The 243,793-nt window shown below is 40.9% G+C and overlaps 3 protein-coding genes and 1 long non-coding RNA gene across 5 annotated transcripts; all 4 read left to right on the forward strand.

The window, feature by feature from the left end:
* The first annotated feature begins 14,635 nt into the window (after positions 1-14,635).
* LOC108589326 (uncharacterized) lies at positions 14,636-22,115 on the forward strand. The gene is made up of 3 exons (XR_001908533.4): positions 14,636-14,759; positions 17,002-17,094; positions 19,583-22,115. It is a non-coding gene; the product is annotated as an uncharacterized LOC108589326 (long non-coding RNA).
* Positions 22,116-107,906: 85,791 nt separating this feature from the next.
* On the forward strand, positions 107,907-134,510 carry MMP2 (matrix metallopeptidase 2). The gene is made up of 13 exons (XM_002761017.6): positions 107,907-108,337; positions 111,584-111,810; positions 112,685-112,833; positions 113,953-114,081; positions 114,267-114,440; positions 117,409-117,582; positions 118,503-118,676; positions 120,416-120,571; positions 121,704-121,839; positions 125,497-125,633; positions 126,870-127,029; positions 131,425-131,534; positions 133,602-134,510. Exons 1-13 carry the CDS (start codon positions 108,185-108,187, stop codon positions 133,703-133,705), a joined length of 1,983 nt encoding a protein of 660 aa, XP_002761063.1. The 5' UTR covers positions 107,907-108,184; the 3' UTR covers positions 133,706-134,510.
* Positions 134,511-136,937: 2,427 nt separating this feature from the next.
* Positions 136,938-220,413, forward strand: LPCAT2 (lysophosphatidylcholine acyltransferase 2). 2 transcript variants are annotated; one of them, XM_035281707.3, is made up of 14 exons: positions 136,938-137,218; positions 154,552-154,691; positions 157,431-157,648; positions 158,918-159,030; positions 161,017-161,077; positions 162,864-162,922; positions 164,425-164,459; positions 167,616-167,670; positions 175,707-175,789; positions 179,090-179,215; positions 180,603-180,756; positions 209,865-209,963; positions 214,320-214,455; positions 218,134-220,413. In XM_035281707.3, the coding sequence occupies exons 1-14, from the start codon at positions 137,048-137,050 to the stop codon at positions 218,316-218,318; spliced, it is 1,635 nt and encodes a 544-aa protein (XP_035137598.1). In that variant the 5' UTR covers positions 136,938-137,047; the 3' UTR covers positions 218,319-220,413. The 2 variants fall into 2 exon arrangements, with proteins under 2 accessions (XP_035137598.1, XP_035137599.1); XM_035281708.3 differs by lacking the exons at positions 209,865-209,963; positions 214,320-214,455; positions 218,134-220,413 and adding an exon at positions 182,523-182,730.
* CAPNS2 (calpain small subunit 2) lies at positions 200,286-201,299 on the forward strand. The gene has a single exon (XM_035281709.3). It carries the CDS (start codon positions 200,366-200,368, stop codon positions 201,119-201,121), a length of 756 nt encoding a protein of 251 aa, XP_035137600.2. The 5' UTR covers positions 200,286-200,365; the 3' UTR covers positions 201,122-201,299.
* Positions 220,414-243,793: the final 23,380 nt, after the last annotated feature.

Genomic DNA, 243,793 nt, shown 5'->3' on the forward strand with positions numbered 1-243,793 from the left:
AAGACAGAGACCTGGAAACACGCATGCAGAGAATAGCTGATGAAACACAGAGGGTAACTTCAGGGAGAGTGACAGACTGTTGTCATGCAGACCTGGCAACATGGACTATTGTATGAAGACCTTTTAGAGCTAGATTTTATAAATCAGTGTAAGGAAAAGTTACTAACTCTCAGATGTGAGGAGGTAATGAGCTCTCTGCTCATGGAAGCATTTAAGTGGAAAATACCTAAAGGGTTAGGTCATTTAAGGGATTAAAATATCAGGTCCAGCTGGGACCAGATGCCCTTTACATCCCTACCATCCCCGAGTTACAAAGAGTCTGTTTTCAGGATGAAGATGTTAGTGTTTGAATCAAATCTTTCTTCTTCTTTTTTTTTTTTTGAGATGGAGTTTCTAACTTGTTACCCAGGCTGGAGTGCAATGGTGCGATCTCAGCTTACCGCAACCTCCACCTCCTGGGTTCAGGCAATTCTCCTGCCTCAGCCTCCTGAGTAGCTGGGATTACAGGTGTGCGCCACCATGCCCAGCTAATTTTTTGTACTTTTAGTAGAGACGGAGTTTCGCCACGTTGACCGGGATGGTCTCGATCTCTTGACCTCGTGATCCACCCGCCTCAGCCTCCCGAAGTGCTGGTATTACAAGCGTGAGCCACCGCGCCTGGCCTTCGAATCTTTCTTCTTTGTGACCCAGCTTCTCCAGTGGGGAAATATGTTTATGAGGGTCAAGTTACTATGGAGATGACTTAAAATGACAGGGTCAATGTTTAAAGCAAAGAAACAGAGAAATTGCTTTTTGAGTGTGGACCCTGAACCCCCACCTGAAACCTTAACTACGTCTCCTGTTACCTGCCACTTACATGTGCATCGAGGGCCTCCTCTAGGGGGAACTTGGCTGCCGGAGATCCAGTCACAGGTTGGGCATAGCAGGGAGCAGGTTTGACATCTTGCTGCAAGATTGGCCTGTACGAGGGTCAGGGACCCTGCTTGGGGGTTCTGCTTAAGGGTTCTTCTCCTGGTTCATCCCTAGTAAATATGGTCTCCTTGATTCTGCTGCTGTTCTGTGTCCACTGCCCCGTAACCTGGAACCACCTGTTTATTTCTAAAATGGAAACTGAGTCACTGAGTCTCCCATGTTCACAGAAATGTTCTTGTCTTTCTTTTAGGATGTTGCTACATATTTTTTGAAATGTTAAAAATTACCATTGCATTTTTATTTAGGGAATTGTTTTGAGAATCATTTCATATTAAAAATAATTTTTCTAGTTAATGGTGTTTGTTTTTACTATGTTAGTGCTTTTAAAGTGCATGTGTGTGTGTGCTTTGTTGCTGTGGTTGAAATTCAGTTCAAGTTCATGGAAAAACCAGTTTCCAAAATAGAGATTAGCTGTTTACAGGCTTTTTAAAGGGATATATCTAGTGCACCACACCAGCCACGCCTGAAATACAGGGGTTTTTAATGACATTTTTGTAGGCCTGATAGAGCCACTGGGAGAAAGCTGCCTTTTTAACTAAATCTTCTTAAAAACAGAAATTAGAAGTTTTCCTCTTATCTCAACATCTTCCACCTCTCCCTTTTCTGTTAGTAATTTCCTCCCTCTCTCCTCATTTGGGTAAATATTTCTCATGCCTGGAACTCTTATGATCCACAATCCACAAAAAATAAAAAGTGCAGATGTTTTTTAAATGGGCCAAAATGGACACTTTCAACATCTCATTCCCCAGGGTATTTTATTGTTGCTTTTTATTTAGGGAAAAAGATGTATCATCGCTTTTGGCAATGAAACCAAGGCTATTGCCTGCCTATGAAAACCGTGTCCTGGTAGCTCTGACAGGAGCACCTTGTGTGAGTGAACGTGGTAATTAGGAAACTCTCCCTAAGATAAAACGCCGACATATTAACAGTGTCATCTTTGGGGTGAGAGAAATATGATTAATTTCTATTTTTGTTTTTACACTTTTCTGTGGCTTCAGATTGTCTGCAGTGATTGTGCACTAGTTTAAAAAACAATTTTAATTAAAAAACAAATGTGCAACTACGCATTCCTAGATAAATATTATAGCATAAGGTTAGAAGCCCCTTCAACCCTGCTCCCTTCCACCCTGGGTCACTCGCCAGCAAGAACCACTATTATCAATTTGATCTGTACCTTTCCAGACCTTTTTTTTATTAATTTACACACATACACACATGTACATATGCATTTATGTATTTCTTAAAAATCAAGGGAAAAGACAATGAATTTGGTGAAAGTGTAGTCTACAGTGCTTACAAATGCTTTTGGTAAAACAAGAAAGAGTTTTAAAGACTTCCTAGCGTAATTCCCTCACTTAGCAAACACTGCACTCAAGAGCTCTCGCACACCTCTCTTCCCACGATGCCGCCCCGTGATGGGAGCCACATTTTGATATGTGGGTCTTCAGATGAGCAAGCAGATGTGTAAATACTCGTCTCCCAGGCCTGAGTATGATTTTTAATAATCGAATATGGAGCTTGAGCCAACATTTTATTCAGGCACTAAATTTAAAAGTGGAGCCAAGAGACCTTAAAAAATTTATGATTCCACAAATGCAGGGAATTTTCCTGCAGGATCGCTGTCTCAAAACTAAAAGCGTAAAACCGGCCCTGGGTGGCTTGGCCCTCTTTCCTGAGCTCCAGCTCAGGGGTGTTCTTGCGTCTCTAGTGAGCTGCCCAGGCTCCAGCTGGCTTGGGCGGGGGATCCTCATGCCCACTCCCACCCCATCCCTGCCCGAGGCCCAAGGAGGACTCCTGAAGCCTCTTGGCTCAATTATTGCCCCTCTCCCTTTCATACAACCCTTGGAGCAAGGGCCTGAGTGCCCTGTGATAAGATAGCATTTCAACTTGAAAGCATAATTGCTGACACACATTACTATTTCCCTGGAGGACATCAGTCCAGACAAATCCTCTGCAAACCTAGGACAGCAAACTCGGCAGTTTATGACGGAAGTCTGTGTGTAGCCTGTGGTCTGCCTGGCGAAGTAATTCTGTCTCCTTTTTCGGACTCAGGTTCAAACACCTGCCATGTCAGCAACAGCCTCAACCCTTCCCCTCTGCTCTCCCTGACCCAGGTGAAAAGCAGCAGCCACTGACTGCTGGTACTGCCTGTCCCATCCTGCCAGTCGCATCACCAGGATCCAGACCTCAAAGGCTTAGGTGAAGCGCTGCTTACCCACCACACCCCTTGGAGATTCCAGGGAATGCAGCAAATCCCTCCAAGATGAGGCACTGAAGACTGGGGGCCAGGGGATATCCCTCTGCCCCAGAAAAGAGAAGACCGATGGATACTTTCATATGAACTTGTGTTTACCAGGTCTCATTTGTTCATTCGTTCATTCAATCAACAAACATCTATTAGCACCTACTATGTGCCCAGCACAAACAAATATATGTCAAGTGGTAGTAAGCTCAAGAAAGAACAATCGAATGAGGGGATGGTGAAGGTAAGGGGGTAGAGTTGCTGTTTTATAAGTGGTGGTCAGGGATGGTCTCAATGTTTGAGTGACATGTGAGCAGAGACTTGGAGGAAGTAAGAGTGTGAACCACATGGAGATCTGATGGACTCACAATGTAGGCAGGGGACACAGCTGTGCAAAGAGCCTGAAACAACAGCGACAGAAAGGCAAGTCTGACCAGAGCAGGACATGTGAAGGAGAAGATGGATGGAGCTAAGATTAAAGAAGCATGGGGAGGGGATCTTTTATGGTCTTATAGACCAGTGTAAGGATCTGACTTTCCCTCCAAGTAAGAGACACCACTGGAGTGCTTTGATCAGAGGAATGACATGATCAGATTCAGATTTTGGCAGGAGTATTTAGACTCTTCATCCTAAAAAAGATCATGGTAAGATAGGAAGAACAGACCCATTAGCTGAACATTGCTGTCATCCAAACAAGAGGTATTGGTGGCTTGGACCAGGTTGGTCAGAATTTAATTTTGAATGCCTTTTAGACACTCAAGTAGAGATGTTGAGTAGGCGATTGGGTATAGAAGTCTGTAGTTCAAGAGAGAAGTCTTGCTTGTCTGGAGATATGTTTTTAAATGGTATTTAAAGCCATCAGATTGGGGGAGTAGCCAGTGAAGAAAATTACCAGTGGCATGAGTATAATCAGAGAAGAAAACAGAAAAGGGGAGAAGAAGAGAGAGAAGAGGAAGGAAAGGGAGAGGAGAGGAGGGAAAAGAAGAGGCCTGAGAACTGAGCCCAGAGATGCTTCAGCATTCAAAAACTAGGGAGATACAGAAGACCTCCCATTAAGAAAGAATTACTGTTGAGTTGGGGTGACATCCAGGGAAATGTGATAGAAACCAAGAAAACAAAGTGCTTTCTGAAGGAGGGAATGATCAACAAGGCCCAACACAGTGAAGAGGTTGAGTAAGATGAAGTCAGAGACTTGAACATGGATGGGATTTAGCCACAGGAACGTCATCAGTGACCTCAACAGGAGCTTTCTCAGTGGAGAGGAGCCTGATTAGAGTGGGTTCAAAAGAGAATAAAAGGAACTGAAGTGAAGATGCTGAGAGGAAATGATTACATTAAGGAGCGTATACTGAAATTCATAACCTCATACCATGGTGTGACAAAAAGACAATACTTGCACGGACTTCCATGCAAGTGCACAAACTAGCTGCTCATTAGGCACTGCATCTCCATGTACTACACCTGAGGCCTTTCTAGCTTCAATAAGTGTTTTTTAACAAATTAAAGGCCATTTCTACTACCCTATTTTCTTTTCAGTAGAAAAACTCCTATTGCACAAATGAAATTCACTTGGTAGCAGTGAATGGTCTCTGCCCAACACTCTCCTCGTGACTTGGTTTGGAGGATTCTGTAACTCTCGCTTAATCAAACTGTCTTCTTTCCAGATCAATAATGAAAGAAAAAGATCTGTTTTTCAATGATTCATCTGGGAAAAAAAAAGATTCATGGTCCAGATGTGATGCTTTTTACTATCATTTTTAAAATTGTTTCAAGGCTACGAAGTATTATGTTTTTACATGGATCATCTCATTTAAGCTTCATAGCTATATAAGATGGGCAGGAATTATTTCCATTTCACAGAAGAAGAAACAGAGATTCAGAGAGATTCATGACTTGTCCAAAGTTATTCAAAAAGTGAATGGGGACTTTGCATGTAGCACTACTGCTCCTGGCTCCCAAACCCATGTGGGTCCAGGGCTTCCCAATGCATACCTGCTACAGGATGGATGCTCATGGCACAGAATCTGAGGCAAAGAGCCAAAGATTTGCTCATTGGATGTTTCTGAACTGCGTGGATTTCTTCCACACATCGAGGAAATCTTTGCCCAAATCTGTATCATGGGTCAACAGGGAGTGGGCATGGAAAACCATGTCTAAGTGCCTCTGAGGGGCTCTAAAAAGGAAAGAGAGCCTTGTCTTCTTAGCACTTCACCTGACCAACTTGTTTGTCCTTGTCTTTTATAAAAGCTCCAGTGAAAGTTGTCAAGACCTCCCACCAACCATTCCGAAAATAAGTCAAATGACTAATTGACAAACACAGTGTTTTCAATCAGAGCCTTGATAGACCACTGCACTATTCTGACGGAAGGCTGCCAGTCGTGCAGCATCCTAATGGTGATAGGTCCATGCTGTCTTTGACCTCACATCCAAAGTTCTCGGTTTTATTGAGTATTGACTTATTTTAACTGACCAGCAACTGCCATTGTAAAACCCAAATGGGCAGAGGCCCACAAGGAGGAGACAGTTCAGAAACCAGTTCAAATTTGCATATTCATTTGTTTGATAAAGGAGGTACTTCCAATAAGTCAGGAAATTAATAATGATTTAATGAAATTGTGGAGTGCAAATTGATTAACCATTTAGAAAATACCAAGTTAGCCATCACCTTACTTTCCAGGTCCAAATAAATACCAGTCCAATTAAAGATATAAATGTAAAACTAAAAAAAAATAAGTAAAAGAATGTGGAGACTATGTGAAAAGACCAAATCTACGTTTGATAGGTGTACCTGAATGCGACGGAGAGAATGAATCCAAGATGGAAAATACCCTTCAGGAAATTATTCAGGAAAATTTTCCTAAACCATCAAAGCAGGTCAATATTCAACCCCAGGTAATACAGAGAACACCACAAAGATATTCCTCAAGAAGAGCAACCCCAAGGCACATAATCGTTAGATTCACTAGGGCTGAAACGAAGGAGAAAATACTAAGGGCAGCCAGAGAGAAGGGTCAGATTACCCACAAAGGCAAGCCTACCAGACTTACAGCAGATCTCTCAGCAGAAACTCTACAAGCCAGAAGAGAGTGGGGGCCAATATTCAACATCCTCAAAGAACAGAACCTTCAGCCCAGAATTTCATATCCAGCCAAACTAAGCTTCACAACTGAAGGAAAAATAAAATCTTTTATGAACAAGCAAGAACTCAGAGATTTTATTACCACCAGGCCTGCTTTACAAGAGCTTCTGAAAGAAGCATTACACACAGAAAGAAACAACCAGTATCAGCCCTTCTAAAAATATACCAAAAAGTAAAGAGCACCAACATAAAGAATTTATACCAACGAATGGATAAAACAGCCAGTTAACATCAAATGGCAGTAACACTAAATTTAAATTGACTAAATTCCCCAGTCAAAAGACACAGCCAAAACCCAACGGCATGTTACATCCAGACCTGTTTCACAGGCAAGGATACACAAAGACTCAAAACAAAGGGATGGAGAAAGATTTACCAACCAAATGGAGAGCAAAAATAAATAAATAAATAAATAAAAAGCAGTAGTTGCAATTCTCGTATCAGATAAAATAGATTTTAAAGCAACAAAGATATAGTGGTAAAAGGATCAATGCAACAACAAGAGCTAACACCCAGATCCTAACACCCAGATACATAGAGACTTAGACACAATGAGACAGAAAATTAATAAGGATATCAAGGACTCGAACTCATATCCGGAACACGTAAACTCAATAAATATTTATAGAGCTCTCCACTTCAAATACACAAAATATACATTCTAGTCAATACCACATCACACGTACTCATAGGTTTAAATGAAACATTTATTGGCCATTATTAATACCCATTTATTTTTAAGAATAAAGCAATATTTCCACTCACTCTCCCTCTTTCTCTTCCTCTTTCTTCCTCTCCTTTACTCATTTTTTTCTTCTTTCCTTCACTCAAAAAAAAAGAAATCAACTTGTAAACCTCTAGATCCAGGTTGGCAATGTCTCTCTCATTGCTTGAATTCCTTTCTTCCCTTCCCTCCCTCCCTTCCTCCCTCCCCCCTTCCTCCCTTCCTTCATCCCTTCCTAAAAAAAAAAAAAAGAAAAAGAAAGAAATAGACCAGATGATAGGGAGACTTTTTTTTTTTTAGATGCAATCTCACTGTCTCACCAGGCTGGAGAGCAGTGGTGTGATCTTGACTCACTGCAACCTCCACCTTCCTGGTTCAAGCAATTTCCCTACCTCAGCCTCCCAAGCAGCTGGGATCACAGGTTCATGCTGCCATACCCAGCTAATTTTTTTCAATTTTTATCTGAACTTGAACTGGAAAGGATCTTTGTAAACATCCACAGAGGGAAAGGAGGTGTGCATGAAAATGTTAATAATTTGACAACTTAAATATGTTTATGTTTTTGCTAAAATGGAGTCCTGTTCCCTTTGGCCTTTTTCACCCTTATTGTTAAAATCTATTTTTCTCTCCTTCCCTGCATCCCTAAGACCTTCCTCTATCCAAGAAGGATCAAGGGAAAACTCTGCACTGCTCATCTTGAGAAAAGGAAGCCAGAAACCCAGGAAAGGGAAGGAGGAACAAAGAACTTGAGAGTAGCCAACAGCTAGACTCCCTGGGTTTGAATCCCAGCTCTGCCACTTACTAGCTGTGTGATCTTGGGCAAATAACTTCCCTTGTCTGAACTTTAGTTTCCTCATCTATAAATGAGGAGGGAAATGATGCCTGTCCTGTCAGATCGTTCTGAGGACTAAATGAGTTAACCTGTAGTGCTGGGAAAAATGCCAGCTCTGAAGTAAGTTCTCTGTAAACATTAAGTTTATTACTAAACTAAGATCAGCCTTACCTTACCCTGGAGGATGGGGGTTGGCTCATACATGTCTTCATCACAACGACAGTTGCTGGGCCAGCATCAAGCACTCGATAAATAGTATTTTAGATAGAAACTGAGTGTGTATAGTGCTTGGGACATTCCTTTTAAATCTATTATTTTCTGTTAGCCATACAACAATACTGGGACGTAAACAGGCTAAGTATGATTGTGTACCCATTTCAAAGATGACAAAACTGAGATGAGAAAAGCCTTGTGTAGGGTCACAGAGCATTGGAATTAGACTCAAATATCCTGGCTTCTCCAGTACACATTTACACCAGAACCTAAAACTACACTGAAACCTTAACCCTGCTACCCACCAAAACACTAGCCATAATGTGCTTGATCTTGTCATCAACAGTGTCCATTTATAGAGTTTATCCTGTACCCAATCTGCTGCTAAGTGCTACACATGAGCCATCTCAAGTAATCCTTGGGGCAATTTCACAGAATAGATTTTATCAACTCCATTTTACCCATAAAAAAAAAGCAAGGCCTAGAAGGGGTAGATAAGGAGCTCAAGATCACACAGGGACAGAAGGATATCCCTATTCAAATGTGGCCTGTGTGACGACAAAGCTCAGCTTCCTCACCACTACTGTAAACCAGGGTCAGAACTGAAAAGCTCAAGGCCCCAGACCTCTCCATAAAGTGGGTCATCATCCATTCAAGGAGGATGGCATAATTCAAAATAGGCAGCACTAGGATTCAGACTTAGCGACTGACTTGGGATTCTATGCTTTAGTTCCTATGCTCCTATTCAGTTAGTCCAAAAATAATAATACTGAAACACTCATACAGAAATAAATCATTATATACCTACTAAGGACAAAAAACATGGGGCCAGGTTATATGAGAACCACAGATGGACTCATAGTTTATTAATGCACCAATAGATTCAACCAATGTGTGTTTAGCACCTGCTGTATGACAAGCACCATTCCAGACATCTAGTGACATAAGCTGCCTGCTACCAGAGAGTTTGTAAAGAGGTGGGGAAGAGGAGACAGAGAGTTAAGCAATAAGTTAACTAATTAAAGATTAAAATAACAGTTCAGATAAAGACGGCATTGGCTTCATGACTCCAAGAGATAGATCCCTGGTCTCTGCCATCAAAACACTTAAGACCTTTTTGAGAAGGCAAGACACACAAATCATCAACAGATAAGTTCAAAGACAAAAGTAATTGGTATATAGGACTGCAGAAAGATAGTCATCTAGAAAATGATGACTAAATTGCCAAGGGAGGGATTTGAACAAAACATGATTCTGGAAGGGTTTGTGGGATTTGGGAAGCTGGGGAAGATTCATGCAGGCTCCAAAGCCTTAGCTGGCAAATCTGTGGCTTATGGCCATCATTAGCTATTCTTTTTCACAGTTTAAATGAAAAAAAAAAATCCCACTAAAATAAAGTAATAGAAGAAAGATGGTGTCCTCCTGGCTTCTCTTCCTTCCTCCATCATTCTCACCTACACAGATTCTTCACATTGTCACTCACCTCTTTCTTGGATTGCCTGGATCCCCATGTCTGATGGAAATTGAGGCAGGGAATAATTATGAAGACATGTTCCCTTCTTACTGCTCACCCCCACCCCAAGTCACTCCTGACCCCACAGTAAGGAGACAATATTGAAAATACTCAAAAATAACCCCACTAAAAACATGAATCAAGAAGTCGCAGCTCATGGACATGTTTTTAAAATTGCTTAGTTGCATGCAAGTCCCTTTAGTGCTCGAAGGACTTTAATAAAATTGATTTTCTGAGTATAGCCTTTTAGCAGCTACTGTATAAGCTTGAAATATGAACCCTTCATTGTCGAAAGTGTTTCATTTTTGCCCTGTTACTAATGATGAAGGGAAAGTGTGGGTTTGGAATTCTCTGTGGCTGACATTCTCATAATTAAATAGTGTTAATAATAAAGCTTTGCAGATTTTAAACAAACTGGCACAGAGGTGGAACGGTTTTCCGTATTTCATTTAGCAACCACAGCAATTAGCCCTTAATGAATAGTACACAGCGACATATAAGGGAGTTATTTCTACACATCGTTTATTTGCCAAATCACAAAAGGCGACATTTTCATTCTGCTGATTGAAAATGATTCTCAGGATCTCTTCTGAAGGCCTCTTAAGTAATTGCACTGTGAAGCTTAAATAAATAAATAAAAATAAAGAGAGGAACGTTAATTGCTTTTAATATCTACTGTCTAATTTCAGCTTAGCACACTAAGAGCTCTGAATCTCAAGCTCTATAACAATGGATCAAAAATAGAAGGCTCATCATGGTTGATATATTTAGAGGCTGATGTTTTTGTTTTATAATTTTAGGAGAGATTTTGTTCCCAAGCACATTGTTAGTCATCTCTGTGAACTGGCATGGGGGTGTTTTTAGAGCAGACTCTTGGGTGGGGTGACTGTGAAGTTGTTGCCAAAGGAAAATGACAATGCTTATCTGAAGGTGAGACAAGAGAAAGAACTGTTCAGCTGTCAAGGTCGTGAATGACAAAGGAAGGGTTATCCTTGTAGAGTCTGCCCTGAGGCTTTTAAAGAGAAGGATACATTTTTTTTAAAGGTAGGTGGGCTCTAGACCTATTCTCACACACTTGAAAATAGTATTTCTTATCTTTGAGATTCAGTGATCTCTTCTACAGTGAAGGAAGGAGAGAGAAGAAATAGTGACTTAGCTAGACAAATCCTAAAGTCACCTCAATGCTGTGGAACACACAGATTCCCCATTTCTATATGGGATTTACTAAATTGGAACTTCTGAGGAAAGGACTTAGGAATTGTGCCCTTTGAGAAAATGATTATGAGTATCTGGTAAACTTGCTAAATACTTACTAAGGGAACCTTTGGACCCTTCAATTCCATGACTCTGGACAGAGGCAGGGACAGTCATACTTTGAAGCAGAGCATTGTGGGAGATAACAGGTGCTGCCTAGAGGGGTGGTCACTTGAAGTACTCACAGGCTCCCAGCCTAAGTGATCTCTTCCAACCAGCCTGACACAGTGCTGTCAAGGTCCCCAACAAGGGACAATTTACCCTTCAATGCAACTCAAATGGGCAAGGGCTGTAAATAGCAGGACTGAGGAATAGTACATATAAAAATAATAATAAAGCCGCATGGAAAGTCAACTGAGGACAAGAGGGGGTTAAGGTGGCACAGAGACTCCCATGGAGGGATCAGTGCTTAATACAGTACAGTACAATGACAGGTAAATGAACGATCAGAAAATCACAATTGCAGTCCTTACCGTGCTATTAATTCCTGAGTAATGCTGGGGGTCTGTCTCCTTTCTGGGTCTCAGCTTCCCCAGCTAGAGGATGAAGTGGTTGAAGAAGGTCCCTAGGGCCCCTTCAGGCTCTGATATTACAGGTCACAGGGCCTGGCAGCTTTGCAGAGGGCTCATCCTGGCTTCTGCTTTGGGCCATCTAGCCTAATTCTGCTTGGGAGTAAGAGCCTAGGTAAAGCACTTTTCTTTGGCCTTCTAGTGAATTCCAGGAGGGGTATAACAGTAGTGGGCCAACTCCAAAATGGTCAATGCTAAGCTTCCCTCCAGGGGTTTTAGGAATTAGACAGTTTTAAAAACTGATAAATAAAGTAAGATTTTTAAAAAATATCCTGGCCGCTCCAAATAAAGAAAAATTCAAAACAACCTAATATAAATACCTCTCATTAGAAACGATCTACTTTTTACATTTTTTAATCTTGTGCTACCATTTAACCTTTTTTCTAACCCTCTTGCAAACTCATTAGTAGGACATGGTTCATATAACGCAGAGCACCTAGCACAGCAGGTGCTCAATGTGTGTCAAGTGAACTAATTGAAAACATTAGTAATTTATTTGGTGTTTTGCTGTGCTAAATGTTTTCCATGCATTTTATAATTTAACATGCACAATAATTCTTTCAGGTAGGATTATAGGGTGAGTGGTATTATTGTCCCATTCTTCAGATAAGCAAATTTAAGATAAGAGAACTTAAGTAACTTCCAGGGGTTACGCTCACAATGAATGACAGAGCTGTGAACCAAATTCAGGCACATTCAATCCTAAGCACATTCTCTTAATGACTGGGTGCTGTGGTCAATTCATAACATCATAAAATCTTAAGAATCAAAGGAAACTTTGGAAATCAACTGGTTCAAACACTTTATTGAACTGAAAAGCAACTGAACACACTGCCTCATTCTAAGCCATGCAGGGAGTCAGCAGAAAATCCAGAACCAGACTTAAATCCCTCCTGGGCCAGTCCAGGGCCTTCCCAGAATCCCAAACCAGGCAGTAAAACTTTCAGTCTGCAAAGGAAAGGCAAATATAAGGAATAGACTGAAAAACTGAAAGTCGGAAGAATTCACGGAGGCCACTTGGAATTCCTTCAGCAAATCCGTCCTAACACAAACATACCAGGAGGCCTAGGTGGAATGAATCACACTCAATTCCAGCTTGCCTAGTCCATAAATAGCTGAACAACCACCAGAGAACTCAGACCCAACTGAGGCCCCATGTTTCAACGCCAATATTTTAGAGGAGACTTCTTCCACCTCCATTAGAATCTAGAAGTGAACTTGAGTTAACTCTAGCCTATTCTCTAAGCATCGGAACCAGTCATAACATCACATTCTTCTGGCCTTCTGTGATTGGTTCAGACAGACTTGACCCAGGGTAGTGCCAAATATTAGTGGAGTCATTCCATATTTGTCATTATGTGACTGGCTCTTTTCACTTAGCATAATGTTCTCAAGGTCAACCATGTAGAAACATGTGTTAGAATTTCCTTCCTTTTAAAGGCTAAATACTATTCCAGTCTATGTATATACTACATTTATTTATCACTGTTTGTTGACAGACTCATGGGTTGTTTCCTGCTTTGGGCTATTGTGAATAATATTGTGGTTGAACATGAGTGTATGGTTTGGCTGTGTCCCTACCCAAATCTCATCTTGAATTCCCACATGTTGAGGGAGGAACCTGGTGGAGAGGTAACTGGGTCCTGGGGGAAAGTCCTTCTCATGGTGTTCTCCTGGTGGTGGATGGGTCTCATGAAATCTGATGATATTATAAGGGGGAGTTTCCCGCACAAGTTTTTTCTCTTTGCCTGCTGCCATCCATGTAAGATGTGACTTGCTCCTCCTTGCCTTCTGCATGATTGTGGGGCCTCTGTAGCCATGTGGAACTGTAAGTCCATTAAACCTTTTTCCTTTGTAAATTGTCCAGTTTGGGCTATGTCTTTATCAGCAGTGTGTAAATGGACTAATACCGTGTGCAAATACTTCTTGGAGTCCCTGGTCTCCACTCTTTTGGATACTTACCCAGAAGTGGAATTGCTAGATCATAAGGTAATTGCATTTTTAGTTTTGGGGGGGAAATGCCATACTGTTTTCCGTAGCAGCTGCACCAACGCACATTTCCCCCAGTGAGGGTTCTAATTTATCTATATCCTAGCCAAGACATGTCATTTTCTGAGTTTTTTGGTTTTTCTTGATACTAAGCATCCTAATGGGTGTGAAGTGGCATTCCATATGGTTTTAATTTGCATTTCCCTAATGATTAGGGATGTTGAGCTTCTTTTTATGTGTATATTAACCATTTGTACATCTCTTTTGGAGAAATGTCTGTTCAGATCCTGTGCTAATTTTTGTATCTGGCTGTTTGTTTATTGTTGTTGAGTTGTAGGAGTTCTTTATCTATTCTGAATATTAATTCCTTATCAAATGCATAGTTTATAAATACAGTGTCACATTCCATAGGTTGCCTTTTCACTTTGTTGCTTGTGTCTTTTGATGCACAAAAGTTTTAAATTTTGATTTAATCCAACTTTTCTATTGTTTCTTTTGTTACCTAAGTTTTGGTGTTATATCTAAGAAATCATTGCCTGAATGATTTTGATGTGGCCAAATTTGGGAACCTTGAATATTGTCCATAGTTTAAATCTTTTTTTTTTTTAATAAAAAGGAGTGTAATAAAACTTTCCCCCTTAATTTTTCCAAACCAAAGCTCACACAGAGAACCTATCAGTGACAGAAGGAAGAGCTATGGATGAATGATTCCCTTTCCTCCATGTCCCACTGATCTATCAATATTTGTAGAAGTAGCTCCTGAAGAACCTTCACAAGTTCAAGAAGAAGCATAACTCTAACTCCTCACTTCTAAAATGGGGACACTGAGTACTAGGGAAGGAAGATGTGTTTCTAGTGATGGACAGCATCTCTGTTGCCTGCTACTTAACCCTGTCTAGACAGCCCTCTACTGTCCAGAGGCCATCAGTAGCCATGGTTGATGTGAGAACTCCTTGGATTCACAGCAGGTCAGGATGACTTGTTGGCAGAAAGATCAGTGGAGAAGGTATTCCTGTGTGTGCTATGCTCTGAATGTTCGTATCCCCCCGAAATCCCTATGTTGAAATTCTGACCCCCACAATGTGATGGTATGTAGAGGTGGGGCTTTTGAGAGGTAATTAAGTCATGAGGGCAGAGCCCTTGTGAGTGGAATTGGTGCCCTTCCAAGAGACAAAGAGACAGAAGAGCACACAATCTCTCTCTCCCTGCCGTATGAGGATACAAGAAGACAGCCGTCTGTAAACCAGGACACGGGCCCTTATCAGACACCAGATCTTCCAGCACTCTAGTGTTGGACTTAGCCTCCAGAAAAGTAAGAAATACATGTTTGGTTTTCTTCAAGCAACTCAGTCTACAGTAATTTGTTATAGCAGCCTTGAAATGACTAAAACAGTGCATGTGGTTATCATTAGAATAAAAGCACAATGCTAGCAGGAAATATCACTGTCACTACCTACTGTTAATATTTCCTTCACAGTACCATCTGTAGATAACAAGGTGAGAAAACACGTTTTCTATTTTTTAAAGAAAAGGAAAAGCACTCAAGTTTAACTAGGTAATTAATTAATTCACGAGTGAATCCAAAGTGGGAGTGATTACTAAACAATGACTAATGATAAAGAATAAACCCTAAGGTAAGTGATGATCAAGGAGATGAAACAGTTTTAGTTTAGAGTCCTATTACAATTCTATTTCAATATAAATAAGCTGACACCAGAAGCAAACAATTAACCCCAAAGCCACTGGCTGTTCATTAGCTAAGGAATAATTTTACATTTCATTATTATTCATGTTGGCTAAATTTCCATTAAAACCAATTTAGTAAACTGGCCCTCTGATGGGCTTGAAATTAATAGGAGGAAGGGAAGGCAGAGAGGGAACCAAACAGAGGCCATTATTTAAGCATCTAGGGACAGGAAAACTCATGGGGGCAGATTGCCACTTTAATTAAAGATAATGTCTCAATTCACTTTCAAAATAAGTATCTGGAAAATGTCTGGGAAATTATCCCTGGCCAGGGTGTCTGGCTCATTCACCAAGTGGATGATTTCTGCTGCTGGAATTTCTGATTGAGTGGAGAAATGGCCCGCTCAATCCTGGGTCACCCTCCCCACATTCCCAGCTCTCTGCAGCAAAGTCTCCAGTGGGGAGGAAAGACACTTGGAGCTTCTAAAATAGTCCCACAGCCTGGGCGTGAAATCCACCTTTTCATTCTTTGGTCCAATAGGCAGGCTTAATGACTTTTATTTAACATGTAAATGTGACTGTAATACCAGTGCCTAATTAGCTCACATTTAAGGAACTTCCAATTTGGCCAAGCAGGATGCTAAGAACTTTCATGAACTAACTCCTTTAATTGTCTCAATCCTTCTAATGAGGTGGAGTCCATTATTATCTCCATTTTACAGTTGAGAAAGCTGAGACACACAGAGAGGAGGAGTAACTGATATTCCACAGCTAAGGTGGCACAGAGCTGGGATGCGACCCCATGTCATTGACTCTAGACCTGTGTGCATAACCGCTAGGCTATGCTGCCTCTGGTAAAAATAACAAAACAACTGAGGTTTTTCTTGGAATTATCCAAATCAACAGAGCATAAATTACCTGGTCAGTTGTTTGTGGGAGAACAATGCGTGAAGGGCTTTGAATGCCTGGGCAAGAGCTTTGACCTTGACTCTTTGGAGCTTCCCAGAGTGCAGTGTTCAGTCCCCTTGGAATCCATGAACAGAATTCAAAACAATATTTAGTAGTTATATTGTTTATTTTAAGGTTTATTATAAACGAATGTAACTTGCATATATCACATAACTGGGTAAAAAAGATAATTCTCATTTAAGAAAGAAATAATTTTTTAACACTTCCATATAATCTTATATATCCGGCATTGTTCTAAATACTCTGCTTTTTAACCCTTAATCATTATAATAAGGCTGCATGGCAGGTGGTATTGTTTACTTTGCTTACAAATGAGGAAACTGAGGCACAGGAGATTAACTTGGGCTAGATCTTACAGCCAGCAGACAGCAGAGCAGAGTTTTGAACCTAGGCATTTGTTTCCAGACTCTGTGTCCTTAACAATTATGCTAAGTGATTAGGAGGAATGGAGAACACGATACGGCAGAAATCATGATGGTGGCTGACGCAGGTTGGCACCTGCTGTGGAGATGGAGCCCATCACGTGCTCTTCACAAGAACTACTTGGGGGGGTTGCTCTGAAGCCAGCTCATGACCATGCGAGGGGCATTGGCAGCAAAGCAGCATTTCTTAGCCAGAACAGCAAGATTCCCAGCACATTTCAAGGATGAGTTGTCCACAGCAGAAATGAACCCAGCCCTTGGTGTCCAAAATCACTTTTAGGGGAAGTAGAGCTTTTTCTTTCATGTACCTGGACCAGTAGTTCACTTTCTCTGGAAGCCAGAAGCCCCCTGGACTTCCCAGCTCAGCTGCTGTGGAATGTGGCGGAGAAAGAGGATGAGTGGGTCTGGATATCTCCCATGTTGGGAGTATTATGCAAACAAGGGAGAGATAACCATGCTTCCTCTTCTGGCCTACAGGAGCCCTTGAAATCCTGCTCATCTGCAATCTCTAGGGCTGGACCCCACGTCACAGAAGTGGATACTCCATCTCCATCGAGAACCCAATGACTGGTGAGTTTCCTACTTGGGCCGCCGTTACCTAGGATCCCCATTACCTATGATCAGCCCACCTGCTTTCCTGCAAACCCCACAAAGGGAGAGGCCCTGTCCTGTGCATTTCCTGGTCCTGTGTTGTCACTAAGCATCTGATGCCTGATCCAGAAGAATGCAGTGACCACCAGCCCAGACTCGGTCACTAAAAGGACTTAGGTTCCAATTCCTACTTTCCCAGCTTTCCTTTTTTTTTTTTTTTTTTTGAGATGGAGTTTCCATCTTGTTATCCAGGCTGGAGTGCAATGGTGCGATCTCGGCTCACCGCAACCTCCGCCTTCTGGGTTCAGGCAATTCTCCTGCCTCAGCCTCCTGAGTAGCTGGTTAGCTCAGTTGGTGAGCGCCTGGTGCTCAACTGCCCAGGGCTGCAGACTCGATCGCAGCTTCCTACTAAATGGCCTTGGGCAAGCCCCATGAACCCCCTGTGCTTATTTTCTTCATCTGTAAGGGATGACAGCAGAACTACCTCACATGGATGTTGTGAGAGTGGAAGAAGTAATGTATGTAAAATATTTAACCCAGTACTGGACACACATTGAAAGCTAGATAAGTAGCAGCCATGACTCCTGACACTATTCATGCAAGCGTCAAGTCTGATGGCCGAGATCCGGAGTCTGGAAACTTGCAAGCCTAATTTACAAGGCTACCACCCCTGCCTGTGTTGGGTTCCGCATCCACCAGCTACTGCAACCTTCCAGACTTGATGCCATCTTTGCTTTACTAGATCAGCTTTCCCTTTCTGGCCTCGACAAGTCTTTACTTCTTTACCTAACGGGAGGCCACAAGGAGCAATTCTTTGCAAGGAAAGGGGCAGACATCCTTAGAAAGGCATCTAAAACGCTGCCATTTGCAGTGCCGAGAGAAGGCCATAGGCACTCTCTCAATGACACATGCACAAAAGCTCTTGTTGTGAACACAAATAAGAAAAGTTGAACCCCTTGCCCAATGTAATTCACTTCATTTATTGACCTGAGTTCTCTCCCTGCAACCCTTGATTCCTTTGCATTTGTCAGCGGTTCAGAGACCCCTGGCATTCAACATGATTTGTAATGTAAATTATATAATTGTGCTTTCACATATTTTAACATCAAATGAAATGATTGACTACAGAATCGGAGCTGTCTACAGGTGGGGGCCAATTACCATCTGAATAATCACAGTGCCACACAAGAATAGCATAGCCGCTGAGCGTGACATATTTTTATCTCTATGCATTTCAATGAAGTCAGGCTGGTACATAAAAGGTTATCACCTAGGAAACATATTTTCCTAAGCACAAGTTAAACATGCAAGTGAGATCAGCAAAGATATTCAATTTAGCCAGTCAACCCTAACCTATTAATATTTTAACAAAATCCAGTGAGGATAATTTTTTTCTTTGATCCCATTTCATGTGAGCAGCCGGGAAAGGGAAGAAAAATTAAAAACAAAATAGTCAAGCATACAGAATGAGGTTATGTATTAAGTGGGCTATTTAATGTTTCTGGCATTTCATAGCCCAGGGGAAAGTGTGGATGGATTTAACAATCAAGAGCTGTGTTCCCTTGGCCACAAAGTTCGAGAAACATAAAATAATCTATACTTCCAAGCTGACAAATCGTACCTGACACCCAGCTTCATCTCGCCGGGACTCCTGAGATCAGCATTAATCATATGTTACAGGGAGTAAAAAGAAAAGTAAATCACACCACACTGAAAAGTGAGATGGAAGGTCTTCGGGCAAGGATTTTAATCAATAATATGTGGGATGATAACCAGAAGCTATTGTTTTAATCTTCCAATATGAAAAGAACTAAATGCAAAACACAAAGCTACCAGGAGCCAAGCGGCTTCCATGATGTTGTAAGAACCAAAAACAGTTTGGCAGCTCAACTTTCTAGTTTGATTTATGACAACAAACAAGCAATTTCTTTGTAAAGAGATAAAGTCAAGAGTGTTCTTTATGTTTCCTGTTTCTGGAGCCTTAGCTGTTGCTTGGGTCTTAGGACATGGGTACCGGATTGCTCAGTTTTCCTCGTACTGATTTTTCCATGTTTTGCACATCTGACATCTATTCACGCTGCTTCTTCCACCATCACCTCCTTTCTCCAGCCCCACCATCAGTCTTTGTAGTTTGGGCTGTGTTGACTTTACTAATGGTTCCAGAGAAAAACGGGTAGCACAGTGATTAGATGAGGAACGGATATGTGATGTATTTGAGCCTTGATAAGGCAGGCATGGGAGTTTATGGCAGTACTGTCATAAAAGTGGCTGTCATGGTTTGAGGCTGTGTCCCCACAAAATTCGTACATTGAAGTCCTGAGCCCCACTGCTTCACAATGTGACTTTATTTAGAAACAGGGTCATTGCTCATGGGATTCGTTAAGATGAAGTCACACTGGAGTAGGGTAGACCCCTAATCCAATATGACTGCTGTCTTTATTAAAAGAGGAAATTTGGACACAAACAGATGTGCACACAGAGAGAATGCCATATGAAGATGAAGGCAGAGATTAAGGTGATACTTCTGTAAGCCAAGGAATACTGGAGACTTCCAGGAATACCAGAAGCCAGGGAAGAACAAAATAGCTCCCTCCCCACAGCCCTCAGAAGAAACCTACCCTCCTGATAACCTTGATCTCAGACTTCCAGCCTCTAGAACTGTAAGACAATCCATTTCTGTTCATTAAGCCACTCAGTGTGATACTTTGTTACAACAGCACTAGCAAACTAACATAGAGCCCACTCTCTTTTTTTTTTTTATTGAGACGGAGTTTCGCTCTTGTTACCCAGGCTGGAGTGCAAAGGCGCGATCTCGGCTCACTGCAACCTCTGCCCGCTGGGTTCAGGCAATTCTCCTGCCTCAGCCTCCTGAGTAGCTGGGATTACAGGCCCAGCTAATTTTTTGTAATTTTTAGTAGAGACGGGGTTTCACCATGTTGACCAGGATGGTCTCGATCTGTTGACCTCGTGATCCACCCGCCTCGGCTTCCCAAAGTGCTGGGATTACAGGCTTGAGCCACCGCGCCCAGCCCCACTCTCTTTTATTATCATGTACTTAGAACCTTAACAATTTCAGCTTGACACGGCTAGGATTTATCTTGCCTGCAAATGGTGCCAACACATTAGAAAGTTGAGCAAATACCTATGGAACTGCCTACCTCATGCAGATGTTGCTCAAACTCCTGGATCCAGCCATACCTGAAGTTCTATCCCTGACTTTGCAGTTATGTGATCTATTAAATTCCCACTTTTACTTAAACTGGTTAAAATTGCATGTTTGTCACTTAGAACTAAAAGAACCCTAAATGATTTACTCTGAAAGCAGCCAATGAGATCTTGGGATGAATTGATAGACATGAAGTCTTTGGAACAAAGAACATGATTGTATTAATCAGACCACAGGAAGGTTGCATTCAGTTTGATGCAAAGTATGTTTAAGAGGAAGATAGGTGGATCTGAGCAGAATGATTAGATGGTAAGAGAAACGGACACCGAATCACAGGAGGCATGAGAGACACTTGTCTTATTGAAGAAAAGGGGTGTATAGAAAACATAGATGGCCTCAAATATCTACAAGAATGGCAATCTGAGGAAAGATTAGGATTTATTTGTGCAACCTCCAAGGATAAAACTAGGAAACAATGGAAACACATATTTAAAGCAGAGTGATTATCTAAACTCTCCCAATAATTAGAAGGAATGAAAAATGAGAACACATGGACACAGGGAAAGGAGTACTACACACTGGGGTCTATTGGGGGGAATAGGGGAGGGACAGCCGCGGGGGGAGCTGGGGAGGGATAGCCTGGGTAGAAATGCCAAATGTGGGTGAAGGGGAGGAAGGCAGCAAAACACACTGCCATGTGCATACCTATGCAACTATCTTGCATGTTCTTCACATGTACCCCAAAACCTAAAATGCAATAAAAATAATAATAATAATAAAAAGAAGGAATGAAAAGCCCCTGAAAGCAGCAAGTCCTTGGATTTGGGAGATGCTTCTACAGCAGAAGGGACTCTATGATTGACTGGATGACTTTAAGGCCCCTTCCAGCTTGGATGTTTAGTTTTATAATTTTTTTACCAAAATCCAACATTCTTCTGGCTGAAACACACCATTATTCTATGATTCCAATTCATTTCTTTCCACCTCAGCTTCTTTCCAGACTCTTGAGAATTCTTGCACTTGCACAGCACATGCAATGTCATGCCACTAATCTTTGATTTACAGAATGGCTAACACTGTAGATGTGGGACTCTTGGTGGCACAGATCATGTGAAGAAGGGATCAAATGTTATTTTTTTCCCCTAGCTTTAACTAAATGACCTATTCCACAGCAGAGAGTTGAAGGATGATATTTAGCTGATGTAAACAATCAATCTGGTTATAGATTTTTTTAATAGATGGCTCACGTTAGACACACACTATATTTTCCTGAGCTATTCGAGGTATGCGAAGACACACACCATGCTTGAAATCAAGTGTCCAGTTAAGGCATAAACTAGACAAAAGCTTAAAATTGCATCAAAAACCCTCTCTAGTCTTTCCTTGAAAGAACTTGAGACTTTGGGACATTCAGATATGTTATGGCTCCAGGTGACCACCTTAATTTCTACTGTCAGCACTTGTAACAGCTTGTCAAATCTCCAGACACCCTTCTGATGACTCAGCCAAGTGGCTGACGTTACAGAGAAGCCTGGGCAACATAAGAGAGAACATTCTAGTTTTGCCCAGCATGGATGTGGGCTGGGCCAACAGAGGAAAGAAATCTCTGTTTATAATCAGAGAAGGAATGGGGAGCCGATGATGGGAGAGTTTCCATCCGCTGTGCTGGAAGGAAACCCTGACTATGCGCAGCAAATAAGTTCCCAGCCATTTTAAAGAGGTTGCACATGGCTCTCCACGATTTTAGCATCCACTTATTGCCTTGGCCTAATTAAGTTCTTCCTTGATGCTAAATTATTCTCCAAGTCAACAATCTTTAAAAAAAAAAAAAACACGTAATCTTTAAAACTCGCCCCCAACACAAACAGGAAAGCAGTCTGTTAGGAACATCTATGAATTGACATTATTTTGAGGACTTTGCCTACTATAGTGAGTAAATCCATTTCTCAGATGGGAAGAATTCTTAGAGTCTGAGGAAATTACGACATTTTCCCTTCAAAAAAGAGTAGCTGTTTATGAAAATGAATCTCTTGATCTTACATCCTCGGGGTCTTTCACCTTTAAGTAATCTTACAGCAGAGAATTCATCAGATTAAAAAACAAGAAGAAGCCAGGCACAGTGGCTCATGCCTATAATCCTAGCACTTTGGGAGGCTGAGGTGTGCAGATCACTTGAGGTCAAGAGCTCGAGACCACCCTGGCCAACATGGTGAAACTCCATCTCTACTAAAAATACAAAAAGTAGCTGGGTGTTGTGGTGCATGCCTGTAATCTCAGCTACTCGGGAGGCTAAGGTAGGAGAATCATTTGAACAAGGACAAGGAGGTTGCAGTGAGCCAAGACCGTACTACTGCACTCCAGCCTGGGCAACACAGCGAGAGAGACTCCGTCTCAAAAAACAGAGGAGGAAGAAGAAAAAGGAGTAAGAGGAAGAGGAAGAGGAGGAGGAGGAGGAGAAGGAGGAGGAGAAGGAGAAGGAGAAGGAGAGACTAGAAAATAAACTCCCAGTGTCCCTCAGGTCTGTGTGGAGGGTCTTAGGTTTGCAAAGCACATGTGCACCCAAGATCACTGGAGTCTCCCCACACTCTGGTGAGGAAAGTAAGCCTGGAATTAAAATTTTCACTTTCCAGATAGGAAAACTGTGGTTCTAAGAAGGTAAGTGTCTCAGAGTTCCCTCAAGGCCACCGAGCCAGTAATGCACTGCCTGGGCTGGAACTCAGGTTTTCCCGACTCCATTTCCACTAGGATCAGCTGCCTTTGAATGCCGTTAAGAGCAATAGGTAGAGTTGGCCCTTGGACAGCATGGGTTTGAGCTGTGCAGCTCCACACTATGCGGATTTTCATCTACCTGTGCTACTCCTGAGACTCAAGACCAACCCCTCCTCTTCCTCCTCCTCAGCCTACTCAATGTGAAGATAAGAATGAAGATTCTTATCTTTATAATGATCCATTTTCACTTAATGAATAATAAATACATTTCTCTTCCTTATGATTCTTGATAACATTTTCTTTTCTCTACTTTGCTTTATTTTAAAAATACAGTGTATAATACATATATATGCAAAATATGTGTTAACTGGGTGTTGATGTTATCTGTAAGCCTTACGGTCAGCAGTAGGCTATTACTAGCTGAGTTTTTGGGAAGTCAAAAGTTACACACTGATCTTTAACTGCATGGGTGGTCAGTGCCTCTAATTTCTGCATTGTTCAAGGAACAACTGTAATGGAAAGATAAGCATTTCTTGATTTAGACACCTCTTTGCCAATTCCTTAGAACAGAGGTTCTCATAGTGTGGTCCCTGGACCAGCAACATTGCTATCATCTGGGAACTCACAAGAAATGCAAATTCTGGGACCTATCCTACACCTCCTGACTCAAAATCAGGAGGCAGGGCCAGAAGCCTGGATTTTAAACTCCTCCAGGTGATTCTGATGTATGCTCAAATTTCAGAACCGCTGCCTTAGGAGGTGATGGTATTTGGTGAATTTGCGTGAAAGGCTATTGGCAGATATACATACCCAAAATACAAACTCATCACCTCTGAATTCCATTTAGTGAAGGCCAGAGTCCAAAGCTCTAAAATGCTTATTACTACTCAAAGCTGCCTTGGTTAGCTCTGAGAACAGACTAGACTCACTCACACTCACATACAGGCCTGGCACCAAATTCTCTGCTGGTCACTCACCATTGATGCAGAATCCAGCCAGCCTCAGCAGTGCAGCTGATTATAGTCTGGTCTGAGGTGACCAGTTACTCTAATCCTATAATCTTTGGGAAACAAAGAGCCAAAGTCTCTGGATGTCTGGGGTATGCAGAGGAGGCCTGTGGGGTTCTAGTTTCGTCTGTGTATTGCTGGGCAGACTAAGGTAGTGGAACGCTGTATGTTCCTTCCGCTACCCACACTTGCTCCCTCTCAGATCTAAGCATTCTCTTCAGGGACATATTAATATGCAAAGAAAACAAACATCACCAGAAAGATGGAAAATACAAAGAGTCAGTGATCATTAAAGTTGAAAGACCAAGAACTAGCTATTTTTCCCACCTTCTAATGGACTCTGGAGCCCACCCAAAAGCAGTCGATGGCTCCCATAGAAAGAATTCAGCCTCCCAAGCTCTCTTGGCTCTCCCGTGATGTAATGGTTCAACACAGAAAATCTGTCTACAAGGACTACTGCCACTGATGATAGAAAAAGAAGCAGACAAAAAGAAGAAAACTCACAGTGTCTTCAAAAGCCTGGAGAGTTTAGGACAAAATTGAAAATTACATGCAATGATAAAAACCAATAGTCTTTGCAAACAGGTAGTTCTCAGGCTAAGCTTGGCCTACAGGAGGGTTTTGTTTAATGCACACTTGTCTCAGTTCAACAGTCTTGTTTTTAAAGGTGAATTTGTTACCACTAAACAAAAGAAAATCTCGTACAAAAATACTGGATTGTCGCTGCCCCAAAGCGTACCAGACAATCTAGTCATACTGGATCTGCTTCCTCATGGGGCAGCCATGTCCCAGTCCCCATTCCAGACAGCTGCCCTCATTTGATACCCATCTGACCTCACTAAGCATTTGATTTTTCAGGTCCTAAATTAAGCATATCCTAAGTTTATACCATTTAGTATCTAAAACCAAAATGATTTCTGTTCTAAGCTAACATAGAACTGTTGTCTCCTGGGCAGTTGCTTTCCAATGAGCGATTGGCAGAGACATTGATAGGAAATGAGAATCTTTAGACGACAAGTCACATGGAAGTCTAAAATCGATGACCCAGCGAGTGTTCACATTCTCTGCCAATAAAATCAAATGAAAAATTTAATAATCTATAAAATTACAGTAATTAAGAAAAGCTAACCAAATTACTTACTTTTTTTATATTCATGTATGTCTTTATTGTCTGCCCCTTCTAAAGGATCATAAGCCCCATGGGGCAGGGACTTTGTTCTGGTCATTGTCATATGCCCAATACTTAAAACAACGCCTGTAGGCACTTGTCAGATATTTGAGGGGTGAGTAAACAGTGGTATTTATTGAACCTTTACTTATGCTAGGCATGGTTCTAAGCACTTTATAAGTATTAAGATCTCAGATCGTTCCTATGAGACTTTTTAGCAGATGTGGAAATCAGGGCAAAGGGGGCAGTTAGTGAATGTTGCCCCACTGGCTAGTGACGCAGCAGGGATGAAGAGACAAATGCTCGCCCACCCTTTCTCCTCCCTAACTGTAGCTACATTGCTTGGGCTAGAACTAGTAAACCAAAAACCCAGAAGCCAATCTGGGTCTCTGAATCTCTTTCTGATGCAAAGTAGATACTCACCAAGAGATGGCTGAATTTGTTATTTAAATTATTATTTCTCTGAGAATAAAAATAGAAAGGCTGTTAAAAGAGCCCTGTAATCTAATGGAAAAGCAAGCAGTTATAAAGTTATAGACCTCTCAGGGTTTTATTTCTTTTTTTTTTCTTTTTCCCTTAAGTAAATCACTCTGCTTTTATAGCTTCCTGTTTTCCCGTCTATCAAAATTGGGAAAATACTTTTTCCTACATCCTTTTCAGGAGGGCATTCAAAGGGCAAAATGTGCTGGAGGAAAATGTAAGACGTAAATATTGATAGTGACAAAACTAAGTTTACAAGTTTGAGGCACTGTTTTCAATTCATTATTCTTGTTGTTTCCATCAAAGACCTCTATTAGGATAGGGATTGTTAGCTCCATCAAAATGAGGAAAGCAAGGCCAGGAAACATCGGATCACCAGCCAAAGATCACAGAGTTGACAAATAGTAGAACTGGGGCCAGAACCAATCCATGTTTACACTAGGCCAAGTGCAATAGTGTAACGAGAATTGTGGGAAGTGGGGTGTTGCTGCAGATGTGCTCTGGGAAGTAACTGGGCCAGGGTACAGATATGCACACAGTGAACCATAGAACCAGGCAGGATGCCCCCCAGGAAAGACAAGAGAGCAAGTTTCCCAGAGCTATGGAAGGCCATGCACAGGACAAGAGAGATAGGAGGAGAGGATCCCAGGTAAAGGCCATGGGAAATGTGGTTTAAGGAATGTTCCAGAAGAGATTTGAGAGTGCTGTCTGTGCTGGAGTTGAGATGCTGGCAGAGACAGGAGAGAAAGAGGGTATTGGGAGCTTGAGGTTTTCTTAGTGGAAAGAACTACGGCATTGGAGGTAGAGAGTCCCAGATTCAAATCCTGAAGCCTCTTTTTGTTTCTGAATCTCTATTTCTTCCTCGGTTTGGTTGACTTGAGATTGGAAGGAGGTAATGTCAGAGCTCCCAGCCTAGAGCCTGGCACATAGAGCTTGGTCCTCACCCATTAACAGTTCCTGCTCTGATTCTCCCGAGGACGGGCTAGACAGGGAGAGAGGTGAGGCAGGCAGAGGAAAGGAGAAGCTCGGAGACATTAGCAATGTGATACAGAGAACCATTTTCCCCTCAAGGTTTTGCTGAAGCGCAGAAGTATTTCAATCAGCTCGTTCAGGGACTTTCAGGCTCCAGTGTTGATTTGTGTGGGTTTTATACAAGTCTCGCAGCCAGGCCTGTAACTGTGGAAACGCTGCAATGATCTCCCTCACAGGGCTGATGCCTTCCACCTCTCCAAGTGTGTCTTTGAGGCCTCTCTTCTCTTCCCAGATTGTTCAGAAAAGTCTTGTGTGTCTAGATAATCGCCTTCCTGGATCCGCTGACGGACAGCATGCAGCCTCGCCAACAGGACCATGCTTCCTCCATGATCAGGCTTTCGACATAGAAAGGCCAGCTTTATTGTTGCTTTTATTTTCTTTGTGATCTATAGTTTAGGAAACAGATTCATTCAAGGGCAAACAGATTCATTCAAGGGGCAACATGCAACTACTAACCATAGTACTAACCATTAGACGGAGGGAAATAATTGCTTTTTAATATATTATTTGTCACCTGTTCATTTCTAACATTTTCTTGTCTGACTCATAACTTCAACACACTAGAAGGCTCTTATTTACTCACTGCTGTATTAATATAGGCGTAAAAGTGTATTGATACTAGTAGCCGTGACAGGCGTTCTTTAAGAAATTTTTCTTCTGTTGTAGACATTTTCCTTACTATTCTGCTTCAGACCTTTTCTTTTGTCTGTGTCAAGTCATTTCAGTGTGGTAGAAAATAACCTCTTGCTGGGCTCAAACACAGCTCTTAATAAACAGCATTTCCATTCTGGTATGTTCTGGGATGTGTGTTTGATCATGGGCCTGCACGTCTATCCACTGAGGGGAGGCGACTTTGCTGGGGTAGAATTGAGATCTGAATATGCATGTCATTGGCTTTACTGAACACCCACCTCCCGCACCGCTTTGGAATTGAAAACCCTGCAAGGGCTGGCTGAGGCGGGGATGGCTGCTCAGGTCTTGTGTCCCTGTGGCAATGTGTATCCTTGCTCTGCCATTTTCGAAGTGCTCACAACTGCCCTCAGGCCAGGTATCACATACTTACGCAAGACCAGAGCTTTTGCTACTTGCCATGGTGACTGGTGTGGAGTCATCACTTTGCCCCACGGGCCATGGTCGCCATTGGCAGAGTCATCCACTCCAAACCCATATGAATCTGAAAAAGACCCCTTGTGCCTGTGCAAAAGTATCTGCAATATTTGTGTGTTTCTCAGGCAAAGAATCCTTGAGGCTAAAAGGAAACATACAAATCAGCAGCCACAAACTGTGTACCAGGAACAAACACTGACTTCAGATTTTTGTGACCTACATGTGTTTTGTTTATAAGTTTTAATGTGTTATCCACACTTAAGCATCAGAAGAGTTTGTATTAATATGCAAATTACTCTTTCTCTGGAGAAATCGGCTCGGGCCACCTTGGTCCTTTGCCCCATGGTCACAGTTAAGTTGAGTGACATCTGTCCCACTGAGTGAACTTGAGCACTCCAGCTCACCAAAGTCCCCAGGGCTCCCTGTGGCTTTATACTCAGTACATTCCCTGAGTATAAAGGATAAAGTTCCTTATGTTACCTGTCTGGTTCCACAGGCGTTTAGCACATTTAAGAAAATCTATTTAATTTTTGGCTATGAAACTGATGTCTGCAGAAAGAACTACAAATAGTATAAAATAAATAAATAGTGAGAAAGAAGAAAAGAAGGTGCCCTCTCACCCTGACCTGCAGTCTCCCAGGATAATCACTGTTCTCTGTTTCCTGTGTCTCTTTCTAGAGACATAAGATGAAGATGTATGCATATTATATCATCACCCTTTTAAAATACATGGATGCACACAACATTTTGCCATTTTACATAATATATTTTAGGCATCATACCTTATCCTTACATAAAGATCTGTCTTATTCTTTTCAAAGGCTGCATAGTATTCCTTCATGTGGATGCACCATAATTCATATCACCAATTTTGTACTGATAAACATTTAGGTTGTTTCTAGTTCCTTGCTATCACAAACAGTGCTAATAAGAATTCCTTGTGCCTGCTTATCTGTACAAATGTCTGGATGCATCTAGAAGAAAAATTCTTAGAGATGGAACTGTTGGATCAAAGAGAATGTAGTCTTTTAAATTGTGATAGATATTGTCAAATGGCCACATAAGTGCTTGTGCTAATAGATAGCTCTGTTCACAATGAATAAAAATGTCCCCTAGATCTAGGATCTGATATGATGCAATCCACTGGACAAGTGAGGAAACTGAGGTCTAGAGAGAAGAAGTGATAAGGTATGTAAATAGCACAGCACACACCTGAGCTGATGCAGGACTAAAGATGCCATTCGCCACCTCCCTTCCACCATGCTCCAGCTGTTCTGTTTTCCAGCTTCCCTGTGTAGGCAACTAAATCAAGGGGCCCTGGGATTAGCTCTGGGGTTCAGCAACCCAGGCCAGCTTTGGGGGAGCAGATGTTCTGTTAACAAACACTTCCATCATGACTGGCACACGCTGTCACCTTGGTGGGCTGGCTCAGCAGTGAAGGCCAAAGATTAAATGGACCATGGAAGCTGAATTACCAACCCAGCCCTTGGTGGTTTTTAAATTGTAGATTTTTAAACAAAGCTAAATATAGAGCAATTAAGAAATGGCTCCATGTTCTACCCCAAAGAACAAAACAGCTGAACTGGAGCTAAACACAGCACATGCATATGCATGTGAAATAGGCGAGGAGCAGAGGGAGCTGGTTAGAGTAGAATCCAAACTCCTTCCTGTGGTTCTTCCATACTCCTGCCCCCATACTCCTGCCTCAGGGCCTTGGTACATGCTATTCCCACTGCCTGACATACCTCCTCCATTTTATTTTTCTCATAGCTGGCTCTTTCTCTTCCTTTATAATAGAGACATTCTTAAATTCTTCCCGTTCTTCCAATTCCTATCTCAGTCTCATTTTCTCCTTCCTTATATCCTATATGACAACTGGCCATTTTCTCATTGATCTACTTGTTTTTTTCTGATTCCCCCACTAGAGCCAAAATCTCCATTTCTTCATCTGCACCATTAAAATGAAATTTCCATTCTGCCTGTTGCTGTGAGGGCAAATAAGGCATTCTGAGCCAACCCATCCTCAGCGATCACCTCTTCTTCGAACTCAATAGCATTTCTAGTCTGTGGCATGAAATTGAAATCTTTTCTGTATAGTACAGGGGTTTTGAAAGTATAGCACATAGACCACAGTGAATAAAACTGATGCTGTTATATGTGGGACATGGAGAAACTTGCAAAATATTTTTTTGTAGCTACTCCCTACCAACACCCTAGTCTACAGCACTGTAACTTCTGTGATTATTGCATCACTTCTGCTTCCTCGTCGGCCTTCCTACCTTGCATCCTACAATGTATTCTGCACTCAGGAGCCAGAGCCGGAGGGGCCCTGTTAAATAAGTCTGGTCATCCCACTCCTCTGCTCAGGAATCTTCCGTGGTTCCCACGTCTCTCACAGAAAAATCCTAAGTCTTTACAATCCTAAGTCTATAGGACCCTGAACAGTTGGGCCCCACCCCACCCTTCCTTCTTGCTCCTCATCTATGGCCTTCCCCACGTTTGCTCACCTCTAAGCACATGGATATCTTCAAACATACCGGGCACATCTTCACTATAGTGCCAGTACGCTTTCTGTCCCTCTGCCTGGAACCTTTTTTTTTTTTTTTAATTTGTTTTTTTTTTTGTTTTTGAGACAGGGTCTCACTCTGTTGCCCAGGCTAGGGTGCTGTGTTACAATCATAGCTTACTGCAGCCTTGACCTCCTGGGCTCAAGTGATCCTCCCGCCTCAGCCTCTTGGGTAGCTGGGACTACAGGCATGTGCTAGCATGCCTGGATAATTTTTGAAATTTTTTTTGTGGAGGTGATGTCCCAGTATGTTCCGCAGGCTGGTCTTGAACTTCTGACCTCAAGCAATCCTCCCATCTTGGCCTTCCTATGTGCTGGAATCACAGGTGTTAGCCATTGTGCCCAGACTGAACCTTTTACTCCCAGTTATCTGTAGGACATGAGTCTTCATCTCCTTCAAATCTTCATTCAACAATCAACTTCTCAGCGTGCCCTTCCCCAACTACCTTCTTTAAAATTGCTACCCACTCACTCCATTTCTTGTCTCTTTCCGATACTTCATTTTTTCTTCAAAGCACTTTCCACCTTTCAATGTTCCATTTATCTTTCTTATTTCTCTTCTGTACTGTCTCTCTTCCCTTCTAGACCATAAGCTCCAGGACGGCAGGGATTTTTCTGTTTTTCACAGCTGTATTTCCCACATCCAGAACAGTACCCTGGTAGGAGCTCAATAATTATTTTCAAATGAAAAAATAAATTTGGATTATTGAGAGTGTATTAATCATGATTCTCCAGAGAAATAGGACCACATGGATATATATAGACATACAAAAAGATTTATTATGAGGTATTGGTGAACATAACTGCAAAAGCTGAGAAGTCCCATGATCTACTTTCTGAAAGCTGAAAGCTAATGGTGTAGTTCCAGTTCAAACCCAAAGGCCTGAGACCCAGGAGAGCCAGTAGTGTAAGTCCCAGTCCAAGTCTGAAGGACTGAGAACCAGGAGTGCCAAAGTCCAGGAGCAGGAGGAGGTGGATGTTCCAGCTCAAGCAGAGAGCAAATCCACCCTTCCTCTGCCTTTTTGTTCTATTTGGGCCCTCAGCAGATTGAATGATACCCATGCACATTGGTGAGGGCAGGTCTGCTTTACTCAGTCTATAATTCAAATGCTGATCTCTTCTGGAAACACCCTCACAGTCACTCCCAAGAATAATATTTTACCAGCTATGTGGGCATTCCTTAGCCCAGTCAAGTTGACACGTGAAATTAGCCATCACAAAGAGTAAGCAATAGAAACTGACTCTTCAGAGAGTAAACAGAAGATATTAGTTACCTGGAAAGTTGCTGGGGCTTAGAGCCTCAACCAGAGCCAGAAAGAGCAGACTGAGAGCAAGCAGGTACCCAGCAATTCCAGGAGAGCTGCACTGAAAAACCCTCCCAGAGCTTCCTGGCACAGCTGATGGAAGAGCCTGACACATCACTACTTGTGACAACTGATCTTCTTGTGTCCTAGGACAGCATGCTCAAGATTCAGAGTCTGGGAGCTGTGCCTGACTACCTAGGTCTAATTGTACTCACCACTATCATGGCTCAGGTAGGGACAGAAAAGGTGGATTTGGCCTGTTGAGCTTCCACACAATGGGGCCTTCCCCAAAAGAGAGATTCTGATGCCTTTAGAAAGGAAAGTGTTGGATACTGTACAGTAAAAATAAATACTAACTTTAAATATTGACCTTCTTTATGTTATTTTCTATGTATAACAAGTATAATTTTCAAGAGTGTAGTCTCTGAAAGAGAGAAAAAGATTAAAAATCTCAAAATGGGGAAGTCTATTTCATCATTCACAACAAAAAGATATACAAATAGTCCTTAAATACATAAAAAGATGTTTGACTGAACTCATAGTAACAGACACACAAATTAGAATTAGGCCTAGCCAACATAGCTCACCTATCACTTAAGCAAAAATTCAAAAGCTTATGGACACACTTTGTTAGAGATGCTGCAGGGGCTCTCCTAAATTTCTGGAGAGGATGCAAGACAGCATGACTCCTAGTGAGAAGATTCGGCAACATTTAATAAGACTACTTATACTGCTACCCTTGGACACAGCCATCCCATTTCTAGAAATCTACCCAGAAAATACATCCTTACAAATATAATTAACACATGCATGAGGTTCTTGGCTACAACATTTTTGTTACAGTAAAATATTGAAAACAATCTAAATGCCTATCCACAGAGGACTGGTTGAATACATTATTATGTAATCATACAGCAGAGTACTATACACCTACAAAAGAGAATGAGAGAGATCTTGCTTAACTAGTATGGAGTGACTTCCAGCGACTATTCTTAAGTAACAAAGTAAAGCACAAACAAATGTATATGTGATGTCGAGGACATTATACGAAGTGAAATAAGCTGGTCATAAACAGAGAAATACTGTATGATTCCACTTATATAAGGCATTATCTAAAGTGGTCAAAGTCAGAAAAACACTAAGTGGTATGGTGGTTTCCATGGGCTGGAAGAAGGGAGAAAATGTAAAGTTGTTTTTAAATGTGTATAGAGATTTTGTTTTGCAAGATTAAAAGTTCTAAAGATCTATTGCACAGCAATGTGGGTATACTTAGCACTACTAAACTATATACTTAAAAATGGTTATGATGGTAACTTTTATAATATGTATTCTTTTTTTAACCACAATTAAAAATTTTAAGTCTGGGTGTGATGGCTCACTCTTGTAATCCCAGCACTTTGGGAGGTTGAGGTGGGAGAATCCCTTGAGGCCAGGATTTGGAGACCAGCCTGGTCAACAAAATGAGACCCTATCTCTACCAAGAAAACATTAAACATGTATACAATATGCCACCATTTGTGTAAGAAAGAAGAGCAAGTAAGAGTATATATAGGATTTACTTATTTTTGTAAAAAGAAGCTGAAGAAACAGAAATGAGTGAAACAGAAATCAAACAGAAATGAGTGAAAATAGTTTCCTATAAGGAGTAGGTAGGAAAAAGGAAAAGGAGAAAGAGATGGGGAGGAGACTTTAGTGCTTGTTTCCTCTTACATAGGTTTTAGATATTCAAACTTTGTAAATAGTTTAAAAGAACAACAGTCAATTTAAAAGGATACAGAAAGTAAACCCTAAAACCAAACACAGACAGAAAAGAATGAAGCATATACCACAATGACGATGTAACCAAACACCCACACAAAAAGTAATTCTAGCAACTTGTAAACTCAATATTCGGACTGTACACTTATAATGGGACACAGTCTAAGAAAGAAGAGCATATAAAGAAACCCTAAACTTTACTCAGAGTATTCTTTGTTAATAGGAGTGTTGGTGTAGTAACTCTGAAACTATTTTGCATATGTTGTAGGATAGGGCAAACGAATAAATTTATCAATCGTGTTGGAACACAATGTTTTCACTGTGGTGGGGGGATATATAGATATTAAATGGGGAAGAGTAAAGGACACTATGGTTTTGGTGATTGAATTGAAGGTATCATATAAACTCAGGAACTTATCCTTGAGCAGAAGTGACATGAGATCAAAATTGGTTGTGATAATTCTCCATAAAGATGGCTCCCAGGAGCATTCCATGTGCTTTTGCTAATTGGCCTTCCAGAATAGTTCTTGATTCTCCCAGTGTGGCCTTTTCTATATTTTTGAAAGTACTCCACGCCCCACTGTTTTATGTGTCAACTTGGCTTGGCTGTAGTTCCTAGTTATTTAATCAAGCACTAAGCTAGTTCTTACTGTGAAGGTATTTCATAGATGTGATTAAAGTTCCTAATCAGTTGACTTTAAGTAAGGGTGATGATCCTGGATAATCTGAGTGAGCCTGATTTAATCAGGTGAAAGGCCAGAAGAAGAATTTCTACCTGTGGATGGCAGTTCAACCCATGCCCAAGACTTCCAGCCTGCCCTTCCAGAAAGCCTGTCCTACAGATTTAGGACTTGCCCAGCCAGCTCCACATTACATAAACCAATTTCTTGCCATAAACCTCTTAACATATATCTTTTGCTGGTTATATTTATCTGCTTGGACTCAGATTAATACACCCTCTAGCAAACTTATTTTGTTTCTCTCTTAATGTAGTTAGTTTCTGCTGCTTATCCCCAAGTAACAGAACCTCACTTATAGTACAATATTGAGGATGCTCCCATAACTCCTCCTGTAGAAGTTTCCCAGCATGGAGAAAGTCAGGCATAGACCCTTCCCTCCATCAGATATGGGCTTCATGTTTACCAAGGCCTCCTCCTTCCCAATCTGGAGGCCCCATTAGGATTAGCAAGAGGCTGTACAGTCAGCTGGTTCTGGGGTTCCTGCCTCTGTGCCCTGCTAATCAGGCTCAGGATTTGTCATCAGTCCTGAAATATTCATGAACAACTGTTTCAATGATTATAACACCTGCACAAATAGAGAGGTGGTCCACAGGGGAGTCAGGGAGGAAGGGAAGCTGGGGCTTTCATGTCATCTTCTCTTCTGTTCTCAATCCCATCAGACAAAGGAAGACTTCGGGAAATCCCAAAGAGCTTCAGCCAGATAGTGCCAGGCTTCAGCAAGAAGCCACAAGAGCCCAAGAGCCAAAGCATCAGCTTCCCCTGAAGGGCTTGGTTAATCGGTTAAAACACAGATTGCTGGGACCCATCGCAGAGAATCTTATTTAGGAGGTCTGGAGTAGGGCCTAGGATTTTGCATTTTTAGTAGGTTTCCAGGCAATGCTGGTGCATCAGATCTGGGAACTATACTGGTCTCCAATATTAAGATAACAACCCCTCCAAAAAGAGACAGATATAAACAGTCAGTGCTTATTTGCCTGAAGAAAGCCCACTTGAGTCTCGTACTTATGAGTTTATTCTCTGAGCCTCAGGGTTTGCAATGAACTTCTGGAGATACCTGGTTACCCTGGGATACAATCAGAGGCTCCTAAGTCATCAGGCTGAGAATGGTTTTGATCAAGACCGACCTCAATGTCCCCAGATTCCAGTCACTCCTATACGATCTGATTCCACTACTGTCTAGCTGTGGATCTTAGAGAATGACTTAATCTCCCTGTCCTCAGTTTCCTCATCTACAAAATGGGGATAACAACAGTAACTGCTTCAGGACTGTTGTAAGAATTTCATGAGATGGTGTGCATAGAAAGATGGTTCATAGCAAGCAATGTGTCGATCCGGACCCTGGCAGGAGGCAAATTTAACTCAGAGGGTTAAATGAAGAGGCTACAGTAAAGGAACTACTAACGGGGGTGTGGCAGGGTCATGAGGGATATCAAGGCACCTAAAGACCAGGAATAGTAAAAGCCTATTCTATCTCCTAGGGCTGAAGAGGAAAGGACAGGAAATTATGCTACTGGAGGCCAGAGAGAGCTAGAGTTTGCAGGAGAACCACCCTGACAAGGGCTGTAGTCATGGAAGAAGAAGCCACTGCCAAGGATGCTGCACCAGTGCAGGGAGGCAACAGGGAAGAAATACTCTGGCTTCTCTCCCCTCCCTTTCTGGATCTCTTGCTAGGCCTCCCATTGGCTGAATCTAAGGGCAAGGGAGCCAGAGGTACAGTCCACAGGAGTTCACCTCCTGCAGCACAGAGCAGGAAGAGCGGGGCAAAGAGTGTATGGGGCGGGACACTGGCAAATGGAGAATCAACATTTGATGCTTGATCAATGTCTACTGCTATTTGTTATTGGTAGGGTGAACATACATCCCAGTTTTCTGGGACAATTTCAGTTTATGGCTGTTGTACATTTTCACCCTCAAAGGTATCTCACATCTCAAAGGAGGCTTACACAGATACTCTCAAATCCTATCATTTGAAGAATAACGTCTACAGTCATTCTAGTTCTTAGACATTATCAAAGTATGTGAGAATCTGATCTGCAATGGAAAGAGAGTTCCAAGGAAATAATTTTGATCCTTTAAACACAATATGCTTAACCCAGTGTTAGGTTCGCTGATGCAGGTGGAGCCCTCAAATGGTGAACATATACATACAACAACACAATGTATAAAAGTGCACCTTTTGCTATATGTGCTTTTCTGTGTTTATAGGATGTGTTAATACATATGTTTATTGTTTTTAGGTATCCAAGCCGTGTCGCTTTTGAAAATGATCAGCTTAGCTGGGTCAAGAACACAGAGAAAAGCTGTTTTCCTAGAAAAACTCAGCATCCCTCTGAAACGTTCTGCAAAATCCCCTAACCCAGGGAACAAGGCAGCAGGTGCACCAGGCCCTTATATTAGAAATTCTCCAAGGAGACTTCGAGGAGCCAAGACAGAGTTAAGTCCTTGTCTCCAAAGAATCTACTGAGCATCTTCTACCTACTGGCTTTATCTGTTTAGCAAACTCACCCCACATCTTACCTCCTCTTTGTGCCTGACATCTAGGAGGATCTTTGAAATTTATTTTCTCCTTTTAGGCTGCTGTATTTTTAATGTCTGAGTGAAAGAACAAAGGAAGGCGAACACCAGACAAGATCGTTTCATTCCTCCATGAGCCGTTTGGAGCCCAGCTCAAGCTCAGCTACCATAAATGTTTTAAAATTCTGTCTTTGCAAGGGAAGAAGTGCTGGTGTAGTCATCAATACCAAAGTCAGGACCCTGTTTCTGCCTTTCCTTTGGTGGCATAAAACCCCTCGGCCCCCACATCAGTTATTAACACCCTATTAACATAAGCAGGCCAGAAAAGTTTTTTTCAGTCTGGTCAACCATAATGGAAGAAATTCCTGCTGCCCAGTTGGCCGTCCCATGATCAGCTCATGCAGGCTGTTTTCAGCTTAGAAAAAGGCCTGCTGATTTCTCTTTCATCTCTCTCTGAGTAACAGATACCTGGTCGGCCTGCTTTCCTCCTCCCTCACTGCAAAATTATCCACCTGCCTCCTCAACTTCTGGTATTAAAAGCTGCTTGCACAAACACTGACAATATTGATTGTGTCCAAGTGGCGTGCGGGGCTGTAAGATGTCGGCTCGGCATGGGGGCCAGAACTCAGGGTTGTTTCATCCACCCACGTCAGAGCAAGGAGGGTCTTAAGGGGTCTTGAGGAAGCAGGGTCTGCCTGGAGTTTCTGACTCTTGAATTTAATTGGTTTTGATTTGAAGCAAAACCAATCAACATGATGATTTTTAGCTAGTCAATCAGAATCTGTTTTTTTTTTTTTTTAATGCCCATCTGCCTTCAATGATACATTCTGGAAGTTTGCAAATCTAGAGAATTGTATTCCAGTCTTTATTTCTTTTCCTTTGTGATCAATTATATATAACATAAAAGTTATCGTTTTAACCATTTTTAAGCATAGAGCTAGTGGCATTAAGTACACACATAATGCTGTGCAACCATCACCACCATATATCTCCAGAACTGTTTTCATCTTCTCAAACTGAAACTGTACCTATTAAATAATAATTCACTATTTTCCCCTCCCCACATTCCCTGGCAACCATCAGTCTACTTCTGTTTCATTCTGCCACCCAGACTGGAGTGCAGTGGCACAATATCGGCTCACTGCAGCTTCCATCTCTTGGGTTCAAGCAATTCTCCTGCCTCAGCTTCCTGAGTAGCTATGACTACAGGTGTCCGCCACCATGCCTGGCTATTTTTGTGTGTTTTTAATAGAGACAGGGTTTCACCATGTTGACCAGGCTGGTCTTGAACTCCTGATCTCAATTGATCCACCCGCCTCAGTCTCCCAAAGTGCTGGGATTACAGGCATGAGCCACCGCACTCATCACCTTCTTGTCTCCATGAATTTGACTACTCTAGGAAGCTAACATCTGTGGAATCGTCCATTATTTGTCCTTTCGAATCTGGTTTATTTCACTTAGCATAATGTCCTCAAGGTTCAGTAGTGTTGCAGCATGTAAGGGAAATTTATTCTTTTTAAAGGCTGAATAATGTTGCCTTCTATATAGAAATCATACTTCGTTTATCTATTCATTCATCAACAGATACTTGGGTTGTTCCCACCTTTTGGCTGTTGTGAATAATGCTGCTACGAACACTGTTGCACGAGTGTCTGCTTGATTTTCTGCTTTCAGTTCTTTGAGCTACATACCCAGAAGTAGAATTGCTGGATCATATAGTAATTCTATGTTTAAATTTTTGAGGAAATGCCAGTGTTTTCCACAGCAGCTGCATGATTTCACATTCCCAACAGCAACTGCACAAGTGTTCTAATTTCTCCACATCCTTGCCAACACTATCTTTTTTAAACAATAGCCATCCTAATATGTGTGAAGTGATATTGTGATTTTGATTTATGCTTTCCTAATGTCCTCAAGATTCATTCATGTGGCAGCAGGTATTAGAATATCCTTCTTTTTAAGACCTAAAAGCATCCCATTGGATGTCTATACTACACATTGCTTATCTGTTCATCTGTTGATGAACTCTTGAGTTGCTTCCACCTGTTGGCTACTAGAGGTCTACTTGGGTTCTCCATTTAACACGGATCTCATGAGCACTTTCTATGTGCTAAACACCATGCTGGGATAATGCAGAACTAAGCAAACTGCTCCACACTTTGCTTCTTGTAGTTGGGGAGAAAATACATGCATTAATCAAATAAACATGCAGATAGGTATACAATTACACATTGTGATAAGTGATATGTAAGAAAAGAACAGATTCCTGAAAGTTATGTCAAGGAAACAGAAGACAATCTCTACCTATCAATTTACACGCTCCTGAAAGGCCATTTTTGTCTATCATTTATTCATTCAATCAACAGACATTTAATATAAGTCTCCTGTGTACAAGGCCTTGGACAGAATGGATGAGAGAGGAAGCCTCTGGTAGGGAGAGGAGTACCAAAAATTGGTAAGACACAGGTCCTGCCCTCTACAAGATTATAGTCTCATTAGAGAAGCAGAGAAGTAGATGGTTAAATGGCAATACACTGTGATTGGTGATAATACAGCAAAGGTGCATCAGTCAAATAGTGTGAGTATTTAAAACAGAAGGAAATGAATACAGGGAATTGGCTACCAGTGATAGAGGACATAACCCAAACATGGGGTTGTGAGACAGCCAAGATAGTAACAATAGCAGGAGGAGCTGCACCGCTGAGCTGCAGGATATGGGAGCAGAGAAAGATGGACTATGGCAGGTCTATCCAGTGGGAACTGGAGCTACAGAGAAAACAGCTGCTGCTGGGAATTCATGAGAGGCAGAGGAAAAGTGGGAAACACCCTGGCTTCTCTCTTCCTCCCACCCTCTAGGTCCCAGCAGTGCTTCCCTTTGGTTGAATGCAGCTGGAGGACAGCTGACCCAGCTCCAGGAAACGTAGTCTATAGGTTGTAGCCTCCTCCCTCTCCTGCAGGGGAAGGATGGGAAGTGGATCCTCAGCACAACAGGTCTGAATGAAATTCCAGAAAACCTTGAAGCATGGGAGCATTCCCCAATAAGCGGAGGAAGAAAAGCTCTGCAGGCAAAGGAACAACATGAGGAAAGGTTGAGGTGCAGGAAACGCACTTCCCCCAGTCAAGACATCAGGGCATCTAGTTTTGCCAAGCAGAAGGTATTCTTGGCACACATCCCCATCACAGCTATGTGCACTCATACACACACACACGCACACGCGTGCGCACACACACACACAAAACCACTGCCATCACCCTCACCACTATCACACAGAGTTCCAGTCTCCCTAGATATGCTTCCCAGTCACTGTCTTCCCTCCACGTAAGTCTGAAGTCTCTGTAGTCCTCACTGAGCTCACCTCTGCTCACTCCTTGTACAGGTCAGGATGCCCAAACAGACAAGGTCCTTGGATCTTCTAGTATGACATAGAGGTCTGGGGCTTCCTCTCAAGGCACCCTACTGTGCAAAGCATTAACACTTTAGTTGCTGGATCTAGAAGGGTTTTAAGGAGTCCCAAGGAAGGTGATAAGAAAGCTAGGGTAGCAGAGTCATTCAGGGGATGTGATGGGTGGAATAGCGTGTCCCCTCCACCCTGCAACAGTGTTCATATCTACCTACCACTTCAGATAGGTGCTCATATTCAGAAAAAGAGTCTTTGCAGATGTAATCAGTTAAGGATTTCAACATGCAATCATCCTGAATTTAGAGTGGGCCTAAAGAGAGAGAACCACAGATAAGAAGGCCATGGAAAGACAGAGGCAGAGGTTGGAGTGAAGCTGTTGCAAGCCAAGGAGCACCAAGGCCACCAGAAGCCGCAAGACGCAAAGAAGGATTCTCCTTCTAAAGCCTGCAGAGGGAGCAAGGTGTCAACTCCTGATACCTTGATTTTGGACTTCTAGCCTCCAGAGCAGCAAGAGAATACTGATGTGGTTTGGCTGTGTCCCCACCCAAATATCATCTTGAACTGTAACTCCCCCAATCCCCACATGTTGTGGGAGGGACCTGGTGGGAGATAATTGAATCATGGGGTTGGTTTCCCCCCTACTGTTCTCATGGTAGTGAATAAATCTGATGAGAGCTGACGGTTTTATAAGGGGTTACCCCTTTCTCTTCGCTCTCATTCTGTCTTGTCTGCCACCATGTAAGACATCCCTTTTCTCAGCCTTCATCTTCCTCCATGATTCTGAGGCCTCCCCAGCCATGTGGAACTGTGAATCCATTAAACCTCTTTACTTTATAAATTACCCTGCCTCGGGTATTTCTTATAGCAGCATGAGACAGATAAATACAAACATATTTCTGTTGTTTTAAATCCCCCAGGCTGCAGTTGTTATAGGAGCTCTGGAAAATGATATGGGGGGCGTTTCACCAACAAGGATTTCCATATTTAACAACTCACACAGCAGAATTGCAGCACATCGGTGCAATCCTGGTCTAATCTCCTCGTATTCCAGGTGAGCAACAGAGCCTCAGGATTAACCATGGGGTGCAGATGGAGTTATATCTAAAAGCCAGGACTTCTGCTACTCCCTTCCACATTCTTTTCCTTTCATTCGGCCTCTGAAAGAAAGGAACTGAGAAGTGGGGAGGGGGAATGCGTTTCTGCTCTGTCCCGGCTCTTCTCCCAGCTCCCTTCTCTCCTGCCCCCCTGTAGGTGTTTGTTTGTGCTTCTCCAGTCACCTCACGTCACCCCACCTTGCCTGGCTGCTAGAATCTTTGTCAAAACCCATATTTAGTTGCTGCAAGTTCCTTGCCTAGTGTCTCTGAAGTTAATGATGGAATCTTTGAAAGTGACATTAGAAGCAAAACATAAGCAGCAGAAGACATGAAACTACCTCAAGCCCATCTGTTCAAGCATGATCTACCTCAGAGCTCCCATTTTCCATGTAAAACAGAAGATATGATTTATAATTTATATCTCACCGGTACAATCCTGACTGAAGCAAACCACTTTGATGAAATGTTGGTTTCATGCTAGTGGAACACCATTCCAAATCAGAGATTATTTAGAACTCTAACTCCTCTGCTGCTGCTTTGAAGTAGAAAGATTTGTATTTTACGTGCTTTTCCAGGAAAAAAAAATATGTACACTTCAACAGGCATGTGGTGAAAATATGAAAGCATTTACGTGTGAATCAGCCCCAAAATGTAATTAGTACACTAAGCACTGAAAATATTTATAGACTCATATCTCGTGTTGAAGACATGGTTCCAATAATTCTCAGAAAATTGCAGAGTTTATACTTTGTTTTCTTGGGACTAACTTAATTTACTTGAAATCTACAACACATGAAGAACAAAATCAAAGACTATCAACTTTCCATCCCTTCAACTAATGATCTAATAAAGTTATTTTGAGTATGTGCTGTATGTGTATGTATGCATATGACTTCGATTGGTTGAGAAAGAAACAGAGGGAGAAATAGCAAACAAATTGGGTTTTCAAGACAGTTCCTCCCATTTTTATGGGAATGACAAAATATCTATTACAATATGACTAAAATACCAATCAAGTTAAATCTCTTGATTATTTCCTTTGGTGACAAAACTAGCCAATTCATTGACAACATAATCAATAACTGGTGTTCATTGAAACTCTCTGTGGCAGGCACCCATCCAGAGGCTGGAGAGACTGTGATAAGCAAGAGAGACAGCTCTTACTCTTATGGAATATGCTTCCCAGTGAAGGGTTAGACAATAAACAAATTAATATATAGAATGCCTTTATAAAAACTATAATAAACAATGTTTAAAAACAGAGTGAGGAAATAGAGAGAAAGGGCGGGGGTATTATTTCAATAAAGAAGAGGTAACATTTGAGCAGTTACCTGACTTAGGAGACGGAGAAAATCATGCAAAGACCTGGAAGGAGAGCATTACAGGCAGAGGAAAGAGCCAGTGCAAATGGCCTGAGGTTGGAATAGGCTCGTGTTGGAAGGCTGTCCTGAGTAGAGAGGGATAAATAAAGTGGAGATGGAGATGTAGTCAGGGACATGGGCAGAGCCAGACCCTGCGGGATGCCTTGCAAACCTCATTCTGCATCAAGTCCAGCCACTTGGGCAGATGAGGAGAAAGAAACAAGAGTGAATTTAGGGAAATCAGATGGGAGCTTCCGCAGAAGCCAATCAAGCTGCTGGTGGTGAGTGCAAATGGAGGGAGAGAAAAGTAGTCGTGGTCTAGAGCTATGTAGGAAAGGGGCGATGAGTCTCAGGCTGCCGGTAGGTGTGGTCATGTGACTTGTTTCAGCCAATGAAGTGTGAGCAGAAGTGACTTGTGAGAATTCCAGGGGGAAGCTTTAAGAGCTAGTGAGTGAATGAATGGTTCACCTCACTCTCCTTTTCCCTTTTGCCAGGGCAACTGTCATCATTCCAAATGGTGGCTACTTGTTCAGCCGGGGTCCCCCGTGCAGGGGAAACCTGGAACAGAGTCCCAGCTGGCCCACTGGAGATGTAGCATGAGTCAGAAATAAACTTCTGACATAATAAGTTCCTGAGACTGGGGGACTGTTTGTTTCTGCAGTGTAAGCCACCTGATCCTGCCCAAACAAGAAATAAAATGGACATAACTAGGGGGAATTAGAACGGAAATGACAATTATTCTGAGAGCTCTCCAATGCTTGTTTTTAGATTGTTTTCAAGCACAACTCAACACTCCAGGCAAGTTCCTTGCTCCTTGTCCCCTCCAAATTCAGTCTGATGCAATTCAGTGTGACACAAAGGAAAGTGAATCTATCTTCAGCAAATGTGGCCTTTAATGGTAGCAAAGTGCTTTGAAGATGAAAAGTTCTCTGCAAGTGCTAAGCATTATTATTCTGTATCAGATGTCAGTATGCACTTAAAAAAAGGTTCAATTAAACTGCCTTGCCATTGTTTTATGATACAAGCATCAGACATTTTCAAAAGGGTCAAGTCATGACAGGAATATTTCACTCCTAGGAGGAGTAGGAAGTAATTGGAGTGAGCTGGAGGATGATCCAGAAATGGCACGGCAGGGTGTTCACTTAGCAGTAGGATTCATGGGCAAGGGTGGCCACAAGAGAATGATGGAGCTAGCATGCTCATTTAAAGAACCCAAGAGTACAGACCCTTTGTGGGGGACTGGTTGAAGTCCCAGCGTCTGTGTGTGAACAGGTGAGGCTGAGACAACCCATTTCAGAAACAAAGAAGCATGGATAAAGGCAGGTGGCTTCCCACTCCAACAAAAACACATATGCGTGCACACACACACACACACACACACACCCTTGGTTCCTGGTGTTTCCTGTATGCTAGTATATCAGATAAAAGAGTCTGGAGCAGCTGGGCTGGAAGATAGCAAGCTGTCAACTCAGGCCCATCATCTCCATTTTATATTTGTTTTTGAACTTTTGTAGTCATTCAATGCTGGGCCTCTTTATTACAAAAAAAGGAAGAGGATGAGGAGGAAAAGGATAATATGGAGAAGGGAGAGAAGGCACACTGGGTACTATCTGGTGGCTGGGATGGAGAAAATGGGCGAATGTCTTAAGGTGTCATGTAAGTAGTCCAGGCCTAGGCTTTCACCATTAGAGGGTGTTGGGGGAGAACTTGCAATTTCAGTCATGCTACTACTTAGATGCACAAAGGAAACACAGCTGTTTTATTTTCTGTAAGTGATCTTATCATCTACACAAGCCTCTTGCCAGTGGGAATGTGTGTTTGGTGTTGGGTTCAGAAGTGGATATTTTAAACTTTTTCATTAAAGATGACTCTGCTTCTTCAGTTGGAAGCATCTCCTCCCAGTTAAAATTGTCCCTTTCTGTCCTTGTGTTTATGACAGTGAGAGAGGAGACCTCTAGCCCACACTATGCCTTCTAAGTGCTCCCTGGAACCTTCTGGAGAGTGGTGTCTCCACTTTGCTCCCAGGGTTGACCCCACTTGGACATTTCAGGTGATGCTCTTACTCACTTGGAGACTGTGGCCTTGGCACGTGTTCCCTGCAGGGGCAGTCAGAACACCTGTGGCACGTTGCCTGCTTCCCTTACATATTTGTGCCCTTCATTTTCTTCTTCACTGCTGCCGGTCCAGGAAGTGGGTTCCCACCTCGTCTTCTCATATAGCTTAGTCTTCTCCTGTCCCATATCATATTCCTTCTCAAGGTGGCATTCACCCTTCACTGGAGCAATAATGGTGGAATGACTGTAGGGTACCTGATTTATGGAGGCATTGAATGAAAACCACAAGCATTTAATACTTTAAAATATTTTCCCCATTACAAGAGGTACATTTCTTTTGCCTAAGGTTTATTTTGTCTCATAAAATGCAGATATGCTTAGGAGATGTAAAGCAGAAGCTGTTCTTTCTAAAACACCATCAGATGATTTAAGTTGGTTGGTGGCTGCATCAACCCTAAGACTGCGCAACCCAGACCCATTCATTCATTCCCTAACCATTCTAAGCAACCATTCGTTGGACACATATATATGCTAGCATGGTCCTAGGCACAAGAGATTATAAACTACTGAGAGGCAGAGAAAAATAATAAGAATAAGTAATTAATGATTGCCATGAAAAGTGCCACACTGGGAACCTGCAGGATGCTTTAGGAATGAATGACACAAATAACGGGATCAAGGAAGCTATCTGATCAGGTGACAGCTGGCAGGCAAGGACAAAAGGAAGTTAACTGAGAGAACAGCTATGGATGTGCAGTGTGGTGGAGAGGAGAGGTTTCACAGCCAAGTAGGCAGCATGTGCACTGGCCTTCAAGTAGAAAGGAGCTCTGAGAGTCCTTTTTATGGACCTCTAAAAGGGAATGGAGGGAGGATCCTGGAAAAGAGAGTAAGAGAAGAGCATGGGGAAAGGAGGAGTTGAACCAGAGCACTCAAAACTCACCTCAAGAAACTGATGGGTAAAATCATGAGCTACTTTTGCAAAGCTCATTGTAGAAACCCCACAGACATTTAAGCTTCGTGCTCACCATTTCCAAACAGAATTTTTATCTCATGTTACTTTGAGCAATTCCTTTTGTTTTTCAGGTTCTCTCGTGACTTTCTGGAGGAGGACTGGCTTGAAGGGTCCGTCACCACTGCAGAGATCTAGCACCTGCTGTGTGAGCCAGTTGCAGGGCGAGGTGCAGCACGGGGAACTAGCCATGGTCCTTACCTTCCAGGAGCTCTGTTCTGGCAGATCACAGCAATGGCAACTGTCAAGGCTCCAACCCTCCTGCCAAGACCCTGGCAGCCCTTCTTCTGGGGACACAAATCCCAAACTTCAGAGGCTTTTTTGAGCTGCTTCTTCCTTAATCCCCATGGCTAATCTTCTACCAAGTTCTCCCAATCCTACCTGCAAAATATTTCTAGGGTCTACCTCCCTCAGTTCAGTCTGTCTGTCTCTGCTCTTATCAAAGTAACTACAATTCCTCAACTTGATAACTGTAATATCTTCTTCACTGGTGACCTCAAATTCACTCCAATTCCCTCTTCATCAGGGCAGCCAGAGTGATTTCTTCTGACTGCAAATGTGATTATGCCATTATCTACTCACTTCTGAGGTTTCCTTGCTCTCAAGAGAAGGGAAAGAGGGTCTTGGCCCAGCCCACAAGCCACTCATTGTGATTCCCAGCCATTCATTGCCCATCACTCCAGCCCTTACACTCCCACCCGGCTCCCTCTCACTTTCCACCTCCTCACCACGCTGGCCTTTGCAGAGCTTCTTGAAAGGCTGCGCTCCCACCTACATAACACCCAGACCTGCACTCCACTGTCCCTTCCTCAAGGCAACTTCCTGGATAGCCAAACCACATCAGCTCTTCCTATCATCCTTCCAAGGAGTGGTCATATTTTCATGTGTTAATTTGATTAATTGCTATCTAACCCTACTTGATTTTGAGCTCTTTGAGAGCAGAGGTGATTCTCATCCCTGTGCGTGTCTACGGCACAGGAATGAGAATGCTGTCTAACACAGAATGGTTGCTGTGATGACCATAAGTTGAATAAAAGAACAAATGTCTGCAACAGAAATGTGTGAAGAATCTGGCCACCTTCCCAGCATTCTTGTACCAGAAGACTTTGCAATGACCTAAAAGCCCTGACATAGAATGCACTCCTTCCCCAAGTCCACATTTCTCTGGCGTCTGCTCGACCTTCTCTCTCTAGCACAGTCAGCTCTGGCTTCACTGGTGCTCTTGCTGTTCTGCAGCAGGCCAAATATGTTCCAGCCTCAGGGCCCTTGCACTTGCTGCTTCTGGTGCCAGGAATTCTCTTCCTCCAAATATCCACATGACTGACTCTCTCCCTTCCTTCAGGTCTCTGTTCATATCACTCTTCCCAGTGAGGTCTTCTCTGATCTCCCTACATAAATTCCTCATCCCCCTGCAGCATTTTCAACCCCACTGCCCAATTTATTTTTTCTGATAGTCTTTATCACCTTGGGCATATTGGGCATTCCCTTATTTATATGTGTATCGTCTATCTCCCCCCGCCACCAGTAGAATATGGGCTCCTTAAATGCAAGAATTCTGCCTCTTTTATACTCTGCTGCATCCTCAATCCTTATTACAGTTCCTGGCAGAGTAAACCCTTAATAAATGTCTGTGAACAAGTGAATTAATGAATGAATCTTGAGCCTAGAAATGACTTGGGCATTGTGCTCAGAGACGCCTTCCCTCTTAAACCTCATGGCAAGAAAACAAACAGAAACGTCTATCCCAACCAAGTTCTCATTTATGCAGCCCCCAAATTCCCAGCTACACATTTTTGGCAACAGCAATAACCACTATTAAATGTCAGCTATGTGCCAAGTGTTCTGGTAAGTGTGTAATCCTTGCAGTATCACCATGAGAAAGGTAGTTATAACTTCCATTTAATAGATAAAGAAAATGGTCATCAATGAGGTTAAGTGACTTTCCCAATATCACAGAGCTAGTAAGTGGCTAAGCTGGCCTTTGAACCCACTCAGTTTGTCTCTAGAGCAGGAATGGGCAAACTATGGCTCACAGACCAACTCCAGCTCACTACATGTTTTCATACAGCCTGCAAGCTAAGAATGGCTTGTACATTTTTAAATGGCTGGAAAACAATATGCAACTTGATAACCGCAACAACTTTTAGGCTTTGTGGGACTATGTATGCCACAAAGCCTAAAATCCTTACTATAATAAATATATCATGAAGAAATTCCTAGGCACTCCCTATATGCACACAAAAGGTACCAAAAAAGAGATGTATATTTAAATGCCATTTACTGGGCTCCCCTCATACTCTCAGGAGCAGCCATCCACCTTCATGGATGTTACTCATTAAGTCATCTTACAACCTCCACCCTAGAGGCCCAGAGATAAAGTGATGTGGCCAAGGCTATATTTTAAGAGACAGAACTGGAAGTAGAATCACAGACTCAAAAGATTGGAAAGGCTTCTGAAGCTTATTTATCCCAAGCTCCTCATTTTATGGATTTGAAAAGGAAAGTAGCTGAAAGTCAGGGGCATCTGGGGTTAATGCCACAGCACCTCTCCAATCCCTTGACCAGGGGTTTACCCTCGACTAGGTCGGCTCTTTCCTCCCTGTGATTTCCAAAATCCTTCAGCGTCTCTACCAGCCCCAGCATCCAGCCTGCTTCCTCTGCCCGTCCTGACCTTCCTCCGCACCCACCACTGCTGTGCCTGTGAGGACGACTTGAACTACAAATTAAGTGAAGGGGAAAACTGAATTGATATGATCTGAGCAAGGGAAGCACAAAGGCCCCAATTTCCTCTCCACATTATACAGGAAGATCTGGGCCGCGTGGGGAGCCGGCGCAGCGCCTTTTGATGTTTGCCTTCCTGCAAGTAACAAGCAGGAGGACATGAGAAGGCTTCACCTCCTCCATGCAAACTCACAACAGCAGGTTTCCAATCACGATTGAAACAAATCCAGAGATAAAAAAAAGAAGAAAAGAAACGAAGAAGGAAGAGAAAGAGACGATTGTTGTTTAGAGAGCTTTCAGGACAAGGAGACCCTTTAAAATTAACTACAGGACGTGTTAAAGAGCTTACAAACACCCCCATCGCAGCCCTGCACTGATCTTCCAAAGGGTGTAGCAACGGGGGACTCTAGTCAGGGCCTGAGTCAGGGCCTTCCCGTGGCTAAAGCCAGACCTATTCAGGAAGGGTACGCCAAGGCTTTTCACAGATGCCGTCCATCCCTCCACATCTGAGCTGGGATTTCTGAAAGCCAGGGCCAGGATGATGCCACAATAGAGTGGAAATTCCAGCTCAAGCATCGTTTTCACCAGCAGGAGCAAGAGGTCTAGAAATATCCCCTGCCCAGCACAGGTATTTGCGGTTCAATGTGAGGCATGTGTCAATGCTGTGTTAGCACAGTAATGGGCAAGAAGTTATGGTGGCATTTAGGCCCTAAGAGAGGAATTCATTAATTAGTCTCTCCATCTCTCTCTCTCAGTTCGCCCAGTTTTTTTTTTAGACAGGGTCTCACTCTGTCACCCAAGCTGGAGTGTAGTGGTGTGATAATGACTCACTGCAGCCTCAATCTCTAGGGCTCAAGCTGTCTGCCCACTTCAGCCTCCTGAATAGCTGGGACTACAGGTGCTTGCCACCAGGCCCAACTAAATTTTGTTTTTGTTTTTGTTTTTGTTTACAGATGGGGCTTCACCATGTTGCCCAGGCTGGTCTCAAACTCCTGAACTCCAGTGATCCACCTGCCTCAGCCTCCTAATGCGTTGGGATTACAGGCGTGAGCCACCATGTCTGGCCTCCACCTAAACTTTTGATTGCAGTGAACTAGGAGGCTAATATGCAGCATCTCGAGATTTTTGTCTAAATCACCTTGGGCTGATTCTGTTATAGCAGTAGTTCTGGAACATTCAAAGGTGTCAACTGAAGATCAAAGCTCTTGTGTCTTTGCAATGTCTTTCTATCTTCACTGACTACATTCACTACCAAAAATTATTTAAGAACCATCAAAGAAATATATACAGACAAGAAATAGAAAAAAAAAAACAGCTTTTTCCTTCAAGTGAGGGAAATTAAGTAAGAAGCACTGGGTCCTTCTTTTAGTTGAATCTTAGATGACATGATTTTTTTTAAATCTTACCACCTCAATAACTCTATCAGCAGTATTTCACAGATGGAGGAACTAAGACTCGGAGAAGTGAATGGACGTGTCCAAGGATGACGTGTTAGGAAGTGATAGAGCCAAACATGCAGCCCAGGGCTGTCTGATTTTAAAGTCTGAGCTCTTCCAAATAATACCCACTGGTGTCCACCCTAAAATAGCCACCTGGCCCCTTCACCAGCAGTGTGTGCATTTGGGTAAGCAGGGGCCTGTTGAGCCTGGCTGTTCCTTGAAAATATCGGAGTAAGTTGGACTTGGCGCCTGCCTGGACTTATACTTGTCTTTGTTGTCTTCTCTGCCAATAGTGACAGAAACTTAGAACATGCAGGACTCTACTGTAGACATAGAAAAATACGAGCATGGCCGGGCGCGGTGGCTCACACCTGTAATCCCAGCACTTTGGGATGCCGAGGCGGGTGGATCACGAGGTCAAGGGATCGAGACCATCCTGGTCAACATGGTGAAACCCCGTCTCTACTAAAAATACAAAAAAATTAGCTGGGCACAGTGGCATGTGCCTGTAATCCCAGCTACTCAGGAGGCTGAGGCAGGAGAATTGCCTGAACCCAGGAGGCAGAGGTTGCAGTGAGCCAAGATCGTGCCATTGCACTCCAGGCTGGGTAACAAGAGCGAAACTCCGTCTCAAAAAATAAATAAATAAATAAATAAATAAGAGCATGCTCTGTGTTCAGGTTTATTCCCCCAGTCTGACCTTTACTCTCAACTCTCCAGACCTGTGTTTCCATGTGTCCACTCAACGGCTTGGCTTGAATGGCCACTAGACATCTCCAATCCAAAGTGGCCAATCTACAGTCTTGATGCTTCCCCTCCAGACCTTCTCCCTGCCTTTCCCCAGGTCTTCCTTATTCCAATAAATGGCACTACCCCTCTTCTATTAATCTAGACAAAAGGTCTAGCAGTAGCTCTTTGAGATTGAGTTTCCTCAGCAACAGACCCTGGGCAAGGCTTTGAGTGTGAGTAGTCTGTCTGGAAGGTGCTCTCAGGAAGTGGTGAGAAGTGAGGAAGTGAGATGGAAAAGAAATGCAACCCACAAAGGGTGTGTTTTCAAGCAAGTTATCAACATGAACTACTGGAGCTTCATCCTGCTGGGAACTCTAGGAGCCAGTGCAGACCACAAGCCTCAGAGTTACATTCCTTCCCCTGTGGGGTGACAGAACCAGGCTACGTATACACCAGCTCCTATCAGTCATTGGTTGAGGCTGCCCTGGGAGATCATCTGGCCTGCTTTGGGTACATGGGCAGAGTGGGCTCCAGCAATTAAAAGAAACCCTCAGGCACAAAATGCACAGGCTGGCCCTTGGAAGTGGGGTCTCTAACATGATGAAGAGAGGACCTATAGATGTGGCATGACAGTGGCTGCTATAGAATCTCTGATCGCCACCACCCCCTTTCATACCACACAGCCACTCCACTGGCAAAACCTGTGGGTTCTGCTTGCAAAATAGATTCCAAATCTGACCACTTTTCACCACTAATTGCAGAAGACTGGTCTCCCCATCTTCCTCCTTGTTCCCCTATCACCCTTCTGTATTCAGAAGTCAGATGGATCCTTTTATCCGTGATTATGTTATTGCCTGTTCAAAAGCCACCATTGATCCCCTCTTGGTTGGCACAAACCCACGGTCCTGAGCTAGGCCTGCAGGTCCTGCTGACTCAGCTCCTGCTTCACTCTCTGATGTCACCTCACGCTTTTCCTTGTTGACTTTGCTCCACCTGCACTGACTAACCCTCAAAAGTTCCAAGCACACTCCCACCCTGAGGCCTATGCAGGAGCTGCTCCACAACCTGGCCTAAGCCTCCCCGACATCTCCATGGCCACTTTCTCACTGCAGCTTTCTCACTTCCCCCAAGGGGAAGACCACCAGCCACGCCCACTCTCTTGCTGTTGTCATTATTTTTCAGAGTTCTAGTTTCCTAAGAAAGCTCCCAGTCACCACCCTTTCTTCTCTACCCTGGGTCTTTAAAGACACCAAAATAAGACAAGGAATGAGGACAGGACTGAGCTGCTTGCATCCAGTTTATTCCTCCTAGAATCCATATCAATCAGCCAAGTGACCCCATCTCCCTGGTGGTAGAGTAAGGTAAGGGGACTAGAGACATGGAGATCCTCGGGATGACCCTGTGCATGGAGGGAGGTGTCAGGAGTGGTGAAATCCACAATGCTTCTTACACCTGTTGTTATATTATGATGAATCTATTGCATGGATGCATCCCTCATGTACCTTTTACTGATTCTGTGTGCCCACCCCCAGCCTCTACCACATTTTGCTTCTTCTCCTTCTTCTTCTTCTATTTTTTTTTTTTGAAATGGAGTTTCACACTTGTTGCCCAGGCTGGAGTGCAGTGACACTGTCTTGGCTCACTGGAACCTCCACCTCCCAGGTTCAAGTGATTCTTCTGCCTCAGCCTCCCAAGTAGCTGGGATTACAGACTTGCGCCATCACACCTGGCTGATTTTTCTATTTTTAGTAAAGATGGAGTTTCGTTATGTTGACCAGGCTGGTCTTGAACTCCTGACCTCAGGTGATCCACCTGCCTTTGCCTCTCAAAGTGTTTGGGATTACAGGCATGAGCCACCACACCTGGCCCTATGCATTTTCCTTCTAATAGGTTCACACCTGCGACTTCCTTGAACCTCTGTAGCTGCCCTGTCCCCAAGGCATGCAGAGAGGAAGAAAAGTACCACAATTTACTCCCTGACACCCATCCAGCCTGTACCCAATGGATGTGGGAGTATAAAAGCCCGGCACCCCTGCTTCAAAGATAGACAGACCCTGAAATATAATTTATACCCCAGAGCTCCCCGCAGGATCAGGCAGAGGTTGGAACCTCACATGAAGCGGCACCTTTGCTGGCTTCTTCCCCCACTCTTGCCCTGTTTCCCTATGCCCTTGTAGGTGTCTCCTGAGAGCTCTTTCTTAATAAATTACCTGCACTGCAACCCGTGTCTCAGCATCTTCTTCTGGGAACATAAGACCTAAGGCACTCACTGTTTGTTGTTTGTTTATTTCATTTCCCCTACTAGAATATATGCTCCCAAAGGTAGGAGTTTTTCTGTTTTGTTCAGTTTTGTATTCTCAGCAACAAGAACAGTACCTTGTATACAGAAGGAGCTCAATAAATATGTATTGAGTAGATGCATGAATTTGTGAATATATGTCAATTGACAGAAATATACGGGGACCACTCCTAAAGAAGGCTCTCCCTGTTCTGTTTTATGGTCTGCTATGTCCCTCATGCCTGGAATTATTTGCAGCACAAAGTAGACACTCAATGAATATTTATTGACCAACTCCCATAGCCCCTGTCTGCTCTATTTTAGCAACTGTTTTAAGAAAACAGCTAATATGTCTGGCCCCTGCCTGGCTTCTCCCCACCTCCCTCTCAGGCCTTGGCACAGAGCAGGTCCTCAGCCTGAGATGGCTGCACTGCAGTTTCAGGACCTACTGAGTGGAGGGACTGCTGGGGCTTAGAAAACAGGAGCGATAGACCCTATTAAGATGGGGAGAGACCTCTGGAAGGTCTAACAGCCTAAGCTGGCAGGGAGAAGCATCTGGGCACAGCTGGGTCATTGGAAGCCACTAGGAGAATTTGAGGTCCCCTGGGTGGGGTGGGCTGGGGAGGGGTAAACTTCTGGGACAATATTAGATCCAGAGAATGGGGAGCCCCTGGAGGAGGGCAGAACAGAGGGGGAAAGGTGATGCTACTGGTGACTGTTAGGGCCCACTGGGCAGGGGAATATTTGTAGGGGGAGTAGTTGAGCATCCTGGTAAGCAGAAGCTTATGGGGAGCAATGGGGCAAATGGGGAGGGGAAACTTCTAGGGAAATCTTGGGGCTTTGTTGATAGTGGAGGCTTTGGGAAAAGTACTAAGTTTCAAAGGTATTAACTCCAGAAAATGTCAGATAAGGGCAAAGAGGAAATTAAATCAAGTCTGCTCTCTCTCTCTCTCTCTCTCTCTCTCTCTCTCTCTTCCTCTCTGTCTCTCTCTCTTCCTCTCTGTCTCTCTCTCCCTTTGCCTCTGTCTCTGTCTCTCTTTCTCTCTCTCTTGTTCTCTCTCTCACCTTTCTCTCATATTTTTTTTTCTCTTTGGAGTTGACAAATCACTATCAGTCAGTGATATTCTCCCTTAAGAAATCTATCTGGCACAGAACACAAGGCATGATGTTTGTTCATGGATCAGCCAGACTGAATTAAGGTTTGATTTCAGGTTAGAATTTGCTGCAAGAGATGGGACCCTGCCAAATAGCAGTGGCTTCAGCAAAACAGAGCTTTACTTCTCCCTGGTGAGATCTTAAGGCCTGTGGTCTGGGTTTGGAGTGTCTTTCCTCAGGTGCGGGGACTCTGTGCCTTCTGCCTTGCCACTCAGCATCATTGCTGCATTTCTCAAGGTGGCTGCTGGAGCACCAGCCTTTATGGGCAGTTCTAGCCTGCAGAAGGAGGAGAGTGGAAAGAAAGGTGCGTCCCCCTAGTAAGGGCACTCCCCAGAAGTTGCACACACCACTTCCACATATGCCTATTGAGCAGAATATGGTCAAGTCATGTGATCACATCTGGCTGCCAGAGAAGCTTGGGGCAATGTAGTGCTTATTCCAGGCAGGCAAGGATCCACTTAAAAGTTAAGGGTGTTTCTTATGAAGGAAGAACTGAAAATACATATTAAGGGACAACAAGCACACAGATTGAGGAAACCAACCAGGAACATCAGGAGCCTCAGGGAGTCCCTCGAGAGTTGAGCTCACACAGTGTCCTGGTATTTGCCACTACATAACAGCTTACCCTCAAATTTGGCAGCCTGAAATGGCAAACACATTATCTTGGGCAGTTTTTGAGGTCAGGAGTCTAGATGCAGCATAGCTGGGTGGCGCTGTCTCTCTAACAAGGCTGCATTCAAGCTGTCTGCTGGGGCTGAAGTCATCTTAACCTCACTGGGGCTAGAGAATCTACTTCCAAACTGACTTCACAGGGTTGTTGTTGGAGGCTTCAGTTCATTGTCTTGTGGGTCTCTCCACTGGGCTCCTCACAACATAGTTTGCTTTCCCCAGAGCAAGAGATCCAAGGGAGAGGAGGAAAGGAGGAGGGGGGCAGAGAGAGAGAGAAAGAGAGGGAGAGAGAGAAAGAGAGAGAGAGACCATCCAAGATGGAAGCCACAGTCTTTTCTAACCCATTCTCAGAAGAGACACATCCTCCCATCTGTTTTCTTTTGGGTAACAGAGCCCAACCCTGGTACAATGTGGAAGAGGATGTGAATCCCAGGAGGCAGATGACTGTGGGCATCTTGGAGGCTGACTACCAACCAAGGGTAGGTAAATGAGTGCTAGGGGTTAGGAGATCGTACATCGGTAGAGAGAGTTTCTTGAGCCAGGAAGACTGGGCACAGGCTCAGGAAGGCTGGCTGAGCCTAAAGAGAAGTGTGTCAAGGGTTAAGGAGTATGTCTCAGTCTGTTTGAGCTGCCATAACAAAATGTCATAGACTGGGTGACTTAAAAACGGCATAAACTGGTTCCTCACAGTTCTGGAGGCTGGGAAGTCCAAGATCAAGGTGCTGGCAGACTTGGTGTATGGCGAGGGTTCATTCCTCATAGATGGCACCTCCTTGCCGAGTACTCAACATGGCTGAAGAGGTGAATGAGCTCACTGGGGTCTCTTTTATAAGGGTACTAATTCCATCTATAAGAGCTCTGCCCTTATGACCTGGTCACCTCCCAAAGGCCTCACCTCCTCATGTCATCACACTGGGGATGAGGTTTCAATCTACGAGTTTTTGGTGAAAGGAGACAAACATTTAGACCTTAGCAAAGTACAACAAAATGTTGCTTTCTGATATTCAGCTAATCACCCGAAGGGAAAAATCTTTCTACCAATTCAAGGAGGGAGACAGTTGTACTAGCATGTAATAATCAGCACATTACCCACAGCTCAAGCCACCCCAGACAAAAAGCCAAGACCACTAAATGGATAGATGTCCTGGCAAAGTGTGGCACAGGGCACAATCAGAGAAGTGAGCACACAAAGAGCTTCATCAGCTTCTCATAGACCCTGCTTGTCTTTCAAAGTGATTAATACATATAACCTGTCCATTCCAGAGCTAACAAGACCCCTCCGGCCCATTACCTGAAACTGGGGACTCAATACCATGCAGATGGCCTGAGTCCATTACAAAGGCAATTAAATGCCCAACTCCAGAGCCAGGTGCCAACATATATAGGTATATAGGCCTTTGTGCATAGATAACTTACTTCTTTCAGGAGGGGAAGAATCTTTAGTCTTATTTTCTCTCAAGCCTAGGAATACCTGGGAAGCCAGCTTCAGGGACTAGTACACAGAGGCTAATTTGTACAACCATTGCCCACAAGTAGGTGGGGGCGATGATGGCTAAAAGAAACCACATTGCTAGAGACGGTCTGCCATTGAATTGGATCTTAATATTCTAGTCCATGAACCAGCGGTTGCACCAGAGCTTGGTTTAAAAAAAAAAAAAAGCAGAAAAAACCCACACACATTCTTTCAATTTCTAAAGGGAAATTTGACTCGGGCTGTAGAACAAAGGACGAAGAAATAGAAGTAAAAGAAAATCAAAGAAAAAGTGATTTGGATTCAAGGGGATCAGATGTTTCATTTATTGCAGGTTGGAGACCTTCAATCAGTCAAATGAAAGGAACATTTGTATTAAAATACCGACGAGGCAGAAAGAAAGCCTTGATCGGGTGCAGGAGGGTTAAGTTACAGCAATCGTGCTGAGAGATATGAACCCACCTTCGAGGTTATCTGTTCCCCACTTGAAGGTTTTCTGTGTTACAAACCTGAGATGAAAGGTGGTTGTTTTGACGTCTGGGTCTGGGAGCCAGACGCTGAAATTAGCAGCATTCTTGACATGTGCGCTGCAGGAACATGGAGCCCAGGATGGGGTGAAAACGTACCTGCTTTATTAAAAGGAAATGATGTCAATGCAACACTAAGTGCCTAAGTCACCTGTGCAGGCAGGGTGTGGCGAGGATTACAAAAACTCCTTCTGCCAGGAGAGAAGAGGCAGAGAAGGAGCACCACAGAGGTATAGCCCCTCTTCTGACCTTGGGATAGTAGCTCCATGATGGCTGGGACTTGTCCTTTCTGGTTCACAGTGCCAGGCATATAGGAGGTGTTCGATAGATGTCAAACAGATGCATGAATGAATAAATGAATAGGACCTTGGGCCTCTTTGGACCCAAGTCTTACAAAATAAGGAGCTGGGACTAACTGTGGATTTCTCCAGTGGGATGAATACCACTGATGGTTGGGAATAGCACATGGATGGGTTTGGGTGATACACAAAGACAGGGTATTAAACAGTACTAACTCAGAGAGAGAAAGGTATCGTTTTTGAACTCTTTTTTCTATTATACTTTAGGTTCTGGGGTACATGTACAAGTCCTGCAGGATTTACACATGCCATGGTGGTTTGCTGCATCCACCCCCCATCACCTACGTTAGGTATTTCTCCTAATGTTATCCCTTCCCAATCCCCACCCCCTGCTATCCCTCCCCTATACCCCCCACCCTCCCAACATACCCCAGTGTGTAGTGGTCCCCTCTCTGTGTCCATGTGTTCTCATTGTTTAACACCCACTTATGAGTGAGAATATGCGGGGTTTGGTTTTCTGTTCTTTTGTCAGTTTGCCAAGATTGATAGTTTCCAGATTCTTCTATGTCCCTGCAAAGGACATGAACTCATCCTTTTTTATGGCTGCATAGTATTCTATGGTGTATATGTACCACATTTTCTTTATCCAGTCTGTCATTGATGGGCATTTGGGTTGGTTCCAAGTCTTTGCTATTGTGAATAGTGACACAATGAACATATGTGTGTGTATCTTTATAATAGGATGATTTATAATCCTTTGGGTATATACCCAGTAATAGGATTGGTGGGTCAAATGGTATTTCTATTTCTAGATCCTTGAGGAATCACCACACTGTCTTCCACAATGTTTGAACTAATTTACACTCCCACCAACAGTGTAAAAGTGTTCCTATTGCTCTACATCCTCTTCAGCATCTGTTGTCTCCAGATTTTTTAATGATCACCATTCTAACTGGTGTTGAGATACCATCTCACGTTTTGAACTCCTTCTAGCCTCTGATTCCATCTAAGAGAAAGTCTCAATCAATTGCTAATATCTCTTTAACACCTCTGCAATGTTTTCAACCCTCTCTTCATAATGATAAGAGGGGAAAGCCCAGCCTCACATCCTCAGCAGGCAACAGCATCCAACCCGATTTCATAACCTGATTTCTTTCCTTTGTACTTACTTTCACAGTTGCCTTTCTATTTAGGGCAAGGGACAGTAGTTTTTCCATGGCAGAGCTGATCTTTTTAAGTTTTCTTTGTCAGACAAATGTTTCTAAGTAAACACGAACTGATGTTTCCACCATTAAGGAAATAACAGCTCAAGTGGGATGCAGAGATGGAAAATATCATGATGATGAGACACAGTTTGGAAAAAAAAGAAAACTGTCCCAGCTGACCTTGAAGGGCCCTTCTGGAAACATTAAGCATCCAAAATCTAGAACTCCACTCTTCTGGTTTGTGTAGAGCAAATCCAGCAGTCTCTAGTGAAGAGGTAACTGCAGTCCAAACCTTTGGAAGATGAGCTTATTCATTTATTCATTCTTTCAACGTGTTTATCAAGAGCATATTATATGCACACTGCTGTTCCAGGCACTGGGATGGTAATGAAAGAAAAATAGGGGGAAAAAAATCCCTGCCCTCATGGAGTTTCTGTTTTAGTGGTTTGAGGCAGGACAGAGAACAGAGCAAGTAAATGAGGCACTTAGGGTGTTAATGTAAGGAGGCACCTGCCCTTAGGGCTGTAGATGACCTTGACCTGACTTGAGGAGAGTTCCCCACCCTGACTCTAACCTGGCATGTTATCATTATTCTGGGGGCCACAAATCCTGTCCCCAGAGTGTCTGGTATAATTGATCTTTGGTGAGTCCCCAGACTAGTATTTGGGGAGAGCAACACAGATTATTCCCATGCACATCCAGGATTGAAAACCACTGACGTGGACCAAAAAACCTTCAAAATATTTGATTTGGCACCTCTCAAAAGCATCAGCCTTCTTCACCACTAAGTCAATCATTGTTTACCAAATAAATTAACTAGTGAATGAGTCTGTATGTTGTCACTCACCATAATGTCCTCTGCCTCCTCACTAGGTGTCAGGTTCTATCATTCACTTTCTTCTTTCTTTAAATGTATTATCGTTCTGTCACCCAGGCTGCAGAGCAGTGGCTCAGTCTCGGCTCACTGCAACCTCCGCCTCCCAGGTTCAAGTGATTCTCATGTCTCAGCCTCCCAATAGCTGGGATTACAGGCATGCGCCACCACGCCCAGCTAATTTTTGTCTTTTTAGTAGAGATGGGGTTTCACCATGTTGGCCAGGCTGGCCCCAAACTCTTGACCTCAAGTGATCCGCCCACCTCAGCCTTCCAAAGTGTTGGGGTTACCGGCATGAACCACCACACCTGGCCTCATTCACTCTTCACACTTCTTGTTTCAATCATCACAATCACTTACAAGGATAGGAATTTTTATCACCATCACCGCCTTTTGCAGATGAGGAAACTGAAGGAAAGAGAGGTTAAGGAGCTTAACTCCAGCCCAACACAGGTAACTTTACCCAAGCTAACTTAACCAAAGAAAACCCAGAAAGGCCGTGCTCCTAACAACTGTGCCCTATGGCTTCTCTATGGGATGAGTCTCAATGCCTGGGGACTTGGGCACAGTAGTTACAGTAAAGACGGTGCATGTAAAAATGAGTGAAGTACGGAGTCCTTTGCACCTTAAAGACAGCACATAGGAATCCTTGTCCTTCCACCAAAAAAATGTGTCCCTTCTCACTCTTCTCCAATCATGAAGCTCATTCTAGGTTCATTTTGCTTCCATGTCTGTTGAAACCACAGCCATACAACTGTGGTCCTCTGTATAAGGAAAAAATAACAGAGCAAGCATGGTATTACATAATAACACATCCCCTGGTATTGGGGAAGTCTTGGGGCATGGTGGGGAGTGTGCAAATTGGAAAGAGGAGCCTGTCCAATGTTTCCAGATCTCCTGACTTATCAAAAGAAACAAAAACTTTGATTTAGTTGTGAAATCTTTGAATTTCCATGGAGTTCTAATTTTATAAATAACTGCACGGGCTAAATACATGTTTTGGAAACCCTGAGCATAAAGTCTTCTGGAAATGGCCAAGCTGGAGAAAAGGTTCTAGGAATCCGCTCTAAGATCATTTTGTGATCTAGGACAAACTCTCGGGTTTCTCTGTGCCATGAATCTAAAGCTGCAAGAAGGATATGAAAAATATTATTTATTCATTCTTCAACTTCTAACAACAACTTCTATATATTAGAAGATGCGTGATTTAAAGATTAAATCAATATGCTTATCATTGAGTGATGGAGATGCTGGACTGTGAACTCTAGGTCCACAGGGTAAGAGCAGCTGTGAAATAAGAAAAGGGAGCCCAGGGGGAAGGCTGGTGGTTCTGCTTGGAAGAGATGATGCTTCAACCAGAGCTTGAAGGCTCAGTGTTACTCTCCCAAGCAGCAAAGGCAGAAAGAAAGTGACTTTTCCTTGATTCCAAAGTGCTCCGTAGACCAATAAAAGATGAATCTTTTATGAGTTTGGAAAACATGCATATACTCCCATAAATTGAAGAGTGGGCAAACTGATCCTACAATCCCCAAAACCATCTTTGTCTCACATATTAATTACAGGGTGAGCATCACAAATCCAAACATCCAAAATCAGAAGTTTTTTTGAGCCCTGACCTGATGCTCAATGGAAATGCTCATCGGAGTATTTCAGATTTTTGAATTTAGGATGCTCAACTGGTAAGCCTAATGCAAATATTCCAAAATCCAAAAAAGACTGAAATTCAAAGCACTTTGGGTCTCAAGCATTTTAGATAAGGGATACTCAACCTGTAATTATCTAGGTGCAAAACCAGACTTGTGGGATTTTGGACTTTTCCCCGGAGCTGTTTTCCCCTCCTCTGTCTTCCTGGAGTCACCAGCGTCCAGGAGGCCAGGTTACACATCTTGGTGCTGTCTCTAACTCTACCCTCTTCCTCTCCCTGCATATGTGACCCAGGGAAGGGTCCCTCTCTTGGCACTAACTTGCTGGCCTCCCCCAGCCATACCTCTGCCAATCAGACTTTTGTCTCCTGCATGGACTCTTGCTGTTGTTTTCTCTTGGCTCCTCCTGTCTCTCGTCTCTCCTCCAGTCAATCCATTGCTCTTTCCAAAACTCAGATCTGACCACGTTGCTCTCTGGCTTAAACCTCCAATGGCTCCCACTGACCACAGACCAAAGCCAGCAGTGTAGCATGGCATTGGCACTCTGGGTCCTGCCTACCCTTCTTCACCATTCCTCCTTTTGCCAACACTCCCCTGAAACCTACACTCACGGGCACACTATATTCCTACTCATCACACACTCCCTTAACATGGCTGGAATCTTCCTAGCTCTGTGGCCTGCTACGGGTTCTTTTCTCATCTTTGCATGACTTTCCTGCCATTTTTAGTCATAGAACCACAGCCATGCCAAGTATTCCCTCTTCTGGAAACCTCCTCTTTCTGTTGTCCCCTGCTGTCCCCCATCTTCCCCATGCCGGGGACAGCAGGCTAGAGATAGAAGAGAAGAAGGAAAATGAGGAAGGTAGGTGGGGTCTTGAAAATCAGAGAAGGAAAAGTGTTTTGAAAAAGACACTTTTGCAAAAGCCTCCACCCCAACCCAGTAGAACCCTTTCACCAAGCGTGGAGACCCACCCTCAGAAAGAGAAAGCAATTTCACATGTTGGAAAAAGGCCCATGGCAGAAGAAAAGGGAAAGCCATCACTTGGCTGTAGGTGCTTCAGAGATCCAGCAGGAAAGCCTGATCAAATGGGAGATTGGGACATTTTTGGGAAGTATATGGGCCCCAGCCCGCCCTGACTGACACTCCTTTCTGAGGAGTAGGGTAGCCAGGTCTCCAAAAGGCTCAGGCAGCCACGCATCAGGCCCTTGTTCACAGCCAACAAGAGCAGGAAGGTTGACTGCTCTCGGGCAGAGCAGGCTCATGGGTGTTTCTGTACCATTCACCCGGCAGGACAACATTTCCAACAGGGGCATCTTCTTTTCTGCTTTCAGCAATTATTTTCCGTTAGTGTAAAGTGTCAAACTCAAACATCCAAGCCAGGCAAGTGACAAGAGAGAATAATGTCGTCTAGTAGGGACTGGGAGGAGCAGACTGTGCCCATGACAAACAGACACACCCTCTCCTGGGCTCCAGATGACTGTCATCAGATCCACTGACTTTTCTAGAAATGTCAGATATTGCAACTTTTACAGGAAGTCTGCTGTTACTAGAACATTTGCTCAATTTTCTTTCTTTTTTTTTTTTTTTTAAGTTTTGCTCTTGTTGCCCAGGCTGGAGTGCAATGGTGCAATCTTGGCTCACTGCAACCTCTGCTTTCCAGGTTCAAGTGATTCTCCTGCCTCAGCCTTTTGAGTGGCTGGGATTACAGGTGTCCACCACCATGTCCAGCTAATTTTTGTCTTTTTAGTAGAGACGGGGTTTCATCATGTTGACCAGGCTTGCCTCAAACTCCTGACCTCAGGTGATCTGTCCATCTTGGCCTCCCAAAGTGCTGGGATTACAGGCGTGAGCCACCATGCCTGGCCTGTTTACTCAGTTTTTAAAAACATGGTACAGTGCAAAAGAAACAAGGCCACCAGTGCCTGACGCTGATGTACAAGTTCAGATTAAGCTCATTAACTCGGTGCAAATAAATATGGTCCTTAAGTCTGCATGACTCCATCTCTTAGGCTAATAATGGATAATCTGCCATTTAGTTGGATTTTTCTGACTATGTAGATATTTGACTCTGCAGAAACTAGGCTTCACTACGCAAGAAATCCACAAATATTTCTCTGTGCATTGCCTGCTTATTGCTCCTGGCAGTGAAAGCAGTGTCCATATTATTATTATAGTTTTAATTTCAGGACAAGAAGAGTCCTTAGACATCAGTTAGCCTTGTCTCACTGCCACAATTTTGCAGTTCCGAAAACTGAGGCCCGGGGAGGGGACGCGCTTGTTTGGGTACACAGCACAAGTTGAAAATTCCATCAGCACCTCAAGGATATTTATGGATCATGTACACTCACACAAGTCTGGGTTTGTGTTTTCCCTGGGCCTCAAGAAAAAGCCCACCAGGTTGCCAGATGTGCTGAACTCAAGGGAGTCCGAGTAAGTGATTTGCCAGCGATGAGAAGCAGGCCCAGTCTGGGATGGAATCTGGCCTTCCCATCAGCCTCGTCTTTCCGCCCAAGGGAGAAAAGAGGCTGGCATGGAGGAAACTGATGTACAGTCACGTGCTACAGGAATCATGTCCTTCTGCAGACTCAGGCCACCTCCTCTCCCACCCTTCAGCTCATGTGAAGCTTCAGAACCCTGGAGCCCATGTGTGAGGGAGAAGCACCTTAGCTGAGTCCTGTCCTTTACCCTCTTCCTTCTATTTCTTGTGGTTTCCCCCTTTCCCAAGACCTCTGTATGTGCTTGAAATATGCATTTCTGCTTTGTGTGTCTTTCTGCTTTCTCGTATTTCTTTACAGAAACTGCAGAAGAGAGGGCAGTGCTTACCTCAAAGGTATGAGGTTCTAATGGCGGAATTACAGTTTGCTTGGCCATGAGGGACCTCCCAGTCAATGTCTGATGATAGCTCTTGAGGGACCCCTTTCTCCAGCTCCTGGGAAGCTTCCCCTGAAGCTCAAGGTGACTCTGTCTCCCTGGGCTCCCCTGCCTCCCTCATCCTATTTATTGTCATATCAGAGCAGACCTTGACTACAAAATTCCTTATTTTCATTTTTAAAACTACATGAATACATATGTATGTCTGTGTGTTTGTATGATGGGGGTGAGGGAAGGGGAGAAGAGGGGATGAGAGAGGAGAAGAGGGGAAAGGAGGAGAGGGGAAGCCAGGGGAGGGGGACAGAGATGAGTGGGAGGAGAGAGGAGGGAGGGGAGAGGAAGAGTGAAGAACCTGCTATGTGTTCAAATCCTCCCAACAATCAACCAACCCATGAAGCCGGTCTTGTTTATCCCCATTTTCCAGATGAGGACCCAAAGGCTCCCCTTGTGCTCTCCACCACTTGCTTTCACTTCTTTCCTCTGTCCACACCTCCTTTCCTGCCTGAACATCATCTTCCTTCCCAAAGTTGGAGTTGGTCCCATGTCCTGGTGGCACATTGCCGGCTCATGGATATGGACTGCAAGCCTGCAGTGCATCTCACCATGGGGTTGCATGCAGTGGAGTTTGTGCCTGGATGGACATCTGGACTTGGGAGATTTGTGGGGACCCACAGCATGCTGCCAAAGGCTTTTTTTATGGGTAGTTGCAGCCATGGAACAGAATACTACTGTGGTCAAGCACCCTGGAGACAGACAGAGCAGGGGCGCCTGGCTGGCTGTGAATCCAAACAATGGGGCAGTACTAACTAGTCCTAGTACTAGTACTTACCTCATAGAATTATTGCAAGGATGAGCTGAGATAATGGGGTATTTCCAGAGGTGGAAACACCACGGGTAGTAATGAAAATGATTTGAAATAATGCACAGACAAGGCATTAGGTAGCACTGACTCGAACAGGAAGTGTATTACGTCCTTTTCAGCTCCCTTTCAATTCTCCTAATTACATCAAGAAAGTCTCCAGTTGATGCTACTGTGTCTTTAACACCTAACAAGTACTAATTACTTTTGTTGTTTTGTTCTCTGTGTTTTAACAAAGAGAGTGAAGACTTTGGGCTCAGAGTCCCAGTATCTAGGTAGCACTTAATACATATTATCTGTTTTATTGGAATACTTTTTATGGTTAGTGGTTTTCTATTCACAGAAGTAGTATAAAATTTTCTGTGTAAGTATATGGATTTAAGTTTTTAAAGCAGGTCCATTTAAAAGGGAAAACAACATTAAGTAGATAATAGTGTCAGTAACATTCAAATATGTCCAAAATTATAAAAGGAGCCCACAGTGATGAAACTTACAGAATCATTGAGATAATCCACATCAAGAGGTCAGCACAGTGATTATTATTACTATTCTGGTGTCAACTCAAGAGTTTCCACATCCAAAACGGATGGGACACACTATGTAGTCTGGGCCCTTGAGGATCCGGTAGTCCTTGCTTATCTAGTGCCTCATTTCCCTCTGTCAGGTTCAAAGGCAGATTCTCTAATGAGTAGTGATCTTCATCAAATGCAGTCTTGGGCTGCTCCTAAGGAATATTGTCACTCTGGAAGTTGTTTGATGCAAAATATCTCTGGGGTCAGACAAATCAACTTATGCTTTCTGAGTCTCAGTTCCTCATCTGCAAAATGCTGTGCCTGATAGCACTAACCTCCGGGTTCTGTAGATTTCATAAGATCATGTAATGTTGCGCAAAATGTGAAAAAGTGACCATGAGATATACATCAATGCTCAGACAAGGCATTGAGTAATACTGACTCATATGGCGAGTTTCCCTATTGCATCAGTGAGAAAGTCACCCTCTGGTACTAATACTGCCTGAATGCCTTTCTTATACCTGCCAAATAACCCTTTAATTAGGTAGAGAGCAAGGCCTCAAGGCCTTAGGCTCTTGGCAGACAGTAAGACCCAACTGGGATACTAGAGATAGGCCTAGAGGAATACGAATAATGTATCCCCATGTTAGCCCTGGGAGCAGAACAGGAGCCAAGGGACAGAGGCATTTGAGCTGACCCCTGAAGAGACAGAAAGATTTCTCTAGGCAAAACATAGCTAGAAAGATGTCCCAGGCATCAGAAAAGCAATCCCTTAGACTCAGGAGGCCTTAGCCAAGTTTGTGCTACAGAGCCCTCCAGGGAAATCTAAGGATACCCCCTCCCTGCCACCGACGCCCGCTTATGAAATAATGTGGGTTTTAAAATGTGAGATGAAAATATCTGCATTGTTCCTGTTGATTTTTAAAACTGTGATAAAATAAGCATGGATAAAACATGTTATTTTAACTATTTTTAAGTGTACAGCTCAGTGGCATTAAGTATGCACAGTATTGTACAGCCACCACCATGTCCATCTCCAGAATGTTGTTTGTCTTCCAAACTGGAAGTCTACACCCACTAACAATATCACTCACTCTGTCTTCCTCTCCCATCTCGGGGGCAACCGTCACTCTACTTCCCGTGTGTGAATTTGACTGCTCTACATACCCCATGTGAGTGGAATCATATAGGATTTGTCCTTTTTTACTTATCCTATGTATCCTGAGTCAAGCTTGCTTCACCTAGCATAAAGTCTTCAAGGCTCATTCCAGATTAATGTTATTGCATGCATAGAACTTAAAAAACAGCACTTCAAAGAAAAGTTATATTAAATAATGGTTATCTAAATAATTATTTAAATTGATATAAAATATATGGGCTCTTATTAACCATGATGTAAGAAGATACAAAGGTGGATCTACTCATCACTATAATTTCCAGATAGTAATGAGTCTATTTCAAGATCTCCTGTAATAACTATAATGAGATATGAAGATATCTGTGATAGCTACTGATCACAAAGTCACAAAAATCCCATGTAGTGTGGATACAATTTTGGTTTGTTGCTTGCATTTAGAATTGAAAGAAATGTTAACTTTCAGTCATAAGTTAGCAAAAATAAAAAATACAGCTTTTCCCCATCCAATCTCACAGATGCTGATTTTTTTTCCATGGACTCCTTAGAGGGCTTTTGTTCCATGGAACCCAGGTTATTAATCTTCACTCCATGGAAGGAGTATTTTTATTCTTCACCAGTTTACTTAATTCTTGGTCCAGAGGTGAGGCAAAGGTCAGATCCTCACAGCTTCTAACTGGCCCCAGAAGCCAACCCACTGGCATGGACAGTGGACTAGGTTTTGGACACCAAACATCTTTCATTAACCCCCACCCACCAGCCCAGGTACTGTGTTTGAAAAGCAGCTTTGACAGGGAGTGATTAAAATAGAAGACAAGCCCATTTCACTCCAAAAGCTGTTCCATTTGGCCTCATGGTTCATTTGTATTTCTTGTGCAACACCAACAAAAAAAATGCACCCAGACGCAGATGCAGGGATGGCCCAAAACACAGGAGGCACTCCACGTGTCTAGACAGCAATGCTCTAACCAGCAGAGGAGACACACTGCCCTGTTCATAGTAGTTGCTTAATTTTTCTCATCTGCAAACAGGCTGTGGATTTCCAACCTTTAATTAAGATGCAGTTTTCTTTTCAAAAGCAACATGTTCTAATAAATACCAGCTGAGCTGGGATAGAGGCACTACAGAAATTACAACTGCAGCTGAAAAGCCATGGGACTTGCAGCAGGCTAACCATGAAGTTCTTCAGGAAAGGAATAGTTTCCATGTGCTTTGGAGATGAGGACACGCCTCGTGGACTGTGCTCCTTGGCTTCAAAGTCAAGCCACAGTGCCGGTGCTGTGGATTCTGCCTTCTTGTACAGAGAAAGGACAGAAAGAGAGGCAGAAAGACAGTAAGGCAGGGTATTGCTTTAAATGACCTCTGCCTTGAAGTCCTATGACATTAAAATCAAGGAGGTACTCAGAGAAAGGTGAGAAGTGTTCTTACTACAGCTGAGATCATTGGCTTTGCAAAAGGGAGTTCTTAGAAAAGAAAATGTTTCTGCAGATTGAAATGTCTTGGTATTTGAAATGTCTTAGTGTCCCTGTGACCCTCCCTCAACACTTAGTGTTGCCAGATAGAACACAAGATGTCCAGTTAAATTTGAACATCAGATTAATAATGAATAATTTTTAGTGTAAGTATATCCCATGCAATAAGCTAAAAATATACAAAAGCATCATTTGCTGTTTATCCGAGATTCAAATTTAACTGAGTGTCCTGTATTTTCATTTACTAAATCTGCCAACTATATTCCCACTCAAACCAGAGCTTTCCTCTAGATCCACTTTCCTCTGGTTCCCTGTAAAGAAATGCCAGGCCAGCTTGGCACAGACTATGGTCATCTTAGACAGTCAGCATAATGGTTAAGAACATCAACTTTGGAGTCTTAAAGACTTAAAGTAGCTTTCTACTCAAGCCTGTCACTTTTTGACAGGTGGACCTCAAGAAGGTTTCTTGGCCTCCCAGGATGTCAGCTTTGTCCTCTGCCGAATGCGGAGAATGAAAATCTGGGCTGATGTTCAGCCATATCCAATAGTACAAAATCCATACCAGTAGTTTAAAAATTAAAGCATTGCCCAGGCTAGTTGGCAGATACCTTCCCAATCTCCCTTTCATTGTGCCAGATACCCTGGCTCCTCCCCACCACTTTTCTCATCTAGCAACAAATACCTGGCACAGCCAGGGATCTCAAGGACCCTGTTCTAGTGTTTTACTCAGTGTTCTTTCTGACTGGCAAGTATCTGTGGCTTATTGATAGTTAAATAAATTGACAACCACTCCTGTTAGGAATACCCACCTCAAAGGTAGTTGTAAGGTGTAGGTGAAATAATGTGAAAGAACAGTGATACAGGGTCTGACCCAGAGATCTCTCTCACACACACACAAAATGAATGAATGAATGAATGAATGAATGAATGAATGAATGAATCCCTGTGCTATTTATAAGGAAGAGCCTTGACTTTGTTTTTTGCGGACATGACAAATCATTCTCTCTCTCTCCCCACCCCCTCTTCTTGCTCTCCCTTTTTCTCTCTCAATGAGTTATAACCATCAATTATACAGGTTTTAATAAATCTTAAAGATTATTCGACTTCTAGTTCAGTTTCTTCCTCTTTACATGGAGGAAAACTTCGATCATGCATAATTTACTGACTTACCTATCTAAACAAGTCCACCTTTATGCATTATTGGTTTGAGTGATTGTTGGAAAGATCTTTTGCTCAAAAACATTCCTTTCATCCAACTGCCACAAAGCCTGAAATTTCACCATTAGCATTTTAGCCATGTTTAAAAATTGAACTAACGCTTATGCTTATCAAGGTATTTCTCAAAGCCCACTCTCTTTAAGCTAAAGATGACACAGGGTCATCCTGAGAACCTCAAGCGCTGGGCTGGGGGGTGGTAAAAAAGAGATTATGAAAGAAGTTGAAAGGAGATCTGGGACGTGCCAAAGACACACGCATCCAACTTTAAAACTGTGTGACAGGCTGACTATGCATTAGATTGTCCCACTGGGGCAGTTGTGCATTTGTGCTTTTGCATAATACAGAAGGACAAAAAGTGTAAATACTACCTAATCACTTCATTCAAAAGAACTTCCAACAAGAAAGCCGGACCCCTTGATGCTACATTATGCTTAGGCGATGCCAGAAGTCGTTTTTATATTGTTGGTCAAGGGTTTTTCAGCTGGATGCCTGGAAATGTTTTTCACAGATCTACAAAGCTTGGATTATACAACAAAGCCTCAAAATATACGGGGCAAAAATGTAGCTGGGAACGTATCTATTCACATATACAAATTGCTTCCACCACTGGGTTAGTGCTAACTGCTGGAGTCCAGCATCCCCTGTATTAAGATGTATCTTTATCCGCTGACAGTTGAGTTTGATCCACCTGCATATCATTTTCAGGACAGGTCTCAGGAGCTAACCAGTCACTGGTATAGGCTAATCTGTTTCCCCCAAAACGCACTATTGTCATGCACTGTGTAATGACGTTTTGGTCAACAACAGCCTGCATATGCGATGGTGGTTCCATAAGATTACAATAGAGCTGAAAAACTCATATCACCCACTGACACTGTAGCCATTGTAACATCGTAATGCAATTACTTTTTTTATAAAGTTAGCATGGCCTAAGTGTCCAGTGTTGATAAAGTCTACAGTAGTGTACAGCAATGTCCTAGGCCTTCACGTTCGCTCACCACCCAATTGACTCACCAAGAGCAACTTCCAATCCTGCAAGTCCATTCACAGTAAGTTCCCTATATGGGTGTATCATTTTCTATCTTTTATACTACAATTTTACTGTATCTTTTCTATATTTACATGTATAAATGCTTACCATGGTGTTACAGTTGCCTATAGTATTCAGTGTGGGACATGCTATACAGGTTTGTAGCCTAGGAGCAAAAACTATACAATATAGCTTATACCAACTAGGTTTGTATAGGTACACTCCATGAGGTAAGCACAATAATAAAATTAGCCTCATGATGCATTTCTCGGAACACATCCCCAGCTGTCAGCATCACATGACTGTAAAATACAACATCCAATAATTCGACTGATTTCATTTTGAAGATGAGAATCTAAAGAAATTTTTTTTTAAGCTTCTGGAAAAACAGGGGTTAAAATTCTGGCATTTTTCTTCAAACATCAATATTTGTGATATTAATTGCCAATGGATGATCACCAAATGAGGAAGGATCTTCCCATCAGAGTCTAATTAGTTTCATTGTCTTTTTTTTCCTGAATTCCATTGTATTCCACTCTACCCTTCGGCTGCCTGTTTTAATTAATTTTGCACCACATTCAAAGGTTTTGCTTTTGTGCCTCTCTGTTTGATTTAAATTCCTTTTCGCAAATAAATAAATATATAACTATCAAAGCTAATGAGGCTCTGAAGATTTGAGATGTAAATATCATATGCAGATTTTTTTTTTTTTTTTTTGGGTCCCAGCTCAGCGGAAGACCAAAAATAACACTTGAAAGTTTGATTAAGAAATCTCAGGCTCCCCCTCCCATGCCTCCCTCCAGACAATCTTTCTGCTGGCATTTTCAGTTATTTGACAAAAAAAAAGCCCCCCCAAACCCGAAGCCTCAAGAGCAATCTCCTTTCAAGACTGGCTCAGATGGGCATAGGGTTGTGCTGAGCTGCTATTTAAGATCCATCCCCGACTGACAGATTCATGTCTGTCCTGAGAGGTCTGTGCGTGTCAATGCATACACTCACCCCACACACACACACACACACACACACACATGCACACACCCCTTCATATGCATCCATAGACACACACAGTTTTCACACACAAACTCACCCATATTCATACACAGTGCACTCATGCCCACTCACCAATGAAAATTCAAAACACACATATATTCGCACATGCAAACTCTTCTATATTCATACACACATAACCTCATTCCCACTCAACAATGAAAACTCAAATCACACACATCCACACATGCAAAGTCACCCATATTCATACACACATACCTTCATACACACTCACAACACACATATTTTCACACATGCAAAGTCACCTGTATTCCTACACACATAACCTCATGCCCACTCACCAACACAAACTCACAACACACACATTTTCACACATGCACTCACCCATGTTCATGCACACATACCCTCATACACATTCACCAACGCAAACTCACAACACACACATTTTCACACTCTTACCTGCACAAACTCATACACTGACATAGACACTCACCCATACGTCAGTAGCCTCACAAATTCCTTCATGCATTCACACACAGATTCCATATGTATACACATTCTCCCACACACCTGAAACATACATCATGCTTTGGCAGCTCAAGTTTCCAGTTTCAAATCTGTGTCACCTCCATACATTCTCCCACATATCCTCAAAAGAGATCTCTGCAAGAAATTCCAAGACTCCCTCACCCCCCTCCCGGCCTGCCATCATGCTTTTAGGTGTATTCAGGGGCAGCCTGGGGCACAGTTATTAAACTGTAACCCAAAGAGCTCTTCCACTTTGCAATCTGCTTTTTCCTGAGATCTCCGTATCCTTTACTGAGAAAGTCTGATTCATTTCCCAGAAATTTTTATCTGCTATTAATCTTTGAGGATATAGTTAGTGTTGTGATATTTTCAGATATTGTTTTTGGGTGGCAGGGGGAGGGGAGGGCAGATTTCAAGTGGCCGTCCCCTGGCAGTTTCAGAGATTACTCAGTGCTTATAAGCAGCTCAGAACTGTGTGACAGCATTTCCATGCAAGGGACTTACAATCATGTTTCATTAATTCGACGTGAATGAAGCCTCATTTCTGGCCTTGAGGAGCTTAAGATGTATGTGAAATTAATAACAGAACAGATGTCTTCACAATTTGGTTCCTCTGGAAAAAAAAAAAAAAAGGAACCTGATTACTTTGAAAACTTCAATGCTTTAAAATGCAGACCCAGGGAGTTTTTACTCCAGGGTAAAGAGTTATGCCTTGATATCGTCCACATCTCAGAACTAAGTGGAATTTAAATGTCAGATTTATATTAAATAGTCATATTCCCCATCATGGCATATAATAAACAACAGCTTATTACTTTCATTAATAAGATGTGTTGGACATTTAAACTAAAGCTTTGGAGATAAAGCCCACACCTCCTGAGCAGAAGGTGCTGGGGAGACACAGGGGATGTGTGAGGGAATATTCAGGCAGCCTGGTTTTTAGCTTGCTTTCTGATAATTTAATCACTGGTTTCTCATAGGAAAACAAAATGCATCTGTGCTCACACAAAACTCACCACTTTATAAAGAAGTTGAGCCGTCTCCCATGGATGTGTATGCCGGAGGCCAAATGCTCTGTTTCACAGGACACTTGAAGTCCTGCTTCTTTTTTATCATTTCTTCCTGCTTGAAATCTTGTTTCTTTATCTACCCTTCTGTGACACTAAGTGCCTCTCGAGCTGAATTTTAACACTCCTCAGGGCGCGAGTGTGACTGCACACCAGGGGGGCTGGGTTTTTATTTCTGAAAGTCCAAAGAGGAACAGTGTAATGGAAAGATTACCCAAGGGGAAGTTATTCTAAGGAGCAGGAAGAGAGAACAAAGGCCCTAGGCACATGGCCAGGAGCTCCCCTTGCCCTGGCTAGGCAAGCGAATGAAGTTTTCAGGGAAAGGGGTGCTAACGGGGGAAGCCCAGGGTTCACATGTTAGGTCTCAGAATCTGGTCTACTGTAATGACCGCTACAACCACTGTAATGACCCTTCTGCCTTTCCAACACCACTGTGCGTCCTTGAAATTGTCACCTTCCCCACTTTCCCCAATGGAGAAAGCAAGAGCATTGAACCAAATGATCTGCCAGCTTCTCACTTTTGACATTCCCCATGTCCTCTAAATTTGGCTTCCACAACATTTATTTTACTACGTCTACCTATTCCTCTCCACCTCCATCCTCTCAAAACTGGACTGGGTGTGAGGTGCCATTGTACAGTCAGTCACCTCTGCAGATTGCCCCAGATATAATGATCAAAAGAAGCTCACAGGGGCAGGGGTCTTCTCTGGTCCCAGCTCTCCATACAGGTGTGGCCTTGGGTAAGATGCATGCTGTGGGCACCAGGTGTGGTGGCTCAAGATGCACAGTGTGGGCACCAGGCATGGTGGCTCACAACTATAATCCCAGCACTTTGAGAGGTGAAGGTGGGAGGATTGCATGGAGTTTGAGACCAGCCTAGGCAACGTAGTGAGACTCTGTCTCCACAAACAAACAACAAAAAATGGCAGGGATAGTGGCACATAGCTGTAGTCCCAGCTACCCTGGAGGCTCAGCTGGGATGATCGCTTGAGCCCAGGAGGTCAAGGTTGCAGTGAGCTGTAACTGTGCCATTGCACTCCAGTCTGGGTGACAAAGCAAGAGCCTATATCAAAAAAAAAAGATACACGGTGTGTTTGACCCTCAGAATTTTCATGTGAAAAGGGATGGAATGATCTTCTTCACCCAGGACTGCTGTGAGAATGATATGAGCTGCTGCACACTATGTTTGGTACAGAACATAGCACCTCCTGTTAGTATTCCCAGCTAGGGAATGTGAAGGAGAGGGGTATCCAGGAGTGACTGTGCTTTCAGAAACTCCCTGGGCTGCCACAGTCCCCAGCACCACTGTTGAAGAAGGATTGTCTAAGTCTTCCATATTCTTTACTAATATGGGGGCTGCATGTGCACGGCAGTGGAGACCAGGCCAGGATGCAGAAGGTGGGCCCCATCCAAGGGAGGGGGGCAGCTCAGTGTCAGGCACTTGTCACCCCAGATGTGCATCCCAAGGGTGCTATGTAGCAATGCCAGGCCTTCTCCCTCTTCAGGGAAACCAGGACTATGGAATTTTATGTGATAGCTTTTAAGTTTTGAGTAGAGATCACTACAAGTCTGCAAGCCATTACTTGAAACCATTGGGTCCAGAGTTATTTCAGTATTTAAATTTTCAGATGTAAAAATATTATACAATGAGACCACCATTTATAATGTGACAGCTTCAAGTGGGGTCTGGGAAAGATGTCACAGCCAAGTCCATTAATACTTTGGCATCAAATTAATTATACTCACAAAGAGTGGTGAGACATAGGACTCAGCACTTTCTCTCCTTGTGGGGACCAGGCCAAGCCCCCACCACACTAGCAGAGTCAAGGGAGCTGTGGCTAAGGCATTGTGACCCAGTTTCCTGAAGCCAGCCCCACTCACTCCAGAGAGAATCATAGGAACCATAAAGCTTTGGGATTCCTGAACTGAAAAGGCCATGACAACCACTGCATAAGCCCCATATCACTGCATAAGGTCACCACACAGCTCCAAGTGACAGAATACCAAGCCAAATAGGTTTAAATAAAGAACAGCAACAGCAGTCAAGTTCATTCGGTTATAGGAGAGAAAAGTACAGAGGTGTCTGGCCAGGATCACCTGGATCCAAGTGCTCCAGCAATGAGCCCTGGGCTCCGTTTCTATCTCTCTGCTCCACATTTGGCTGTGTTGGTTCCATACTCATGCAGATGCCTCATGGTAGCAGAAAGCCTGCCAGAAGCTCCAGCTCCACATATTTCTGGGATTGGGTCCCCTGGGAAACAGCATCTGTTCTGTCCCTAGAACAAAAGCCATGGGTCATCTCTATGGCTCTGAAAGGGTCCCTTGCCCTCGTGGAGCCAATCACAGTGGTCAAGTTTACCTGCCCGCCTGGAAAGAAGGATAGATTCCTTCTGGCCCATTTAACCCAGACTTCAGAGCCTGGGAAACTGAATGGAGGCCTGGGTGGGGGCAAAACCGTAGGTGTCTATTGCCAGGGTGACTCAGCAAACCCTCTCATTTCAACAGAGCAGACGATGAAACTAAGAGAGGAGGTGAAATCTGGCCAAAGTCACACAGCAGGGTCACTGGCAAAGCCAAGGCTGTGACCCAGATCTCTCAGTTTGGAAATTCCTGCATTGTACCACCTGGGATTAGTGGAGCCTGCTTAGAGGCCTTCCCCCATTTCCTATGTCTTCACCCCCACCCCACCCTGAGGAGGAAGAAATGAGGAAAGCCAACACTCTAACAAGCACACGCCCATGTGAGCACACGTGGGCACACATGCAGACGCACACACACACACCTCATGAGCAAAGATCACAGCCCTCCATTAGCAAGCTTGTGCCAGAGTAACCACAATTTACCTTTTCTTCTCTTGTACATCCCTCATCTCTGGAGAGGTCTCTACTGAGTCCAGCACAAAGTTAACACTCAATATTATTGTTGTAATTCTTATTTCTCATAATATGAATTACTCCCTCCTACACTCTCCTTGGCCTAATCTGTTAATTTACGTTGAGATTAAGCAAAGGGAGTATGAACAGCCAAGCAGAAGGACCAAGGGAGTCAGCATTTTTAATAAGAGCCAGAGCCTGAATCCAGCAAAAGATATGCAAGTCCTAATAATTACTGATGTGCATAGCTCTTTCCAGTTTGCAGACCACTTTCTCATTCATCACCCCATTTGATTTTTAAAAAACAAAAATAAAAACCAAAAAAAAACAACCTGCTGAGTCATATTAGGAGAGAATTATTTCCAACCACAGATAAGAAAGCCAAACACTTCCAAAGAAACATTTAGCTAAGATTTTCCAGGTACTAACTGGGAGAACTGGGATAGAACTGGAGTCCTAGTTTAGAAAGGTACATGTGTATGCATGCATGCACATAAGCATCCACACACACTCATACTATTAGAAATACAGGTCTGGAGTGGTGACTCATGCCTGTAATCCTAAAACTTTGGGAGGCCAAGGTAGGAGGATCACTTGAGACTAGGAATTCAAACCCAGCCTGGGAAACACAGCAAGACCTCATCTCTACTAAAAATAAAATAATTAGCTGGGCATGAAAGTGCACATCTGTACTCTCAGCTACTTGGGAGGCTGAGGTGGGAGGATCACTTGAGCCCAGGAGTCGGAAGCTGCAATGAGCCATGATTACACCACTGCACCCCAACCTGGGCAACAGGGCAGCCCTGTTTCAAAAAAGGAAAGAAAAGAAGAGAAAAGAAAGAGAAGGGAAGAAAAGGGAAGGGAGAAAAAAGGGAAGGAAGGAAGAAGAAAGAAAGGAAAGGAAGAAATTGAGAGGGGAAGAAAGAAGAAAGGAAAGAAAGAAAGAAAAGAGGAAGAAGAAGGAGGAGGAGGGAGGGAGGGAGAAAGGGAGGGAGGAGAGAGATTGCAACACAAATAAGCAATGTATCTAAAAGCTCACCAAGTCATGAACACTCATAGGGCCTTACTTACATTACTCGTGCCCTGATTTAACTTTGCATAAAAGTATTAAAAGCTCTTTGGGCCACAAATCTTTAAGTCATGTATGAAATAATCTCCATTCCCTACCTACCACCAATCATTACCACCTGCAAGGCCACCACATTGATCTCTTCTCCTACCACCCACTTCTATTTATCTCAATTATGTTGTAGATTTTTTTCCTTTGCTAAAAAGAATTCTATTCAATTCAGTGATCTGATCTCCTAGAAGGTAGTTATTTTCTCCATTTTACTAAGGAGGAAACAGAGATTCAGAAAGAGTTTAAGTAACGTGTCTGAAGTTGTACAGCTAGACTTAACCATTTTCTCTTGTCTTCCTCTGACCCAGGTGGCTTGTCATTTGATTCTACCAAACTTCTTCTTTTTGAAACCAGGAAGCCAGAGTGTTCAGGTCCTAACCTTGAAAAAGGAGAAAGAAAGTAGTTTTTCCTGGTCCCCACTTCAGACCAAGTCAGGTATATTCATTCACTTGACATTTACTGACTTCCTATTATGTGTTAGTTCTTTTACCATGAGGTTTTGAAGGGTTTGGAGGGTAGAAGAGAAAGGAGAGAGAACAGTCCTTTTTAATTAAAGTATAATTGATTCCATAAACGTTCGTTCTTGGGCTAGAGCCTATACTGACAAACACTAATGAAAAAATAAGTTCAAGAATCAAGACAACAGTATTGTATACATATCTCATCTACATCTGTATCTATACCTCTATTTATGCATAACATTCTGTTTTAGTAGGTGATGCATACATGTGGTGGAGATTGTAAGTTACAAAGTCTCTTTCACATACTAACCACCCAGTTCCACTGTGACTTGTTTCTCACAAGTCTATCCAGAGAAAGTGAAGCACGTACTATTGAGTCTGCTTATTTCTCTGGAATCTCTTCAAAAGAATATACCATCAAACATTGTGACATTTGCCAATCTAACCAATGAAAAACTGTACAATTGGTCCTTGAACAACATGGGGGTTGGAGTGCCAACTCCCGATACAGTCCAAAATCCATGTAAAACTGTGGTCTCCCCCAAAACTTAACTACAAATAGCCTACTGTGGAGCTTACCAAGAACATGAGCAGTTGACTGACACCTATTTTGTATGCTATATGTATCACATAGTACATTCTTCCTATAACGTAAGCTAGAGAAAAGAAAGTCATTAAGAAGAAAAAATGTATTTGTTATTCATTAAGTGGAAGTGTATTAAAGGTCTTCATCCTTATGGTCTTTAAGTTGAGCAGGCGGAGGAGGAAGAGGAGGGGTTGTCTCAAAGGGTGGCAGAGGCAGAAGAGGTGGAGGAGATGGAAGAGGAGGCAAAAGAGGCAGGCACAATTCATGTAACATTTTATTTTATTTTATTTTGAGACTGAGTATTGCTCTGTCTACCAGGCTGGAGTGCAATGGTGCAATCTCAGCCCACTGCAACCTCTGCCTCCAGGGTTCAAGTGATTCTCCTGCCTCAGCCTCCTGAGTAGCTGGGATTACAGGTGCCCGCCATCATGCCCGGCTAATTTTTGTATTCGTAGTAGAGAAAGGGTTTCATCATGTTGGCCAAGCTGGCCTCAAACTCTTAATCTCAGCTGATCTGCCTGTGTTGGCACCACATGTATGCATTACCTCTCAAAGTGCTGGAATTACAGGCATGAGCCACCTACACCTGGCCTTCATGTATCTATTTTTTTTTTTAAAGAAATCCTCATGTAAGCAGGCCTGTGCAGTTCAAACCCATGTTGTTCAAGGGTCAACTGAATTTCATTTTCCTTGAGTGGCTTGTTCATATTTTCAGCACATTTTTCTGTTCAGTTGTTTGACTTTTTTTATTGATTAATAGAAACTCTTTATACATTCAGTAAATGTATTATTGTAAGGTGTGAGCTGCGAATATTTTCCCACGTTTATCTTTTTTTTTTTTTTTTGCATTTTAGGTTTTGGGGTACATGTGCAGAGCATGCAATACAGTTGCATAGGTACACACATGGCAGTGTGCTTTGTTTGCTTTCTCCCCTTCACCCACATTTGGCATTTCTCCCCAGGCAATCCCTCCCCACCTCCCCCTCCCACTGGCCCTCCCCTTTTCCCCCCTATAGACCCCAGTGTTTAGTACTCCCCTCTCTGTGTCCATGTGTTCCCATTTTTCATCACCCGCCTATGAGTGAGAATATGCGGTGTTCCCACGTTTATCTTGCTTTACTTCAATGTTTGCTTTTTTGTTATGCAGTCTTATTAAGATTTTCTTGTAAATTGATCAATGTTTTCTTTTACGGCTTCTGTTGATTCAGTCACATTTTGAAAACTCTTTCCAATCCTGAGATTATTTTAAAGTTTCGCTATATTTTCTTCAATTCTTTTATATTTTATCGTATGTATAAAAAAACATCAATTCATCTGGAAGTATCTTGGTATAAATTGTGAGGTAGGGATCCAACTTCATATTTTTTCCAGACGAGTACCCACTTATTCTAATTATTTATTAAAAGATGTATTAAATGAGCCTTCTTTTCCCTAGTTTTTGAAATTCCCAAACCTTAGTAGAAGCTGTTATTTCAGTATTTTTCACTTATTTCATTGCTGGGAGGTTATATAATGATTTCAAACTGATAATTCCACTCACAATGCTTGTGGGAGCCATTTTGCACAAAGTTTAGATGATACAGATAAAAAATACTTTCATGAAGAACAAGGACAGTAAGTATACACCAACCAAAGAGCTACACACAGTTGATGTTATGAATAAAAAACATGGTGGGAATACCGCACATTATGCACCTCTGATTGTCTTTAGGCTTCAGCTACCAAGAGAAAAAAATTTGAATACCAAAACGGGATATGAAAGTGCATCACTCTGTAAGCAAAAATTTGTCACGTGAAAGCTGAGGAGGTTCATATGTGAGATGCAATTCCTGGTACACGTCGACTTATCCCCAGCTAGGACAGTTCCAGAACGTGCTGCTAAACTTAGGAGAGTGACCCTACAGCCATGACACTCAGCCGCCCCTCAACCAGAGCTCACCTCGTTGCTCTACAGCAACAATTTTAACTACTGTGGCCTGCCTGGAACTTGAGGTGATCCTGGGACCTGCCTCCCACTGGGGAAGGCCTGAGTGCTCTTTAATCTTCTTAGAGCAAAATCCACTGAGCAAAATTATAATTTGATATGGCTGCACTTAGCCAATAGAAACTCATAAACCATCTTAACATCATAATGCATTGTGAAAAAGAATTGCTAAGTACCATGAAACATATGAGAACCCCAGGCTTCCATTCATCTCTAGCTTTATGCTAGGGTAGCATATTAAAGTGATTTCAACTTCAGAGCAGAGCTCCCTGAAGAGTGCTCCAGTCTTAATTAAAATGTCAATGAAATACAAAAGTGCATAAGGGACATTTTCAGAAATCATTCCTTTTTAACTTCTGGATGGCCAGCTGATCCTTTCCTCGAATCTGCCTGCTTTCCCACTCAACACAGACACCCAAACCACCTTACTTTTCTGCCACGGGGAAGCCCTTGCCTAGACGGAATCCCACCCTGCCACCCAGGCTGGAGTGCTCACTGCTACCTCTGACTCTTGGGTTCAAGCGATTCTCTTGCCTCAGCCTCCAGAGCAGCTGAGATTACAGGTGCCCACCACCACACCTGGCTATTTTTTTTTTCTTGTATTCTTAGTAGAAACAAGGTTTTGCCATATTGGTCAGGCTAGTCTCAAACTCCTGACCTCAGGTGATCTTCCCACCTCGGCCTCCCAAAGTGCTGGAATTACAGGCATGAGCCACTGTACCCAGCCACCTAGATCTTTTACCATTCCCATGGGAGACTGGAGCAAGGTGGGCTGCAGAGGTTTCTCTGCACTTGGAGTTAAGGCATGGGTTAGCATCACCTACGTGCACAGCCCAGAACTGCAGAATGCCAGATAAAGGGGAAGATTAGGGCAAAATAAGAAAACACCAGCCTCAGACTGGCTCGTACAGCATCAGCAAACTAAGGGGAACAAGAATGATGAAAGATTTTCTTAGAGTTGAAAATGCAGATACCTATGGGGCTGACCAAGTGATGTAGCTGAGGATACTGGGGAGGTGTGGGGATAGTAAGGAACGGTAGGGACTGTGGTGAACTAGAAATCATTCTCCCTTCAAAAGGGGCAGCTGCTATTCAGCTTCAAGATTGTTTTCATGTGGAGTGGAAACCTAGTGTTACTATGTCTCCTGATTTTTTTCAAGAAAAGCCAGTCAGTGTGGTAGCACTCACCTGTAATTCTAGCTACTTGGGAAGTCGAACCAGGAGGATTATTTGAGCCCAGCAGGTTGAGGCCAGTCTAGGCAATGTAGCATAACCCTGTCTCTTAAAAAAAAAAAAAAAGAATAAAAGCCATAAATTTACATTTTAAAGATGCGAAATCTCCTGATTTTGTACTGGTTACTTATTATTTGAAACCCTTGTGAGGGTCAACGGTACTACACACACCCCTCCCACACACACACACACAAAATGTGTGTGGACAAACTCTGGCCTTCAATCCTGGGAGGGGGCTGTTAGGTCTCAGCTTGGTCCCTTTCCTTAATTTCAATATTCATCCATTCATCCCTGCATCCATCCCTCCATCTATCTATCCATTCATTCATCCATTCATTTATTTATTCACCCATCCATTCATCTATCCATTTATTCATTTATCCATCCAACCATTCATTTACTGATCTATCCATCTATTCATTCATCTATCCATGTATTCATCCATTCATCTATTCATTTACAAATCATCCATTCATTTACTCATCTATCCATTCACACATTCATTCATATATTTATCCATCCATTTATTCATTTATTCATTCATCTATTTACATGTCCATCTCTGCATCTGTTTATCCACTGAACATTTATTAGTGCCTTCAGGTGTAAGAAAATGTGATAAAAATGGGAATGAGCCAAACCCCAAATTCAACCTGATCTCCAGCCTCATCCTGATCCTATTCTTGACTTTGGAGAAGGAGACAGCAAGTATAGGTTTTAAATAATATTATGTGCATACTTTTTCAGGCCAGGGATTAAGTCATGTCCGCTGAGCCCCATGGTTCATGCCTGTAATCCCAGCACTTTGGGAGGCTGAGGTGGGAAGATTGCTTGAGGAGTTTGAGACCAGCCTGAGCAACATAGCAAGACCCTATCTCAACAAAAAAATAAAAAATAAAAAATTTACCTGTGCATGGTGGTGCATGCCTATAGCCCCAGCTACATGGGAGGCTGAGGAGGGAGGACTCCTTGAGTCCAGGAGGTCAAGGCTGCAGTGCACTACAATGGTGTCACTGCACTCCAGCCTAGGTAACAGATGGGATGTCTCTAAAACTAAAACATTTTAGAAGTCAATGTCTTTGGACCTGTCTTGGCCTCTCAGTTGTATGTGACCTTGAGCTAATGCCTTTCTATCTTTAGGCTTCTCCTTTTCCATAGCGCAAACCAGAGAAACATTTGTGAGACTTTAAGTTGGCACAGTGATGATTTCTGCACAGTCCTTGACCTCATCTCAGGCCCAAGGTCAATGCTGATCTTTGTGCTGACATCACCTCTGTTTAGAGAGCTAGTCTTAATAGGCTCCACTGCTTGAATCTGCCCATGACTTCCTCCTTGTGCCCCGCCTGGACCATAGCCACAAGAAATTCCTCCATAGTTGCTGTGATTGCAGCATTTTGAGTCTTTAACTAATGGAGAACCTAGGAAAGTGACATCCATCACCTCCTCAGAGAGGAGTGGCTGCCTGGGCTGCAGCCAGAGAGGGACTATTGCCAAGTGAGGGACTTCCTCCTCTGTCCCCTGGTAGTCCCAACCCTGTCCTTCTGCATGGGAGGTGGGCAGGTACTTTTAACAACATGGGGAAGGCGAGCCCTGCCTCACAGTTGGTGGCCCTTCTTGCTGTTGATCTAAGACCCCTGGGAAGATGCCAGCCATAATCATCTACCACTTGATGCCACAGATAGCTTGTGAGGGCAGCCCCTTGACTCCCACTTCCGTGTCCCTGGTGCCTTGCACAGAGATGATACTAGCAGTGCAATGTTGGTAGATTGACTGACCTGCTGGGGAAAGAATTGTTTCACTGATGGAGAATTCAGGAGCCAAAAAGGAAGCAAAACTTTCCTAAGGCCTCTTTCTCTCTTCTCCCTCTCACTGTCCTCACACACACACACAGTGGAAGACACAGACACACAGACACACAGTCACACATAGACACACAGAGACACTGAGTTCACAGACACTCAGACACACTCACACATAAACACTCAGATGCCAGATAGACACACACACTCACACGTGGACATTCACACACTCACACACTCAGACTGGAAACATACACATATGCATGGACTGACATAGTCTGAGTGTCTGTATCCCCCCAAAATTCCCATGTTGAAATCTTAACTCCCAAGGTGATGGAGTTAGGAGGCAAGGCCTTTGGGAAGTGACTGGGTCATGAGGGAGGAGCTCTTGTGAATGGGATCAGTGCCCTCGTAAAAGAGGCCAGAAAGAGACCTCTTGTCTCTTCAACTACCTGAGGACACAGCTGGAAGTCACTATCTGTTAACCACAAAGGGAGCCACACCAGACACTGAATCTGCTGGTGCCATGATCTTGGACTTCCCAGCCTCCAGAACTGTAAGCAATACATTCTGTTATTTTAAGTAGCCCAGTATATGAAATGTTGTTAAGGCAGCCCAATGCACTAAGACACAGGCACACCGACACAGACAGACACATAGACACACATAGAGATACATGCTTGCACATTCAGACACACACACGTACAGACAACACACACATAGATACATGTGTTTATGTAGACATAAACACATGCATACAAACACGTGTACACACAGGCACATAAAGACACACATATAGACACGCACTGACATACACACATACACATATATACCCTCCTCTAACTTTTTCCCTGCCTTTTGCTCCTGGAAGCCACCCATGAATCAACAGAAATTCACCCAGGTCTTTTGCTCAAACTCATTGTCCCAGTGCAGAGGTGCCTGTTTTCTTACACTTCTGTGAAAGTCGCACACAACTTCAGGTACGTGCTAAATATTTGACTTCTCATTCAAGTTGCACCTCTCAGGAAAACCTTTTTCTTTAAACAGAGGGCTTCTTTCTGGGCCTTAGGTGAAAGAATAAACCCGGAAGGACATTTCCACTGGTGGGGAGAGATTTCCTCATCATGCTTGAAATCCAGTCTTTAGGAAGCATTTACTCCACTTGAGACACAAGTAGGGACACACCCATCCATGGCTGCAGCCACCCTTGACCTTAAGCTGCATAACACATTTTTGTCATTTTTGTCCAGAGTTGTAAAAATGCAATGTAGTTTCTTTGATCAAAAGCTTAAGATGGGCTGGGGGTGATAGCTCATGCCTGTAATCACAGCACTTTGAGAGGCCGAGGTGGAAGGATCACCTGAGGTTGGGAGTTTGAACCAGCCTGGACAACACTGTGAAACCCAGTCTTTACTAAAAATACAAAATTAGCCAGGCATGGTGGCAGGTGCCTGTAATCCCCACTACTTGGGAGACTGAGGCAGGAGAATTGCTTGAACCCTGGAGGTGGAAGTTGCAGTGAGCCGAGACCATGCCAATGCACTCCAGCCTGGCTGTCAGAGTGAGACTCCACTTCAAAAAAAAAAAAGAAAGAAAGAAAGCTTAATATGCTGCTGTTAGACCATGAATGCCCACTTTCTCTGTGCCTATTTCCCTGAGTTCAAGGTTTTCATTTTCCTTATCTGCTTATCTTTTCCTTCGTGTCTTGGGTCATGAATCCATCTATGTCTCCTGCACACGGTTTGGAGCCCTTTGGGGTCTGTTTTCTGATCATCCATCCAACGAGAGACCTTTATTCAACTGCTATTCAAAATCTGTGGCACTGCATCATCTCCAGCAGACAATTTGGCCATAATTTAACATGTGTGTCCTTTCAAATAACTCAAATGCTTATTTCCCATTGTCCTAGATGCCCTGTTTGAGAGGCAGGGATGGGAGAGACGTACCTGTGGGTTTGCTCTGCCTTTGTTTGAGCCTGTTGCTGAGAAGTAGTGTTCATCTCATCTGTCTTTCCAGCTTTTGATCAATAGCAGAGTGTGTGTTTTTTATCCAAAAACTAACCAAATGTATTCAACAGATTATACATTAATTTTACCATCATGACATCATATGAACAGATAATCCACAAAAAAGCTCCATATTTCCTAAAAGTGAATTTAATTATAAGTAGTAATGTGTGCTGGAGAATTATAATTATGAAAAGTCGTGCTCTGTAAGTCTGAAATGACAGATTATATTTCAAGGGCTTATTGCAGAGGAATTAAAGGACCCAATTTATTAGTTGTAAATGTATGATTATTGCAGCTTTGCTTTACACACACACATACACACACACACACAGTTATAGCATATTCTAGCTGGATTTAATGCATATAATCCTTTCGACAAGAACCGTATTTTGCACCAAAAGCTGCCACTCCATTAATTTGTTTGTGAGACAGAGACAGGCAACTAATCTTTGTCTTCTGATCCCTGAATAGCAATAATTTCAAGTACTTTGTGGGCATGTTTTGTGCTCCTTACTCCCATCCTCACAAAGCGATTAAGAAGTTGACATGGATTGAAGAACAGAAACGTTATTGCCCAAAAAGAAACAGAGAGGATCTCATGAAGGCTGGAAGGTGCTGAGGCTGCAAAGGACTTGGGCCTGGGCTATTTGTTCATGGAACAAATATTTATGAACATCTGCCATGTTCTAGGCAACATACTAAGTATATTCTACCTGCTACTGCAATTAAGCCTCTTAGAACAACACCTGAATGTAGATATATTGTAAACGTATTTCATAGATGGGGAAACTGAGGCTCAGAGAAATCATCAACTAACCTGCCCAGGGAAACTGAATTTATGAGTGGTGGAGGCAAGACATGAATGCAGGTGTGTTGGTGAAATCTCTGGGGTAGTCTGGCACATCTACAGCCGCATCAAGTGGAGCTAGAGAGCTGTGTTTCTAATGCTCTCAAAGACAGAGCTGGGAAAGGAGGAATCATTTGTGCTGTGTCAAGGTGTAAAGGGCGGCATCAAGGGAAGCCCAAAAGGATGGAGTTCCAGAGGGGTGCAGTAGGTACAATATTGAGCCACACCCTGAAGGAGAAGAAAGTTTCTCCAGACACGGAAAGAGTACTCCTGGCAGAAGGAACAGCTTGCAAAGTAGACAGGTTTAGAAGAACATGAAGAACAAGGGTGTTGTGTTTGCAAAGGTGTGACAAGGACTTAGGGTGTAAGGGAGAGCTGAGGAGAGAGACATAAGGCAGAGGCAGGCGTAAGCCTGGAATAGTCCATGGCAAAGATCCTTTACTGCCAGGCTGAGGAGCTTAGATTTCTCCTGTGGACAAAGGGGAGCCATAAACAGTTCATGAGTTGGGAATGTTGGAAGAAGAGATGGTCCACTCATTTGCCCACAGAGCCAAGTGGGTAAGAGACATGAGCGAAGCTGTGTAAACCAGAAACAGCACATCCTAACAGCAACCATCTTAAAGCATGTTCCTATTTGATTCCACTTTACTGTGGATACTGGGAATTTGGTAAGAAAAGCTAGAAATATTAGCAACTTGGTAGACTGACTGCAAAAATAGCCTTAACCTTCCATCTCTTTATCTACACTTTTTATAAGTGATTTTGTAGCCTCTCCCATTGCAAATTGGAGTCTATTTCGCCACCCATTGAATCTGTTTTGACTCATTGAGTATGTCAGAAGCAAAATTGTGTCTGTTCTGAGGCTAGGCTTTAAGTGACCTTGCACATTTCCATCCTCTGTCTTGGAAGCCTACCTCCACACCACGAACTGCTGGGGACCAGGGTCCACATGGAGCAGAGTCAAGCCATCCCATGGCCCACCTAGAACCGCCAAGCTCAGCTGACCTGTCAGCTCTGCAGACGAAAGAGAGCCTAGCTAAGCCCAGATCAGCAGAACCACCTAACTACGCTGTAGACTAATTTTTTAAAAAATATTGTGTGAAACAATTATACTTTGGAGTGGTTTGTTAGTCAGCAATAGCTAATTGATACAGTAACTAATTCATGTTTTAAAAAGCAGCTCAGGCTGGCACCCTGGCTCACACCTGTAATCCTAGCATTTTGAGAGGTCAAAGCAGGTGGATCACTTAAGGCCAGGAGTTTGAGACCAGCCTGGCCAACATGGTGAACCCCTGTCTCTACTAAAAAAAAAAAAAAAAAAAAAAAAAAAAAAAAAATTAGCTGGGTGTGCTGACAGGCACCCATAATCCCAGCTACTCTGGAGGCTGGGGCAGGAGAATCACTTGAACCCAGGAAGCAGAGGTTGCAGTGAGCCAAGATCATGCCATTGAACTCCAGCCTGACAATACAAGAGACTTTGTCTCAAAAAAGAAAAAAAGGCAGCTCTATGTGACTTCTTCCCTCCTCCTACAAAAATAAAAAGACAGAGGAGTCAGAGACTCAGTCAATAGCATTTCTTGTTCAACAAGCATCAAAACTAGCTGAGCTCTATGTTGCTGGGGTGAGACAGAGGAGAGGTCTAAGGACATTTCACACCCTGACACCCGGTGTGTCCTTTTCTTGGGGATTGTTTCCAACCATGGACTCCACTGCAGCCTCAGAATCCCCGAAAGCAGCTTGCCCGCGCCCCACCCAGCATCCCTCCTTCAGTGCCTGTGCCCAGTTCACGTACCAGTCTCCAAGCTAGCCATCTCCCCTCACCCCCGGCCCTCAGCTCCACTTGTCTAGGGCTGTGACATCCAAGGTCTTAGAGCCGTATTAGGTTGGTGCAAAGGTAATTGTGGTTTTTACCATTGAAAGTGATGCAAAACCGCATTTGCTTTTGCACCAATATAATAGATGCTGAAAAAATGGCCTTGTTTGGGAGCACCGGACAGCAGCTGGTCGAATTCAGAGAGGCAGGAGTGACTGGGATCCCCACAATCCTCCCTCCCCCGGCGAATGGCCCCGCTGAAAAGCACCCCTCAGCCCCCTGGGCTGATTTCATTAGGATATGCAGGAAGCCAACCATTCCTGCTCACGACATCTATTCAGCATTGACTGTTTTCAGACACCATGCTAAGCATCAGATGAGCAAAATCTAACACTCTCAGACGCCATCTGAGATGGGCTTACTAAATATCACCTTTGAAAAGATGCAGAATTGTAAAAGAAGAATAAAGAACCCCCCTTTGCTAGAGTGGGGTCCTATTTCCAGTGGCCAAAGAGGCCAGGGCTGAAAAACGCCCAACTGGCCTCTGGAGCAGAATCCCATGATGAAATAAGCCTCGGATGCATTTACTAGTATTTATGGTCATGGCCAATACAGATGAGATGGTGCCTCACCTTCTGCACCCCTCTGGCCCCCACATCTTCTATGTTCCTTTCTCAAGGATTCTCCATAGGGACCTGGAAGGACAGGCGGATCGAGAGACCACATGGGGCCTCCATGAGGGGCCAGGGGACATGGACAGTGAACTGCCCGGGGTAACTGCAGAGAGGGGAGCTTGGGGAACAGAGGGAGACCACAGGGAGACAGAGCTGAGCGCAGCCTGAGCCTGTGATTTTCAAGCCCCTCAGCTGGCTTCCCGGGGTCCTTATATTCAACTCCTACTCCCTTCTCCTTGGTCTAAGGGGGCTTCTGTTTCTTGTTCCCAACTGCTGCCTCCCTAAGATAGCCTCATTTCCAGACCTCTGTAAGGACTGCAGTCTTTCCTGCAATTCCTGCCTGGGATGGCTGCTCCTCCCGTCCTGACCTGGGCAGAAGTTTCCAACTGAGAGCCTGCAGCATTGCTGCTTCTGCGTCATCATCCGCCCCCAAGAACCACTCCAGAGAACAAGCAAGGCTGTGGAGCCTTCCAAGAGCCCCACACTTCTTCTGTCACGTGAAAGGAGATTGCCCAGGGAAGGCCTTGCCCTGAACAGACATGGCAGGCAATGCTGACAGCTACAAAATTGGAATGCAGAGGCGTTGGAATCCTAGACGCTGTTATCCTTCAGTTATTAAGACTATAAGGACTGGGCACAGTGGCTCACACCTGTAATTCCAGCACTTTGGAAGGCTGAGGTGGATGGATCACGAAGTCAGCAGTTGGAGACCAGCCTGGCCAACATGACAAAACGCCGTTTCTACTAAAAATAGAAAAATTAGCCAGGTGTGGTGGCTGGAGTCAATAATCCCAGCTACTCGGGAGGCTGAGATAGGAGAATCACTTGAACCTGGGAGGTGGAAGTTGCAGTGAGCTGAGATTGCACCACTGCACTCCAGCCTGTGTGACAAAGCAAGACTCCAACAAGGAAAAAAAAAAAGAAGAAGTCAGGCTCCCTAGCCTAGCTTTGCCATGACTAATCTACTCACCAGCTAAGTGACATTCATAAAGCTATTTCACCTCTGTGTGCCTCAGTTTCTCCATCTGTAAGATAGTGATAATCATTTTACACCCCTCAAAAAATCTTTTGAATGGATCAGTGAATACTTGTAAAACACCTGCCACATTGTAAGCCCTTGTTAAATCTAAACTTTAAATGTTAAATGGCTTCTTTCTTTCTCTCTTTCCTTTCTTCCTTTCTTTTCTTCCTTCCTCTTTCTTTCTTCCCTTCCTTCTTTCCTGCCCTCCCTTCTTCCCTCCCTCTCTTTCTCCCTTTCTTTCTTTCTTTCCTCTCTTTCCCTGTTTCCCTCTTTCTCTCTTGGAAGGTCTCACTCTGTTCCCCAGGCTGGAGTGCAGTGGGCAATCATGGCTCACTGCCTACAACCCCATCCTAAGTCCCTCTGCGATTCCATGATGGAGGTACTCATTCCAATTAGGGTCAAGCTGGTGGAGGAGTGGGATATTGCCTCACTGTCAGTTCCTCAGGGCTGGTCATTGGGGAGGAAGGACAGAAATGAGTTGAGTTTGCTGAGAGTGGGAACTCTCCTTGGGGTTGCCCTTCCTCCCCACTGAGGACAGTCTTGCCGGGAAGGCAGATTGGGAATGCAGAAAGGTCCAGATTTGGAAACTGACTTGGGTTTCACAGTTAGAGCTCCAGGGGACTCCAGCCTGCGATGGGAGTTTGTAGGTGTCTGGGCTGTGACTGCGATGGCAATGGATGAAGGTCAAGCTGTTCCAGTTTTCCTATTTGAAGAGAAAGGGAGCAGGGGAAGCAGAGTTCTAGGTGGCACCATTGAGAAGGGAAGCTGTGTCCTCAGCCCGGCCTGGGGGGAGGACCGGGCTGCAACTTACAGGAAAGAGGATTGACTGGATTCTTAGAAAAACAAGAGCCAGGGCTTGTTGCTGCGCAGAGGGATTGGGGTCACCAGCTGGCTTTTGTTACTGTGACTGGCTCCTGATGCTTCGGAATTCAAGGGCAGGAGGCACTTGGGGCACTGGCTGAACCTTGGCTCTCTGACTCCTCCTCAGCCCCCTTCCTGGGCCCCACATATATAAGATTTTCCGATTGTCTATTTCTCCTTCCCTCTCATTTTACTCTTCATTTGGTGGAGTGTGGGCTGGGGATAAAATCTTAGACGTGTTTATCTGAGCCATATAGAAACCTGATGGAAATAGACGTGTAATCCCAAACTTACCTTGCCTGCCTGCCTGTGGAGGGCGATTGTTCTCTAGTGCTCTCTAGTGGTAGAGTGTGGTGGGGACATGGCCTGGTGGGACTAGACCTTCCAGACAGGGGCTGGTGGACTAAGCTCATGCCCACACGTGGGAAGCCACCCACACAGAATCACAGCTTCTCAGAAGGGCAATGCCAGAAAAATCCCCAGGAACCTGATTTTCCTCAGAGCACAAGCCAATTCCTTGGCCTGGCCAATCAGGCCTAGCACATCTGGGCCCAGCTTCATCTCCCTTCATTCCTCCACTGCATCAGGAGGGTTATTTGGGTGTAGACAAAGTAAACTCTGGCCAACGTAAGCAAAAGGGGATTTGTTAGAATAGGATAAGGGAGCCAGACAACTGGAGCAGACATCGAGATGCGAACCTGAGACCCTCGGAGTCCCACAGCTGCTGTGCCTTGGCTGCCTGTGTTCCAGCTGTATCTCACTCAAGATTATGTGAGTAGGCTGGTGCACTAGCTCATGCTTGTAATCCCAGCACTTTGGGAGTCCGAGGTGGAAGGATCACCTGAGGTCAAGGTTCGAAACCAACCTGGCCAACATGGTAAAACGCTATCTCTACCAAAAATACAAAAATTAGCCAGGTGTGGTGGTGGGCACCTGCAATCGCAGCTACTCAGAAGGCTGAGGCAAGAGAATCACTTGAATCCCGGAGGCGGAGGTTGCAGTGAGCCGAGACTGCGCCATCGCACACCAGCCTGGGCGACAAGAGTGATAATCTGTCTCAGAAAACAAATTTTTACTAGTGTTCCATTGGCTAAGCCTAGCTCACAGCCCCACCCCGGCAGGGTAGTAAGAGAACTCTATTGACTTCAGAAGAGGGTAGGACGGTAACCCAATCCACCTTCCCAGCAGCAGTGTCCTCAGTAGGGAGGAGGGACAATCCCCAAGGAGATGGGGACACATGTTCTCCAGCCAAACCTAAGAAGGCTTATTGTGCCCATCGCACACTCTGCTCCAGCCACAGTGGCCTTTCTATTCCTCAAATACTATCAGCTTGTTCCCACCCGAGGGCCTTTGCACTTGCCATCTGCTCTCCCTAGAACACTCTTCCCCTTGTTCTGCATGTGGCTGCTTCATTTTTCTCCTTCAGGACTCAGAACTAACAAGGGGCTCCAAAAGGCCCTCCCTGACCACCCATTCTCAAATTGCCCCCATCGGGTAATTTGACCTCATCCTTCCCCGGCCTCCAGCTATCTAAAATTACCTAGTTTATGAGGCTGTTTATTCTGTATTGCCTATCTCCCCACTGGAATGCAAACACCACAAGAGCAATGACTGTGGTTAATTGCTGCTGTATATCCAGCACCCAGAACAGGGCTTAAAAACATTTACCAGACAAATAAATAGAGGAAGAGATCCCCAGAGGGTAGGTGCCTTGGCCAAGGATACCCGGAGAGAATGCTGATGTCATTGAGGGTGCAGAAGCCAAATCTTGCCTGTTCTGGGGGCACAGGTTGGCACCAGCCTAAGTGTAGGCATCAGAGCAGATTGCCTGGGTCAACACTCACTCTCTGTGTAACCTTGAGTGAATTTCTTAACCTCTCTGTGCCTTGGTATACTCATGCATAAAGAGATTACCATAATAATAATGCATTATCAGGGGCTGTGGCAAGGATCACATGAACTAATATGTGTAAAGTACTAGAACAATATTGTAATACTGTCAACAAGTGCAAGCTATTATGATTGGAAGCCTTCTATGTCTTTATTTCTGATTGACAGTCAGTGCTCAATCCCACCTTCAACCCAACCAGGATGAAGAGTGAGTAAGCCAGATAGCTACAGTAATCGACAAACAAGAGCATCCTATGACCCAGAGGCCAGCAAGTCCCGCCCCAATGACACCATCTCACTTTTGCAGAGCTCTTGTTTGCAAAGTGCAACTAGGAGAACCCAGGTCTCCTGATGGCAAATGCTCCTTCTTTCTACTCCCCGTGTGCCAAGACTGAGGAGGGAAGATGTCTGCTGGCTCCCTGTGTGGTCATAGGCGAGTACATGTGACTCTCTAGATCCCCATTTCCTCATCTTTAAATTGCAAACAAGAACCTCAGCCTGCCCTGTCCCCCACTTAAGAGGATAAGTAGTGTCAACAGATAGTAAATGTGCTTTCTGAGACGTAAAGTGGTTGCTGATTCTATTACCAAACGGGTGGTGGGGGGAGGAACAGGCGCAAATACTTCAGCAGAAGTCCCGGTAAGGTCATGATTCTAAAACTCAAGTTTTACGAGTTAAGAATCGCGCAGGAATCTTGTTTAAAGTATAAGTTCTATGGATGAATGTCCCTAAATTCTGATTCTGTAACTCTAAGATGGAGTCCAAAATTTTATTTTATTTTATTTTGAGACGGAGTTTTCGCTCTTGTTACCCAGGCTGCAGTGCAATGGCGCGATCTCGGCTCAAGGCAACCTCCGTCTCCTGGGTTCAGGCAATTCTCCTGTCTCAGCCTCCTGAGTAGCTGGGATTACAGGCACATGCCACCATGCTTTTTGTATTTTTAGTAGAGACGGGGTTTCACCATATTGACCAGGATGGTCTCGATCTCTTGACCTCGTGATCCACCCGCCTCGGCCTCCCAAAGTGCTGGGATTACAGGCTTGAGCCACCGCCCGGCGAGTCCCAGAATTTTTTAAAGAACCTCATCCGGAGAGGGTGCTAAGGTTGAAACTAATTAATCGTGATGGTACATTAAAGCCACTAGATGGTGCCATGAACCCAGAGAATGGTGTAATCCTGACGGCTCTGAGCCCTGAGGCTGCGTCTCCAAAAGTATCCACCAGATGGCGCAGCCTATCTGCAGAAGGAAGAGCCCCTTAGAAATGTGGAATGGGCTGAAGTCATCCCGCCTGAGAGAACCTGTGATCTGAGAGATGCACAGATCTTCCCGGCCCAGGTAGTTCTAAGTCCGAGGAGGAGCTCGGTGGCCAGGGAGACCCAGTTCTATTTCAAGGTGATGAGCATCCAACTCCATCCCTGTCAGAGCCTCATCTGCCAGTGGTCTCAGCACCTCCTCCAGATATAAAAGCTTTGCACTCAGTAGGTACGCAACAAAGACTTTTGATCTTTTGATTTGGAAAGATACACACACACACACATCTACACACACACGTATAACACACGTATAAACGAACACACATATATATCCACACAGACATACACACATATACACACACACATGCACATATAAACACACACATGTACACATATACACATACACAAGCACACACGTGCATATCTAAACATATCTACACACATGTATACACATACATGTATATATATATACCCCTGAGTTTATTGGGAGGACTGAGTACAACCACCTGTGTGAAAACACCTGGCACAGTTCCTGGCTCAAAGTGAGCCCGGAGGAGTGCTAGTTGTCCTCCCTTTGTTGTGTGGCCCAGGCAAATCCTTTTCTGTGCCTCGGTTTCCCCATCTCTCCAGGAAGACTATGTAATGTGGTGGTTAGGTGAAAAGGCTGTGACATTAGAGAACCCCCAGGGGTATCCTGATGCAGATATCAAGTGTGTGGCAATGAACAAGTCATCCTCTCTGTGCCTCAGATTCCTCAACTATAAAACAGATTGCTAACCATCCCACCTGTTTCAAAGAAATCTCCTGAGAATGAACATCCGTTAAAGACCCAGCACAGTGCCGGACATGCAGTCAGTGCTCAGTCTCTCTCCCAGTGCTGACTGTCATTCAACAGGGAAATAAACTGGATCATCTCTGGGACTGCTCAGATCTGACATGCTGGTCTTTACTTAGCAGCCCCTAACTGCCCTAGGACCCCACTCCTGGCTGTGCCCCGACTTGGGCCTCTCCTTTCTCTGACCATCTATGGCCTTCCATTCTACAGGGAGGCCCACCTGGAAAGGCTACCAGCAACAAATGCATGGCTACCATGTTCCCTCTCCTCTGAAAAATTTTTGTTCCCAACCCCAGCCCACCTAAGGGACAGTGCCTTAATCCAAGGGAACGAGTGTCCATGGGGAACCCATGGTGCTATGGGGGATTTTCACAGGATGAACTGCCTAGGAGGCCCAGACTGTGAGGCAAAGAGTGAGCAAGAGATTTATCGGGGAGTGTTCTCGGGGTCACCACCCTCTAAAGGGGAAAAAAGAAAGTGGGATGGAGCAGGTAGAGAAGGTGGGCTACTGTGCAGTCTCTACAAAGGCCTCATTCCACCTCACAGGGCACTCTAAAACTGAACTTACTTCAGAAGTGTTCTAAATTGGGCCGAGTGTGGTGGCTCATGCCTGTAATCCCAGCACTTTGAGAGACTGACGTGGGCAGATCACTTGAGGTCAGGAGCTCGAGACCACCCTGGCCAACATGGTGAAACTCTGTATCTACCAAAAATACAAAAATTAGCCAGGCATGGTAGCACACACCTGTAATCCCCACTACTCAGAAGCCTGAAGCAGGAGAATCACTTGAACCCGGGAGGCAGAGTTGCGGTAAGTTGAGATTGCACCACTGCACTCCAGCCTGGGCGACAGAGTGAGACTCTGGCTTAAAAAATAATAATAATAAAGTGTTCCAAATTGGGAGAAGGAGGGAGTGGAGGAGTGGAGCCATTCTAATCAGCCTTGAATGCCTGCAGCCCCAGGAATGGATACAACCTTCAGGGAGGCTGGTCTCTTCCGCCAGGGCAAGTCCCAAGGGGCATCACATAGCAGCTGGGCACAGGTCCTCCAGTCCGAGGCAGATGGGGGTGGGTAGTGTCCTCTTTGCTGCCTCCCCAGGTAGAGGAGCCCAAGCTAGTTTAAGCACTTTCCAATACTGCACAGGGAGCTCGCTGCCTGGTTTCCATCTAGCTCCCCATAGCCTGGGCTTCCTGGAGTTTCTCAAAAGGAGGAATGCAGTCCCTTCCTCACTGATGTCCTGGTGCTCCATGGGGGCCAGATCTCTGCTCTGATCTCTTCTACCTCATGGTGTCAAGGGAGGAAGACCCGGGAGCACAAAAAATGGCAAATTGTCTGCCTGGTTTACTGTTGGAAGCAGATACTTGGTGCCCCAAAGAAAAATTAGCACTGAGACAAAGGATTTCTTAGCAAGCAATTTTTACTTCCGGTAAAAAGAATACCCTTACTAGCCATTTTGCCATGAGAGTATAATGACCGAAGAAAAGCAGACATTTTTATCCCTTATGCATTTGGGGTCATCACTGCTGCTGTGTCTGATTTCCGTTGCCTGGAGCCAGACAGACCTCACCTCACAATCTAAACTAAAACCCAATTGGCTAATAACTTAAAAGTTTTGTAAACAGGTAAGGGGCATAGGCTGCGAGCTGGGACATGCCTGTGAGCACATCCAGCACAGATATTTTGGTTAAAGAAAAACGGACATAGAACACACTACATACCTGTAAGCATGGCATGTTTAATAGCTACATAGGATAGGGCTTAACAAAGAGTTATTAGCAAATTTATTTTTTTACAAGAAAGGAAACTTTGAAGAGGAATTTTACTTCCCACGCTTGGTGACCTACAGAGAGACAGACACCAGGACCTATGGCAATTCATTAGCCTTATTCACTGAGGACTCCTTCCATGGGGGAGAAGCTTAGTGGTGGCCTTTCCAAGGTAACACTTCTATTGCCCAGGGAGCCTTTAGGTACAAACAATAGAAATGTTACTCAAATTGGACTCAGTATAATAAGGGCTCACTTATTAGAGTGAGAAAATCCAAAACCAGATGGGTTTTAGGCACAGCGTAGCCAGATCCAGTATCTCAAACAGCATGTCAAGGCCATGGCCTCTACTCCCCTGCTCCTCTCTGAGGCAGGCACTGTCCCCTGCCCCAGACAGACACATTCAGCGGTGTCCTGTGCTCATTCCTGAAGTTAGCATCATCTCCCTGAGGGCTCAAGTCTCCCACTGGCCTGGAGCACATGCAGGTAGGGACACACGCTTTCTGGAGGACAGCCTAGTGTGCTTTGAGCAGAGGAACAGAGAGCTGGGGCAAGCAGGCACAAGCAGCAGCTGGCCCAGGGCCCCACCCTGTCCCGTCCCGACCATCCCAACCAGAGGCCACACATTTGGACAAAAGCAAAGTCAGAGGCTGCGGCTAAGGACACAGCAGGGAGAGACGGGGAAGTGGGCAGTGGCAGAGCCTTGGAGAACACGGGGACTCGGGGACTCAGAGACCCCTGGCGGCGAGGGGAGAGGGGTGGAGAGAAAATGGGACGGAGGGGAACAGTGAGCAAGGTGTGGATGGCAAGGAAGGAAGCCAACGGCCCACTTGCCCTTCCCAGCCCAGCCAGAATCTTTGAGCTGTCTTAAGATTCTGGAGTCCACTCATGAGTCTATGCTAGGCCAAACCAGGTCTCACCAGTCTGCTGTCTCACTGAGGTCCCTCAGGGAAGCAGGACTACCTAATGAACACTTTAAGGCCTCATTCTTTTTATTTGCTATTGGGAAGTCCCACCTAGAGTCTACCACAAATTTCTCCTGCTGTTGGTTACAAATAAACAACTCTACCTTCAGACTCTGAAGTCTAAAGTGATCTATCCTTACCTTACCTCCAAATGGCACAAAGGGAAGCTCTAGGATAGAAGATGTGCCTTTATGAGACAAGAAAATTCCTAGAGTTTTGAACCAGCCAAATGACTCCTGAGCAGCCCAGGGCAGAGCCCCCAGTGCTCTGTTTGGCCTTTCCTTCAACTCTGGGACCACCCCAACATCCTCAACTCCAGCTACTGGGCCTGCCTTTACATCTCCCCTTATCTAAGGAAGAGTCATTCATTTCTTCAACCATGTATTTATGTAACAGATTTTATTGAGCACTTACTATGTACAAAACCCTGTTCTTTTTTTTTCTTTCTATTTTTTGGTGGGGGGCTGGAGTTTCACTCTTGTTGCCCAGGCTGGAGTACAATGGTGCAATCTCAGCTCACTGCATCCTCTACCTCCTGGGTTCAAGCGATTCTTCTGCCTCAGCCTCCCAAGTAGCTGGGATTACAGGCATATGCCACCACGCGCAGCTAATTTTGTATTTTTAGTAGAGACGGGGTTTCCGCCATGTTGGTCAGACTGGTCTAGAATTCCCGACCTCAGGTGATCTGCCTGCCTCAGTCTCCCAAAGTACCGTGATTATAGGCATGAGCCACAGTGCCCGGCCACGGAACCCTGTTCTAAGTACTGGAGATGCAGCTGACATTCAAGTGCAAGAGTCAATTTTTAAAAGTCAGAAATTAAAGTAACAAGATCATTTCAAGACAGCAGTACCTGCCAGAAATGAAATAACACAAGGGTGTTTAGGGGATGGTCAGTCAAGGAAGGCTTCACTGAGGAGGTGGCACTGGAGCTGAAGCCTTAAAGATGAGACGCTTTGCAGTTCAAGGGAACATTGAAAGCAAAATCCAGTGGAGACAGATGTGTCAGTTGGATCCTCCAGGAAGCAGAGTCTGAAACAAAGCTATACGTTTGGGGGACTAAGAAAGAAAAAGGGGGATGAAGCAGATTTGGAAAGAGAGAATCTCAGTCCTCGACACTCTGAAAAGTATCCACCTACCCAGTGGGGAGCTGTGGAGAAAAGATAGGAGTCCCACATTTAGGCAGATACACCAGGCTGCAGCCTTCTGCAGTGCATAATCATTGGCTGGGGGCTGACCGAAAGGAAAATGGCTTAGACTTAAAGGCTGAGGCTGTCATTTCACTGCATTCTGCGGCTGAATGGCCAGTTCCTTCTTTTCCTTTCCTCTTTTTTTTTTTTTTTTTTTTTTTGAGACAGGATCTCATTCTGTCTCCCAGGCTGGAGTGCAGTGGTGCAATCTCGGCTCACTGCAACCTCTGCCTCCGGGTTCAAGCAATCCTCCCACCTCAGCCTCTTGCATAGCTGGGTCTCTAGGTGGCGCCACCACTCCTGGATAATTTTTGTATGTTTAATGGAGACAGGGTTTCACCATGTTGGTCAGACTGGTATCGAACTCCTGACCTCTTGATCCACCCACCTCGGCCTCCCAAAGTTCTGGGATCACAAGCATGAGCCACCATGCCCGGTCGGCCTGCAAGATCTTTCTTAAAAGAGGACCCCAGCAGCCACCTCTATGGCCCTCACCACAGAGTTGCTATCTTTCAGGAACAGAGAGAAGGGCCATGTGGCCTGCACTGAAAGAGCAAGGAAAAGAATGTGAGGATAGAGTCCAGAGCTGGGCCCTCCTCTTTGCCTCCCCAGGTGGCTCTGCACCTCCCACCCTCAGGCTGCATTGCCCCCCTCCTATGCTCCCTGTCCTGGGCTGAGTTCTGCCAATGGGGAGCACAGACAAAGATCAGAAGGAGAGAGGAGAATAAAGTCAGTGTGTTCATTTCCAGATTCCTCCTGGGAGGCCACCTGGGGCTGGCTGCTTCATTCATGGCCTCTGCTGTGTGCAATTCTCCCTCCTTTTGGGTTCCAGGAACTGTTCCTTCATGTCAGCCCTCTGGGCCTGGTGCTTCTGGCCCAGGTCCCTGAGTGCCACCCCTTGGCCTCCCTGATGCCCTGCCCCTGTGCTTTGAAATTAATCCATCTGTCAGTAAGCTCGCCTCAAATTATCCTTATCCGGGAGAGCCATCTGCTCCCTCCTGGGATCCTGATCGCTGCAGAGAGGTCATGGCAGGCTGTGGAAGGTTCTGCAGGCCATGGCAAAGAGTTGTGGTCTTATTCTAAGAGTGAGCCAAAGTTGGCAAGGTGTTTTAAGAACAGTAGCCAGGACTTCTGAGCCTCTGGAACTTGGAATCCATGAGCCTGGGATTGAGGCAGCCAGCAGAGAACCTAAATCTTCTGGGAGTCCCTGGCCCTGGGGAAGGCCCTGCCTCTGCCGCTTAAGGACTATATGTCCCAGCCCACTTTTGGCCCCCTTGAATGCTTCTCAGATGTATCTGGGACCTGTGACAAATCAAAGGAGGACAGGGACCTCGGGCAGAGGGTCTCTGTAGCCTTCATGCTCCAGTTAATCTTTCCTTCTACCCTGGGGACCACCCCACCAGCCCTACTCTGGTTACTGGGCCTGACCTTCTATCTCCCCATATGTAGGGAGAATCACTCATTTCTTCAAGCATTCATTTGTTCAACAGATATTTATTGAGCACCATGTGCAAAATCCTGTGCTAAGTGTTGGAAACACAACTGATATTCTAGTTTAGAAGCCAATAAAGAAGTCAGAAATTAAAGTAACAAGATTGTTTCAAGACAGCAGTAGCTGCCAGAAATGAAATAACACGGCGGTGGTTCCTTTCAGGGGATGATCAGTCAAGCAAGTCTTCACTGAGGAGGCAGCACTGGAGCTGAGACCTTAAAGATGAGAAGCTTTGAAGTTTCTTACCTTCAAGATGGGGGGGGTTTCTCAGCTCAGAGGTTTCTCAGCTAAAGTCTTTCATTGTTTCAATCAAGACTCTCAGGTTGCAAGTGACAGAAACTCAACCCAAGGAGTCTTAAACAGAAACAAAATAAAACTCAAAGTTGAGAGGAGGAGATTTATTGGCTCACAAACTAAAAAGTGAAGGATACTTCTGGCCGCAGGCAGGGCTGGGTCCAGGGGTTTCCACTGATATTTTGGCTCTGCTCGCAGTGGTGAGTTAAGTCAGGAAGCCTCTAAATTTAAAGGGTAGCTCCACCCTTAGGTCAGACGAACTTCATTTACAGGTGAAAGTGTGGGTGCATCCCAAATATAGGCATAACTCCTAGGTGTTGCAAGTTCAATTCCAGACGGCTGCAGTGAAGCAAATATCGCAATAAAGCAAGCCACACAGTTCTTGGTTTCCCAATGCACATAAAAGTTATGGGCAGGGCGCAGTGGCTCACACTTGTAACCCCAGCAATTTGGAAAGCTGATGCGGACGCATGGCTTAAGCCCAGGAAATTGAGACCAGCCTGGGCAACATAGTGAGACCCTATCTCCACAAAAAATTAAAAAAAAAAAATTAGCTGGGCATGGTAGTGCATACCTGTGGTCCCAGCTACTTGGGAGGCTGATTTGGGAGTATCATTTGAACCTGGGAGGTAGAAGCTGCAGTGAGCCATTATTGTATCACTGCGCTCCAGCCTGGGTGACAGAGTAAGATCCTAATTTAAAAGAAAAGTTACGTCTACATTACATTACAGTCTATTAAGTGTGTAATAGCATTATGTTTAAAAAACAATGTACGTGCCCTTATTTAAAAACACTTGATCGCTAAAATAATAAAATGCGAACAATCATCTGAGCTTTCAGTGAGTCATAATCTTTCTGTTGGTGAAGAGTGTTGCCTCATTGTGGATGGCTGCTGACTGGTCAGGGTGGCGGTTGCTGAAGGTTGGGGTGGCTGTGGCAATCGCTTAAAATAAGAACAATAAAGTTTGCTGCAGTGACTGACCCTTCTTTTCACGAAAGATTTCTCTGTAGCATGCAATACTGTTTGAGAGCGTACTAGAATTACCTTCAAAATTGGAGTAAATCCTCTGCAACCCTGCCACTCCTTTATCCACTAAGTTTATGGAATATTCTAAACACTTTATTGTCATTTCAACAACGTTCACCGCATCTTCACTAAGAGTAGGTTTTTGTCTCAAGAAACTGCTTTTTGTGCTCACACATGAGCAAGTCTATCGGTTCAAGTTTGATCATGAGATTATAGCAATTCAGTCACATCTTCAGGCTCCACTTCTAATTCGAATTCTCTTATTTCTAGCACACCTGCAGTTACTTCCTCCACTGAAGTCTTGAACCCCTCAAAGTCATCCATGAGAGCTGCAATTGACTTCTTCCAAACTCCTATTAATGTTAATGTTTTGACCTCCTCTCATGAAATCGTGAATGTTTCCTTGGGCATCTAAAATGGTGAATCCTTTTCAGAAGATTTTCAATTTACTTTGCCCAGATCTATCAGAGGAATCACTGCATATGACAGATATAGTCTTATGAAATGCAGTTCTTACTTAATAAGACTAGAAAGTTAAAAATACTCCTTGATCCCTGGCTGCAGAATGGGTGTTGTGTTAGCAGGCATGAAAACGATATTCATCTCATGCATCTCCATCAGAGCTTCTGGGTGGCCAGGTGCCTTTTCAATAAGCAGTAGTTGTTTGAAAGAAATTTTCTTTCTTTTTTTTTTTCCTTGAGATAGAGTTTTGCTCTTCTTGCCTAGGCTAGAGTGCAATGGCGCCATCTCGGCTCACTGCAACCTCCGCTTCCCAGGTTCAAGCAATTCTCCAGCCTCGGCCTCCCAAGTAGCTGGGATTACAGGCACCTGCCACCATGCCCAGCTAATTTTTTTTTTTTTTTTTTAGTAGACGGGGTTCACTATGTTGGTCTGGCTGATCTTGAACTCGTGACCTCAGGTGATCCACGCACCTCAGCCTCCCAAAGTGCTGGGATTAAGGGCATGAACCACCATGCTCAGCTGAAAGAAATTTTCGTAAGGGCCCAGGATTTTTGAATTAGCAAATAAGCATTGGCTTCAACTGAAAGCCACTAGGTGCATTAACACCTGACAAGAGAGTCAGCCTGTCCTTTGAGGCAGGCATTGACTTCCCATCTCTAGATATGAAAGTCCTAGATGGCATCTGCTTTCAGTAGAAGGCTGTTTCGCCTACATGGAAAATCTGTTGTTTGGTGTAGCCACCTTCACCAATGATCTTAGCTAGACCTTCCAGATAACTCGCTGCAGCTTCTCCGTCAGCACTTGCTGTTTGCATCGTACTTTTACCTTATGGAGACGGCGTCTTTTCTTAAATCTCATGGACCAACCTCTGCTAGCTTTAAACTTTCCTTCAGCAGCTTCCTCACCTCTCTCAGCCTTCACAGAGTTGAAGAGAGTTAGAGCCTTGCTCTGCACTAAGCTTTATCTTAAGGGAACGCTGTGGCTGCTTTGATCTATCCAGACCACTCAGATTTTCTCCATATCAGCAATAAGGCTGTTTTACTTTCCTGTAATGTGCGTGTTCACTGGGATAGCACTTTGAATTTTCTTTAAGACCTTTCCTTTGCATTCACAACTCGGCTACCTGCTGCAAGAGATCTAGATTTGGGCCTCTCCAGGCTTTTGATATGCCTTTTTTCACTAAGCTTAATCATCTTTAGCTTTTGATATAAAGTGAGAGATGGGCAATCATTCCTTTCACCTGAACACTTAAAGGCCATTGTGGAGTTATTAACCAGCCTCATTTTGATATCGTTGATTGTAAGGTATAGTGAGGCCCACAGAGAGGGACAGAAGTGAGGAATGGCCAGTCAGATGGTAGAGCAGTCAGAACACACACATTTACAAGGGTGATTAAGTTCACCCTTGTAAATGGGCACAGTTTGTGGCACTCCAAAAGAATTAAATGGTAACATCAGAGATCACTGACCATAGATCACTATAACAGATACAATAATAATGAAAAATTTGGAACTAGGCCAAGAATTATCAAAATGTGACATGAAGATGTGAAAGGAGCTCACGCTGTTGGAAAAATGACATCAATCAATTTGCTTGATGCAGGGTGGCCACAAACCTTCAATTTGCAAAAAAATAAATAAATAAATGCTCTATCTGCACAGCACAGTGAGGCAAAGTGTGAATAAATGAGGTAAGCTGTACCTCCAGCCAAAGCCCCAGAATTAATTTCCCTTGGCTCCAGTGGATTCTCAAGCCTGTAACTGAATCATCACCTCGCCAAGATGTCTGGATCTGCTTTTTAGCCCAGCCTGGGTCACATCACCACTGTGCAGCCAGGACGTGGGTCACATCTGCTGAACTCAGACCTAGAGTTGGGGAGAAGTGGCTTCCCAGTGGGAAATTAAAGGGCAGCTACCAAAAGTAGGACAGGGTCTAGGGAAGGCTTACATGGCAGATGGCCACTATCTCCCTCATGGCTCTGTCCTCTGCTTAGTGTCCCGCACTGTCATTTCTGCCTCTTTATCAATACAAACACCATCTTAGTGCTGCTATACCCCAGCACAGAGAACAGTGTTCATCAAAAACTTCTTCAGTGAATGAGAGAGTTCGTGTCATATTGTGATGTCTTCTAAACACAGCCTGCGTAGTTTTCTAGAGCTGCTGTAACGAAGCACTACAGACTGGGTGGCTTACAACAGAAATTTATTCTCTCACGGCTCTGGAGCCTAGAAGTTCAAACTCAACATGGCAGCAGGGCCATGCTCCCTCTGAGGCCTCTGGGGAAGAATTCTTTGTTGTCTCTTCCAGCTTCCAGGTTGCAGGCAATTCGTTGTCTTGCAGCTGCTTTGCTCCAGTCTCTGCCTCCACAGTCACATGGAGTTCTTCTCGCTGTGTGTCTCTGTGTACAAATTTTTGTCTTCCTGTAACGACAACAGGCAATGGATTAGAGCCCACTCATCTTAACTTGATTATATCTGCAAAGGCTCTATTTCCAGGTGAGGGTGCAGTCACAGACATTAGGACTTGAACATATCTCTTTGGGGAAACACAATTCTATCCACCTTCCAGCATTTTTGCATCTGTATTAAGATTGACTAAAAGATGCTGCAGTTACACACACACCTCTAAGGCTCAGTGGTTCGTTGTGTAACGGTTTGTTTTCCACTTACAAAGTCAATAGCGTGTCTAGTTGCTTTCATTTTATGACTGCCAGATCAACACAGGGCTCCCATGGTTACCAAGGCAGGGCAGAGAGATTTACAGGAGTGCACAGGGGCCCTGGAGCATATTACATGTGCTCACCAAAAAGCCCGTTATCATCAGATACTGCCTGTTCTCTCCTAATCCCCTGGGCGGGCCCTGGTTGTTACTGGAAAGGGATCCCAATCCAGACCCCAAGCGAGGCTTCTTGGATCTCGCACAAGAAGGAATTTGAGGTGAGTCCGTGGAGTAACGTGAAAGCAAGTTTATTAAGAAAGTAAGGGAATAGGCCGGGTGCGGTTGCTCACGCCTGTAATCCCAGCACTTTGGGAGGTCGAGGCAGACAGCTCATTTGAGGTCGGGAGTTAGAGACCAGCCGGACCAACATGAAGAAACCCCGTCTCTACTAAAAATGCAAAATTAACCTGGGCATGGTGGCACATGCCTGTAATCCCAGCTACTCGGGAGGCCAAGGCAGGAGAATCACTTGAACCTGGGAGGCAGAGGTTGCAGTGAGCTGAGATCACGCCATTGCACTCCAGCCTAGGTAACAAGAGCAAAACGCCGTCTCAAAAAAGAAAAAAGAGGGAATAAAAGAATTGGCTATTCCATAGACAGAGCAGCCCCAAGAGCTGCTGGTTGCCCATTTTTATGGTTATTTCTTGATCATATCCTAATCAAGGGGTAAATTATTCGTGCCTCCCCCTTTTAGACCATATACGGTAAGTTCCTGACGTTGCCATGGCATCTGTCAACTGTCATGGCGGCGGTGGGAGCACTGCAGTAAGGCTGACCAGAGATTTTTCTCATCATCATCTTGGTTTTGGTGGGTCTTGGCCAGCTTCTTTACTGCAGCCTGTTTTATCAGCAAGGTCTTTATGACCTGTATCTTGTGCCAACCTCCTATCTCGTTTTGTGATTAGGAATGTCTTAACTTACTGGAAATGCAGGCCAGCAGGTCTTAGCCTTATTTTTCCTAACTCCTATTCAAAATGGAGTTGCTCTGGTTCCAGTGCCTCTGACATAGCCACTGCTGGGCACAGAAGCCTCTCTCTCACTGAGTGCTCTCTCTTTTCTGCAGCCATTGCCATCTCTGAATGGTCACCAAGGTCTTACACTGGAAATCGATGCCCTAAGAATGCAAAAACCACAGAGGCTCTGAAGAGGTGCAGTCCAAGCTGCCCTCTGCCACATGAGCCCCAAAGCTGTGTTATGTAGATCCCAAAGACTTCAGAAAAGGTTAAAACTCAAATTGGGCAAGTGTAAGTGAGTAACACCTAGTGAAGGGAGCCACATGCAAGGCAAGGCAATAGAGAGTGGTGAGGACTGTGGCAAACTGAAGTATGTGCCTCATCTAAAAGGAGCATCCACTACTCGGCTTCGGCAAATTATTGCCACATGGAAACTGGCATCCAGTATTGCCAGATCTTAGGGAAATCTTTTTTAAAAAAAGAACACCAGAAAGTCAGATTTTTACATGAAGTTTCCCAAATTTCAAAATGCTGTTCATGCTGGATTCAGCCCACAGGCCACGAGTTTGCAACCCATGCTTTAGTGAGACAACTTTTTCCATTTTCACTCTTAGTGCTCCAACTTGGCTCTCTGGTTATCCACAGGATGTGGACATGAGCCCAGTGGGGCTGGGCCAGGAGGCAATCCCCCTCCCCAGTCAACTTCAGTCTGGCCCTCTCCAGAACAGCTGAGGTTTCTCACTGGGTCAGGCTGAAGGGCCTGGCTCCCTCCTATGGGGCAAAGTCCCTCCCAAGAGTCTCCTTTTAAACTGACTTGGCAAGCCCGCAGCACACACCCACCAGGCAAGATTGAACTTGTCTGAAGCCCATTGAGACCCAAGCCGCAGAGGCTTTTCCAGCCGTGATGATCACGACTCATAACCGTGACCTCCAATTCTCTCCACAAACATATTGCTCCTGACTCTTTTGGCCCCTCACCTTGCTTCTCAAACTGTTCCCTGTTGACCCTCAGTCCTGTCTGCCCCCTTCCTAGGCTGGTCCTTACTGACCCCTCCAGCTGCATCCCCTCACCCTGTGCCCCACCTTTTTCAGATAGATAAAACTTCCTTCTCCAGTGCCTTTTACAGTTTTTCGTCTCTGGGCCATTGTCTTTGTTCCCTAGATTGGGCCTAAAACATCTCCTATATTCCCCACCCAGCCCTCCACCTCTTTAGCTCTTCAGGTTTCAGCTCAGAAGTCACTTCTTCCAGGAAGCCTTCCCTGATTGTCTTTACTAGTTTAGGGGCTGAAGTTAGGTGTTCCCAACAGCCTACTGGAGTTTCCCATCACAGATTATCTCTTAATTGTCTTTCCTGAGAGAGGGAGAGGACATTCCTCAGAGCTGGGTGTCACGGGGAGAACCTCAAAATTGGGATTCAGCCTGAGAGGCCACATGGATTCTTGGCTGGCTTCTTGGCACAGGGAAGAATTCAAGAGTGAGTGGAGAGTTCCTGAAACTGAGGACTACTCCCCTTTTTAGACCATAAAGGGTAAACTTCCTCATATTGCCATGGCATTTATAAACTGCCATGGCACTGGTGGGTGCAGGGTCCAGCCCCGCAGGGTCTAGTGTGTGTTCTTATGTGTGCAGAGATGATAGATCGTAGGAAAGAAAGATACAAGATGCAGGGATAAGAGAAGGACTCAGCTGGGCCCGGGGACCACTGCTACCAAGGGCGGAGTCCAGTATTGGCCCCGAATGCCTGGACACACTGATATTTATTGTACACAGGGCAGGGGGCAGGGTAAGGAGAGTGAATCATCTGACATGATGGATAGGGTCAAGCAAATCACGTGCTTACAGTACAGGGCCCCCCCACCCCTCAGGGAGGCGCTGCAAGGAGGAGAGGCACTTAGGTCAGCATCTCTCTATGCATTTATCAGAAAGATCAAAGGCTTTTAGGATTCCTCTATTCTTACTTCTCACGACTTCTAAGAACTTAAAAAGAGCACCGGGTGAGAAAGCAGAACATGAAAGTGGACAAGGATGGTGACCGCCGGAGCACAGCACCACAGAGAGACATTTAAGCCCCTGGATGTCTGCGGGCAGGCCTGGCTAATGTCAGGCCTTCCTCAAGAGCCGGGCAGAGCAGTGTTCCCTGGACTCCCAGTGAAAGGGAAACTCCCCTTCACGGCCTGCTAAGTAACGGGCACCTTCCCAGGCGCTGGCGTTACCGCAAGGCCAGCCTGCTAAGTAACGGGCACCTTCCCAGGCGCTGGCGTTACGGCAAGGCTCTCACTCTGGCCTCCTGATCAGTCTCACAGGTCCCTTCAGTTCCTAACTATATATCACCTGGTTGTTTCTATACTGTAAGACTAGAATGTTTTTATGCTATAATACTAAAGCAAAGATTCATAAAGAATAATTTAATAAGATTGATTATGTAATTGATTATGATTGATTATGTGACTGTTTCTAAATATATTTGGTATCATTGCTAAAACTAGGTATACGGGGACAGCTTGTGCCTTCAGTCTTTCGGCTTGGCACCTGCGCAACTTTCTTCCCACAGGCGGGTGCTTCCTTTAACATGCTAATGCATTATAATTAGCATACATTGAGCAGTGAGGATGACCAGAGGTGGCTTTCTTTGCCATCTCGATTTTGGCTGGCTTCTTCACTGCATCCTGTTTTATCCGTGGGGTCTGTGTGACCTCTCTCTTATGAAAGCAGTCTTGACCAATTTCTATCTCATCCTGTGACTAAGAATGCCGGCCCTCAGCAAGTCTCAGCCTCCTACCCAGCTCCCTGTTCAAGATGGAGTCGCTCTGGTTCAGACGCCTCTGACACGGGGCCCATGACTGCTCTATTTGCCAAGGTGTATCTAGCATGTAGCACTATGCTCAGGCCAAGTTAAAGCTTACACATTTGCAGAAGGAAAGAGGTAAGGAAGCAACCTGGGACCTTCCACTGTCTCTATTTCCGTCTCTCTCTCTCTCTCTCTCTTTCCATCTCTGTTCATCTCACTCCTCTCTATCTCCATCTCTAAATATCTAAAATTTCTGTCTCTGACTGTCTATCAACGTGACTGATCATCTGTTTCTGACCATTCCTTCCCGTTCCTGACCCCAGGGAGCGCAGGGTGTCCTGGCCCAGCCGGCGTCTCTCCAACCTCAGAGTACCACCACTCTCTAACCTCAGGAAGTCAGGGGCCTAGAGCGACAGCGCCAGATGTTTCCCAGCAGGGGGGTCTGAGGCTGTGCGCCCAGATTGCGAGAAAGGGAAGTGGGGTGGCGAGGTCGTGCACTGAGGGTAGACGCGGAGGCCAGGAGTAGCAGGCGGTGGGGGAAACGAAGTGGAGAAAGGAAAAAAGGAAAGAGGAGCGAGAGTAGGGGGTGGGGCAGAGAGGGCGGATCCGAGTGCGCCCTCCGCCTCCAGCCCCCACACTGCCAGCTCCCTCCCAGCCCAGCCGGCTACATCTGGCGGCTGCCCTCCTTTGTTTCCGCTGCTTCCAGACTTCTCCGGTGGTGGCTGGAGACTGCGCATCTGGGGCTTTAAACATACAAAGGGATTGCCAGGACCTGCGGCGCCGGCGGCGGCGGGGGCTGGGGCGCGAGGGCTGGACCATGAGCCGCTGAGCCAGGCAAAGCACAGGAGACGGACCCAGAGGACCCTCGGAGCGCAGCCCTGCGCCACGGAATAGGCTGCAACCAGGCGGCGTCGCGGCTGCACGCACCGAGCCAGCGACCCCCGGGCGACGCGCGGGGCCCGGGAGCGCAACGATGGAGGCGCTAAAGGCCCAGGGCGCGCTCGCGGGTCCCCTGAGGACGCTCTGCCTCCTGGGCTGCCTGCTGGGCCACGCCGCAGCCCCGCCGTCGCCCATCATCAAGTTCCCTGGCGATGTCGCCCCAAAAACGGACAAAGAGTTGGCAGTGGTGAGTTGCTGCGCTGGCCTCAAGGAACCAAGTTTAGACAAACTCCGGGGGCAAAGGATGGGGGTGTCTCTCCCCCTGCCCTCGGCAGCGGTCCCACACACAGCGTGAGGGAGGGGCTTCCGTAAACAGTTTGCGGGGCGGGGGGGTCTTTGGCAAGCTGTTGGAATGATCTCTTGCAAACGGTGAGGGATTTTTTGTAAGCAGAGCAGACCTTTAATAAACAATTTGGCAACCTTCAGGTTACAGCAGCGGGGCGAGAAACAAGCCAGAGTGGAAGAGGGGTCACCCGGCTAACTACTGGCAAGGGATTCTTATGTAAATGGAGGGACCACCTCCTCTAGTGAATGGGGCGTTTGGCTAGGGGGTTCGGGCTTTGTAAACAACTTTTGGACATATCTGGGCAGTTGCTAAGGGCTCTCGTTAAGCATCTTGGTAGGCCTTTGGGAAACAGCTAAAGGGCTGTTGTTTTGTTTGTTTTGTGTATGTGTGTTTCTAATAGAGGACTTTGGGAACGAATGGGGCGCTCTGGCACATAATTTGGGTAAACTTTTGCATAAAGATGGGAAGGAGCTTGGCCAAAGCGAAGCTTGGCAAACTTCTAGGAACCTTTGGCACACATCTGGAGAGGGGCCTTTAAATAAACAGCTGGAAGGGGCCATTTGAGAAGTGCTTGGGGCAGGAGGGAAGCAGAGAACACATCTTTTTCGCCGGGCTTAATGGACAAGTTGGTCAAGGGTTAGGCCTCGGAAAGTTTCCTCGAACTTCTCCAAAGGGGTCGGAGGAAGGAAGGAGAGAGCTGCCTAGGCAGGAGGGAGGGGGAGGGGAGCAGGCGCAGGAGGGACCGGCGCGTGGGGCGGGGGCGGACTGCGCTACCTTCTGCGGCCAGCGAGCCCTACTTCCTGGTTCGGCTCCCAAAAACGCGGTTCAGATGTTGTCTTGTGAGCGTGCGCGCGCCTGGCTGGAGGGGCACTCTGGCCTCCTTGTTGCATAAGTAGAGCCTAAGGAGAGAGGCAAGCCAGGGACCCTTCAAGATGTCCTTTCCAGCCCAGGGGATATCTGTCCCTTGCTACCTCAGCCACCCTGCCCTCCAGGCTCCCCCTCAACCTGTCCGGGACTCCCGTGCCCTGTGGTCACTCCAGAAACTCCTTCAGGAGGTGACACCTACCCTTTCCCAACTCCCACCCTTTCCAAGCCGCTGGGTCTCAGCCCCCCCTGAACAGATGGGTCGGGAGACCTCCGCACATGTTTAGAGGGCTACTTTTTTCAAGGGTCTGGAGCTGGCTGGCACAATGATGTCGCCGTCGGGTGGGGGTGAGAGTGGAGTTTTGGGACAATGACAAAGCTACTTGGGTTCCTACAACTTTTCCAGCCAATGGGTCATAGGATGAACCTTCAAACTGGGGTTCAGCCTAAGGGGCCACATGGGTTCTTGGCTTCACACAGGAAGGGATTCAAGAGCGAGCCAACAGAATAAAATGAAAACACATTTATTAAGAAAGGAAAGGAATAAAAGGGTGGTTATTCCATAGGCAGAGCAGGGATGGGCTGCTTGACTGAGTATACACACTGTTATTTCTTGATTAGATGCTAAACAAGGGGTGGATTATTTATAAGTTTTCCGGAAAAGGGGGAGGATTTCCTGGAACTAAGGGTTCTTCTCCCTCTTAGACCCTATAGGGTAACTTCTTGATGTTGCTATGGCATTTATAAACTGTCATGGCATGGGTGGGGAGCCTCTAATGTATTTAGCATGCTAATACATTATAATTAGCATATAATGAGCACTGAGGACAACCAGAGGTCACTTTCATTGCTGTCTTGGTTTGGGTGGGCTTCGTCCAACTTCTTTACTGTGTCTTGTTTTATCATTGGAGTCTTTGTGACTTACATGTTGTGAAATCAGTCATGCCGATCCCATCTCATTTTGCGACTAAGAATGCCTGCTTTCCTGGGAATCCAGCACAGCAGGTCTCAGCCTCATCTTACCCAGCCCCTACTCAAGATGGGGGTACTCTAGTTTGAACACCCGACAAATGGAAGTCTTTGTGTCAAGAGGTAATGCTATGGAGGCTTAGGAAGCTAGCTCTCGACTGAGATCGCTTGGTTTCAAATCAGAGAGTACATGAACCAACCAGCCGGCCTAGTGATGATCTTGGACAAGTGACTTAACTTCTCAGTTTCTTCATCTGCAAACTGAGAAATTTCCTATCTCAGGGTTAAAGGAGAGGGAATCTTAGGTGCTCACCTAGCATGTAGTCAGTACTCAATAAGCCTTAGCCGTTATTCCTATTATATTATTATTGTTGTTACATCCTCGATTTCCTTTTTCCTAAAGACTTCCAACAAGGCTAGGACCATTGTCTGAAGGTCTCCTGGCTGCTTTCATCATTCCAACACAGCCCTTATCACATACTTCGTTTTGCTTTTATTTGTGAGCTGTCGGCCTCCCCGCTAGGGTTTGAGCCTTACAGACAGAACCAAGAACCATGTATCCTCACCGGTTTATCCTCAGCAGTAGCACAGGGCGTGGTACATGGTAGGTGATCAAAACTGTTTGTTGAGTAAGTAAATGAGTCGATTGTTCCCGGAACCTCTGCAAGGACCTGCTCGGTTTTGGCCTCAGTTTGGGCAGGGCCAGTTGTATGGCACCTGAAGGACAGGATTCCTTTCTTTTTGCAAATGGCCGATTCAGGATTTGAACCCAAGTCTGTCTGCTGCCAGAACCCATGCATGTAGTCCTTGAATCACTTTATAAGAAAAAAGTAGGAAAAAAGCCCCTAAGTCTCCAGCTGTGAGGCAGATAAATGAGTTGATAGAGGTAAAGGAAGGATGCTGGAGTATCAAGTGTCCCATCACAGGCTCTGGAGTCAGATTGCTTTGTCCCAAATCCAGATCTACCATTTGTGAACTGTGTGATCTTAAGCAAGTTTCTTAACTTCTCTGTGCTTCAGTTTCCTCCTCCATATAATGAGGATAGTATATCCACATGATAGAATATGTGAGTTCACATATTCTGACTTTAGCGCCTGGCATATAGCCAGCACCCAGCACTAACAAGTGGTAGCCATGCTCTCTGTAGCCGTATGCCCTGTCACTCAACTAATGTGTGACCGTGCTGGTTTTGGGAACCCAGTACTCCACCCAGTGCTCTGGGACCCCTGGCTTATATCCCGTCTAGACTATGGAACTCAGTCTGGGGGCTGATTGCTACAGCCTGCTTTGGTCAATACTATGCCATCCTTTCAGCAATACCTGAACACCTTCTACGGCTGCCCCAAAGAGAGTTGCAACCTGTTCGTGCTGAAGGACACGCTGAAGAAGATGCAGAAGTTCTTTGGACTGCCCCAGACAGGCGATCTTGACCAGAACACCATTGAGACCATGCGGAAGCCGCGCTGCGGCAACCCAGATGTGGCCAACTACAACTTCTTCCCCAACAAGCCCAAGTGGGACAAGAACCAGATCACATACAGGTGCCGGGGCTGGGCTTGGGGAGGCAGGGCCATTGGGCTGAGGGACACGAGTCTCCCTGAGCCATGCATTCTCTCCACTCGGGGACCCATGAGGAGTCTTTTGTGAGGGCTTTGCATCTTAGGGAGTTTCAATACACAATTCTTAGAAAATGAAGGCGGACAGACCTGAACTTACATTTCATACTTGCTAGCCAGGAGGCACTGGGTTACTTTTCGATGCTGTGAATGTTGGCTTTCCAGTCTATATAATGGGGCTTAAAAATGCCCTTCCTCATAGGGTTGGTTGGGGAACTAAGCTAGACTAAACTAATATAAATGGCTTCTATGATGTTTGACAGAGCAAGAGTGTAGTAATGCTGGTGATTGTTACTATTTTTGGATAAGATCACTGGGATGGGCAGAAGGAACGTGATCACTGGTTGCTAATTGGGAGTTTAGCAGCCCAAGAGGTTTATCATTGGTTGATAATTGGGCCAATAGCTGTGTTCTGTATGGCTGCTGCTGGGTTCTAATGGTGAGATCTTTGCCCTGTGCCCCATAAGGCACTAGTTATGGCCTTCCCCCCACTGGCCAGGGTGAGAGATGGGACTCCTGAGTCAGGGCCTGAAAATGTTGGCTGATCTGGGACTCCCTGGGTCTTCAAGGCATTCTGGGAAAGTTGTTCTTGGCAGTGACCCCCACTCAACCTGCTAACACATACATGTAGGCACGTGCTCACATACTTCTGTGCCGTTCCCATGCATATGCATATACTTGTATGTTTGCATACACACACACTCAAACTTTTTCACATATCTGTGCACAGACACATATTTGTATATACACACAATTATGCACATACATACACACTCACATGCATTTCTACCACCTCCAGGATCCTTGGCTACACACCCGATCTGGACCCAGAGACGGTGGATGATGCCTTCGCTCGTGCCTTCCAAGTCTGGAGTGATGTGACCCCCCTGCGGTTTTCACGAATCCATGATGGAGAGGCAGACATCATGATCAACTTCGGCCGCTGGGGTAGGCAAAAGAGAGGGTGGAAGAGTGGCCAGCAGGGATGAGTATCGAGACAAAGGGGCAAGATGGACATTAGAGGGGCATGGGGATCCTGAGGGCAGCTTAGATAGGAGAGTAGCTGGTGTAGACCCTGGGGGTGGTTTAGATAGGAAGAGCACAACATGGAGTGGGCACTGGAGAGTCACGTGGACATGGGGGCAGATGCTGTGCTGTGGTGTAACCTGGAGGCCATGTAAACCTGAAGCAAGTGGTCTACTGTGATGTCCAATATGGTAGCCATTGGGTATAATATATATGGCTATTTAAATTTAAGTTCTTTAAAAATTTAAAATTGGTTTCCTGGTAACTCTGGGCACATTCCAAGTGCTCAAAAGGCACATGAGGTTAGTGGCTATTGATTTTGGACAGCACAGACAAAGAATATTCCTCTAATACAAAAAGTTCTGTTGGACGCTGCTGGTAGACACTGAGGAACCATAGAGACAGGAGAGTGATTTGAAAACAGTGGAGCAGCACAGATACGAGAGTAAGGGTCACAGAAACCGGGGGCAGGTGGCCATTTGAGTTTATGATGTGAACACTGGCAGCAGCGCAGACAGAAAGGTAGGTGGTGTAGACACTGAGTGGTAAGTGATGAAGGTAAGGAGCGTGGGAAACAGTGTAGGCAAGTGAGTGAGTGTTGCATGACAAGGTGGGCATGAGGATTCGTGTTGTAGATATTGGTAACAGTGTGACATGAAGGCAAGAGTGTGGTTAAGAGGGCAGTATTGACAGGAGGGTGGATGGCATAGACATTGGGGATGATGAGGGTAAGGGGTGAGGACACCAGTGTGGCAATGTGAGTATGTGGTAGATATAGTGTCACGGTGGTAGTGTAGACAATGAAGGTAGGGGATATGGAGACTGGGAGTCATGTAAACCTGGGAGAGCAGTGTAGACCATAGGATGGTAACAACGAGGTCAGCAGATCTCCACTGAGCCCCTGTGTTTCCGGTCCTGGATAACCCTACTGGGATGAGGGAAGGGGCAGATGCTGGGTGGACTGACAGGCCTCACACGTAGATGGGGTGTGGAGGGGTCTAGTTGGCACAGCCAGAAGCTAAGACCCGGTGTGTGTTTCAGAACATGGCGACGGATACCCCTTTGATGGTAAGGATGGACTCCTGGCTCATGCTTTCTCCCCAAGCCCTGGTATTGGGGGAGACTCCCACTTTGATGACGATGAGCTGTGGACCTTGGGAGAAGGGCAAGGTGAGCTGTCCCCTAGCAGCAAGAGCTGTGGCCTCCCTGGCAACCCTGGGCACCTCCACCCACTCCATCTGCTTAGACCTGAGAGGTGGGAGGGGAGGAAACTCACATGCCTGGGTGCGTCATAATCTTGCTCTCCAAAGAAGGCCTGGAGAAGCCCAACCTCCCCCTTCCATCTTGCCCTTTAGTGGTCCGTGTGAAGTACGGGAATGCCGATGGGGAGTACTGCAAGTTCCCCTTCCTGTTCAGTGGCAAGGAGTACAACAGCTGCACTGACATAGGCCGCAGCGACGGCTTCCTCTGGTGCTCCACCACCTACAACTTTGAGAAGGACGGCAAGTACGGCTTCTGTCCCCACGAAGGTGAGCATCCACTCTAGCCCTCAAGACTTTCCACCCCAAGCCTCCAGTTTCCTCAGCTCTCCACTGTGCTCTGCCCTCCACATTCTCCAAGACTGGCTGCCACTGCCAGCCAAGGAGCATCTCCCCACCTTCCTTCACTCAGTTTCCCCATCCTGATCTGAGCCATTGCTGTTTCTCTTCCACCAGTGCCATGGTGAATGTAATTCTTTAATTAAATCAAGTTAATAGTATTTTTTAAAGTTTCCCCATTAGTAATCATACTTATGGAGTCAACAGATTTAATTTGCTAATTATTTATTTCTAACCTGTATTGGAGTGAACTTAGAACTATTAAAATGCCCAGTGGTTCTCTCTAGAACCAATCTTTACACTTCAAGAATGATAGTTCAAGGGCATGAGGAACAGCCTGCTGGTAACTGGAAACCCAGCAGTGTGATAGGGAGGCAGGACTCAGACCAAGGCCAGACCCAATTTGGTTTGGGGACTTCAACCCCAGGAATTTCAGCTATTGCTCCGGCCTTGGTCCTGATGCTGCCTCTGCTAATGCGTGCATGTGTGTGTGTGTGTGTACATGAGTGTGTGTGTGAGTCAGTGTGTGTGTGTGCGTGCATGCATGTGTGTGTCAGTGTGTGTGTGCGTGCGTGCATGCATGTGTGTGTACATGAGTGTGTGTGTCTGTGTGCATGTGTGTGTGTGCGTGCATGCATGTGTGCATGTGTGTGCATGCATGCGTACCTGTGTATGTACATGAGTGTGTGTGTGAGTCAGTGTGTGTGCGCGTGCGTGTGTGTGTGCGTGCATGTGTCTGGGCACAGGGGCTATGCCATCTGCCTGTCTTGGACACTGTCTTTTTCTGCCTCTGGTCTAGCTTGTGTCTGCATCTCTGTGTCTTAATAAAGATGTTAGGCTTGACTCAGTATTTGTGTGTGTGTGCTTGTCAGTGCCTAAGACACAAAATTTTCAGAGATTTTGAAGCTACATGGGGGAAACCTTTTAAAAAGGTGTGCAGATATTGACATATGCACTCAATCCTTTTTAAAAAATCTTTGACACACTTTATAGTCATAAACCACAAAAAGACCGTGTGTATGTAACTTCATATTCTATGAAGTCATCATGTTTGATAATTCTGGAGATTGAAAGCCCAGAAAACCTGGGAAAAATGGAAACAAGTTAAAAATTTTTCTAAACACTATCTTCTTTTCCATCTCACAAAGACTCTTTAGTCTACCTAGACTAAGGACTGTCTTTTTGTCTGTAATTTTACGTCTGTGAGTCTCCCTAACCCCATTGTAACTTAACACTAGGCATTATCTTGACAGAATGAACGAAACAAAGAGCTAGTTAATTGCCTTCCTGTTTACACTTTTATTACCAGAGCTAAACTTTATATTAAGTAAGAGTTCAAGCCATTCACCATTAATAAGTCAGAAATTTTGAAATAAAAATATTTTCTGTGTCTTGTGTTTCCCAGTAGGGATTACATGTGGCATTAACCTTTCCCTGTGTCACCCCTCTGATAGGAACAGCATTCTTTGATGATAGAAGTGGAAACAGCTGTATTTCATAAGTTTGGGAAGGGTTATTCCCTGCATTGGACATTAGCCATTTACTTTGTGCTTAGCCAGATGCAAGTACACACAACACACGTGTCTGGGTCTTGAGGCAGAGGTTCTTGTTACTCAGCCCCTGCTGACTGCTGAGTCAGTGTCTGTTCTCGCCGTCCTTGTCGGGTAGATTTGGGAGGAGACGGGGGCTTCCTGGGTGGAAGAAATCGGCTGATCGGAGGTCAGAGGCAGGGGGCTGGCATTGGTCTAAGTTAACACTTTGCCTTTCTCAACTCTGAGGCCACAAAGGTATCTGGACTCTGTCTTGCCTTTTCTCTAGGTGCCATTGTTTCTGGCATTGCAGGACATGGTCTTTTGGTAGAGAGGGGAGCAGTGAGGATACAGAGCTCCAAGTTCTGTGGTGGGAGGCCCGGGACTGGGCTCCATTCTGGCCATGGTGGAGTTAATGGGGGCTGATGAGGTCACCTCTGGCGCTGTTGTACACAGATGGTCCTTGTTACGGACTTGTGGTTTTGCTGGTTGGCAATTCCAGAGACACACCATATTTTAGCTTTGGGTGGATGAGGGGAGGAGAGGGAGAATCCAAGACAGACAGGCCAGGCTCTGAACCCCGCTCCCTCCCACAGCTCTCCAGCCATGGCCCCTGTCTTGGGATGTCAAAGTAAGACCTCAGAATGTTTAGTAAAAGGTACCTGAAGGCACCACCTCCTTCTCCCTCCCTCCTCCTCTTCTCTCTTTCTCTCCCGCCCACAGGGACTGCAACAAGGCCATCCAGGAAGGGGCCTGGGGTTGACAGGAGGTAAAGCTTTCTTTCTGTGCATGTGTATGCACACACACACACATACATGCCTGAGAGTGACAGAGAGACTGAGCAAGAGAGATTGAGATTCGTGTGTTTTACAGTTTTTAGTTCCAACCTTCACTCACTTTCATTTATGTGACCCTGAGCAGTTTGAGAACCAGCTTTGTCTTAGCCTTGATTTCTCCATCTATCAAATGGAGAGAGACTCTTGTGGCCCTGCCTGCCATGACTGACATATTCATGTCATATATCATTATTACATGAAATTTGCATGATATAGGCATGGACCAGGCAGAGTGGACAGTGACCTTGGGGCTGAGGCAGGGTTCTAGAAGCCCTTGTTGTGTACTAGGTGTCAACCATTTTGTTGTTGGGTGGTCCATGAAGTCCCAGGGGAGGGATTGGATTAACCAGGGAAGCAGGGATTCTCTCTGGGAGCTCAGAGAAGCAGCTCCTTACCAACCAGTAGAGATGTTGTCTTAATATTTTAACAATGCACCAACTTTAATGGTGTGAACCGGCAGGTGGGCAGCCAGCCAGCCCTATGCTGATGGAGGCATCTCTCATTCACATCCATCTCTCTCTCCCCCACCCCTAGCCCTGTTCACCATGGGCGGCAACGCTGAAGGACAGCCCTGCAAGTTCCCATTCCGTTTCCAGGGCACATCGTATAACAGCTGCACCACTGAGGGCCGTACGGATGGCTACCGCTGGTGCGGCACCACTGAGGACTACGATCGTGACAAGAAGTATGGCTTCTGCCCTGAGACTGGTGGGTGCCACTGCCTCTCCCTCCATCAGGGCCTAGCACCAGCTGTCTGATGAAAAACCCACAAGACTCCCTGTGCCAACCTCCTTTCCCCAAGATAGGGGTGCTAAGGCATCTGTGCCAATGATCCACACCCAGGACATCCGTGCAGCTAGTCAGGATAAATGACACCTGGTGTGGCCTGGGCACTGAAATCAGAACAGACAGTGGGCGTCAACAGCTGAGGGTGACACCTAAATGTCAGGCCTACTCAGGACCCTCTGACCGACCTGCATTCCTTTTCTCTCAGGCTCTCTGATGGATGCTTCTCTCTCCTCCTCTCTGACCTTGCAGTCTCTCTTCCTGGTCCAGTTGCTCCTGGTCTGTATCTCCTCCTTTTAATCTGTTTTTTATTAAGAGCTCCCTGCTTTCCTCTCTGTTCCCTTCCTTTCCTCCTCTCCATCCCTCCCTCCTTTCCTTCTTTCCTTCCTCCAACGGGTATTTACTGAGTGCCTGCTTTGTGTTGGTCTTTGTAGAGCCCTACCCAGAGGGCTCACCACTGAGGGGCATGTGCTGGTGCTATCAGCTTCATCCAGCCCCCTTTGCCCCTAACCCGTCTGCCGCCTCCATGGGAGGCTCATTAGAACTCTGAAACCTGGCTGCCAGGGTTTGAATTGCAGCTCTGATACTTCCTAGCAGTGTTGGCTCAGGGAAATTTCATCATCTCTCTGATCTCCAGTTTCCCATCCATGAAACTGCGGGTGCCATTCGGTCCCTCCTGCACAGGGCTGTTGCCAGGGGGCAGGATGAGATGATTCTAAAGATTCAGGGCCTGGGACTGAGTTTACCTTAAGTGTGGTTTGTTAAGGTCACTTTCATGCCACTGTTACCTGGGTAACCTCAGACTCTTTGCTGCTCCTTCACCCATATCCCTAACCCCACAGCCATGTCCACTGTTGGTGGGAACTCAGAAGGTGCCCCCTGTGTCTTCCCCTTCACCTTCCTGGGCAATAAGTATGAGAGCTGCACCAGCGCCGGCCGCAGTGATGGAAAGATGTGGTGTGCAACCACAGCCAGCTACGACGACGACCGCAAGTGGGGCTTCTGCCCCGACCAAGGTACGAGGCTCTGGCCATTGGACAGAGACCCTGGACATTGCCCTCATCCCTAAACCTGCGCCAAAAACCTCTCTGAGACCTCACCCACTTCAAGCATAGACACTGCCCCCGAGACACTCACCTGCCCTGATAGGGACCCTGTGGTCTCTCCCAGACCCGCCCACCTGGGCTGAGCTAATGCCCATCTCTGGTGGAGGCACAGCCTCCAAGACCAGACCCTGGTAGACCAGATGCTGCTACCTGCCTCCCGGGTAAGATCCGGCCCTCCTGAGGGGTCACTGCTCTTCCCTTCCCCTTTAGTCACCCTCCAGGCAGGGTTGTGACTACCAAGAAATGTCTGAGTCCTGAGCACAGGTTACCAGAGAGACGATTCTTCTAAGAGACCTTCCTACTGCACAAAGAGGGGCCTTCAAGGAGCTGATGGGCAGCAGAAGAAAGGGAAAAAGGAACAGCTTCATGCTTGAGCTGACCCCACAGTCCATGCTGCCCTGGGGGAGCCCCCAGAGCCTTCTCTCCCCCATCAGTCAGCATTATCTGTTACCAGGGTGTAAATGGTGGGTCCTCATCAGTCCGGGGTTCTGAGGATGCAGCTGGCTGGGACAGCTCTCTGCCCCTAGGACTCACAAGCTCAGGGGAGAGAGTGACCAGCAGACAGCTTGTGACCTTACTGTGTGCTCCATGCGGTGAGCAGGGTGTTTAGGGCCCTGTGTCCACTCCAGACTTCAGGGCCCAGGGTTACAGGGCTTAAGGCTCCCTGATGGCTCACAATGGCCAGGTCAGTGGGCAGGTCCAGGGCCAGTCAGAATTAGGCCAGCCTGTCTTTATGTTACTTTCATTCTTTTTCATCATTATGAGATGAAACTTGGCCCATGTCAGTGGACAGAGGTTGGCCAAAGGAGGTTTTCTTATCCCCTGCTAAATTCCTTCCTAGGACACATTCTGATTTTACCAACCTTCTACCTAAAGTTGGGATTCTCCATCTGGCTGAGTGGTTCAAGGATCCAGAGCTCAGTGGCTCACCTAGGGTGAATGTTATTGTCTCCTAGGGTTGCCATGACAAAGTGCCACAAACTGTTGGCTTGAAACAAACCCAATGTATTATTTCATGTTTCTGGAGGCTGGAAGTCTAAAATTAGGGTGCCAGTAGGGCCAGGTTCCCTCTGAAGGATGCGTCCCTCCAGTCTCTGCCTCTGTCATGACATGGCCTTCTTCCTCCTCTGCCTGTCTCTCCTCTTATAAGGTCACAAGCCATATTGGATTAAGGGCCCACTGTAGTCCAATCTGACCACATTGTAACTTGTATCTTAATAACATGTGCAAAGACCTTATTTCCAAATAAGATTCCATTCACAGGTCCCTAGGGTTAAGACTTGGGCAAATCTTTTCTGGGGGGGATGCGTTTAACCATAACAGGATGTGACACCTGCTGTGTGACAGGTGTGACAGGTCTTGCTCACTGGCTGTGGCTCAGCCTGGGCAACCACGCTAAGTGCGAGTGGTTTTTACTGCTTTTGCTTGGGCAGAAATGGTGGTAATATGGGACCAGCTGATCCCCACTCTCTTACCTCTTCAGAGAGCCTGAGGAGCGGGGTTGTTGCCTCATCTTTTATAGAGAGACACAAAAAGCCAGGAAGCAGGATTTTTGTGTCCTCAAAAGTCTGCCTCACTGGGTCAGGTCCTAACTTCTCTTTCATCTCTCTTCCTGCCTTTCAACCCTGTCCCCTCCCTGCAACCCTCAGGGTACAGCCTGTTCCTTGTGGCAGCCCATGAGTTTGGCCACGCCATGGGGCTGGAGCACTCCAAGGACCCTGGAGCTCTGATGGCGCCCATTTACACCTACACCAAGAACTTCCGCCTGTCCCAGGATGACATCAAGGGCATTCAGGAGCTCTATGGTAAACCTCAGAGGGGGCTGGGGGTGGTAATGTAGCCTGGGATGGAGGCCAGGGGGTGGGACCAGCAAGATCTCATCCAGCCAGGACTGCTGGAGATGAGGGCAGGAAGCAGGAGTGTTGACCTAGTCCCGGAAAGTCAGAGCAGCTCTCCAAAGGAGATACTCAGCTAACCCTTCCCTATCCAAACAATGCTAATGTCAGTGTCCCTCTTGGCTCTCCATTTCTGGGTCTCTCCCATTTTCTAGGTGAATAAAGTCACCTGGTGCGAGGTTACACAGGTTTGAGCAACCCAGTGGGGTTCAGAATCCAGGAGAGTTGCCAAGTACAGGACAGAATTTTCTATCATATGGAATGACCTTAACAATGTGGGGGTGGAAGTTTCTAGTTTTCATAATAAGCTTTGATTTTAGTATGTAATAGAAGCAGAACAACCAGTGCCTTAAGCCAATGATTTATTTATTGTTAGTGCTTACAGTGTGGCTAGAGTTTAAAAAGTCAGTCCATTTTAAAAATAAATTAAATATTTAATGGTCCTGGTGATATCTGAGCAAGGCCAAAATAGTGAAAATGGTGCTTGAGTGACGATGTTTGGGAACTGCTAGACTCAGGAAAGAGCCCAGGGTCTGCTGTGAGAAGCGCTGGGTTCAAGTGTGGCCTCTGCCCCTCACCAGCTGCAAATCGACTTTGGACTCAATTTCCTCATCTCTGAAATGATCGCTTATCACGAAAAGTGCCACACTCTCAATGCTGGACAAATCAGTGGTCCCCTGACTGCCCTGGCTCTTGTGGGTGTAAGAATCTGAGCTTTGGGTTTGAAAGTTTGGGGAAGCCGCTCAACTCTTCTAGACCTCAGTTTCCTCACCTGTGAAATGGTGCAATAATGATACCCCACTCCCAGGGATATAGAGAGGACTGATTTGGGTGATGTCAGTAAAAAGCATATGTGAAGTTCAAAGGGCCCCGGAGCGCCCCAAGTCTAGACATCTTCTTGTTATCTTTCGGAGCTTACACTAAGGCCAGAAGACTATTTCTTCTGATGCTTAGCAGGTTGGCTGGGCACCCCGGGGGGGCTCAGCCTGGTGGGGAGAGCCTTTGCAGCTGCGGAGAGTCTAAGGTCAGGTGCCCTCCCCAGGGGTCTCTCCTGACATTGACCTTGGCACCGGCCCCACCCCCACGCTGGGACCTGTCACTCCTGAGATCTGCACACAGGACATTGTTTTTGATGGCATTGCTCAGATCCGTGGTGAGATCTTCTTCTTCAAGGACCGGTGAGTGCAGGAGCTTGCTCCTTGTCCTCCTTGTCTCCTGTCCTCTGCTCCTATACCATTATTCTTTTCCATCCGTCTTTGCCGAAGAAACCACCAAGTGCTTCACAGAATGACCTGTATTCGGCAGTTTCTGCTATGTGTCAGACAACCTCCAGGTTTCAGCGGATTTGCACCCAAGTATTTTGTTTGTTCTCTCATAGTCTGCGGGTCTACTAGGTGTCTTGGCTTCCAGGTACAAGTTGGATTCAGGTATGCTCTGCCTGTTGTTCTCATGGGAGTAGCAGCTACTCATGGCAGATGACAGGGTGCAAGAGGCCAAACTGAACTACACAAGCACATTTAAAGCATTCACACACGTCTTGTCTGAGAATATTCCACTGCCTGAAATAAATCACACGGCCAATCCCAACACCTAATCTAGAGGGTCGTACTACAAAGTCACATGGAAATACACATGAATGCATAATTCTAAAATAGGAATGGAGGGAAGAATTGGGAACAATAATTCAGCCTACCACAGGCCTTCTTCTAGAATGGCATTGACCTCAAATGGCCAAATTGCCCTGTGTATGGGTGGTGAGTGCCCGAAGGGTAGAAAGAGGTGGTATTCTTCATGCTGTAGATAAAGATCACCACTCAGTTGACTAAAGGCTGAGGTTTACCCTGATGCCCTAGTTCCCTGGAGAATGGCAGGCAGTGTCTAGGACTCATTAAAGGGTCTATCCTTCTATTCTTCTATCATCCATCCATCCATCTACCCATCCATCCATCCATCCATCCATCCATCCATCCCCATATCTTTCCATCCATCATCCAGCCAGCCAGTCAGCTATTATTCCATTATTTATGATCCAACCATCCATTATTCATTATTCATCCATTCATTCATTCATAGAGTGTAGTAGTTGAGAAAATCGACTGAAACCAGATTGTCTGGGTTAGAATTGTTTACCTGCGACTTACTGTTTATATAATCATAGGCAAGTTAATTAAGTATCTTCTTTGTGCCTTGGTTTCCTCACTTAGAAAATAGGGCTAATATTCCAACATATCTCATAGGGCTATTTTAAGGATTAGATGAACTTAGTGCTGAGAACAAAGACAATGCCTGACACGGAGACACAGAGTATTCATATTAGCTATTATTATTGACACATAGTTATTTGGCATCTACTGTGCCATATACTTTGCTGGGCTTTAGTAGCTGGAAGAGGAAGAATAATGTTACTGGGGCAGTGAAGTGGGGGACTGCTTAATATCTAGATCAGTGTTCTCAAAAACAGGCAAATGAGCTTGCTAAAACAGAGCCACCTAGAGTGTGCTAGAAGGTGAGTATTAAAAGGTGGGTTCCTGCCCCAGCTTTAGACCCTCCTAACTGGAATCTCCGGGGATAAGCCCCAGGAATATGCATTTTAGCAAATTCCCCTGGTGATTCTGATGCACATTAAAGTTTGTGCATCACAAGTCCAGTTTGAGAAATAGGCACAGAGAACTGACATGGCAGGATGAAAGAAAAGTGATCACGGAGACATTAGGTGCTTTTGTGGGCACATCCCAGTCATGGAAGGCTTCACAGATGCGGTAGCATTTGAGCAGAGCCTTTAATGGAGAAGCAAGAATCTGATGGGGGTGACAAGTTAGGAGGATCTTTGAGATCTTGGAGGGATCTGCAGAGCCAAACCATAGAGATGTGAAGTTTCTGGGTGAGCCTGGGAGAGTCTGGTGAGGCTAGAAGATGTTCCACAAACTTTCAGGAAGGGTTTCCTCTACTCTAGGCACTGGGCCAGATTCTGGAATGCGGATGCCCTGCCCTTCACAGGGTCTGCTGGCCAGTGGGGAGATGACAAGAATACAATAAGAGACGAGACTTAGAATGCAGAGAAATCAGGTCCCATCAGGCTTCAAATCCCCAAACCAGGGTACATAATAGCGGATGTCAGTGCTGCTCTGCAGTCCTCACTGTAAGGATCTGGCATCGTCCTTCATCTGGAGCTCCTCCCACTAAGAAAGCCCTGACACACACAGATCTCAGATGTGTGGCACCTAGGAAAGGATGCAGAGTCTAGAACCAGGCTGGAGCCACCCCTGGCCTGCTACACCACAGTTTCTTTCAAAAGGAACTTGATGAGTGTTTAATGCGCTTATTTGATTAACCAGTAAATATTAAGCATCAACCACAAGCAAAAATTGTTGCTAGGTGCTGGTGAGGGTGGGGGTCATGAAGGACAGTATTTCAGGGTGATTAAACTCAGATTTTGGAGTCAGATCTGGACTTGAACCTTAGTAATACCTCATTTACTTAGTTGTTGATGTAGTAATAACTAGGTAATTGAATCTCAACCTCTCTGAGCTTCATTTGCCAAAAAAACAATTGTGACACCTTCCCATGCTAGGATGTTTTGCTGCAAATAGCAGAGATGACCCCTCTGCAAACTCACTCCAGCCTCAACAGTGGAGAGAAAGTGCTTTCACATGGTACAAAGTCCAGGGCTAGAGCTGCCCGCGGGGACACAGAGAGGATCATTGACTTGATAGCTTTGTCCACTGCCAGCCTCTGCACTGACTTCATCCTAAGTCTGGTCCCTCCTCATGGTCACAAGAAGGCTCCTAGTGGCAACTGGGGCTCTAATCCCTGACCCCTCCCAGCAAGTGAGAGAGAAAGTGACACCCACAGATACACACACAGAGACCCCTAGATGTGAAATACAAGTGAATGTGTTCCGTCTTACACCACTGTAAGTCATATTGCAACTGCTGAATCCGTAACGAGGCCAGGGAATGCTGAACTCTGATTGCCTTAGACCAGTAGTTCTTAAACTTTGACATGCATTAGAATCATCTAGAAGCCTTGTTAAAACACAGATTCTGGGCCCCAGGCCCAGAGATTTTTATCTGTAGATCTCTGGAAGGACCCAATCATTTGCATTTCTAATGAGTTCTCATGTGAAGCTGGTGGGGAGACTGCACTTTGAGATACTGATTGGGCTTGGACCAATCAGTATCTACTACTAGAATAGGGATTGGGGACACAGGGTCTGGGGAGGTGAAAGCTGGATCACAAATGTGGGAGTTTTATGAGGAAGGATGGTGGGGAAATAGATAATTCATGCTAAGTAGACCATCCAGAGTGCCTTCTATCTTTTAAGATTGTGAGGATTAAATTACAAGGCACATAAAGCGCATGGCACTTAGTAGGACCTTAATAAATGACAACTCTTACTCTTGACAAAGTACACAAATTCATTTCATTTTAATTCAGGAAATACTTGAGTGTCATCAGCTCCTGCCCCAATTGACTTCTAATTAAATAGGAGAGAGAAGACAAACAGACACTACTGTTCCAGGCACTCAGTTGATGAGTTTGAGAGGCTTAGAGGAGGGAAAACACAGTAGGGACAGAGGTAGTCAGGGAAGGCTTCCTGGAGGAGGCAGAGGGAGAGAACAAGGTGAGCGAATGTTTCTCAGCTCCGGCAGATTGCAGACAGAATCTCTGCCTGTTCTCCAGTCTTTCTCCAACCTTCCTTTAATCTTGCCTCCCACTCCCATCATGGAATCATCTCTGGAATGTTTCTGGGTGGGTTTCGGGGGGATGTGTGTGGTTCAAGCTGCAGGGTGACTAAAGATGTGGTTTCCTGTGTCCCCCTGCCCTCCCCCCAGATTCATTTGGCGGACTGTGACACCGCGTGACAAGCCCACGGGGCCCCTGCTGGTGGCCACATTCTGGCCTGACCTCCCGGAAAAGATTGATGCGGTATACGAGGCCCCACAGGAAGAGAAAACTGTGTTCTTTGCAGGTGTGTGGGAAGCATCCTTCCTTGGCCCTCAGCTCCCCAGGGCTCTGCGCCAGGGCTCCTGCATGGTCCAGGCTCACTCCCTCTCCCAAACCACAGTTCCTATGCACCCGTGGGCACTCCCTCTCCTTTATGGATTCCTTCTTTCAACATCATTTCCTAAAGCGTGCAACTCATCTGGGAGATTGGTTCCAACACCTGACATCAGATAGCATTAACCCACAGAGTACAATTTTCATTTTACCTTAATTCTTTTCAATCGTTTTCGTTTTTGTTCTAGAAGGAAAAAAGTCTCCGTTTAGTGCTGGTGTGTCCCTAACACCTTTGTAGTGCTACAGCCTTTGGCAGGTAGCAGTTTTAGTTAGAAATTTTTTTTAAAGATTTGTTTTTATTTTTACTTTTAAACATAAATTTATTTTAACAGAGGTAGTTAGTTACAATAGGGTGGAGTTCCAAATCAGGACAGAAACGAATTGCTCAGTCACTGATATTTCAACAGCCATAAAACGTTTTTTAATAAACTTGTTTTTAAAGATTTCAAAATGAATTCACTGAAAGCAGAATGTTAAGTAAATAATAGTACAAGGAACCCCTAGAAGTGGCAGAAATCATCAAGGTGAGGTCTGTATGGCTGAGGCCTGGGAAGCTCTGCTCATGTAATGTTTATTGGAGCATTTCCATGCGCTGGGCTTTGCCAGACCCTGGGGATACAGTCTCTGCCCTCACGTTGCTCACAAACTACTCAGGGAGACAGATAGCTGGGCCGCCATGAGAGGGTAAAGGAGGTCCCTGCCCTGGTCTGAGGTGGGATCCTAGAGAAGATAAAGGCTCAGCCAAGACTGCGGGTAATTACTGTCCCCACCACCAGGCTCCCATCTCCACCCCACTGTAATCATGGGTCCTCACCAGGACAACTGCTGGCTCCTAGGGCATCTTTTTGCAAATTAGCAAGAGGTACCTCTTCATAGCAGGCACGGCCCTCAGGGTGCAAGACTCGGTGAGCAGAGTGTGAGCTGGATTTATTCCCCAACTCGCGTCCTTGGCCAGGCACCTCCTGTAATTGACTTCCAAAGCCCTCTGTGCGAGCCCTGACTCTGGGCAGTGCACCCAGGAGTGAGCGGGAAGCTGTACTCTGCTGAGAATGGCCACAGCGGGCCCGTTGACAGGCAGATGATGGGAGGAACAGGCTGGCCTAGGGCATGTCAGCACCAGCCAACATACCCTTTATTTCCACCCCAGGGAATGAATACTGGATCTACTCAGCCAGCACCCTGGAGCGAGGGTATCCCAAGCCACTGACCAGCTTGGGACTGCCCCCTGATGTCCAGAAAGTGGATGCCGCCTTTAACTGGAGCAAGAACAAGAAGACATACATCTTTGCTGGAGACAAATTCTGGAGGTAAGGGAGGGTCATGGGTAGGACAGCAGCACAGCTGGCTGTGGGAGACAGAGAAGATGCTCGAGTTCAGAGGTCAGAGGGCCCTGGATACCCTCTCTCTGGTCTTTCACCTCTTTGGTTGCTAGTCCCTCTGAAATGTTGCCAAAGGTGAACCATTCTTGTACATGTTGCTGATGGAATTCTGGTTGGAATATCCTTTCCCTTTGCAGAATTCTTTTTTTTTTTTTTTTCAGACAGTCTTACTCTGTCGCCAGGCTGGAGTACAGTGGCTCAATCTCGGCTCACTGCAACCTCTACCTCCCAGGTTCAAGCAATTCTCCTGCCTCAGCCTCCTGAGTAGCTGGGACTAGAGGCACGTGCCACGACATCTGGCTAGTTTTTTGTATTTTAGTAGAGACGGGGTTTTACCATGTTGGCCAGGATGGTCTCGATCTCCTGACCTTCTGATCTACCCGCCTTGGCCTCCTAAAGTGCTGGGAACTCAGGTGTGTTCTGTGCCTGGTGTGTTCCATGCCCGGTCCCTTTGCAGAATTCTTTTGATTGGCCCGTGTCTGGTCTGCAGCTCCACGTTTTGAAGTGACTCACTGAAAGGGATAATTAAAAAAAAAAAAGATAATAACTGCTCCTACTGACACTATGTGCCAGAGACTGTCCCAAGGGCTCTATGAGGTGGCAATTATTATCTCTCCCATTTTACAGATGAGGAAACTTGGATTCAGAAAGGTTAGGCAACTGTGGCTGGGTGCAGTGGCTCACACCTGTAATCCCAGCACTTGGGAAGGCTGAGATGGGTGGAACACTTGAGGTCAGGAGTTCCAGACCAGCCTGGCCAACATGGTGAAACCCCGTCTCTACTAAAAATACAAAAAATTAGCTGGGCATGGTGGTGCATGCCTGAAATCCCAGCTACTCGGGAGGCTGAGGCACGGGAATCCCATGAATCCAGAAGACAAAGGTTGCGGTGAACCAAGATCATGCCACTGCACTCCAGCCCAGGCAAGAGGCTGAGACTCTGTCTCAAAAAAAAAAAAAAAAAAAAAACAAAGAAAGGTTAAGTAACCAGCTTAGAGTCACGTAGCCAAGTAGGGACAGGTTGGGATTTGAACCCTGGCATTCTGTCTCCTGGGAAAACATGTTAGTCTTCACTTCTATTCTATACCTGGGAAGTGGGGTTTGAAGAGATGGGGAACATGATGGCAGAGGGCAGAATATGAAGAAGATTTAGAGATAGGGGTACACCACCCATCCATAGAAGCCAGCATCCAAATCAGACCCCTTGGAAGGAACAGACACCCTGTGGCATAGCCCACAGCTGGCTCAGAGGCTGTGGGTATAGGATGGCAGGGGATCAGTTTGGAAGCAGGTGGTTCTGTGCTCCAGGTTATCTACAGGGAAGGGTCCAGTTCTGAGAGGCCATGATCATGGCCAGGGAACCCAATATCCAGGAGTGGCTGGTGAGAGGTAGCCCAAACCTCAGGAGTTTGACTGTCATTCTTCACTTTCTAGAAAGGAAACAAAGGTCAAAAGAAATTAAATAACTTGTCCAAGCTATTGAGATATGTGTGTTTGCCCAAAGCCAGGATTATAGCTACTTCTCTTGTATTCCAACCGAGTGCCCCCTTCACTATACCTGCTGGGCCATTTGATTAGTGTGGAAAGAGTGGTTGGGGCACAAAGACTTGTGAGGTGTCTTTTCATCCCCTCCCTCTTGGTGTCCCCACATTCTTTCTGTGGCTGCCACTGCTTCTGGCCCTTATCCAAGAATTTTAGAGGGTGCTCGCTGAGGCCTTTGTCTGCCATCCCCAAAGCAATCCCACTTACTTCCCAAGACCTCTGTCTTTTCCCCCTTCCCTCCTCCCCACTACCCTGCCCCCCAGCTGCCCTGTATTCAGAAGCTCTTTATAACCTAGGCCTGCCCATGTCAGGGCGGAATTCCAGACGTATTGCTAAGACACTTAGCAACCTAAGCTGATTGATATCTCAAGCCTCAAGAAAGAAAACAGTCAGGCAGGAAACTGCAGAGCGAGCTTTCCACCCACAGGCTCCAGACACACACACACACACACACACACACACACACACACACACGTATCCAGGTTGTGGCCGTGCCTTGCTGGGCTTCCAGGCAGAGTTATTTGCCTCCCAGTCCTTTTCCACACAAGTCCACCTCCCAAAGCCAGAGGCAGGACAGACAGCCTGCTCTACAGAGGAACCACCCTGAGACTTCCTCAAAAGGGACAGAGCTGAGGGGCCAATCAGAAACTTTGGTCTGGCTTCCAAAGAAGGCGGATCTTTCTCCCAAGAGAAGTAGTGAATGAGCTTGTGACACTGGCCACTGCCATAGAGTCTGCAGAGGCCTCAGAGGCATCTTTGCTGGAAAAGGAAAAAGAGCCCCAGAGCGACAGAGACCAAGCAGCTGTCTTTAGCATGCCAAGAAAGCTCAGCGCCTGCTTGTAGAAGCTTCCACTAAGCCACAAATACATGTTCAACATGTGCTGTGTGCCAGACACTTAGCTAGGTGCTGGAGAGACAGGGTCAAGAAAGCATCACACCCTGCCCTCATGTCGTTTGTAGTAGAATGAGGAAAAATTACATCAATATATTTGAATCAGATAATGAAGGCCGTCAGTATGGGACCTCTACCAGAGCCCAGCCTACGGCTATGCGTGTCATGTATTTTTCAGTTAAGGGAGATACTGTTATTAGCTCTTTTTCCCAAGTGTGGAAACTGAGGCTGAAGTGGCTCAAGGAAAAGCTGGGACCCAAATGTCTGTTCTTAATACCTGCTCCACATGGGAACTTCTACAGCTGCAGAGAAGTACCAGAGTGTTACAGAGAAACCTTTATAACCAGTGTACACCGTGAGTGGAAACCACGATTCAAAGAGCTGATGGGGACAGAGAGGAAAGTGAAGAGAAACGGTCCCCTTCAGAGAGAACATCTTCTGATACCACAGTGCTTGTATTCTTTCTGGATGAAAAGAACTTGGAAGCACAATAATTATCTGAGCCTTAGTTTTCTCATCTGGAAAATGGGCTTGACTTCTGTCATCCCCATCTCATTCTGTGGGTAGAATGAGAAAGAAATGAGGGCCAGTTGAAGCATGGGACACGTATCTCCAAACCATCCTAATGCTAGGGAATGTCGTTTGAGGGCTCAGTGGAGGTGGCTCGAATGGGATTGTTGGGATTTTTGAGCTAGGCTACTTGGTTTTGGTGACCCAGGGCATGAGGCAGCATGCTGGGTTTTGTAAGAATGAGTTTTATGCTGCAGCTGGGATTAAATAAGGCTTTTTTGGCAGTTCTTGGGGGTGACAGCTGAGGGAGAAGGCCACTCTAGAAGGCAGCTGCTGTTGCAGTCCCGGATGAAGGTGGTCAGGGCTGGCTGCAGAGAGGAGGAGAGCTGGCTAGAAGGTGCTGTGGAGCAAAGGGTGGCTGCTACCAGGCTGGGGTTCAAACACATCCATCTAGAAACAGCTCTGCTTAGGCAAGACTTAATCTTGTTTACTGGGGTATCCATAGCTCCCAGAGTGGGAGCTCAGTAAATATTTACGGAATAATGAAGTGGGAAGCAAAGGAGTCAGCATGGCAGCCGCATCTAAAAAGCCCTCCAAGCATCTTAAAGAACAGAAGGGTTGCTAGCCAGGGAGAAGAACATACCAATTGATGCCGCGGTATTTACCTGAATTAAAGGCGGGGCCCAGCATTGCTGCAACCGGAACTGAGGTGACATGTGGTGGTCCACCCTGTGACTAACAGGCCTCGGACTCACACGTAGCACCTTGCATTGTAACCTCACTGCCCCAGCCATGACTATCTTCCAGGGCAGAGATTGTCATCTTCCCTTGACAGATGGAGAAGCAGCAATTTTTCCAAGCTGCAAAGTGAAAGAATGATGGTGCAGGTTCCTATCCCTGGGCTTCTAGTTTAGTGCTCCTCAGATTATAGCAGGAATTTGTTTGTAAGGGGCTAACATTTCTTAAATACCTACTAAATATTTATGAGATATGGGGATAGAGACTCTGCATGTGCTACTTTATTTAATGCATACATTATATTAAATATGCTAAATTAGACACAACCCCATTTTACAGCTGGTAAAACTGAGGATGTATAGAAAGTGGTTAACAAACTGTTTGGCATGTAGTAGGTGCCGTATAAATGTCAGAGATTATTTTTATGGGATCATCCAAAGTCATATATAATTAAAAGTAGGAGATTTGGGGCTCAGACTCAGATCTGATTCCATGCCTTTCCACTGCAGCCATCTGCTTCCCTGAAGGGTTCAGTCTCCCTGGCCTATCCAGGAGTCATCTCCTGTGTGCGCCCATCCAGGCTGGGAGAGAAGTGGCCTTTAGAGAGGCCCTGCTGGTTCACCGTATCTGTTTCTTTACAGATACAATGAAGTGAAGAAGAAAATGGATCCTGGCTTCCCCAAGCTCATCGCGGATGCCTGGAATGCCATTCCCGATAACCTAGATGCCGTCGTGGACCTGCAGGGTAGCGGTGAGCAACCCAGGACTGTCTCCGCTTTCTAGGACTCCCCACCCCTAGCCAGGGCCCAGCTCCTTGTAAACACACACTTCTTCATTGTGCAGGGCAGGCAGGCAGGCGGCACCATGGAAAACAAATCAACTCCTTCATTCCAGTGCTGGGAAGGCATCCAGATCCCTAACCTCTGCTCCTTGGCCTGGCTCCAGGCAGTGAGACCCAGAAAGGCTTCTCACAGCTGTAGGGCCTGGAGCCAGGGCAAGGGAGGGCGTAAGGCCTGGGCTGGTGGAGGGGGAAGGAACATGGGCTGCATGCCATGGATTCATTCTGGGGTTTGATTCAGGCCCTTTTGGGTTTCGCAGGAGGCCTGTGACCACCTCCCATTAGCAGAAGGATGGTTCCATTTGAGACAAGGCAAACTTTGTCATGCTCTGTTGCTCATGTGGCAAAGATCTCCCACTCAACCAGTTTGCCCCTGGCCCTTTGCTGATTAAAACACAACCAGTAGCAGCGAGGGATAGAATTTGGAGTTCAAAAATCATACTCTTGAGAAAGCATCTGTGAGTTTTCTAGGGTCCTGGAAATGGATCCAGTTTGGCTTTTTTAGAGGAGATTGTAACTAAATTCCACAGAATTTGTTTTTGAGCACCAACTGTGCGCTAAGCACAGGGCCCCGACCTCCAGTAGCTGAAGGTCTTACATGTCCAAGAAAAAGCAGTGTATAATCAGATGCTAGATTAGGGATTATCTTTAAGAATAAACATCTATTGAGTACCTACTATGTACTGGCATTTTAATAGTAAATGAGATTGTGTATGTCAGGAGTCACAAATTTCAGTAGCTCCCTAGGCCAGGCAGGTAGTACAAATGAGTAAAGCAGGCAGGGCACACAGTGGGGAATGGTGGTGTCCACGTTGAATCAGAGAGCACATGCCTCATTTACAGGAGACAGTTGCTTCTCACCTTCTGATAATTATTGGTGGACAAGATGAGGGGCCTAGGCCGGGTGCTGTGGTTCACACCTGTGATCCCAACACTCTGGGAGGCCAAGGCAGGAAAATTGCTTGAGCCCAGTAGTTTGAGACCAGCGTGGGCAACATAGTAAGACTCTACCTCTACAAAAAAATTTTTAAGAACATTAGCTACACATGACGACACACACATGTAGTCCAAGCTACTGGGGAGATCAAGCAGAAAGGATTCCTTGAGCCCAGGAGTTTGAGGCTGCAGCAAGCCGTGTTTGCACCACTACACTTCAGCCTGGACGACAGAGCAAAACCCAGTCTCCAAAAGTAAAAAACAAGAATGGGGGGCCTGGTGTTGACAGATATTCAGATTTAAAGACAAAACAAAACAAAAAAACTTGTGAGAGCCAAATAAAACCCATCTGTGGGCCTGATAGGACTGGACGCATCCTGTTTTGCCACCTCTGGTATATGGAAAGTGCTTAGTTGGACGCTTGTGTTAAGTGGGGTTATTGTTTTTAATAATAGCATATGTTATCTGATTTAATCCTCACTGCAAGCACTAGGAGGTTGGTATCTTTATCCTCATCTTAGAGATGAGCAAACAGGGAATAAGAGAGCTTATTTCACAGCCATTTCCCGTCTTCCAGTCCCAGTGGGGGCTCTTCTGGATTTTAGTTGTGTTTTATTTTTGTTTTTGTTTTCTTTTCTTCAATCAGCTCAGGTTGAAACAATTGAATTTTTTTTTTTTTTTTTTAAGAGACAAGGTCTTGCTCTGTCGCCAAGCTAAGAGGCACAATCATGGCTCACTGCAGCCTCCAACTCTTGGGCTTAAATGACCCTCCCATCTCAGCCTCTGGACTACAGAAATGCACAACTATACCCAGCTAATTTTTAAATTTTTTTCTTTTTTGGTAGAGACGGGGGTCTCTCTATGCTGCCCAGGCTGGTCTTGAACTCCTTGGCTCAAGCAATCCCCCTGCCTTAGCTTTTCAAAGCTCTCTTCTGGTTTAAAAGCTTCTTCCCTATGCCAGGCAGAAATTCAAGCTCCCAGGAGCCTTCTTTGTGCCAGAATGTCAGGATAAGGTGGTCACAGTCTCTTCTTTCTCTGTCCCAGGTCACAGCTACTTCTTCAAGGGTGCCTATTACCTGAAGCTGGAGAACCAAAGTCTGAAGAGCGTGAAGTTTGGAAGCATCAAATCCGACTGGCTAGGCTGCTGAGCTGGCCCTGGCTCTCACAGGCCCTTCCTCTCCACTCCCTTCCATACACCGGGCCTGGAGCACTAGAGAAGGACCCGGAGGGGCCTGGCAGCTGTGCCTTCCACTCTACAGCTAATCAGCATTCTCGCTCCTACCTGGTAATTTAAGATTCCAGAGAATGGCTCCTCCCTGTGCCCAAGGATAGGTGCTGATTGTACCCCTCCCAGGCACCCCTTCCCCTTCCACTCCCAACAACCCTCAGAGCCACCCCTGACAAGATACTTTGATATTTTCAATGCAGCTCTGCTTTGGGCTGCCCTGGTGCTGCCACACTTCAGACTCTTCTCCCTCCACAACCTTCTGTGGCTCACAGCACCCTTGGAGCCAACAGAGACTGTCTCAAGGGGGCACTGGTGGCCCGACAGCCTGGAATAGGGCAGTGGGATGGGGGCATGGCGAGGTGACCACTCCAGACCCCTGGCCTTTCACTGCTGGCTGCCTTAGAACCTTTCTTACATTAGTAGTTTGCTTTCTCTGCATTTTGTTTTCTTTTGGTCTTGTTGTTTTTTTTTTCCCCCCCCACTTAGAAATTGCATTTCCTGACAGAAGGACTCAGGTTGTCTGAAGTCACTGCACGGTACATCTCAGCCCACATAGTGATGGTTCCTCTGTTCACTCTATTTAGCATGTCCCTACGCAGTCTCTTCCTCCACTGGCTGGAGGAAAACCAAGTGGTGGCTTCCCGTTCAGCCCTCCCCACCCCTCCCTTCAACCGTTCCCCATGGGAAATGCCAACAAGCATGAATAAAGACACCAATTGAGTGGCTGTGTTTGCCATCTGTTTTAGCGGAGCCTAGGCACGGGCCACAGACCCAGCCAGAAGCAGAAACTTAAGAAGTCCAAATCCCTGGTCCCGGCAGGGAACAGGTGATGATGTCTGCTGGAAAGGTCAGCGCTTCCAAAGTAAACAGCAAGAGAATCTCAGGGAGAATAAGCCCAAGTCCCTCTGTCCTGTTGAAAGAGCCCCGAAGAAACAGCAATTCTGTTGCATTATTGCGGGGTCTGTTCAAGGTTTGCTTCCTCTGTAAGTCTCAGTTTCTTCACTAGCAATCATTTCAGTTCTAATGCTGCTACTAATCACAATAAACAGCAACGATAATATCCCCTTCCATTAATATGCTTTCTACGTGCAAAGCACTTCTCAAGCGTCACTTAATCGAACCTTTCCTACCCCCTAAATAGAGAGAGGCTATTATTGATTGAATCTTATTGATGAAGAGACCGATGGCTCAAGAGAAGTGATTTTTCCAGGGTCCCATAGCTATTATGGACCTGCAAGGCCAAAGGATAGCCTAGCAGAGGAGCTTTAGCCCTCAAACTAACCCTCCACCACCCCCAAAACCACCCTGGGTAAACACAGCTAGGGGAGAAATAATGTGCTTGCTTCTAAACACAGCTGGTGTTAATGGATAAGCTCCTTACTCCTTCATACCAGTTTACCCACCCCTAACCTCCTATATAGAAATTCTAGAGCTACTGCCGAACAGAAATTTAAAGCCTGGGGATTTTCTGAGGCCCTTTCTGGCTCTGATAGTCAGATTAGTGTATTGCTTCTGGCTTCTGATGATGGGCCTGGTGAGGAAGGTGGGTAAGGAGTGAACTCTACAGGTGACCTCCTCAGTGGTCCTGATGTCATCTTTTCTATCATTTATCCTCCCATGGCCTGCCCCCTAGCTCAGATTCTTTTTGTTTTGTTTTTTTCTTTTTTGAGACAGTGTCTTGCTCTGTCATCCAGGCTGGAGTGCAATGGCATAGTCATAGCTCACTGCAGCCTCGATCTTCTGGGCTCAAGCTATCCTTAGCTGGGACTGCAGTCATGCAACAGCACAGCCAGCTAATTTTTTCTTTCTTTCTTTTTTTTTCTTTTTTTAAGAGACAGGGGTCTCACTTTGTTGCCCAGGCTGATCTCAAACTCCTGGACTCAAGGGATCCACCCTCTTCAGACCCCAAAGTGCTAGGATTACAGGCATGAGCCGCCACCCATGGCCTGGCTTAGGTTGTTGATAGGTAGAAAGACATCCTTCTGTGCAGGTATCTGGCTAAAGAGCCTCAAGGGTCTGCCAGTCCCAACTTGAAGGCTCCCTAGACTGGGGAATCTTCCATCATGGCTATAATACACTGTTGTTAATGTTTCCTATTATATCAAGAGAAGATTCAGTGGCTCCATGACATGATAATGCTGAAAACATACCGTTTCTTCAGTGTTCCTCTATGAACACTCGCATGCATTATTTTATTTAATCCTTGCTACGGTTCTATGGGGTTAGAATGAATCTCCCATTCCTAGACAAGGAAGCAAACTCAGGTTAAGTGACTGACTCAAGGCCACACATCTATGTGGTAGGGCTGGAAGATGCTGAGATTCAGAGGGTATGTTTGGAGAAGCCCAGGGCTCAGATTTTATCCTGGCCTGACTGCTGTGAGCAGAGTTGATCAGTAGGAGTGAGTTGATTATCATCTCCTTCCTTTAACTCTCAGCCACTCAGGGCTTGATCAACTGGCTTCAGGTAATGGGACAACAACCCCTGCCCTCCCACCCCAACAAAGACCCAGATAGGTCGAAACAGGCCTTGAACTTCCTCAGTATGAAATGGAGTCACAGCCCAAGGCATTTCCCTTTTCTGGGTCAGGTTCCTCATCTAGCATGGAGGAAAACTGTAATTTTTCCCTTTTCTAGAAATAGCAGCTCAGTTTTCCTCTGGAGAACCATCTCTCTCCTGTCAGTCCATTATGTTTTGAGTGAGACAAATTCCACTCCTAGTGCCATCATGGGTGTCTTAATATTAGTTCATTTAATGGAACAGCCCAGGGGAAGTTCTTGCTCCTGGCATTACTGGAATCAGGTTCTGATTATCTGAGAATGCATTTCTCCATTTTACAGAAGGCAACTGAGGTTCATGGAGATAGTGATTTGGCCAACGTCACAGGCCCAGTAAAAGGGATTAAAAATCCAGGTCTGCCTGATCCTAAACAGGAAATTCTGCCTAGTGTCTCGCTGTGGCTTGTTAGGGATCCTGGGGTACCCTTCAGGATCTTAGCTCTGAAGGAAAAGCATTCCTCTCCGAGGGGACGGCCTATATTACCAAGGGGGTGTGGCCAGATGCCTGAGGGGGTGTGGCCAGGGCCTGGGGCGGTCAGAGCCGAAAGGGCGGGGCGGCAGCAGCCGGCGTCTAGGTAACTTCAGCGCCTGCGCAGAGCCTCCCCAGCCCCGTCCTAGGCTGGGACTCTAGCGAGGCTTCGGCTCGGTTTTGACCGCACCGCCCGCGTAGGTCGCTTCGGTCGGGTTCCACGCCCGGCTTGACCATGAGCCGGTGCGCCCAGGCGGCGGCCGTGGCGGCCACAGTGCCAGGTGCCGGCGTCGGGAACGTGGGGATACGGCCGCCCATGGTGCCCCGTCAGGCGTCCTTCTTCCCGCCGCCGGTGCCAAACCCCTTCGTCCAGCAGACGCAGATCGGCTCCGCGAGGCGGGTCCAGGTGAGGGGCGTGGGTCTGACAGGGGAGGTGGTCTGAGGGGGACGCTGGTCTGAGTGGAGAGGTGGTCTGAGGGGGATCCAGGTGAGGGGCATGAGTCTGAGCGAGGAGGGCGGCCGAAGGGGGCGTGGGTCTGAGGGAGGAGGTGGTCTGAGGCAGGCGTGGGTCTGAGGAGGGAGGTGTTCTGAGGGGGCGTGGGTCTGAGCGGGGAGGTAGTCTGAGGGGAACCTGGGTCTGAGGCGGGTCCAGGTGAGGGGTGTAGGTCTGACGGGGGAGGGCTGTCGAGGGGCGCGTGGGTCTGGGAAGCAAAGGCATCTGAGGAAGAAAGAGCAGTGGATCTGAGAGGAGAGGACTTCTGAGGGGCCGTGAGCCTGAAAGGGGCAGAGATATGCGTCTGAGAATTGAGGACATTTGGAGGATGGTCAGAGCGGGCACAGGAGAGATGCTGCAGGGAAGATGTGGGCCTGAGAGGAGGATCCGAAACAGGAAGAGACTCAGCTGGCTGGTGGCGCAGGCTACATTCCATGCCCCCGAAGGGTGAAGAATCTGTGCATCTGTGACAGAAGCTTCAACTTGAGTTTGTGAGAGTGTTGTGGGAGGCAGATCTACCACGGAAGAGTAGGTTTGAAGAAGTCTTTTTTTTTTTTTTTTTTTTTTTTTGCCTTAGGAAGGAGAGAAGTCAGTATGGGATGGGTAAGAGTGAGGCAGAAGGCAGAGCCCAGGTCTGGGATTAGAACAGCAGGTAAGGCTGTAATGATTTAGCTGAGCAGGAGCATACTGGAGGGTAGGAAGTCAGAATCAAAGGGACAACTGAGTCAGCTTAGGGTGTTTAAGATTTTTTGGTCCAGAATCAATCTTCACCTAAACACTTCTCCGAAACAGAAGCATGAGTAGTAGCCCAGACTGTTTTCCACTGCTCAAAATGACTATACTCTTATGCAGGAAGGAACTTTCCTTTCCTTTCCTTTTTCTTGTAAAGGGCTCCTTTTACCATTAGCAGTTGCACTCTTTGGACTTCCTCTTTGTTGAGGTTAGTGATCAGAGAACAAGATAGACCCTGCTTACCACATTTGTCCTGTATGTTCTGCAGGGGGAAAAAAATTTGAAGTTTTCATGTCCACCTCACACATTACTTAATGGATTTGAAGCAGTATAACATTTGCAGTCAGCTTGTATGCACTAAAACCATTGTCTTTTACAGTGTGGGAAGGTTAACTGTGGAGCTAAGCAACACAGGTGGTGGCTTGAGTAATGGGAGATGAGTGTCTGGTTGAAGAAGGGTGTGAGAGAGGAAGAAGATGAGGAATATAGTAATGCCATTTTGTAAGGAAATTAAACGTTTAAAAATGTGATCTTCATGTCTTTAAATGAATATTCTTTTTGTGTCTTGACATTCTGAAACGTGTAAATACATAGGTCATTGTTCAAGAGTAAATTTAGTCCAATTTAGTTAAATCATACTTAAAAATATACCCATCTATTTGACTTCATATTTTGGAGAGAGACTCAGAATAGCATGTTTACAAACATGTATATTGCACCTGGAATAAATTATTAAGTTTTTTCATCACCTGGATTGTTACTGCCTAAAGATCTCTTCCAAATAACTCTCTGAGAATTGTAGTAAAATGGAATGATAGCTAGTCAGTCATAGGACCTGATCATTTATTAGTTGTGTGACTTTGCCCAAGTCACTTAATCTCTTTGAACTATACTTTTCTCACCTATTAAATTGGAATATTAAGAATTCAAAGTAGGATTGGAATTAAGTGAAACAATATATGAAAGAATCTGGTATTGTTCACTGATCTTAATATTGATAATTACCCTATTATTTTCTGCAAAGTATAGACTGTACTTAAAATTTGCTGCTTGGATTAAATGGGCTTTAACAAAGTCTGGATACTAAATATACTTTTTAAATTTATATAGATCAGAGATACCAAAGAGGTTTTAATGACTTGAATAATCTGGGTAAAGGGAAGATTTAAATAGGCATGGTAGAAATACAATGTCTATATTATCCAGTTTAAAAGATTGGACATACTTTCATTTAAGTATGGCTTCGTATGATTAATTCAGACTAAATTTAATCTTAAATGATGATTGATGTCTTGCTTAAGGACTGTTGTTCTCACATTTCACTAAGAAAGTTAAACAAACAAGTACAAAAATATATATTCCCATGTTTAGTAACTGTAATGAAGGAAAACCAGAAAATAACACTGAGAGAAGGCCACCCAATGGAGATGACGTTATTACCAAAACAGAAATATGATGGGGAATCATCTTAATTTGTCAACAAGTTAACTCAAAATTGACTTATTATTAAGCACTATTATTTGTTGCAAACCTTGAGATGGCAGAGAAAAAAAAAGTTGTGTAATATTTGGCAACTTGTTCAATTAAAATCCATATTGGTTGCTCGTGGTAGACATGAGTGACTCTTATGCTAACATACTTGAATTTCATTCCAAGTCTTTCTTCAGTGTCTATGCTATATGGTCCTTTCTTTCAGTCAAGATTATTTCTTGGTCTTTTAATAATGATAACTCTTCAAAGAGAATCCCAGCTGTGACCTACCAGAGTGACTTGGGAATTTGAGTCACGGCATCTTCTCCACAGTACTATTCCCCAGTATACTACTATACTTCATTGCACCACCCATTCAAATAAATATAACGTTATCTAAAATAGTATGCTTATGATGTACACAGAGCTTCAAGAAAAATCTCCTGGATCCAAGATCCCTACTGTGTTACAGTTCTGAAACTCCTACCCATTTAATCTAACACATATTCTGTTTTATAAGAGATAAGACTGATAGCAAAGTTTCATTATATTTGTAAGTCAGTTTTCAAGTGAAGAATAATTTAAAAGGGCTAGTTTTAGTCTCAGGAATGATGGAGTAGCTTAATGTAGACAAACCTTTCCATGTATAACAATTAAAACCCTAGTCAAAATATGAAAAAAAAAAAACCACATGAAGGCACTATAGAGCAATACAAATCATACAGAAACTGGAGGGATTTGTTGCTTGAAATAATAGTGCTATAATATGTAACATTACTCTAACTTCTTTTTTCCCTGATGGTTATCACTTGACACCATGAGAAGGGATTCCTAGAAAGCCCCAGTCTTACTGGCCTAATGTATCAGAGCACAAAGTTCAGGACTATCAGAGTGGCTAAAAATTGAAGGAGGAAATCCCAGAAAGGAGGAAGCTAGAAATGAGGGAGCCCCTAAATTGGCATATAAATTCTCTCAAAACCTTGGCTGATCCCTGAACTGTGTATTTACAAAGGAGTCTTCAAAAGTATCAGCAGAAAGGAAGAAGGAATGTAATGCTGAAAGGAAGAAGGAAAATAATGCTTAAAGGAAGAAGCTGAGCAGACACTTCAACTGGTTAACACAACAGGGAAAGCACGTTTAGAATCCCACCAATTAAGAGGGCCCTTACATAAAGCAAACATTTCAGGCTTTACACTGAAACCTTACAAAGGTAATACCACAGGAGAAAAGCTCTACCCTAGGACTAAGGCTTCAGTCAAAGACTAAGGCATAGCTTCAAACCATTTTTTCCTTAAAAAGTATAAAACTATGCCTTCACAAGGTGAATGCAACCAGCCAGAATTTTACCTACTTGCTAGGACAGAAATCAATACTCTTTAGAAAAGGGTAACAGAATCCAAAATATCTGTAGTATATTATCCAAAATGGCCACTCTACTATAAAAACGATACTAGACATTCAAAGAAATAGGAAAGTGTGACCTATGATCAAAAGAAAAATCAGGCAATAAAAATAGACTCGAAGATGACCAAATGTAGTACTTTGCAGAAAAATACTTTAAAGTAGCTATTATAAAAATGCTCAAGGACTTAAAAGTAAAGAGTGGCATGATGAATGAATAGTTGAGGGGAGCTTTAGCAGAGAAATAGAAAATGTAAAAGAGAACCAAATGGGCATTCTAAAACTGAAAATTATTATATCTGAAATGGAAAATTAATTAGATGGGCTTAACAACACATTGGAGATGGTAGAAGAAAGCGTCAGTGAACTTAGGTCACTAGAAATTATTCAGTCTAAAAAGCAGAATGAAAAAAATTGAGACAAGACATCAGCAAAATTGGTGAAGTAAAGGCCTCTGAAAGTTATCTTCTCCATAAAAACAATGAAAATACAAAAAAATTATCAGAATCAGCTTTGTCATAGCTCTAAAAATTAACCAAAGGCTTTCAACAATCCAAGGAGCATTTATTTAAGAGTGCTGACTCTTGATAAGAATAGTAGGCTTTGGGACAGTTTTATTTTATTCTCATTCCTCATCCTCAGCTCTGTAGTAGCCTTTAGAAACCAACAGTCTGCAGTCATAATGAAAACCAGTAACCTGGCAACCACTAGAGGGGGAAGAATAGTGCTGGAGTTTCTTCAAAGCCTCATTCCCAAAGAATTGTCATTATTGGTCAGTCTGGTGGCTGCCTGGAAGGCCTCCTTTGCCAAACTGTCTTCATGTGATTTGTCTTGGTGCTTACACAGTGCAAATGGCCTTTTCTCAAGGGTGTTTGTCAAAAACAATCAGAGGTAAGTGAGTGCAGTGGTACACACCTGTAGTCTCAGCTATTCAGGAGACTGATGTGAGAGGATTTCTTGAGCCCAGAAATTCAAAGCCAGCCTAGGCAACGTAGAGAGACTCTGCTTCTTAAAAAATAAAAATAAAAAAATCAGAGGCAGTTGCTTAACATCACAGCTGCCTGAGGCAGCTGTTGGAGTAGCAGTTGGAGTAAATAGTAGGATAGCTAAAACCTTAAAAGAAAAAGCTAGGGGATGAGATGATCATAGGGGACTTTAAAAGCTTTGACATATTCCTAGGAATCTAGAAGGCTCTCCACATAAGTAAGGCTTTGTTCATGCTTGAGACTATGCACATGTCCTGAAAATATCTAAAAATACCCTAAGCTGTCACTTCTCACTAACCTTGAGGCTCTGTACTAGCAGAAAGCGAAGGCTAAGGCAGAATTGTCATCTGTCACCTGACTGTTTATGGTGTGCCCCAACATGTACACAGAGACCCTTTGCAAGCATCAGGAAACTTACTAGTTTCAGGTACTTAAGAAAATCTCTAATCATTAACTGATTACTAAGGTAACTGGACAGAGACTTTAAATTTAGTAGCCACAATGGCAAAGAATACAAGCTTTACAAATTAGTTTATAAAATACACTAAACAAACAACTAACAACAACAAAAAACAGCAATCACAACAAACCCTGGTAAGGGATGAGAATCATTTCCAGAGTTGCTATATTATTTAAGATGTTTAGTTTTCATTTTAAAATTGCAAGGTATATAAAGAAAAATAAAGTATAGCTTATAAATAGTTAAAAAAAAAAAGCAGTCAATGCAAACTTTCCCTGAGCGAGCCCAGACTTTAGTCTTCCTATACAAAGACTTTAAATCAGATATTTAAAATATGGTCCAATAACTAAAAGAAACCAGGTGAAAAGAGCTAAAAGAAAGTACAGAGCAGGTTATCACCAAATGGATAATATCAATAAAGATGTAGAGTGTGTGTGTGTGTGTGTGTGTGTGTGTGTGTGTGTATTCACTAGAGGGGCCAAACAGCAGACTATATTAAACAAAAAAGGAATCAGCAAACTTGAAAACAGGTAAACTGAGATTATCTAGTTTAAGGAACATAAAGAAAAAAGAGAAAACTGAACAGAGTCTCAGAGACCTATGGACACTATCAGCTTTACAAACAGATTCATAATGGGAGTCCCAGGAAGGAAGAAAGGGGCAGAAAGAATATTAGAAGAATTAATGGCCAAAAACTTGATGAATTTGGTTAAAAACACTAATCTGCCTACCCAAGAAGCTCAAGGAACTCTAAGAATAAACTCAAAGATATCTATATCTACAGATATAATAAAGCCATTGAAATCCAAAGAAAAAGAATCTTGAAAACAGAGAGAAGCAACTCATTATGTACAAAGAATCCTCAACAAGATTAATGACTGATTGCTAATCAAGAACTGCAAAGACCAGAAGGGAATAACAGGATGACATTTTCAAAGTGCTGAAAGAAGAAGACTGTCAACGAAGAATTGTATAGCCAGAAAACTATCCTAAAAACTCTAAGAATAAACTCAAAGATATCTGTATCTACAGATATAATAATTAAGCCATTGAAATCCAAAGAAAAAGAATCTTGAAAACAGAGAGAAACAACTCATTATGTACAAAGAATCCTCAACAAGATTAATGACTGATTGCTAATCAAGAACTGCAAAGACCAGAAGGGAATAACAGGATGACATTTTCAAAGTGCTGAAAGAAGAAGACTGTCAACGAAGAATTGTATAGCCAGAAAACTATCCTAAAAATGAAGTACAAATGAGCAAAAACTAAGAGAATTTGTCTTTAGCACACATGCCCTAAGATAAATAAAGGGAGTTCCTCAGGCTGAAATGAAAGGATACTGGAAAGTAACTCAAATTCACATGAAGCAGTGGTAAAGGTAACTACATGAGTAGATATAAAGGACAGTACAAATGTAATATTTTTGTTTGTAAATCTTTTTTTAATCCAACTTTAAAAAGTCTACATAAAACAATAATTATAAATCTGTGTTGATGGACATACAGTGTATAAAGACATAATTTGTATAACAATAATGCAAATAGGAGAAAGGAGGGAATGGCTCACAGTTTTTGTATACTATTGAAATTAAGTTGGTTGATCCAAACCAGATAATTATTATAAGTTAAGATGGAAACACTTAGGACAATCACTAAGCAAATACATTTTTAAATGTAGCAAAAGAAAGAAAGAGGGAATTAAAATGGTACCATAGAAAATATTTAACACAGGAGAAGGCAGCAATATAGACATAGAGAAATAAAAAAAAGGTGTAAGACATATAGACAACAACTAACAAAATGTCATATATAAATTCTACCTTATTAGTAATTACATTAAATATAAATTGATAAAATAATTAAAATGAAGATTAGCAGAATTGATAAAAATATGTAACTGTACACCTCCTTAAAGGGACACACTTTATTTATTTATTCATTTATTTACGTAGAGGCAGAGTCTCACTCTGTCGCCCCGGCTGGAGTGCAGTGGTACAATCACAGCTCACTGTAGCCTTGACCTCCTGGCTCAAGTGATCCTTCCATCTCAGCTTCCTGAATGGCTGCCACTATAGGCATGCACCACCACACCCAACACATTTTTATATTTTTTTATAGAGGTGGAGTCTCCCTATATTGCCCAGACTGGTCTCGAACTTCTGGGCTCAAGCAATCTTTCTACCTTGGCTTCCCAAAGTACTGGGATTATAGGTGTGAGCTACCATGCCTGGCCAAGAGACATACTTTTGATTCAAACACATAAATAGTTTGGAAGTAAAAAGGTGAAAAATGATATACCATGCAAACAGTAGCCAAGTTAGAGCTGGCATGGTTGTATTACTATTACATAAAATAAACTTCCAGACAGAAATGCTTGCTAAAGAAAGACATTTATAATTATAAAAGGGTTGATTCATTAAGATGTAATTATAAGCATATATGCATCTAACAACAGAGCCCAGAAATACACAAAGCAAAAAGTGGCAGAACTGAAGGGTGAAATAGACAATTCAACAATACTAAAGACTTCAATTACTCGATAATGATAGAAGGTAGAACAATGAGACATATCAACAAGGAAATAGAAGACTTGAAGAACACTATAAACCAACTTGATCTAACAGATTTATATTGTAAAACACTCAACACTAGCAGAAAGAACATTCTGTGTTTTCTGCTGTTGGAGGATTTGCCAAGGTAGACTGTACGCTAGGCCATAAAACAAGTCTCAATAAATATAAAGTGGTTAAAATAATACAAAGTTTGTACTCTTACCACAGTGGATTGAAATTAGAAATCAATAACAGAAAAAAATGTTGGAAATTCACAAAAAATACTTTGAAATAAATTACTTCTAAACAAGCAATGATTCCAAAGTAATAATAAAACAATAGAGAAAAACACCACCACCAAAAGTTGGTACTCTGAAAAAAATTTGACAAATATTTGTCTGCACTAGCCAAGAAAAAAATGAAAGAAGACTCAAATTAAGAGAGAACAATATTACTGACCTTTCCAAAATAAAAAGGATTGTAAAAATTATATGAACAATTGCATGCTAACAAATTAAATAACTTAGTCGAAATGACCAATTTCTAGAAAGACACAAAATACCAAAACTGATTCAAGAATAAGTAAAAAATCAAATAGACCTGTAATAAATAAAAGGATTGACTAGTTATTAAAAACAGCCCACAGAGAAAAGTTGAGGACCAGATGGCTTCACTGGTGAACTCTAACAAAGGGTTAAAGAAGATTTAATACCAATCCTTCACAAGTCCTTCCAAAAAATAAGAGAGAACACTCCCCAACTTATTCTGTGAGGCGAGGCCTACTCTGATACCAAACCCAAAAAAGGACATCACAATAAAAGAAAACTATAGACCAAGATTCATTGTGAATATATATGCAAAAATCCTCAATAAAATGCTAGCAAACTGAATCCAGCAGCTAATAAAAGGTATTATATCATGACAAAGTGGGCTTTATCCTAAAAATGTAATTTGGTTCAACACTGAAAAATTAATATGAGCACCATATTTATTGAATAAAAGGCACAAGATCATTTTAACAGACAGAGAAAAGTGATTTGACTCCCATTCATGATAAAAGCCACTCAATAAACTAAGATTTCCTCAGCCTTATAAAGGGCATCTGTGAAAAACAGCTAACATTATACTTAATAGTGAAACACCAAAAAGTTTTCTTCTAAGATCAGGAACAAGACAGTGATGTCTACTCTCATTACTTCTATTCAACATTGTAGCGGAGGTTCTAACAAGGGCAATTAGGCAAGAAAAAGAAAAGACATCTCTATTGGAAAGGAAGAAGTAAAACTATCAAGATGACATGATTTTTTAAACATAGAAAATCCTACGGAATGCACAAAAAACCTGGAGCTAATACAGGAGTTCAGCAAGATGGCAGGATATAAGATCAATATGAAAAAATCATGGTATTTTTTCACAAGCAACAATCTGAAAATGAAATTTAAAAAACAGTTCAATTTAACTTAGTATCAAAAAGAGTGAAATACTTTACCAACAGAAGAATTCTACACTGAAAACTACAAAATATCATTGTATTCTATATTCATAGATTTGGAAGACTTAAATTGTTAAGATAATGATACTCCCCAAACTGATCTACAGATTAATATAATCCTTATCAAAATATCGCTGGCTTCATTTGCAGAAATTGACAAGCTAATTTTAAAATTCATACAGAAATGCAAGGACTACAAACGACCAAAAGAATCTTGAAAAATAAAATCAAAATTGGAGAACTCACATTTCTCAATTTTAAAACCTACTGCAAAGCTACAGTAATCAAGACTGTGTTGTACCACTAACAAGACAGACATATAGATCAATGAAATAGAATTGACAGTACAGAAGTTAAGTTCATACATCTGTGGCCATTGATTTTCCACAGGATTGCCAAGATGATGAAAGGGAGTGACTAGTTTTTGCAACAAATGGTCTGGAACAATTGGATTCACATGTGTCACAGCATATACAAAAATTAACTCAAAGTGGATCAAAATACTAAATGTAAGACTTAAAGCCATAAAACTCTTAGAAGAGACAATAAGTGCCCATCTTCCAGACCTTGGATTAGGCAGTGGTTTTCTAGACATACAACAAAAGTACTAGCAACCAAAAAAAGAATGAGTAAAGGGTACTTCATCAAAATAAAACATTTTGTGATTCAAAGCACACTACCATGAAATTGAAAAGATAACTTACTGAATGGAAGAAAATATATGCAATTTATACATTTAGTAAGAGTAGAGTGTTAAAAATATATAAAGAACTCTTAGAACACACCAATAAAAAGATAACCCAATGCAAGTATCAACCCAGAATTCTATATCTAATGAAAATATTATTCTGAAATGAAGGGAAAATAAAGACATTTTCAGATAAGTGAGAATGGAGAGAATTTGTGGTCAGGCCTGCATTCAAGAAATGGTAAATAATTTTTTTTGAGTTGTAGGAAAATAACACCAGATTGAGACTTAGATATACAGGAAAGAATGAAGAACACTGGAAATGGCAAATATGGAAAGAACAATATCAAACTTTTTTCTTTATATTAATTTCACCAACACTGGAAATGGCAAATATGGAAAGAACAATATCAAACTTTTTTCTTTATATTAATTTCACCAAAGAGTTAGAAAATATAACCATTTAATACAAAAAGTGTTATTTTCTTGGATTTACGTATATGTAGAGGTAAAACATATAACAATACTGAAAGGATGGTGGATAGGATGGAATTGTACTGCTTTTCTTACACTTTCTGTGAAGTGGTATAGCGTTAACTCAGAGTAGATTGTCTTATGCTAAGCACACATTGTAATCTTCAGACCAACTGCTGACTAAAAGTAAAAGAAAATACAGCTAAGGAGCTATTAAAGAAATTTAAATGGATCACTAAAGAAAAATTTCATGAACTCGAGAAAACAGAAAAGAGAAACAGAAACATAAAACTGATGGGAACTGATGGGATATATAGAAAAACAGCAAAACAGTAGATTTATATCCAACTACATCCATAATTCAATTTGGTATATGTTAACATTCTAACGTAAAGGCAAAGATTTTCAGACTGGACAAAAGAATAAGACTCAGCGATACATTAATTTACAATACATGCACTATAAATGTAAATACAAAGATAAGAAAATATGGGAATAGTAAATGTAGGAAGCTGATACGTACTAATATCAGATAAAGTAGACTTCAAAACATGTTATAACACCACATATAAAGAGGGACATTTCTTAAAATAAAAAGGTAAGTGGGAAAACTTAGCAGCACTTAATGTTTATTTACCTAGTGTCAGAACTTTGTAAACATGAAGCTAAAATTGAGCACTAAACAAAGAAATAGCTAAAACATAATTGAGGATAGAAACACCCCTTTCTTGGTAATTGACAGAATAGTAAAACCAAAGATTAATAACATAGAAGATTTGAACATTGGTAACCACTTTGACTGAATTGAAATTTATGGACCACTACCTCCAATAACATCAGAATATACCTTCAAGTACACATTGAATACTTATCAACATAGACCAAATGCTGGGTCATAAAAACAACTCAATAGGCCGGGCGCGGTGGCTCAAGCCTGTAATCCCAGCACTTTGGGAGGCCGAGGCGGGTGGATCACGAGGTCAAGAGATCAAGACCATCCTGGTCAACATGGTGAAACCCCGTCTCTACTAAAAATACAAAAAATTAGCCGGGCACTGTGGCGCGTGCCTGTAATCCCAGCTACTCAGGAGGCTGCGGTAGGAGAATTGCCTGAACCCAGGAGGCGGAGGTTGCGGTGAGCCTAGATCGCGCCATTGCGCTCCAGCTTGGGTAACAAAGAGCAAAACTCCGTCTCAAAAAAAAAAAAAAAAAAAAACAACTCAATAAATTTCAAAAGTTTGAAATATTACATAGCATATTCTCTGACCACAATGAATTATGTTAGAAATCAATAACAAATACATCTGATAAAAATTGACATATTTAGAAACCAAGCTATATACTTTAAAATGATCCCTGGGTCAAAAACATATTACAAGTGAAATTATAAAATGTTTTAAACTAAATGTAAACAAAGTACAACATATCAAAATTGTGGGATGCAGTTAAAGCAGTGCTTGCAACTAAACCCGTACATTTAGATACATAGAAAAGAAGAAAGGCTTAAGATTAATGATTTTTAAGTTCTCACCTTCAGAAGCTGGAAGAGAAAATTAAACACAAAGTAAATCAAAGAAAGGAAATAATAAAGACAAGAGCAATAATCAGTGAAATAGAAAACAAACCACATAGAAAATTAAAATCAAACATTTGTTAATGGATTAATAGAATAGACTAGTGGAATTGATAAATCCTTTTAATGGAACTGATAAATACTTAACCAAGACTGATAAGAAAACAAGAAAGAAAATACAAATTACCAGTATCAAGAATGAAAGAGCATGTATCATTATGGCAAGATGGCTAATAAGGGAACATTGTTAACTTTATGCCAGTAAATTTAAAATATACATGAAATGGACAAAAATCCAGTGTATCAAAAATGCACACAAGAATGAGAAAATATGGATAGACCTTTATTTATGAAGGAATTTGAATTTATTTTGTATACACAAATATACATTTAAAGAAAACTTTTCACCAAGATTATTTCACTAGTAAATTTTGTCAAACTTTTAAGAATATAATAAAATCACTCACAAAAGCTTTTTCAGAAAGTAGAGAAGTGTGGAATGCTACCTAAGTACTTTGATGGGACTATCATTACCTTGATACCTAATCTGAAAAGACATTATAAGAAAAGAAAATTATAGATCAATATTCCTCATGCTCATAAATGTAAGAACTCTTAGCAAAATATTAGCAGGTCAAATATGGCATTGTATGAAAAGGATGATACTGTATATTTCTTCCAAGTTTATTATATCTCAGGAACATAAAATAAGGTTGATTTAACATAAAATTCGAATTTCAATGTAATTCACCATATAAGCAAAACACATGATAAAATGCATGTGATCATTTCAATGAAATTTCATTAACTTACTTGACAAAATTCAATACCCACTGATGATAAGAAAATTTCTTAATAAAATAGGGATAAAAGGGAGCTCTCTCCATCAGATACAGAGCATCTACAAAACACCCACAATTAATACCATGGTGGTAAAATATTGAATCTGTTTCCCCAAAGGTTTGGAACAAGACAAATACCTTGTTCACCACTTCTGTTTGACATTATGTTAGGGATCCTAGTCAGTACAATAAGATAAGAAAAAGGAAGAAAAGACATATGGATTAGAATGGGAAAAGTATAACTGTCCTATTCACAAATGATAATAGACTGTATATGAAGAACTTCCTAAGGAATCAACAGAACAACTAACTACTAATAAGTGAAACTGGCTAGGTCATAAGATACAATATCAAAACTTAAAATCAATTTTACCTTTATATACTAGAGGAACAAATAATTACAAAATTAAATCAAGTAATTTATAACAACAATAAAATGACATTAACTACTTAGGAAAAAACCATATAAGACCACTACACTGAAAGCTACAAAATATTACTGTGAGAAATTAATGAAGACTTACATAAATGGAGAGATATACCATGTTTATGAATTGGAATAATTAATATTTTTAGGATGGCAATTTCCTCCAAATTGATCTGTAGATTCATTTTGAAATCTCAGTAAAAATTCTAGCAGGTTTTGTGTATGTGTGGAAACCGACAACTCTAAAACTTATTTGGAAATTTGAAGTATCCAAAATAGGCTTCAGAAAAATGATGAAGAAGAAAGTGTTGTTGGTCTCACACTTTCCGATTTCAAGACTTTCTTCAAAGCTGTGGTAAATAAAATAGCGCAGTATTGACAGGAGTATAGATGAACAGATCAATGCAACAGAAAGAGAATCCATACATAAATATCCAATTGATTTTTGCAAAGTTGCCAAGAAAATTCATTGAGGAATGTCAAGTCTTTTGGTGCTGCAACAATTGAATAAATTTATAGTTAAAAATGAACTTTGCTCCATACTGCACACCACACTCAAAAAAAAGTCATTGAAGATTGACCATAGATTGAAATGTAAAACTCAAAACCATACAGATTCTAGAAGAAAAAATATATAGAATATTTTTAGGACCTTAAGGTAAAGATTTTTTCAGAAGGACACAGAAAATAATTAAACATAAAATACAAATTGATAAATTAAGCTTCATCATAATTAAAATTACTTTAATTAAAAAAATGCCATTAAGAAAACGAGAAAGCAAGCCACAGAATGAGTGAAGTTATTTTCAATGCATATATTGACAAAGGGCTTGTATACATTTATACAGAACTCTTATAAATTGATAAGAAAAAGACAACCCAGTAAAAATGGGCCAAAGACTTGAACAGACACTAATATAAGAAGTTAAAGAAATGACCAATAAGCATATGAAAAATGTGTTCAACATCATTGTTCATGAAATGTAGATTAAAGCCACATGAGATATCATTTTATACCCACTTTAATGGCTAACATTAAAAAATTAAAAAACTGACCATACAATATGTTGGTAAGGATGTGGAGCAACAGGAACTCTCATACCTTGCTAGGGATGTAAACTGGTGAAGCCACTTTGGGAAATAGTTTTGTAGTATTAAATAAAGTTAAGCATGCCCTATGACCCAATAATTTTATTTACAGTGAAATGAAAATGTATGGCCACACAGAGATTTGAACATTAATGTTCATATGAACAATAACGGTTGAAAACTTATAATGAGCCATATATACTTGAACGAGTAAATAGATTGTAATATATTCATACAATGGAATAGTACTCTCCAATTAAAAAGAGTAAATACTGATACATATGATATGGTTGACTCTCAAAAATATGAAGTGATCAATCCAGATATAAAAGGTTAAATGCTGCAAGGCACAGTGGCTCAGGCCTGTAATCTCAGCACTTTGGGAGGCTAAGGCAGGCAGATCATGAGTCAAGAGATCGAGACCATCCTGGCCAACATGGTGAAACCCTGTCTCTAATAAAAATACAAAAAATTAGCTGGGCGTGGTGATGTGTGCCTGTAGTACCAGCTACTTGGGAGGCTGAGGCAGAAGAATTGCTTGAACCCAGGAGGCAGAGGTTCCAGTTAGCCAAGATAGCACCACTGCACTCTCTAGCCTGGCGACAGAGCAAGACTGTCTAAAAAAAAAAAAAAGGAAAACGCCATGTGTTTTTACTTATATGAAAATCTAGAACAAGTAAAACTATAGTGAAAGAAAGCCTATCAGTGGTTGCTTAGGTTTGGGGAGGGTATATTAATTGCAAAGGGCAAAAGAAAACTTTTTGGGATAATGGAAATATCTCGATTGTGGTGGTCATTGCATAGGGTTATGCATTTGAGAAACTCGTTATCTATGAACTTCAAATAGGTGTATTTTCTTTTCTGCACATTACACCTTAATAAAGTTGTTTTGCTATTGTTTCATTTTGTTTTTGAGATGGAGTCTTGTGCAGTGGCAGAATATCAGCTCACTGCAACCTCTGCCTCCTGGATTCAAGCCATTCTCCTGCCTCATCCTCCCAAGTAGCTGGGATTACAGGTGCCTGCCACCATGCCTGGCTAATTTCTTTGTATTTTTAGTAGAGACAGGGTTTCACCATGTTGGCCAGGCTGGTCTTGAACTCCTGATCTTATGATCTGCTCACCTTGGCCTCTCAAAGTGCTGAGATTACAAGTGTGAGCCACCACGCCTGACCATAAAATTTTTTTCTTTTTTTAGTCTGCCAACACCAAATGCTGGCAAGGATATACGGCAGCTGAAATTCTCATACATTTCTACTGATACTTTTATATGATACAACTTTAGAAAACTGGTGGTTTATTATAAAGTTAAACAACATCTATGAACCAGCATTTCAAATCCTAGGTATTTACCAAAGGGAAATGAAAACATATTTACAGAAAAACTTGTACAAGAATGTTCGTAGTGGCTTTATTTATAATAGTCCACAACTGGAAACAACCCAAATGTTCATCAGTAGGGGAATCAATAAACAAATTGTCATATAGTTACATAGTGGAATAATACTCTGCAATTATGAAGAATGAATTACTAATGTATGAAACAACATAGTAGAATTAAAAATATTAAGTGGCAAGCCTGTAATCCCAGCACTTTGGGAGGCCAAGGCGGGTAGATCACGAGGTCAGGATATCAAGACCATCCTGGTCAACATGGTGAAACTCCGTCTCTACTAAAGATACAAAAAATTAGCTGGGCGTGGTGGTGCATGCCTGTAATCCCAGCTACTTGGGAGGCTGAGGCAGGAGAATTGCCTGAACCCAGGAGGCGGAGGTTGCGGTGAGCCGAGATCGCGCCATTGCACTCCAGCCTGGGTAACAAGAGCGAAACTCCTTCTCAAAAAAAAAATATTAAGTGGAAGAATGCATGATATATGATTCCATTTCTGTGATGTTTAAGAACAGATAAAACTAAATTATGGCAATAGAAATCTAGCATTGGTTGCCTAAGAACATAGGGTTTGACTAGAAGAGGCAGAAGGTTACTTTCTCAGAGTGGTAAATATGTTTTGTGTGTTAGTTGTGGTGGTGGTTACACAAGTATATATTTATCAAAGCTCACTGAATTGTATACTTTAGATCTGTACATTTCCTTATGTTACTATTTAGTATTCTAGAGACCAAATAATTAGAATATTTTTTACATTCTTTATAAATTATTTGATTGTCTCAGAATCATATAAGGGCCAGTAGAGACAGAAAAAGAATGCTATTTGAGTAATATAATTGGCTTATAGAAAAGACGACAATGTGCTATACATAAGCACAGTCTATTTCATTCAAAAGGCAGTACAATGAAAGAATTAAGAACAAAGACTTTATAACGAAACTAGGTTCAAATCCTTATTTTACCGCTTGTGATCTTAAGCAATTTAACTCCTTCTGTGCTACTCCTTTCTGGTATGTAAAACTTGAAACTTAAGGTTGTAAAAACTAAATAGCTTACTACATGCCACATGCTTAGAATGCCTGGTACATCACATAGTAGGCATCCATGCATTATTTGCTGTTCTTACTTATTTACTTTTCATTTCTTCTTCTTATTTATTTTTATTTTCTCATCTGTTTTTATTGTTATTAGTTATAAAGTTCTGGCAGGTATATAAAACAATGCATTTACTTCTTCACACTCTGATGTCTTCACTCTTCTACCTAAAGCTCTCAAAAAGCAATTTCCCCTTCTTACCTTGCTAGCTCCTGCTTATCGTGCAAGACTGTTCAAGCTACAACTCCTTCAGGAAGCTTTCCCTGGCTGCTAAATCCTATACACCTTTTCTTTGTTCCCCCAGCATTCTCTATTCACTTTCATGGACATGCAGATCATTTGTCTTATGGTTTTTCTTCAGTGTTTCTCTTGCTACACAGTAGGCTTTGTGAAGTTAGATATAATTTGTTATTTTTCTTTGTGCTTAAATCCTTGTCTGGTACAGGGTAGTAGACAATTCATCCTTGACTGAATGCATGAATACGATAAAACTTTCCCGTTACATGTTTCTGTTTGATAGTTATGAATTAAAATAATGTCCATTCATCTATTTTTACCAACTTTGACTTTCAGATTTTCCTTCTTGGGATTATCCTGCTTCCAATTCGTGCCTTATTGGTTGCGTTAATTTTATTACTTGCATGGCCATTTGCTGCAATTTCAACAGTATGCTGTCCTGAAAAGCAGACCCACCCAGTAACTGGTTGGAGGAGGTAAGAAATAATTATGTCCAAAATATTAGGACATAATATTAAATTAAGATATATTATATCAATATAAAAAGAGTTTATAATAATTTAGTCAGTAATCAATAGCTTTATCTAACTACTACCTACTCAATAATGAATAATAATTTATTTTTATTTCTCATATAAAATATGTAGAAATTACTGCCCAAATGCCAACTACATTATGATAATCTTCTAAAAGATGTAATTTCCTAATGCTAAAATATTTTGTTTTCTGAGTTATTGCCACATGTGATACATCCCTAATTTGGAAAGATACCCAACTATTATACCTGAGACTATTGAAGCTACAAAATACCTCTTTTTCCTTTCCTCAGTTTTCATATTTTCTTTTCTCCCTCTACAGCTTTTTGTAGTGGCATAAGTGGATTAATTATATTATTTTTATTAATTACTTTAATAGTAATTTCTATTGTAATAGAATAACAATTTAATTATTAACCAATATAGTCTAGTTGTTTTAAACATTAGCATGAGACAGAATCTAACTACTTTTCAGGCATTATCTAATTAAGATGGTAATAGAAGAGAAACTGATCATGAATTAATAAACTACTGGTAAAACTTTATTCTTATTGGATAGAGCCAAATTGTTGTGATCTGTATGCCTTGAAAGTGCAGGCTCTTATTTGGACTCCACGGATTCCATGTGAATTTCAAATCTGTAGATGGGTTTTAGTGCATTGTCAAACTCTTTGAAATTGTTGGCAGTTTCTTTTATATGCAAGAATATTTTGTATCCAAATCTCAAATGTGAATACATCCTCCGAAAATTTTGAGAAATACTATTCTAGAAACTTTTAAAGAAATGTGTAGTTTGCTGTTCAGTTCATGTTCTGGTGAACAAATGTCGATATCAAACACAAGGCTGGTTTGAAGTGGAAATGAATCCAATGCTGTAATGCCCCAGAGAAATCTCAGTTCTTGTAAACCACGCTCCTTTGTTTTATAACTCAAGGTTGTATAGTATAAAACAACACTTGAAGGGTTGTTTTTTATGACTCACCAATTCTTTTCAGATTACCTCTTTGGTTTTTATTGTCAGTGGCTTATGAAAACCTAGGATGATAAAAGGAATAGGTTTAAGAATCCAGACAATAGATATAATAAATGTTAGAAAAGAAAGTTTTACTTTTGTCCATTAAACCAGTATCTCTTTCTCCTCTCAAACAGGTAATGTTGAAGATATTATGTGGGACCAGACTTACAGCCATTTTTTAAACATGTTAAATAGGAGTGTTTAATGACTCCGAATACGGGATAAATATAGTTATCAGAAGCTTCATCACTATAGATAAAAAATAAGAGGTGTGGAAATTTGATAAAGGGATACACTTTGTATCATTACATGAGTAGAAATCTCTTCTCTAAACTAAAGGTGAAGAAAGGGAGGTATAGTTCCTGTGCCCTTTGGAAAAGTATTTTGGTTTTCTTTATATAACTTCTTCTCATGAAATAAAAGTCACAGAAACTTCTTCAGAGCTAGTTGCTAATAGCTCCTCACTATATTATTACAAAAATGTGGAGATAATTAGATGAGAATCCCATTTTTAAAAGCTAAGGTGGGCAGATCACTTGAGGTCAGGAGTTTGAGACCAGCCTAGTCAACATGGTGAAACCCCATTTCTACTAAAAATACAAAAATTAGGCCTGGTGGCAGGTGCCTGTAATCCCAGCTACTCAGGAGTCTAAGGCAGGAGAATTGCTTGAACCGGGGAGACAGAGGTTGCAGTGAGCCAAGATTGCGCCACTGCACTCCAGCCTGGGCAACAGAGCAAGACAACGTCTCAAAAAAAAAAAAAAAAAAAAAAAAAAGCTCTCATTAAATACGTCCAGGATGATGTACGTATTTTATTTTTGATAAAAACTATATGCTTATTCACATACTGAGATATCCCTTCTGTGTTTGCACTTCTGGGAATACATTTTTGTTTCCCTGCTCAACTGGATTTTATTTGTCTTGTGTGTCCAGCACAGTTCCTGGCACAGTTTGATGAATTAACTAATCTTTAATAGCACAATCTTTTTTAAAACTTTTTTTTAAAAAGTGGTTTCTGGATTGCTCAAGAGCATCTCATTCCAGGGAAGTGAGATGGTGAACTAACTTCTGATGATTCTTGATCATATCTAAAAACTGTAACAATACAGGTAACAAGACTTACTTTTTAAAAAATTCCTAAAAAAATTCTGAAGACAGTTTCAGTGTGAGAGTTCCAAAACTGTTTTAGGAGATAGTAGCATCTTCATTACAACAAATGTGGATTTCCAAGATAACTACTTTGAAGGACAATACTTATTTGGACATCTCAGTAGGGGATGTTTGTTGAAAATGCATTTTTTTGAAAATTCATTTTTAACACTTTATAGTCTCAGAATGATAGAGCCATTTGTTAGCCACATGTCCTTGGGCAAATTACTTCTCTGTGCCTCAGTTTTCTCATCTGTAAAATGGGAGAAATAATTTTAAAATACCTACTTCAAAAGATTAGGCTGAGGATTAAATATGTATATAAAGCATTTAGAATAGTGCCTGGCACCTGGCAGAAAGAGTGTCATGTAAATGTTAGCTATTATTCTCCTCAGCTCATATTTTTAATATGAAACACTCTGATGTATTTTGGTTTTCTTATTGTATTTTAGAGTAAAACCCTGCTGCTAGCTTTAATTAACAAAGCTAATTGTGTCTTTTTAATATTTTCACAGGAAAATTACTCAAACAGCTTTGAAGTTTCTGGGTCGTGCTATGTTCTTTTCAATGGGGTTTATAGTTGCTGTAAAAGGAAAGGTCGCAAGTCCTTTGGAAGCACCAGTCTTTGTTGCTGCCCCTCATTCAACATTCTTTGATGGAATTGCCTGTATTGTAGCTGGGCTACCTTCTATGGTATCTCGAAATGAGAATGCACAAGCCCCTCTGATTGGCAGTAAGTACTTGTAAGGTAACATAGATAAAATATTTTCATGCCCATGCTTTAAAATAAAATATATAGTTTATTGATAAACTTTTTTAAAAGTTTGAAATAATAAAACGTTGCAAACCTATTTATTGTAATAAGGTAGTACACGGAAATAGTATATTTGTGAAAAAAGATTAGAGACTTCCCTTTTATAGCCTCATAACTCTTTAAAACATTTTATTACTATACCATTATGTCTTTCTGTTCTTAGATATAGCCAGAAAGACTGGTTTTCAGATACTACCAGTGCTTGATTTGAGAGAATTTAACCCATGTTTGATTTGAGATAATCTGTGAAAACACAGGTTACATGTTGTTTCATGAATTTATCTTCAGGATATTAGGCTGCTAAATGCAGTAAGTCATTTCTCCTCACTGTTTTCTTCATATCGCCCTCCAAATCCATGAGGGACCTACGTGTAGCTCTCTGAAAAATTATGATGTGGAACAATAAGTACTTCCTGCCATAAAAAAATAATGACACAAGTGAAATGTTTTTCCCACCAGATGCTTTGGTCTCTCCCTCAGGAATTGTCTCCAAGTAACTACTCCCTGTTGTCCCAAGGTTATTGCAAACATCACATGAGAGAGTGAGTGTGAAAGTTGCCTCATGTTGCCTTGGTGCTCTGGAGAAGTAATAGTAGTTCTTACAGCTTTGTCATTGAGCTAAGACACTTTTGTTTGTTTGTTTGTTTGTTTGTTTGTTTTTTTAATGTAACTACCATGCTTTGTGTAATATGGCTTTTTCCTGAAAAATTGTGTAGCAATAGATTTTTGGTAAATTGAGGTTGATTTTCCATGTACCAGGAAGCTATTAAAAAAAAAAACTGTTGTGCTGAAAATTGCAGTATAATGAGTAATGGTTACCCCTACTTATGTGTACTATGAATTCAAATAATCAGTTTTCAAGGTATTCCTAAAATAAAACAATAATCTTGGAGCATACTCTAACTTTAATGTCAATTGAGGAAGAAGACCTTTGGGGGAAAATTACATTTGCTTCTTTTCATATTTTTGCTGCTTACTCCTGTTATATTATTGAAATATATTTAGTTGTAAATATCCACTTCTCCTTTTGAAATTAGAAGCTAAGTTCTAATAAATCCATTTTTTAATTGCTCCCTTCAATTTACTCTCATTTTAATTTTCCATACAATGTGTTGTATATCCAGAATTATTGCTGTGGTTGCTTTTGCCAGAAAATGGCATGCCTGTGACTTTTTTTTTGTTTTAAAGGACTGTTACGGGCTGTGCAACCAGTATTGGTGTCCCGTGTAGATCCAGATTCCCGAAAAAACACAATAAATGAAATAATAAAGCGAGCAACATCAGGAGGAGAATGGCCCCAGGTAAAACATGGTAGATGTTAATTTTAATATATTGAGAGTTTATTCATTGTACGTATGTAGATCTAATTATTTGGATCCACAGATAGCAATATCTGTGGACACCTATACTAGGTATCTTTAGCATAATAGGTACAGAGTAAATATAGTAGCAAGTATTAAGAAGTCTTCTTTCCCATGAGATGCTCGGTGGTATTAAATTTATCATTCTTTTTTATTCTCTAAACTCTTTGAACCAGTTTTCTCTTTGTGTTATAAAAAGTGATTCTCTAACTCTGAATTTAATTGCCACTTTAAAGATGAGATACAAGGTAGATACCTTAGTATCTATAACCATTATACTAAAGTATCTCCTATTTTATTTAAAAATCCTAATTATACAAGCTCAATTATACTCAATATTGTGGTGGGTAAGTGATTAAGATCTTTAATTTCAACTGAAATTTATTTAGATAGTGCTTTTCAGTTCAAGGAGCATATCAAAATCACCTTTAGAACTTTTTCCATACTTTACCATCTCACCATTCACTTCCCTGGAATCCCTTTTGAAAGCAAGGGAGGAGTAACATTTACTGCAAAATAAGCCAAGAGTGATTCTAATAGGAACCCCTTTATCTTTGCCCAGTTGTAAACAACTCATCTTTAGCAGACTAATAGTCCTGCAGTGATCTAGCCATACATGATGACACGAAGATCTTAAAGTCCAAGAGGACGTATGTGACCAAACAGGTGGTTTTAGAACGCAAAGCATGTAAGGAACGATTAAAAAGAAGACAGGTGGCATTTGGAGTAGAGTTTGATTTTTCTCTATGGATCATAAGAATGTGTTTAGGACTAGTAAGTGGGAGATAACAAATAAATAAATTTCAGCTCAATTGCTCATCTTAAAGAACTTTCTGTCCAGAAGGAAAATGGTCTGATGTGGAATCCTTTTCTAGAGTTTTCAGGCATTGGCTGAACAACCACTTGAGGGGGATATTGTAGAAAGAATTTAAGCATTAGAGGTACTAGGTGACTTTGAATGGCCCTTCCAGCTCTGAGATTTTATGATTCACTGTATACCCATTAATTTTTAGTAGCTTAGTTGTTAAATTTTCACTGAATAAAGTATATTTGATATTGTATCCCATTGTCATAGGAAACCTACTTTTAAATTGGAGAATGGGATTATACCTATTCATAATTTTTATTTTATAAATAATCTGTTATTATGGCAATGTAGTCCAATAAATGTTTTCCTTATCTAATTATCATAATACCCTTTGCTAACTGCTGTGATTGCAGGAATTTATTTTATTTTATGCACTTAGCAATTTATTCATGGCTAAATTTTAAGGGCATTAGAAAACTAAGTTGCTACTTTACTTAGTTAATGGAGGAAACTAACATACTGCATATCTTTTACCTTGAAAACTTGAAGAAGGATGTTAAAAGCTAAAAACACTGCCTGAAAAAGAAAAAAAGATATTAAGTTGTATTCCATATGTCAAGTAATTCAAGTAAACATAAAACACATTGTACACATTTCTTTTTTCCTTTGTCCTCAAGACATATCTGAACTACATGTTGTGGAAGTAAATATTATTTAATGGGAAAACTGAAACAAAGTAGGAAATTATTTGGTTAAGGATATATAGCAGAAGAAAGAATTTAATGTAGCCTAATGCACAATTTGACCATGAATTACACACTACATCTTCTTTTAAGTTTATTCAGATCATTAGTATTATCATTATGAGATATTTGTTAAATATATTCTTTATTCAAAGCTTAAATCCATTTTCCAGTTATCTTAATAGTCAGACCACACTTTTTTTTATAAGAAAATTGAATTATCTGATGGTAGCATTCATTAGAATCAAGTGTTAGCCTTTTATTTTATTTTTGTTTTTTAAGCATTGGCAGCTGTTTGTGAAGTCATAAGAAAGCGAGTAAAGAGGTAATTTATTAATTAGACTGAAATATTAAATCTATTCCTTTTTTCCCAAGATACTAGTTTTCCCAGAAGGTACTTGTACTAATCGTTCCTGTTTGATTACTTTTAAACCAGGTGAGAAAAATTAAATTATGTATTCTAACAAAGTAATATGGAAGATTTCTCAAATGATTTTATAGAAATATACAAAATAACTCTTTAGCTTGCTCTGAGCATTTTTTTCTTTTCTGGTGGCAAGTTTTTAACGTTGTGGAACCACAGAACTTACTCCTTTGCTTTCTCTTTGGGTGTCACAATTTCTTTCCCCTTGTAGTGTCCACTCCATGCATGTGTGCTCCAGATGTGTGGCTGTGAATGCATTTGGGAACCCTCACAGACACGTGAGGTTCTATGTCATCAAGTAGAAAACCTATTTCATTATAATGTCTTCAGATGCCTTCTAAGATTCACTTCTTTTTTTAACATTAGAAGTCAGTGAATGCAGCTTTCTTTATAATTTGGAATACTTTAAATGTTTTTGTATTAGCTGCTACAATGCTCAGCAGCCAAGTTATGACTCAGTTCTAGTGAGTGTGGTAGTTCTTGCTTCAAGCATTTAGTTTTATGTAGATTTTCTTATTTTTCTTTGTCATGATTTTATCATTCCTTAAAATTCTGTTGAGAATGGGAGAAAATTTTTGCAATCTATCCATCTGACAAAGGGCTAATATCCAGAATCTACAAGAAACTTAAATGAATTTTCAAGAAGAAAATAAACAACCCCATCAAAAAGTGGGCTAAGGATATAAACAGACGCTTCTCAAAAGAAGACATTAATGTGGTCAACAAACATGGGAAAAAAGGCTCGTCATCACTGGTCATTAGAGAAATGTAGATAGAAACCACAATGAGATACCATCTCGTTCCAGTTAGAACGGCAATTACTAAAAAGTCAGGAAACAACAGATGCTGGAGAGAATGTGGAGAAATAGGAACACTTTTACACTGTTGATGGGAGTGTAAATTAGTTCAACCACTGTAGAAGACAGTGTGGTGATTCCTCAAGGATCTAGAACCAGAAATGCCAATTGACCCAGCAATCCCATTACTGGATATATACCCAAAGGATATAAATCATTCTACTATAAAGACACATGTACATCTATGTTTATTGCAGCACTGTTCACAATAGCAAAGACTCAGAACCAACCCAAATGCCCATCAATGATAGACAGGATAAAGAAAACGTGGCACATACACACCATGGCACCATGGACTACTATGCAGCCATAAAAAAGGATGAGTTCATGTCCTTTGCAGGAACATGGATGAAGCTGGAAACTATCATTCTCAGCAAACTAACACAGATACAGAAAACCAAACACTGTATGTTCTCACTTATAAATGGGAGTTGAACAATGAGAACACATGGACACAGGGAAGGGAACATCACATTCTGGGGCCTGTTGGCGGGTAGGGGGCTAGGGGAGGGATAGCATTAGAAGAAATACCTAATGTAGATGACAGGTTGATGGCTGCAGCAACCCCCCATGGCACGTATATACCAATGTAACAAGCCTGCACGTTCTGCACATGTATCTGAGAACTTCAAGTATAATAATTTTTTTAAATTCTGTTGTATATTAACACTTAGAAAATGAAAAAAGTGAGTAAATAATGAATAAGCAAATACTTTAAATGGCATAGGCACAGCATTTAATGTTTTCCTTCAGTAGTTCTTAATTCAAAAAATCTCTCATTTGGTAAGCACTAGGAATTTACCAACATTTAGCAAATGATTTCTGTTATACATACTCTTAAAATATTTAGTCTGTTTATACTATTTACTAATTTTTTCTTTATCATAAAACTTTTATTCACATGAAAACACATTATAAAATTTAAATGTGGTTGGTTGCAGGAGCCTTCATCCCAGGAGTTCCAGTGCAGCCAATCCTCCTCAGATACCCAAACAAGCTGGTAAGCATAATATTTGACTACAGGAAGAATTTCAGTATTCCTAATAGCACGGATACTCTGGAACCCCTTTTAATATATAAATAAGATTGTGAACAGATAAATGGTGGAAGCCAATGGGCGAGTTCATTCTGCTGACCACATCTAGTTTTCAAAAATTTGCAAGATAGGCACATATCCATTGATACCAATATTAAATATTATTTTGCTATTACTGAACTTCAGGAAGATATTTCTTTAGCCTCTACTGTGTTGTCACCATGTTGGTGTGATTAATTTCAAGATTAGGGTCTCATTAGAATGAATAGTAAAAATTTGTGATTTTCATTAACTCTAGAAGGAAACTTTTCCTGATTCAGTGGTCATTACTAGTGAAGAAATATTGAAATAGCAGGATAAATATGAAAGGCTTGGTCTTTCATTACTGGCTCAGTACTTACTAATTGTGTGAGCCTTGGCAGCAAGTAGATTAATTAAATAGAAAAATATCTGAGAAGAACTTAACTTTTTTTTTTTTTTTCGAGACAGAGTCTTGCTCTGTTACCCAGACTGGAGTACAATGGCGTGTTCTTGGCTCATACAACCTCTGCCTCCTGGTTTCAAGTTATTCTCTCTCCTGTCTCAGCCTCCTGAGTAGCTGGAAATACAGGCATGCTCCACCAGGCCTTGCTAATTTTTGAATATTTAATGGAGACAGGGGTTCAACATGTTGGCCAGGCTGGTCTTGAACTCCTGACCTCAAGTGATGGACCCTCCTTGCCCTCTCAAAGTCCTGGGATTACAGGCATGAGCCACCGTGACCTGCCTAACTTAATATCTTATATAAAGTCCAGAGTCGCCTCAGGAAGTAGTCTCTTCTGCTCCAGTTGAGTTACGTTGTCCTCTAGATATTGATTGTATCATGATTTTCCTAAAGAAAGACTTTGAGAGAATGTTTTGGTTCTAAGAGAAACTCTCTTTACTAGAGAATTTATATAAAAAGCCAGGATATAATTATTAGTTGTCTCTACTATTTAAGATTAAGAGTTATTGATGAAATCAATTTCTATATAGAGGCTGGTTTTTCAACCTTGGGCATCTATGGCTAAAGAAAGAATTAAGATCTATCAGACTTTTATTCGTTGTACTTCTGCCTATAGGTTTGAGTTTATCGTATGTTCAAATTATTTCATTTCTCCCAAATAGGCATGTTTTTTTTTTAAACTGATGTATTCTAGGTTTTTTAAAAGCAAATTAATTATCCAGATATGTTCATATTAGAAGAAAAGTGACTAAACATGTACAATAGTTTTTTAAAAATTCAGAACATGTCATTTCATAAAAAGTTGGTGACATTAGGAAGATCTTTGCTATGTAGATATGTAATCCAATAATATATTTATTTCACTTCTCAATATTTTGCTTTTAATTTCAGAAAATAAATACATGAATCCTTATATTAAAATAAGATCTTTATTTGGTATTTTTCCTCGAGGCTAACAGCTAAAATAATTTTGTTATTATAGGATACTGTGACCTGGACATGGCAAGGATATACATTGTAAGTCACTTATGTCTATTATTAGTTTCTATATATTTTATTTTAGTGAAGAAAAAGATTATTTATTCATTTCTTTAAACAGTATAATTAAAAAAATATTGTTATCTTTAAAAATGTAAAAATTTCTGATCAGAGCCTTAAATCTTATTACTGATAAGTCTCTGTAGAGAGCATCACTATTTTGACCACTAACCCCTGTTGTCTCCTGTATGCAAAATTCTAGTCATCTGTCCTATTCAAGTGGATCTCAAGTATTTGTCTGCTAGTTTGTAAGTGACCTAGTTTGCATCATAGTTAGCTTTAATTTTGTAGTTTTATTTCCATTGCAGATTTGGCATTCCCTAGTGTCTCCATTCTTACTATGTTGGTTTAAGCCATTCAGAAACATTTAGTCATATGGCCTGAAATAGCTATGAAGTGTCTGATATGAGTTGAAAAAATAGCTAACCAAGATTTCAGTTATGCTCTTGGATTTGAAAAGCACTGGAATCAGCAGTTTCTCTAAGCACTTAAGAGAGGAGAGGAATATAGTTTCATTATTAAGCAAGCTGATGTGAAGTAGGCCTTTAAAAAGAACAGAACATGTAGAAACTTGGTTTCTCTCAAGATCTTTTGTTTAGTTCTCTCTGAACAAGTCAGAGCCTATTTAAATTTTGATGAGAGCCGTATGAAACACCTAGATTTGCAGACTTCCCCTGGGGGCTTACCCAGTTTTCATATTGTTAAGCACAAAGCTCAGATAATGTTGTTGATGGATAGGTGACAATCACTTAGAAATATTTAAGGAAATCATCAATTGCCTTCACACACACTGTAGATATTTTTAGATACGTTCCTCATAATCCAGCCAACTTCTGAAATCAAAATTTTTTACTACTGCATAATTTCTTCATTTTTTGTTTATGTAAATTGCTTTGAAATAATAAATTTAAATCAGAATAGGTAACTGATGTGCCAGTAGAATAAATATTAATACATATGAAACATTTATATTCTTGTTATGCTTCAGTCCTTGATAATTGAAGATAAGCAAATCACACCAAAAATAAAGAACATAAATTATAGAGGATATCTAAACAGCATATTATCTTTCACTTACCAGGAAATCAATTTATTCATTTGACTAAAATACATGTTTCATGGCACTACTGATTTTGAATTCCTGATTGCTTTTATACAATGGAAAATTAGGAGAAACAGGTAGGATGAAAGTGTTTGGGAAAATGAAGTGACTCAGCAATGGATGCGTAGCATACTTCAGCTTCCTGAGGTGCGCCTTCCTCTGGGCCTTTATAGATTAAGTTCCTAACAGAGATAGTGACTTGGGTTCACTATGTGGTCAATAGGAATTTCTGTTTTGATTGCACAGCAGTCCAGGTTAATGTGGAGATCAAATAGGAGAAAGCTTTTCTAGAAGAGGAACTGGGGATAGACAACATAATAGATGGGTTTAGTTAATCTAGCCTTCTCAACTGAGAAGTATGTGAGAAAAGGAAAAGGAAATAAGGAGAGAGAATTCAGGAATGAAAGAAAGAAAAAATATTTTGAGAGTCAAAGACTTTTCAGGACTTTTAAACAAACACAAAATCTTTAGAAGGCGCAGCTTTGTTTTGTTTGAATGCCACATTGCACCTGTCTATCTATTGCAAATCTCACTTCCACTTTTGTCTTCTCATCCACTTAATATTATTGTTAGCACTGTCTCTATTACTTCTAAATAAGTTTTCTCAATGACCCTTGCTCAAAGTCCTACTCCAGGCACAGATTCTAAGAAATGGATTTTATAACAAAACAAATATCCCAAGGGAAAGGAGACTCAGAATAAACTTAGAGAAGTTTTGTATCAGTTAAGAAGTATTCAGTCTGTCTGTAGGGTGGACGAGACAGGTTAATTGAGATTTTGTCTGTGGTTTTATATGGTTTACAGTATGCAGAATTTTCAGAACAGAATATGCATCTATTCAAATACTTGAATTCCACAGTTCTATTTAAATAATTAAAAAGAATTTGCAGTGGGTAGTGTGGATTGACTTTAGAGTTTAAAGACAGTAAAAGATTTTTTTCCTTTCAGATGGAAGATTTGCGAACTAACACATTAACAATTTATAATTAATTATGAAAGTGATAAATCTACTTTCTAAATTATTTCTTTTAACTAAATTATTAAGGTCCTAAATTCCTTAAATAAGTCCCCTCAGGTAATTTTTACAAAAAAAAATTATATTTTAATTTCTGAACAGTGAAAAGAGATTGGTTGGTTCTTTTCTTAAATGTGTAGTCTAATCCACTCTGCCTGATTTCTGGGTCAGTTGTCTAATGAGGCTAAATTAAAAATCCCGTAGAAATCTTACCCAGAGAATCTGAATAGGTACTGGAAAGCTACAAGTAGGAACAACCATTTCAAACATTATCTTGAGAGGGTTGCTTAATCACTTTAAAGACAGTCTTTGCCTGCCTTTACAATGAAATTTGAAACTTTTCAGATTTCCTCATAACTAAAACATCTTAAATAACTGGGACAACTTTAATAAAGCTTCTGCTTTTAAGGAAAGGCCCATCGATTTTTTTTTAATGTTAGAAAGAGTTAAGAAATGTAATGATCTACCTAGGAATTTTCTTATACACACATTTACATACCTTAAAATATGGCCTTGGGTAGTTTCTCTAGGGACTTGGGCCTTTGAGACTGTGTTGTCAAGGAAACTTCAAAGGTTGTGGTTTAGTCTGTTGAGCTGAGGCTCTCACTCAAATACATATTTGGTATTCATTTGGTGATTTAACTTTTGAATAAAAATTGTCAAGAATACTTGTCTAAGCCGGTCACAGTGGCTTACACTTGTAGTCCCAGCTACGTGGGAGACTGAGGTGGGAGAATCACCTGAGTCCAGGAGGTTGAGGCTGCAGTGAGCTGTGATTACACCACTGCACTCCAGCCTGGATGACATAGTAAGACCCTGTCTCAAAAAAGAAGAAGAAGAAGAAAAAGAATAGTTGTCTAGGCCCAAAAAGTGTATTGCTGCAGCGTAGCATTTATAAATGCAAAATATATATGAAGCGTGATGTGGGGGTATTTGTGTATAAAGAAATGATTGCTGAATAACATAAGATGATACTTGCATTATTGTATAAAGATAGCTCTTTCTTTTTTCTCTCCAGCATTCAGCTTTGTATGCTTACTTTCTGCCAGCTCTTCACAAAGGTAGAAGTTGAGGTAAGTCATTCAAAATGTAGCTTTGGAACTTGAGATTTGGCCTTTCCTTTAATTTTGAATTTCTAGTCTAGGGAGTCCAGATACAAAGGTCCATCACCCATAACATAAACCTTGGTATTTTACAAATTGTGTATATAAACATAGGCTGTCAGATTTAGCCCTTAAAATCATGTTAGAAAACACCTCTAGATTCTGGGAACTTGAAATATGTAACCACCCTGGCTGGCCAGAGGGGCATTACCTTCTCTCATTTTTTTTTTAACTCCTTTTAATGCTGACCTTTGCCAAATTGAATATGTTTCCACATCCTGACAAAAGGAGCTGACCGTAGCTGATAGAGCCCCACACCTCCTTAAAGAAAATGTTTTGCGAAAGCTAAGAGATGCTACTTGGGGTCTAGGGGAGAGACATAGGGGTCAGAAGCCCTCACTGTGAAATCACTTTGCACATGAAAAGCCCAAGGAAATTATATCTGGGAGGCAGCTCATAACATCATTCACAGGACAGTTATGGTTTGAGTTACAGTGGCAGGTAGTGACAGAGGTGTTATTATAGCATTCTGAAAATTTTGACGAGGTTTTTAAGGCTCCAAAGGTTGGTTCCAGAGCTGTTCTTAGTATCTAGATATGATGTAGAGTAGACCTCAGAATTCAGAATTCAGTGGGTTTTAGCAATACCCTCAGGTAGTCTCTGAAGAGAGACAGTTTGATAGTGGGTCTCCTGGATTTTCTAATTGCATCCATGAGTTGTGTGATGAAAACCTTATACTGAGTTCTGAGTGGGGACTACTGCCTAAGTGACAGGACTGTGAAATTTAATTCACAAGAATACTATTTTGCTTTGTTGGATAGCTTAGTGATTTGGCCATTTAGAGATTGTCAGCATTTCCAGATGAGTTAGGAGGGCAAATTACATTTCAGAATGAGTTTAGTGAAATTTTCTTGAGATTTGCCTGTTTTCTGCCTGTCTTGAAAATATCTGTTTATTAATTATATTTTGCACCTCCCCACTTTGAAAACCAGCTGAGTGTATCTCATTGTGGCCAAAAAACCCCACATTTGTGCTTGAGTTTTTCTTAGAGGTTCCTGGGGGGGGAAAAGAAACTAATTTAATAAGTTTAGGAAGTATTAAGGTAAACAAAATGATTTTTTTTTTTTCTCAAGACTACTCAGTTCCTTTGAAATGTCTGACTTATGGAACCATTTTCTCTGGATATCTCCCGGAACCGGTATTCTGTAGAATGCATTTCAGGAAGCTCTAAATGCTAATATTTCTAAATACTCTGAGCACTGCTCTTGCTTCTTTAAGAGCTGCTCAGGTGGTCTAGGCCTGTTTTACTTTTCTAAAAAAAGCAAGAAAACTCTTACTTTTAAAAAGCCATGCTGTCTTCTCTGCAAGACATTGTCTCCCTCTCAATTTATCTTCCTCTAACTACAACAAGATCTAGCAACAGATGTAGAAATGTACACAGAGCTATCCTTTTTTTGTCTTAGCATGTCAGTGGTCAAACTGCATTACAACAGAGGTATTCAGATTCCTCATTTTTTTTTCGCCATGACCATTATTACCACATTTCCTTTCTGTGTCATGGCTTTCGTTTTTTAAAACATTATAATATTTGCGTTCTCCAGCTAGTTCTGAGACCTGTTTGGATTGTATTTTTCTGGCAAAGAAAACAATGTAGTCTTTGTTCCATAACTTCACAAATAAAATGACTTTCAGCTGCATGAAAATAGCCGCATCAACAAAGATTTGATGAATTAGAATTGTGGTGCAGAACAAGAGGATGAGAGTTTGTGGACTTCAGATTTAGTACAGATATTCTTATTTTCATTATGTTTATTTTAAATTTATGATTCTCCCTTCCACCCAGGTGACTCCTAAATACTTTATGATATTTTGATATTTTAATATTCACTTGTGGATTTAACTGAAAATGTATCCCAGCAGCCCTTCAGGTACTAAGTATACCACACCCTGGCTTGAGGCTCTGAAGAGCTGGACCATCTCTGAGGTGCCAGCTTTTCCACCGTGTCTGCTGAGGCCCATCTTGAGATTGGTTTGTGGTCTCGGTACATTTAGTTGTTCCAGTTTCAATTGTCTTGGTTGTTCTCAAGTAACCCCTTTTTTATTTTAAATTGATGGAAATCCTTGCTATTATCTTATTTTATCTTTATTTTCACTCCATGGTTTTGGAATTTCTTGAATATTAGGTAAACCTAATTCAAGATATATTATTCAAGGATATGGTATTAATTTTATGGTTTTTAAATTGAACTTTGAGTGAATTGTTAAAGCACCTTTTAGACACTCTTGCTTTTATGAGTCACATGACATCCCATTATGTTGGCTGCCATATCCTTTAGTTTCACAAGTCTCCCCTCAGTAATGATGATTACCAAACTCTTTAATTACCAAAATCATTACATATCTAAGATGTAATGAATCTAATATTTAGGAATATTTTCTTACAACCTCTTCCCAGCCCGCTCTGCTTCCCAACATAGAGACATATGGTATTTTTGAAAAGGTTATTATTTTCTCAACTCTTGGATCTTAAAAATGTTGTAAGTTCTAAACCTCATGTCCTATGTAGTTATTCTTCTGGCATCCTTGAACAATGATAAAGACGTGTGTCTACAGAATGGTCCTACTAAAAGTTATTATTTGATTTGTAATGTGGCATAATGGGTGTTCTTAAAGTATCTTGTAGTCATACTTTTATCAACCAGCTACTTCACAAATATGCCTTTATAAAGATAAGGCTTAGGATAGAGAAAATAAGATAGCTGGTAGGAAGCACTGCAAAAGTGAAATAAATGAAGAGTCTGCTAGTTTATCTCATGAGAGAGAATATATTCTTAATCAGACTATAAAGCACTAAGTGGGCAGCAGCTAGTTTATGAATGGAAACTAGCCATTCACACTAACTATGCAATCAGTTTCCTTCATAGGCTATATCTCAGTTTGTATTCAAAGCATGTTGACTTTAGAAACATGTAGTGTATATTATAGATACATAAAAATTGTCTGTACTGGGCATATTAAACATATAATAAGTCCTCCCTTATCTGTAGGGGATATGTTCCAAGACTCCCAGTGAATGCCTGAAACTGCAGAACGTACCAAACCCTGTATATACTAAGTTTTTTCCTAAACATACATACTTCCAATAAAATTTAATTTATAAAATAAGCACAGTAAGAGATTAACAGTAATAACCAATAATAAAATAGAACAGCTGTAACAATAGATATAATAAGAGTTGAATGTGAATGTGGTCTCTCTCTATCTCTCTGTCAAAATCTCATTGTACTATACTCATCCCTCTTCTTGTGATGAAGAAAGGGTGGAGCAGGATGGCATGAAATTTCATCACCCTATTCAGAATGGCATGCAATTTAAACTTATGAGTTGTTTATTTCCAGAATTTTCCATATAATGTGTTTGCACTATAGTTGACTGTTGGTACCTGAAACCACAGAAAGCAAAACCCCAGATAAGGGAGACCACTGTATTTTCTTTAGGAAAATTCCTTTACAAAGCTTATAGTGAGCTTATAGTAGCTAGCATTAGGCCTAAAATACTTTGTGGTGGGCAATTCATTTCCTTAAAGTAATAGAAAAGTTTTTTTTTTTTTAATTTAAAAAGAATGACTGATTTAGGAAAGGATTGTAATTAATAAGGAGTATTATGATCAACAGCTCTACATATATATCACTTTTAAGATCTTTAGAGAGCTAATTACTTAGGAAAGATTCAAAGACATTTATATAGTTTATTTAAATATCTAAATGCACTAAAACTATTTGTAGTTTTTAATCTAAAATGAGCCTTTTAGAAAACCTCAATCACACAACTACACACACATACACACACATACACACACACCCTGCATATATACTTGTTCTAACAAAGCTAATTTTGTCTGAAACTTGGTAATATTCTGGAATTTGTCAATACTAAATAGAGAAATCGAGTGTTATAAAAAGGGTATTAACCGGAGTTTTTTTTCTAATCATGTTACTACCTAACTCTGTGTGCTTGAGAAAATTAAACCTTTCTAAGCCTGCGTTCTCACTGGAAAAATGGGGATAATGATACCTAATTTATTTTTTTATAGAGTTTTGAGGATTAATAAGATTACTTATGTGCTGGCACATAGTAAGTGTTCAATAAGCACTAACTTTTACTTTCCATCTCATCTAGATGTTTCTGTTCTTTTGGAAAGGAAGCAGCAAGTGTTGTTTATAAATATCTTCCTTCTTTTGCATTTTTTCTCTTAAAAGAAGAATTATAGAAAGAACTCGAAATGCATGTTTAAGGTTGTCCTTTTAAAATTCATTTCTGTTACAAGGAAAAAAGAAAAGATTTATTATGTATCATAATTCCTCAATCTACCTCTTCCTTATCATTTATTTAGTAGAAAGGAATGTGCTTGGTGTGGTTAATTAAAAAATGAATAAACTAGCTTTAGTGATACTGAGCATTTATGTAAGTGAATGGCTTTGGTTGATGGATGTCTTAAATAGTAGACTGAAGAATGTTGTATCTTGCTTGTATGCAATTTAAGGCCCAAGAGGAAGTAGGGGACTCTAGGACCAAAAGCACAAACAAGAGATATTAATCTGAGAAACATGTTGATTAGTCTCTTCCTCATCTGGGACAGGATGGTGCAAAGTTAAGTATGGTGAAGGTACGGAGAATACTGTATTTGAAAGGAGAGGGGAGTGGAGCTGTGAAGCCAGTTTCATGTGCAAAAAAACAAACAAAAAAAAAGGAGTAAGTTCACATAAGCTGTCTTCTTTATAAAGTTGAAAGTGAAGTGTCATTTATCCAGGGAGAGTGAGGTAAAAGTTCAATTGCAACTTAAAAAGCATGGAACATATGTAACACTGTTAGCATCTCTCAGTGGTCCCTAACAGGAATATGCAGGCAAGATCAGAAGAGGTGGCTGAGGATGTGTGATTGGCACTGTGGGCATGGCAGAAGTGAAAGATTCTAAGTAACAGGTCGTACAGAAGCATCTGACTCTCAAGTCCAGTTTTGATAGGCAGGGAGATGTTGCCAGAGGGAGTGGATGATTAGATCCAGATGTGACCATTAGGTTGTCATGGTCTATGAAAGACCAGATTAGGGGAGAAATAAACACTAATAGATAATGAGGAAAAACTGATTGAAGAACTTATCAGAGATTAGAATCATAAGTTTATTTCCATGGGTGAGTTAGAGTTGAGAAGAGTATCTGTGGCCAAGATGTCAAGCGGATCATCAGGGTGTGTATGGAGGATACTGAGAGAAGTTGAAGTTAGAAAGGAAAACTTGCGGCTTGAAGTCATTGGGATATAAAGATGCGTGTTGGGAGCCATAAAAGATAGTGGCAATGATGTTCCCCTCTCTTTGATTGATTTTCCTTTCCAAATAAAGGATACATGCACACTGTGAGCCTTGAATGACTGTACAAAATGGAAATGTGATATAGAGGGCAAGGTCTTATCCTAGGAGAGGTGACTTTTTATTAGAATTTTTACTGAATTGCTTCTCAGGAGGAATGGGGCCTCCAAGGCCCATGGGTGTCAAATTTAGGATTTTAATTATTTTGTACTCTCTGTGGAACTTACTTCCTTAAGAATAAAATGCTTTGACAATATGAGAGTTATTAAAAATTATTTTATGAAAAATACTATCTGCACTAATAAAAACTAAACCCATATTTCATTGTACTATGTTTGGTTAACAGTGTAGCAGCAAATTATTTTTCAAGGTTTTCAGTATGTACTTTTATGACCTACAAATCAAGTGTATTATAAAATGGTTGTTTGGCCTTTTTAAAAAATGAAGAATTATATGGCAATTTGAAACTTTAATTTCTTACACTGTTTTGTTAGAGATTGTATGAACATTAAGTTCAACTTTCTGGGTTTTTTTTATGTCATACTAAGCAAATGCAAGAAATTTTGCGAGATCAGGATGCAGGGAATTTTCAGAAATATTTTTTTGCAAAGATAGTTATTCTAGATCTATAAGGATGTGGGGACCTCTGGTGGCTTAGTTTATTTTTCCATATTAAAGAACAACTATGCACAAACAGAATTCCAATTGGGAAGGACTTTAGAGATCATTTAGTTAAATTTTTTGTTTGATGGGAGAGGGCACTGAGGCTCATAAAGGCTAAATGACTTTTCCAGGATCACATAGCAGATCTCAAGCAGCAACCCAGTCCAAGAACTCTTTCTGCAGTATGTGGCTGCCCTCTTAAGAGAGAAAGTAATCAGATAAATGTGAAAAGTAAAAATGTCCTGTAACATATTATTCTATAATTCCTATACATTTTATCTTAAAAAAATGCAACTTGCATCTATGCCATCCTCCACATCCTCACTCCCTCTCCTGAAGGTCTTATTCTCTCTCTCATGATTGCAGTTGCTTCCAGACATTCTCCCTACTCTTAGTCTTCTTTGGGGCATACCCTGAAGTTACCACTCAAAAACTTGTACCTGGTCATGTCATTACCTTATTTAAACGTCACCTCTGAGATACCAATGCTTACAGCTTTCTTAATATGATTGACAAGATTTGAAAACAGGTTCATTTGTGGGAAAAATGATATTTTTAACTTCTTCTAGTTGCATTCTTTATTTATCAAATGGAAGTGGTAGGATTTACTTCAAGGAATTGTTTAGAGAGTTAATCATATAAAGCCCCTAATATAAAATACCCAGCACACAGTGGATGCTTAAAGGTATATTTGTCTTTCCGTTTATGCCTTATTGGTGAATTTAGCTCATTGTTTCATGAATTTCTACCCTACTGCATGGAAAGCTTCTTGAGGGCAGGGACTTTGTTGTTGTGTTTTTAGGGCTTAGTGCAGTGCCTGAGCACCTATTATGGAAGAAGAATTAATGAAATAAAATAATGTATGTAAAACACCTAGCATGATGTCCTGTTTGTAGTTATAATTCAATAAACATAACTATTGGCAAAATCTCACTTAACCTTAAAAAGCCAAGATCAAGTATTAGTTCTTCTATAGAGTATCCTTAACAGAATTAGCTTTCTTGTGTGCACTCTCTCCCTAGGCACCACCTTCCTCTTTGGCTGAATTTCCCTGGCCCCTGACAAAATTAATCCTTTCCTACCTCTTGCTCTCATACTCCTGGAAGGATGGTTAGTGGGGGGAAAATAAGGTTTTTTGAATCTGACAAATCTTGGGCTGAATTCTGGCCATGTGACTTGTATACATTTAGGTAAGTTAATTAAGCTATTGAGCCCCATCTATAATTGGGGGTAATAAGGGTAATGACACTTAGCTTATGGGGTTATTAATGTGTTGGTCTATCATATTAAAATATTGATTTTCTTTAGAGCAGGGAATAGTGTTCTGTTAATCTTGCCTGGTATATAGTAGGTGCTGAAAAATATGTAATGACTTGAATATGGCACTAAAACCTTGTTAATGTTAGAAAACCATAAATAAACACAAGAACAGAACAATTGAGGCATCACAGAATATCAAGTGGAGAAAAAATATAATCAAAATGGTGTTTAGCGAAAACTGTAAAGCCAATACTAAGAGTTTTTTTAAAGCAGAATAAATTATAAAACATAAAGTCCAAACAAATAGTGAAAACTATGAAAGACAAAAATAAAAGAAAAAAGTTTTTACATAAAGGGATGGGAGTAGTAGAAAATGCAGTTCTAGGAGTAAGGTCTTAGTAGTTACAGCTTTACACTTCCAGAATTACAGCCACTGGCTCATTTTACCCTCACAATCACCAGAGAAGTAGTGATCATAAATCTCTTTTTGGAGTTGAGGAGTTGATTCAGCAAAGTTAAATGCCATACTGGTTAACACACAAGCAGACTCAGGGCTTAGAAACAGATCTGAGTCCAAGACCAGTGCCCCATTACCTCATGTAACCTATGTTCTAGAAAGGTAGATGATTTAATATATTGATAATTCATAAATTAATTTACTTAGCATTTAATGTCTTAGGCTTAAGACATTGTTATGGAAAGGTATGTTTGTCTTTCAGTTTATGCCCGTTCAAGTACCAAATGATGAAGAAAAAAACGATCCTGTCCTTTTTGCCAGTAGAGTCCGGAATTTAATGGCAGAGTAAGTGTCTTTATGTGATTATAACTCATAAATAATTTGAAAGTTATTTCTACATGGTATTTAACTAGTTTTAAGGGTTTTTTCCCCCCGAAGGCCTTGTTCCCCAACTCATTTTGGTACATAAAATAATGTTCCAAGAGACGAGGTCCGTATAACAATCTATAAATGTTTTCCACAGCTACATACCCCAAATAAGGAAATACGACTGAAGAGGGTACAATAACCAGAAAAGACCAGAATCTGCTCTCCACAGGGCAGATTCTTTCAAGCTGGCCCGCCACTGTCAGATGAGCCTTGTGATGATCTGTGGTTCCCGCCATGGCCCATCTTCTATCCCCTCAACCTTCGTATAGCTGCCCAGGGCTGTGTTTCTAAGGCATTACTGACTATAGCACCAAAAAAGAGAAAGTTTGCAATGGAAAAAGATGCATAGAAGAGGGAGGAAGTCACCCTTCATAGATGGCTATAAATTAGGATTTAGAAACTATAAAACATAAGGTTAATATTTTCCTGCACATAAGGGAGTTCTAACTGGCCATTATTCTGACCAGATAAATCAGAGTATGTATTATACTCTACCACCACCCAGGTAGCCTCAGAGCCCTCCAGGCATGCACCCTCTCCCCACACACGACCTTCTTCATTCCCAGTGATAAGTTTGGAGCTAATAGACCAGCAATGTTTATTCTCTTAGTAAAAATTCAAGGAGAACTCTGAATTTAGCTTCATAGCTGAATTTAGCTTTATAGCCAGATTTCATATATATATATATATATATATATATATATATATATATATATACTCTACATCATATATATATATCATATATATAGATTATATATCATCATATATATATAATATATATATTATATATATGATATAGATTAAGTATATGTTTTAATCTAATATATGTATCTTAATGTTTTTCTGCAGAATAACTATTTTCAAAATAGAATAAAATTTAGCAAAAAAATTTGCTATTAAGTGTATATAGATGTACTTGTTTTATCTAGTGTTTAGACCACCTACAAAGTTAATTTTTATGTTGTTTTCCTTTCTTCCTTTCATGTTTCCTGTCAGCTTATATCAAAAATGTAGAAAGCAAGATAAGTATTAGAAATTGAGAATATGTACCCCAGAACCTAAAGTAAAATTTAAAAAAAAAAAAGAAATTGAGAGAACTGGGCCAGTTGTGCTGGCTCATATCTATAATGCCAGCACTTTGGGAGGCAAAGGCAGGCAAGTTACTTAAGGTCAAAAGTTCATGACCAGCCTGGCCAACATGGTGAACCCCCGTCTCTATTAAAAATACAAAAATTAGTTGGGCATGGTAGTGATACATACCTGTAATCCCAGCTACTTGGGAAGCTGAGGCAGGAGAATCGCTTGAACCAGGGAGGTGGCAGTTGCACTAAGCCAAGATTGAGCCATTGCCTGGGCAACAGAGCAAGACTCTGTCTTAAAAAAAGAAAAAAAAAATAGAAAAGAAAAAGAAATTGAGAGAATTTATATCAAATATTTTGGCTTCCCAAATTGTGCCTAAAAGCAAGAAGGGTTTTGTTTAGATAGTCTTTTTCTAAATCCGAAGGTGTGGAGGTAGTAATGGCTTGTGATAAAGAGTAAGAAAGACCTTGATTAGCTGCACAACCCTGGACAAGTCTCCTCCAAGTCCCCTTCTCCTCACATGTGAAATGGAAGTTAAAATAATTGCCTTGTCTTTCTCATGGTTTCGATTATTAGGAGACTCAAGTAGGAAAGTATATGATAAAAGCATTTGAAAACACAAGTACTGTGGGAGACCCTTAACTTAAGTTACTTAACAATATCTTTACATCAACTCTATGATGTAAGGAAGAAGGCTGACTCAGGGAGGTGAGTAGTTTGCCTAAAATCGCACTAGGTACTGACTGTCTGAGCTGGAACTCAAATCCTCATTTCCTGTTACCAAAGCCCAAGCTCTTAACTATTATACTATACTATTTATTATTATATTATCATAATTCCCAATATTTTAAAATTTATTTTTCTATCTTATATATTCTTATACCAAAATATTTATTAATCAAAGAGCTTAGAAAAAGTATTTTAGCTAGAAAATAATGTTTTATTCTGAATGTATTCATTCAGAATTTAATGTTCTAGCAATGATTCAACAAAATCCAATACAGTTTGAAGATATAATTTTATGATTTTCACTGAATATTTGTGAATAAAAACTTAGTGAGGAATCTCATGTGCTGCACAATCTTTTTTTTTTTTTTGCTATTCAGTATTTTTCCAGTTCTTATAAATATGTAACCTAATTAACTATCATTTAATCTGTGAGCAGTAGTGAAGTAGGAACTAGGATTTTTACTCTTTCTTAAGGATGGAGGATTTTTAGGTTTAGAAGAAATATCAGCTTATTATCAATTTGCTTCAATATTTTTGGAAGATTGCTATGTAGCAAGAAGGTGATCTCTAGCTATAAAACATGAAAAAACATAGACAGCTAGCAGTTTGAATAGATTGTTTGCTTACCCTATGTACAAATCCAATTTATCTGCTTATTTATTTATTTTTTGAGATGGGGTCTTTCTCTGTCACACAGGCTGGAGTACAGTGGTACAATCTCAGCTCACTACAACCTCTGCCTCCTGGTTTCAAGCAGTTCTCCTGCCTCAGACTTCTGAGTAGCTGAGACTACAAACATACCACCACCACGCCCGGGTAATTTTTGTATTTTTAGTAGAGATGGGGTTTCGCCATGTTGGCCAGGCTGGTCTTGAACTCCTGGCCTCAAGTGATCTACCTACCTTGGCCTCCCAAAGTGCTGGGATTACAGGCATGAGACACCGTGCCCAGTTTCATTTATCTATTTAAACAGTACCTCCACAGGCATTCATACATCCTTACAATAACCATTTGGAATAAGGACAGTATTCATTCCTGTGTACAGATGAGAAAAGTGAGGCTTCATTCACAGCTGGTAAAAAACTCCACTAGGACTTGAACCTAAGTCTTCTAATTACTTTCCATGAAACTGAAGGCAACTGTTATTATTGTTATAGTTAAAACACAAAACAAAAATTATCAGCCACATAGACAGAAGCATGTAGATATAAGTAGATTAACTTGTTCCTCAGTAAGTCTGTATAAAAGTGGAGAAATATGTCTCTCTGTGAAGAAAAGCCAGAGTTACTGTTTAAAAAGTAGTAAATACTTTTTCATTTGCTGTTGTTTGGAACCAATTAAAGCCTAATGAAAAATGACTACCGTTTTTTTTAAATTGGATTTTAGTTTTCTTTTTTATACTTTTAGAGCTCTGGGAATACCAGTAACAGATCATACCTATGAAGATTGCAGATTGATGATTTCAGCAGGACAGCTAACGTTGCCTATGGAAGCTGGGCTGGTGGAATTTACTAAAATTAGTCAGAAATTGAAGTAAGTGGATTTAAAAATACACTTTCATAAAGATGTTCAAAGGGGATCTGAGATCCTGTCTGTTTATTTTCTCCTGCTTTATTAATGCCCAGCTCTAGGACCCACTTGGTGTTTATTAGGAAAGTCAGAGTTGTAAATTTATCTCACATTTTTATTCATCTACTTTTGCTTTTTCAAGAATAGTTAACTCAGAGATGTGTGCATTGGTCACAGGAGGAGACCAAGGGATAAAAATGTGGATCCACACAGATCTGCCTCCCTCCTCAGAGAGAGTTAGTGGCTCAGAGAAGTTAGTCCTGCCACCTGCTTACAAGAAGGACAGCATCATTAGATGATACTGGCATGTGGTGGTCAGAACTTTGCATGTGAAACATGAATTGACTTACATAGTTGCAATTCTGACCATCACTGAGTTTTAAATACTTGTCCTAGGTCTACCTTTGTTTCTGGATACCTATTTTCCTTTTAAAAAAGTCAAACATGCTTCTTCGTGCTCTTATAATTTAGTTTAAACCATTGACAACATTCTTTTTGAGCTGATTTCTATAAAAGGTGTAACCCTCAGCCTCCCATTACTCTTATTATAGTTCATTCTGTTCTCAACCCTATCTGGAATTTGCAGAATTTATTAAATAATATCCTCTCCATGAAGGAGCTATAGAAAGTTACTATATTAAAGCTCAGTACTAAAGTATAATATTTTGATAACTGATATAGAAAATGTTATTTATATCTTAAGGTAACAAAAATGTTTTGCTTTTGTTTGTATATTATGGTCACAATGTTATATAGATATAAAAAGTTTAGAGAGTCACTAAAATTGGACTATGAAGTATATGTTAAGTCATTTGTTTAATTCTACAAAGCAAGTAGGATATGATGTAAGCTACAGTACGTTTTCCAGTGTTTTATCACCATGGCTTTTCATAACTAATCTTGGAGGACATGTGTATCGTCTAATGAATCTCCCATCATAACATTTGTGAAATATGAATTCACTATCAGCCTGAAAGCAAGAATTGTAATTTCATCTTTCAAAACTTAATACATACTATAGATTTACTAAGATTATGTTTACATTTTAAAAATTTGCTTTCTTATTTTCTTCTCATGAGTCATTTATTGTTTCACTACAATGTTCTTCTCATTTACTTTTATTTCCCTGAGATATTTGAGGTAATTGTCAGTTATACAAGTATTCTTTAAAAGATTAAACACCTGCATATATGTTTAATATGTGCTTTTAAATACCAATTTTGTCCTCCTTTACAAATTTAACACTTAAAATATTTTTTTCTCAGATACGTTAATAAAATAATGGTCATAAAATGTCCATGTCAATTGTAAAGGGCTAATAACATGTATCTATAATTCTTTGTTTCTTTAGATTAGATTGGGATGGTGTTCGTAGGCATTTGGATGAATATGCATCTATTGCGAGTTCCTCAAAAGGAGGAAGAATTGGAATTGAAGAATTTGCCGAGTATTTAAAGTTGCCTGTTTCAGATGTCTTGAGACAACTTTTTGCACTCTTTGACAGGGTATGTTAAAATTTAATCTTTCACATTTTTATTCTGTCAGTCCTACAGTGCATAAATCAATATGGTAGGCAGTTTGGAAAACTTGATAATTCAGTGTTAAAAGAATCAAGGCTGAGCCTCTGGTTTATTTGCATGATTTTGTTTTTTCTTCTTAATAGTGATAATAATAATTGTATGTGTGTATTATGTTTATTATAGTGTCATACATAATATAAGTATCTTTTATTTTAAATACCAGGTCAGAAATAAATATTGTGATCATATAACCACATATGTAGTGTGGAATTGGAAGAGTTTATTTAATTGGCAGGAATTTTAAAATTTATATCAAAATTAATATACTGATGACGTAGGTGTTAAAATTCTATCCGAAGGTTTTAGACTTCCCAAAACCGTATGAAGACCAAATAGATTTTTCTTTTCTTTTCTTTTTTTTTTCTCTTGTTTCTGGTTTTTTCTTTGTTTGTTTGTTTGTTTGTTTGTTTCGAGACAGAGTTTCGCTCTTGTTACCCAGGCTGGAGTGCAATGGCGCTATCTTGGCTCACCGCAACCTCCGCCTCCTGGGTTCAGGCAATTCTCCTGCCTCTGCCTCCTGAGTAGCTGGGATTACAGACACGTGCCACCATGCCCGGCTAATTTTTTGTATTTTTAGTAGAGACGGGGTTTCACCATGTTGACCAGTATGGTCTCGATCTGTTGACCTCGTGATCCACCCGCTTCGGCCTCCCAAAGTGCTGGGATTACAGGTTTGAGCCACGCACCTGGCCAGATTTTTATTTTCAAGTGACATTTTGTAACAAAGATTGTAATTAAAATCTGGCCATTTGTCATTATATTGGGGATACAGTTTGCTGCTTATGAATATTTAAGTACATGCAATTAGATAATTGAATTGTCAATAACTTTCCTTAGGAAAACTGTATCATGACTTCAGGTTTTCCATTAAAAACTTTTTTTAAATATATAAAATTGGTAGTATACAGAAACTAGCCAGGCATTGTGGTGCATGCCTGTAATCCCACATACTTCGGGAGGCTGAGGTGGCAGCTTCAGCTTGACCCAAGGAGGTCAAGGGGTCAAGATGGCTTGACCCCAGGAGGCAGAGGTTGCAGTGAGCCAAGATGGTGGCACTGCATTAAAGCTTGGGCAACAGAGCAAGACCCTATCTTAAAAAAAAAAAAAAAAAGATGGTAAAATGCACTATTTTGCTTACAGTTCTATGAGTTCTAACAAATGCACAGAAACATGTAACTACCACTGCATTCAAAATACAGAACAGTTTAAAAAATACATGTATTTTCTTGTAGCTCTTCTGTTTGTAGTCAAGCCCTTCCCCCAGTTTTAACTCCTGGCAATCACTGATCTGTTCTCCATTTCTATAGTTTATGTTTTTCTAGATGTCATATAAATGGAATCATGCAATATATAGTTTTTTGAGTATGATTTCTTTCACTGAGCATAATGTATTTGAGATTCAGGCCTGGTGTTTTATATATCAATAATTAGTTCTCTTTCATTGCTGAGTAGTATTCCATTGTATGGATGTACTATAGTCACTTTATCTATTCCCTAGTTGAGGAACATTTTGTTTGGGTACAATTGGGGGCAAATGTGACTATAGCTGTCATCCTAAACATTTCTATATAGGTTATTATATAAACGTAGGTTTTCATTTCACTTGGGTAAATACTTAAGAGTAAGAACCCTTTATTTTCTCTTATCTGAGATATTTTGCATTCATTCTGAATGATGTTTTTGTTGTCCAGGCAGGTCTTGGAGATGTTTGGGGTTTGGTTCCAGATCACTGCAATAAAGGGAGTATCACAATAAGTGAGCCATATGCAGTTTTTGGTTTTCCACTGCATAGAAAAGTTTATTTATAGTATACAGTTGCCTAGTGAGTATGCAATAGTATTATATCTAAATAAACAATGTATATACCTTAATTTAGAAATACTTGACTGCTAAAAAAATGTGAGAAATCATCCGAGCCTTCAGCAAGTTGTAATCTCCTTGCTGGTGGATTATCTTGCCCCAATGTTGATGCCTGCTAACTGATCAGGATGATAGTTGCTGAAGGTTGGGCTGGTTGTGGCCCAACCACAAGTTTGCTGCATTGATAGACTCTTTCTTGCATGTAAGATTTCTTCATAGCCTGGGTGCAGTGGCTCATATCCGTAATCCCAGCAGTTTGGGAGGCCAAGGTGGATGGATCACCTAGGGTCAGGAGTTCGAGACCAGCCTGACCAAGATGGTGAAACCCTGTCTCTTCTAAAAATATAAAAATTAGCTAGGCATGGTGGTACATCCCTGTTATCCTAGCTGCTTGGGAAGCTGAGGCAGGAGAATTGCTTGAAGCTGAGGCAGGAGAATTGCTTGAAACTGGGAGACAGAGGTTGCAATGGACCAAGATCGCCCCATTGCACTCCAGCTGGTGCAACAAGAGCAAAACTCCATCTCCTAAAAAAAAAAAAAAAAATTATTTGTAGTATTTGATGCCATTTGATAGCATTTTCCCACAGTGTAACTTCTTTCAAAATTGCAGTCAGTCATCTCAAAACATGTCATTGCTTTAGCAATTTAGTTCATGTAATAGTCTAAATCCTTTGTTGTCATGTTTTTACAGTGTTCATAGCATCTTCATCAGGCATAGTTTCCATTGCAATAAACCACTTTCTTTGGTAATCCATAATAAGCAACTTCTTATCCATTCACGTTTTATCATGAGATTGCAGCAATTCAGTCACATCTTCAGGCTCCATTTTTAATTCTAGCTTTCTTGGTATTTCTACCATATCTGCAGTTACTTCCTCCACTGAGGTCTTGAACCCCTCAAAGTCATCCAAAAGGTTGCAATTGGCTTCTTCCAAACTGTTGTTAATATTGATAAGTTGACCTCCTTCCATGAATCATGAATGTTCTTAATGGCTTCTAAAATGGTGAATCTTTTCCAAAAGGTTTTCGATTTACTTTGCCCAAATCCATCAGCAGAATCACTAGCTATGGAAACTGTAGCCTTGTAGCATTTCCTTATGGCAGCTCTAGCCTTACAATATTTCTTAATAGGATTTCAAAGTCGAAATTACTCCTTCATCTATGGGTAGCAGAATGGATGTTGTGTTAGCAGGCATGAAGACCATATCATCCTCCTTGTACATCTCCATCAGAGCTCTTGGGCAATTAGGTGCATTCTTAATGAGCAGTAATGTTTTAAAAGGAATCTTTTTTTCCTAAGCAGTAGATCTCAACAATGTTCTTAAAATAATCTTTAAATCATCCCACGAACAAATGTGCAGTCATCCAGGCTTTGTTCTTCCATTTATAAAAAACAGAGTAGACTTAACATAATTTTTAAGGGCCCTGGAATTTTCAGAATGGCAAATCATTACAGAATATGGTGGGGACATGCAGATCAGGACAGAAGACAGGGAAATAGGAAGGAAAATGAAACAGGGACAAAGAATGAAGTTTATAGAACATCTTAGACATTGTGCTCATCATGATTTTTAATCAAAATTAAAATTTAAAGTCACCAGCTGTATTCTCCCCTAACAAAAGGATCAGCGTGTCTTAAGCTTTGAAGCCAGACATTGACTGACTTCTCTCTAGTTATGAAAGTCCTAGATGGCATTTTCTTTCATTAAAAGACCATTTCATCTACACTGAAAATCTTCACCAATGATCTTAGCTAGATTTTCTGAATAACTTGCTGCAGCTTCTCTATCAGCACTTGCTGCTTTACCTTGCACTTTGTTGTTGTGGAGACAGCTTCTTTTCTTAAACCTCATGAACCAACCTCTGCTAGCTTTAGTCTTTTCCTCTGCAGCTTCCTCACCTCTCTCAGCCTTCATAGAATTGAAGAGAGTTGGAGCCTTGTTCTGAATTAGGCTTTGGCTTAACAAAATGTTGTGGCTGCTTTGATCTTCTATTCAGACTATTCAAACTTTCTCCATAACAGCAATAAGGTTGTTTTATTTTCTTATTTGTGTGTTCACTAGGGTAGCACTTTTAATTTTCAAGAACTTTCCTTTGCATTCACAACTTGGCTGTTTGATGGAAGAAGCCTAGCTTTTGACCCATCTGGGGTTTTGACGTGCCTTCCTCACTAAGCTTAATCATTTCTAGCTTTTCATGTGAAGTAAGAAATGTGCAACCATTTCTTTCACCTGAATACTTAGAGGTTGTCATAGAATTATTACTCGGCCTAATTTCAATATTGTTGTTCAGTATCCCTCCAGTGAACAGGGAGGGACCATGGAGAGTAAGCAAGACTGGGAATGACCAGTCAGTCCATGTAACAATCAGAATACACACAACATTTATCAATTAAGTTTTCCATCTTACATGGGCAGAGTTTGTAGTGCTCCAAAACAATGATAATAGTAGCATCAAAGATCACTGATTATTGATCACCATAGCAGACATAATAATAACAAACACTTTTTGAAATATTAGGAGAATTACCAACATGTGACACGAAGGCAGGAAGTGAACATGTACTGTTGGAAAAATGGTGCTAATAGACTTGCTCATGCAAGTTTGCTACAAATCTTCAAATTGTTAAAAAAAAAATACATTATCTGTGAACTGCAGTAAAGCAAAGAACAATAAAATGAGATATGCCTGTATATAGAATTCTGAGTTGACTGTCCTTTTCTTTCTACAGTTCAATAATATCTTACTTTAATATGGCCCCCATGGTTTTGCAGCCTTACTAGTTCTTCAAGTTTCGACGTTTCTCACCAATCCTTCTCCTATGCTATTTTGTCCAGAGGTAGTTGCTTTTTGTATTTTGTTCAGAGTTTCTAGTTATAGTCAAGAATGAGAGGCTGGCTAAAGATTCCATCCATCTTGGCATGTAGCAAAAGTTCCAGTTTTATATTTACTATTGGAAAAAAATAGTTTGTATAAAAAAACATGGCTTCATGACCAAAATAACCAGTGCTTTTTTCTTTTTTCCCAGAGCACACTAAATTCTTCTTTTTTTTTTAATTGCATTTTAGGTTTTGGGTGCATGTGAAGAACATGCAAGATAGTTGCATAGTACACACGTGGCAGTGTGATTTGCTGCCTTCCTCCCCTCCACCCATATCTGGCATTTCTCCCCATGCTATCTCTCCCCAACTCCCCACCCCCCACTGTCCCTCCCCTATTCCCCCCAATAGACCCCAGTGTGTAGTGCTCCCTTCCCTGTGTCCATGTGTTCTCATTGTTCATCACCCGCCTATGAGTGAGAACATGCAGTATTTCATTTTCTGTTCTTGTGTCAATTTGCTGAGAATGATGTTCTCCAGGTTCATCCATGTCCCTACAAAGGACAGGAACTCATTGCTTCTGATGGCTGCATAATATTCCATGGTGTATATGTGCCGCATTTTCCCAGTCCAGTCTATCATCGATGGGCATTTGGGTTGGTTCCAGGTCTTTGCTATTGTAAACAGTGCTGCAATGAACATTCGTGTGCATGTGTCCTTATAGTAGAACGATTTATAGTCCTTTGGATATATACCCAGTAATGAAATTGCTGGGTCAAATGGAATTTCTATTTCTAGGTCCTTGAGGAATCACCACACTGTCTTCCACAATGGTTGAACTAATTTACACTCCCACCAGCAGTGTAAAAGTGTTCCTATTTCTCCACATCCTCTCCAGCATCTGCTGTCTCCAGATTTTTTAATGATCGCCATTCTAACTGGCATGAGATGGTATCCCAATGTAGTTTTGGTTTGCATTTCTCTGATGACCAGTGATGATGAGCATTTTTTCATATGTTTGTTGGCCTCATGTATGTCTTCTTTTGTAAAGTGTCTGTTGATATCCTTTGCCCATTTTTGAACGGCTTGTTTGTTTTGTTCTTGTAAATCTGTTTGAGTTCTTTGTAAATTTTGGATATCAGCTCTTTGTCAGATGGGTAAACTGCAAAATTTTTTTCCCATTCTGTTGGTTGCCGATTCACTCTAATGACTGTTTCTTTTGCCATGCAGAAGCTGTGGAGTTTGATTAGGTCCCATTTGTCTATTTTGGCTTTTGTTGCCAATGCTTTTGTTGTTTTGGTCATGAAGTCCTTGCCTACTCCTATGTCCTGAATGGTTTTGCTTAGATTTTCTTCTAGGATTTTCATGGTGTTAGGTCTTATGTTCCAGATGGTCTTTAATCCATCTGGAGTTAATTTTAGTGTAAGGTGTCAGGAAGGTGTCCAGTTTCTGCTTTCTTCACATTGCTAGCCAGTTTTCTCAACACCATTTATTAAACAGGGAATCCTTTCCCCATTACTAAATTCTTCTAATGACTGTGAACTTATAGATGAAGTATTCTTTAACAAGATGCTGTTAAGCATCCTTTTAGGTGTGGCACCTGGACCTCTCTTCTCAGCTTGCATGCAGCATACAAATAACCTGTCCTCATCTATGAAATAATAATGTATAACTGTAGCAGTATTACTATGAAGTGCAATGAAGATTTAGGGGAAGAAAAGTAAATTATTGTTTGTTTGTCTGTTCGTTTCTTGAGATCTAGTCTTACTCTGTCACTCACACTGTAGTACATGGCATGATCTTGGCTTTCTGCAACCTCTGCCTCCTGGGTTGAAGTGATTCTCCTGCCTTAGCCTCCTGAGTAGCTAGAATTACAGGCATGCACCACTACACCTGGTTAATTTTTGTATTTTTAGTAGAGACAAGGTTTCACTATGTTGGCCAGGCTCATCTTGAATTCCGATCTCAGGTGATCCACTCACCTCGGTCTCCCAAAGGGCTGAGATTATAGATCCGAGCCACCACAGCCATCCAGAAGTGCAAGTTGGGAAATTAGACGTACCTTTTTACTTGTATGATTACTAATATTTCTGAGATTTATATAGCATTTTCCGCTATGGCTTTAGAAACCATGCCAGTAATTTAAATAAAATTTTTATATATACGAAACTAGTGATGAGAAGGAATATGGCAGGAACATACAAACCAGGACAGGAAATAGGGAAATAGGATGGGACAAGAAACAGGGACAAAGGACAAAGTTTATAGTACGTCTTAGACATTGTGCTCATCAGGATTTTTAATCAAAATTAAAAATAATATCTGTAGAGCTTGCCCTGTCCTTCAGGTGTCAAACTAGTATAGCTAGCAGTTACAGGATTGTTATGACACCAGTTCCGTCTTTTGATGATTGATGATACCTGCCAATAGTCTCACTGTTTGTACAGCACTGTGAGTATAGGAAGGTTTGAATGGGGAAGGGGATATAAACCAAGGATTAAAGTAACTGCCAGCTAGCTGATTGACTAACTCAGACTAGAGATAACAATTGGCCCAGGCAGTTAGAAGACTGGTGAGCCTTTGTAGCCTATTTGGTCACCACATTTTTGCATGGAATGATTTGGTAGCATACATATTATTTTATAATTATGGGTAGGGTTTTTTTTTGCTTTTTTTTTTTTTACTTCTTTGTATGATATGTCTGAAGTTTAGATATGAACCATAACTGTTCTTCAAAGCACTTTTTTTTTTTTTCATCTCCAACATACCTGGAAGGTAGAGAAAATAGTCTGGAGAATTAAAGACTAATGCATTTGACCTTTCTTTCCTTCCTTTTTCCTTTTTTCCTTTCTCTCTCTCTCTCTCTGTCTGTCTCTCTCTCTCTGTTCTGAGCACACCTGCCTGTCTGCCTGTGAAGACTTACTTTGTTTTGAGAAACTGAATTGTGCAATTGATGCCACACCTTATATACATACTCACTTTCCATGCTAGGTTTGTTTTCTCAGTCTCTGCAAGTGATTTAACAGAGGGATGTTTGATGGGAAAGTCAAGGAATTTCAGCAGCTCCACAGTTTGTTTCTTTCAGGGTAGCTTATCTTGTCAAACTAAGTGCATAATGGGGAGAAGGGGAGAAAGGATGGGAAAGAGAAAAGGTAAGGTGTCCCTGTTGCTCTTTGAGCAGCTAGAAATTCTTACAGTGAAAAATGTTCCCATAAGTTCTTCCCATGTTCCTTTCCCACTTTATCCTCCTTCCCCTTTTATTCTTTTCTTTTCTCATCTTTTCTTAAGTCTAATGCCATTGTGGTTAGAATCTGGGGGATGGAGGGAAAAACCTCAATATCTCTCTACCATTCCCTTACTTTTTCTTCCCACCTGCATCCTTGGCTAGTCTGCAAAAACCTCATAATGGTTTTTGTCTCAGTTTATCCTACAAAAATATGCTATTAGCTCCTTCTAACATGTTCTTTAGATTCTCAGATATTTGATGGCAGACCGTTTGAAGGTCCAACAGAAATGTGGTATTCATGATCCAAAGCATGGCATAGTTCACTAGTTTGGGATAATTTCCTTTGGAAAGGTCTCATATCTTTGAAAAACAAAAAAGACTATTTTCATCTTTAGGTTTAATTTAGCTTATTAATTTTTGTGAATGTGTTCTTAACTCTCTGGTTCAGAGGTTCATTGTGGATTAAATGTACAGATGAGTTAGAGCTAAGGGCTTAAACAACAGTTTAAAACAGTGGATTCTCAACATTTTTTTATGTTTATGATTCAAATTAAAAGTAGATTTTATACCAGCATACTTGAAGGAATTCAAAGACACTTAACAAGATTAAGAAATTTTTACACTGGCTAAATCAGAATTAATTATAACACAATCATTTTTACAGTTATAACAATGTCTTGCAACATTCAGAACAGCATCATTGTTCATTTCATCCTCCTTTAGCCCTGTGTTATTCACCAGCTGTGTGCTTCCCTGGCGGCAGTATCTTCTGTACCTATAAAACAGTTCTTGCATATTTCTGTAAGCATATAATTTTTGTTGGAAGCTTGCCAATATACCATATTATCTGCCTCTTACCTCCTACCACAAACAAGTCATATCTCTTTCACACTGTATCTCAAGATGTGTTCATCTTAATTTTCTATCTAACACTGTCACCATACTCACTAGCAGCAAAGCTATATTTCAGTCAGGAAACTTTCTCTATGTAAAGGACCAGGTAGAAAATATTTTTTACTTTGCAGACAATATGGTATCTGTTACAACTATTCATCTCCACTACTATAGTGCAGAAATCGCCATAAAAATACATAGATGAACAGCATGACTATGCCCCAATAAAACTTTATTAACAAAACAGGCACCAGATTGGATTTGGCCCACCAGCTGGTCTCTACTGTATTTCCTAAGCTGATGAAAACAAAGCATGCTCCCAGGTTTAAGAACTGGATTGAAGGACTAGTATGTCACTATACATCAGTGCTTATAGTGACTGTTATTAATTTTTGGGTATTCTACATCTGATTTAAAGGGATGACTAAGAGTTTATTCTTAACTAATCTGTCTAGCTCTTGTTACTATCCTCCCATAGTTGTAAGTAGTGGTATATCATTCATCTTCACAGATGAGAGGAAAAGAGTGAGGAAATTGATTTCTAATTCTCATCTGTAGTCTGGCATGAGCTCACTTTCTCTTTTTACCAACACCATTATGTGCATAATAGATTATTCCTTAGTAAAATTTAGATAGATGATTATGATTTCCATTCTGTAAAGAATTCAACAATAATCATGATTTTTCCCATTTCTGCCTCCTAGCAAGTACTTGGTTCTTCTGGCATTACTATGTACTTTGTTTAAATATTAGACAGGAAAAGTTTGTATATACTTTAGCACTTTGGCAATCCAGCCTTCTTGGCTATTGTAAACTTCTGTAGATGTTTTATTACTGTTTCTCATTATATGGAATGAATGTGTTTCTTCATTCCAAGTTTTTCCTGTCTGCCCTGTTCTTGTTCTTGGTATTAGTTCAAGTGTTAAATCTTAAGTGCCAATAATAACAAACATTCTTGCCTGCCCCTTCCTGTTAGAGAAGGTAGGGTGCTGTAGTGTGCAGGTTTTCTGCTCATGCTGAGAGTTAGGACAAGGCATTTAGGTGGCTTAAATGACTGGAAATGAACAGTAAAGTCTTCTATCCTTTAAGTTTCCAGTTGAGGTTTTATATGTAATACAGCACTCCATAATTCACATGAAAAGAACCATTTTGATTCCAATTCCAGTTAATCAGGATTTGCTGTATGAAATCTACTCTACAACTTACATAATTTGCCAAAAAAAAGAAAAGAGGCTATAACTTTCTGGGTGGGACACATAAACTTTTCTATTCAGTTATATAAATTGTCTTGAATGTTTGGTCCTATATGTCTGAGTATTTCCCTATTCAATTCTCAGGTTCACTTAGCTCCTCCATTTAGTCCATCATAGTATTTTCTATGTCTCAGTATCGTTAACTAACATGTCCATCTAGACATGAGAATTACATGCTTTACCTTGGCTTCTCAATGCAAGTATACTTGGGGGATACATAGAGGAAACAGAAAGGAGCTGTAAAATTAAAATGTAATTTTTTAAACTAGAGAAAGGGAGTAATTACTGGCCTCCTCCAAGAGTACAAGGAAGTAAAGAACAAGGCTTTGTAAAAGAAAATTGTGTCACACCAACTTAATTTCCCTCTCTCTGGCAGAGTGACAGTCTAAGATGATAAGGAAAACGAAACAGATTTCATCTATATGAACTCTAGAAAGACTTTTGATTTCATCGAACATGACGTTCTTATCAACAAATTGGGAAGGTCTGGTCCAGATCATGTTGCAGTTAGATGAAAGCCCCACTTGACAGAAAGCCTTCCTCTAAAATGGGAGTTGTGAATCCTTCTGTGTTATTTAGACATGATTCAGTTCCCCTTGGAATTCTTTTTGGACAGCAATATACTTAATAGGTTGCAGTCACCAGACAATATATCAAAGTGGGAATAAGGGTAAGTGAGCATGTCTTTAAAAGTTGTAGAACCAAACCCAGATAAAGAAAGATTAAATTAAATTAATATATAGCATTAAAAGGTTTAGGCGCCAGAAGGAAACTAAACTCAATTCAAGAATGATAATCCTGTCGCAAATCTAGATTCACAGAATTGTAGAGCTAAATACACTTTTGGTATCAAATTGCCCAACTTCTTCATTTTGCAGAAGATTGCCAGCTCAAGAGAGAAAGTTACGTGCTCAAGGCCACATAGCTGGTTAATTGCAGGACTGACACTAGAATTCCTAGTTTGGTATTCTTTTTTACTACAAACTGTTCCTATTGATTAAAAAAATTCTTTTGAGGCATATTTCACATATCATATGACTCACCCAAGTATACAATTTAGTATTTTTTTTTTTGTAAATTTACCAAGTTGTGCAGTTACCAACTTTCAAGCGATTTTAGAACATTTCCATCACCCCAGTAAGATTTTTATGTAATTAACTATTAATTCCTGTCACTACTTATGTCCTAGCCCTAGGCAACCCCTAATCAACTTTCTATCTCTATAAATTTGCTTTTCTGGACATTTTATAGAAATGAAATTATATAATGTATGTCTTTGTGTCTGGCTTCTTTCACTTAGCATAATGTTTTAAGGTTTATCTATCTTGTAGCATGTATCAGTCATCATTTTATTGCTGAATAGTATTCTTCTATGTGGATATATTGTATTTTGCTTATCCATTCATGTTGGTGAACATTTAGGTTGTTTCCACTTTTGAACTATTTTGAATAATGTTTTTAAAGACATTGTGTATCATTGTATACTTTTTAAGTTCCATAACTTTGTTCTCCAAATTGGGACTAAATTATGCATCAGATGTGGCTTCTCCCCCACTACATTTTTTTTTTTTTTTTTGCAGATATGGATGGTAGAGTTCCCATAGAGAGCAATTAAAGTTGCTATTAATGTTCTAATAAGTAGCCATAGGGGATTAAATCATCCAGAGGAGAAAAACCTTGTTAATCTAATACTAGCCTTTTATTCTGTGATGGCTTATGAGAAACTGTTGGCCAAATGCCTACAGAAAATAAATGAGAAGAATTGGATTTAAACCACAGTGTGAAAAAAAAACCACTTCAGATGGGCACAAGGAGGCACATTTTACATGGCAGTCAATATGATCAAGTTAATTTGCAATATTATAAAAATAAAGTCCATGTAATTTTCTCTGAGAGAAGCTTATATGAATGGGTTTAAATCTGTCTAAAGCCAGATGGCCCCTTGTGATTCCCTAAAAGGAAGACAGTTCTTTTGTGATACTTTTTCTGAGTGGTTAAAGAAGACATTTGGCTTTTGGTGTTCACAGAGACCATTTCATTGAGTCCATTAGAAATGAAATCAGTCGTTGCAAAGTTTTACACAAACCATTCGGTGTGGCAGAGGACAGGACATTACTCCCCTGTCCTAGACAGAGCAATGTTGCCTGGCTAGTATTCTTTCCCTAGTAATAGCTAGAATAATCATTATTCAATTCTAGAGTTACATGATTTCCAAAGTAATTTCACATCTATTTTTTTTCTTTATATTTGAGCTCTCAGTAGTTTCTACAATTATTGTTGAGAGAGACTCTGCCACATAGCAGTTCAAAGCCCTTTCCAAACTGATTCCGTCTTATTGATCTTTCTTTAGCTCTCAACACTCCTAGCAATGGAGTCTTACTGCATCATACTATTCACCATCTCTTGAATACCTCATAAACTTTAGCTCCTCTGTATCTTTGCTATACTGTCCTTTTATATCCCTTATCTATTTTGAGAACTCTAACTCAGCCTCTGGTCAGGCCTACACATTATATCTTCTATAGGTCAATGTTCTCCTTTCCTCTGCCTCATTAGAATTCATTGATCCCTTTTTAGGTACTTATACTGGTTTGATATCAAAGGACAATGTATTTGCTGCATGATCTTGGATAGTAGCTTAACTTTTCTTGAGTTTTTCTTACCTTATCTGAAATACATTTGTATCTTTCAGAGGAATTCAATGAAACCTAAATACTAAACCATATTATATACAAATATAATAGATTAGTATTAATAGTAGGAATGTAAACATAGACTTCAGATTATAATTATACCAGTTTTCTTGATTCTTGAGCACAGCCATCCTACTTTATTCACCTTTGTAACCTAACCATTGAGCCCAAGTCCTGATACATAATAAATCAGATTGAATCATTAGAAGTAAGAAAGGGAGATAGTATTGTTATTTTGCATTTGAACTTGACACCCCAAATGCTAAGTGATATAATGACTTAATTATTAAGTCCTAACCACTTTTCCTCAAGTTCACCAATAAAACTTTCAGCAACCTCTGAACTTGTACTCTGACTTGTAACTACTATTAAAGGTAGGATTTCTCAAAGTATATTCTGGGACTACCTGTTACAGACTGACTTCTGAAGATGCTTATTAAAAATGTAAAATCAAATCCCAAAAATATAGTTTTGAGGGGGGAAAAAGCCAGGCACATAAAACCAGAAGTGAAAGAGAAGACATTGCTGCCAATTTCACAGAAATAAAAAGGATGATGAGTGAGTACTATGAACAACTGTATGCCAACAGATTGCATAAGCTAGATGAAATTGTCAAATCCTGGAAACACACAACCTATCAATACTGAATCATGAAGAAGTAAAACATATAAATAGACCTATAACTAGCAAAGATATTGAATCAGTAACCAAAAACCTCCCAACAAAGAAAAGCCCAGGACCGGTTGGCTTCACTGGAAAATTCTACCCAGCATTGAAAGAAGAACTAACACTAGTTGTTTTCAAATTCTTCCAAATAATTAAAGAACAGGGAATACTTTATGATTCATTCTCTGAGGCCAAAGTCAGATAAAGACATTAAGAGATAAGAAAACTACAGACCAGTATGTCATATGACTATGGATGCAGAAATCATCAAATAAATGCTAGCAAACAGAATTTAATAGCACATTAAAAGTATTATATACCATGATCAAGTGGGATTTATTGTTGGAATGCAAGATGTTCAGTATATGAAAATCAATTAATGTAACACAGCATATTCTCAGAATGAAGGGGGAAATTACATGATCATCTCAATGGATGCAGAAAATGCATTTGACAAAATTTGTTACTCTTCCATGATAAAAACACACAACAAAATGGAAGGAAAGGATCCCAACATAACAAACACATAAATACCATATATGAAAAGTGCATAGCTAACATTATGTTCAGTGATGAAAGAATGAAAGCTTTTCTTCTAAGATCAGGAATATGACTAGGATGCCCGCTCTCATCCTTCTACTCAACATGGTACTGGAAATCATCACCAAAACAGTTAGGCAAGAAAAAGAAATAAGAGGCATATGAATTGGAAAGGAAGAAGTAAAATTATCTCTGTTAAGAAATAATACGATCTTAGTTGCAGAAAACCCTGCAGATCCCCTCCCTCTGCCCCCCCACACACATACAAAAAACAGAACTAATTAAGGGACTTAGCAATGTTACAGGATATAAAGTCAACACACAAAAACCAGTTGCATTTTAAACACCAGCAATGAACAATCCTGAAAAGGAAACTAAGAAAACAATTCCATTACAATGGCATTAAAAAAAGAATAAAATACTTAGGAATAGACTTAATGAAGGAAGCTAAAGACTTGTACACTGAAAACTACAAAGCACTGCTAAAAGAAATTAAAGAAGAGACAAATAAATGGAAAGATATTCCATGTTTATGGATTAGAAGACAATATTAAGAGTCAGTACTCCTCACAATGCTCTGCAGTCCTTTTCAAAGTCCCGACGTTTTTTTACAAAAATTGAAGATTCCATCTGAAAATCCATGGATTCAAGAATTCATCCTAAAATCTATCCTGAAATTCAAATTTAAGGAACCCTCAATAGCCAAAACAATCTTGAAAAAGAAAAACAAAGTTGAAAACTTTGTTTGTTGTGTGTTTTTATCATGACATTTCCTCATTTCAAACCTTACTACAACCCTACAGTAATCAAAACAGTGCAGCACTTGTTTCAATAAAGACATATAAGCCAATGGAATAGAATAGAGAACCCATAAATAAACCCTTCTGTATATGGTCAAATGATTTTCAACAAGAGTGGTCTTGGCCATTCTTGGTCAAGGACAATCTTTTCAACAAATGGTGCTGGGAAAATTATATATCCACATGTAAAAGAATGAAGTTGGACCCTTACCTTACGCATACACAAAAGTTAATTCAAAATGGACCAAAGATCTAAACATAAGAGCTGAAACTATAAAACTCTTCAATGAAAACAGTGGAAAAGCTTCATGACATTGGATTTCTCAATGATTTCTTGAATATTATACCAAAAGAAAAAATAGCTTAAAAAAATAGATAAATTGGACCACATACAAATTTTAAACTTTTGTGCATCAGATGACAATAACAACAGAGTGGAAAGGTAACCTACAGAATGAAAGAAAACTTTTACAAATTATCTATCTGATAAGGGATTAATATCTAGAATATTTAATGAACTCCTGTAACTCAACAACAATACGAACTCCACAAGTAACCAGATTTTAAAATGGCCGAAAGATTTAAATAGACATTTTCCCAAAGATCCTCTTTGGCCAGTAAATATTAATACATTAAAAGATGTTCAACATCATTAATCATTAGGGAAATGCAAATCAAAACTACAGTGTTATACCACTTTACACCCATTAGGATGATTATTATTAGAAAACAAAACAACACTAAAATAGAAAATAACAAGTGTTGGCAAGGATATGGAGTAATTGGAACTCTTGTGTATTGCTGGTGAGGATGTAAGTGGTACAATCAATATGGTAGTTCCTTAAAAATATAAAAATAGAATCATCATATGATTCAGCAGTTCTACTTCTTGGTATATACCCAAAAGAATTGAAAGCAAAGACTCAAACAAATATTTGTATACCCATGTTCATAGCAGCATTATTCACAATAGCTTAAAATCCCAAGTATCCACCAATGGGATAATGGAAAAACAAAATGGGTATATTCATACAATACAATATTATTCATCATTAGAAAGGAAGGGAGTTCTGACAGATGCTACAACAGGGATGAATCTTGAAGAAATTATGCTAATTGAAATAAGCAAGTCACAAAAGAACAAATATTGTATTATTCCACTTGTATAGGGTATACAGAGTAGTCAAGTCATAGAGATAGAAAGTAGAATGATCGTTACCAGAGGTGGGGGAAGGGGAGAATGAGAGTTAAAGGGTACCATTTCAGTTTTGCCAGTTGAAAAAAGTACTGAAGATAGATGGTGGTGATGGTTGCATAATGCAAATATACTTAATGCTACTCAACTATATACTTAAAAATGGTTACAATAGTACATTTTATTGTATGTATATTTTATCACAATTTTAATATGTTTAAAATTTTTACAGTGAAAAAGGAAGACACAAAAGAGTCTGTACTGTCTGATTTAATTTATTTAAACTGCAAAAATACATGTATGGTGTTAGATGTCAGGACAGTGGCTATCCTTGGAAGAGGGAAGTAACTGGAAAGAAGTATGAAGAGGCTTCCAGGATGCTGGTGATGTTCTATCTCTTGATCTGGATGCTCTAACATGGATGTTCGGTCTGTGAAATTCTTTGAACTATCCACTTATGATTTATATTATACTTTCTTCTATACAAATATTATACTTCAGAAAAGATTTTAGCAGTGTCAATCACAGACTCCACAGCAGACCTATGGAATCAGAATCTCTGGGAATGGGAACTCAGGGCCTTGCATTTTAAAAATCTCTTTTCTGAGAGAGGGATTCAAGACAGCCAATTACTAGCAGCTCAGGATTGTAGCTCCCAGTGAAAGTGCAGAGAATGAGAGGACATCACACTTTCAGATGAATTTTTCTTGCTCATGGACCAAGAGATTCCCAGCGGAGGAGCCCCACGGGTCACCAGCATGACTCTTGTGGTCAGTGTGGCGGTTTTGCCAGTGCAGCAGTTCTTGGTGCAGAGTAAACAGGACTGGGTCCCCTTTTGGTCGACATTGGGAGCTTTGGGAAGGCAGAGTCGCCTATTCAGCTGATTGAAAAAGGGACTCAAGAAGGAAGCCAGACCGGAGATTCCCAAACAGAAAACCACACCACTGTTTTAGCCGGCGCGTGGGTTGGTCAGATTTCGGCGCTGGGAATCAACAAGTTGGACGTCCACTCAGAGACCTTATTTGAAAGTTGTTAATTACAAAGACGACAGGTGGACAAATTTACAATGATGGGAAGAGACCAGCATAAAAAGGCTGAAGGTACCCAAAATCAGAATGCCTCTCCCTCTACAGGGGATCACAGTTCCTCATCAACAAGGGAAGGAGGCCTGATGGAGAACGAGTGCACTCCATTAACAGAATTAGGCTTCAGAAGGTGGATAATAAGAAACTTCTGTGAGTTAAAAGAGCATGTTTTGGCCTAATGTAAAGAAACTAAGCGCCTTGAAAAAAGGTTTGACGAAATCCTAATGAGAATAGACAATCTAGAGAGGAATATAAGTGAATTAATGGAACTGAAGAATACAATATGAGAACTTCGTGAAGTATGCACAGATTTTAACAGTCGAATTGATCAAGCAGAAGAAAGGATATCAGAGGTCAAAGGCCAACTTAATGAAACGAGAAGAGAAGATTAAAGAAGAAAAAGTAAAAAGGAATGAGCAAAGTCTCCAAGAAATATGGGACTATGTGAAAATACCTAATTTACGTTTGATAGGTGTACCTGAATGTCATGAAGAGAATGAATCCAAGCTGGAAAATATTCTTCAGGATAGTATTCAGGAAAACTTTCCTAACCTAGTAAGGCAGGACAATACTCAATTCCAGGTACTGCAGAGAACACCACAAAGATATTCCTCAAGTAGAGCAACCCCAAGACACATAATTGTTAGATTCACCAGGGTTGAAATAATGGAGAAAATTCTAAAGTCAGCTAGAGAGAAAGGTCAGGTTACCCATAAAGGGAAGCCTATCAGACTCACAGCAGATCTCTCAGCTGAAACCCTACAAACTAAAAGAGAGTAGGGGTCAATATTCAGTATCCTCAAAGAAAAGAATTTTCAACCCAGAATCTCATATCCAGCCAAATTAAGCTTCATAAATGAAGAAAAAATAAAATTTTTTGCAAACAAGAAAGCACTCAGAGGTTTCATCACCACCAGGCCTGCTTTACAAGGGCTTCTGAAAGAAGCACTATACACAGAAAGGAACAACCAGTATCAGTCATTCCAAAAACTTATCAAAAGGTAAAGAGTACCTTCATAATGAAGAATCTATATCAACTAATGAGCAAAATAGCCAGCTAGCATTAAACGAGAACATTAAACTCACAAATATCAATATTAATTCTAAACTTAAATGGATTAAATGCCCCAATCAAAGACACAGACAGGCAAATTGAATAAAAAGTCAAAACCCATTGGTACACTGTATCCAGATCCATCTCATAAGCAAGGACACACAAAGACTCAAAACAAAGGGTTGGTGGAAGCCTTGCCAATCAAATGGAGAGCAAAAACAAACAAATAAACAAAAAAAAAACCCAGGAGTTGTAACTTTCATCTCTGACAAAATAGACTTTAATACAAGAAAGACTAAAAGAAACAAAGAAAGACATTACATAATGGTAAAAGGATCAATGCAACAACAGGAGTCAATGATCATAAATATATATGCACCCAATATAGGAACACCCAGATACATAAGACAAGTTCATAATGACTTATAAAGAGACTTGGACTCCCGCATAATAATAGTGGGAGACTGACACCACATTGTTAATATTTGACAGATCAACTAGATAGAAAATTAACAGGGACATCTATGATTTGAACTCAGACCTGGAACAAGTAAACTCAGTGAATATTTATAGAATTCTTCACCCAAGGTCCACAGAACATACATTTTTCTCAGTATCACATTACACCTATTTTTAAAGTGACCACATAAATGGAAGTAAACTACTCTTCAGCATTTGCATAGCATATCACAGACTTAAATGAAATATTGGTTGGCTGTTTGTTTGTTATTTTCTTCCCTTATTCCTTCCTGTCTCTGCTGTTAAACACAATTATTGGCATAAAGGAGGTTTTTAATACCTATTTTTAGATTGCATTCCAGCCTGGGCAATAGAGCAAGACTCCTGTTCTCTCTCCCCCTTTCTCTTCCTCTTTCTTTTTTTCAAAAAAAAAAAATAAATAAAAAATAAATAAAAATCTCTTTTCTAAGTTTTTCTTAAGACTATTGGATTTTGAGACTGCTAAGGGAAGAGGATTAGATAAATATTCTTTCAGTGCCCTAGATTTCTTCAATTCTAACAATAAATATTTCCTGGAAAATAAATTTTTGATTTCCTTGAGTCATTTACCTTCTTCCTGTTAGGAAAATGCACATATTTTTTAGGTGCTAAGACAGAGGACTAAGAAATCAATGACATAAAAAGGCATAGTTTAATTTTTTTCTTTGAAACTATTATCCTAAGGTATCATACATACTATAATTTATGAATATCCGAAAGAGTGAAAACAGTTTTATTGAGGCCTTGTAAAATATGGCAGGTGCTAGGACCTCATGGAACTCAGTATCTTCAGTAGGATGTGAAACATCACATCATGGGGCGTGGTGCAATATGAGCAGGTAAAGAAAAGCCAGTTCTTCCACATGTAAACGACTTGAACTCCATTTCATCTTTTTTCATACCATCTCCAAGATTTCAGCAGTTTTCACACTTGCTTGTTAAACTGAAAGCATGTTTCTTGCAAAGGCTCTATTGGAAGGAGCAGATCGAGGTCTTGGAGAAGCTCTTGGAGGCCTCTTTGGAGGAGGTGGGCAGAGAAGAGGAGGAGGAGGAGGAGGAGGAAATATTGGAGGGATAGTTGGAGGAATTGTGAATTTTATCAGTGAGGCTGCAGCAGCTCAGTATACTCCAGAACCTCCTCCTCCTACTCAGCAGCATTTCACCAATGTGGAAGCCTCAGAAAGTGAGGAAGTTAGGCGATTTCGGCAGCAATTTGCACAGCTGGCTGGACCAGACATGGAGGTGGGTGCCACTGACCTGATGAATATTCTCAACAAAGTCCTTTCTAAGCACAGGGATCTGAAGACCGATGGTTTCAGTCTCGACACGTGCCGGAGCATTGTGGCTGTCATGGACAGTGACACGACTGGGAAGCTGGGCTTTGAAGAATTTAAGTATCTGTGGAACAACATCAAGAAATGGCAGTGTGTTTATAAGCAGTATGACAGGGACCATTCTGGGTCGTTGGGAAATTCTCAGCTGCGGGGAGCTCTGCAGGCAGCAGGCTTCAAGCTAAATGAACAACTTTACCAAATGATTGTCCGCCTGTATGCTAATGAGAATGGAGATATGGATTTTAACAATTTCATCAGCTGTTTGGTCCGCCTGGATGCCATGTTTCGTGCCTTCAAGTCTCTGGATAGAGATACAGATGGCTTGATTCAAGTGTCTCTCAAAGAATGGCTACAGTTAACTATGTATTCCTGAAGTGGGCACTGAGAAGTCAAGACCCTCCCTGGAGGACTGAAAGCCTTGCCATGTTGTGCACAGTTGCTGATACCCTGTGCAACAGCTGTCATTTCCTGGCGAGCTCTTTCATAACCCTACATATTTCTGATCATGTGCTGCCTTTACTGCTGAATTAAAACAGATATTGCATGAAAAATGTTCTGAGTGGTTTGTATATCAGCTTTTTGAGATTTGGATTTATATGGCCTTACATATATATGATGGGGAGGGTGTGGGATAGAGTTTGAATGAGTAGATTTTAAAAGGTGTTGCTTATTTGGTGAATAAATTTCAAGGAGAAGGAACTTTATCATTGTTGTTAAGAATGATTTTTTTTAAATCCTGGAATAAATCAAGAAAGCCCTCAGGAGATACATTTTTCTTTTTAAAAAGTTGAGGAGAGAAGTTCAAAATCTGTTTTTCTTGTAATTTTATACCTGGTCTTTCCATTATGCAAAAAAATGAAGTGCTTTTTAGGAATCGCACTTAACTGTAAAGAAACAGGTTCAGATGGTGAAATTAAGCAGTTTTACATAAGGGTAGCATTTTTTTGAATGATGGCGCTACTATCTAAAATTCTAAAGTTCTTTAATTCTGTTTCTTTAGTAAAAAAAAACACAGAGCAATTTTATTTTGTTTTGATGCATTTGTAAAGAGAATTAAAGACACTGGGGAATAAAACAATATACTCATAGTTCAAAAATGTCTCTCACTGCCTTAATGAATCAGAATGTTTGTTCTTACACATACTTCATACAAAACCAGGCATGCCCTGCCGATGTTAGCCAGCTCTTGTCATGTCTTGTCCTGCCTTAGAGCAAGGAAAATTCTTTTGTTCATCTTTGAAAACTACGGGCAGGAAAAAACAGCAAACAAAGGAAAAAGAAAAAGAAAAAAAAACACACACGAGCAGTAATCAGTTCAATGGAATGTAAAGCAATATAGAGAACACATATTGCTGACTATTGCAGTTGTTCTCAGCCCTGGCTGCAATTTGGAATCACTGGGAGAGCTCTTTAGGAATACTAACACTTGAGTCTCACTCCTAATATGTTAAATAAGACTCTTAGAGGTGGGGCCCAGAGATGAATATTTTTAAAGCTCCTCAAGTGATTCTAATAATTAGCCAAGGTTGACAGCCTTGATTGCTTTAAAGCAGGGCTGCCTCACAGTATTTTTCAAGCCTGTCTCAGCCAAAACTGAGGCCAAGCAGGAGTGTCAGTGTTGCCAGCATTCAGGAAAAGGAAGATAGAAATACCAAGAAACTGCCGCCCCAAAGCTGGAGTAGTTGTGCCTTTCTTGTGTACAGACCTTGGTTTGGCTCTATAATTTTGATAACAGGCTATTAAGCAGAGCAAACAGAATCCTGAATCCCGGTGCCAGTAGACACAGCTAGAGAGGCTGCATTTGTAAGTGCTCAGTTCCCTGCCTGCTGCTTAATTGGTCTCAACCCCTTCTTCTCTAATTTTTAATGCATTGTCTCTATCCAAGGCTACTTTGGAGGGTCATCCCGAGTCTGCAGATAAATTCTTCCTTCCTCTTTGGACTCATTTAGAAGAAAGTTGCAACTATGGAAATGATGTAACTAGACTGTTAACATCCCTCAGCTTCCTGTTAGAAATCCCCGTGAAGTCTGGAGAGGTCGGCATTTGGCCTTTGTGTTCACCATCATCACCATCATCTAATATTTATGAAATACCACACACATATAATTCTGAACTGAGCCAAGCACAGAGATCACATCCACTTTCCTCAGGAGGCTTGTAATTTAACCTTGGTCTGGTATGCTACTTAGACCAGGTGTGGTTGCATAAGAATGAGGCTGCTGCCAGCAACCACACATTAATATCAATCTCTCTATTTTAGAGTAAGTCCAGGAATATGTTAGGCGTGGTTGTAGTAAAGTAGCCAAGAAACGGGAAAGCTGTCAGACACCTTTTAAGGTCTCAGAATATTAGGTTTATAATTTAACCTTTCCACAGGATAGTTGTAGAAAGAACAAGGTATCACATTTTTTTTATTATACTTTAAGTTCTGTGGTACATGTGCAGATCATGCAGGATTGTTATATAGGTATACACATGCCATTGTGGTTAGCTGCCTCCATCCCCCCTTCACCTACATTAGGTATTTCTCCTAATGTTATCATCCCTCCCCAACATCCCCACCCCCTGCTATCGCTCCCCTAGCCCCCACCCAGACTCTCAGTGTGTGATGTTCCCCTCCCTGTGTCCATGTGTTCTCATTGTTCAACACCCACTTATGAGTGAGAACATGCAGTGTTTGGTTTTTCTGTTCTTGTGTCAGTTTGCTGAGAATGATGGTTTCCAGATTCATCCACGTCCCTGCAAAGGACATGAACTCATCCTTTTTTATGGCTGCATAGTATTCCATTGTGTATATGTGCCACATTTTCTTTATCCAGTCTATCCTTGATGGTCATCTGGGTTGGTTCCAAGTCTTTGCTATTGTAAACCATGCCACAATGAACATATGTGTACGTGTGTCTTTATAATAGAACGATTCATAATCCTTTGGGTATATATCCAGTAATGGGATTGCTGGGTCAAATGGTATCTCTATTTCTAGATCCTTGAGGAATCACCACACTGTCTTCCACAATGATTGCACTAATTCACACTCCCACCAACAGTGTAAAAGCATTCCTATTTCTCCACATCCTCTCCAGTATCTGTTGTCTCCAGATTTTTTAAGGATCGCCATTCTAACTGGCATGAGTGGTATCTCAATGTGGTTTTGATTTGCATTTCTCTAATGACCAGTGATGGTGAGCATTTTTTCATATGTTTGCTGGTGACATAAATGTCTTCTTTTGACAAGTGCCTGTTTGTATCCTTCACCCACTTTTTGATGGAGTTTTTTTTTTTTTTCTTGTAAATTTGTTTTAGTTCTTTGTAGATTCTGGATATTAGCCCTTCATCAGATGGGTAGCTTGCAAAAATTTTTTCCCATTCTGTTGGTTGTCAGTTCACTCTAATGATTGTTTCTTCTGCTGTGTGGAAGCTCTTAAGTTTAATTAGATCTCATTTGTCTATTTTGGCTTTTGTTGCCATTGCTTTTGGTGTTTTAGTCATGAAGTCCGTGCCTATGTCTATGTCCTGAATGGTTTTGCCTAGGTTTTCTTTTGGATTTTTATGGTATTAGATCTTATACTTAAATCTTTAATCCATCTGGAGTTAATTTTTGTATAAGGTGTAAGGAATGGGTCCAGTTTCAGCTTTCAGCACATGGCTAGCCAGTTTTCCCAGCACCATTTATTAAAAAGGGAATCCTTTCCCCGTTGCTTGTTTTTGTCAGGTGTGTCAAAGATCAGATGGTTGTAGTGTGTGGCATTATTTCTGTGGCCTCTGTTCTGTTCCATTTGTCTATATCTCTGTTTTGGTACCGGTACCAGTACCATGCTGTTTTGATTGCTGTAATCTTATAGTATAGTTTAAATTCAGGTAGCACAATACCTCCAGCTTTTTCTTTTTGCTTAAGATTGTCTTGTCTATGTGGGCTCTTTTTTGGTTTCATATGAAGTTTAAGGTGGTTTTTCCAGTTCTGTGAAGGTAGCTTGATAAGGCTAGCATTGAATCTATAAATTACTTTGGGCAGTATGGCCGTTTTCATGATATTGTTTCTTCCTAATCATGAGCATGGAATTCTTTTCCACTGGGTAACTACATTTTTCTTCCTCACTTTATTGTAAATGTTTTATAAAAGTTAAAACAATCATCTCACACTAGGAGTGGTATTATTGCCCTTGCTCCTCAAGTTGAGGGATTTACCCACTTTTACAATTCTCTTCCAGCAGCATGCTCACAGAGAAACATCTTGAAATTACCTAAGTTTCTCTCCTGTTCTCTTCTGAACTTGTATAAGTAGCCTCAGACATCAGAGTGGATACTAGAAACTCAAAAATCTGGATTTTTCCGAGGACCAATAGCCTAGAAAGTGATTGAATTTCTTAGTTTTCTTTTAATATTTGATGTTTTAAAGGCATATTTTCAATTTTAGAAGCAGTATTTAACTTGACACTTTTTAAAAAAATTTACCTGTTCTATATGCAAGACTATTTATAGCCTGAGATTTATATAATATGATTCACATAACTCCATGCCAGTATTTTCAAATTTCTAACATTAAGTAATTTAATCAATGTAGCAAGTTGAAAATCATACTCAGTGATAAAAAGATGTGAAATTGTACATCTACATTTTTAAATTTCAAAATAATGTCATATGATTTTGAAAAGTAACTTTATCTTGATATGATCCACTAAATTTTATAACCTATAAAAAAGAAAAAAGAATCATGTGCTCTGTAACTAAGAACAGCAGACTTCCAAAAACATTCAAAATTTGCATGTGATCTTAAAGTCACTTTTAAAATATTTTTGAGTAGTGGTGCATGTGCTTTTAACAGTTGGTTTATCTAGCCACCCAGTCAGAAATCTTATCAGTACTGACTGAGATGGTGTGGCTCAGGCCTGTAATCCTAGCACATTGGGAGGCTGAGGCAGGCAGATTGCTTTGAGCCAGGAGTTCAAGACTAGCCTGGGCAACATGGCAAAACCCTGTCTCTACAACAAAATAACAAAAACTCCCCAAAACTAGTCAGGCAAGTTGGTGCACGCTTGTAGTACCTGCTACTTGGGAGGCTGAGGCGGAGGATCGCTTGAGCCCTGGAGGTCCAGCCCAAGTGACATATATAAGGAGACCATGTCTTGAAAAAACAATTAAAAAAAATCTTATCAGTAATATTACACAACTACCCATATAGTGGGACTTAAAAAATATTTGTGGAGGAACTTCCAAGGTACTGTTATTTAATGTGCCTGCTGATCTTGAAGAACTTTCAGAATATACTAAAATATTTTTAAAAAGCAATTCTGAAAGTTTTTATTCCTAGAAAATTGGTACAATTATGTATGTGGGTAGAAATATGCTCTTAATCAGAATATTCAGTTAAATAGAATACCTCTTCCCATACTGTTCTGCGTAACTGAGAACTTACTGAATTTTAATAGTAATACTCCTTTGGATTTATAGATTATCTTTGAAGATGTGAAGACTTTTGTCTGTTGGTTGCTGCCAAGTAAATTCTGTTTTATGTAAACATTTTAAATTATTTTGATGACATTATCTCTCATTTTCAGGGATGATATGTATCAGTTAAAACACAAGAAAGGAAAATAGTCCTTCTTCTTGGGAGTTTATCACAATGTCTTCAAAACCATATCCTTAAATTTTGCTAAACATAAAAAGCTGTAACAGGTTATCTAATTTCACATGAAAAAAGATGTTGAATAAATTCAACTGTGAAACAACTAGAAGGAACTGATACCTAAGAATCAGACATGTAAGAATCGCTCCTTATGTTTTCAAGAGTTTTAAGTGAACAATATTTGAACAAGTAGCCTAGAACTTCCTGCTTGCCCTAAAAGCTGATGTGTGACTGAGCAGATGAAAGGTGCTGGGGGGCCATGAACTTGCAGTGACCTCCACCCAGACACAATTCCATGCTTTTCTGATCCTGCTGACTCCCAGAAAAGGGATGGGGCCCTCTGTCTGGAGTTTCTGTGAGACCATTATCCCTTCTATATGCAGTTACTCAATACAACACCTTACTTCCAACTCTGGACTTCCCTGGGCTCCAGACTAGGACAGTTAATGGAGGGATTATGGCCTCCTTCCAAAGAGCTGGCCTCTTCCTTTGAAATGTGGCCCTGAAATATTTTCAAGTCTAGATTTTTTTTTTTATTAAGTTCATAATTCTTCCTGGGGATCTCAGTAGGTTTTTAAAGAAAAGAACCAAAGATTGTGGAATAATTCTTAGGATACTGCTTCAAAATTTAAGAATTAAAAAGAGTATATTTTGCTGTATAATTTTTATCTGTTTGAGGGTATATTTTATCAGGCTATTTATTTTAGTAAACAGCCAGATTACCTAAATTTTAATTGCAGCTATGGCAATAGTGAGTTTTGTGACCTCAAGAGAAACTTTTGTCTAATTTTTTTCACTGGTAAAAATTAAGAAGTTGAATGGATGATTTATAAGATTCCTTCCAGTTCTAAATATTATTATTCTGAATTTGGAATCTTAACAGTGTTTGATTTACTAATCCAATAATATAATCTCTCAGAAAAATTTCCATGCTGCTTTTTTCTTCACATTACCAGGATGAAAACATCCAGATAATCTTGTGATCATCAAGAGTCTGCTTTAACATTCTTTTGTCATTCAAAATCACTCATTTATTAGTGAAAATTAGGGGTCTAGAATGTTACCTTGTTCTATGACTAGTGGATATATTAAGAGTTTGTCACATTTCCATTTCTCCATCTGCAAAATAACTTAATGATGCTTGACCTGTGTTATGCATAGGATTTGGTAGTATAGATAAAAACTAGATGTCTCACAATAAATATACAACATAAATTCAAAGTAGTATTTCCAATTATACAGACAATCTATAATAGTAACTTCAATGTCCATAAATCATTCTTAGATCTGTTCTTAAGAACTTCTATTTAAGACTTCTCTGTTGCTTAGTGGAAAAAGCTAATTACGGAAGAAATGTATCTATGTTGAGCAATATAGCCATGGTTCAAGAACATCCTCAACCTCTAAGGTTCAGTAAAAACAGCCCTCCAGAGTGCATCATAAAATTAAATGGTGGTGGCACAGAAGGAAATGGTTTCCTTTAATACTCTGCCTTCTCTGAAACTTCTAGAGTGATTAAATGTGGATATTGACTGTGACAGTGGTTACCATGGTGTATACATTTGTCAAAACACATCAAAATAAGCCGGGCGTGGTGACACACGCCTGTAGTTCCAGCTCCTCTGGGGGTTAAAGTGGAAGAATCTCCTGAGACAAGGAGTTTGAGCTGTAGCGTGCTTATGATTGTGCTATGATATCCACTGCACTCCAGCCTGGGCAAGAGAGTAAGAGCATATCTCTAAAAGAAACAAAAAACACATTAAAATGTACATTTTAAACGGATGCATCCTGTTGAATGTAAATATAATCAACACAAATAAAGCTGATTAAAGAAAAGGTGAGGGGAACAGCTCCTTGACAGACTGGTAGTCAGACCAAAGGAAATCAGATAACTTGAATGTTTGTTTCAGGAATAAACGTCGTTACTTTAGGGAAATCTCAAAACCTCTGTTTCTACTTTCTCTGGTGAGAAAGTGAGATTAAATTATTATTCCTTTTAGTTTCCACCCTGTAGTAAGATAAAGTAATATGGTGAAAATGATTCTTAACTTTTTGAGTTTTGGTTATTTTGAGGAGCTGATAAAAGCTACAACATTTTTCTCTAGAAAGATGTCATAAAAATTGCATACCATTTCAGGGGCTTCACAGCTCTCTCTTCCCCAAATTCATTAATGAAACCCCAGCAAAGAATGCTTGCCTTAGTGTTTTAAAGTGAAAGTTCTATAAACCTAGAGTAGTAGGTAAAGGTAGATGAGAAAATGTTATTTTGTTGTTGTTTTTATCACTTGTCTCTGTGCTGGGGAATGAGAATACACTGTTACACAAAGAAAGCCCTTGCCTTTAAGGAACTTTTGATTAAAGTTCAGATACTGAGTCAGTTGAATGTCATACTCTTGTTGAGTCAAATATTATTAACCTATCAAATTAAGTACTGCCCTAGCTTTGTTGTTACTAGTTGATAGTTTATCTGGGAATTTATCACTTGAAAAATTTGCTGCCAAAATGATTCTAACACCTGGTATTATAATCAAGTACTTATTTACAGTTCTCTTTCTCCCTCCTCCTACCTTACCTCCACATTGCTATCTTTTTTGCTAACACTTCCATCTCATTTGTACTCTCTCCTCTGCTCCCTCTTTCTTTTTTAGTTCTCTGTCTGATCTGTCTCCCTTCAGTCCTCCCTACTGTCTGCCTTATCTCAGTCTCTCTTTCTTCATTTTCTCCTAAGCTTTCTTCTCTCCGTTTTCATATTCTTTAGTGCTCCTGTCTAGGTAAACAGTTAATGCACAGGGAAAACTCCCTGTTTAGTCAGCCCAAATTACAATGATAAATTTCTTCCTTTATATTGCCATCAGGAAATGCCTTCTAAGGTGTATTGTACTAGTTATGCTTTATTTTCATTGGCTTAGAAATACAAGATCTTCTGGGATGATGTCTCCCAGGACTATTAAAGTTGCCCAAGTTTACTTCAGTTGCTCCTGGTTTACTGCAGATTAAGCCTGGAAGAAAGAAAAGTATAGCTGGGATTATTGCCCTTTTTCTTATCCTTTTATTTTCCACATGTGGAAGAATGCTTAGTAACCCTTTAGGACCCTTAATGACCCTTTGGTGTTGGTCTTTATGGTAGGACCACCAGTAATGGCAAAATAAGCACTTCATTTCCACAAAGGATGAAACTCACAGGTCCTGCCTCCTAGAGGGGTTCCCATTATGGCAAAACTGAGCTCAAGAACCCACATTGGATGCCATAGAGCCATGATAAATGGCCCCAAAAGGTTTATATTTATTGCTAAACAGGAAATATATTTTTCTTCCTTCTTGGTAATAGTTGGGCTACTTGCTTGCTCTTCCATCTCAATTAGACGTTCCTCCAAATAGGAGCAGTGAATGGATGATGTTGAGCTATAAGACATACCTGAATTTCACCTTGCTGTAGGATTAATAGTAATTCCATTAGTGGCCCTCCTAATTGATTTCTCCCATCCCTTCACAGAACCATGATGGCAGCATCGACTTCCGAGAGTATGTGATTGGCTTGGCTGTCTTGTGCCACCCTGCCAACACGGAGGAGATCATCCAGGTGGCATTTAAGGTACTGTCAGCCCCACTGAAAGCATCTTGGTCTGCCTCACAAACAAGTGTTGACTCTAAGTGTATTATTTGAAACTCAGTGAATCTATTACATGATTTTATAGATCTGCTGTGACATGTACAGGACAATAATGTGATTAGGTCAGTTGCTACTGAGAATAAAGAAAACCAGCATTCATTAAGCAAAAAGTCTTTAAAAGCAGCCTAATTAACAGCATCAAGATTGAAGAACAGGCGGTTTCATAAATTAACTTAAAAAGTTATTTCTTTTCAGCTTCCCCATTTTGAAGCCCCAAAGGGAAGTTTATAAATAAACACCACCTGTCACTAGTCATCCTAATTCACTCTCTGGAAAGTTCTGATCTATCCTTATTTTCTCATTCTGTATATCAGTGATATTTTCAGTGGTATGTTTTTTAATGGAATTTGTTTTTCATTGTGGTATCTGGTGAACTCCATCATAAATGTCCCAAGTTCCTATCCCTCATGTCTTCCTGTAGTATCACATATATTTTCACAGCAATACAGGGATCTAAATTGGGAGCTGATGAATAAAATTCATTCCCTGGTCCCCACAGAGCTTGATGAAAGTTTGAATTTTGAGGACCATTTACTTACAAATGTGAAAGAAGAGGGAAGAATACATTCCCAAAATGTATGTTCTGTTCTGAGGGTAAAGGGGCTTCATCTAATCAGTATGTTTAAATATGATACTCCCTTTTAGTTCTAAGCTTGCATGGTCATCTCTCAAGTCAAAGAGAAACTTGATTTCTCTCTTTGTCTTGCCGAGCTGTGTATATTGGCTCTTGTTGTACAACCACTTAGTTTCCTTGCTTTTGTCCAACAGAAAAGCTGCAGACCTTCTCTATTTCTGTTTTCTACTCACCTCTTCCTGGCTTTCTTGGAGGAGAATATCCCACTGCAATTCCAAGAAGTCTTTTCTCCCTCTGTTATCTAGAAAGACTTTCTTCTTCCAAGAGCTCTTTCTTATGTCTTAGAGGCCACTTGAGATAAGTCTTAGGAATTTTTATGTGTACTATCATTGACAGAAGAGCCCCTGAGTTTACTTTTTATTTCGGATTGGTTTAAACTGAGTTAAATGCTAGGCCTATAAAGAACCTAAATGGTTGATGCTTAGCAGACGGTCATAAGGCAAAGGCCAGACTTTTTCCAGAGTTTAAACCTTTCAGCATTTACTGACTTATTCAGCATAAAACCTAAAATTACACACATAGCTAACTTTTTCTGATCTAGATATTTCTGTTTCTGTTTTCGGATTGTATGTGTAATTATAAGTTTAGTTGAGCAAATGGTCATTTTGGTTTACTAATGAAAGACCTGATAGAAAATTTGGCCCTTAATCACGGTAATCATGTTTTGAAAGAAACTGAGATTTTTATCTAGCCTAGACCCTGGTTTGGGGAAGGGGAAGGGAAGAAAGGAGGGCTTAAAACTATAATTAGCTTTTTTTTTTCCCAGTAAAGCAACAATTATGCTTACATTGGTTATTTTTTAACCTTCCTTTTCTAGTGTGTTTTATGTTTTGGAAGTATTTTTGCACACTTTTTATTTAGTAGTATCCTTTTACATATAGGATTCTTTTACATTCTTTTATTTGGATAGCACTTCACAGTTAATTTCCCATCTTTTATATCATTTCACCTTCACAGTGACACTTAGAGTTAGAATATTAGTCAAGATTCTTCATTTGCAAGCAGTAAGATAGACTGGCTGACTGATGCCAAAGTGGAATTACTTATAAGGCCAGGGAGTAGACTCAAGGGAAACCTTGCAGCCAGGCAGCTTCAGAGGTCCTGGCTGCAGGAACAGCCGTACACCCTCCCTGGGCACTGCAGTTAAAATGAGCAAACTCCAACTCTGTTCATAATGCACATTTCAGGGAGGGTCCAGCTGGTCTTGGGCCATGTTTTTGATGGGAAAGACAGAATGTTTTCATTAAGATTCCACATTATTCTGTGCAATAGGGAGATATCAGTCACCATAACAAAGGAAACTGGGGTGTTAAACTTTTTACCAGAGTACAGATCATGCATGGGGTTTACCTTAGATCTAGGAACTATGTAGTGGGGAGTGACGAGTAAGTGAGGGAAATCGAAGAGTTTAGGGAGGGGAGTTATGGCAGAGGACACATGTAGAGAAAGTAAAAGTCTCTAGTATGGACCATGTAACTTACAGAGAAGTGACAGACACCAAAGCACCAAACCTGACACGAATTTAGACTGTTCAGATGAGTTGGTACAAACTGTTTAGGCATGGAAGGCCTCTGAAGAAAGGTTAGAGCTTGTAAGGAGGGAGCTATGACTGAGTTCTGGCAATTACTGTGTGAAGTCCAGGGCCCATGAAGAGCCTAAGGTCTATAGTTTGTGAAAACAGATATAATTCACTTTTTACTTTCCAACTATTTTATCCCCTAACTTGGGACTGAGTGGTAGGAAGTAGACTTGAAGCCAGAGCTTTGTCTACTGGGCCAACAAATCTCAACTTCAAGTTATATTTTTTTATCCTTCTACCCTTTATGGACCATTAAAATGCTATTCAATGTTTGCTTATTATTTTTTTTCATGGTCATTACCCCTTATCTAATACTCGTTTTTCTCTATTTTTGATCTTGTGTTTGGTCAGAAGTAGAAATCTCAACATCAGGAACTCTAGATATTATCTGTCTGGATTGGGATGCCCCCTGTACCACTTGCTAGTGGTGTGATCTTGAGAAAAGCTTCCTAACTTCCTTGCCCCTCAGCTTTCCAATCTGTAAGATAGGACTGACAGTGGCACCTACCATAAGACTATTGTGAGAATTGAGTGAGTTCATACATGTAAAGTGGTTTGAACACTTCTGATCAGTGCTTCTAAAAAGTAAGTACTCATATCAGTAAAAATTCTTAAGACCCAGGAGAAGATTTTGAATAGGGATATTAATTATCTGTCAGTTATCCTTATTTTGCTTCATGACTTTCAGTCTCCCCCACTCTACTGCCTTTTCCCCTCCTCCTAAAAACATATTCAATCTCTCCCTTCCTAAAACAACCTCTTTTGTGCTTGGATACTACCCCAAGTATCCCTTTCCCTTTGTTTCATAATTTCTTAAAATGAAGAGTCCATTCTTCTTGCCTCTGCTTTTCACTTCCGTTCATCTCTTGATTCCCATTACCGTCTGGCTTCCAGTTCCCTGAAACTGTTTACTAAAGTCATCAGGATCGTCTAATAATCAAATCCAACAAATTGTTTAACTCCTTGCTTGGCCTTCCTATGGCATTTTGCTCTGTTGGCCCACTGTTAGCATCTCTTCCTCTTTCCTGAACACATTCCCTTAGCTTCTAAGAGGCATGCTCTTATTTCCTGGTTCTCCTGTCTGACTGCTTCTTCTAAGCCTTTTCTGTCAGAACTCATTTTCACTACTCATATCTCAACTGTTGCTGTTCGCAGGCCTTTGCTTTACTGTGTGCATTCTCTGCAGATAAGTTCAAACATACTCATAGTTTCCGTTCTTACCCAGATTTATAACTCAGCACTCATCAGTTTCCTAAAATGATATGCTGAATCTCTGATTTACTCCTGGCACCTCTGATTCAAATTTAACCTCTCTAGGTCTAACTCTTGGCCTCATTTGACACTTGTTCTGTTTCCCCACTTTGGTTAATGTAATCAGCTTTTACTCAGTTGCCTAAGCTAGAAGACATCAATCATCTTTACTTCTTTCCTTTCCATCACTACAGACCCCTTATTGATATGCAAGTCCTGTCTTTGCTTTTTATGAATTCTCTCCCTTCCTGTCCTTCCTGCTTCTCAACCCCAGACTCTTAATTAGTTTTCCTGCCTCCGGTTTTATCAATTCTTTGCTCCCAATTCATCTTCCATACTCTCCCTCAAAGAGTTTTCTTAGTTCTCATAGGATCACACCACCTCCACTCCCATTATAATTTTACAGGATTTTGTGAGGAATTATATGTCCGCCATAATCTAATTCCTGTTTTTCTCTATCTTCTGGATGGAGCTCCAGACAATCACTTGCCCTTCCTTATATATTTTGTGAACTTCTCTTCATGTTCTAAGATCCAACTCAAATATCAACTCCTGTAAAGTCTTCTGTTCCCCATGGAGCTCCCCTGTCCCTTTGTACTATGTACCATTGATTGGTATAGCTCCTGTTTCAATCCTGTCTCTGTCAACCAAGCTCCAGGTGTTGTGAGTGTAGCAGAGGTGATACTTTCTTAATATACATATTTCTAGCCCATGCCACAGTAGATGTTTGAATTATTAAAGACTTTATTTTCCAAGATTATTCCCCACCACTATGACCCTGAAGGAGCTAATTCTTACATTTTATTTTCTTCAGCTCTTTGATGTTGATGAGGATGGCTATATAACAGAGGAAGAGTTCTCCACCATTCTACAGGCTTCCCTTGGAGTGCCTGACCTTGATGTTTCTGGTCTCTTCAAGGAAATAGCCCAAGGGTACTCAATTTCTTACGGTGAGTAGGCAACTTGGCCTCCTAACTTAGTTCACAAGGAGGACATCCAGACTATGGACTGCTGCTCAAGAGTACTGTTTCTCTTAACTAATTATATTAATAATAGACATAATAGTAATAATGATGACCACGTAATAACAGTAGTAATGGTACTAATTACTGAGGACTTATATGCTAGGCACTCTACTAAACATTTTATGTATATCAACCTGTTTAATCTTTATAGCAATCCTATCTTATCAGTATTCTTAATTATTCTTATTTTACTAAGATACAAAGAATTTAAGTAACTTATCTAAGATAATTCAGCTAAAGAACATCAGAGCCACAATTCAAAAACCAAAACAGTTTGTTTGGCGTTGTAGCCTGCACTATTAACTCTACACCTTAGTGCTTTCTACCATCGGTGTGGCCAGGCAAAATTGAACAAGTTAACCAGATAGGTTGCAACTATGGTAAAGGAACGTGGACTGAGGCACCAACGATAATAGCAACTGAACCATTTATTGATGTTTGCTATTAGTGACCTATGTAAGTTTTCACATTCCTTGTCTCACGCCATCTTGATAGCAACTCCTATGAGTTAGGGTCTATCATGGAGAAAGACCTTGTGGCACAGTGGCAGGTCTATCTATCAGTAAATGTCTTTTCTCTTGATGTCTCAAGTCCACCCATCCAAACAAGCTGCATAGGGCTGAAGGATGCTACATCGATTTCTCTATATTCACAGTGCAGTTGTTGAGAAAGACATCTCAATGGAGAGGCCAAGAAGATTGTTTCCCTGTCTTGGATTTGATTTGGTCATGGATGTCAAGCTGGCTTATCTTCCTCAGTCTTTCCCCTGAGGCTGGAGGGAGACTCTTTAATTACTCTTTCCTTATGGTGTTCAAGAGTTTCAGCTTGTTAACTTTCATGGGATGGGAAAAGTTGATTACATACTTCTCTTACTCTCTGTTTTTAATTACTGTCATTTAGGCAATTAAATGCCTAGAGCACTTAATATATTGAGTTCATTTAAAAAAAATAAAATAAAATGGGAAGTATTTGTACTGAGATGAAAGTTATGAGTCATAAACTCATGTGTACTGATTCTTCCTTAGCTATTTTCTTTTCATAAGTAAGCCTCTCTATTACTCTAAACTACTAAATTTTGAAAAACTATTTGGAATAACTACTTCAATGGAAGCTTATACTAAAAATGATTTGTAAGTACCCATAATAACCTGTCAAATTAAGTAATTTTTCAGGGAAATCTGCTTTGTTTTTGGAGTTCATCGTTTTTCTTTGCGTAGTACACAGAATGTCTCCCCTTTCCCAATGTTAGGCAAATCTGCTATTTTTTCAAGAATGTTCCAAGTATTTAAGTGTAATTTTATTTAAAAAGTAGATATTGTTATCTGTCATGAATGTGGCCATTTAAATTGTTTAAATGTGACCCTTTAAAATCAGGGGTCCCCAACCCTTGGGCCATGGACTGGTACTGATCTGTGGCAGTTAGAAACAGAGTTGCACAGCAGGAGGTGAGTGGCAGGTGAGTGAGCATTACTGCCTGAACTCCACCTCCTGTCTGATCAGTGGAGGCAAGATTCTCACAGGAGCGCATGAGCCCCATTGTGAACTGCACATATGAGGGATCTAGGTTGCACACTCCTTATGAGAATCTAGTGCCTGATGATCTGAGGTTGAACAGTTTCATCCTAAAACCATCTCCCCCATTCCCTCTACGATCCATGAAAAAATTATCTTCCATAAAACAAGTCCCTGGTGCCAAAAAGACTGGGGACTCCTGCCTTAAATTACTTTTATTTTCGGTTTTCCATTATCTAAATTAATGCTCAAATTCCACTTAGAGCCAATCACAGGACTTTCCGAAATGAGTTACTCTTTAATGCCACTGACATCCCAGCAGAGGATCTTGATCTTTTGAACATAGCACAGGTCTTGAAATTAAAGTTCTTTGTTTCAATAGATCAACTGTCATGCTCAGTTATCTTCGAGGTCACTTAAGTCTTCTATGTCTCCATCACTGAAACAGACTCATGTAGATGAAACTGTATTTATTTTGATTTCTTTTTCTATAATGTATCCCTAGAAACAAGAACCTTTATTTTGGCAGTTAAAAAAGAACAATTAGTAGTTTGCCTGATTTAGAAAGAAAAAGTGGTCTATTAATGCAAAACAACATTGCAATTGCAAATAATGATTTGGGTTCAATCTGGTGACTTCCTTATCACTAAGACCTGTTTGTTTATTTGTTTTCTGAGATAGAGTCTCGCTCTGTTGCCCAGGCTGGAGTGCAGTGGCATGATCAGGGGTCATTGCAGACTAAGACCTATTTTTATATTCAAGAGTTAGGCAGTCTAATGTGTCATGAAGCAGACTTGCTTATCAGATGATTTTTAAAGAGTAAATGTATATAAATAAGACATTGAGTTAAAATTCTTTTATTATTGAACCAAATAGCAGCAAATTCAAAGACCATGCTGTCTTTGCTCTAATAAGCTCAATCAAGTTTTGTCTAACAAAAAGAAGAGAATGGAGGGATATCAAAATAGAGGACAGAATATTTCAGAAACTCCAGGTTATGAAGAGTTGAGGTTCAGATCCTGATAGTTAGCTGAGTAAGCCTTTAATAGCCCTACCTCAGCACCTAAAACACTTGAGATAAAAAGAGCTCCTCTATTTGCAGTCCTTGTGGTGTGATTATTTTATATGGTACACTTCCTATTATTATTGATATCCATTATTGATTATAAATCTAGGCTCAGCTTTTTAAGAGTGTATTTTTCTGTACTAGAGTTAAGGGCTCAAATAGTTTTAGAAGCCATTTATAGAAAGTGCTGGGTAATAGAATTTTTGAAACACGTTTTAATTGCTGGAAATAACAAAAATACAGAAAGCTAAGTAAAGCATATAAAGCACAATGAAGTTTTATAAAGTGAACATCTGTGTAACTACCATTCAAGTCAAGAAATGGAGCTTTTCCAAAACTCCGGAAACTCCTGTGTGCCTCTTCCCAACCACACCTCTACCTCTCTCTTAAAGGAGGGGGTTAACTATCCTGACTTAAAAAGAAATCTCTGCCTTGCTTTATTTTACTTTACTAGTTCACTCCAAAAGTATGTATCTTTAAATATTGTATTTTAGTTTTGTCTATGTTTTTGAACTTTACATAAATAGACTCATACAATTATGTTTTCTTTTATATCTTGCTTTTTTCATTAAACATTATGGCTTTAAAATTAATCCATGTTGCTACTACATAGCTGTTCATTCATTTTCGTTGCTATATAGCCTTACGTTTCATGAGTATGACACAACTTATTTATGTATTTCTACTGTTGATAGACATCCAAGTTGTTTTTATTTTTTATCTATTATGAATAATGTTGCTGTGAACATTCTCATACATGTCTCTCAGAGCACAATATACACAAATTTCTCTAGGTTATATACCTCAAGAGTAGAGTTAATGGGTCAAAGAGTATGTATATCTTCAACTTGACTAGCTAATGGGAAAACTATCTCCCAAAGTGGTTGTATAACTTGTATTTTCATCAACAGTGTTTGTGTGTTGAGTAGTAGACTTTTGTAATAATTGCAATATCAGAGTCATTTATTAATCTGCATCATGCCAAAAGAAGATTCACCCCAACTTATTTTTTCTTTCTCTTCTAGAGGAATTTAAAATTTTTGCCTTAAAGCACCCAGAATATGCAAAGATATTTACAACATACCTAGAACTCCAGACATGCCATGTATTTTCATTACCAAAAGAAGTCCAGACAGCTCCCTCCATCACCAGTAATAAAGTCAGCCCTGAAAAGCATGAAGACAGTACCTCAGACAAAAAAGATGACTGAAAACAGTATTCCCAATAAGGAAAACACAGTAGGTTTTCATTGAAATTGTAAAGGCATTTATTGATAATACTTTTAATGTGTTGCTATAGTAATGATGTTTAAAATCGGAAAAGTCTAAAAATGAAAATCACAGATTTTCTTACTAAAAATATTTTTATTAACCTTGCTTTTATTGGAGAAAAGCAATATTTCTTTTTCTTTTGTGTTATATTGTACTTTACTGATTAGTTTACTGGTGATACATATGTTTTTATGAATTTTCTGGTTTAATTTGCATATACAAATGAATGCAATAGTCTTACTATTGGTGAGCATTGAGCAATACCATATAAAGTTTTTATAAACACTTTTTAATCTACTTTCCTCTGAAAATCAATAATACTCTGTTATCTCTAATCCTTTTCCATTCGGGAAATATGAATGAAGAATCTGAGAATTTTACACCCATAACTTTACAGATTCATTTTTCCATTTAAATTTCAGTTTCTTGGATCACTGAATATGGAAAGGGAGAGCTTCGTTAATTAGATGTAACTTCGTAAGAACTTATATTCTCTTTAACATACATCTCTATTGTATGTATTTTTTTCTTTTTTTTTTTGAGATGGAGTCTTGCTCTGTCACCCAGACTGGAGTGCAGTGGTGCAATCTTGGCTCACTGCAACCTCTACCTCCCAGGTCAAGCGATTCTCATGCCTCAGACTCCCGAGTAGCTGGGATTACAGGCACCCACCACCACATCTGGCTAATTTTTGTGTTTTTAGTAGAGATGGGGTTTTGCCATGTCAACCAGGCTGGTTTCAAACTCCTGACCTCAGGTGATTCACCTGCCTCAGCCTCCCAAAATGCTGGGATTACAGGTGTGAGCCACCATGCTGGCCTGTTGTAGATTTTCTTAACTACTTGCTAAGGAAATCATATCCTTTGACATGAACTACAGGTTTAGAACTTGGTTTTAAAGACAACTGCTGTGGCCAGAGGGTAAATAGGAATTGCCTTATTGAAAGTAGCATTGATTGCCTAATGAGAAAATGAATTGTTTGCCACAGAGTTGAATTTAATTTGAGTTGGATAGTTCAGAATGTAGCACTTGCCCAATAAATGAATCAGATTTGTTCTATTTATATCATATTAGAATTAATATATTTTACCATCCCAGTGGGAATTTTATTTTGTTAACTGGACTCTCAAATTTCAGAGCTTGTATGAAATATCTCCACAGAAAACACAAAAAGTTTCAAAGTATTACCCAAAGCTAGGGAATCAAAAAACCTTTATTAATGCAAGACCGCAATTTAAGCCCCAGGCAGGAATCCAACAGTAACATTTTTCCTTTAGGTTAAGCAATAATTTCTTTGAATTGCCATTTTAATGGGTCTCATACATGCATATTGTTCATATCATTCATGTTTGAGATTTTCAACAAAGAACCAATTTATTAATATAATGTACAAAAATAGTTGGTTCATTTTCTGAACTCAGTCTTTGAAATAACACTCTTTGTTTTGGCTATGTTTCTGAATGTATTGGTGATTCACCCCCAAGCTAATTTTTTTAAGTAATTTTTGAAGTTGGGAAGTCTCATGAGAGATGTTGAAGTATGAATTTAATTAAGAGTCATGATTTCAAACTAGTTTTACATATTAAGCAGTTAGTGTTCTAATTTAATGAGTAAATGTGTATTTGGATAATTAAATACCTGAACATTTCATCCTTAAGTATATGTAATTATTTGCCTCTCATATGTCTTAAAGCTATTTAAACAGGTGTTGAATGAGCCAAAATAATTGTTTAAGTAATTACAATGGTGCATCTTTATTATAATAATGTCTGTCATATGCAATGAATGTATGTAATACTAAAAAGTCATGACTACTTTTATCAAAGAAAAACCACATATTAATCCTATTAATCATGAAAGTGTAGCATTGTAAATTAAAGGTTTTCTGTGAGGCTCTTGAAAGTGATTCCATTGTTTTCCTGTTTTAAAATAATATTTTATGCTCGTTATTTCCACTTCTGTGTGATATTTTTATTTTGTGATTATGTTACTGGATAAACAAACTTGCTACATAAAATTCTTAGCAATTAAAAACATTCTGATTTTGTCCTTCTGTCTCAAATGTAATATACCTTTTTAATATCATGGTTAGTGTATGTTTACATATTTATGAATATGATTAATCATTTCTGTTTGCATTAAGCTTTATGAAATGTCAAATATGATTTTACTCTAATGAAAAACTCAAATTTTTCTTGAAGTAACAATAGTTATTCTTAAAGAACTTGAATTTTGACTGGTTGAATTTTATGTAATAACACAAGTCATGATCATTAATGTTACTGCAGACCAGGACTCTGCTTTTATGCCTTGCTAACAAAGATTTCTTTCACAGAGGCTTTTCTCTACTTAAGATGTAAAGTAAGAAATTAGATTTTATTTAATCAGTTAAATGCACCATGATTTCATATAGTAATATGAAAAAATTACTCTTTGAAGTGAAAAATATATCCTAAAACCTCTAAACCATAAAAATTTCATTTGAAACAGTTCTGTTGAAGGAGAGTGACATACTGACTGCTTATAGACTAAGTTGCTTATATGACGTATATTTAGTCCTCCTCTGCCACTGCCTTTAGAGCCTTGGAAGGCTAAGCATGATAGTAATGCTAGCTCTAATGGATATTTAAAGGAGACTGCCTCCCTTTTAGAAGACATCTGGTCTGCTCTCTGCATGAGGCACAGCAGTAATGCCATCCGATTCCCAGAATCAAGAACTCTCCCCTTCAGATTATTACCAAATGCAAGGTGGTTAAGTGAAGGCCATTAATTGATGCTCATATAGAAGGGCATTGACTATATTGGAACAGATGGACTCTCTACTACAAAAGTCCTTGGGTGTTTGTTTCTTATAGAGCAAATGTTAACATGGATAGACAGATACTGGTACAAGACCATTTCGTAGGGAAGCAGACATAGTTACTTTTTTCCCCCCTTTTCTGCTTATTTGAATGAACTTCTCAATTTTTTTTATTAAATTGTTACATCAGAGTGATAAGTAAATGCTATGTTATGGCTTGATAGAGATGCACCTCTTCATATATATATTCAAAATACATATTACCAACTTTGGTAATAGGATAAAAATCTGAAGAACGTTTGCCCTTTTTAACCCCATTTACTGTAACTCTTGTTTCTAGGTCATCATTCTCTCCCAACAAACTTTCAAGTGTCTGTGTAACAACCAACGTGTTCTCCTAATGTTATCCCTCCCCAATCCCCCCAACCCTGCTATCCCGCCCCCTCAGGCTTCATGTGTGATGTTCCCCTCCCTGTGTCCATGTGTTTTCATTGTTCAACACCCACTTATGAGTGAGAACATGTGTATACCTATGTAACAAATCAGCATGATCTGCACATGTACTCCAGAACTTAAAGTATAATTTAAAAAATGAAAAAAAACCCAACATGTTCTAACAGTCTCCTTTGCACTTCAACACCCAGCTCCCAGTGTTTTACAACATATTAACTTTATCATTTTCTTATCATTTTAAAAGAACTTGTGCACATTATAAAAATAAAAAAGGTAGAGAAAAATATAAACAGAAATCATATTACTTCTACCACCCTAAATCAACTATTCCCAAGTTTTTGACATATTTTACTCCACCTTTTTTCAGTTTCTTACATTTTCAAAATAACTATATGTATAAACTGTTTTATATCCTACTTTTTCACTTAAACATAACATTTTCCAATGTTATTAAAATTCTCTGCGAATGTAAATTTTAAAAAGTGTACCTACTGTTTTTTGGAAATCTGTAACAAGCTGTATGTAATCATTCTTCTAATATTAAACATATGAGTTTGATTTTCATTTTCACTTGGGATCTATTATAAAATCCCTCAATATTCCATAGTAGTTCATAATTAGAAATAGTTTGCTAAGAAACTTATTTATACTTTTTGAAAAATTCACTGAAGATTTTCTAATTATTAAAGTTGGTTTCAAACTACTTTTATTACAGCAAAAAGTTGATATTATTATAGATTACATAGAGTACGGTAATTTTAACTTCATATAAAATTATGTGAAGGTAATTTTACATGAAGTTAACAGGTTCATGTCTTTTAAAGGTTAGTAGATTTTACCTTTCAAAATATTTTTTTCTTTGTAAAAGTAATAGACTTAACAATTATTACAATAAGTGATAATAATCATAATCGCTACCTTTTGGAGTGCCCACCTATGTATAAGTCATTGTGGTAAGTGATGTACAGGCACATTTACAGTTCAACTCATTTGCACCTCAATGAAGCATATTTTTGTCCCTTATTTAACAAAATTTAAAACTATTTTAAGTCACTCATTAAATAACAAAGCTTAAAACAAATTTTGTCTGATTCCAAAAGCCATACTTTTCATCATTTATATAAAACAACACAGCTGCCTGATTTATAGAATTTATAGATTTAGCTTCTGCCATATATGTTCTTACTGATGAATAATAGATATCAAATGTTGACTTTGTTTTTAAATGGAAGACAGAGGTAGTTTAGAATGGCCTATTTTCAGTCAGCTGAAAATGCCAAAACCTTCTATGAGTAGTCCAAGTACTGGAAATCAGAGACAGTTTAAACTTCAGGATATTATGTTTTTTTCCTTTGTGAGTAGTGATGGAGCATGAATTCTCTACTTCTTGTCAGTCCTTCTGCTGTGATGGCCCTTTCAGTTACACCTCTGTTCTCAAAATAAAAATATCATAAATAAGGTAGGGCTTGAGGAACTGAGGACTAAATCAAAAGTGGGATACCTAGGACTTCATTCTAGTTACTGTGGAATATTGCTTTTCTCCCTGTTTGTGCTTTTTCTGCCCTGTAAATTCTCTTGCCTTATGGAAAGCATGGTGGCTATTTAAAAGCATAAATCAGACATCACTTCTCCAGTTTAGTTTTTTTCAAAGGCCCTCGTTGCATTTTGGAAAAAAAATTCCAAATATTCAACATGGTCTACAAAGCCCTGTCACCCTTGAATAGAGTGTTGAGTCTGGCTCCTACCTGTGGTCTAAATCTCAGCTGTCTCCAGTCTCCTCCCTCACTAAACTCCTACCATTAAATCTTTCTTTTCTTCAAACTGGCTAATGCCTTATTTTAGCCTCAGAGTTTTTGTTTTGCTGTTCTCTTGGCTACAGTGTTCTTCCCCAAGATTTTTATCAGGTTTTCTCTTCTTCATTTAGACTTTTAAACAAATAGCTTCATTGAAATATAATTCATATACATAAAATTTACCCATTTAAGGTATACAATTTAATGTTTTTACCATATTCACAGGGTTGTACAACCATCACCACATCTAATTTCAGAAAATTTTCATCTTGATTCAGATTTTAAATCAAATGTCACAGCATCCAATAGGAACTCCAGTCACCAATTAGAAATGCCCATTCTGTTTATACAGACATTCTCAATCCCACTACCTGTTTTGTTATTGCACTCAAACTTACATGAAATTATTTACTTGTGTATACATTTATTGTGTTATTCCTAGCACATAGAAGGTATGCCTGACACACAGTAAACACTCAATATTTGATGAATGAATAAATAATAACGTGTTTTTTTGCTTATTTTGTCTTGTCTTGTGTACGATAAGAGACAATCCTTACAACAAAATTGAAAACCCAGACTTGTGATCTCTAAAACTCATATGTAAATTAAGGCTCAGAGAAGTTTCATCACTTGCTCAGAGTTACATAACCAGTGAATACCAGGACTAGATTTCATACCCAAGTCTGCCTGGCTCTAAATGAGGGAACTTTTGATTAGGCCAAAGTAACCTGAACCCTTAAAATAACCAATTATTTGACAGGCTTTAACTTCTAGAAACATGGAAACTAGATAACCTGAGAACCCTCTGGCCACAAAATCCCTGGAATACAGAACACAATATAACAAACATATTTTGAAATGCATAGATGAGCATGCAACATACTGAGGGAAATCCTCAATGGCCAAAAGTGAAAAGCAGCTGAAAACCAGAACTGTGTAAAAGCCTAAAAGTTACAGTTGTCCTCTAGACATTTGTGAATCTCAGTAACAAAGGGACTTAGCATTTTTTGGCTATGGAAGAAAAAAGACAAGGTTTTTGTATAAGGTGGGAATGTTGAACTGAGACCTCAGGGGAGAAAAAAGAGATGAAGGGTTAGACACTCAGTAAAAGAATGAACTGGAAAAATCCGTCTTCTGACAAAGAAAGACAATGAAGAAAGTTTTCTATCTTGGGCTGGGTGCTTGGTTGGAGCAGGGGGAAAGACTCTGATTTTTAAAAAACTTTCGATTAAGAAGAAATGTTTTGAAACTCATTTTATGGCCCAGTCTAGATATGTCTTGTTGAATGTCCCATGTGCATTTGAAAAAAATATGTATTCTGCATTTGTTGAATGTAATGTTCAATAAATGTAAATTAGGTTCAGTTAGTTGGTAATGCTGTATAAGTCCTCTATAGCCTCACTGATTTTTTTTGTCTGCTTGTTCTATAATTATTGAAAAGGGGATACTGAAATTGCCAACTGAAACCATGATTTTATCAGCAGTCAGTTTGTCTGATGTCCTGCCCTTAGATTCATAATCACTTATGATTTTCATGTAGTCTTGATGAATTGACCCTTTTATCATTATGAAATATTCCCCTTTAATTCTAGAATACCCCTATGGTTAACGTAGCTACTTCAACCATGCCAACTTTCTTATCATTAGTGTTTGCATGGTGTATACTTTTTCATTCTTTTACTATTAACTTGTGTCCTTATTTTTAAAATATATCTCTTAAATGAGTAATTTATGGCCCATTCAGGCCTTGATTTTTTTATTCTATCTGACAGTTTCTGTCTTTTAATTGGGGCATTTACTCCACCTATGTTTAATGTAATGATTGATACAATTAGGTTTACTACCACACCAAGTCTACTATCTTGCTTTTTGTTTTCTGTTTGTTCCATTGTTCTGGGAACCCTCTCTTCCTTTTCTGACTTCTTTTGGATTAGTCATTTTTTAAACGTTTTATCATTTTATATTTTATTTTGGCTTATTAGATATAATTACTCATTTTTAATGGTTGCTCCAAGGCTTACAATATCTTTCACATCTAAACTGTATCTTTAACATAATATAGTCTACTTTCAAATAATAGTATATTTTCACCTATAGCATGTGAGCCTTACAACAATATACTTTCATTTTACTCTACTTTATTTCTGCTATTGTCATATGTTACATGTGTTTTAAACCCCACAAGACACTTTTATTAATTTTGTTATAAACAATTACCCTTGAGAGAAAGTAAGACTTTGAGAAAGAAATGTATTTTATGTTTATCTACATATTTACTGTTTCTGGCACTCTTCATTTCTTTATGTAGTTCCACATTTCATCATTTTCCTTCAGCATGAGGACCTTCCTTGAACAATTTCTATAGCACAAGTCTTCTGTCAATAAGTTCTCTCAACTTTCTTTTGTCTGAATATGTCTATATTTTGCCTTCATTTTTGTAGAAAATTTTTGCTGGATACAGAACTCTAGGTTGACTTTTTTTCTTCTAGTATATTATTCATTGTCTTTTTATTGTCTCTGATGAGAAATTATCTCCCTAGTTCTGTTGTATGTAATTTATCATCAGGCTACTTTTTACATTACTAGCTTTGAAAAGTTATATTATGATTTGCCTCAGTGTGATATTCTTTATGATTTTGGGGTTTATTGAACTGCTTGGATCTGTAGGTGTTGGGTTTTCATGAAATTTGGAAAATTTTTCGAATAATTTTTCTGCCCCTAATCTTTCTCATTTCTCTCCTCTAATTGCATATATGGGAGACCATTTGGACTATTCCATAGGTCACTGAGTCTCTGGTAATTGTTTTCATCTTCCTGTTTCTGTATACTTCAGTTTTTATAATTTTCGTTGCTCTTCAAGTTCACCAATTGTGTCTTCTGCAGTATAAATGTTTCACAGATACCACATTTTTTGCTTCTTGAATTTTTATTTGGTTCTTTTCTTAGTTTCTATTTGGCTAATGAGAACTCCTATTCTCTCATCTAGACTATATTTTTATGTAGTTTTAAGTTCTTATTTCCTATTTCATCTTTGTTATTCCTGGTTCTATTTCTGTCAGCTGATTTTCCTCCTAGTAATAGGTCATACTTCCTTTTTCTTCACATGTCTGATAATTTTGTATTATATTCTGGACATTATGGATGCCACTTTATTAAGTGTCTAGATTTGACTGTCATCCTTAAATCAAGTGTTGAGTTTTGTTCTGCCAGGTTGTTAATTTACCTGCAGATTAGCCTGATTCTTTCTAGGCTTATTTTAAAGTTTTACAAGAAAAGATCTATAGTATTCTTTCCTCTGGGATTAGATTAGCCTTATGCCTAAGGTGTAGCCTTTCTGGGGGTCTCTTTTGAATGTCCTGGATATTCAACAAGGTCTCTACCTTCTGGCTGTTCAAAAATAAAATCTGTTCTAACCTTGTGTGAGCTCCAGTAATTATTCAATATACAGCTTCCTTTATAGATATTCTTTCCTCAGTAGTTTTTCTTTCCCCAGTAGATATTTGTTATCTGGCCTCATAGATTCTTGCACTGAGAATGTGCAGCTTAGTAGTTATATTTATCCACTTAGGCTGCCATAACAAAATAACAGACTGGGGCGGGGGGGCTTTAAAAACAGAAATTTTTTTTCTTACATTTCTGGAGGTTAGAAGTCCAAGATCAGGATGCTGTTAAGGATGGTTTCTGGTTTATAGACAGCTGCCTACTTATGTGTCCTCACATAGTCTCTTCTTGCTATACATGTGTAGAGGGAGAGAGAGAGAGTATGCTCTTGTATCCCTTTCTCTTATAAGGACACCATTCCTATTGCATTAGAACACCACTCTTATGCTCTCATTTAACTTAACTTACCTTTCTAAAGGCTCTATCTTCACATACAGACATATTGAGGGCTAAGGTTTCAACATATGAATTTAGGTGAGAGAGATGAAGACAGAATTCAGTTCATGACAATGATCAACCAAAGACATAAAGGATTTCTTATAGAGATTTCTGTAGCTCTATCTATAACCAACTTCCTTTTTCTGAGTACCATACTCTACATTTTCCTACCAACTCAGCCTTCTCAGGCTCTAGTCTTTGTCTCCTTAGCTAAGTGATACTTCTGTATTCTGTTTGGGCTCTTGCATTCTACAAAATAGTCCAGAAAGTTTTCTAGACAGAAAACAAGAGTGGTCATTTTATCACCTCATTTGTTTTCCTTCTCTTGGGAATCATAGTCCTTCATGGCCTCTTGTCCAAAGTCTGAAAATAGTTTTGATATATTTTGTTCACTTGAATAATACTTTAAAGCAAGAGGACTAACCAAGTACTAGGTATTCCATCATAAGTGGAAGCAGAGTGTCCTCACTGCCTCTATCCCAAGCATTTTAAAACATAGACCTGGCCTCATGCATGTTTGAAATTTGAAGTTTACTGATATGATCTATGTAACCCCACAGCTGAAAATTAAGAATATATTCCCTGGGATGCCTACTAGATAGAAATGTAAATCTCTGGAAGGATACATCTTCAACCTAACGTGCTGGATTGCCAAGTGAAGCTCAGCCAAACCAAAGTTTCAAATTACAAAATATGCAAGGAAATAAGGCAAGACTCAGCACAAACATCAGAAAAAAAATCAGAATCTTTGGATTATACAATTGTTGAATATAAAAATTAAAGCAAGATTTTAAAGACTGTGTAAGAAAATGATGAAACTATAAGAAATGAACATGGTATCATAAAAAAGACCCAATCTATTTGAAAAAGTCTTCTAGAAATAGAGCATCTAGAAAATAAAACTATATATTACACTAAAAAATGAGTTAAACTGTAAATATTGACATAGCTTTACAAAACAGTTAGGAAACTGATAGATTTGAAGAAACTATCCAGAATGCAGCATACAGAGGCAAAGAGAGAAAAATGAGGAAAAGAAGGTTAAAAGCCCTCATCCCTTTGTTCATAAATATCTTTAAAATTTACTATGTTTGATTGGATGATACCCAACTAGAAAACTTAGATTTAATTCCACCTCTTTCATTTATTAGCAGTGTGCTACTGAAGTTACTTAATTTGAGCCTGAATTTCCTCATCTGTAAAATGGGAATGATGATACCTTCTTCAGAGAGTCTCAAAAAATTAAATAAAATATGCAGCACAAATTACAAAAAAAGAAAATACAATAGAATGAGAATAATTGGCACACATGTCATTTGAATTTGAGAAGAGAGTAGTAAGAAAGGCAAAAAAAAAACCATTGTTTGACGAACTAATAGATAATACCATTCTGGAGTGAACAAATATAAATCCCTCAGATACAGAACTGTAATGAGCCCCAGGGAAATTTGCAAAATGAAATCTGTACCTCAGTTCAACATACTTGACTGTGGAAACTAAAAGAAGATTTTTAAAGCAGCCAGGAATAAATATATTACTTACCAAGGAACAAATTTGTCAGTAGCACTGCTAGATTTGTCAACAGCAACCACAGAAGCCAAAAGACAGTGGAATACTATCTTTAAAGTGCTGAGAGAAAATACTGTCAACTTAGAATGGTATATCCTACTATGACAGTTTTTAAGTATTGAGAGTAAAATAAAGCTATTTTCAGACAAACAGAAATATAATATGTAACAAGGAAAATTTACTCAAGAAACATCTAAAGTATGTATTTTAAAAATGAAGAAAATGAACCCTGATATAAGGACCAATAATTCAGGGAAGAATGGTAAATAAAATAGTGGTAGATAAATCTTTTTAAAAAATTAACTGTAAAGAAATAGGAAGAAGAGAAAGAGAAGACATTGAATAAATATCAGTAATAAAGTGGAACTAAAATACTACACAACTGTAACATATAAAAGAGGAGAGGACTATGGTCAGGTTTAAGGCCTTGGTCAGGAATAGGATTGAGATATGGATTTCTTTAGATTTTATTAACTATCTGTGTTAAGATTCTAAGGGAACCATTAAAAGAATAGAAATGGCAGGTAAAATATGGAAACTATTATGGGAATTTTAATTTAAAATTTTAACTTTATTAAAAATTAAGCAACTACTAGGGCATAAAAGACGTAAAAACATGGAAAAAGCAAGTATCACAAAAACAACATGGTAGAAATAAATCCAAATTAACCAATAGTCAAATTGATATAAATTGATTAAATATGTAAATTAAGCTATCAAGGTAGCTAAAGTTAATCCAGTGCTATGCAATTTGTAACAGATATAAGAAAAGTTTAATATCAGAAGAAACCCTATAAGTCAAAAGAGATTGAGGGCATATTCAGCATTCTTAAAGAAAAGAAACTCCAGCCAAGAATTTTATATGCAGGAATCTAAGCTTCATAAGCCAAGGAGTCATAAGATCCTTTTCAGACAAGTAAATGCTAACAGAATTTGTTGCCACTAGACCTGCCTTACAAGAAGTCCTTACATGAAAAGTGCTAAATATGAAACAAAAGACCATTAACAGCCACCACAAAAACACACTTAAGTACATTGACCTTTGATGCTATAAAGCAACTATACAATCAAGTCTGCATAATAACTAGCTGACAACATGATGATGGGATCAAATCTGCACATATCAGTATTAATCTTGCATGTAAATGGGCCAAATGCCCCAATTAAAAGGCACAGAGTAGCAAGTTGGATAAAGCAAGGCCCAACTGTATACTGTCTTCAAGAGGCCCATCTCACATGTGATGACACCAATAGGCTCAAAGTAAAGGGATGGATAAAATCCTACCAAGCAAACTGAAAACAAACCAACAAAAATAGGGACTTCTATTCTAATTTCAGACAAAACAGACTTTAAACCAACAGTGGCCAAGAAAAGACAAAAAGGGGTATTACATAATGGTAAAGGACTACACTTAACAGGAAGACTTAACTAACATAAATATATAGGCACCCAAAACAGGATCACCCAGATTCGTAGAGACCTGTGAAGAGACTTAGATAAACCAGTCAATAATAATAGGACACTTCAACACCCCACTAACAGCAATAGATCACTGAAGCAGAAAATTAGCAAAGATATTCAGGACCTGAACTGGATGTGATAGACTTCCACAGAACTCTTCAACTCAAAACAAGACATACATTCTTCTCATAACCTCATAGCACATCTTCTAAAATCAACCACACAATCAGTCTAAAGCAATCCTCAGCATATACAAAAAATAAATAAAAATAATACTAACCACACTCTCAGATAACAGCATAATAAAAATAGATATCAATACCAAGAAGATTGCTTAAAACCCTATAGTTACATGGAAATTAACCAGCTCCTGGATGATTTCTGGGTAAACAATGAAATTAAATCAGAAATATTGGAGGCAACACCACATATCTACAACCATCTGATCTTTGACAAACCTGACAAAAACAAGCAATGGGGAAAGGATTCCCTGTTTAATAAATGGTGTTGAGAAAACTGGCTAGCAATGTGCAGAAAGCAGAAACTGGACCCCTTCCTAACACCTTACACTAAAATTAACTCCAGATGGAATAAAGACTTAAACATAAGACCTAACACCACAAAAACCCTAGAAGAAAATCTAGGCAAAACCATTCAGGACATAGGAGTAGGCAAGGACTTCATGACCAAAACAACAAAAGCATTGGCAACAAAAGCCAAAATAGACAAATGGGACCTAATGAAACTCCACAGCTTCTGCACAGCAAAAGAAACAGTCACTAGAGTGAATCGGCAACCAACAGAATGGGAAAAAATTTTTGCAGTTTACCCATCTGATAGAGGGCTGATATCCAGAATTTACAAAGAACTCAAACAGATTTACAGGAAAAAAACAAACAAGCCCATTCAAAAGTGGGCAAAGGATATGAACAGACACTTTACAAAAGAAGACATACATGAGGCCACAAACATACGAAAAAATGCTCATCATCACTGCTCATTAGAGAAATGCAAATCAAAACTATATTGAGATACCATCTCATGCCAGTTAGAATGGTGATCATTAAAAAATCTGGAGACAACAGATGCTGGAGAGGATGTGGAGAAATAGGAACACTTCTACACTGCTGGTGGGAGTGTAAATTAGTTCAACCATTGTGGAAGACAGTGTGGCAATTCCTCAAGGGCTTAGAAATAGAAATTCCATTTGACCCAGCAATCCCATTACTGGGTATATATTCAGAAGATTATAAATTGTTCTACTATAAGGACACATGCACACGAATGTTCATTGCAGCACTGTTTACAATAGCAAAGACCTGGAACCAACCCAAATGCCCATCGATGATAGACTGGACAGGAAAAATGTGGCACATATACGCCATGGAATAATATGCAGCAATCAAAAACGATGAGTTCGTGTCCTTTGCAGGGACATGGATTAACCTGGAGACCATCATTCTCAGCAAACTGACACAAGAACAGAAAATGAAATACCGCATGTTCTCACTCATAGGTGGTTGTTGAACAATGAAAACACATGGACACAGGTAGGGGAGCACTACACACTGGGGTCTGTTGGGGGGAATAGGGGAGGGACAGCAGGCAGCAGGGGGTGGGGAGTTGGGGAGAGACAGCATGGGGAGAAATGCCAGATATAGGTGAAGGGGAGGAAGGCAGCAAATCACACTGCCACGTGTGTACCTAGGCAACTATTTTGCATGTTCTTCACATGTACCCCAAAACCTAAAATGCAATTAAAAAAAAGAAATTTAATCAGAAATTAAGAAATGAAAACAAAACAAAGATATAGCACACCAGAATCTCTGGAACACAGCTAAAGCAGGGTTAAGAGAAAAGTTTATAACACTAAACATCCACGTTAAAAAATTTTTAAATCTCAAATTAACAACTTAATATCACATCTTGAGGAACTAGGAAAACAAAAGAAAGCCAACCTTGAAACTAGCAGAAGTCAAATAATAACCAAAATCAAAGCTGAACTGAATGAAATTGAGATACCAAAAAATCATTCAATAGTTCAATGAAACCAGAATTGGTTATTTGAAAGAATAAATAAGATAGATAGACTGCTAGCTAGGCTAATAAAGAAAAGAAGATCCAAATAAACAGAATCAGAAATGACATAGGGGACATTAACACCGACCCCTAGAAATGCCAAAAAAAACACAAAAAACAAAACCCCACACCGAAGATGATTACAAAAACCTCTATGCACACATATAGAAAACCTAGTAGAAATGGATACATTCCTGGAAACATAGCTCCCAAGACTGAACTAAGAAGAAATTGAAATCCTGAACAGACCAATCATGAGTTCCAAAACTGTAATAACAAGCCTACCCACCAGAAAAACTCAGGTCAGAACAGATTCACACCCGAACTCTACCAGACATGTAAAGAAGAGCTGGTACCATTCCTACTGAAACTATTCAAAAAAATTTAGTAGGCACTCCTCCCTAATGCATTCCATGAGGCCAGCATCATGCTGATACGAAAGTCTGGCAAATAAAAATTAAAAAAAAAAACAACTTCGGACAATATCTTTGATAAACAAAGATGCAAAAATCCTGAACAAAATACAGCCAAACTGAATTCAGCAGTATCTCAAAAAGCGATTCCACCACAATCAAGTAGGCTTTGTCCCTGGGATGCAAGTTTGGCTCAACATTTGCAAATCAATAAATGTGATGCACCACATGAACAGAACTAAAAACAAAAAACACATGATTATCTCAATATGCAGAAAAAGTTTTTGATAATATTCAGCATTTCTTCATTTAAAAATCCTCAGTATACTAGGAATTAAAGAAACATACCTCAAAATAATAAGAGCCATTTACAGTCAACATATTGAATGGGCAGAAGCTAAAGCATTCCCCTTAAGGACTGAAACAATACAAGGATTCCCTCTCTTACCACTCCTTTTCAACATAGTACTGGAAGTCTTAGCCAGAGCAATCAGGCAATAGAAAGAAATAAAAGGCATGCAAATCAGAAGAGAGGAAGTCAAATTATCTGTGTTTGTAGACACTATGATTTTAAACCTAGAAAACCTGATTGTCTACCCCAAAGCTCCCAGATCTAATAAACAACTTCAGCCAAGTTTCTGGGTACAAAATTAACGTGCAAAAAACAGTAGCATTTCTATGCAACAATAATGTTGAAGCTGAGTGCCAAATCAAGAACACAATCCCATTACAATAAGCACAAAAAAACAATAAAATTCTTAGGAATACAACTAGCCAGGGAGGTGAAATCTCTCTAGGAGAACTACAGAACACTGCTCAAAGATGTCAGAGATGTCATGACATGACAAATAGACACAAACAAATGGAAAAACATTTCATGGTCATGAACAGGAAGAATTAATGTTGTTAAAATGGCCATACTGCCCAGAGCAATTTACAGATTCAGTGCTATTCCTATTAAACTACCAATGACATTCTTCACAGAATTAGGAAAAAAAAAAAAACTGCCTTTTGGGTACTATTCTTGTTACTTGGTTGATGAAATGGTGTGTGCACCAAATCCCCATGACATGTAATTTTTCTATAGATGTACTCTGAAACTAAAATAAATGTTAAAAAAAAAAGAAAAAGAAAGCTGAATAACAAAGGAGAGAAAGATATACCATGCAAAAAAAATTTTGTATTAAAATAAGTGAACTTCAAAGATACCAGGAAGGATAAAGAGAAGTCATTATATGATGGTAAAAGGTATAATTCACTAGGAAGATGCAATAATTCTAAACTTACAGGTATCTAATGATCTAACATTAAATATATGCAAGGGAAAAGTGACAATTAACAAGGAAAATGAAGAATCCATAATCACAGAGGAATATTTCAATAGGTTTCTGTCCGTAATAGATAAAGGAGATAAAAATTAATAAAATTGTAAAATATTAGAACAAATTAATTAACAAGTTGGAGCTAATGAACAGACATAGAATATATAGAATTTTGCACCTAACAATTAGATTAGAGGATATATGTTCTCAAGCACGCATGAAATTTGACCACATACTGAACCCCAAAGAAAGACTCTGACTAAAATTTAGCAAAGTTAGAATTCAATGGCAGATATTTACCAAGAATCCCCCAAAACACACCAAAAGAACATGTGGGAGATATATATATATATATATAGATAGATAGATAGATAGATAGATAGATAGATAGATATAGATATATAGATATATATATATCTTTATACATATATCTGTATATATATCTATATATATGGGAAAGATATATATTTATGTGTGTATATATATATATACATACATGTATGTGTATGTATATATGTATATGTATCTGGGTGTGTGTGTGTATGATGAGTTAAAGCCAATAGATAAATGGATCAATAGATAGGAAGATTGATAGATAGATACATGAAAAGAGAGAGATTTTAAGAAATGGCCTCACATAATTGTGGAGGCTGACAGATCCAAGATCTGCAGTGTTGGTGGGCAAGGAGACCCAGTGGAGAGTTAATGTTGCAGCTGGAGTTCAAAGACAACCTGGAAGCAGAATTCCCTGTTCTTTGGGGGACCTCAGTCTGTTTTCTCTTAAAGTCTTCAAGTGATTGAATGAGGCTTACCCACATTGTTAAGGGTAATCTCCTTTCCTCAAAGTCTACTGATTTAAATGTTAATCTTCTCTTAAAAATGTCAAAACCACGTTGAGATACCATCTCACGCCAGTTAGAATGGCAATCATTAAAAAATCTGGAGACAACAGATGCTGGAGAGGATGTGGAGAAATAGGAATGCTTTTACACTGCTGGTGGGAGTGTAAATTAGTTCAACCATTGTGGAAGGCAGTGTGGTGAGTCCTCAAGGATCTAGAAATAGAAATTCCATTTGACCCAGCAATCCCATTACTGGGTATATACCCAAATGACTATAAATCATTCCATCATAAAGACACATGCACACGCATGTTCATTGCAGCACTGTTTACAATAGCAAAGACCTGGAACCAACCCCAATGCCCATCAATGATAGACTGGACTGGGAAAATATGGCACATATACACCATGGAATACTATGCAGCCTAAAAAATGATGAGTTTATGTTCTTTGTAGGGACTTGGATGAACCTGGAAACCATCATTCTCAGCAAACTGACACAAGAACAGAAAATCAAACACTGTATGTTCTCACTCATAGGCAGGTGTTGAACAATGAGAACACTTAGACACAAAGAGGGGAGCATCACACGTTGCAGGGGCTACGGGAGGGATAGTGGGAGGGAGGGTGGGGGAGGGATAACTGGGGAGAAATGTCAGGTATAGGTGATGGGGGGGATGGTGGCAACAAATCACCTTGCCATGAATGTACCTATGCAACAGTCTTGCATAATCTGCACATGTACCCCAGAATCTAAAGTGCAATTTAATAAAATGTCCTTACAGCTACAGCACACTGGTGTTTGCCCAAGCATTTGAATACCTCGACCTAGCCAAGCTGACACATAAAATCAACCATCACGACTCCACCCCTTGGCACCCATAAGGAACCCCTTAAACCACACTTTCTCTCCTCTAGAGAAGTGTGCCAAGTGAAAACAGCCAATCCCCTAAAGTTATATATTATGCGATTTCATTTATGTAACATTATTGAAATGACAAAATTACAGAAATGGAGAACCAATTAGTGGTTTCCAGAGACTAAGGTGGGTAGTGTGGATGGGAATGGGTGGGAAATGGCAGTGGCTGTAACAAACAAAATGAAGACTCCCCATGGTGATGGAAATGTACTGTATCTTGACGATATCAATGTCATCTTGTTGTGATATTGTACTGTAGTTCTATAAGATGTTACCACTGGGGAAACTGGGTTAAGGATACACAGGATCTCTCTGTATTATTTCTTGCAACTGCTTGTGAATCTATAGTTTTTTCAAAATCAAAAGATCGATTTTAAAACTTCTAGGAAAATGAATTAAGAGAAAAACAATTTTAAGTATCTAAAAGTGGGCACTACTACATATTGAGAAAGAATTTTTAAAAATCACAAGCAAATACTATGAACACATTCTTCAGATGAAACAAAATATTCAAGAACAAGCAATGTTTATTCATGAAACTCATGGTAATGTGGTTTGAGTGGGGTAGAGGGATAAGAGGCAGAATGACCTCTGAAAATTAATCTGCTTTACTTTAAAGGAGACTCCTTTTAATTTGTGTTCTCTGTATTTTACAGAGAAAAAGGCATACTTCTCATCTATTCTGAATCTTAAGATCATATTTTACCCCAGGGGTTTCAGAATTTCCTGGGCATAAAACAAATGAACAATTTGAAATAGAGACAGGTGGGAAAATATAATCGCCAAATAATTGGGTAACAAATACTTTTGTAAGTCAGGTTTTTTTCATTGTTTTCAACAAGATTAGAGAAGGACCAATCAGCTTGTAAGCTGGTAAATAATCACAAACAATCTGTGATAATTGATCACTATATGATTTTTGGCAAATAAAAGTAATTCAAATGAATTTTTATAACACATTCTTCCATTCCCACCTCCTGTATATTCAAATGAGTTTTTCAGGGCTTTTATCTATAAAAATAAAAATACGAATAATCCTAATGATAAACCATGACCTTTTATCAATAAGTAATACTCATGATCAGCTACATAAGCTAATTAGAAAAAAATCCTGCTCATCTCATAAAAAGATACATTTCCTATGAAAGTTTGCTTTTGTATTTGATAGTACTAAAATATATAATACATTCTAATCAATGCCTTCAATACAGAAGATATTTTAACATTTATGGTCTTAATTTACACAAGAGTATTGTGATAGGGTGATCAATAAAAGATTTTAAAGCAAAAACTTGTGAAATGGAAATACACAGAGGAGGGAATATTATAAAATTTGACTGAGAAAAGTTTGTTCATGCAGTTTTATTGTTATTTTTATAGTTATTTAATTAAAATATATAAACATTGGAATGCACAAATCTAACTGGAAACACTCATATAAACCACATTCCTATTTCAAAAAGTTTCCTTAAATCCCTTTACAGCTAATAATCCTCATCACCATGAAGACAACTACTGTTTTAGTTTCTATCACCACAAATTATCTTTGCCTGTTCCAGAAATTCATATAAATGAAATTATACAGTATATGCTTTAAGCACATAAAGTAGGCCCCATTTGGTGTCCAACTTCCTTTGCATTATATGTGGGATCCATCTATGTTAATGAATACTATTGCAGAGTAGGATTACATTGTATAAATACATCTCTGTTTGTTTCTCTGTTCTCCTAATGATAGATATTTGAATTGTTTTGAGTTTTTACTATTATGAATAAAAATATCCAGAGAATCTGCTTTCAACATTCATGTGCAAGTGTTTTCATTTTTATTTAGGTTCAGGGGTACATGTACAGGTTTATTATATAGGTAAACACGTGTCACTGGGGTTTGTTGTACAGATTATTCCATTACTCAGGTACTAGGCCTAGTACCTAATAGTTATTTTTTCTGATCCTCTCCCTTTTCTACCCTCCGCCTTCAAGTAGGCCCCAGGTATGTTGATCCCTTCTTTGTGTCCATGCATTATCATCATTTAGCTCCCACTTATACGTGAGAACATGCGGTATTTGATTTTCTATTCCTGCATTAATTTGCTAAGGATGATGGCTTCAAGCTCCATTCATTTTCCTGCCAAGGACATGATTTTATTCTTCTGTGGCTTCCATGTTGTATGTGTACCACATTTTCTTTATTCCATCTACCATTGATAGTCTTTGCTATTGTGAATACTGCTGCAATGAATATACACATGCATGTCTTTATGGTATGATTTTCATTTCTTAGGGTATATACATGCTGGGTTGAATGGTAGCACTGTTTTTAGCTCTTTGAGGAATTGCTACTCTGCTTTCCACAATGGCTGAGCTAATTTACACTCCCACCAACAGTGTACCAGTGTTCCCTTTTCTCTGCAACCTTGCCAGCTTCTGATATTTTTTGACTTTTTAATAATGGCCATTCTGACTGGTGTGAAATGGCATCTCATTGTGGTTTTGATTTGCATTCCTCTAATGGTCAGTGATGTTGAGCTTTGTTTCATATGCTTGTTGACCACATGCATGTCTTCTTTAGAGAAGTGTCTGTTCATTTCCTTTACTCACTTTTTAATGGGGCTGCTTGTTTTGTTTTTGTTTTTGTTTGAAATCTGTTTAAGCTCCTTTTTGATGCTGGGAAAAGGAGACCTTTGTCAGATGAATAGTTTGCAAATATTTTCTCCTACTCTGTAGGCTGACTTTTACTCTGTTCATAGTTTCCTTTGCTGTGCAGAGCTCTTAAATGTAATTAGATCCCATTTGTCAATTTTTGCTTTTTTGTCATTTCTTTCAGCATTTTTGTCATGAATTCTTTGCCAGTTTCTATGTCCAGATGGTATTACCTAAGTTACCTTACATAGTTTTGGGCTTTACATTTAAGTCTTTAATCCACCTTGCATTGATTTTTTTGTATGGTGTAAGGAAGGTTCCAATCTTCTACATATGCCTAGTCAGTTATCTCAGCATCATTTATTGAATAGGGAGTCCTTTCCCTGTCGCTTGTTTTTGTCAGCTTTGTCAAAGATCAGATGGTTGTAGGTGTGTGACTTTATTTTCTGGGCTCCCTACTCTGTTCCACTGGTCTATGTGTCTATTTTTGTAACAATGTCATGTTGTTTTGATTACTGTAGTCTTGCAGCATACTTTGAAATCAGGTAATGTGATGCCTCCAATTTTGTCCTTTTTGTTTGATTGCCTTGGCTATTCATGCTTTTTTTTTTTTTGGTTCCATAAGAATTTCAGAATAGTTTTATCTCATTCTGTGAAGAATGTCACTGAAGTTTGATAGGCTTAATATTGAATTTGTAGATTGCTTTGAACAGTGTGGCCATTTTAATGATATTGATTATTTTGATCCATGAGCATGAAATGTTTTTCCATTTGTTTGTGTCACCTCTGATTTCTTTGAATAGTGTTTTATAATTCTCATTGTAGAGATCTTTCACTTCCCTAATTAGCTGTATTCCTAGGTATTTTATGCATTTTGTTGCAATTAAGAATGGGTTTGTGTTTCTGATTTGGCTCTTAGCTTGGCTATTGTTGGTGTATAGGAGTACTGTGCTTTTTGTATGTTGTATCCTGAAAGTTTGCTGAAATTGTTTATTAGCTGAAGGAGCTTTTGGGTCAAGGCTGTGAGGTTTTGGAGATACAGAATTATTTCATCAGCAAACAGGAATAGTTTGACTTCCTCTCAATCTAATTGCATGCCTTTTATTTCTTTCTCTTGCCTGATAGCTCTGGTCAGGACTTTCAATATAATGTTGAATAGGAGTGGTGAGAGAGGGCATTCTTGTCTTCTGCTAGTTTTCAAGAGGAGCACTTCCAGCTTTTGTTCATTCAGTATAATGTTGGCTGAGAATCTGTCACAGAGCACTCTTATTATTTTGAGGTATGGTCCTTCAATCTAGTTTTTTGAAGCTTTATAACATGAAGGCATGTTGAATTTTGTTGAAAGTCTTTTCTGCATCTGTTGAAATAGTGCTACCATTTTTGTCTTTAGTTTTGTTTATACGATTAATCACATTTATTGATTTGCGTATGTTGAACCAACCTTGCAACCCAGAGATAAACTTACTTGATTGTGGTGGATTCGCTTTTTGATGTGCTGCTGGATTCAGTTTGCCAGTATTTTGTTGAGGATTTTTGCAAGGATATTGGCCTGAAATTTTCTTTTTTTCTTGTGTCTCTGCCAGGTTTTGGTATCAGGATGATGCTGGCCTCATAGAATGAGTTAGCAAGGAGTTCCTCCTCTTCAATTTGTTTCAATAGTTTCAGTAGGAATGGTGCCAACTCTTCTTTGTACATCTGGTAGATTTCAGCTGTGAATCTCTCTGGTCCTGGGCTTTTTTGAGTTGGTAGGCTATTTATTACTGATTCCATTTCAGAGCTCATTATTGGCTTGTTAGGAAATCAATTTCCTCATGGTTCAGTTTTGGGAGGGTGTATGTGTCCAAGAATTTATTCATCACCTCTAGGTTTTCTAGTTTGTGTGCATAGAGGTGTTCACAATGGTCTCTGATGATTGTTTGTGGGGTCAGTGGTAATATTCCCCTTTGCCATTTCTGATTGTATTCATTTGGATCTTCTCTCTTTTTCTCTTTATTAGCCTAGCTGTCATCCTGTCTATTTTATTATTCTTTTTCCAAAAACCAACTCTTGGATTCATTTATCTCTTAAATGGTTTTTCGTGTCTCGGTCTCCTTCAGCTCAGCTCTGATTTTAGTTATTTCTTGTCTTCTCCTAGCTTTGGGGTTGGTTTGCTCTTCTTTCTCTATTTTTTTTTTTTTTTTTTTTTTTTTGAGATGGAGTTTTGCTCTTGTTACCCAGGCTGGAGTGCAATGGCGCGATCTCGGCTCACCGCAGCCTCCGCCTCCTGGGTTCAGGCAATTCTCACGCCTCAGTCTCCAGAGTAGCTGGGATTACAGGCACGCGCCACCATGCCCAGCTAATTTTGTGTGTGTGTGTGTATTTTTAGTAGAGACGGGGTTTCACCATGTTGACCAGGATGGTCTTGATCTCTTCACCTTGTGATCCACCCACCTCAGCCTCCCAAAGTGCTGGGATTACAGGCGTGAGCCACCGCGCCCGGCCTTCCTTCTCTATTTCTTTTCGTTGTAATATGTGGTTGTTCATTTGAGATCTTTCTAATTTATTGATGTAGGCATTTAGTGCTATAATATATATATATATGGGTTTTTTTTTTGAGACTGAGTCTTGCTCTGTTGCCCAGGCTGGAGTGCAGTGGTGTGATCTCGGCTCACTGCAAATTCTGCCTCCTGGGTTCAAGCAATTTTCCTTCCTCAGCCTCCTGAGTAGCTGGGACTACAGGTACACACCATCATGCCCAGTTAATTTTTGTATTTTTAGTAGAGACAGTGTTTCACCATGTTGCTCAGGATGGTCTCGATCTCCTGACCTCAGATGATCTGCCCACCTTGGTCTCCCAAAGTGTTGGGCTACAGAAATCTCCTCTAAGCAAGGGAGTTGTGCAGATGATGCTCCTCTTGCCTCAGTCTCCCAAAGTGCTGGGATTACAGGTGTGAGCCATGATGCCCAGCTTAAATTTTCTTAAAACCTCCTTAGCTGTGTCCCAGAGATTTTGGTGTTTTGTATCTTTGTTTTCATTAGTTTCAAAGAACTTCTTGATTTCTCCCTTAATTTCATTATTTACCAGTCAGGAGTATGTTGTTTGATTTCCATATAACTGAACAATTTTGAGTGACATTTACATTCTTAATTTCTATTTTTTTTGTACTGTGGTCTGACTGTGTGTTTGGTATGATTTCAGTTCTTTTGCATTTGTTGAGGATTGTTTTGTTTATTTATTGTGTGGTTGATTTTAGAGTATGTGCTATATGGTAATGAGAAGAATATATATTCTGTTGTTTTTTGCATGGAGCATTCCCTAGAGGTCTATCAGATCCATTTGGTCCAATGTTGAGTTCAGGTCCTGAATATCTTTATTAATTTTCTGCCTCAATGATCTATCTAATACTGTCAGTACTCCACTTACTATTGTGTGGTAGTCTAAGTCTCTCTGTAGGTCTCTAAGAACTTGTTTTATGAATCTGGACACCCTGTGTTAGCTGCATGTGTGTGTGTGGTTTCCTTTCTTTTTTTTTTTTTTTTGAGATGAAGTCTCTCACTGTTGACCCTTCTACAGTGCAGTGGCGCGATCTCAGCTTACTGCAACCACTGCCTCCCAGGTTCAAACGATTCTCCTGCCTCAGCCTCCTGAGTAACTGGGATTACAAGTTCTGCCACCATGCCCAGCTATTTCTTTGCATTTTCAGTAGGGATGGGGTTTCACTATGTTGGCCAGGCTGGTCTCGAACTTCTGACCTCAAGATCCACCCGCCTTGGCCTCCCAAAGTGCTGGCATCACAGGCGTGAGCCACTGCACCCAGCTGGGTGCATATGTTTTTGTGGGCATATGTTTATGCTTCTCTAGAGTCAATATCTAGAAATACTGCAAGGTCATTAAGTGACTGTAGGTTTAGTGCTTTATAAGAAACTAAAGTGGCTGTACCAATTTGTATTCCCATCAACAATGGATAAGAGCCATAACCAATCTACAGTCTTGCCAGCATTTGATGGTGTCACTATTTTTAATTCTATAGGTTGTGATTTTCAAGGAATTTTTTATTTCATCGTTTTAAATTTTATTGCAATAAAGTTGCTCATAATATTCTTGTATTATTCCTTTGATACCTGCAGAATCTAAGTGATAGCCTCTTTCTTATTGCTAACATCAATAAATTATGTTTTATACTTTATTAATTATAGCTGTTGCTTATTTTCTTCTCAATAGATTTGTGTTCTTATCTTTCTTATTACCTTTCTTCAAGTTTTGGTTTTCATTTGCTCATATTTTTTCTAGCCATCTAACATGGATTCTAAGATAATTGATTTTAAGTATTATTTCATTTCTTCCAAAAGACACAATGTCAACAAATTGAGTTTAAAGATCTAACTGTCTTTCATTAGTGATTCTTGAATCAAGAAGCACCCCATCTATTAAAAAAGCAGAAAAGTGTTCTGTTGGACATGGCAGAACAGTTATTTTTATAAAGTAGGTTAGACAGGAACAAAGAAACAGAGCAGTACAAAAGGCAAATTGGTAAAAATCAGGTTACTTCCAGGTTACTTTCCTTAGAAAGATTAAAGCAGGAGGTTTCATTATGATACCAGGTCAAGTTAACTGGGCTTTCTGATTGGTTGCTGTTTTTAGAAATAACTGGTTTGTTTCGAGATTTTCTTGCTTTCTTAATATTTCAGTTTTATCATGTGGTACTTAGCACAAGTGATTCCAACTATTCTATAATTAAATAATTGATGTCTAAATAAGCCAAAAGTCAAAGAAATAATTATATGATGAATTCAAAAATATTTGGAACTGCATGATAATAAAATACAAAATTTGTGGGAAGCAGTGAAAGTGGTGCTTAGAGAAAAACATATAAATTTAATTGCCTATTTAGGGCACATTCAATAAAATTTATGGGAGACCATTGTTTTAGACTGAGCTCCTGCACTAGACCCCAACACACAAAACCATTTACTTTCAACCTATTTATATCTGTATATTTAAAGAACGTCTCTTCTAGATATCCTATAACTGGGTCTTCTTTTGTATCCAGTATTGACATCCTCTTCCTTTTAATCTGAGTGTTTGGTTTATTTACATTTATTATAATTATTGACATAGTTGGATTAGGTCTACCTCTTTGCTGTCTTTTCTTTCTTATATGTTCTTTCTTTATTTAGATTAAATAAATAGCCTTTAAGATTCATTTTAATTCATCTATTGGACTTTTATCTATACCTCTTTATATTATTCTTTGGTG

This window comes from Callithrix jacchus, chromosome 20 (assembly GCF_049354715.1).
Source record: "Callithrix jacchus isolate 240 chromosome 20, calJac240_pri, whole genome shotgun sequence".
Taxonomy (NCBI): Eukaryota; Metazoa; Chordata; class Mammalia; order Primates; family Cebidae; genus Callithrix; species Callithrix jacchus.

Excerpts from the sequence above, each read along its gene's own strand:
- LPCAT2 (XM_035281707.3), top strand. The coding sequence starts at position 137,048 with ATGAGCCGGTGCGCCCAGGCGGCGGCCGTGGCGGCCACAGTGCCAGGT. Across the intron at positions 161,078-162,863 it reads TTTGATTACTTTTAAACCAG|GAGCCTTCATCCCAGGAGTT; the intron begins GTGAGAAAAATT and ends GGTTGGTTGCAG. Across the intron at positions 180,757-209,864 it reads TTTTTGCACTCTTTGACAGG|AACCATGATGGCAGCATCGA; the intron begins GTATGTTAAAAT and ends ATCCCTTCACAG.
- CAPNS2 (XM_035281709.3), top strand. The coding sequence starts at position 200,366 with ATGTTTCTTGCAAAGGCTCTATTGGAAGGAGCAGATCGAGGTCTTGGA.
- MMP2 (XM_002761017.6), top strand. The coding sequence starts at position 108,185 with ATGGAGGCGCTAAAGGCCCAGGGCGCGCTCGCGGGTCCCCTGAGGACG. Across the intron at positions 121,840-125,496 it reads ATCTTCTTCTTCAAGGACCG|ATTCATTTGGCGGACTGTGA; the intron begins GTGAGTGCAGGA and ends CCCTCCCCCCAG. Across the intron at positions 125,634-126,869 it reads GAAAACTGTGTTCTTTGCAG|GGAATGAATACTGGATCTAC; the intron begins GTGTGTGGGAAG and ends TTTCCACCCCAG.